Source organism: Aulonocara sp. 'chitande type north' Nkhata Bay, linkage group LG19 (genome assembly GCF_057382095.1).
Source record: "Aulonocara sp. 'chitande type north' Nkhata Bay isolate Kocher_YH1m ecotype deep benthic linkage group LG19, A_spYH_male_GT1.1, whole genome shotgun sequence".
Taxonomy (NCBI): domain Eukaryota; kingdom Metazoa; phylum Chordata; class Actinopteri; order Cichliformes; family Cichlidae; genus Aulonocara; species Aulonocara sp. 'chitande type north' Nkhata Bay.
Genome location: NC_141362.1, coordinates 7432546 through 7698190, shown reverse-complemented (window position 1 = coordinate 7698190; position 265645 = coordinate 7432546). Strand labels below are relative to the sequence as shown.

At 41.1% G+C, this 265645-nt stretch overlaps 6 protein-coding genes and 2 long non-coding RNA genes across 22 annotated transcripts; 5 read left to right on the top strand and 3 right to left on the bottom strand.

The window, feature by feature from the left end:
- Positions 1-33999: 33999 nt before the first annotated feature.
- On the bottom strand, positions 34000-51433 carry bag5 (BCL2 associated athanogene 5). Of its 4 annotated transcripts, XM_086274506.1 has the most exons (4): positions 49165-49249; positions 48688-48926; positions 43162-44058; positions 34000-41132 (listed from the first exon to the last, which is right to left on the bottom strand). In XM_086274506.1, the coding sequence occupies exons 2-4, from the start codon at positions 48717-48719 to the stop codon at positions 40592-40594; spliced, it is 1470 nt and encodes a 489-aa protein (XP_086130632.1). In that variant the 5' UTR covers positions 48720-48926; positions 49165-49249; the 3' UTR covers positions 34000-40591. The 4 variants fall into 4 exon arrangements, with proteins under 4 accessions (XP_086130632.1, XP_086130631.1, XP_086130634.1 ...); XM_086274505.1 differs by lacking the exons at positions 48688-48926; positions 49165-49249 and adding an exon at positions 51317-51433; XM_086274508.1 differs by lacking the exons at positions 48688-48926; positions 49165-49249 and adding an exon at positions 49267-49455.
- On the top strand, positions 50436-55626 carry coa8 (cytochrome c oxidase assembly factor 8). Of its 2 annotated transcripts, none has more exons than XM_086274510.1 (5): positions 50436-50735; positions 51784-51981; positions 53662-53725; positions 54831-54921; positions 55355-55626. In XM_086274510.1, the coding sequence occupies exons 1-5, from the start codon at positions 50607-50609 to the stop codon at positions 55473-55475; spliced, it is 603 nt and encodes a 200-aa protein (XP_086130636.1). In that variant the 5' UTR covers positions 50436-50606; the 3' UTR covers positions 55476-55626. The 2 variants fall into 2 exon arrangements, with proteins under 2 accessions (XP_086130636.1, XP_086130635.1); XM_086274509.1 differs by having other exon boundaries at positions 50437-50741.
- An 820-nt stretch (positions 55627-56446) lies between these two features.
- klc1a (kinesin light chain 1a) lies at positions 56447-101606 on the top strand. Of its 8 annotated transcripts, none has more exons than XM_086275008.1 (17): positions 64659-64816; positions 65639-65726; positions 66276-66543; positions 67560-67790; positions 68133-68211; positions 74012-74240; positions 75010-75097; positions 77760-77861; positions 81849-82022; positions 82303-82402; positions 82664-82716; positions 83187-83254; positions 83475-83583; positions 84937-85071; positions 93473-93606; positions 97277-97343; positions 98263-101606. In XM_086275008.1, exons 2-17 carry the CDS (start codon positions 65698-65700, stop codon positions 98326-98328), a joined length of 1932 nt encoding a protein of 643 aa, XP_086131134.1. In that variant the 5' UTR covers positions 64659-64816; positions 65639-65697; the 3' UTR covers positions 98329-101606. The 8 variants fall into 8 exon arrangements, with proteins under 8 accessions (XP_086131135.1, XP_086131136.1, XP_086131134.1 ...); XM_086275007.1 differs by having other exon boundaries at positions 84937-85098; XM_086275009.1 differs by lacking the exons at positions 64659-64816; positions 65639-65726 and adding an exon at positions 56447-56945 and having other exon boundaries at positions 84937-85098.
- Positions 101607-102332: 726 nt separating this feature from the next.
- Positions 102333-114450, top strand: zfyve21 (zinc finger, FYVE domain containing 21). 2 transcript variants are annotated; one of them, XM_086275015.1, is made up of 9 exons: positions 102333-102421; positions 103183-103402; positions 105112-105162; positions 106512-106680; positions 107159-107234; positions 109038-109129; positions 109323-109376; positions 110581-110708; positions 111710-114450. In XM_086275015.1, the coding sequence occupies exons 2-9, from the start codon at positions 103277-103279 to the stop codon at positions 111743-111745; spliced, it is 732 nt and encodes a 243-aa protein (XP_086131141.1). In that variant the 5' UTR covers positions 102333-102421; positions 103183-103276; the 3' UTR covers positions 111746-114450. The 2 variants fall into 2 exon arrangements, with proteins under 2 accessions (XP_086131141.1, XP_086131143.1); XM_086275017.1 differs by lacking the exon at positions 109323-109376 and having other exon boundaries at positions 102341-102421.
- Positions 114451-114671: 221 nt separating this feature from the next.
- LOC147306400 (uncharacterized) lies at positions 114672-116631 on the top strand. The gene is made up of 3 exons (XR_015126495.1): positions 114672-114930; positions 116057-116192; positions 116288-116631. It is a non-coding gene; the product is annotated as an uncharacterized LOC147306400 (long non-coding RNA).
- Positions 116632-117913: 1282 nt separating this feature from the next.
- Positions 117914-248871, top strand: brf1a (BRF1 general transcription factor IIIB subunit a). Of its 3 annotated transcripts, XM_086275933.1 has the most exons (20): positions 117914-117986; positions 118069-118199; positions 119338-119546; positions 122044-122124; positions 133034-133207; positions 138188-138219; positions 143322-143394; positions 153993-154142; positions 157466-157559; positions 157761-157887; positions 159527-159566; positions 159965-160057; positions 162410-162733; positions 188137-188198; positions 189213-189294; positions 189508-189563; positions 193826-194091; positions 228067-228118; positions 243240-243399; positions 246819-248871. In XM_086275933.1, the coding sequence occupies exons 3-20, from the start codon at positions 119363-119365 to the stop codon at positions 246854-246856; spliced, it is 2088 nt and encodes a 695-aa protein (XP_086132059.1). In that variant the 5' UTR covers positions 117914-117986; positions 118069-118199; positions 119338-119362; the 3' UTR covers positions 246857-248871. The 3 variants fall into 3 exon arrangements, with proteins under 3 accessions (XP_086132059.1, XP_086132057.1, XP_086132060.1); XM_086275931.1 differs by having other exon boundaries at positions 117940-118199; XM_086275934.1 differs by lacking the exons at positions 228067-228118; positions 243240-243399; positions 246819-248871 and adding an exon at positions 196091-196395 and having other exon boundaries at positions 117940-118199.
- LOC147306399 (BTB/POZ domain-containing protein 6-B-like) lies at positions 142587-149296 on the bottom strand. The gene is made up of 4 exons (XM_086275935.1): positions 148301-149296; positions 147608-147698; positions 147284-147402; positions 142587-146727 (listed from the first exon to the last, which is right to left on the bottom strand). The coding sequence occupies exons 1-4, from the start codon at positions 148705-148707 to the stop codon at positions 145695-145697; spliced, it is 1650 nt and encodes a 549-aa protein (XP_086132061.1). The 5' UTR covers positions 148708-149296; the 3' UTR covers positions 142587-145694.
- LOC147306398 (uncharacterized) lies at positions 162124-183834 on the bottom strand. Its single transcript, XR_015126509.1, has 4 exons — positions 183734-183834; positions 183144-183274; positions 182903-183045; positions 162124-162707 (listed from the first exon to the last, which is right to left on the bottom strand). It is a non-coding gene; the product is annotated as an uncharacterized LOC147306398 (long non-coding RNA).
- Positions 248872-265645: the final 16774 nt, after the last annotated feature.

The following is a 265645-nucleotide window of genomic DNA, read 5'->3' as shown; positions in this document are numbered from 1 at the left end:
ACCCTGAGTGATTGCTCCGTCAAATGCATCCATTGAGGTTTCCCCCTCCCCTGTTTGAAAGGAGAGATCCGGTGTAGCAGGAAATCATTACTGCTGTATTTAATTTGAGCTCTGGGTGTTCTCATTTATCATCTCATAAAGGGCTTTTTGTTTTTTTTGCAAAGCATTAGCCGAATAGTGTCTCCAAACAAATGCTCTGTGCAGAAGGTACAGCCCCACTTACAAAAACGTTAGAATGCTAAAATGTGAACTAAACATTTTACCTTTTCCTGAAAAATACTAGCTCATTTTGAATTAGACAGCAACTCATCTTTAAATTGGGATGGGGCAACAAAAACCTGGACAACTAAGGGATACTAAAAGGAAACGGTTAGAGAAACAGGTCAGTAATATGATTAGTATGAAAAGAGCACCTTGGAGGCAGAGGTTCACCAATATTCCAAAAAGTGCATCTACATTTTGTGGAACCACAGCAGAATGAAGTTTGTCAGCATAAAATCTTAAACAGTTTCAATATGTCATTATCTGCAGTACAGTACACAATATTTACGGATTCAGAGACTCTGGGGAAATCTCTGTGTGCAAGGCTTGGGGCCAAAAACCAGTGAATGCCCTGCAGGCCCGGCGGCACTGAAGTAAAAGCAGTCATGATTCTGTCACGGTTCACTGTGCTATCCACAAGTGCAGGTTAAAGCTTCGTCATGCAAAGAATAAGCCATATGTGAAGATGATCAGGAAATGACTCAGCTCATTAAAATGTGGAAAACATTTCTGGGGACTTTACACAGTGGTAAACATGTCCCTATCCAACTTTTTTGGGACATTGCTGCCATCAAATTCAAATTACCTAATCCTTTTCTGAAAACGGTTTAGTAAAAACTTCAGTCGTTTATGTTTTCTATGTGCCAGAATTGGTGGTGTAGATCTTGATGATCATTCTTGAAATCGAAAGCCACTTCATTTTGTAATCAGTGATTCAAAAAGTTGGTGTGACAGAATGTTAACAGTATAAACTTGGCCTATAAACTTGTGCTTTATTAAAAGCACTGGATGTTATAGTTTGATAAGTTAAGGTACCACTATATAGACAACAGCATGTGGCCCCCTGCACATTACACCTATCAGTCCTTTTATGACATCCTGTTCTAAATTCATTGGCATTTATACAGGTTCCTTTCCCATTTGCAGTTAAAATAGCTTCCACTCTTCTGGGAAGGCTTTCTACAAGATTTTGGAGTACGTCTGTGGGGAGTTTACCATTCATCCAAAATCAGGTCAGACACTGATATTGGATAACAGGGCCTGGCTCACAATCTCCATTCTAGTTCATCCCAGAGGTGTTCAATGAGGTTGAGGTCGGGGCTCTTTGTGGGCCAGTCAAGTTCTTCCACACCAAACTCATCCACCCACGCTTTTATGGACCTTGCTTTGTACACGAGGACACAATCATGCTGGCACAGGAAAGGGCTTTCTTCAAACTCTTCCCACAAGGCCGGAGCATCGAATTATCAAAAGTCTTTTTAAGGTCGAGTATTAAGATTTCCCGTACAGGTTGCCTGCTTTATACCGCTGCATCTGACGCCTGGCATTGCGCTTGGTGATATAAGGTTTACATGCCACATCAGATGGGAGTGTGAAGGTAGAGGAAGTGAGTAATGCTGCCTGCTGAAAAGGTGGGTGTTAGAAGCTGATTCATTCTGTAAAATGTGATGGAGTCTGAGAAGGGAAGCTGCTTGGTGCTGATGGTGCAGTGTTGTCTTTTTTTTAACTTACTATTTCTCAGTTTTCTGTCTTTAGATGCAAATTCAAGATCTAAGATTTGTTCCCAAGTCCTTGCAAACAGTTGGTATCTAAGATGCCAAAAAGAGAGTTTCATTCTCAGGTGCACAGGGGTGAATCTTTCTAAGTCACCACTTTATTTTCTTTTATAAGTTCGGGTTCTTAGGCGTGTTTCTCCAAGGACAGCTGGACTCACTGAACTGGACATGACTCGTTCTTGTGCGTTTTCAGGTGAATTGTCTGGCAAAGATTGACTTGATTAAACGTCCTAGTGTTGGTCGGTGAAATTCTGATATCGTATTTGTATGTTTCTTGATACTAATGTATACTTGAGGCTTGCTTGCACATCACTGTATTCCAAACTCTTGAGATTTTTTTGGCTTTCAGAGTTGAAAATTTGTCTCAAAAGATGATGTATGTGTTTGTAGCAGCAAGGGTGAAGCCTCTGTTTACCAAAGTCAGCATACTTTTATGATTTCTATACATTTAAACCATCATATTAATGAATGAACTGTGCTAAACTTTTCTTTTCAGAGCTGTTCTTATGGAAATAGGACCAGTTGAAAACCACGACATTAGCCTTCTTCTTTACATCCATAATATTGTGAAAATGTTTTTCCCGTTTAAAGCTAAAACATTTTATAAAATACTTATTAATTATTTTGGGTATGTGCTTAATTTTGTTCTCAAATGGGGGAAAAATTGGGGTTTTTTACTCAGCTTTCAGAGCACTGGCTCATGTAATCGAAGCTGAAATGATGCCTCAATATTCAGCCGATCGACCCAGCTGCAGACCAGCAGCAGCAGCTGCTCCAGAGGGTCTAATTCTCAGCTGAGACCGGGAATAGCAGCTCTGAGCTGCTGGAAATCCGCCCGATAATCAGCTTGTCTTCTGCCCTCCTGAGCCGGCAAATATCCAGGCCCGAATCCTTGCTGCCAGAGAGCGGGGGAAGCTGCACGAGACGAGGCGTCACGCATCACGATCAGAGTGAGACGAGAGGGCGTTTCAGGCCTCTGATTAGGCAGGATAACGATGGCCAAGGAAGCCAAGTCAGGGTTTGCATTTTCAAGACTAAAATAACTGAGATTTTGTTTACTTTAAACAGGTTTTTGTTAAATTAAAGGACAAATGAGACGAGCAATGACTTAATTGCTCGTCTCATTTCATGATTCTCATTAGGTAAAATTTAAAGCTGTTTTTTGTGTAAGATTAATGTAAAAATTAAACGTAAGTATAGACTTGATTTTTAGAAAGCTGCTGTATAACTGACAGAATAAATCAAAAATAAAGAACTGATGCTTTTTTTCTGAAACTTCACTCCATCCCCATGTAGGTGGTGAAGAAGTACTTCACCACCTACAGAACTTCAACATCAGACTGTATTTCTATATACAAATACAGTCTGATATATTTGTTATGATGTTTTACTTGTATGTCAACACTAAACTGCTTGTATTTGAGTGTATTTGCTCTGAAGAAGCCTCTGTTCTCTTCTTTTAACCCTTTAATCCTGGTGGGACTAAAACAGAACGAGAGGGAGTGGACAAAAGTAGCGATGATTAGATTAGAGGCTGAAAAGAGTAAAGCTGTGCTGTCGCTCATTGGTGCAAATAAACCTCTTACACAAAGGCTGCTGTCAAAACAGCAGCACAAATGGATTTAATCTGATCAATAACTGCATTTGTCGATGTCTGAGCCGTTTCTACGGTAGATGTGTTTCAAGATTTATTTCAGAAAGATGAAAAGATAATGGATCGGTTTCCAGTAATGAAATTAGTAGCAGATAATTCAGGTGCTAAAGGTCAGAGGTCAGCAGAGCTGCAGTCCTGCCAGGAGGGACTGCACAAAGATGCACTAGAACATGATCTGCAGACTTGTGAGCTTTTATACACACAAAAACACAGGATCAAGTGGAATCTACTGTAGAGGAGTTTGCATTAATGGAGAAAAATGTACTCAAATGTGTTTATAAAGCAAGATTTTAAAGTTACAATATTTAAAATTTTAGATTTTTTGTATATTTTTAAAAAAACATAATTTGTGTAGCTGCATAGAAACCTGTTTTGGACCTACTACTTATATTTATTTAATTATTAACTCATGAAATCAGTGGAAACAGGTTTTAGTGATAAATCCAAATTAGAAAAATGTGAGAGTTTCTGTTCGAGTTGTCGTGACCTGTCGTCTCGGTCTCACCTGACCGCAGAGATACAACAGTGAGTGTCCACAGCCGTCTGTAAAGCACAGCAGGGGCTGAAGATCGGCCTCCCCAGAGCCTGAACCTGAACAATATTTGAAGCAGTGTGATTATCCTCACAGAGAACAGAACAAAAGACAGCCAGCAAAGAAGAGCTTTGACTGCCTGAAGAAGCCTGGAGAACTATTCCTGAAGACTACTTAAAGAAATGGCAAGAAGCATTTTAACATTTGGTGATTTAGCTACTGAAAAAAATCATTCATGATCTTCAGAGGACGAATCCTGCTGCTTGTGTTGACTCGCCCAAATTGTCCCCTGGTGCAGATTCTGATTAAATCAGCATTGTCCCGGCCATATCTCATTATATATCTTGTGCAGCTCGTATTTTTGCTCTCTTTCTCGTTTGTTTTTCATCCGGTCACTCGGGGTAATACTTCCTATTTATTGTGGTGCATTATAAAAAAAACAGCACACTGAGCCCTTGATTGTGTCATGCAGCAGTGATAAAGGTCTGTGACCCATTTTCTCACACAGTGACGGTCAGCGAGGGACAAATGTTTCCATCCCGGCCTCCTCTGTGATCTAATTACTGTATGAAATATTGATGCAGAGCTTGTTCCAGTCATTTCCTACATAACAATTGATCAGTTTTAATCGCTGTTTATTTATAAACACGGCAATAAATTGGCATGAAATTATTCAGTTGCATAATCTGGTAACTTATTTATAACACAGCGTTGTTATAGAAATGCAAAAAAAGGCAGAATATCACAGCTGCACCATGTGCATATAATGAATGATTTATTGATTTTTCCATAAAGTGGAGCCACAACACTAACTGTAGGGATGCAAATGGTGTTTGTCTTTTGTTTTCAAAACCGTCTCCTGGAGCTTTTTGGAGGTTGTCTAGTAGAGGTAGAGTCAGCATTGAAAGCTGCAGATACTGAATTGTGAAACCAGCGATGTGTTTGCTTGTACTACATGTTTTATTTGGCCTCTCTGCAACATGAACCTGCAGCCGATCTACTCTCTCTGTCAGCTGACCGGCTACCATGTGGAGCTCACACTGAACATAAACCCCAAGGCCCGGCTCACTTTATCTACGATGCTTCTTCAGCCGGAGGCATTGCAGAAAAGTACCAAAACTATAAAAATTATTTGATGCCCCGCTGATTTTGCAAGTTTGCTCTTACAAAGAAATGAAGAAATCTCTTAATTTTTATGGTGTCATGAAGACAGAATATCAAAGTCCCAAACTACACAGGAGATTGTTAGTGATCTGAAGGCAGTTGGACCAGGAGTAGAAAAAGTTGAGCCTTCACAAATTTTACCTGTATTTATTTAAAGCACTGGGTGCTTTTATTTAAAAGACTGAAACAGAGAAAAGCAGTAGAACCTCTCTCGTTTTGACTTTTTTAAAACTCACTTTAATTATCACTGTATCCTATCATATGCTATCTAGATGTCATGTGACTCCTCACATGACATCTAGCAGGGAATACTAGTTCCAGAGATAGAGATAAAATGGGATTTAGAGGATAGCGTCGCTGCTTTTCGACCTTCCGCTGGGACAGCTTTTTCCCCCCTTCCCTGGGAACCACGCTCATTAAAATTCAACACCACCCATCTTGCTGTGACCCTCCACCAGCATTACCGCAGCAGTCTGGACCGCAGCCGACCGTTAAAGGTTTGGGGTCGCCCTCAAAGTGTGACAACAATGGAGGGTTAATCAGCATTTGCCTGCAACTTTACTCGTCTCCATTTAATTACAGAACTGTTGGCAATGATCCAACGGAGAAACTGGGCACTCATCAGTGGACACACTGGGCCCATTATGGGCCTGGGAAAACAGTAACCTAGAATACATGCGGTGTGACATATTTAAACTCTAATTCTCTGCCTGAATTTGTTGTTGTCTCTCCGGATAATCAGCAGTTGTGCGACCTCTGGAACATTTCCTGTCCTGAAATCTAAAAGTGCTCACAGGGAGAATCCACACCTGCAGATGACTCGGCGTGCCTTGTAGGCAGTGTGTTAGGTCGGAGGCGAGGCTTTGTTCTGGCTCGTGCTGACGTCACCGAGCCATCATCAGCTGAGTCTTTGTTACAGTGTCTGTGGCCCTGAGAGGGGCTCCTGTGTCCTGCAGAAACTCTGCATGGAGCTCTGAGAGGATTCACACGGCAGGAGATTAAAAATGTCTCATTCATTTTAATAGCACGCTTGTGAACTCAGTTATATAGGTCCTTTAAAACGCAAGATATTGCACAATGAAATAATCAAAATAACATAAATATGATGAGTATTTATGTTATTTTCTGTTAAAAAAAAGAAACCCACATGATTCCTACACCAAACACAGTGTATAGTTTGCTACTTGGACCTCTGCGTCCTTGACTAAGGTCAAGCAGCACTGCTTTCTTTAGACACATGCGCCACCTTCAAACATTTCTTTGTGGAGAAGGATCTGTATTGCAGCAGGATGACAATTTTTTTTATAATCAGGTAGGAGCCGTTGGAAAAGTACTGCGTCAGTCAGTATCTTATCTATGCCGAGTGTAAATATGAGGCTTGCCCTGTGCCTGGAAACAGAGTTCATACAAGAGCAGATATGGTGCATGAACGCAGCCTCTTATCTTTAATTACCTCTGCAGAGGTGACTGTGAGGAGTCGAGCCTGGCAAGGTGATTGTAAATTGTACGTTAAAACAATAATGCAAATATCACTAAAATAAAATAAATTAACAAAAGTCGAATTAAAAGAAAAATGAACTTAAGCTGCTGGCAGTTTTACAGCATTACCAAATGAACTAACTTGCATTTTATCACGAACATGTAAAGGTTTTAACAGCATCGCTTGATTGGCCGCTGCTGACATCACCCTTGTAAAGGCTTTGTCATTGAAGAAGTTAAGGGTGATAAACGGGTGATAAACGGGGAAAAGGGACAGAGTGCCCTGCATGTTGGCCCAGTTCCAGTCTGCACTGCTGGACTTCTCTCGCTGACAGTCGCAGGTTAGTCTGACTGAGCTCAACCTTGTGATAAGGAAACAGGATCACAGTTTTAAAGGGTGAAAGGCTTGTAGAGTGCTCGTAATAACTGGACATTCAACCTTGATGTAAAGCAGCTCTATTAACAGGATACTGGCAGCTTTGAAATGTCATGAACCTTGAAAATTTCTTGTTTGGTCTCTTTTACATGTTAAATGTTTCCATGTCCTTGCTGCCATTTGTGCTAGTCATGTGGTGCTGCCAGACACCAAGTCAATCAAGATTGTATATAGTAAAATAGAGAATTCGTCTAAAGATGATAAAATGCTTTATAAAGCTGAGTGTATAATGTGTAAGGGTTACACAATATTGTGGTTCTGGTAATATAACATATAAATTAAATTTTTAATTGCCTGTGTACTTACACTGTAATATCAAAAATATAACAGCTGGGCTAACTGCACCCCAAAAACAAACATTAAGTTGGCTCTGTCTGCATTCATTCGTTTTGTATGTATTAGCAGAAAAGCATGTCGTGTTGGGTTGAGATCAGCTGGAATCCTATTTTGCCTTGAGAAACTGTTGGGTTGGTTTGCAGTATGCTTTGGGTCGTTATCCATTTGCACTGTAAAAGACTGTCTGGTCAGTTTCATTTGGCTGAATGTGAGCAGACAGTGCGGCCCAGTCCACTCACAGTTCTGCTGTATCAGCGGGTCAGATCATCAATAAACACCAGAGACTCTGTTCCACTGGCAGCCATACAAGCCCATGCCATAACATCGCCTCCACTGACGGATGATGTGGTATGTTTGGGATCGTGAGCTGTTTCGCTGTTTCTCTCCTTCTCTTTACTGGTTCAAGTTTATCCCAGTTTCATTTCACCAAACTGCTTATTAGTCTTGTGTACAATTAATTTTGAGCCTCTAAAAAATTGGGGACTATTTTTATAAATAAGGATAAATAGTAGCAAATTGATGGATGGATATTTATAAAAATTACTGTATAGTTTAGATAATTTTACTTATTTTTTATTACAATTTTTTGTAAAAAACATGACTTTGTAGATAATACAAATCATCTAGATTGTATCAGAAATCAAAGGACGGATTTCTGCACATTTGAAACGAAATGTGCTGAAGATCAGAGAGGTGCTTGATGCTAATTAGCTGGGTTAGCTACCTGACTCAAGATTCCTGAGAGAGCGGTCCCAGTTGTGTTTCTTCTAGTTACAACAAACCATTATGGAGGAACAGACAGGTTCAAAGATCAGGCTGCTAGATAAGCACTCTTGTGGAGTATATCTATAGAGAACATGAGACAGCGATGTGCAGAGTAATCTACCTTTCTGCTTTAGTTCCCAGGTAGGGCACCATGATTGTATTTATAAGGCTTATAAGGGAATTATGTTTGATAGAAAACCAGTCAGCCCTGTTTCAGAGAATAAAAGAAAATCCCTACTCCAACTGTTGGAGTTTAAAAATAGCAGTAAAAACATCTAACTTCATTCCTTTGCAGTGAACTGTGAATCTGAACTACAGTATTCCAGGATCCAACCCGTTTCAGACTTACTGTCAGATCTATATTTTCCGTGTCTATGAGTACGTGCTGTCTATGAGTCACTGTGTCATGGGATGCTGCAAACCACTGTGCTTCTCTCAGAAAATGGAAACATAGGGATGAGTGCTCTACTGGGGAAATGAATGCAGAGACAGCTGACAGCCGGCTAACAATAGAAACTTGTGCATTAAGGAGACATTTTATTCCTACAGAAGATTCCCACTGGTAGGGAAAAAAAACAGTATGCATCATTGACTTACAGATTTCTTGTGGAAACACTGCTACACTGTGAACCGTAAAAGAGCTGAGAAACAGCTGCAGGCAATGATTGATATCTTTTGATTAAATCGGGGGGGTTTAAAGGGGAAACTGTAAAAAGGAATATGTGTGTTGAACAATTATCCCTAGTTATTAAACAAATAAACCAAATGTCTTCAGATCAGTTCTTAATAGCAGGTGCTCTGGGTGTTTCTAACCCAAACAGTAAACTAATGTGCAAAAGCAGTGAGAGTAGTTACAAAAAAGTTTCCTTCATCTGTCCCTTATTTTCTTCATTCAGCAGCTCCTTAAAGACCTCCTTCCATCTTGTCAATACACGCTAGCTGCAAAGGATGTGCAGCTCCATCTCTCTGTTCAGGCCTCACATTTGCCACCTCTCTCCTTCCTGTATGCCTAGCTTCCAGTACTCCTGTCTGCTTTCCTCGTCTCCCTGACTTTCCCGCTTTTTCATTCCTAACCTCCTTTGAAGAGGTTAGCGATGAATTCCAGCACTAAGTCACATTGTAATCTTTCATCTGCCCAGAGAATACACCAAACACCTTGGAAGTTTCCCTCAACACTTCAGTTGTACTTTTACAAGCACCTGGTAACACAGAGCTAATGTTTAGATAAGCTAACTATTTAAGTTAGCTTGTTAGCATGATAATGGTTGCTATTCATTGTCTTCTTCTTCTTTTAGCTCGTCCCTTTAGGGGTCGCTACAGCAGATTATCTACCAATATTTCACCCTATGGCTGTCATCCTCTTCTGCCACCAGTTCTGTTCATGTCCTAACAGTTAGCACTGAATACAAATTACAAACCACAAAAGTGTAAAAGTGGATATAGCTACCATGACATCACTCTCTGGCTACTGAACTGTTACCCCTCAAGATAAATATTAATGCTGCCGCCATCTTAATTGCAATAAATAAAAAAGTACAATAACAGAAAAAAAATCCAGATACGACAAGGAGGGACAGGCCTGACTGAAACTGAGCACTCACTGGCTTACAACTTGCAATTGACAAGTCATTAGCCAGTATACCTTTGATTTCATACCACAGATAATCCAAAATTTTCAAAATAGTCCTGATTTTTTATGTAAAATTAATCAAAATTGAATCAATAAGCCCATAAACTCAGCAGGAAACTGTTTACAGCGTCACATCTGAAGGCTGTTTTCCTACTGCCTGATGCGGGTATCAGGCATGTCCGCACTGGCCACAGTTTTCTCTGAAGCTACACCCTTTGTTTGAGACTGTCTATAAAACAACACTGTCTATGATGAACTTGTTGATACATTTGAGAGTGGAGAGTGGCAAAAAGGCAGTACTGCAGAAGCTAAGCAGTAAAACCATGAAACATTACATCTAGATGTTTATACCCACCTCAGCTCCACAAGGTTCAATTATGAATCAATACTGATTATGTGGGACTGCTATCGGTAACATGTGAAGAAAGTACTGAAGTTTAGGGGCAATAATCATCTTCACCAAATTAATTCTGCCCAAAAGGGACAGATTTATTTTAACCCAATTCTGCAACAGTGAACGGATGTTTTGAATCACTGGGGAAATATTTACTTTCATTATGTTGTCTAAACCAGGGGTCAATTTAATCCCCAAATAAGTCAGACCCTCGGGCATCCACTTGAAATGCCATGAACTCCTCATAACAGGCGGACACAATTTAGAAATAGGCATAGCTTCAGACTTAGACCAATTTATAGTGTATCCAGAGATTACAGAGAAAGAATCAGTAATTGAGGAAATTGCAGGAACGGCCTGTTCTGGGTTAGTTGAAATCAGTAAAATATCATCTGCATACAAAAAAGTTTTATGTTCTTCTTGACCCAAATCCACCCCTCTAATTTTCTTACATTCACGTAAAGCTATGGCTAAAGGCTCCAAAAACAGAGCAAAAATGAGAGGTGATAAGGGTGAACCTTGTCTAGTACCCCGACTTAACGAGAATGAGGGTGACATTATCCCATTGGTAATAACTGTAGCCATTGGATCTGTGTATACCACCTGAATCCACTGCCTAAAAAAGGGACCGAAACCAAATCTCTTCAAGGTATAAAACAGAAAAGGATACTCAACTTTATCAAAAGCTTTCTCTGCGTCCAAAGAGAAGGCAACGACAGGGTCTAGCTTAGTCCTGCTCTTCCAGAGTATATGCAATAACCTACGTAGATTATCCGCAGAGCTTCTATTTTTCACAAAACCGACCTGATCCCTATGCACCAAATACGGAAGAACTTTTTCAAGCCTAAAAGCTAATATCTTAGAAATAATTTTTTCATCCACATTAATTAATGAAATTGGGCGATAATTCCCACAATACTGTGGGTCTTTCCCTTTTTTATGTAATAACGTGATCACTGCCGATCGCATACTAAACGGTAGTCTCCCTCTTTGAAACGCATCTTGATATACCGACAGTAGTCTTGGAGCTAGTTCGTCCACAAACACCTTATAAAAATCTGATGGAAATCCATCATTACCTGGAGATTTACCCACTCTAAGGCTGCCGATTGCCTGCTTAACTTCAATTAATGTAATCTTACCTTCTAATATACTTCTTTGATCTTCCGACAGGCTGGGAATTTTAATAGAAGAGAAGAAATCTGACAGCCTCTGTTCCTCCACCAGTCCATTAGAGGTGTACAGCTCCTGATAATATTTAGTAAAAATATCATTTATTTCTTTTTTACTAGTAGTCAACTTATTATTATTACTAGGATCAAAAATAGATGGTATAAGGTTACTAGATTTTATCTGCTTAACCCTGTGTGCCAACATTTTACCTGTTCTCTCCCCTTGTTCAAAATACTTCTGATTTAGACAAAACATTGCATATTCCACTTTTTTCTCCAATATGCTATTCATCTCAAATTTAAATTTAATTAATTTGTTCCATAAGTCCCTCTCTGGGAGCAACATATGTTGTTTTTCAAGCTCCTTGATATCCTGTTCCAACTTCATCAGCTTATCCCTCTCAGCTTTTTTAATCAAGGAGCAATATTGAATAAGGCGCCCCCTCAAATAGGCCTTAAAAGCATCCCAGGTCATTCCAACGTCGTCAATAGAGCCCTCATTGTACAACCAAAACTCCTTTATCATTTCCCTTATACATTCGCAATGACCCTTATTCTTCAGTATTGAGTTATTCAAGCGCCACCTAGGTGACGGTTTAATATTATCAGTGTCAGTAAGAACAAGGTCAATGGGAGCATGATCCGATATAGCAATGTTACCAATAGAGGACCCAATAGTTTGACTTGCCAAAGAACGGGACACCAAAAAGTAATCTATCCTGGAGTAGGTTGAGTGAGGATGCGAAAAAAAGGTATAATCTCTTTCTTGAGGATGAAGAAGTCTCCATATATCTACTAGACTCAGTTCCTCTGACATCACGTCCACCGCAGCGTTTGTTGGGTCCTTGCTTAGTCCAGTACAAGAAGATTTATCCAATAAGACATCCCTGACCCGGTTAAAATCTCCCCCAATTACAATGTGTGTGTTACCTATAGTCCGCACCATGTTACAGACTTCATGAAAAAATTGTGGCTGAGGAGAATTAGGAGCATATATATTGACCAATGTCATTTTCCGCCCCTGTAAACATGCATCCAAAACCACCCATCTACCCTCCTGATCTGTATAATGCTTAAAGACCTGAAAATCCAAGTTTCTTCTAATCAATATGACCACCCCTCTTTTTCTAGCCGAAAATGCACTAAAATAAACTTGCGCCACCCAGTCTCTTTTAAGCTTTAATGATTCGGCCTCATCAAGATGGGTCTCCTGAATCAGGGCTATATCAGTCTTTTTCTGTTTCAGATATGTGAGGATTTTCTTCCTTTTAATAACATTATGACAACCCGCTATATTCCACGACACAATTTTACATAACTCCATAACACCATGTGAGCCGAATTATTATACAAATTTATCCAGAGGAATATCCCCTTTACCCATATAACAACTCTTAGAGCCAGTAACATGAGACAACCCAATGATCCAAAAATTAGGTCTATACAGGACAGTTGGTACCATACCATCAAAACCAACAACAAAACCAAACACGAAAAAAAAAAAAAAAAAAAAAAAAAAAAAAAAAAAAAACAAACAAACAAAAAAAAAAAAAAACATGAAAACATAAAAAATCGCAGGTCCGTGGCACTCAAAAAAAATTCCCAGATGGTGTCCCTCCTTACGTCTCCCCCCCCCCTCAGAAGTAAACCAACCCATAGCTTATCAAATCCTCTTAATCTACATCACCCGGAATGTTAACCAAATCCAGGCCGCTTAGAAATTGCTTAGCCTCAGCTGGGTTGGAAAACTGATGATACTGGTTATCCACTGAAAAAGTCATAACAGCCGGAAAACGAAGAGAATAGCCAATCTTGTACTGTTGCAACAAGCGGCGCACCTCATCAAACTTCCTGCGTTTTTCTTGTACCTCCTGAGCGTAATCCTGGAAAAAAAGAACTCTCATGCCTTTCCAAACGATCTGCCCCTTTTTTCTGGCAGCCGCCAGCACGGACATCTTGGCTTTATCCCGTAGGAAGCGAACAATAATGTGTCTCGGTCTGGAGTCCGCAGTGGGCTTCGGAAAAGCTGGCCCCACTCGATGGATTCTATCTATTTCGTAGTAATCTCCCATCTCAATGTCCAGAGCCTCAGACAGCAGATTCTTCACGTAATCCTCAATATTACTGCCTTCGGATCCTTCTCTAATACCCGATATTCTAATATTCTGGCGCCGTGAGGAACCCTCAAGCGCCGTTACTTTTTCCTGCAGCCGCTGGTTCTGTATCTTCAAGATCTTACATATTGAGCTGGCTTTAGCCTCTTCGTCCTCCAATCGAGAAATTCTTGTCTCTGTTTCATCCACTCTCACACCCAAACTGTTCACAGCTTCCTTGAGAGACTCGATACCACCTTTCACCGCCGTCATGTCTTGTGCTACCTGCTCAAGCAGAGATCTTATAGAAGTCAGCTCGGCCGCCACACCATCTTGGGAAGGACACCTGGCATCGACTCCATCAGGTGTCTCCGCCATAGTAGTTAGTGAAGTAGCCTGAGTGTTGTGTGTTTTTCCTCGCGGCATAATCGAATCGTTGCGTAAAACGTAATGATTCTTCTGACTCCTTCCACTGAATTTACCAGGGCAGATCCCAAATAAGACAAATAACCGGCTCTGACCTATTTTTAACGAGGTTTCGGGGGAAGAGGAGTGCGCGTCTCCAACTTAAGCTGCCATCTTGGGCGGGCGTACCACGTGACTCTTTATAATACATGTGTAGAGGGTTTTGTGTGGGCAGGTAAAAAGCCATTGTTCAATCGGTCTAAATTATATGCTGCTAAAGAGAGTGGTGGGTTGGCATTGTCTAAGATGGTCTGGTATCATTATGCTTTCTCCCTCTCTCAGTTAGTTAAGATACATAATTCCTCTACTGATAAGCCATCATGGGTTGGGATTGAGGAAAGTCTTGTGGCCCCTTCGTCTTTAGAGGCCTTCCTTACTCAGAAGGGAAGGCCAGTACCGTTTAAAGATCCAGTACTGTCTTTCATGCAAGAGACCTGGCTTAGAGCTCACCAATATACCAACAGCAGCCCTTATCTCACCGCTAGAGCCTCTATTTGGTATAATAAGAAAGTATTAATAGGTAAGAAACCGGTCTGGTGGGAGGCCTGGGCTAGGACAGGTATTAATCAGATGGGGGACCTATTTGGGCAGACTGGCATGAAATCGTTTGCAGAAATCAGACGAGAATTCAATTTGGATCCAAGGGAAATTTGGAGGTTTTTTCAAATAAGACATTGTATTAAAGCCATTTTGAAAAATAATCTAGACCCTCCATCTAGTGTTCAGAAGATGTTTGCAACCCCTGACAATAACAGAATCAGGGCATCTAAATTTTATGGGAGCTTCAGAGAGGCACACGCTCCCAGTTTGGGGGGACTGAGGCGGTGTTGGGAGAAAGATCTGGGTATCCAGATCTCAGAGGACAGTTGGAAGATGCTGATCTCATCATGGTATGTTTGCTCACCTGAAACACAGTCTCAACTTATCCAGTACAAGTTGCTTCACAGAAACTATTGGACACCCAGTAAATTAGTCAGGTTGAAGCTCGCAGATAAGGACATTTGTTGGAAATGTCAGCAGGAAGTCGGGACTCTAGTTCATATGTTGTATACATGTCGGAAAAATGATTATTTGTGGGATGGGATCATCAACTTGGTGAATGATATTTTTAAACTTAATCTTTCTAAATCTCCAGCTATATGCGTCCTGGGCCTACTACCTGACGATAACATTCTCTCAAAAAAACAGAGATTGTGGATGCGTCTGGCTTTTATAACTGGTTGCAGGGTAATTCTTAGGCATTGGAAGTCATCCAGCCCCTGTTCTTTCAAGGAATGGACCGAACAAATGTCTAGGATGGCATCATATGAACGGGTTATGTATAGAATGAAGGGAAGAGAAGATATTTTTGAGCAGGTCTGGGGTCCCTTTTTGCGGTACATTGACAATGTCTCTTAGACATTATGATAAATGGTCTCTTAGAGGGATATTTCATGTGTCATTGGTATTTTGGTTGTTGTCTTTTTTTTTTTTTTTTTTTTTTTTTTTTTTTTTTTGCACCAGGGGGTTTTACCCTTATTCGTTTTTGTTTTTGCTGATGTTTTCCAGGAGGCGGTGTATTATTTTGTTTCTCCTGGGTTTTATTTATTTTATTTTATTTATTTATTTATGTAATTTTTTTTTTTTTTTTTTTTTTTTTTTCTGTTGTTTGTTCGTTAGTGTGTTGTTTGTTTGCTTGTCTTAGTTTGTTTGTTTGTTTAGAAACGGACAGAGAACTGACAGTATGATTATTGCAGTTGTATATTTATTTATTAATGTTTCTGTCCATCCAAAAATATTAATAAAAAAAAAAAAAAAAAAAAAAATGAATCAATACTGATGCAGTTAATAGATGGAGCTTTTAGTGGGAGTGTCCTTTAAAGATGATTACCAGTAAATGTGCCATTAAATCCAGAAGTCTGACCAGGTAAAGCTGATTCATTAGTACTACACAACAACCTGATTAGTCAGCACTTGCTGCATGTGAATTATAATTTACTGATCTAATATGTATAGGTTTCGTCCTTTTATTCATGCTACTACCTGCAGATTCATCTCCTCCTGGCTACGTGGCCCTGTTGGGGACAATGTGCATGTCATATAAAGTGTTCTGTAAGAAAAACACACATCAAGCTTGATTTTGAGACAGCAACAACAAAAAGAGGAGATGCATAAAGGCCATCATTAGTTTGCATTGTGCAGTGTGAACAAAGACAACAGAGGGCTAAATGAAACTTTATGTCCTTGACTTGAGGACTTTTGTTTAGTGGTCAGTAAACATGATAGTGTTCTGTAGTTTGTGGGATTAACTGGATTCTCAGTCTCACAACAATCCCTATTGTGTGCTTAATGCTTCTTAATGTAACCCCCCCCCCCCCCCCCCACACACACACACACACAGTCAGCCTCATACAGACCATAGACATGAAAGCTGATCACAAATTAATGTCTTATTTACAATCCTTTTTGATAGTTTCTTGGTACATATTTGTCAGGTTCCTGTTGGCTTCTTTTGCATGAATGTATTTGTTGCTTTAATGCTGATTATTTTTTTTCCTATTGACTGTCAGTGTGATGCATCCCCCTCTCCCCTCACCCCCCAGCAAATACTCCCCCTCCTTGAGCCTGGTTCTGCTGAATGTTTCTTCCTGGAGTTTTTCCTTCCCACTGTCACCAAGTGCTTGCTTATAGCGGGTTGTTTTATTGTTGGGGTTTTCTCTGCAATATTGTAGTGTATAATATAAAGCGCCTCAAGGCGACTGCTGCTGTAATTTAGTGCTATATAAATAAAATTGGATGGAATTGAATATAATGAATGGGGCAGTAGTGCAGTTTGGCTGTACAGCAAGTCCTCCATGACGTCATGTCTTGCTACTTTGCTGCCATCTAGTTAGCATTTTGTTTGATTACTTGGCCAGGTTTGGCTTTGCAAAGAAGAACATTGATTTCTGGGAAAATGACATTCTCCCATAAATCTCTAATTAGAAATTGTTTAAGATATGCATTTCCCTCTTAGCAAAAAATCTTTCCTTCTCCTTTGCCTTTGCTTCCTCAGGCACACCCTATTTATGCGCTGTTTGACCTCAATACACATGTACGCTTAATCCAGTCACGTGCCATGCCCATTTAGTCGTTGCTGCCCTGCCTACCACTCTTCCCTTTATTGATTCTTTTTTCTCCTCAGAGGAAAAACATCAGCCTTATTTTAACGAGACCTCCCTTTAAAGCCGTTTATTTCAGCCTCGTCTCACAGTGTGTGAGTTTGTGTACCCACAAAAACGTTCGCTGGAAGAGCTTTAATATCACATTTCAGTCACAAGACAATCCCACACCTGATGACAGAAGCTGTGTAGAAGCTTTGTCCTGTTTTTTCTACAGTGTTATAAAATCGGTTTTATTGATATTGTAGGTCACCTGATACATTCCCAGCAATCATTAGCCAAAACGATGATGGTGTATTTTAGTTTTACTTCCTCCTTTTCCATTCTCAGCTCACTGACAGTATTTAAATACAGAACAAACAGCTCCAGCTGCAAAAGGCAAGTCTCCCCTGCAGCATCTTATGAAACGATAAAGCATTAATGTCAGTGCTGGATGTAAGGGAACAGTGTGTGCTAGAATGGCAAATGCAGAAGTCCTGTTAAAGGTGAGGGGATGTGGCACAATGATCGGCTGCCCCCTGCAGCTTGGACCGAGGCGTGCCTGCTTCATGCCGTTAACAGTACCTTGAAGATCTCTAGGTGGGGACTGCTTTCCCGGCTCCCCATCACATCAAACAGCACTTTACATTAGAGCTCATGCATCTGCATAAAACATAGCATCTCTCAAACCCACTTATGCTATTTTTATCTGTGCATGTGAAAAAACATGGAAAATGCTGTGAAAGGGCCTTTTTGCACACAAGGACAGATTTTTTTAGTGCAATCAATGCTCTGCAGAAGAGAAAGGTTGTGTATTCTTGATGGGGCTTGGGGTAAATAGCCACGTCTGTTTTTATCTTGGTAATGGCACAGCTCAATACCCGCAATGGTCTCTAAAACGGATATTTATGACACTGATTCTCGGCCTTCCTGCAAATCCCCATCGCGCTGCAATTTCGGACACCGCCAGTGCCTCTTCCTTGAATTGCAGATCTGGCTCAGATTGGCTTGCAGATGTAATACGTGGGAGTGGAGACACACAATAATAACCGCGAGCCAAATACAGGGCAGCTGCGCTGGAGTGAGTGAGTAATTCCTGCTGTTGCTGTGGCAACTAGCCAAATGTGGCCCTTTTCGCATCACTGTCCTGTCAGGTGCCAGCATTACAGCCACAGAGATGTAATCATTGAGCTTTTACATATAAAGAACCAAACCGTGACCGAACATAAATTATGCTAACCAAGGGACGAATCAGAGGAAGAAAAAAAAAAGAGTCCCAGCTGTTGTCCTGAACCGGAGCTGAGTGTTTATCTGATGAGGTTTCCAACAGAAACACATAACCAGCCCTGCAGGAGGCAGATGGGCTTCGGACTTGAGCCAGTATTTCCAGTCTGTTGAGGAGACGAAGCTGTAATGTTTTTTCCATTTCTCCTCCGACACCGTCAGAGGCTCTGCAGACCATAGCCACATATTTGAAGATCATTTAATGCCACTTCACTTTGGTAACAGTTTATCCCAGTGGTCACGTGTGATATTGCAGTGAAGGCTGCAGTATGTCCCACTGTTGACAGGACACCCCCGAGTGCAAACACGGTCACTTTTAACTATTCGTCCTATGAATTATTAAAAATGACGTATTATGAATACCCAGGTTAGAGTTAGGTTAGGTTTGGGGTTGTCACAGATGACATCTTAGCCTTCAGTGGGTTAATGATCTAAATAACTTAGTTGGTGTGGGGAGAAAAGTTGACATTTAACATAGTTAAAGTGAGTAACGTACCTATTAAGAGAATGGTGGTTTATAATAGTTATTTATTTTCATGCTAGATTAGATTGTGTTTTTAATGATTTAATTAATTTGCAATAATGAGGTGCCGTTTCTTCATGCCAGCTGGATTTGTTAATGTTGCAAACATTTAATCATCTTTGATGACTAAAACAGACTTGTTCCTTCAGTGTTTTTTCAGTCATCAACAGATGCTTCATCCTTCCTTGTCACACACTTAAAATAAAAATATTAACAAGCGCTTTGAAGCTTTGAGTTGCTTTTTTTGAGTGGTAACTTGTGTCGTTAGACAAAGCAGGTAAGTCCAAGTGAAAACTGAGATGCCTGATAAGAATACCATGAAGTGATAACAACGGAAAACATGAGGCCTTTTTTTTCAATGATGGACACTGTGTGCAGCTATTTTTGCAGGTTCAAACATACAGTGTGCTCTCAATCCACAACACTGAACAGCATGTTCTGCCCTGCTGTGGTTAGGAGAGCAGAATTTAGTATATAAACTGTAAGGATATGCAAACAGTTAGATTTCAGTCATTTTTTTATTACACCACTGAAGAACTGAAGAATAAATGTTACCATACTGATGTTCAGCAGGTATAAAGATTACCAGCACACTTCATTGTATTGCCACAGAACGTTTTGTAATTGGCACTAAATGCAGAATAAACCTTATTGGTCATCCTGTGGTCAGGTATTTGCTGTTATCAAAGTGTTGGAAAAAGGGTGACATTAACCCGAGCTTTATCACATCAGGTGATTACACTGAAAACTCCAGCAATTAATTTCTCACAGCGCTGTGCTTTTAACTGAGATGCTTCAGCTGCGTGCACCAAAATAACAAAACAAATGCAGGTTTTCTCTATGTTTTGTAGATGGATTATCATGCCTTATCGTTAAACCCTGCAGATCTTCAAAAACCTTTAGGATCACTGTGTAGTCACCAGTGTTAGACTAAATATTTAGCGGTAATTTTATTCTGTCTCCAGCTGCTGGTAATTCGTGCATCTGCCACACAGGGCCAACAGATTACAAACCATTTTATTTTAACCCTCTCCACCGAGTGTTATCATATTTTACGCTAATTAATCTGGGCTTCTTTCGCCCATAAAGAGGCTCTGGGAGTATTACATAACAGTCCTACTCTGTTTCTGCGCCGCTGCACAGCTGACGGCACCAGGAACCCTGCTGCATACTGCATGACATAACTCTCCATGCTGTCCTCCTTCATTGCTGTGTCTCTGTTTTCATCTCCATTTTACCCCCACAGGCGCTCTCTGCAGCTCTCTGCAGCTCCCCGCCTCCCTCCTTGTTCAAAGTTGGACTGTTTTAATATGGAAAAAAGCACGCAGCCGCTCAGTTTATTAATAGGAATCTAGTGTTCATCATCAGGCTCTTCACCATCTTCTGGATGGCTTACATTTCTCAGGCTTCTTGTGTGTAGGCTTTTTCTGACTCACCCTGTTTTTGGTTTCATCTGTTTTGGACTTTATGTTTTCTTGATCTACTCTTCACTCTACAGAAAACACACGGACCTGCCCTTATCTCTACTTTTATTTATGCTTCCTCCTCTGGATGCTCTCAGTTGCATTTTTTGTTATGGGGGAACTAGGCTGATATCAGCATAGCTGTAAAGCTAAAACTGAATCCACGTATACAGAGGTGTGTTTTTCAAATCTGCTTTTGTGTTCAAAAACATCTAAATTCACATCAAACACCATCAAGTCATGTCAGTGAAGCAAGTGGCAATACCACCCTAATAAAGAAATGCTGGCCAATCAGAGGTCTACAAACACCAATGCAGGAGACAAAAGTGTAAGATCTTAATTTTCTTTGTCCAAGGTCTGCTTTCAGTGACCTGAAACACCGTATACGCGTGGACAAAAGGAAAAGTATTTCAAACTTCAAACTAAGTTTAAGGTATTTGTTGTGAGTGATGCTGGAAACAACATGGTTTTATGTGTTCCAACTTCAGAGATGCTCTTCTGCATAACCAGGTTATTTGAGTGGTTATTTGAGTTACTGATGCCTCCTACCAGGTTGAAGCAGTCTTCAAGCAATTCTCCTCTGAGCTCTGGCATCAACAAGGCATTTCAGCCCATCCTCTGCAAACTCTACAGATGATTGTGAGGAAAAGTCCCCAAAGACCTGCAGCTTCCAAAACACTCAGACCAGCCTGTCTGGCTCCAACAACCAATGCCACCTTAAAAGTCACTTAAATCATCTTTCTTCTCCCATCTAATGCTCAGTTTGAACTTCAGCAGGTCGTCTTGACCATGTCTACATGACTAAATGCTGCTGCCACGTGCTTAGATGATTAAATGTGTATACTGCGTTTTCATATTAACATTGGATTTGTTTATTTCCACCAGCCACGAGTGACCAAAGATATAGAAATCAGCACACATGTATTACTGCAGTGAGCCACACTACTGTATAATTAACTAAACTGAACTGTTATTTCAGCCCTGCTCCAATGGCGTGTCCAGCGGGGTGGCCTGGGGGGGCACAGGCCACCCCCCAAACCAGACTGGCCACCCCAGGTGCCACCCCAAAGGCAAAACAATAAAATTCAATCAAATATCAAATGTCCGATTATGTTTTCACGGTGACGTCGAATATTTCAGACAGTATGCTACTGAGGGCAGCTAACATAAGAGTTATGAGTTATAAGATATAATCTAAGTCGTAACATTGCTGTATGGAGCTGCAAATTTGGTTGCAGGTTAACATAGCTGGACTGGCCATCGGGCTTATTTGACTTATTTTTTATTTTTTTTGTAACGGCATGAACAATGAGAGGTGGTGGATTGGCCAGATGCAGGTCGATGTGTAGAAATAACTCCGTTGTTTGGTGGTGGCTATGGCGGGGCTTCCACAGAGGCAACAGGTGGATGAGGGAAGGGGAGGCAGGAGGAGAGACCCGAAGCAGCCGCCAGTCCGAGTGTCAGGTGAACTGAACTTCAGGTAAGAAGTTATGACCTGCAGTCTATCTGGGTCAGATATAAACCAAGTTTAGGTGGAGTTTATTTTCATGTTGCTGACTTTTTACTGTCAGTTGCAATAACTCGTACTGCGTTCTAGCCAGCTTGACGGAGTTTTTATACAGCTGGGTGGGTGCTATGATGTTACTGATAGTGAACTTTATTTTATTCATAAGGTTAGTAGAGTTGCCAACGGCTCCTTAAAAAAATGGAATGGTCCCTCATTCAGAGAAAATATTACGCGTTTCGTATTGAGCTGAGAAGAGACGCAGTTTGTCCCGGACTTTAGCTAGAATGGAAAAAAGACACAAAGCTGGAGTTATTCTGTCGTTACGCTGCACAGCTGCCTCTTCTCTCATTCTCTCCCCTGCCTCTCCTGTTGCTGCTTCAATCATGAAAACTGATCAATGATCAGCTGATCGGCTTTTCTCTCTTGTTTGTTTATCGCCCACTTTGCGCCAGAAAGAGGAAACCAGCAGATATTGCGCTAAACAACAGCAGCACGTTTAAGCTTGATCAGCTGTTGTTAGAATGTATTTAATATTAATTTCTAGTATCAGCTGATGTTTGCTGGAGCCACAGCTGTAAAGCTGCTGGTCATGATGTCTGTTTAGATATGTGGTGAGAGGGAAACATGAAGATGAAACCAGGAGATGTCCTTACTGAATCATCAGAGCTGAACAGGTGATGGAGAAACAGGTTTACCTTTTAGGTGACAGGAATGAGTTGAAGTTATCAACTGTTTCTGAGAGATAAATAACACCAGGATCCTTTTTTATGTAGCTGACAGCTGGTAACTGTGCAGGGGCGGGTCTAGCAAAGTTTTGCCAGGGGGCCAGGTAGGGCATTAACAGGGAAAGGGGGGCACAAAGAAATACTTTCTTATTTTCATTTAAAATGTCTGGCTGTTATTAAATAATTATCTGAAGCTTACAACCAAAGTTTTTATCTGACGTAAAATGTATAGAAATCATACATATACCAACAAGACTGTACATCACTGTCACAACAGCATTTGTTTTCATTCAAAGTCTTTATGGCTTTAATACCTGGTGGGTCGGTCTGTAGTAAAAATGCCCAATTTTTTTGTCCCAGTCCAGCCCTGCAGGTTAATACTGGCAGTGTCACCATGCCAGCTGACTGTATTTCATCATCAGCCAGTGTTGTTCTTTATCAATATTACCAAAGTTTACCCTAAGGCAGCATAGAAAGTATTTACTTGCTTTCAGGTTTTATTCAAATGTTAGTCTTTTCATTTGTTTCCCCACTTTTTTCCTGTTTCAAAATCAAACACCAGTTTGTGAGAAGATTATCTTCTTTTTTTAACAGGCAGATAAAGTTTTGCATTGGCATTGGCTAATTTGTCAATTGTTTGTTACAAATGTTCATATTTTAATATTCAAAAATGTTTTTGCCCAAAACATATGTGCACTATATGTCAGTAAAAATACTATGCAAATATTGATGTCCTTGAATGCTGAGTAAACACTGACAAAGCACTGATTGTATCTCTTGTACTTTATCAACGCAGTATCTAAAAACTTTGCACCGTAGTGGTTAAAATCTCATTCTAATAAGAGTTAAAAGTGCATTTGGTTATTAGGTTTATAGGATTATTGAATTATGGTTAAGGGTTGGTAGAATTTTTTTTTTAAACATTATCTGCCAATTAAATCTGCCACCCTTCTCCAAATCTGTGCCCCTACCTGGCCCCCCCAACAAAAATTTTCTAGACACGCCACTGCCCTGCTCTGCAGTTACTGATAACTGAAATTGTAGCCTGTGACATTCAGCTTTTTTCAACACAAACTCCCTACAGTGCTATTTAGTTACTACACAAAGGTCTCGCTTGTATAAAAAATTTTAAGGCGTAGACATAATTACACCTTTTACTCTTAAACAAGGGCTCAGTCATCTCAGCGTATTTCATAGATGTTAAACGATGCTGTTTAAATCACCCTGAAATAATTAATACAGCACTGAACTGCTGTTTATAAAGCCTGAGTGGCCTTTAAGGATCATTACAGCCTTGGGAGTGTTGCTGTGGTGATTCAAGCTGCTGATGCAGTGAAGCATTTTGAGTGTTTATCACCCCCGTGCTAGAGATTATGCAATCAGCACAGCCTGACAGAGCCACAGCATCTCACTGCCTACTGTCATCAGCACTGTGTGTGACTGCAGCCTCGCCCAACTCAGGCCATAACGCTGCCTTCACAGCCGAGTGTGTGGCGTCCTCTAGTGGTCAGAAAGTGGGATCGGCACAAGCCACAAAACTCCCAGAAAGACGCACCAGATTGACACAAAGGGACATGAAATGACCAAAAAGTGACACACACAGACACCCAAAGACCTGAAAATTACACCGAGATGTAAAAAACAAAAACAAAAATCACAAATAAAACAATTGCAAATGAGAAAGTAACCACAAAGAGATACAAATGAACCATTAAGACGTTCAAATTGGCGACAAAGTGAGACAAAATCCAACAAACTGACCACAATAATATGAACAATTATTGTTTAAAAACCCCCACAGAGCTGAATACGTTTCTGTTGCGATTGCTCTGTTCATTTGACTGTACTGGTCATTATGATGAGTGACAGTGAAGATATATGTTGTTTTTTTTAATATAAAATATCCCTTTGTCAAGCTTTTGAACACACAAACACCTAGTGTCATTATAGTGTCATGAATCAATATGAGTTTGAATTGTGTCATTTTGTGTTGCATCTGGCATTCTTGTCCAATGTATTGCTATTGTAAATGCAGAGTTGGAGAGAGGACTTGTTGAGAGAAATGTCCTTCATACACGACTGCTTGACAGCTGATTTATGCTTCTCTTTATGAGCATGATTTAAAATCTTTGTTGTTTAAATGTTTTTAAATACATCTAACTGTGCACAGATCAGGGAAATCAACAATTTTTAGCAAGCGTGATAATATGATTTTGGATTTTGCTTCCAAAAACCAAACAAGCTCTGTTTTTATCCTCTGTATTTGTAAATCCCTGTGTAGGACGTCTTATTGTGTGGGCCCATTGTGACATAATCTGTACATGTAATGGAAATTATGTTTCTACATATGCTCTGTTCCTTTCAGAAAGCCATAGCCTAGCTGTCTAACAATGCTCTGCATGTACTCGTGTCCGCAGTGGTCACAGCCTTTGCTACCCAGCACCACAAATAACTGCATAAAATTTGCACACAATTATTGAAGCAATAACAATTGACACCTCATCACAGATTATTCCCACAGTATGGACATGAACTGTGATCTGTTCATTGAAACAGTCATTCCCCCCCCCCCTTGGTTTTCTTCTTAAACATAAGATAACCTAAGTATTTGTGCTTTTGGACCTATTGAGGAGTCCTGACCCTGACTTAAGCAGCACTGCCTCGTGCAACAAAATAAGCTCTATTATTATCTTTTTGTTTGCAGGAAAATTGCAGGTTTCCCCAGAGGAAGATGTATTACACCGTGACACACTGACAAGCTGCTCTGCCCAAAATAAACTTCAGGGTGAGATCAGGCCTTGGATTTGAGTAAATTATAGGTTTTTGTTCTTAATACAACACATTCATGTTGACATGGGTGAATCTTGAGAGCTGTATATGGGCTAACCTTTAGGATGAACCTTGTAGGTTGTAGTGTTTGTTGTATATGACAGTTTAGGCTGGAAAAGATGCCCACCAGACCTTTCGTGCAGCCACCTTCAGCTGCTGCTTATTTATGGGTCTCTCTGCATTCAGTTTTGTCTTCAGTGACTGAGATCAGGTGACTCGTTCATTGTAGATTCCCATTTCTTTGCTGTGAGAAACTCTCTGGTAGTTTTGCAGTATGCTTTGGGTCATTATCCATTTTCAATGTAAGCGCTGTGCGATCAGTTTTGCATCATGTGGCTGAATCTAAGCAGAGAGAGTGGCCACTTGCGCTGCCATTTCATTATATTGAGAGTTCTAGCGAACTAACTTGAAAATTAATCTTATCTTCAGGATGGTGATGATCACCATGTTAGTTTTTGCAATCTGTAGTTTCCTTATTTGGACATGAAGTTGCTGTGCTCACTTATTGGCTAAATAAAAGCTATATGGATGAAAGCATAGACACATATATGTGCTAATTTCTGTTAAGTAACAAACTAACATTTAAACCACCGCTTAATTGGATAAGTTGTACCACACAGCAAGCTATAATGACTGTCAGCTAGCTGCACAAAAAAAGAAAAAGAGGCAAAACAAGCATGAAAACTATGAGAAGGTCTAGTTTGGTGATTCCAGTTAGCGAAAAATGGTGCTAACAGATAGCGATTAGCTACAGCTGCCTGTGTTAGCACACCTGTTAGTTAAAACTAGGGTTGCCAACTCCCTGAAAAATAAATAAGGGACACCTCGTGGCCAGGGCCGGGCAACCCAGTTGTCTTCACCCTTCCCAGCAAGGCTGGACTGGGACAAAAAATCGGCCCGGGCATTTTGACTAGAGACCGGCCCACCAGGATAAAGATTGAAATGTGACGTCATTCAGGGATAAAACCGCAAAGGATTCTGGGAACTTGTGGCAAGAGGTACTAGCGCACGCAGGCTTTCAATTGAACTCAGTTACACAGCGATAAAAAGAAACCCAAAAAATGGCAAGAAGCTGTTGTATTATTAACTGCAATAGCCGGTCGCATGACAGCCACGGGAAGCCGATGGGTAAAGAGATCGTTTTTTTTTATCGGATTACGTCGTTGAAGTGAAAATTTTTAAGCCATGTTTCCGAAGTAAGAGCCGACGGATGGTCTGGATCAGTGTTGGTCAAGTTACTTGAAAAAAGTAATCAGTAACTAATTGCTGATTACCTCCCCCAAAAAGTAATCCCGTTACTTTACTGATTACTTATTTTCAAAAGTAATTAATTACTTAGTTACTTAGTTACTTTTTAAAAACACGATTTACAACCTGAAGAGGTGATAAAGCGATAGAGCTTTCAGCCCAGTTCTACTTTTTCTACATAATCCATCATACAAAATGTAATCAAATGGAAAAGTCTCTTTTTAACTTGTTTTATTAGTTTTAATCTTTTAACTTTATGCATCAAGCAAAAATTTAATTATATGCAACATTCTCTGACTGGAAGAAATTAGTTTAACATTTAAACCTATTTTCTGCACATTCCAGCACATAAAATAAAATATTTTGTGTGTTTACACTCAGTCTTTCAAATAGATGCAAGTAAAACACAGCAGAAAATAAATAAAGTCAAAGACTCAGCGGTCCTGTTGCTCTATTTTCACCTGTAAAGCAGGAGTTGGGTAGGCGGAGGTTTACCCTGGTGCAGGTGTGCTGCGGTCAGTGGAAGGATATGGCAGTTCTGTGAGTTTCCCATTACATCGTAGCTACTCGGTGCTTGCTTGGAAGTTTAGGGTTTTTTTCGCTGTAAAAAGAAGTTTTCTTCCCACGCACAGCGGACACTAATGTTTTTGTCACTTTTTATGGAATCAAACTCAAAGTAAGGTCAGTACTTCCACACTTTAAACGCTGCACGCTCATACTCTCTCTGCACTGTTGATCTGCACACAGCTGTTGTCACTAACGGAGCACTGGCTTACGTCACTGTCGTGAGACATTCTCGCAAAAGATTCACGGTTTTAGTAACGCAGTAACGCAGCGTTCCTACGGGAAAGTAAAGGTAATCTAATTACCGTTTTTGCAATAGTAATCCCTTACTTTACTCGTTACTTGAAAAAAGTAATCGGATTACAGTAACGCGTTACAAATAACGCGTTACTGCCCATCTCTGGTCTGGATATACCAAATATAACATCTCAGAACACTCCAGCTCACATGTTAGTCTGATCCAAGCATTCCCACAAAGGTCAGAGTTTTGTAGTAGTTAATGCGTCATTTTTCTTAACATAATTGGTGATATAGATTACAAGCAAGTCTGGCGCTGAACAGAAATTGTCGCGCTATGCTCCTTTGTTTATTGTGCATAAATAGTGAATTGTCCTGACACAATATTGCGTTTCGCTTCTGTTATAACCATGGTACACTGACAAAACCATATACTTTTATTCACAAGATAAGACAGTTGTTTTGTATCACTAATTGTCCATTGCGATTACAACATATTGTCACTGCTACATTTCTGTAATGCTACTGTAACCGGTTTCTGCTTCATCCCGCTGCAACAGTTCGGCCCAAACAGACTCCTCGACTCTGCGTTGTGTAGTGTTTTTAAAAAGACAAGGAGTCTCTGATCGATCGTTGCCACTTTATTTCCTGAATGGAAACAACGGTGTATTATCAGTGCACAGGCTCGCCATACACCACTCCGCACAGCACACTCTCGTATGGCTACGGCAGACTGGCAGCGATTACTGCAGCAATATTACAATTTCTAATATACAATAAAATAACAGCAACAACAAATGATGTACCTGAATGGAAACAACGGTGTATTATCAGTGCACAGGCTCGCCACACACCACTCCGCACAGCACACTACGGCAGAACATCTCATTAGCATTCCGCTTTAGCATACAGTTTCACACATTAATAAACAAATGAAAAGTACATAAAACTGGTGTTGGACATGTGTCCACTAAGCACTTATTACACTCGGTGCTCGTCAGCTAATCAAACATGTTTTATGTGTCTGTACTACTTAGCTATATTGTGTGCGGAACAATACAACTCACCTCTCGTATGGCTACGGCAGACTGGCAGCGATTACTGCAGCCAGCCACACCGAGAGGGGGGGCGCTGTTTCCCCATTACACTGATATTTGTGGCAAGTGGAATAATACCACATAAACACTGTTACACTACCAGAAATTATTTCCACTACTAATTAATTACCGTTGAGCTCAAAGGTCCTATTAATAAACTGTTAATGAATGTGTATTTATGAAGACGATTTGTGAGACTGGTAAACTTATGATATGTACAATAGTCTTTCGTTCTACACGGTGCATTTCAAGGTCCTGTACCCATCCGTCGGTAAACTGTACCTGGGCTTGTTGCAGTGACCTGAAGTTACTAAACTTCATGAGTGTATGCACTCACTCCAAGAAGCGTATAATTATAAATCTGAGCATGGTGAAAGTTGGGCAGCACGCTGACGTCTTTTGTCCACTCTTTCACTCCTTTGATTTTTTCCTCGTATCTTTTCTTTGTCTTTTCGTCGAGTCTGTCTTTGTACGGACCGGCATTGTTCTCCTTTTGTTTTGTACATTCCTTTTTTGTGCGGCAAAGAAAAAAAAGAAGGTATTGGAACCGGAGAATGAACGTTTTGCGGTGCTGCAAATGTTTGCATTTGATGCGGTACTTGGATTGTTTTGCCACGAGTTCCCGGCATGCAATGCGCGAAAATCACGTGATTGCTAAACAAGGGGGAGGGTGCATCCAGCCTCCTCGGCTGTAATTGGTCCAGCCCAGAGTCGATCATGACCAATTGGCCAATCCAACACCTTTCATTATATATACCCTTCCTAAAAAAAAAAAAAAAAAAAAAAAAAAAAAAAAAATCCATCGGCCCATAAAAACAAAAAATCGCCAGCGGCCCACCGGGCAAATGCCCGGTATGCCCGATGGCCAGTCCAGCTATGCTTCCCAGTGTGGTAGCTCTTTTTTTGTGTGTGAAATTATTTTTTTAACCATTTGACTTGAAGTTGATTTAAGCAGATGCATATTCTTTGTGATATGAACACATGGGAAACAAATGATCATTTAGCCATTTATTTTTAGCTCACAATGACAACATTAACACAGTAAAACAGGTCTCTTTCTTAAACAGAAGCCTGTCATGCTTAACTTTTGAGAATATAAGTAAATCTTCCTTTAAAAGAACTCTGTCCTGCTTAACTTAAAATTATATAAATTAATAGAAAACAATAGAAAGAAAAATATTCTTGTAACAGTGCACATATAGTGCATTTAGTACAATTGGCTTCAGTTGAGGTATTATTTCAGCTTTTCTAATGCTAATCAGCTGCTCCTGTTTGTAAACCCACTTGTTCCCATGATTACGCATCTTAACTCATCATCATTATTCATCTATGTATTACTTTTATGTATTAGTCATCTATTTGTTGTAATCATCTATCCTTGCAGTTGTTTATTACACAAAATAAGTTATATTATCACACTTCTGGCCACATAGCCCTGATATTCACTGCACATGCCCATATTAACTTTTTCCAGCCAGGTGTTTTCCCTTTCCCATTCCTCCCTGTGCTTTTGCATCCTATTTTTCTTTCTCTGAGCGAACAAACATTGCTGCTCTAATGCTGGGCTCACACTGTGCGATTTTTGGCCCATTTTGAGACGATTTCTGAGTCGTGCGACGGATTTGGTGATCAGACCGATTTTGGCCTTCATCGTGCGTCGTGTAGTATACGTGGGGTAACGAGAAGCGATTAACACCTCACGACCAGCTCCCGATCATCAATCGCTCGTGAGGGTGTCACCGCAGCCGCTCACACTGCGCACGTGCAAACACGTAAACGTCGGTGAAAAAGACAGAGCAGCACAGCTGTGCAGCGTGTGATCTGGACACAAGCGATGGAGGCACAACTTGTAGAACTTTAGAAAGCTCATCCGAGCCTTTTCCATGTGGCATCACAAAATTATCACGACCACAACAACCGTGAAAACAGTTGGATTTACACTGCTGCTTAATCACAGCTGCCTGATCACTGTTTTTCATTAGCAATTTAGCAAAGTTGATGGTGGTGGTGTGTCTGTGTGAGTGAAAGACAGAGAGAGCGAGCGACAGATTGTCTGTTATAACCTTCATTTTATGGAGGCACAGTGTGAGCTCTCAGGTCGCATCAGAGCATCGGGCGGTATAGTGTGAGACCTGCATCGTGACCTACCAACTTCTAACCCCTGCGAGTCAATCGTGCAGTTTGAAAATCGCAGTGTTTGCCCAGCTTTAGGTGTACTGTCATCCGAGACTTGCACCGCAGTGTCGGCGTTTGTTTCCCTGTTGGCCATGCTTGTTGTTGTGGTCATCTGTTGTCTTCCGGTATTTTCTCTGTAAGCGACCTTTCCTCGACCAATGAGATAATCTGAATTGTCATACTCGAATTGTCATAAGTGTGCTGTCAGCTCATTGGTCACAAAGCAGGAGAGGGGCTGGGAATTATGTTTTCAAACAAAGCGTTAATTCCATTAACATTTATAGACTACTTTTGATTCTCACTGTATTACGGGACAGCTCAATACGGGACGTGTACTTTTGTTTCGAAATACGGGACGATTCCGTATTTTAAGGGACGGTTGGCAACCCTAGTTAAAACTCACACCCCCAACTCTAATATTCAAATGGAAATATAATTAAATTCCCCCAGTATCATTTTTGTGAAACGAAAACTATCCATAGTTGTGATAGTTAATGGTTGTGATGGTAATTACACAAATGGTGGAGTACTAAGTTGTAAGGTGAAAAAGCAAACTAGGTTAGCTGAGCTGCATCTGTAGACTGTATAGTTTTAATATACCAAATACTAACCAAAACTGAGAACAAATTCCTCAAATGGTCTCTTAGTACAATTAGCCATGCAGCTAGCTGTTACATTTGTCCTATAATTGCATTTAACATACTCCAAAATGCACAACAGTAACTGTCAGTGACTCAAAGGCTTTGTGCTTTAAAAATTATAGTTGTAGTTTATCAAGTTTGATTCAGAACTGCCTGATGCCACTGAATTCTTAAATATATTAATAAGGGCAAACTAAAAACTGCAGTTATAAACATTTAAGAAATAGCCACATATTTTCAAAGCTATGTTTAGTAAGTTCACATCATATTTTTGGTGTTAACTGTAGTTGTGTCAAAAAACAAACAAACTGCTGAGTCCATTTGCTCACATTTTGGTCATGTCCATCAGTTTTAGCTATGCAAATCTGACTTTAACAAAATTAAAGGAGACTGAAACCAATCTACAGCTGTATATATCCCTCAGACCCATCCAGGCCCCCACCAACATCTAGACTCTGTCCTAATTCCTATCACCGCTGGGATTTGGATCTGCCATGATGGATCATAGGAGTTTAATAAATAGATTAGATTCGTTCACTTCTATATTACAATAAGTCATGTTCAACTGTACCAAAAGACCTCTCCTTGAACTGCGTTTCAAAAAGCTTTTTTGATTATAGTGACTTTTTGTGCATGAGTTGACCTCATTATTTCTTCATTATTTAATCTCAGCATCCTCCTCCTACTGTGAGAGTAAATGGAAAAGAAAACGAGGGAAAGTGTAATGACCTTCTGTGAACTGCTGAAAACAGCACAATAATAATAAGCCTGAACACTGAATAGTGTTTGAGTGTCTTAAAGTCCCCTTTATCCGTAGTTTTTATTATAATAATGTATCAAATGTATGAAAATAACCTGACTGTAAGGAAGAGGACTCCCTTACTACGTTTTATATTATAATCTGTATAGCACTTTAAGAGCACCTTTCCACTTTATTAAAAGCACCTTATCAAGCACTTTATTTAGCATCACACTTTAAGCATGGATTTGCACAGAAGTTTAATTATTTATTGAATATTTATAAGGTTTACCAGTAAGGACAACTAATACAAATGTGTGTGTGCAGGTCTAGAATTACAGGGGTGCAAAGAAGGGATTGTAAGATGTGAGCATTCACCTTTCTTTCCTGTGTCCTCTTCAAGGTGTTTGGGCAAATGCTTCTCCAGCGGTCCAGACACCATTTAAAGCTTCCGGGAGAGACCATGGTTTAAGGGAGTGTGGGGAATATTTTGTGCTTGGGTTTTGGGGTTTTTATAATAATGGGTTTGGTGTAAGATTAAAGTGTAAAATATTTATTAATGTGAAATATAGTTATATATTTATTTATTCAAGTTGATTTGTTGTATACTATGGCGGAAGGTATGGATTTAAGAACTTACCTGTGAATGGAATAATGGTTTAGTCTGTGACAGCTGAAGGTATTTAAGGCTGCCAGTTGTCATTAGCTGGGAAGTGGATTGTTTGTAAGAAGCTGTATACTAAATAAATACTTTTTGTTGCCTTGGTCCATCTCACTGTGATTCCAGCTGCTAAGGGCCGCCCTGTGACCTGCATAAGGTGTCACTCATGGTGATAAGTATTATGTTAACCTTGCAGTGTTACAGAGCTTTATAATGTGTAACCAGCTAATTGTTAAACATCTTTTGGCTAACTCGCAAAAATTTTTATACACCCAAGAGCAAAAAGCTAGAAATCTGCTAATGATAGTGGAGAACGTAGCTGCTAAAAGGATAGATATTTCTCCAGGAGCTGATGGAGACCAAAAAGAGAGCAACAGTAAATAACTCTTATAATTTATCTTACCTGGTGACCAAAAACATGTGACTAATGTGGCTCCAGTCTTTCTCTGAAAGACTGATTTAATGATAGTTTGAATTGAAGGATCAGTTGAGAACCTAATATGTATAACTAGACTGGTATGTGCATTTTCAGCTGCAAATTTCCATATTTGTTCTTTGGGGTAATATCTACTTAAAAGTGCAATGCAATTTACAAGCAGAGAATTTGAAGCTTATTTTTTAAATCCCTGCAGCATTACTATAAGACTCACCAGCCACTAGATTATTATAACATTGGACTGGAGCCTCTTTTGTGCTTAGCTGACAGGAGTGACACCCGGTGTGGTCTTCTGCTGCAGTAGCCCATCTGCTTCCAGTTTTTTTTTGTGTTTTTTGATGCTCTTCTTCATACCCAGTTTGTAACAAGTGGTCATTTGAGTCGCTGGTGCATTCCTATCAGCTACAAGCAGTCTGGCTATCCAACAAGCACATCACTTGCTCACTGTGTATTTTCTCGCTTTTTTAAACTATAGAAGGATAATGAAGTTTAAACTGTAAACTTTGAGAATCAGAGTTCATTTTTGCACACACTGCAATAACATCCCTGCATCTGCCACGTGTCCTGTCCTGTTCCCTCATGAGAAGGCACCGAATCTAACAACCGGCTCTGTACGGAAGCTAAAAATTTAATGCACATTGACAGCAGGGAGTGAGTTTTCATTGCGTGAGGTGTCTTTTTATCCAGTCTCCCTTGGCAATACTGTATGTATTCTTAAAATAACCCTGGGTAAGCATTTTAAAAGTTTGCAATCGCCTTAAAGGAAGCTGCCAGATGCTAGGAGGGGGGGAAAAAACACGAACAGAACACTAAACAAGACACACTGTCTTTATTTTTGCAGTGGGAATACAAACTTGGAACACAACCATCCATGGAGCATTCACACAATGGGGTTTTTGTTGTTTTTTTCCAGTCAGTGTGCTTTTTGTACAAGCGCATTTTGGAGGAGAGACATCAGAAGCCTGTCACAATCAATGCAGTTAAAGGCGACTTCATGAGACACACATTTGGAAAAAATGAACAAAACGCAGTCCCATTTTCACCACTTAAACACATTCCTGTCATAAGAAAGGCAAAGCAGTAATGAACACACATGACTGATGAACTTTTAATAATAACTGTCCTTAAATATAAGTTTTGCAAAAGCTCAGGAAGGAACCTTGTTTTTACTTTCGGTGGGATTCTGTCGTTTTCACATTTCACTTAAACGATCAGCCGAAGATTCATCAGCCTGCTATGTACTGCTGCTTGTGAAGCTTCATGTTTACCATCAAAATGTCAATCTGCTCAACAGCTAAAATTGTTTGTTTTTTTTCAGTGATGCTTTTAGTAGAGTAGAAGGCGAAGGTCAGGAGATGGAGAGGAATGTGTAAAGGAAGAACCTATTAAATTTTGATGTGGATGGGACATGAGCCTTGATGGAGGACTACTTTTTTTGGTTATTTAATACACATTTACCTGACTTTTATCTGAAGAGTGGGCTCTGTAAGTATTTTAAATTAGAGCCTAATAATTTACAGGTTCAGTCCAAAGGTATAACCTCCATCAGCACCTTTAAAAGTCACGAAAGCCCATTTCAGACAAGCACATCCTCCCCTTTAATCTCAGTGTAATCTACAGATGGGCACTCACATGATTACAACCACTGAAATTAGGGGGGAAACTAAACAAAACAGAGGCATCAGCACACTGATGACTTGCACAGGCTTTTGGTCAACATGAAAAAGCACAGGCAGGACCGGGAGGAATGCAAGCACAAGGTTTAAAGAGGCAAAGGAGGATGGCAGGAATGGGCCACTCAAACGGCCCTGCAGAAGGAGATGCACTCCCACCACCGCAGCAGTATCTCTACACACTGGGGAGGAAGGCGTCTCTGCCACTGGGAGCACATTAATATAACGTCAGAATGACAGAACACCATCACATTAGTGGATTAAAGGTTACCCATCCCTTCTCGTTTCTTTAATCTGAAAGTGTAAACGCTGATTTTAGCTGGTGTCCTTTTGTGGCATCAAGTTAAAATGATCGATTATTGACTTGTAGCTGACTTGTATTGATCAAAAAATAAATAAATCAGTATGTTTGGTTACAGGTTTCAGTGAAATGTAGTTGCCTTAAGTCTCAAACTTGCTGGTGTAAATTTCTGCTGACCTTAAAAGCTGTAACATAATGAAAACATTTTTGGCTGATGCTTTTTATGTTTCCGATCCCATCTTATTAAACATTACCCATTTCCACTTGATATGTCCTTAGTAAAACAAACTTTAGTACTATGAAATACAGAACATGACTACATTCACCTTAGGAAATTCAAACCTTGCAAACTTGCATCTGTGAGTAAGTCAGCCCGTTTGCTGTTTGGTGTAAATGCACTGTCCTGTAAAGGGACTGCCTCTGAATACCCACTGGAGCTGAATCTTTTAAACTCCTGTCTAATGGACTCCAAGTTCAGATGCTCTGGATGACCCTGAGCTGCTTTTAGCAGTCCAGCAGTGTGTTGGGGTGAAACATAACAGAGCCCTGGTTCAAATTCATTTAATTCAAGCAGTCCATGTCTCATTCATATTTTCTATATTCAACTAAAGATCCCAAATAATAACATTAAAAAAAGTGCTGTTTATATATTAATTGCAAAAAATAATACTTTGTAATTTAGATTTTACAAGTCACGTAAAAAAGAAAAGACTGGAAACAAGATTTTGACATATGATCTGTCTGACCAGGAAGCTTTAATGCAAAAGTTCACCTTTTGCATTCACAGTTTACATGTTGAAATTAGGCTTTGCTTTTAAGCCACATTTATGTAATGGAAAAAGGAACTAGTTTTAATTAAAATATCTTAATACACACTTCCCTCCCTGATTTTGATCCGGTATTTTTCTTAGAATTACATGTGCAACAGACGTGATGTGGAATTTGTAACATTTCATTATTTCTGTAGCATCATTGCAGTGATCCAGTACAAAACTTCAATTTTCAAAATATAAAATGAGCTCATAGTGACGTTCGACATTATACCTTTAACTTCTTGTAAAGGTTTACACAGAAAAGTCTGTAGCTAGCTGGTCATCCAAATTACAAGTCAAAAGTCACTTTCTGTTTTGAACTTGGGAACGAAAAACAACTTACAAAAAGCACGATTAGAATCGCATCCAAATTTACATACTGAAGTCGTTTTTTTAGCGTGCCGAAACCAACGAATGTACTGAAATACACTAGTTGCATGTTTCTGAGGGAACATTAGAGGATGTGTCGCAGGACTCCACACCGGGCATAAATGTCCTATTATGCAACGCACTGAGACCTGATATCAAAAATGCTTCAATTTAAGTGTTTAAATTTAAAAAGTTTTCAGTTTGCCAAGGATAAATTTATTTGTGCTCGGCTTAACTCAGATGAGGTTGGGTTACCATGGCAACGTGGCTCTCAGGAAGTGACATCCTACAAGCCGAGTAGCGTGTCGGAACATATACTACTGAAATGTGAAAGATTCCCAGTTAAACATGACAAAAGGAATGACGCACAAATAATCGGCGTAGCACTATTTAGCTTTTAGCAGCAGCATGTAATGTATTTTTAAGCATTGGTCAACAACTTCTATGTATATTTAAATGCTTTTGCATATAAATACCATGTTAATAGCAAACTACACTCTGCCTCTGCTTGTAAATACATTCTAATTATAACTAAAGCATGACCCATTTCACTTTTTAACAATCCAACAAGCAATTCATGAAACGTAGCAATGTATTTGCACAAAAGCAAAACAGGCTTTATGGTGCTGGTTTTGATATTAGCAAGAATATGTCTCTGTTTTAAAGTAAGAATTCCTTCATATTCTGTGTTTTTGTCAACAAATCATATGAAAAAAAATATATAAACTATCCCAGTAAATGTGTAATTTTTATGATCTCAGACAAAGACACTGTGTATTTTGTATTTTCCCACATGCACTCTTAGATGGAAAAAAAACATACAAACAGCCACAACATCCACTGCATAAACTAGTCCCCACACATGAACCTTCTAATTGTTTGGTAAAAAACTACAATGCCCATGTGTTTTTGAGGAAATTAGATACATTTAATGAGCCTCGTTAAATGTATCCGATTATGAACCAACTAAAGCGGAGCTGAGGGCCACCAAGATGCACAACATTATTGGTTTTGTTGACAATCAAGAAAAAATGTAAATAAAAATCTCTCCAGCTTTATCCTTCAAAGCCCTGCCATGTAACCTCAACAAAACATTCACACTCATGCAACATCACGATAGCCTAAAACACGTGAACCCTTGTACATATTTGGTTCCTCATCAATCTTTTAAACCTATAAAATGGATTTTCTCCTTTTGTTCGTGTAAACAAAAACGCTGAGGCGCAGGCACCTCAACTTTAATGCGACAACTAATTTCACAATGATCAATTTGTAATACCTAAATCTAGTAGAGCCATTGTACATATACAAAAAAAAAGCAGTTTTAGAAGTGTGAGAGCGATATTTGGAGCCGGGGAACAACATCCATCGCAACAAAATCCTGGACTTCAGGACCACTATATAAACGTGTATGGCTTCCAAACACTCTGAGACAATGAGACAGGAATGATTTAAATACTTCTGTTAACAGCGTAAAACTTTGGATAAACTATTCAAAGAAACGTGTATAATACACTGATGCAGTGTCCTGCGAGGAACAGACATACATCTGTGTGTTACTGCGTACAAAAAAAAACGTGAGCATAAGGTGTGTCTGGGTCGGTTTGGTCTGAGAGAGCATAAGGTTCGCCGTGAGAAAGCATCTGTTGCAACAACAGCCAGGCAGACTGGCTACGTTTAATGAACACTGTTTAAGCTAATTTCCCCCCGCATGAGTCAGCTCACTACCCAGGAGGCCGAGCTGCAGGCTTTGTGCCAGAAAACTGCTTCCAGTAGTAGCTTCAAAGAGTTAGAAGGGCTGGTGAAGCTTCCCCGAAACATGCTGAACCACATTTCCTGCAGCTGGGATGAACAACAACGCCCTAAAGACTTTAATCACTGTGAGCAACTTGTTGCAGGGGAAACATCTGACCTCTTAGTGTGTGTGTGTTCAAACACAATCACACAGAGATCAGAGACTCTCAGTTGACGAGAAGTCTTGTGAGCCAAGAAATTCTGGAGACGGCTTTAGTCTTATTCAACCACCAATCGGATAAACTTCAAAAAGACTTCCTCTTTCTCTGCTCTCTGCTGAGGTATTTTTAATGAGCTGGCAGATGCGTCTTCCACCTCAGGTGTCACCGTAAGGCAGAGGACCACCTAAATTATCAGAATTTTACACTGACTGATGCGCACACACACGCACACACTGTGAAGAGAAATAGCGAAGTAGCAGCAAGCAAGTGGTGGATTTCTGCTGTCAAAGATCACGACGTATGCCTAAAAACGCTTGCTACGAGCTGAGGAGCGATTCTTTCATTAGCTGCCTTTTCCTCCCGCTCAGGAACACCTCCACCATCGTCTCCTCGTCAGCTGATGAAGGGGGTTAAGCAGGAAGGTGAGACCGGTCGTTCGGTTTTTCTCTGTTGATTTTCCTGCTAATGTCGCCTAAGTGCTGTCAGAGCACGAGAGCTGCTCCAGAAGCGTGGCTGTTTTGCAGCGTGAAACCATGACTCATGTCGCTTTGCCTGGTAAAAAAGGAGCGTCATCGCTGTGTTACTACAAATGACTGGCCGGAGCATTTTCAGGAATACATGCTGAATGCTTAAAAAGCGTTTCTGACAACTAGTGCATATTTCTGATGGTTATAATGACCAAGGTGCTCTCCATAAACACATTCGGCGCTTTAGTTTCCTCATTGTGCACTTTTATATTTAAAAAAAGAAAGAAAATAAAAAGAGCTTGCTCTTTAGCTCTTTAATCAGCTGCTGCACTACAAGGCTGCTTTTACATAAACCGGGTCATAAGGAAGGGTCAAAATCAAGGCACACAGACTTCTCTACTAGTCCTTTCCCTCCCTCCTGCTGTCTGCAGCAGAAGCAGCTTAGAGAAGTTTCTAGAAGGCTCTGTCGACTGCCATCACCGTCAATCCTCTACCTAACAGTACCCGACTGTCGGCCCTGTGCGCTTCAGCCTTGATGTGTTAATCCAGTGGATATCTTTGCTCGCCCTCCTCCCTTTCTTCCTCCTCTCCCCAGGGACCTCTCACAGTCTCTCCTCCATCCGGAGAGAGCAGTAGGTAGAAACAAACAAACAGAAAACAACTCAAACAGCAGCAGCGGTGACAAAATTTCTCCTCTGCCCCTCTATCTCTGGATTTAGCCCTGATTCATTAATAGCCTGAAACGATCATACAGGAATCAGAGCAAACGCGAAACCCGTTACAGATGAACAGCTACGCAAGCGGCGAGGAGGTGGAGGAGTAACTTTCATCTCTTCATTCACAGCCGAGGGGATACCGCATCAACACTGACGTTTTGTTTGCCGTCCGATTTTGTGTTTTCGGGGAGCTGCCAGAGACTTGAAACACATGCTGAGGGATCAACGAGGTCACACAGGGGTGGAGAGTCACTTAACATGGACGGTGTAAACTCTCACCGTTCCCTCTCTAATTACATCTGTTTAAACGCACACTCTCTGGCTTGTGAACATTTGTCACGTTTCACCTTCAAAAGCACATCACCTCAGATTAAATAGACACTGCTGTTCACTTTTTGTGATTACAATTTCTGAGTGAAACAAACAAACAAACAAAAAAGGAATCGACCAAATTCAACTACCTTAATTTTTTTTTTTTTTTTTTTTTTAAAGGAAGGGGGGGTGGGGTGTCTTTTCTCACCCTATATCAGCAGGTATCACTCTCTGGACCAAGCCCAGCTCTTAGGGTAGCCATAGACAACTTTTCCTAATTAGGTCACGGTATTCAACACGTGCATCGGCTGTCTCCATTAGCAACTGACACTCTGATTAATCAGGGAAACCACTGCTAAGCAATCCATCACACTGGGATAATTTATCAACATCAAGTGCAGTCTAGAGGATGTGACCACTTTTACAGGCATTATTTAGTGCTTTGGCTTCGACAGCCACACGCCAAATGCAAAGACAACAAATAACAATTTGCGCGCATACACTCACACGCACACACAGGTACACACATACATGGGAGATTTTAAAAGATATCTCCAAATAGCACAAAGAGAATTTTCAAAGTGTTTCACAAAAGTAGTTCTGTGTTTATCTGCAGGGTCGGCCATGACAACCACGAAGTGATGAAAGAAAAAGCGCTGCTGCAGTGCATTCTAGGGATCTGAACTCATATTTACAGCCCGTGGAATGATAATGTACCAGTTTATTTCCTTATTTTTTTTATTTTACACACATTATCAGCTCCTTTTGCTCCTGCAGCATCCCATCGTGTTTTGGAATTAATTAATACTCCCACTCATCTGTCTTCATGTCCAGGTAGTTGAGAATGTTCTGGGCAAACTTCACCGCCTGCTTGCGTGCCACCTTGGTTGTCTCGTCGCCTTGCGGGTCAACGGCGTCCAGCGCCAGCAGCTGTTTGGTAAGCAGCTCCTCCAAGATCATGTAGCTCTTGTCGACCCGCTTGCCGTCGAAGCCCAGGACCTGAGCCTGGAGCTCTGACAGGCTCCCCAGGACTTGCCACACAGCTCGATGTGATGGGTGCTCATTGGGGCCTGGCTGGCGGCGTGCTAGAGCCTCGCGTAGGTCCAGGAACGTGATGACCGCCTGGACTTCCACCACAGCACGGCGACGGGCTTCTCTTATGCACGGGTTCTTCGCCGTGTCCACCTGGTCCAGTTGGGTGAGAAGACCCTGCAGCTCAGCTTTGGGTCTGAAGCTGAGGTCACCCATCACACAGTGTCGTAGGACGCCCTCTCGCAGGTGCGAGATGTGAGCTCGCACGCCCTCGATCTCTCGGATGGAGTTGTTCTGCGCCAAGTCATACCTGTGAGGGTGGGGGCAGAGTCAGTGCTTCTCATGATCAAATCTGCAGAATGAATGACTTGCCGGAGAGTCAATCAATCTTGATATTGTAACTGTGAGTAGGCATCGTTTTAGAAGCTACAACCACAAAATTAGCTTCTTCTTTGGTAAACAAACACTGAAAACCAGTGTTAAAGTACAAGATCTACAGTGGGGCAAAAAAGTATTTAGTCAGCCACCGATTGTGCAAGTTCCCCCACTTAAAATGATGACAGAGGTCAGTAATTTGCACCAGAGGTACACTTCAACTGTGAGAGACAGAATGTGAAAAAAAAAATCCATGAATTCACATGGTAGGATTTGTAAAGAATTTATTCGTAAATCAGGGTGGAAAATAAGTATTTGGTCACCTCAAACAAGGAAAATCTCTGGCTCTCACAGACCTGTAACGTCTTCTGTAAGAAGCTTTTCTGTCCCCCACTCGTTACCTGTATGAATGGCACCTGTTTGAACTCATCATCTGTATAAAAGACACCTGTCCACAGCCTCAAACAGTCAGACTCCAAACTCTGCCATGGCCAAGACCAAAGAGCTTTGGAAGGACACCAGGAAAAGTATTGTAGACCTGCACCAGACTGGGAAGAGTGAATCTACAATAGGCAAGCAGCTTGGTGTGAAAAAATCAACTGTGGGAGCAATCATCAGAAAATGGAAGACATACAAGACCACTGATAATCTCCCTCGATCTGGGGCTCCACGCAAGATCTCATCCCGTGGGGTCAAAATGATCATGAGAACGGTGAGCAAAGATCCCAGAACCACACGGGGGGACCTGGTGAATGACCTGCAGAGAGCTGGGACCAAAGTAACAAAGGTCACCATCAGTAACACACTACAACGGCAGGGAATCAAATCCCGCAGTGCCAGACGTGTTCCGCTGCTGAAGCCAGTGCATGTCCAGGCCCGTCTGAAGTTTGCCAGAGAGCACATGGATGATACAGCAGAGGATTGGGAGAATGTCATGTGGTCAGATGAAACCAAAGTAGAACTTTTTGGTATAAACTCAACTCGTCGTGTTTGGAGGAAGAAGAATACTGAGTTGCATCCCAAGAACACCATACCTACTGTGAAGCATGGGGGTGGAAACATCATGCTATGGGGCTGTTTTTCTGCCAAGGGGACAGGACGACTGATCCGTGTTAAGGACAGAATGAATGGGGCCATGTATCGTGAGATTTTGAGCCAAAACCTCCTTCCATCAGTGAGAACTTTGAAGATGAAACGAGGCTGGGTCTTCCAACATGACAATGATCCAAAACACACCGCCCGGGCAACAAAGGAGTGGCTCCGTAAGAAGCATTTGAAAGTCCTGGAGTGGCCTAGCCAGTCTCCAGACCTCAACCCCATAGAAAATCTGTGGCGGGAGTTGAAAGTCCGTGTTGCTCGGCGACAGCCCCAAAACATCACTGCTCTCGAGAAGATCTGCATGGAGGAATGGGCCAAAATACCAGCTACTGTGTGTGCAAACCTGGTAAAGACCTATAGTAAACGTTGGACCTCTGTTATTGCCAACAAAGGTTATGTTACAAAGTATTGAGTTGTATTTTTGTTATTGACCAAATACTTATTTTCCACCCTGATTTACGAATAAATTCTTTACAAATCCTACCATGTGGATTCATGGATTTTTTTTTTCACATTCTGTCTCTCACAGTTGAAGTGTACCTCTGGTGCAAATTACTGACCTCTGTCATCATTTTAGGTGGGGGAACTTGCACAATCGGTGGCTGACTAAATACTTTTTTGCCCCACTGTATTTATGAAAACAAAAAAACTAACTGAATGAAAACCATGTAGCTCATGTTCAAAAGTCTTTTACATATAATTTCCTGAACACGTACCCACCCATGGATCTTGGATGGGTAAAATGTGACTTTATTGGAGCAATATTTGTTCAGTTTGTCATCAATTCATCAATGAACGATCAATTAAAAATAATCAATTCGGTGCAGCACTCATCTGCAGCTTCATCCTTTATGAGTGACGCCTACCTGCGTGTGTCGTCTCCTTCCCCCTCCAGGTCCAGATGTTTCAGCAGCCCGTTTATCTCCTCCACCACCTGTTTCCTGTAATTTCTGATCACCGCGTTCCCCGAAACATCCAGAGCGTCCAGCTCCACCTGCATCTCTGTCAGGATGCGTGACAGGTGGGCACAGCTGTCCCTCCCGCTCAGACCCATCAGCAGCGCCACCAGCTGGCTGCGGGCCACGCTCACCTTTACCATCACCTGGTTGATGCAGTTCACGGCCTCGTGGGTGTCTCCCGACAGCGGCAGGGAGAGGGTCTGCTGCTGCGTGCGCCCTTCGATCACATCCTGTACAGCGCAGAGGCGCGTTAGCGCCCGGTAGCGTGCTTTGCGGAGCGGCACCCTCCCTTCGGTCTTGACCTGAGTGAGCCTCAGCACGAGCTGCTGCAGAGCGTCCACCAACTCGTCGTTGATCTCTGTCACCCCGCCTGCTCGCTGCGGAGCCACGACGCGCTCGTCCACCAGCTGCCGCGCCTCGTAGCTTAGCTGTTCGATGGCCAGCCGGGAAGGATGGGTGGCGTTCTCTTCTAGATAACGCAGGAGTCCCTCCACCTCCTGAGCCGCTCTTTTTCGCGCTCCCTGCAGCTCCGGCTTGCCCTCTGTGTCCACCTGGTCCACATCCAGCAGCAGGCGGGTCAGCTCTCGCTCCAGACGCTTGTAGTCCCGATCGTTCTGAAGGCCGCTGAAGGTGCACACCTGCGGCCCCAGAGACGCCACCTCCTTCTGTATCTCGTACAGCCGCATCATGGCAGGGTGCTGCGGATGATATGCCGGCTGCTGCTGCTCCATTGGATGTTGTTGCTGCTGCTGTGGACCACCATGGTCCATCCTCTTCCCGCCATCAAAGGGCTTCCCAAACAGGCTGAAAAAAATGAAGCAGGAAAGGGAAGTCAGAACAATGAGCAACTGGAACAAACAGAGCCTCAGCAGACCGTATCAACAAGCCAACACAAACTCTGTAACCACATCCAGAGGCTGAAATCTTGAAGAAATCAAGAAGAATTTAGAACAACGTAGCATAAATGCCACTGGTCCTGTTGTCACACTAATTAGCATGTAAATAATGTAGCATTTGAGTTTTGCTCTATGGAAACAAGCACACGCCTGCAGTAGGATTGACCTTCTGACACAGCCAGGAAGGCTGTTATGAATCACTGGAGACTAACTCCCACTGGCTCACAAAAACAAAAAAGGATTTATTGTTGCTTGGCAAATTTGCAGACACATTTCTGTTTATATGTCAGAAAATTCCGCCTGGTGGCAAAAGTCATTAAACGGGATGACACTATGTTTAGCATCAGCAATCCTGACAATGTGCTGCCTCATTTTTGTAAAACTTCACTGTGAAAACTGAGCCTGCAGGACCAGTTTGCAAAAAACACTCCATTTGTTCCTAATTTCTTGCAGCGTTTCAGTCAAACTGTAACTCTCTGAAGATTTTTCACAGCCGATGTCGTCTGACACGATGCCATAAAAACACATTTGAAAGGATTCATTAAACTAAATGAGTTTAAAAAAAAAAAAAGTACTGTGTGGCGATTGGTTTTTTAGATACATTACTGTGCAAACGTCTTTGCACACCCCTCATCTTTTTATATTTTGCTTCCAAGGTGCCAGACTTTCTTGTCATTTTAAAAAAGCGTTCTTGAGTAACAGTTCTTCAGGCTTTCTGATGGTCTTTCAAAGTTTTTCTTTGGAAATTGGCTTTTTGTTTACTCATTTTCAGTGGAGTACTTGTACCTGACCATTTTCAGAGGAATGTTTAAGCTCCTTAATACTGATCTATGAATCACTCAAGCATACAAAAGGCATCTAACCCAAAGAATGAACCAGTGATGTGCCTACACATAATAGAAATCGTGGCAAAGAGCCCATTTTAAATAGTATCTTTAAACACTTTGTTTTTAGCAGCCTGTCACAAAAACACATCGGTCCTGTTTTTTTCTTGAGTCTATAAAAATGTTACAGACAACACAGTTTGACAAACATAAAATAGTATTTTTGCACTGACATGGTGATTTTTAAAGGGCTATAAGCCAAAATGGAGACAACTGGAGGACAACGATGAAGTCGCAGGCCTAAAAAATTATCAGCAGCATCTGAAACTCAAATCCTCAAGAAACAGGAAAAAAAAAAAAAATCAAGCAAAGACCTGAAACAGGACCTGACATCTGGCCATTCAACTGAGTCATCCACTGAAGCCTCAACAGAAAGGGTCTCAGTAGAAGGCAACTTATAACCAAAAGGTTCCAGAAATAGGCCCATAAAAATAGAAAACAAATGAATAAAGCTTACAATTTACATTTTTCTGATCATATTCATCCACATGTTCAGACCGCTGGCCATTTTTACACTGCTCTGTGGAAATTTTATCATGTCCCCTTGCATTTGTGCCTCTACGATGCACGCTGGAGTTCCTACAGTTTCTCTAAACAGCAATGCTTCAACTCCACTTTCATTTTTTTTTAAAAAGTGGACAGAGGCGTCGAAGTATGGCAAGTGATGAGCGAAGTGACGAGTTTCGGTTTGTCCAAGAAACTCTGCTCTAAACCTGCAGACGACTGCACGAGGGCCTGACCACAGTGTTGGTCATTTCATCCCTCAGACCCCTCAGGATTGGAGAATATGGCCTCTTCTACTGTAACCAGAGCCCCAGCTCTCAGCACCAGCAATGATCCTTCACATGAAAGTCAGGTCATTTTAGAAGTTCCTGTTTCCTCACTGGAGGAAAACTCAGAGCAAACAACACAAGCGGTCAGAACGAGAGAGCAATCTAAAAACATCAGCCAACATAAACAGACCAGAAGGGCCTGAGAGGATGATCCAGAAAGGGAGGCTGGCCAAATATAAATCAAATGAACATCAAGGTTGCTCTCCTGAACGAGCAAAGACATCGTGTTAAAGAGCTCAAAGACTGTGTCTATACATCTTTAACGTTCAGTAGTAACCTTATTTTGCCAGGACATGACAATAAAAAAAACCCCAAACTGATGACATCATCCAAAATCCCCTATATTTAATCAAAGACTTCTTTATGTTAAGAAGCACAATCCCTGTTCAGGCCAATGACAGCGCAGCTATAGACAAGAACAACTTCCCACATAATATACTCACACAAAATTCTGCCCTTACAACTGCAAGAAAACAAATGAGGTTAACCTACATTTAGTCTCGACAAGACAAACACCCACATGACAACCACTGGGAGCACTGCAGCGCGTTTCTATGAGATATATTGCCTGACGTGATCGTGATAAAGCTCTAATCCGCGTTAAAAGACGGGATCCAGATTCCTTTGCAGTGCGACTGCCCATCGAGCTTTTTAATACCGAGCAGAAAATAAACGCAGCTGACCAACACCCAAAAAATTTGAAACGGTTCATAGCGCCTCCAGAATGAATCTCCACACAGGAAGATTCGGTCAGACGGCCTCATTAAATGTGTCACAGGTGCCTTGAGCTCTGGAATATATTCCCAGTTAGACATTTAGAAAAATGCCATTAAGATAGAAGCATCTGCCTTTTAGTTTAGGATTAATAACACGGCTCTCGTGAGGGCTGAAAAGATTAAATCATCTTTTGCGTTTAAAAAAAAAAAAAGAAGCTTTGCCAAACTCCAATGTGAAGATCTGCGGCTTTTCGTCCCTCTAAATAGATCATTTGTGGTTTGGTTGCGTATCTGATGACAACACAAAATTGAAAAGGTGAAATTACGTGAAAAAAGCAGCCACATTAAAGACAGAAAGAGCAACAGATGATGACGTGTTTCAGCCCTCTTTGCTGCCTCTTCTTTCTGTAATCATTTTACTGTCTTGTTGCAGTTGTGCACGTGTGCACGTCTTTAAGGTCATTTTGTACTTTTTATCCCATGAATGTGTCTATTTTAGACCTTCTGAGTCAATCTGCAACACCTGTGTGCACATCCACACAGTTTTGCTTGTTCTTTTGCTCATTTAGCGTGTTCTGTGGTTCTTTTTCCTTTCTTTTTCTGGTAGTTGTGTATTTTTATACTCTTGCTTTCTCTTGCAATAATTTTGAGTTGCTCTACTGTCATTTTGTGGCCCTTAAAAGTCATTCTGTGCATCTCAGTAGTTGTCGTCATTTCAGATCATCTGCACGTCATCGATCAGTTCCCGGGGGTCCTGCAAGTAATGGAGTACACAAAAGCAAAGCCTTGACAGCGGCTATGTACAAATCCATCACAGGCATGAACTGTTTGATTTCAGCCCTGTTCAGGATTTTGGATCTGTGTCTCTTTATAGCATCTTCATATCTCTGCAGATGTTTTGCATTTATTTGTGAAATCTTGGAGTCTTTCTAGCCACTCTGTACCAAATGTCATCTCTTTGTAGCAATTTTGTTTCACCTTATAGGCATTTGTGTCTCTCAGTTTTCTTTGGGTTTTTTTTTTCTTTTTTTTAAGGACAAACTGAACTGTTCAAAAATTGCTTTCTGCTATAGACGATCCCCCATTTAACCCCCCTGCTATGATGTTATGGTAAATGGCCTGTATTTGTATTTACTAGTCCCTAAGGACCCCAAAGCGCTTTACACATCCAGTCATCCACCTGGGGCGCACTGACAGAGGCGAAGCTGCCGGACACTGGCGCCACCGGGCCCTCTGACCACCACCAGTAGGCAATGGGTCAAGTGTCTTGTCCAGTGACACAACAACCGAGACTGTCCAAGCCAGGTCTCGGTGTTATGCTAAACACCAGAGCACACAGACATGAAAGGAAAGCTCTGCCAGCATGATTATTACATGTAAATACAGTAGCCGCCAGTATGATGTTTTGTTATCCAAAGCATCAATTAGGCTTATTAGCAATAGATAGGATTATGTATCAATGTTGCCTAAAGTACTTTTACATAACAGGGCGAGGGGATGGGCATTTCCACAAGAGTGGATGAGCACATGTCGGGCCAGAGCTTACAAATCTGAGTATTTATTAGGATAATCTCAGCAAAATCCACAGCCTGCCTTGTCTGAGCCAAGACAGACAAGGCTGATGTGGTGGTTTCAAAGCTAAGGGCAGGTTTGCCTCCCTCGTGGGAGGGAATCAGTCCTCCATTCCCATGAGTCTCGCTGCATGAAGGGTGACCGAGCTGCAGGTGACACGCATGCAACACCACCTGCTTATCTCCCAGATAAAGGCTTCGAGCTCCATCCCCGGCTGCCTGCATGCTTGCCGGTCCTTCTGCACGGCTTTGCGCATTATGTCACCGCAGAAAATCCCGTCCTGCCGCCTGCGTGCGAACGCATCTACCTCTGAGAGCCCATGTATGTTGCCGGAGCTGCGCTACAAGAAGCACAGATACCACACCTCCAGATCTCGACAAAACGGCTCAAAGCATCTCCAGATGCTGTCAGCTGCATCCTTTCTCTCTCGTGCACACACGCACACATACACAGACAGATAGATATATACACACACACACACACACACACACACACACACACACACACACACAGAGAGCAGCATTCCTCTCACCTTTTCAAAACCCCGAACACATTCGCGCACATTTTCACGGATGTCTGTTTCCATCAGCCAAATGCTGGGCGGCTCGTGCAGGAAAGATGCATCCAAAGGGATAAAGCCGAAATCCGGGAGATCTCGATGCTCCTGCGGTCAGCTTCAGTATCCAGCGACTGACTGTGACTGACTGACTGCGGTCGGGCTGCTGTCGCCCCTCCCACAGCCTCTACCACCAGATTCCTTCCTCCGCTGCCCTTTAAAACAACTTAATTTAAAAATAAATATGCTACCAAGGACTCATGAAACGCTTAAATGGAAACAGCCATTACAAAAACCGGTTTACAGCAGACACTCCCCTGTGAATGCCATTGTTAGTGTGTTAAGCTAGCTACTGATGATCACCTGACACAGCCCCACCTCAGCCAAATAACTCTGGCTTTTCAGCGTAAATACATCAACACCGCCACCTCTCTTTAACAGTTTCGCTCTTACCTGCATAGCCAGCGTACAGCCATCGGAACTGTTGCGGAAAAGTGCGCACCTCCTGTGACTAAAGCTAAACATTAGCCTACCTAGCTACCTTCGAGTACTTACTTTACAGTTCGTGAGGATATGAACTAACACGGAGTTTGTGTTTCCTCGCTAATATTGAAGAGACGCCATTACATCACTGTTTTATTGATGTTAACAAATAAGAAATACAAGTCGATGTTTAGTTACCGCACGACACGTATATGCGGATGTAAAATAAATCGCATAATCCTGTTAATATTCGGATAAACAGCTTTACTATTTTTAACCTTGTGCAAATTTTGGTCGACCAACAATAGGCGCGCTTCATTTGGTCATGACTCCGCGTCGTTTAACGGTGCTAAGATAAACCCTGACTTTGCTACTGTTTAACTTTTACTTTAGTCTATTTAACTTAGTTAACAAAAAAGTTTGACGAGCATTATTTATTGTGTAGTAAAAAAAAACAAACTAACTAACAATCTAGCATCTCCAACAATTCAATAACAGAACGAAATAGGCATTTAGATACTTTGTGAGAGTAAAAGTACTAATAGCGAAACCTACACAGATAATCCATGTGGTTTTCAAGTTTAATTCGACAATAATGATATTTATCAAGCTACGTTGAGCCCTGCTCAACTTCGTCTGCTCCAAGCAGGATCCAGACAAACAACCTCCTCCTCCTCAGCCTGTTATCCTTAGCTCAGCTCCCCTCTCAACCTGACTCTGCTGTACAAAATGCAACATTTACCACTGAAATATAGTTATTAGAAGAAATATAGTATATAAATATAGTATTAGAAATATAGTATTAGAAGTAGTATACAAAATAATAATAATAATAATAATAATAATAATAACAATAATAATAATAATGATGATGATGATAATAATACAATACATAGGAAGGGCTGCAGCAAAGGAAAAATAAATATAGTGGGGATTTTTGCTTCATAGTGACTACATATGTATATTCCTAACATCTAATCTGGTTGACCTCTTTTTTTTTTCTTTTACCCCTACAGCCGTTTTTTTCAATTCGTTTATTTTTTAATAAGGAAAAAATGTGACTTAAGCTTAAATAAATAAACAAATAGATAACATAGACATATATTTATTCCCCACATTACTTTCTGTTTTGGCTCTTTCTGTAGTCTTACATTTAAAGAATATCCTAAACTGACAAGAAACCTTTTTTCTGTTGTCGTTTTTTAAGTGAATCCGGGATTTACCGGTGAGATTGCCGAGCGCATCCATGCTCCTTGTTGGGCTCACGTGACCAAATGGCAGGCAGTTGTACAGAGAAGGGCACGAGCTCAGTGAAAGTTTGGTTGTGTCCTCGAGCTCAGTCTTGTGCTGTTTAGTGGTTTTTGGCGTGATTTGTTTTATTTAAGTCGCTTTTTTAGAGTCGGCTTGCAAAAATGGCCGCCAGGACAGCTGCAGCTGCGAGACGGTCGACATGGAGGAGCTTCTGTCCTTCCAGTCTCCGCTTATCTGCAGGTAGCAGTCGGCTCTGCAGCTCCAAACAGGCAACCCAGAAGGACAAGCCAGTAAATGTTTGTATAATGACAATTTATTACATTTATACACCGTTTTAAGGGCTGCCATTTGTTAGCTATAGACGGCTGGGTTGTTGTTGTTGTTGACGATCACGTGTGGCGCCATTTTTTTATGCCCACATTAAAGACGTGTGTACGAAATAAGCTGTTTTTTAAAAATAAATTTTAAACGTTGCAGGAAATAAAGTGTTATTGACAAAAATATATTGCAGTGCTTTAGACTTTATTAGGGTTAAATCGGTGTTACAACGTCTGTTTTAATGATACAGTTGTAGTATAAGTATTTGTAGGAAAATAATTGAGAACAATTTAAAATATTATGGTTTAAAGTTATATTTTAAGACCTAAAGTGTCCAGCAATACATCTTCTTAGATTTCACTTTTTTTTTACCCTTTCAAAATCACATGCATTTGTTGGAGTTTGTAACTGCAATGTTTAATGACTGTTTAATAATACAGTATTTCTTTAAAAATGTAAATACATCTACTTTACATATAAGCGTGCATTGATATGCCTGTCAGTAATCAGACTGAATTTGCTGACCCAGTGTTTTGCATTTGGATTGTTTTACCTCTCTTTTCGTCTCTTGGCCCTGGAGCGTTTTTTATTCCTCGCTGCTCTTTCCATCTTGAAGTCTGCTCGGTAATGATAAGCTGTCTGGTGGAGGTCACTGCCCATTTAAAGCCACGTGATGTGCATCTGCTGTGTGGAGTGTCAGTCTTTAGCAGACTGTCTTTAAACCTGAGTTCCAGATGATATCTGCATTTTTCATTAGTACAGATGTGGCTGTGTTGGTGATGCTAACTTTGCATGTGGAGTTCAAACTACATGGTATTTGTGTCTGATGAGCTCATCGTTGTCATATGGGGTTTGCATAGGTGAAATTTGGGACATCTTCAGCCTTCTGACTGTTGTCACCTGCAATTCTACGCTCAACTTTTGTGTTAGCACCCTGTATCTTTCCCGTTAAGTTATTTTTGTGCTGATACTGTGTTGTCTGAACCCATCGTTACTGTAGTGTCTTCTTTTTTTACATAGAGATCTACATATAGACCAGAACCCAGCTCCACACATGACTGGGTCGGTCCACCAAACTCGCTCTCCAACATACGGCCAATTATTTACCACATCCCGGAGAATGAAACAGAGCTGGAGAAACGGCTGAGAAACCTGAGGCAGGACACAGAGGACTGGAACCACAATTTCTGGGCCAAGCAGAACATCACCTTCAGCAAGGTTACTGAAATACTTTTTAAAAAGTGTTTCTCTGGGGTCAGGGACTGGCCTCTGAAAACTAGTTTGTCTAGTTTTTGGAAGTCTCATTTGTAGGTGGGGTGAAAAGCCAGTCCCTATGGAGGGTAAGGGGGGTATTGTCTAAAAATAGGGAGCACAGTGTAGAGAGAGAAGCACGCATAGTGCTGCTTTTAACTGTTGAGATGGAAACTAACAAAGATACCATGGGGGAATTAATTGTTCGATCCCCTGCTTTATTTATACGTTTTCTCGCGTTTTATGGTAGCTTCATTTTAATGAAGGGAGACAGAATATTCCCAAATCCCAAAAACAAAACACTCAAGTGAGTCGACATCCCTCCTGAGATGTCAATATTTTCATAGAAAACTAGAAAGTTGTGATAAAATTGGTTCTTTTAAGTCATCTGAGCACATGACATGTAGTTTGGAAGAGAATAAAATTCATTTAAGGCTAGTTAGATCATCAGTTAAGACTGTGCTGGCTGTTCTGCCCTTCTGAAAATAAGCTGAAAGGTGGTGGGTGGTGTAAAGCAGGCATAGAAGCGGTTGTTGGTTCATTGTGGGGCAGGTGATTTCAGAGTATGAATAAGAGTGGGAAGTTGATGTGCTCCAAGAAAACCTTTAATCACAGAGGAAGTGGAGTCTTTAGTCTTTGCAGAGAAACTGAAAGTTACTCCTAAATTAAATTCCTAAATTGTTTGTGATATTGTCCTGAGAGCATAAAGATGATGTCTTCCAATTTATTACAGTTAATATATATTTATGATGGTAATTGTTGGCCTGTATTTGTATAGCACTTTACTTAGTTCCTAAGGACCCCAAAGCGCTTTACACTACATTCAGTCATTCACCCATTCACACACACATTCACACACTGGTGATGGCAAGCTACATTGTTGCCACAGCTGCCCTAGGGCGCACTGACAGAGGCGAGGCTGCCGAACACTGGCGCTGGCAGGCCCTCTGACCATCACCAGTAGGCAACGGGTCAAGTGTCTTGCCCAAGGACACAACGGCCGAGACTGTCGGACTGCTCGAACCAGCAACCTTCCGATTACAAGACGAACTGCCAACTCTTGAGCCACGATCGCCCCATGATGATTCATATTGTCCTGCTACTGCTGCTATTTATTTCATATGCAGCCATGCCATACTGCCGCTTAAATCCAATGAATCAAATTGATATTAGAAGAAAATTCATCTGTAGCTGTTACAAAACCAAACCAGGTGAGCGATCCCTGTCGGCTTGTTAGTTCACTTTTCTTAAAAATAAAATGGAAATTAAATTAAACACGATGAAGTCCACTAACCGCATTATCTTCCCTGCCAACTTCCTACTTGCATTAGAATCATGCTGTAATTTCCATCATTATTAATGGAGACTGTAATAGCAGTGGATGTAATTAATCTCTGTGTGCTGAGCTCGTATGTGTGTAAAATCATTTCACCAGTAGAGGGCAGCATTGCATAACAAATGTGTTCTGTTAGGGCCCAGCTATGTAAGAGGTTACAGTGAGGAATAATTGACTGTAGGTTTTATGTGGACCCCAGTCCAAATCTGATTTAACGACCTTTTAATTAACTTTAAGACTGACCTAATTTAAAGTTACAGTTAAATCTTAAAAGGTTTGTTTGTTGTTTGTTTGTTTTACACTGTCTGCAGGAAAAAGAAGCTTTTATCATTTCACAGCTGAAGGCAAAAGGCTTGACTCTGCGTGATCAGGACGGTGAGGACATGCAGCCTTTTCTGAATATTTCACATTGTTGGTTGGGTTTGCACTTAGACAGTATTTAACCAGCTCAGATGGGTGTACTATGAAACAAGATTACTGGGTGAGTGATGTAAGTCGACCTTGATGTAAGTGAAGGGGCCGCCTTTATACCTGGCTAGATCACCATGGTAACTTATGCTGACCACATCCCTGGTTTGTACCAGTTTATTTTTAGAGTTTCGATTTAAAGTTTTCACAAATTCTTTTAGTTACAGTGTCTTACAAACACAATATTGAGTCTCTGCTAAATGAATACAAATATTTGCAGTCTGTAGAGCTTAAGACTGCAGAATGAAGCTCAGCTGTGAGGTTACAGATAATTCAAACTACATCATATTATCACTGGACTTTCCAAATATTCATATTTGGATGACGATGCAGAAAATGTTTAGTTTTTTGTTGGTGTTTTTTTTTTATTTTTCATTGGCTACCAAGCCTTAAAAAAATCAATGCTAGAGTTGCAGTTTATCATTAGTAAACTAAAGTAATCCCACGTCTCCTTCGTTAGGCTGTGGGTGAATTGTCAGAGCTGAACACAGCGAGAGCACCGATGTGTGGCTGTGACATCAGAGATAAACATTGAAGCTAAGCTTTCAGCTCTTGTGATGATCAAAACACTAAATTAACAATTTTCTGCAGCATTACTCATACTTGCAGCACCAGGGTTGCATTTTACTGCATTTATTTAACATTGTTAATAGACCTCTATCCCCCATTCATGTGATAATGTCTCTGATTGGAGTAAGTGGTGCTCAGTTGACCCATCCGGTGCCGTCTGAAGTGTCAAAAAACACATCAGACAGCCCTTTTTATGTGAGCACAGAAAACCGGGGTTACCAGAGAGAGTTAATAACCACTGGTGTGATGCCTACTATCGCTGACTGAGGTTTTTTTGGTCAAGTCAGCCAACACAAAGAAACCCTGGCTTTGTCGAACTTGCTTCGTAACCTACCCCTCAGGAGGCACAGTAAACAGCAGTTTGTTTTTCTAACAGCTGGTGAATTGCAGGGGAGATGTATCCTAATGAGAATATAACGCAGTCTGCTGTGTCTTCCCTCAGGACGACGGCGGTCCCTGAACAGCGAAGAGATGGCCACGTTTTACAAAAGCTTCCTGGACAAAAACAGAGTACGACATGCAAATTACAACAAGTGAGTTGTTTTGTCTCCCATGATGCTACTGGGTGGGTGAGTAAGTGAGTGGGTGGGTGGGTGGTTGGGTTGTTCAATGTCCCTCTGCAGCAGCTGTGAGCTTTAACTGCACTGCATTAACTGATCGGCAAAGAACAACAAACCTCACAGGCTATGAAGAAGTTTTGTGTGAATTAGCAATGCAAAGTGGCTGACTTGTCTTCATGTTGGCAAAGCTTTCCGCCCACACACATCACCTCAGCAGCATGTGTGGGATTTAATCTCTGACTTTTGATTGTTATATTTATTGTCGTTTCAATTTAAACTTCATCAAAGCACAAATGTTCCCCTTTTCTTCCTTCGGGTGTTATTGTGCATTTGCCCGTTTGAATCTTTATATCAGCATATTTATTACACTGTGCAAAGTGAAACATTCTGTTTTTTGTGTATCCAGGGAATGGTACAGACGTAACTTTACCATCACCTTGCTCTTGGCTCGAGTCACCCTAAACAGTATGTGGAGGACAGTTACGGAAAGACAGAGCAGCAAGAAAAACGGCACTCCTACCAGCTGATAGCAAAGAAAATACACACACCCCCACCCTCCTGTCAAAATATCAAATGCCTTGGCTATATTTTTGTCACTTCTGTTACTGCTTCATGTTTATTCAGACTCTGCAAATGACTGTAAATTATTCTGGAAAAAATAAAGCAAAGCAAAACATGTGAGGTATTTCTTTTTAATTAATAGTTTTCATCATGTTTTAATAGTTTAAAGTATGGATTGTTATGTCATGGTCTCTTTGGTCAAGAGGGTTTTTGTTTTTTTTCTTGGTGCAGGGGTTATAGATACATTATAAAGCAGCTGTTACACCCAGTTTGTGTCAAAACAAAGACAACCTGTGATATCCTCTCAGTGAGATCGGTGCTGACCACCTACGATAAATACAAGAAATTAAAGAATGTGAGTGTAAATGGTTATCTGTCTCTCTCTCTTTATAAGACCTGGGACAGACCACGACCTGTCCAGGGTGTACCCCGCCTTTAGCCCTATGTTAGCTGGGAAAGGCTCCAGCCTCCTGCAACCCCTTAACAGAAGATGGATGGACAGTTATTTTCCAGATGAATCATTTGGTCTAAATATTTTTGAGACCTGGAATGTAAATGTGTCTGTCTCTAAAGCACTTTGGGTTAACTGTATTGTAGGCTACAAAAAACTAGTGACAGTTAACACAAAAAGGGACAAACATTTCATAGTACATGTTTGATGTTTTTCTTTTTATTTCCAAATAAATAAAATAATTATTCGACACAATTCAAATATTTGGATCGATCCGCCTACCTCTAACCTCTACCATAAAATATCTAATGAACCTCCAATTTAACAATTTTACCATTATAGGCATAGGCTACTTTTATTTAAGTAGATATATTGGAGTATTGTGCACCATGCACTTTGTGCTTCTTGTTTTTCCGGTAATAAATATGGAGCCTGAACTCGCACCACAGCTTTCCCTTTAATCTGGCCTGGATGACATCAGTGCTGCCAGAGGAGCAGGGGGGTGCCGGGTAACGCCATTTTCGCGTACTGTGCGGTTAGTCATTCAGCCAGCTACAGCACTGAGGAGCTGTCATCTCCATGGGGGACTAATGAACTTTTTATTCCGCCCCATGAAGCCCTTGTCAGGCTAGTTTGACAGAGCAGTTCCTGTCATGGAAGCAGCGGAAAATACTCGCTTCTCTTGAACGGCTGACTGAAATCGCTGTTTTGACAGATAGCTAGGTGATTAGCTATGTAGCTAGCTGGTCAACATTAACGAGGTTGATGCAGTGAAGCCCGGCGTCAGAAGGCAAAACACATCCTAGCAGACAAAGACAGTGTGAAAATTGTTTTTTTTTTAACTTAGTATATTTCTTACGCTTCTTTTACACTCTACACGGGCTGTCGGCCAAAAGAAAAAATCCCATTTAGAAAAGACGTGATTTAAAAGGGGAAGAGGAACATTGAAGTCGAGCTACATTGGCAACGGATGTCCCAGAGAACGGTAAGAATGGCTCCGTGTATTACTTGGAATGCTGTTAATAGCTAATAAGCCACTTGCTTCTCTTATCACGCGTTTCTTAAAGTGTCATTTACCAAAACATAGGTATGTATACTACTAACGTTATGTAGTCTTTGTAACCATTTTTTATGGAATTGTCTGCTTGTTCTGTGGTCGGTGTTTACGTTAGTTGCAGGAATTAGACATCGCAAGCACATTAACTCATTTAGAGGGCTAGGTCGGAGTTGGCCCCGAGGTTTGGTCTGTGTTACAAGAAAGTATGGTTTAACTGGTTCTTCAGGTTTAATCATTTGTACGCTATATAGCTCGGACAAAGCAGCACAAACTTACAGCGACACGGACCCGACTAAAACACGCCTGTCAGCCTGTGGAAACGAGCTTCTGTCGGCTACTGCGGTGGGATTAAATCTTGATGATGACCATTTGTCATGTGATAGTTAGCTGTATCCTTTCATTGATATTCAGAGGGGAGTCAGAGCTGTGAAAGCTGCCTGTGTTGCGCAGACAGCTTTAGGGGGACAGTGGATCTCACTGTGGTACCCACAGCTGGGAAACCAAAAAGACTGAGAAGCATCTATGGATATTTTGAGATTTGGGGCAGTTTGGGGGTATGTAGTTACACATTTTCAGTCTGCACGGAAATACACAAACATTCTTCTCTGCCCTGCCATGTTTAACGTTTAATACACCCAAAGGTGCACTCATGACAACCTGCAGGGCCCCTCCCTAAGGGCTAAACACCCCCTTTGCTACACCTGAGGCAGCTTGTTGTCGGCCCAGATGAGTGGGTTGAGTGCTGCTGGGTAGCAATGACAGTTTTGTGTGGCTGCAGCAGATTTGATTTTAATGGCTGCAGGTTTTACTTCACTTCTGCAGATGAGCACAGCAATGAGTACAACTTTGTTATTATTTCCAGGTTCCCAGAGCTGGTTAATGGTGAGGTCTTAAAATCCCCCCAGCCAGAAATCAGGTGGTTTTCTGTTGATGAACTAATAGAAGAATTGACTGGTTATTAGCACAAAACGAGATGTGAATGAGCATACAAATAACATGACCTCACTAAAATCTTACACACCTGCATTCACATCTACTGTTGCTTACTGTGGTGTAAATTGTGCATTAATAGCTGAATTACTACACAAGCAATACTTGTTTTTCTTTCTTTTTTGTTTTTTGGCATCAATAATGATCTATGGCCAATATTTTACATAAATGCAAACCATAATGGATATTTTTTTCAAGCTTTTTTTCCTTTCTTTGCACAACATCAATTTTATGAATGGTGCCCACACATCTCTCTCTCTCTCTCTCTCTCTCTCTCTCTCTCTCTCTCTCTCTCTCTCTCTCTCTCTCTCTCTCTGTCTGTCTTAATCAAGTAGGGTTTCAGTGGATCTAAAGATCTTTATTTGTTAGTAAAAGTGACTGTCATTTCCTTAAACCAACCTCTATGAAACTGGCACTTCCTTTTTTTCATCTATTTTAAGACCAGGGGCTGTCTGTTTTTGTGAAACATTAGTGACTCTAGTAGGATAACACTGGGTAGCACCATGTTAAGGTTGCAACCTTTTGCTGCAAGAAAAGAACAGAAAACCAAGAGCACTAATTCACCTAATATACTGTAGTGAAAAGTGAGTGATATTCCTCACAGGCCTTTGATATGAAGTTAGCTTATGGGCTATGGTAAATAACATCATGACGGCCAGATAATTATTAAGAAGGTTTTAGCATTTTATTAGCAGCAATCTCACTGAATTGGATAGTCTTTGATTTTTCTCTAAGTGGTCCTAAAATTCCTAATTTTAAACTTCCTAATCTTTTAATCTTTTAAGATTTATGTCAAGGAGATGTTCGCATATCAACACTGACAGGTTTATTGAGAAGCCTGGGAGGAAGTTTCCCATTCTAAACTCAGCTGACCTCAAATATTACAGACTTAGAATTTAAAACTTTAATCCACGGAGAGTCTGCAGAAAGTCATATAATAAAATCAGCGAGTGTCTTTCTGAATCATTAATCCTTTGGGTTGCTGGAGTAAGAAGCGGTACCACTGCCGGCTCTTTGGATCACAGCATCTTAAACTGCTTCACTTATTTGAATGATACATTTTATCTCTTGCTCAGAGCTTGCACATGCAAAAGTAATTTGGCGCTCTTGTCACTGGAGTTCTTATCAGAAGTAAGAAATGGTGATGACACAGTTTAACACGTTAAGACTGCAGCAAGTGAATTCACACGATGATTTGTTTTGTTTTTTTAGACAGCAAGGTTTTCTGTTGGGTTCATTTAGAACACCACACTCTCTTTGTTGTCCTAATCTGCACCCAGGACTAAATTTGTTCATTGTTAACACCAGTCACACAGGTCATTTCCTGTTTCTCACCGGTACAATGTCATGTTGTGACTTTCCGATTTCTTAAACCCTTTTTTGGTCTCTGAAACTAACCAAATGAGCTAAGATTCACACTTAGCTAATAGCTAGTGATGTTTTGTAGAATTGAGGCCACATAAAACACAGGGATACAGCACAATATATACAACAGATGATTGTTACAGAAGCTTTAATTGATGCATCTATTTTAATGTGAAAAGAGTCATCGATTTGGATGAAGGGTGCCCATTAGCTTATTGTTTTTGCTTTGTCAAAAGTTGAATCCTGACTTTACAGTGATTATCGTGGGTGTTTTGTTTTTTGTCCACAGCAGGCAGATAAGCACTACCTGTTCTCCAAACAATTAGAGCTGGTGGGGAAATAAAAAAGCTTAACAGCGAAAAGATAGATAGAAGTAAGACGGGAATAAAGACGAGACTACTTGGCATTCGGCTGTAAATGAGTGCTTATACTCAGAGCTAGTAAATGTATTCAGACTGGGTGGGACAGATTTGTGGTATGTTGTGCTTTCCTTTGTCTTCAGCCAGGGAAAAGTATTGAGCTGCTGTTATTAACTACCCTATCCAGTTCTTTGAGCTATTTGTACCAGACAGACTGGTACGAGGTTCTAAACAGTAAATGTTGTTTTGTTTTTTCTCTCCTTTATTTACAGGGAACAAGTAGAAGAAATGCTGTATTATTTAAATTGTGGGTTGAGCAGTCAAACAAACAAAGCTTCAGTAAAATAGTTCAGTAAAAGAAACTTTTAGAGGCTCTTTGTTCTTCTTTTTTTATTAAATAAAGCAGCTGTGCCCACACTTTGCTGACTAAGACTGTTCTTCGAGTGCTGCTTTTCTGCCGCCGGCTCCATCCTCATGCATAAAAACCTACACTTACTTTCTATTTCACTTCTCCATCGGTCCCAACCATAACTCCTTCCTCATTTTTTTCCCCCTCTATCCACTGCCACCACGTTTGTCTTCAGCATCCCCATCACCTCAGATAACCGCCTTAGCATGCTTACATAAAGAACTGCAGCGTCTCCGGGTGCTGCGCTTCAAGCAAGCTATTTACATTTCAAAAGTTGACTTTGAAAATAGTTTTCCCTGCCTTCCTCCTGTGGTGCTTTATGTGTGGAGACTGATCTAATCCCAGAGATAAAAGACTGTTGGATCTGAACAGGAAAACAATGCTTATGCTGTCACTCTCACTTCTGTATTACATGGCCTGTAGTGGTAACGGTCGCCTCTGTAGTTCTTTGTGGTTTGGGTTTCTGCTATTTATGCAAAGATTAAATGTGAAGATTAGTTTCTTAGATTTTTCAAATATGATGGCACCTAAATACAGTGGGGCAAAAAAGTATTTAGTCAGCCACCGATTGTGCAAGTTCCCCCACTTAAAATGATGACAGAGGTCAGTAATTTGCACCAGAGGTACACTTCAACTGTGAGAGACAGAATGTGAAAAAAAAATCCATGAATTCACATGGTAGGATTTGTAAAGAATTTATTCGTAAATCAGGGTGGAAAATAAGTATTTGGTCACCTCGAACAAGGAAAATCTCTGGCTCTCACAGACCTGTAACGTCTTCTGTAAGAAGCTTTTCTGTCCCCCACTCGTTACCTGTATGAATGGCACCTGTTTGAACTCATCATCTGTATAAAAGACACCTGTCCACAGCCTCAAACAGTCAGACTCCAAACTCCGCCATGGCCAAGACCAAAGAGCTTTCGAAGGACACCAGGAAAAGTATTGTAGACCTGCACCAGACTGGGAAGAGTGAATCTACAATAGGCAAGCAGCTTGGTGTGAAAAAATCAACTGTGGGAGCAATCATCAGAAAATGGAAGACATACAAGACCACTGATAATCTCCCTCGATCTGGGGCTCCACGCAAGATCTCATCCCGTGGGGTCAAAATGATCATGAGAACGGTGAGCAAAGATCCCAGAACCACACGGGGGGACCTGGTGAATGACCTGCAGAGAGCTGGGACCAAAGTAGGGCTGCCACGATTAGTCGACTAGTCACGATTATGTCGACTATTAAAATCGTCGACGACTAATTTAATAGTCGACGCATCGTTTTAAGCTTTGTAAGATCACAAAGGACGCAGGAATAATAATAGTAGGATTTAAGAGTGTAATAACGGACTGAAACAGAAGATGGCAGCACTGCATGTACAAGGATGCCAGCTGCCGTTAAACCCCGAAGAAGAAGAAGCTGTGTCCCAGAATTCATAGCGCAGCCCAGCGCAGTTGTCAACAATGGCGGCAGCTAGTTAGTTTTAACTTTACTCTTATTATTCTTTCTGGGTCACAAAATAAACCTTTAACATATTTTCAGGCGAGAATGTAGCTGTGTAAACCTCAAATATCTGCTCAGTTTATCAAGACACCACGTATTTTCAAAAGCGCTCCGACGTTTTCGGAGACCTCTGTTACCCACTAGCTCGTTAGCTAGGCGGGGGCAAGGCTAACTAGAGCCGTGAGAACACTGGACTCCCGGCAAATCGTTTTCAAACCCACCGCCGTCTTTCGCTAGTCAGGTTAAAAAAAAAATAAATAAATATAAATATAAATATATATAATATATATATATATATATATATATATATATATATATATATATATATATATATATATATATATATATATATATATATATATATATATATATATATATATATATATATAAATAAATATATATATATATATAAATAAATATAAAGTCACTTAGATAACTTAAAAATGTTATTGTTTGGCTTTCTTTAGTATTTTATTTGTTCCTGAGTAAATCGGTTTGGCTGAGATTAAAGTTTTAGTTTTTGCACAGCTAAAACTGTCAAGCAGACAGCTGATTATCAGAAGTGTGAGACGCTGGAGAATATACTCTGGTGTCCTGTTATATTTTAGAAAGCAAGGAGTTTATTAAACTTCACCGAAACAATCTGCAAATTTCATTAAAAATTAATAAACTACCATCTTGTCTTTATTTTTAGTTAGCACAAACACTTCAAGCTGTAAGCTAATGATAGTTATATAAGACCAGATGCTGCTGGTGCAATAAGCTGTACGCTGTACGTCCAATGGATGATGATCTGATTAGTCGACTAATCGCAAAAATAATCGGTGACTAGTCAACTATCAAAATAATCGTTTGTGGCAGCCCTAGACCAAAGTAACAAAGGTCACCATCAGTAACACACTACAACGGCAGGGAATCAAATCCTGCAGTGCCAGACGTGTTCCGCTGCTGAAGCCAGTGCATGTCCAGGCCTGTCTGAAGTTTGCCAGAGAGCACATGGATGATACAGCAGAGGATTGGGAGAATGTCATGTGGTCAGATGAAACCAAAGTAGAACTTTTTGGTATAAACTCAACTTGTCGTGTTTGGAGGAAGAAGAATACTGAGTTGCATCCCAAGAACACCATACCTACTGTGAAGCATGGGGGTGGAAACATCATGCTATGGGGCTGTTTTTCTGCCAAGGGGACAGGACGACTGATCCGTGTTAAGGACAGAATGAATGGGGCCATGTATCGTGAGATTTTGAGCCAAAACCTCCTTCCATCAGTGAGAACTTTGAAGATGAAACGAGGCTGGGTCTTCCAACATGACAATGATCCAAAACACACCGCCCGGGCAACAAAGGAGTGGCTACGTAAGAAGCATTTGAAAGTCCTGGAGTGGCCTAGCCAGTCTCCAGACCTCAACCCCATAGAAAATCTGTGGCGGGAGTTGAAAGTCCGTGTTGCTCGGCGACAGCCCCAAAACATCACTGCTCTCGAGAAGATCTGCATGGAGGAATGGGCCAAAATACCAGCTACTGTGTGTGCAAACCTGGTAAAGACCTATAGTAAACGTTGGACCTCTGTTATTGCCAACAAAGGTTATGTTACAAAGTATTGAGTTGTATTTTTGTTATTGACCAAATACTTATTTTCCACCCTGATTTACGAATAAATTCTTTACAAATCCTACCATGTGGATTCATGGATTTTTTTTTCACATTCTGTCTCTCACAGTTGAAGTGTACCTCTGGTGCAAATTACTGACCTCTGTCATCATTTTAAGTGGGGGAACTTGCACAATCGGTGGCTGACTAAATACTTTTTTGCCCCACTGTATATTTGACTAGGGGAAAAAGCCATGTAAATATTTTACCTTAAATGTATTTTGTGGAGTTGGAGAAAGCTGGGAAGTAGTTTGGGAATTATTGGTCTGTTGTTGCAGGTTGCTTTGGCGCAACCATAGTGAGACCTTGGTTTACATTGCAGGTTATTAGCTAGTGTCGAAGTGGGTTTCAGACTTTGCCCAGGGCTGGGCTTTTGTCACTGATTTTGGTGGTCTCCGGGTCATGTCTGTGCTTTTTCCAGATGATGTGATCCCATTGACCTCATTGAGCATCAGGGTGTTTTGCAGCTGAGGGTGAATTGGCTGGGATGAAATCTGAGGCCATGGCTCACTTTCCAAACAGCTGAAAGGAGGAATTTGTGGATTAAAAATGGTGCAAAACGAGTTAATTCTTAAGGTCATTCAAGCTCACTTTTATAGATCTGGTGAGGATCTCGGTCATTTGGGAGTGGTTCAGAATAGAGCTGCTTGTCTTCTCTGAAAGGAACCAGTTAAGGTGGTTTGCACATCTAATTGGAACACCTAAATGGCTTTTAGGTGAGGCTTTTGTGCTGTGTCAAACTGGGAGGAAGTGGTGGAGAGATTATGTCTATCCAGACTCCTCTGTATGCAGGGTGGGAGGTCAGGGCACTCTTGGTTTAGAGTGCCGCCTCTGTGACTCAGAAGTTGCAGAAAATGAATGGATTGAAGGTTCTGGGAATTTTTTTTTCTGATAAAATGACTGACATATAAGCAGTGGCCCGGTTTTCGATAAAGGGTTAAGAGAATAAAAAATGAGAAATGCCCATTTAACTTCCCAAAGCTCAAGTTTGAATATTCAGAGTTCTTCTTGTGCCTAAAACAGTAGTCGAAATTTCAGTAAATCCTTTCTGTACATTTCTTACTTTTTTCCTTCTTTAAAAAGATTTAATTCAGTTGAAAGAGCTTTTTCTGTTTCATTTTCTCTGAAATACAGGTTTTTTTTGTAACTAATAGTAATACAGTTTTCAGTACAAGAAAAATCCCTGAAAGTCTGGCTTTTTATGGATCTTGCTAATAACGCATTTGAAAGCTTTTCCTGTATTTGCCAAGATAATTTCAAATGCAACCCATACTTCACCGTTCTTTTTGCCTGGAGCTGCTCTTTTCCACCTCCTTCTGCAAGCAGCTTCCTGCTTCCTGCTCAGCTGATAGGCTGCAGGGCCGGTTGCTGAGTCACATGGAGCGATCAGAGCTGCTGCCCTTCCTCGGTCTGTCTCGTCTCAACGTATTTTTTACCTCGTTGTTTCCTCTTCTTTAAGTAAAATGTGAAATCTGCTCAGGGCAAGTCTGCAGTCTCCCTTTGACATCATAGCGGCTTTTCTACTGAGGTAGGCTCGGTCGGTTCAACTCACTGTGTCACTGCACCGTCAAAGATAAGACCAATGTTGGCTCATTCACACCCACGGGTTTTCTTTCTGTATTTTTCAATGGAACATACTTTAAAATGTAACTTTATTCAGTGTTTCTGTAATTATTCAGCTGAGACCGTGCCGTTTCAGTCGTGTGTGCTTGCAGAGATTTATTAGGCAGCTCGCTACAACTGCTGCCAAAGCGCTCAGTCATAATCCTCTTATATGTGTGTGTGTGTGTGTGTGTGTGTGTGTGTGTGTGTCTGTGTGTGTGAGATGAATATATAGCAGATAAAGTCAGGAAGGAGTGCATAGTGTGTTGAGAGAGACAATAGCAGCACTATTGTTATGGGCGACTCATGAATGAGTCTGGGGTCTGTATGACTGTATTTTGCAGCTTCTGGGAATAATAGTTGTTTACATTTTATAGTAGATTTTTCTGAACTTGGATCATAGTAGATTGTCAGCTGACTAGATACGAGTGCAGTTAATAGATGACGATCATAAAAGAAAATGTGACGGCCAACATTTGTTTAAAGTGGTCAAAGTGAGTTTGTTGTGCAGCAGAAAATGTCTACAAGTTCCTCTGAGTTTTCCTGTCTGTCCCCTCTAATCTGTTATCTGTAAACCACTCACAGACCACAAACCTCAGATCCGGGTTTTACTGTCAAACAGGCACAACATTTAACTTCTTTGGTTTGGTTTAAACTTTTAATGACAGCTGAACCTAAGACCCGCTTTTTATTAAACAATCTTAAATGGTGATTCTTAAGTTTGTTTGTTTTTTTGTTTTGTTTTTAGAACACTTTACAAGTGGTAATCTTCAATCATGCTCTGTCTTCTACTACAAACCTCTGCTGATGCTGCTCTCACGAGCTTTTCAAAACAGGTGCTTCAGTCAGGGCCTCTTTTCAAGGCACCTTTGTGTGTAGAGCTGAAGAAGCACAGACTTTTCCTACCAATTCCCTCAAAGTGAGCTTCCTACACCCCTGTCCCAGTAGCCGTCCAGTCAGAAACACATTGTCTGACCTTTTCATAAACCAGAGCCGTTTCTTACTTGCAGCATAATTGATTTTATGAGATGAGTCATCGTCATGAAAGGCTGTTTATTTGGCCATGAGACAAGAAAAGGTCAGAGGATTGTGACTTTGAAGAAAAAGGTTACCTGTTTGTCCTTTAACCACTATGTCACATTTCTGCTGAATCCTGTTTTCATGGTCTGCTGTTAGTTTTTTACCATGTTAAACATCTGTGACAGTCATAAGACAAGTGGATACCATCTTTACATGACAACACGCTGTTTTTAGTGTCCGTAGAAAATTCTTTTCCCTCCCTCATTAGAGCCTGTAAGGAATCTTGTGTTATGAGGACTTCCAAGACAAAATATTTTAATGCAACCTTTTTTCCTGTTATGTTAATTTATTCGCTTTCTCTGCAGGATGCGTGAGGACATGTCCACCATGGTGTGTGTGAAGGAGGAGGAGGATCCTGGGGAGAAGCTGTCCCAGGATGAGATCATTTCCCGGACCAAGCAGGTGATTCAAGGATTGGAGGCCCTGAAGCAAGAGCACCACTCCATCCTGGAGGGCCTTCTGGGCACGTTGCGCTGCCTGAAGCAGGATGAGGAGGGCGTTCTCGTGGAGGAAAAATCGCACATGATCCGCAAGTCCCTGGAGATGCTGGAACTTGGGCTCAGCGAGGCTCAAGTATGTGTGTAGAGCTTCAGTGATTGGTTAATATCACTATGGATGTTAGACTGTTCTGTTATTCATTTAGGTTGGTCTGGGCAGGAGATTCAGGCAACAAGCAATTTAATCTACATGTCTTTTAACAAAACATAATAAGAAGGCAAGCTGTTTGTGAGTGGTTACACATTTAAATCTTCCCTTTTTAAGTTTAAGGATAGTAGGTTCTCTTCTTTCTACTTTCTACTGTGTAGAAAGGACAGCAGAGGACAGCAGGTGGTTTTCACCTGGATAATTAATATCACAAGTTCAGTGAAAACAGCAAGAATCTTGCCTTTACTGAACACCATCTTTCCTTGCAATAGACACAGTAAAAGGTAAAAATATATTCAAGTCCATAGTGGATTAGATCATTAGAATTCTCTTGACACGGGAGTGTTTCTCTCTAGCTTGTAATTCTACTTTTTGTTTGGTCGATTGGGGAAAAGAACATATAGAAGCTTTAAAGCCTTGAAATTATGCAGAATATTTGCTCTCGTCATTTCACTTCACATTTCATTTCACAAGCAGTGAATGAGTCAGCGCTGATTCATTGTTGATGCTTTAGCCTTTCATCGCCATCTCCCAGCAAGCTTTGTCTAATAAATATACAATACACCGTGCACACACCCCACAGACTGAATTTTCTACCTCCAGCATTTTTGCTTGGAGTTGTGGTAAAGTGTAATTTTCCTGCTCAAACACCCCTCATCTAATTACAGCCCTCCGAGCCTTTCACCTTAGACTGTATGCTTTTACCCAAAGTGCCTCACTCTAACATTAGTGGACACACATGTAGTTGTGATGGCAAGTGCACACTTACCCCTAGATAGCTTTACTATCTACCATCCACATGGCTTTGGTGGAATTGTTTTAGTAGACAACCTTCTACTACATATATTAGTGTAAATGTTGTTATGAGAGGATAAACCCAACTGTAAATACAAAAGGGTCTGTATGATTGCAGACATTGCAACATAACTGCCACCTCTTTGCAGGTGATGATGGCGCTTTCAAACCACCTGAGCTCAGTTGAGTCTGAGAAGCAGAAGCTGAGGGTACAGGTACGGCGACTCTGCCAGGAGAACCAGTGGCTAAGGGACGAGCTGGCCGGGACACAGCAGAAACTGCAGAAGAGCGAGCAGAGCGTGGCTCAGCTGGAGGAGGAAAAGAAGCACTTGGAGTTTATGAACCAGCTGAAGAAGTACGACGAGGACTTGTCCCCCTCTGTGAGTGCTCAGGGCTTAAGAATGTGTTGCGATGCTTTTATCTAAAATATGCGTGACCATCTTATCATTGGAACCAATATTTTGGGGGGTTTTCCCCCCAAGCACCTTATCAAAAGCGGATACAATCAAAAGATGTCAGTATACACCATCTCACACATTTTAAGTATGTGTGATCTAGACCCAAACTACAAAATGACTCTATCTGCTAATAGATTGGCAGTGTTTCTCTCGTCATTTAGAAACATTCAGCTATTTCATGAGCAATATCTCCTCCTTTTTGCTTTTGGTCCTCTCTCCCTTCACTGATCATCCTGCTTGCTCTCTTCCTCTCTCCCCTTTCAGGAAGAAAAGGATTCAGACTCTACCAAAGAGACTTTGGATGATCTCTTCCCAGATGATCAGGATGATCAAGCCCCAGGCAGTAAGTGCTGTACTTCTTCATCCTCTTTCTGCTTTGAGAGACTTTCACTCAATTTCTTGTCCTTGGACCCAAATATGAAATATAGTTTTTGGGCTTGGGATGTAGATTTCAGTGGCACACTCTTTATTAACTCCTAAATACTTTTGCAACTATAGAAAGAGAGAGCTGTGAGAGCTGTAAGTAAACTACTGTTTCCACCATATTAAAAAGTGGCATCTGAATGCTGTGACATGTAGTTTTAGTTTTTTAATCCCTGATAGACTCTACAGTTTTACCGCTGTAAAATTAAGATCGCCATGGGAACAGAGCTTTGCATCAGCAGCTGTCTTGTAATTTACTGAAGCTGAATCAGTGGATGTTTCCAGAGTCAGATAAATTGTGTAATACATGATGACAAGTTCTGGTGGTGAGCATGTTTGTGTGTCCAAGTACCACTCTCTTTCAAACATGTATGCGCCAGTTTTTTATTGCTGCCATTGTTTGTTACCAGCCTTTTGCTCACTGTTAGATGGGCTGGTCTTTTCAGTAGCTCATGATGTAAGACCACAAAGCTTTATGGCTGTAAAGCCCCATTAGTCAGGACCTAGTTGAGCCAGTGAAGTTGTGGCTCTGGATATCAAGAAAGGACTTAAAATGTAAATGTTTGTTATATCACGGTAAAAAGAGGAACCCATAAGAACTTCTCATCCATTATTTGGTAACATGTTATGTATCTTATATTACATTATTATAGTCAATTTCCAGGGGAGTTTGGTGGCGCAGTGCTTAGCAATGTTGCCTCAGAGCAATAAGACAGCAGTGGTTTGAATCCATTATCTGGCCAGAGCCTTTCATGTGGAGTTTGCATGTTGTCCCTGTGTCTGTGTAGGATGTCTCTAGGTACTCCGGCTTCCGCCCACAGTCCAAAGATAAGTAGTTACTGGGATGATTGTGTTGGCAATTTTAACTGGTAATTCTAAATGGGTCATAAGTGTGAATGTGAGGTGAAAGTCATTGTCTGTGTTAGCTCTGCTCTCTGTCTGGGGCTAGTGATAGGCTTCAGCAACCCTGAACTGGATAAGCAGAAGATGGATGGATAGTTATTTTCCAGATTAATTATTTGGACTAAATAAATGTCAAGAGGTAGTTAAAAAAAATAGGAATGGGAATTGATAAGAATTTAGTGACTCTGACGTTTGTGGATGTTCTCGTTACTCAAAGAAGTAATTTTCACAAAGAACACTTTTCTTAAAAGTGATGCACTACATTACTTAATTACTCCTGGGAGAAAGAAATTTGTTGTACTACTCATTATGTCACTTTCATGTTCTTCTGTAAAATGACCTGAAAGGGATCTTTTAGTAATTACCCTTTAAAAATATAAACCTGTAGCCAACACACCAACACAAATCTCTATCCTAATAATGACACACAGAATACTTAGCATTACACAAAGCCTCTCTCAGTAGAAGACAAAGCCAACAACACAAAGTAAAGATGACTTCAAAACGACTTTAAAATTATCGCCACTGTGATTCTACTGTAGAAACATGAACAGGTGGAATTGGAGGATACAGCCTGATTGCTCATCACTTTGTTACCTGGGCTGAGGTTGGCATTCACTCAGCTTCAGCATCACTCTGGCTTCTTGGCAAGCTTAGTGTTAGCATGCTGCCTCTGCAGATGCTTGCAAAGAGCCGAAGTTATGTTAGCAGCATTATGCAGCTGTTTCTGTCCTGGATTCAGAGCCAGTATTTTCCTCCTCCTGCACATGAACTGAAATCAGCTAGTGTGGGTGCAAATGGAACCGATAAACGAGAGTGACAATTCCAAGAAATTAGACTGACAGGAACTGGTTCTCCACTCCTATCCCTACATGTCATATTGTCTAAATTGCTGTACTGACTCAAATTTTTTTATTAATATTAATGAGATGATCTCCAAAAAATGCATTTGATGAATGCACAGTTTCCAAAACACTGGTTAAAGAGATCCCACTTCAGGGACAGTTTTAAGATTAATGAAAAACATTTGTTTTTTGCTCCCAAAGGTTTTATTTTCCATTTTTTTTCCCCTTTATTGCCCCATTTGCCTCATCCCGTGTGGTATCAGTTTATCAGCCAGTCTAATTTGCTGACAGACTGGGCTGTAAACGGTTTGCCTCTTGTGCTGTGTAACTGCTGTAATCCACCGCTTAAGCTAGACTACAGATATTTACGCTGCATTCATATTCTATTTAATTTAATGAAATCTTTTACAGTAAAAGCATTTCCTTTACATGGATCGCTCACTTCATTATTGTGGTTTTGCGTATTGCCCTTGGGAGGGTGGTGATAGAGCACTTGCTGTGAGCACCACTAAATGAATTATGATGAGACAGGAGAGTTTAATGGCATGTAGCTGTGAGCGAGAAATTGGTTGGAGAACAAGGACAAGGGTAATACCAGACAGACTTTATGCATCATAAAGCTTAATAAAAATGTATGTTGAGATCAATACTCCATAATTATTAAATAATGTGTTTCTCTTTGGAGATGGTGAGATACAAATGACACTGTAAAGGGTCTATATTGAGTTGGTCAAGGAGCATGCAGTTATTGCAGTACACCTGCACCCATTCACATGTCAACACATAAATGTTGTGTATACACACCCACACATACACAAATTTCTGCTTCTGCCCACATCAGTGCTTACAGTAAATACTGTCAGGTAGCTACATTTGATGACAATGTATATACATTTAAAATGAAGAGAAAATGAAGTGCCAGATGTGCAGAAGACTGGAGCTTAGAGAAGCAGCAGCTTTAACTGCTACAGAAAAGAAATGACCTCCCATACTGTATCGAATCAAATGAAGACTAGACAATACTCTTAAGAAGTAACCAGAGTCTTTCAGGTGTGAGCTGGTAAAGGACTGAGACAGAACTGAACTCGCAGAGACGCAGTGCTTCATCGAATGCCTTTTGCACTGGCATTAATCCTCTCTCTGTATGAAACTGAGCTGCCTGAGGCTCTGCATGAGCTCAGTGGATACTGGGTTAGTGCTGGAGTAGATTAGATGTCTTTCCTTTCCAAGCTGATTCAGACTGCCTGAAAAGCTTGTGGGGTTTTGGTAAATTGCTGTCAGCAGGAAGAAGACAATGGTGATGACATTCCTGCTTTTTTAAACCACTCAGGGTCTTATGCAATGTTTTTCTGTGCTAATATTTACATTTAACTCACTTAGCGTTGACACTAAATGAGTGTCACAGCCTGAAACATATTCCAGCATATTTGTGAATGTTTGGGGCAGATTTTAACTAGAATCATGCAAAGCAGAGGTCCGGCTCCAAAAATAGAGCATCCTGCACTTTTCATAGTGCGACACAGTGACTTTTTTTCCCCCCTTTGGTAACAAGTACTCTCCAACACAGTGCTAGGGGTTATGTAAATCGGGTGGGAGTACTCTTAACAAGCATGGAAAATGACTGCCTTGTCAATCAAAGCGCTAAGCATCATCCACATATTTACAGAAGTGCACAAAAATCATGTGAATAATAAATCTTAAAATCAAAGTCAGAATCGGTAAAGAATACCAACAAACTGGGTCAACAGTAACACGTCCACATGTAACACAATTCACTGCTCACGCTTCACTTGTAGCTGAGAATCATTTACATTGATGGAGTCTCGCTTCTGCTTCCTTCTTCCAGCAAGGGTTTGTCGTGTTTTGATGATGAAGTTGTGTTTTCGGTCATTATTCAGACGTTGGCTGGTTCCAGTTTCTAAGTTTTGAGGATTTGATGCGTTTATTTGTAGTGTGTGAGTTGACTACATACCTGCTGTTTTTTGTCCGTTTCTGTTCTGCTGTCACTGCGTTACTTTCCTGTGAACAGCAGCAAAGGCAGGCTGTGGTTTGCCAGCACTTCAGAACACCTGGAATCACTTCTCTGTGGTCATTGTTATTACTGCAGTGGGCGGCTCCTACTCAAAACCTTACTGGCTTTCCTTCAGAGTAAATACAGAACTGCTTGCCTTTAATAAGAAACCCCATCAAGTGGTTTCCTGACCTCTCACACATTCATGCATTCTTAGACACTCGCATATAGAGACAGAAAGACAGACAAACAGACTATTTATCACAAGAGACATTCCAGTCATGTCCTTCTGGCCCAGTTAAATGTAGCACTCAGGAGCTGGTACTTGAGCTGTGCGTAATGGGGAAAAAGAGGACATTGTTTATGGGTGAATAAGCTTGTTTGTGTTGCACATATGTTAAAAGGCAGCCAGTTTGTGTTTGCTCTAGTCAGCATTGACCCTTTTATATCATCTTAGACACCCACTGGTTTCAAATACTTCTTTCATTTTAGAGGAAAACTGTCACATAACCAGCCTATCAGCTTTCTTTTCACACGTCATCTCCTATAGAAAACTTCTATTAAACTCCTGTTATTAATAAACCTTTGTTCTTCTGTCATCCATAGTCACAGACTCATTCAGGTTATAAAGATTCAGCCATCTGAGCCATATTAATGAAATGAATGAACTGCAGTTTACAGTATTGCTATTTATGAATGATTAATATTTATTTTATTCCATGTGATGGGATATCAAATTTGCCTAATTGTGTAATGTTGTGAACTGGAAAAAGCAGTTTCACAAAATTACACAATTGCCATCTGGCCTTCTGTGTGGAATTTGCATGATCTCCACGTGTCTGTGTGGGTTCTCTCCGGGAACTTCGGCTTCCTCCCACAGTCTACAGACATGGGGTGAGTGGGGTTAGTTTAATTGGTGACTCTAAATTGGTCGTGAATGCGAGAATGGTTATCTGTCTCTCTGTGACTAGCCGAAGTGTCTATTAGCGGCTGGTGAGGTCTGATCGACACTGTTTATTTTTACAAAACAGCTCACAAAGCCTTTTGCTGCTCAGCTGGTAGGAATAGAGTTTCTTTTCATTTGAAGCAATTCATTATCAGGGATTGTAACATCTGTAACATCCTTTTACTGAATCAGCACAACTTGAATAATAAATATCAATATATATAGCCCTTTAGAGGTGGACTTGCTAGTGTGTTTTGGATCATTGTCCTGCTGCATAACCAAAGAACACTTAAGCTTGGGTGCAAACTGATGTTAGTTTTATGCCAGATGTAACAGGACTCGCACCTTCCAAAAAGTTCACCTTTTGTCTCGTCAGCCCACAGGATATTTTCCCCAAGTCTTGGGGATCATCAGGATATTTTTTTGGCTAATGTGAGACGAGTCTTTGTGGTGTTTTTTTTGGTCAGGAGTCAGAACTCTCCCATGGATGGCTTTTTTGCTCAGACTTTTTTTGTTTTATTGATGAATATGGGCTTTGTAATACTTTTCAAACTGATAGATGTCAGTGACTTTGTTTCTCAGGTATTTCTTTAGATTGTGGTGTGACGTGTTGCTTTTTGAGATAACTTTGTCACACAGGTTCTGTTAAGTGATTACAGGTGTGGCAGTAATCAGGGCTCGGTGTGGTTGCTGAAATTCGATTCAGCTTTCTGAAAAACAGGGTTAAAAATAATTCATTCATGATTTAACAGGATGGGACAATTTTTTTGTTGTTGTTTGATCTGAAACATGAAAGTGTGACAAATATGTAAAATAATAAGAAATCAGGAAAGAGGAAAATGTTTTCAACTTTTTTTTCCATACCTTTTCACAGCCCCGTGTACAGTATATCACATTACTCTAAATAGGTCAGATACAAAATACCAGGTTGTACTTAACAATCATTTTCTATACAGTGCAGTGATGGGTTTTTCCTAATTAATAATTCATTTACTTTCGTATTTTTTGTCTGTAGTCCAGCCAGCCCACAGCAGCGCTGCAGCAGCTGCTGCTCAGCAGGGAGGATACGAGATTCCTGCTCGACTGAGGACCCTCCACAACCTGGTGATCCAGTATGCGTCTCAGGGCAGGTATGAGGTGGCTGTGCCTCTCTGCAAACAGGCTCTGGAAGACCTGGAAAAGACTTCAGGACACGACCACCCAGATGTGGCCACAATGCTTAATATCTTAGCCCTTGTTTACAGGTAAACTCCTGCAACATCTAATAATATGCACATGCATTTTTATGTATTTATCTTTTTCTAATGAAAGCCGGTGATGTCCTGTTTTTAAAGAGATCATGTTGCTAACTGAAGCGAGGTGGTCTATATAATGAATGAATTTCATGCTCAAAGTTTTGTTTGTAGTCTGCATTGTTTCATAAACTCCAAAATCCTCTTAGACTTAAACAGCTTTTAATGAATTCTTGTGTTTGGAAGATATCATAAAAAGCTAAGATTTTAACATTGAGATAATAACAGCACACTTTGTCACCCTCACAACACTGTGACATGTCTCTTGAAACCTTTGGCAGGGATTCTTTAAGTGTTGTGTGACTGGCTTCTTAATCAGAGCTGGATGCTTTTGTCAGAACAAGCCAAACGTAGCCTGACAAAGATTTATAGGACAGTAACGGAAGTTAATTTTCCAGCCCAACTAGACAGGAGCAAAGGAATGACGCCTAAAACCTGGACAAATGTCGCACAGGATTGTTGCCATGTTTTTCCATTTACATAAATCTAAGCCACTGAACAATCAGCTTGGGCTTTTGATTTAGTTACCTAAAACAATGAGAGTCTGGGGTGACTTGTTGTCAGTACTCTTGTGCACTGGCTGTGGGAACCACTGAAGATGGTGGCCCATTAGTTGAACTTGTCAGCATAGTTTATGTTTGTGTTCATGTGTGCTTGTCTGCTATTCTGCCCATCTCTGTGTCTGTATTTCAGTCTAACTCTGTCTGCTTTGGTCTCTCAGGGATCAGAACAAATATAAGGAGGCCGCCAACCTGCTGAATGACGCTCTGGCCATCAGGGAGAAGACACTTGGCAGGGACCATCCAGCTGTGAGTGTATTTGTTGATACATTGCATGTAGGTCTTCTGTTGTGCTCTGTATTTCTTGCTTTAGACAGGTGAATGATGTTCTTTGTTGTTTCGGTGTAATCCCGTTGATATTAATGGGGATAGATGTGTTGCACTGTTTCACAGCATGAATTATTTCCAAATGGAGGTTGTTCTTACAGTCAGCGGTGGTGAAACATGAAGACAAATATAGTCATTTGTTAAGACATTCAGGCCACATCAACAGTATTGTAGGTATAGTTGGATGTATTGATTTCCCTTCTTTGAGAGCTTAGCACCATGAGTGAAAGGTAATTGGACCAACAGGTTGGAAAACCACACAGGGTAGCATTCTCTGCTGTAGAAAGAGCTCAGTGCTTTCATGCAATGGCATTATCATTTCTGAAACTGCTTAGGACCATCAAGTTCTCCACCAAGTAAGTGGTTGCTGTCAACAACAAGACAAATTTGCTAGGTCTTTGGTTCTTCAGAATTCAGGAATACTCTCGTCTTTGCACTTAGCTTAGCTCAGAGAAGCTGCTTTAGCTCTAGCTATAAAAATATCTTCTGAAAATTTTGAGTATGTGCCAGACTAGGTGCTTGGAACAATTATGCAAATGTTACATTGTGACAGATGAGTCACAGGACTGTGGGCAGTTCAGGAGCATTACTTTCTGTTGGAGAGAAAAACTCCCTATGGATTTCAGGTTTTGTAACTTTGCAGACATTTTACTTGCATTTGGGGGAAAATATATAAACAGCACTATAGAGTTTATTCTATTGCAGTACTTTAATGTGATCTGGGCCAGTTGATGAGTTTCCCTTCAGCACATGCAGCCATAAATCCTGGAGGCCCTTCCTGATGAAACCCAAGAAGCTGTGTATCCTCACAGTCTTAAACCAAGATTTTTTTTGCGTTAGGTGAATATGTTAACTACTATACTGTGGAGCTTCAGACCGTTTTTCTGGTTCATAGAAAATATGGTTGGCCCAGTGCACTTTATTACAGTCTTTATATTATTTATTGTAGAGCACATCTGTTTACTTCATATCACACAAATATCTCACAAAAAGCATAGCAACCTACCTCATACATTTAAAATGATACCGTAGCATGTGTTTGTCCAAGGCTGTGACAAGCAGCGTGGGTGTCATTAATAATTTACCCCGGCCTGTTCTCAGATTCTTTAACCTCTCTCTGTCAACGTGACTGTACGCATGCAGCAGGTTAACCCCAGCAGGCCTGTGTCTCCACTGTTCGGACCTTCGTCTCTCTTCACTGTGTGAAACAGAGGTTAGCCCTCTCCACGTCTTCCCCTTTTTTCCAAAGAAGAAAGTGATTTTTTTTTTAATTTATTTTTTTCACCCCAGTGATCCATCACCCAGACGAAATCTGACACATTACCTGATATGTGATTAAGTATAGTGATTTTTCTTCCTCTTAATCATATCATTTTTATAGAATTTCTTTTCTCTTCTTTCTGTTTTCAATGTGCGGTATTGTAAGCCACTTCTAACTTTAGCCTGACGGGCAAACAATATGTTGAGGTCATGTTCTCTTTCCTAATCAGTCGTGAACTTCTGGGTAAATCATGTACCGACACACATACATAGGTCAAAGTGGACTTGGACTATGAAAACTGGCTCTTGGTTTGCCACTAAAAAGAAAGGCGACAATCTGCTGAGGTAATTGAAAAAGGCGGAGTTGTGGTTTCGACTGTAAAGAGACACAAACACCTTGATTTTGAGGTCAAAACCCCACCAACTGAAGTGTCCAGTCCCTGAGATTCCCGTTGACGCTGCTACTTTGGCTCTACATGGATCTGGCTGAGTCTGACAGGGATGTTCAGGAGACATGAGCACTATGATCTGAATCGCAGTAGTGTTCTGCTTTCTGTGGATATAATGCTAAATTTAGTCGTCAAGTCTGTGTGTCGTAATGCTTTCTGAATCTAATTATAATTAAAATAATTATGTAAGTATGTGTCTGACTTTATGACTCTTAATACAAACACAAGATTTAAAAAACATGGATGTGAAACTGTGAATTTGTCTGTAAGATTTGAAGGCTTTAGGTTAATCATCGACAGGTTTGTGATCAGACTATATAATCTGTAGCTCCTTTGCTTTAAAAAAAAAAAGTTCTCTAAATGTTCTTTTTTATATTTTCACCATTTTTGAGATTGTGACATGAGGACAAATTAAGTCTTAAAGAGCAGAAAAAAGTGTTCTCAAACTGTAGGAGTTTTGTCCCTCTCTTCCTCCCATCTTCCTGAATAAGCTCCCGTTCCTCCCATCACTTCAACCCTCTGCCCTTCCTCTCGTTTCCTCCCACTCTGCTCACATGGCTGCCAGAACTTGGTGTGAATCAGAGATCAGTGCTCACCTCAGGTCCCCTCTGCAGTCTCCCCTCACTCGTCCTGTGTGCACATGTTGGAGATTCATCACTCAGCTGATTTGGATCAAATTACAGCCCGGCATAATCACTTCCTGTTTCCCCACATCCTCTTATTCCTTGTCAATTTCTCACTCATCAGACCAATGACACCACTCTGCTGTTGTAGACTCTTGCGGTTCCACACATTGTGCAAATGAGTGAACATGTCTATGAGGCCAAGAAGAATAGAGCATTGTGGGATAATAAATGTGTTTGTGTCCCTATCAGGTTGCTGCAACTCTCAATAACCTGGCTGTCCTGTATGGGAAGAGAGGGAAGTACAAGGAAGCAGAGCCTCTGTGCAAGAGAGCGCTGGAGATCAGAGAAAAGGTGGGTACGAGGTCATCAAACACTGTGATGAGTCGATGCACTAGCGAGTACTTTCACTTATAGACAGACTTTGTGCCCCTGTACTGAAACACTTCAGACTTCACTCAGAATATTTCATTTGGAGGCAGCAGAATGAATAGTAGGAATTAAAATATTCAGACAGCACTCAGCAACTGACCACTTGTCCCTTCAGCTTTTCATTTCAACACAGCAGATATTTACTATAACTGCAACAGATTAACTTGTTTAGAATATCTAAATTTTAAGTTTTGCACATAATTAACAACAGTATTAGCTTTTCATGTCTAGTGGCAGTCACTTGTGTTTATTGTTGGATTTAACAAACTATGGACACTATGTGACACATTTCGAGGCCTCATCATTAGTTTTTAGATACCACTGTGTTTTATTTGGGGGTGGTGACCATGTTTATGAGATGGTGAAGTGCTAAGTGTGTGAATGTGTGTGTGAATGGGTGAATGACTGAATGTAGTGTAAAGCGCTTTGGGGTCCTTAGGGACTAAGTAAAGCGCTATACAAATACAGGCCATTTACCATTTATGTTATTAGCTAACACTAGCAAGCTTGGTTAGCAAGCTGCATTTAACCGTGTTTAACATACACAGATAACTTGCTTGATGAGTGCAATAAATACTTGATTATACTCATATAAAACTGAACATAAACTTCTTGGACAGCTAATTTGTAGTTCAGCTGTAGCTGGCAGAAGTCGGGCCTTGCACACAGTGATCGGCTACGGCTGTTTGAGTTGGCATGTGTCCCCCCCCCCCCAAAAAAAAAGTCAACTATACTTGTTAAGAAGGATTAAAAAAAACAAAATTGATATGTTGTGATATAATAGATTTCAGGTTGGGGTATCACCAACGACTGAGGCCTCAGAGTAAAACAGCAGTTGGCCAAAGTCTGGAATTAAAAAAAGAAAAGCAGCAGTGAGTCTTTGTTCTTTCCAAAAAGTGTTTTAATATATATATATTAGAAAGTAAATGGTAAATGGCCTGCATTTGTATAGCGCTTTTCTAGTCCCTAAGGACCCCAAAGCGCTTCACACTACATTCAGTCATTCACCCATTCACACACACATTCACACATCTACAAAAACTACATAAAACTCATAAAGTCATAAAGTCTGTTTTTTTTTTTTTTTTTTTTGTTTTGTTTTTTCCTCACTGCTTGCATAAGAAATAAACTGTAGTCAACCTCCTTTATGTAATTTCTCCTCTTTTTTTTTTAAAAAATTTTTTTATCAGTATTCAGCCTTCGTCACAGGGCAGGCTCTTTATCCTGAGCGAACGCTACTGTTTTGCCTGTATTAATTTGATACTTACAAACGAGCCGCAGGAGACACTTTCTGTTGTTTATGCTCAGCTCTTGCCTTTGAACAAACCCACTTCTCCTTCGTCTCCTTGAGAATGCAACGTCAGCTTTGGTTAAGCCGAGGCATTTAATTTTTTTTTTTTTTTCTTCATGCTTCTTAAACTGAGATGATAATGCACTTGCTTAAGCCGGAGTGGTTTTGCACATGCAGGGCATTGCAAAGTGACTGCAGCAGAACTGCTGAATCAGAAGGATGTTTTTTTCCCCCTCTCGTCATTCCGCCTTTTTGTAGAAACTCTGGAAAATTGTGTGTGTGTGTGTGTGTGTGTGTGATATCCTTTTCACTTTGCCCTCACTAATCTGTCAGGGCAAAGTAAATTGCAGTCTGTATCTGTTAAGAAAGTTGTTGAGAAAAAGGAAATATGACTCATCTTAAAGTTTCCCTTGTGAAGTATTGAGAAAGTGTTAATACTTCTTGCTTTTAGCCTTTAGAATTATTTGAGTTCATGGCAACAGCAAAAATGTGGAATGCCAGCAGCGTTATTCTTGTAAAAGATTCAAGATAATAGAAACTTGCAGATGACAGACTGCATTTAAACAATGGATGTAGGGTCTGCTATGTAAAGTGAAGCCAGTATACAAGTGTCTTAAATATGTTGTCTTTGTAATGGTCAGCAGTATGAATCCTCTGGTTGCATAAAAAATTCTAGTCTATGAGAAAAGTGTCCTTGGCCTCCTTCATAAGTGAGTAAGGAAACACTTTACCTGACAAGTTTATAAGCTGATCACTAGTTTCAATTTTAGTGTATATACCATTATATTCATTTTGAAAATTGGTCCCCATTATGGTAAAACAACAAGTATAAAGGAGGATATGCTTTAGGCTGGGTCTGCCTTGTAATCACCTAGTTGCTACCACATGAGCACGCAGTGTGTTGGTTTCTCAGTCATGCATACATCACATCTGGTTTCAAAACACAAAGACGGTGATTGCAAAAATGAAAACAGTGATGAAATCTTTTTTGCTTGATTGTGTTTTTTCAAACATTTAGTCTATGCTATAGTTACTCCAGTACTCGAATATCTGCAATTATAGATAACTTAGCAGATCTGCTACCTGCAAGAACTTGCAGCCTTTCCTCTTTTCCTCATATCTGACATTTTCAGTACCAAACCAGAATTTTAAGGTTCAAATTCCAAGGTTTAAGTAACTAATTTTTAATTAGAAAAGGGCGACCAGAACATGTATGTAGTGTGTTTACTTTGCCTGAAAGCTTTCAATAAGCCACAGAATTTTTGCAGAACATTTGGTGGTTGAAGGCATCAGTAGGCATGATCAGATCCTCAGCAGTTTTGTGGTGCTGATGGCAATCTGTTTTCTAGCTAATGCTGTTTACAGGAAAGCGTTCAGATGTGTTATGTGGTGCAGGAGGAGGCGATTTAGGCCAGGCCTGAGTGAATACTGTAGGTATCTCCGCTCACACAGCTCTGCACCATCCTGTGGATCAAAGACGCTGTCGGTCTCCAGCGGGGAGGGAGGGGGGGAGGGAGGGAGGGAGGGGGGGGATCATCCTGCAGTTCTAAGACCTCACACAAACTTACCGAGCAGTAAACTGAAACTAGAAATCAAAACAAACTAATTGTTCACTTGTTTTCATTTACAACCATAAACGTGACACTCAGGGTGGTTTCTTTTTAACTGATCAGATCCCTTTCCCAACAACACCAGCCACCCATGTGTGTTCACTGATTCCACCCGTGCACATCCTTTTCATTTTCTTCTCTGTTTTCTTTCCTTTCATCCACCTATGATTGCTACATCTTTACTGGGCAGTTAGAATCATATAATAAGAAAAAATGTGTGTGTGTGTGTGTGTGTGTGTGTGTGTGTGTGTGTGTGTGTGTGTGTGTGTGTGTGTGTGTGTGTGTGTGTGTGTGTGTGTGTGTGTGTGTGTGTGTGTGTGTGTGTGTGTGTGTGTGTGAGAGAGAGGGGGGGGTCATTTAGCATCTAGCCCCAATACATGTCTTTTAGTCTTGCTGCACTCTACTCTAATGACCTTTACTCTTCTTAGCTCACAGGAAGAGGTTGCAGTGCTTAAAGGCTGTTTCTTAATCCAGAAGTGGTTTTTTTTGGGGGGGGGGTTTGGGTGTTGTTTTTGTTTTGTTTTACAGCTTTATTTTTTTTTTTATTTATTAAAGCAGGTTAGTAGCCTATTAATCCACAAAAGGCCAAAATTCCTACGGAGGCATGTACTGTATGTAGCAAAGGCTACAGGCTTGATCCCCAGTACTCTAGACCAAATTTACACATGTGACATCTTCTGTGCACACTGCTCCAAACATACGTGTAGTGTAATCAGCGGCACTACAAACAGAGTGCAGCAAGTCAAAGCAGCTTGGCAGGAGATGAAACAAACATTTCCAACGTATTGACAAACACCCTTCCGGTCTTCCTGGAAATCCAAATTTACAACATTGGACCTGAGGATTTAAACTAGGTTGCACATTTGAATGTTTACACTAGTGAAACTCAGTAGAAGGCGCTAAATCCGTCTGACCAGCATTTCTCATGTTGGCTAAGTGTTACTGACCAAATAGCACATGGCAGAAATGGGTTGTTTAAAGTTCATATCTCTTCCTCTTTTGTCCCAGGTGTTGGGCAAGGACCACCCAGATGTGGCCAAGCAACTAAACAACCTGGCCCTGCTGTGTCAGAACCAGGGCAAGTATGAGGAGGTGGAGTACTACTACATGAGAGCCCTGGAGATCTACCAGACCAAACTGGGCCCAGATGACCCCAACGTGGCCAAGACCAAGAACAACTTGGTGAGAAGGATGGAAGTATTTGTCAATTTGCGGAATAAAAATCAATATCTGCAGATGACAAGTGGCATGAAAATGACAACTCTTTTTAAATTATTTTATTTAAAAAAAAAAAAAAAAAAAAAGGAAGAAGAAAAAACTAATTCAGCTTCTCCCAGTCCTGTGAAGCTTCTTGTGTGTTGCTGACATCCCATTGCTGGACCTTACTGCTAACTGCTGAAGAGCGAGCTCTGACTTTGCTCATTCGCAGTGTCATGTTGTTCTTATTGTTTGTGTTTTTCAGGCATCCTGTTACCTGAAGCAGGGCAAGTTCAAGCAGGCAGAGACCCTGTATAAAGAAATCCTAACCCGCGCTCATGAACGGGAGTTTGGCTCTGTTGATGGTACAAAGTGCTCACACACTTTTTATATTTCAGACATTGCAGATAGTAGCTTAAACTTAGAGTAACTTGCATGCATGAACAACTTTATAAGTCTCTCCTTTGAAGTAAAGGTTAATATGTTCAGGCTGCTGTTATTTTAGTGAAGGATGGAGCCGAAAAGAAACAGAAAACAGCACTTCAGAGTCAGAGTGACTTTTCAAAGGTGTCTCTAGCTGCTTATCTGAGTTTGTCAGGACTGATTGTGTGTATGTTTCTTTGCAGATGAGAACAAACCAATCTGGATGCATGCTGAGGAGAGAGAGGAGCAAAGCAAGGTGAGAGCCTGAAACATATATACAAGTATAATTGTAATTTCTGTTGTGCTTTCTTAATTTTGGGTTTCAGTGTTAAAGACAAAACCTTATAAATGCACAGGATCAAAACACACCAAGTTTAAAAAAAAAAAACTTCTGCATTAAACTTCTCTGAATTCTTTTACCTTATTTAACATGGAAATAAGAAAGACTGACTTTACAAAGATTGGATTAGGATATTAAGTCTCAGTAAAAACTGATGATGATGGTCCGAGTCCTTCACTCTCCCATCTAAGAGTTCATTTCATGGTTTAATAGGTTTAGATGTTCTGGGGAAGAAGTACTGATCCAATTATAATCCCACTGCTAACACTTCTCCATGTAAACTGACTACATACAATGTAAGCGGGTTGGTTTCCATCCTTAAATGTCTGATTTATTATATCATATATGCAGATTTCTTAAATCTAAACCAAATTGGTGTTTCACAGGGGAAGCAGAAAGACGGTTCACCATTTGGAGAGTATGGAGGCTGGTACAAAGCCTGTAAAGTCGACAGGTCAGTGTTTTTCCACGGAGTAAATATGGGTGATACTCTCAGCACAGGAAGCAAACTGATACATGATATATATAAATGTTTACACATAACAAAATGTAGTAAGCAATTAAACCAGCTGTGGCCAACCATCTATAAGACAGTCGTGTTGTTCTTGTTGTTTTATTTTCTTTCGCCAAAACGATTTTCTGTGACATTAAATTTCCACCGGTTGTCGTTTCAGCCCCACGGTTACCACCACCCTGAAAAACCTTGGTGCCCTCTACAGGCGGCAGGGCAAGCTAGAGGCAGCTGGGACCCTGGAGGAAGCTGCGATGCGTTCCAGAAAGCAGGTGTGGCCTCTGGATAATGTGACTAACAACACAGGACTGTAGATATAGAAGCAGATGACTTGTTATCGGTGCTCAGATGAAACGGGTCCGTTGAGCATTTGCGTCACATTAAAAGGCAGAAAATGTGTGAGCTGCTGTGAAATTGGAAAAATGCAATGCACTCAGAATCCTGGAGCGTAGTTTGGTTTCTTTGGTGTTGTTTTTAGCTGCCCCTGATGGTGTTACTTATGAGACTTAATGGAGTCTAAGTCCTGCAGCTTTTATCCTGAATTAGGTTTTCCATCAACATGTAAACATTGAGTTATTCAGTAACAGACACACATGTTATTAAGATAAAATTCCCCATTGTCTTGCTGAAATTACAGCTGTAGAAACTAAAATAACATTTTGGTAATTATTACAATAATTCCATTATAACTAGTCGGATCTGCTTTGGGGCCTCGTTTTAACACCACAAACTTCCTTTGATATATTTGGAGCGTTGTCATTTTTTGCTTGAGGAAAGATTCGATCCCGATATGAATGTAACCTTTAATCAGCATTTAGATAATACAAGTGGAGAAGGTTTTAGTAGAAATAAAATAAGCGACCAGACTCTGCCAGCATGATTGTTTGGCAGTGTAACGTCCCGTGTTTGTTTTTCCCTCCTTGAATAATTAAACGCTCAGGCAGAGTCACAGAAAGTACTTTGTACTGTGGTGTAACCGTATTGTTGGCCAGCTTTAATTACGCAAGGTAGCACTGGAAGTCACCAGCTAACAGAAAAGCTAATTTAGCTGCACTGGCACCATGGGTTTGCTGTTCAAGTTTCACTATATTAGATGCTTACATGTATGTTCTTTTAATCACATGGTTGCAAAATTGTTTTTTCCACCAAACTGAACGTTTAAAAAAGTCTTTAAGATTTCTGTAAATATCAAAACAGCAGTAAAGATAGTCAAAAATGACATTCTGAGATTTCAGAATGGGCAGTGACTTCTTAGGTAGGTGCTTTCCTCTAGCTCCATATTGAAAGTGTGCTTTTTCAAAAATGGTTTAACTGAATTTCTAGTGGTCAGCAAGCTAATTTACCAATAATTAGTTGGATTTTTTTTTTTCATTTTCTGTCCTCTGCCAGGTTTATTCTGACTGCTAATCAGCAAATCCCAGGTGCTGGGTTTAGAGCAGCAGGCAGTAGAAGTCAATAGATTTAGTATTAATTGGATTGGATGAATTAGCACTTGTTGCTGACAGCTGTACAGTGTATCTGTGTAGGTGAGGCTGTGCTGGAGGTCCGACTAGTACATGGGTTTAGCTTATGCTTAATTGGATTTGTTGAACTGGCATTTATTTATTGTTGTGTGCACACATCAGGGTCTGGACAATGTGCACAAGCAGCGCGTGGCTGAGGTGCTGAGCGAGCCGGAGGCCCGAGAGAAGCAGCGAAGCCGCGAGAGCCTGAATTCTGACACGGTGAAGTATGAGAGCGGGCCAGACGGCGGCGAGGAAGTGAGTATGAGCGTGGAATGGAACGGGGTAAGTACAGTACACAGCCCTCGGCACATTACTGAGAGTTCTCAAACCAGGGACACAGACATGTCGACTTGAAATAACTCCTCTATCTTTCTGGACTGACGTCATCCACAAAGTCATTTTACTTGTTAAAGTTTCCTCAGCACAGAAACTATAATAAACACAGTTGTTAATGTAAATGCTAAAGTTTGGTCACATTGAGCTGGCTTGGATTGGATTATTTTATTTGCTGTCAATCAAGCCAACTGATGGTTCCCTATAAAGTTATAGTGAGAATGAGGGGCCACTGGAGGCCAGTGAGGGGATTATCTCTTCAATTAGGCTACGTTCACACTGCAGGTCTTAATGCTCAATTCCGATTTTTTCTTTGATCAAATCCGTTTTTTTTGTCTGCTCGTTCACACTACGAATAAAATGTGACAGCAAACGCGCTCTAGTGTGAACGCTCAAAGTGGCCCGCATGCGCAAAAGAAGACGTCATACACAACGCGCTCTGTTTAGACCCAGAACAAACTATATTGTTTGACTGATGGCCTTAATATAAAGACTTCGGACTTCATGTTTCCCGATTTTTGCTTTAAGTTATTTTGTTATTTACATAATAATGTAGATAACCTAATAATGATCCTTAGGCTATTGCTGTTTTAGAGGAGAGGTGCTTCAAAGGATAGTTGCAGATTTCTGTCAGAACCTGCAGGTTATGCAGTACAAATAAAATGTTAACGTTTCTCCAACGTTGTCTTCCCAGCAGTTTCACCGGATGGCCAGGAAGCGTTCGCGATGTCTTCTCTGGCGCGGATAATTGGCGTCTGTCTTGTGTCAGTGATGTAAAAGACGGATTTAATGCGACTTGACCGTTCAAACAGCAGTCGCTTTCTGAGACATCGGATATGTATCGGATTCAGTACCACATACGAAAGTGACCCAGATCGGATTTGAAAATATCGGATTTGTGCCGTTCACACTGTCGCACCATAATCGCACATAGGGTCAAAAAAATCGGATTTGATGCGCTTTCGCCTGCAGTGTGAACGTAGCCTTAGTGGCTTCGGTCATGAAAGATACAGTGAGGTTGTTTCTTCATCTATGACTAAAATGTTTGAATGAGGACTTAAATCTTGTCCGACTAGCTCAAAAGGATCAAACTGTACAATGCTACACTGATAATCCTGACTGACAGTCGCAGTTACTCTGCTCTCCCGCTTCTTCTTCCTGCTTGTGCGTCGCTGTTACCCTGACTTTGATTAATGAGATCAAGTGAAAAAATGCTCTGCTGGAGCATTCACTTGGCTGGAGCTTAAGTCGTTGGCAGTCGTTGAGTCGTAGCTCTTTGTATAGTTTAGTATAGTATAGTATTTTTCACTAAACTCTCTTTTATTGTACAGCTTTTCCAACTAATGTCTAAAAAGCTTTAAAAACCCCTCTGGTCACACACATTGATGCCACCTCGCTGCCTCAGCTGCAGACCGACTGTTCTCAATCAGCTGGTACATTTCAGAATATGCAGAATTTTCTCAGCCTGTCCTCACTGCAATGGCAGAATATGTAGTTATAGGGTCGCTGTAGGCTGCTCACCACCTTATTTCTAAAATGCTGCTCCTGCTGTTGCTTAGAGCTGGCCTGCTCGCATAGCAACAGTAGTCATAGAGCCCAGAACAACCAATCAGCATCTCCTATTGCACCTCTAGTTGTAGTCCTTGCAGGCGGTATGGTGTGACACATAGCTGTGCCTATAAACTGTAGCCTGTCAATGGATTATTAGCACACAGCAGACGATCGCCTGCAGATCTCTGGACCTATTTATATCAGGAAAGGAGCCGGACTCATCTGGAAAGAACTTTAGCTGGAAGGAAAATCTGACAAGGAGCTTTTGTTTTGTCCTTAAATCTTCTTTGATCAAACAGTAAATGAAGTCAGTATAAATACAACGATCAATCAATCAATCAACTATCGGCCTTTAATTGGATTTGAAGACACACTTTATTGATCCCAAGAGGGAGCTTTCACAGCTTCTACACCAGCACAATTCCACAGGCTACGAGTTAGAGAGGATTTACAAAAGTAAATGGAACTTAAATATATAAAGAACTAGAATTTGCAAAAGCACTATGCAAGATTCCAGTAGAAGTATTATTTTGGAAATACTGGGTGTATCCAGTTATTTTCATACACTATTTGTGTATTATTAGCATGCACTTATCTTCTTTTCAAATCTCTACAATAGCAACATCATTCTGCAGCATACTGAAAATATCAATCTTTAAAATTCTGTAATTTTGTATTGCACTTGTATACTATCAGTTGCAATTGGCTCATATTTCTAATATTAGATGGATAAAAACAGATATGTCTGGGGATGTTTATCCTCCACTGCTTCCCTGCAGTTGTCAGAGTACATTTTGTTTTTCATCCTGTCAAACAAATCATCACTTCCACTTCAGCTCTCTCCACAGGCAGCTGTGAAAACCTCTCTCTTCTCACTTAATACAAATGAGTCTGTGACTCATCAGTCTGTTCTGACTCAACATGGGCTCTGTACTGTACTCCTTCTTTGTTGATGTTGGTGATCTGCATGTGTGTACTTGTTTATGTTTCTGATCGTTGCATACGTGTGGTGATCTGCTGCCAGAGAATGTAAAGTGTGACTTTCCCAGCCTTTTGTTCTTTTCCATTTGTTCCTTGTTAGCTGCCAGAGAAGATGGGAGAGTTCAGACCGAATAAATGATCAATTCTGATTATCATTAAGTTGACTTGTGTTGCTGCTCCCAGCTATTTTAGTTCATTTTCTGGGATGAAGATAAAAAACACAAAACTAAACATTTAGTTCTGTTACAAAAAAGTTGATCTTTCTGGCTACTCTCACATGTCTCTTTACCTGCACCCCTCTGTTTATTTTGTGGTCACCTAACAAGGTTTAACTTTACTGATATGTATTGATGAGCTATGTTCCAGACACAGCGTCTCTCTCCACCTGATTGAGCTGTGTAAGTGCTCCACCTAGTGGCAGAGCCTGCCAGTTGTCCTGCACTCTCACAGCTGTGATAGGTTTAGGTGTCCATTCATAATACTTTTGGAATACATGAGATATGATTCCACAACCGTGTTTTTGTTTGTTTGTTTCTTCGTGTAAATTCACACAAAACACAAACCTTAGAAAGTTTGAAGCTTGGCCTCTCTGCTTTCTTTTTTTTCTTTTCTTCAGATTCTCGCACAAGCTCGATGTTTCAGCCTGCCTTTAGCGCATATAATTCGATTTTTTTTTAAAATTAAAAATATAATTGAACCTGGTGGTGTGGCCTCTGCAGCTCACCTCCTGAAACCAGACGTGTGAATATTCCTGTTTTATAAATGTAGGTTTTTTTTTTTTATGCCATGTGACTGCTGACATTAAAGTTAATTTACATAATTCTTCAAAATAGCTGCCAAAAGAAAAGGCCAGGGGCGCTACCAAATGGTTACACAGTTGTGAGTTACATTTACAAACAGGTAATTTCATGGTAAAATTATAAATCATCCTAATAACCACACAGAGCATTCAGGCATTTAAGAGTCCACCCTGACATTATCTGTCTGCTGCCTTAATTTAGTTTAGTTTGTTGAGTTTTAGAGGTTTGGGCCTGAGAGTGGACGAGACCCGAGGCCATCTGGAACAAGCTGTGGAAAATGGCCGATGGCCTTGGAGAAGGAATATAATGCGGTCTGGATGGTTTTGTTCTCCCACAAACTAGAGGAGGCTGGAACAGAAGTGTTATTGTAGTTCAGTCCCCCGACTGCACAACCATTATTCTGTTAAAATGATCTTATCCTACCTCATATTTGTGAAAATACAGAAGTATTATTATTTATCTCTTAATTTTTATCTCCTGCTGTGAGTCCTGTGATTTGGAAAGAACAGATTTCATTTGAAAATAGCTACTTAGAGCAATAGACAACATCCAGGGTTTCCCAGGATTTCCCCATGTAAAGTTGGATTGTTGTGAAAATAAAACTGCACATAAAATTTTTTTATTGCTGCTTTTATGAGAATCTCTATAACACAGAGGTTAGTGACGCAAACACTAGTGGTTACCAATCACGCTCATGTGAGACACAGATCTCCTGAAGATGTTTTTAACAGGTTTTTTGAGCTCTTTTCCCAAATCAGAATATTAAAATAATTGCTTCTGATCAAATTATGTCACTGTAATGACTGTAACTTAAAGCCCACCCATACTGTGTTGGCTGTCCAGTACAGTGTTGGGTTTTGTTGTATAATCATTTATTGATCTCTGTCTTCCATGTGTTGCACTGGCGGGTGGAGAGACGCTGTGTCTGGTTTGTCTGTTAACCTCTCAGTCTTTGTCCTGTATGCTTCCCTCCTTTCTTCACCCTTCTTTAATTGCTCCTCTGTATCCATATCTCATCTTACTGTCTTTTCCCCTCTCTTTTACTGTTTGCATTTGCGTCTTTCTCTCTTCAATCTGCTCTGTCTGACCGGCAGGCGTAACTCCAGATGCCTTGTAGTGGTTCTAAAAATTGTCTTCTGCATGACGGATGCCTCGCCTCACCTCGCCTCAGCCCCTTCAGCTTTGCAGTTTTCCTTCAGCTCTTTTCTGTGGCGGGATTCTTCACACCGGGTTCAACCACAGCGATAATGTTGCTTTTACACCCCAATCTCAGTTGTTTTTGGGAACAGGAACTGTGTGAAAATGGTTCTGGCAGAAATACGGAGACAGCTTGTGTGTCCGAATCCAACCCTCTGCTTTCTACTTGTGCTAAAGCACTGTGCTAGAATGTGTATCTGCTGCGGGTGGGAGAGGACTGGGGTGATTTTTCTTTATGGCAACAGTAAACTTGTGCTTCATACCTTGATATTTCTCCTTGTCCTTTAACTCTGCTCCTCTGCTTCCTCTCTTTCTGTCACTCTCCTATCTTTAAAATGTGCTTTCGTTTTGCTTGTAGACTTGTTTTTGGAGGAACTTTGAGGGGTGTTTGACACAAAGTTCCTGAACTGAACTCTTCTTTAACTAAAATTATGAACTTTCTTATTTGGTACAAATCTGACCACAAGATCAATTAAAGTTTCATCATTAAAATTTCATGTCATTAAAATCAAAGCAAAAAGTGGATGACCAAAAGAGATGACCAAATATGTGCTATATTTAGTTTTAAAGTGGAGCAAAATTTTGGTCAGAACTTTTCTTTGTGATTAAAAAGAGATCAGTGAAGTGTTGCTGAACAGGTCCATCGATTTTAAAGGCCAGGGTCACGCAGAATGACTGCAAAATGCAACAAGAATGTGCGTGTTTGTATCCAGTGGATCTTTATCTTAAACAGTGAACCAAACTAAACAGCAAAACAGGGGGAAAAGCAGTAGCAGTGCCGCTGTGCAACAAATTGTAAACTGTGTTTGAGGTCTAAAAATGACAGATTGTGGTTTAAAAAACACAGGAAAAACAACAACTTCCTGCTGTGTGAACATGACATCCTGTGTTCAACCCAGGTGCAAATGATTGATTTAAACCTCAAACTTCATTAGGCTAAAAAAATTAAAACATTTCAGCACTACAATACTGGCAAAGGCATTCACAGGAGCAAAAGTGATGACATTTTGTTGATGTCGTGGTCAGATGAGCCAAAAACAACAACAAAAAAGGTCTGAGAAGGCTTGAGGTCCATGTTAAAGCCTCCTTCCTCCTCTCTCTCTCTCCCTTTGTAGAGGTTAGAAGCTTCTCATCTCTCTTTTATCATCCGCGCAATTTAATTCAACATTAGCTTTTAGAATCCGTAGTGATAACTGAAAACGTCTCATGTGGTAGTCACGTAACACGCTGTAAAAAACATCGACTTTACTCGTCAGCATGATCAGGAGCACCGCTGATTGTGGCTCTGTAGGTTTGTGCTCCTGTTTAGAGTTTAGTCTTTGCTGTGTCACTCTGCTGTCTCATCATTTGCACTGATATCAGACAAAAACATGTTGTGATGTCAATAAGAGGACACATAAAGGTGATTGGAGTTAATGTGCAGTGGGCTTACATGGTTAAGTCTCGGGGAGAAACGCTGCAACAGTTCAAGTTTTCCACTTGTCAGGTTGGGTCTTGAAAAAAGTGAAGCTTTTGGCTGATACAGAGCCTAAACCTTGTGTGTTCTCTCTGTTTACCTTCTGTATATCTGTGTATATAGTTGTCAGGGTTTGGTGTGGGGGGGGGGGGGGTTACAGAGAATTTGCTGTATAAAAGCATTATTGTTGCATTTGCTGAAAGTTTAGGAATTTAATTAGTCTCCTTTTCAGTCTGATCTCACCTCCTGCTACTAATCTTCTGCGTGTGCTGTCCTGTTTGTGCATCTTTCTTAACTTCTAATAAAACTTAAACTCTTTGCTCACCTGAACCTGTGCCTGTCGCCTCTTTGTGTGTTCCTTCTCTTTTCCGTGTGTGTGTCATCATAACTGAGTGAGCTCTAAACCTGTCCTGCTCAGATACAGCAGCAGTGGAAGGAAGAACAATCACCATATCCGCAGTCCAGTAAATTGAATCTTTTATGTCACTGTTTAAATCAGATAATGGATGTTCTGCAGATTTGAAAACTCAATTCTGAAAAAATGCATATTTAAATTTAATCTCCCAGAAGCTCAGAGGGTAGGTTTATGTCAGAAATCAATAGCATATTATATTCTTCATTTGATTTCTGAGGTATGTTTGGGTGATGCTTAACTGTCTCTCTAGCTAGTTACAGATCAACTTTTTTCCCCCATATTTTAGGTGTGCTCTAGTTTTTAAAGGTAAAAGTCACGTTGATGTGAAAAATTCAGTTTATTTGGAGTATGAATTGGTTCTCCATGACTACTTTGACAACTCATGGCAGTAACAGCTTTTAAACTTTGACATACTTTTCTTTAATAAAAAAAAAAAAACAACCGATCAAAAGTTTAAGCAAACATTAAAAATCATTGGAACTAGTTAATTCATATTTTGGATCAGTTTTTCAATTATTATTGTAATTTATTTCTACATTTTTACAAAAATAAATGGAGTTCTGCCAGGACTAGGAAGTAACTGACCTATTTTGGCTTCACCACTCTGATCCTACCATGTTGCTGGATATGATGACAATGGTTAATGGAAACATTTAAGGCATCCAAGTTGGAAAAAATATGAAATTGTTTTTTTTAAAAATCTATGTATAGCCTTTTGAGTCGCTCTCTCCCACACAAGACGCTGCCCTATTCCTCAGTCAAACTTCTGATTCATTATTATTATTCAACAACACATGTTGAAAGGAAGTGGTGCAGGTGAGAAACTAGCAGGTCCAATAAAGTGCATCGAGTTTAACAGTCAGAGATCAAAGCTGTGCTGAGACTAAATCAGGGGTGGGCAAGTCCAGGCCTCGAGGGCCGGTGTCCCTGCAGGTTTTAGATGTGTCCTTGATCCAACAGCTGATTTAAATGGCTAAATTAGCTCCTCAACATGTCCTGAAGTTCTCCAGAGGCCTGGTAACAAACTAATCATGTGATTCAGGTGTGTTGACCCAAGGTGAGATCTAAAACCTGCAGGACACTGGCCCTCGAGGCCTGGACTTGCCCACCCCTGGACTAAATGAAGATGAAATGTCAGAGGTGTTATATTTCTCACACTAAAGATCTCTTCATGTAATGTCATTTTTGATTTTGGGGCCATCTACAGCCATAGCTGACACCTTAAAAATGGTGCCACTAAATTATGCAGTGTGACTTCTCCAGAGCCACTCTGTGTAGCCTTTCACATTTGAAAAGATGAGAATAATGTATAACAGAATACACCAGCTGATGGTGCCACAGTTTAGGGGTAGAAGTCTCTCAGAATGAGATGCAGTGTAACAAAATAAATACAGTCTTGTTTAGTGCACGGAGCATTATTTTTGAAGTACAAGCCACACATGACGCATTAAGCATCTCTGCTGGTTTGTAATGAGTGTGCTGCTTTACTGCATCATGTAAGCACATGAAATTTTGCACGAGACAAGCAAATGCAGTCCAGTACAGCAGCTCAAGATGCTAATTGTAATACAAACAGACTAATGATTACAAGGTGTGTAAAACTAAATGTAGCAGAGCTGTTCTATTGGACTCCTTTAATCACACAGTGATCTACTGAGTGTTTGTGTGAATATATTAGCATATACCAGTGTGCAGATAGGGTGTGAGTATGTGTAGCCTAGATTTGGACAGTTTTAATTATTAAGTCATGTCAGTAGTAAGATGCACAGACTTCTCTCGATTAAAGCACAGTAGCAGAAAATGTGTTTGAAGCAGTAATGAGAGTGTACGCTGGTTTGATGCTAATCTACATTCTGTGTCTGCACTCTTCTAAATATGTTGGATAGTGGTGTGTATGAGTGACTCTGTGACGTGTCCCACCAGGATGGCTCCGGCTCTCTGAAGAGGAGCGGATCCTTCAGTAAACTACGAGCGTCAATCCGCCGCAGCAGCGAGAAACTCGTTCGCAAGCTGAAAGGCGGCGGCTCGTCCCGAGACAGCGAGCCCAAAAACCCCGGGTAACTATCAACTCCACCCAGACACCTGCCCCACCCCGCTACAGGTTGACTCACCCTTTGCACTGGAGGCCTGGAGGATCAAGCCGGCCCTCCATCATGCAGCACGGCAGTTGGTGTACTAACCAAAAACAAAGAAGGGATTCACTGTACTTTGCTGGTGGTGAAGTGGTGGAAAGCTGTGTTTGCACATGGAGCGATGGAGGAGCTTTTTCTGGCACATACGCATCAGCTTTTTTTCCCATTGCATTTGTTTGCACTGCGATGCATTCAACCTTTTCTTTACAGTTCATGGTTTGGTCATTGGCAACAGTAGGCGCTTTGTTTCCTTTATGTAAGGAAATATTACATAAAAAAAGAGACAGTATTTTAAGAAAATGCAGAATTATAGTAAGTGTATGATTTATATTTTTAAAATTTTAAAACACACGTGTTATTTCATGGGGAGAAATCCAAATTACGGAAAAGGTATGTATTTAAAAAAAAATTTAATATTAAGAGGAAAAAATATATCTTGTGAAAAATGTATTTTTATAAAAAAAAAGTTTTAATGTTCTGCGTTAAGAGATACAGGAAAAGTATTAATATGTTAAGAAAAAAATTTATGTCATAAAATGGTCTAATATTTACAACAAATAGTTACAACAACATACATGTTTTTATACTCGCCACATGTCCAAATACAATCCAGCCAAACATTTACATTGGTGATTTGTGCCTGACATCTCACGCAGGCTTCATGACAACTGAATATTTGCGTACTTGCACAGGTGTAAAGAACGGCTTCCATTTTTGGCGGAAGGAGTTGGAATACACACACCTGACTGTTGTCTGGCACAGTGGAGTCTAAAGTCTGGCTGTGGACCACAGTTATTCACATGTGTACTTGCTGCTGGGGTTAAAATGTATTCTGTTAAACCTTCACATAAACAGTTCTTCATCTGAACGACTTCCACTGTCAGGAAGTGATTTTACTTTCAAACATCAACTTAGTTCAACACTAGCTTGCAAAAACCACCACCGCTTATTTACTCCCCCACTGAAAAGTGGAGTTTACGGTCTGTTTACTTCACGTGACAGGAAACTTCAAAATTATGTGGAATTTGAAAGCGACTGGAGGTGAAGGTCAGAATGGGTTTACGTATATTTTATTACTGCATTCAGAACAACAAGGTGATGACATGAATAACTTCAGACATTTAAATGTCGAATGTATAACAGAGTATAAAAGTTGCACTTTTTCTTTCTGAATTTGAATCTCTGAATGATGCTTTTAGAACACCTCTGTTGTCCTGACCAAACCTGAACTTTGTTAAACGAGAGAACCAAAGGGAACTAACTGATGAAATGGGAAAATAATACTGGCATTCACATGCTATGACAGGACATGTGAAAGAGCATTTGCAATGAAACTACTAATGTCTGCTTTTGAACTGCCTTTATGCTTGTTATGCTGGTGGGATTTGTTTGTTTGTTTGTTTGTTTGTTTGTTTGTTTTAACCACTAATAGTTACACCTATTTATTGCATTTTGTGGCTCTGGATTGTTTTCTTTTTTTTCTCAACTGAAATACGTTTGAGTTTCATGTAGCTTTGGAATTTTATTTTCTTCACTTTCTTTGAATTTTATTTTGAAAAGCAACCTGTCTGCATGGCTCTTCCTGTGTAGAGTACCATGTTGGTTTTATTTTATTTATGAATAAATGTTTTTTCCTTCCATTCGAATGCCTACTTGCATGCTTCATCTGTGTGCTCTTTTTTCCTTTTTTTTCTTTTGGTGCTGCTCTTCTCTGTGGCTCATGAGGATGATGGACATGACAACCGTCATGTCCATCATCACTATGACTGATAGGTTCTCAGTAAATCACTGCAGAAATGTCCATGCTAACTGCTGTACAGTGTTTAACTAAATTATTTAAAAACAATTGCAAGTTTTTAGTTTGTACAAAAAAATGGAGCAAAAGACAAAACTGAGGATGTTGCAATTTCATGATATTCATCGAGAGAGTATCTGCAGGTTCACAGTGGGGTATTTTCTGTTGTGCTATGACTTGCTACCTTGCATAGGGAAACCTTGAGAAACAGTATAATGTGTTATGCCTGCAGCTGGTCATATCTTTATGAAGGTCAGCTGCTCCTCGGGCTCTGTCCATACTAGTGCAGGAAAGCTAGACTAGACTAGATGTATAGCTATCTGTTGAAACATACAATGACTGCTGACTTGAGATGACACATGTTACACTGCAGCAGTAGTTATGGCTGTGCTTTGGTTCTCACAATTCCAGCTGTTACACATCTGTCATAGAAGTGTTGCAAATTCAGACAGACTTACAGCCGAGCGTTTCTGCAGCACCGTCACCCTGCAACACAGCGAGCTCCAGTCAGTCAGGCAAAGCAGGTACAGCTGTGCTCACAACCAGCACTAGCATACAGTCAGAAAACAGATGTATTAGCATTAAATGCACATCATCAGTGTATTCAGACAAAATGAAGGTTATCAGAACTCAAGTGCTTCATAGATGCTTTGACCAGTATTCTGTTCATTCCCAGTATATTTCTCATAAAAGTGAAGTTTTCTCTCTGCCAGTCCTACTGTAGAGGTGTAGAAGATCTTGAGAGTAACACATTTTGTGTATTTTGACCTAAACGAAGTTTTGACAATGGCAGCTTAAATAAAGACCGGAAACAAGGGGTGGGAGAAATTGGTATGACTGGCAACAAAGTGAAGGAGCTCATACTGGTGAGTTAAGGATATTGCATAGAAATAATAGGCAAAATACATTCAGCACCCACTGGCACACGTACGCACACACAACAACCCACACTTTACACACACTTTGTCTGAGCTTGTTTTAGTGTTCTGGCAATTTTACTTATTTAAAAGCTTCTGCGCTGACTACATTTTTTATTTCCCGCCTTCCATTTCCCATAAATTCCCATTAACTAGTTTATGGATCCAGTATCTCACTGTTTTATGATCAACCATGTGCTGATCTTATTACATTTCTCATCAGGATGGATTCTTTTCTGCAGTGTCACTGTACTGAAACCAGGTTCTGTGTGTGTGTGTGTGCACGGACTTTATTGAGTGTAAATTTCAGTCTACACCACTCATCAATTAAAAGACTGTTAGACTATATCCTTAAAATATGTTACCAGTTTCTTATAGGGGAAGGCTGTCTAAAGAATTTGTACGGTGTAGATCACATATAAAGAAATATTGAATTTAAGTTTCAGTTGCCAGATTTAAAGACTTCTCTGACAGCAGAGTTTATCCAGCCATCAAACTTCATAATGTATTTTTAAGTTGAGGTTGAAGCATAAATTAAAGTTAATAAATAAGTTATATTTCGATAAAGCATGCAATAACATTTAAGAATGTTACTAATTACTATTACTGTAACAAATGAACAGCAAATTAGCTGTAACATTACTCAGGTGAACTTTGGAGAAAGTGGTAACAGATTTTACACTCAGCCTTCTAACATTCATGAACGGGAAGAGAAAACACGATACATGTGACATGAACGTTTCTGTGAAACTAATCAGAGTGTGAAAATACTACAAATGTCATTAACCAACACATACACTGAGCTCAAATCCTCACAACTGAATCTCCACCCCCTCCCCCTCACTTCTGACCCTTAACCCCACCTCCCTGCATGTGGGTGCAGCATGAAGCGAGCCAGCTCTATGGGGATACTTAACGTGGCGGACAAGGCTGCGAATGACCACTACCAAGTAAGCAACAAGACACGAGTGCAAAAGTATCTGCAGAGGGTTTTTAGTCCTGCTGCAGGCCAGGGGCAAAACCGCAATCAAAGGACTGCAGCTGGATCCCTAAACAAATTCTTAGAAATGATAAGAAATATCTCAAGGAGGCTTTTTCTTTAGAAAACAGTTAATCTGGGTTCGGTTAATCTGCTTTCGGTCTTCCAGGGAGTAATTTTAATACATATTTGACTTTTTAAAATTTCATCAATCTTCCCTCATTTGGAAATTGTGCATTACTATTTCAAGACAAAATAAGCCCACAGATGACAGTAAATGAACAAATATCCAAAGATGTGACCACAGATTTATGTTATTATGTTGTAGGAAAAACCAGTCTCTTAAATGATCAGAACCATTGGCAGATACTTTTTGACTCAAGTCTTTTATTTCATATTCTGATTTGTCATGTCTTTATAAACTGTTATTATCAAACCCTCCCCAAGGCTCTTATCATTCACTGTAAATAGTGATAAATCTGACATGGCTAACATCATTGTCTGTTTCACTAACAGTGTTTGATGTTCAATCAAATTTTTAGTAAGTTTGTTATTTTTTTACACATTGTTTTTACAACTTCAATTCTTTATTTTAACAGTGAAAAAGTGGTACATTGTATCCATAATTTCCTTTAGACTGCAATTGTAAGAAGGAATGTGTTTTTAATTACTTAGTATCATAAGAAAGTACAGCCTTGCCCTATTATAATTTCAGATAATAACTCTTGTTGTTTTATGATCTGTTGAAAGCTTTATGTATTTCTGAAAGTTTTTGATTATATCAAAAAAAAAAAAAATGTACGGGACCCAATTTTTTGCTCTATCTATAATGGAAAACATTCACTTTCCTGTGTTCTCCATCTGATTTCTGCTTGTTTAATTTCCTCTAGGAACGAAATAATTGTCTGAGAAAAAGCCGTGACCTGAGTGCCAGCCACACTAACCTGGCGCGTTGAAGGTTTTTCACTCTGAGGAGGTGAAAGGTCACAGAGAACTGAACTGAACTTCTGACCATCCTCGATGTAAATAGCTGTTTGTGAAAGCTTGACATCTCCCGTATTCTACTTCAGCATCATCCCATCATGTGCTAACTATACAGATTTTAGTCTTTCATTGCACTCTTGAAGGTTTATGATCTCAGATGGTAATTTGTGGTGTGTAATTATATCAGTACATATCAGGAGGGGGTGGGCTGCTGTATGTTTCCTTGTTCCAGTCTAATTCTATGTGCATGTACTGTATGTAAGTGTGTGCTGTTGTGAGTGGCTACTCTCTCAGATTACAGTTTAATTTTTTTTGGTTTTTCCTATACTAGTGGTGGTAAAAGCAGGCGCAGAGTGGAGTTTTAATTTTAAAATCACTTCTAATGTGAGGCTAAAAACTGCAGTGGATGAAGCCAGTAGGCAGTCTTAAATGACAGAGAGGAGCTCAGTCATTCTTTAGCTATACCCTAACAATAACTATAACAGTGATTTAAATATCGCTACTGCTAAATTTGCTGCTATGGTAGGAGTAAACTGCAACCTCTGGACCTGGAAAGGGTCAGTGAGGGACCAAAAACCCACAATTCATCATCCAAATCAAGTAAATCTCCATAACCGCCCATTTTATGAAAAGCCCAGCTTCACAGCAGAGACAAGCGTGTTTTGGTCTTTATAGATCATCTCTATCTGCATGCAGCTTCAAAGAGTGCATGTTTTCTATATATATAAAAGTTACCTGTTCACTCTTTCTAAGCTTTAAACCTATGCATAGCAAAAAAAAACCCCAAAAAGATTTAAAAGTGGATACAATTGAATCTTATTTAAAGTTGTTTTGTTTGAGCCTGTTTTTGCTAGCATCTCTTTTGAAGTGACCACTAGCCAGCTCTCTAGCTTTATCTGATCATTTTCCAGGTGTGCTGTTTTTCATCCAAGTATGTTTTGAAAAAGGAAAATAGAAGATTGTGAAGGACAGAATGCTGAACCCGAGGCTTCACAGCCATAGTCAGCAAACCAGTCGTTTAAATCACTATCGCTATGTTCATCTTTTAGATAAAGCTGCACTGAATTTCACTTTATTTTGCTAAAAGCTTTCAGATGCTTCATTAATTTGCTGCTCTGCTGAAACATGGCTAAAGAAACCATGTTTGTCTTCACTGGTACCGATCATTAAAACGACAAAGACCTACGATTTAGCTCATGAATCACAGTTTTTGGCCAGTGTTGATGATTTGACACCATTTTCTTTATATTTGGTTGTGTGCTGAATTCTAACTCTGCCAATAAGAACAGTTCTACTTCCTAAGACTCTTCACTCTTTGTTCTGCAGATTTCCAAATGAAGTTGTGCACAGGGTGTAGATTAGTTGAGAAAATCTCCTGATGTGTATGAATCTCAGCAGCTGTAGTTCACAAAAACATGGAAACCTGTCCAGGGATCTTTCAGCTGCCTCTTCCTAAAAATGATCCGTCCTGTGTTGATTGATTGAATATTTAGCTTTTGATGTATGAAGTTCCATGTTTACATGATTTGGGGTTTGTAAATTATGTTTTTATTTGTTTCTGTCTTTGCGCTGTTTCTTTTTATATCGTTCTGTAATAAGCCTTGAGAGCAGGATCCGTGAATTGACTAGCACACGAAGGCTGGCCCGCACACTCTCAGGACTGAGGCTGTACTTCCACACTGACTACAAACTTAATGTCACTCCAGACTTTTTAAGTAATGACGAGAAATGTTTGCAGGACTTTCAATGACGAGACAAAACTTTGCCATGTGAGTGAAGTTGAACCAAAAAGTGGAAAAGTTTTTAACGATTTTTAATGTACATTTTTTGAAGTGGTTTAAATTTCCAGTTAAATATAGAGATATCCAACATAATCCTGGTATGAATACTAAAGGACTTATCATTAAAAAACATTTAAACAATTTCTGTTTCTAAATGTACGAGTTGATTTGTGATTGTTCTAAGAGTTCATCTCGAGATTAAACTTTTCCTTTTACTGCCCTTTTGATAACTTTATGTTAAATGAAGGTAACTATGTGTACATGCTCACTTCTTTAAAAGGAAGCTACATAATATTTAACATATTTAATGTCCTTTACTGGTGGCAAGCTTGAACTGAAAGAACATACAACAGGTTAAATGATGATGAGGTGCCTTGTTTAAGAAATCCCAGAGATGGGATATTTTGTGTGGAGAGTTTCTTCTGTTTGAGCTGGGCTGTGTATTTACATTTCTTTTCATTTCAGACACACATGAATGCACATGATGTCCATTTATGGAGAAGTACGCTGCTACAAAATATATTTTCTATATAGATTGAAGTTATAGAAATAATGAAAATCAAAAATTATTAGAGTGCACATGCAATGGTAGTCTGCAGCTGAGTCCTTTTGTTTATACTGCCTCAGGCATATAGATACATTATAGATGTATATTTTCACAGGAACACAGAAGCCTGTTCTGAAATGTTAGAATTTTGTCTAAACGCACCTAAACAGCCTTACCAACTGCACGACCTTTGTGTGCATGTCTTTGAATTTAACGTCTTTAAATTAGATTCGAGCAAAGATTATACAGACTAGATTAGAAGATTAGAAATTTGGTGAGAGATCCTGAGCCAGCTTTTAACATTAACATTTAAGATGAAATTAAACGCAGTGAACTTCACATTGAAAATTCAGTACAATGTGATCTAGACGAAGGCGTTACAGTAACATATATACAAAGATGCGCACACAAAGGATTGATGAGAAAAGCTCAAACAGATGAAACGGCACAAAAAAATAGAATAAAGCCTCCATATCAGCCTAGGAATGACCACAGTGGTCTGTTTAATAAATGCACTAATGATAGAGAAGTCTCCACAGATCAACCATAATCAGGTTTAACCGTCCATCTCCAAACAACCCTAGCACATTTGTAAATCTTTGGCATGAACATCTAGTTGAGAAGGATTTGCACTGGAAGCATCAGACTGACGTAAAGTAATAATGATGATCTCCCACCTTAAGCTGCATTGATTATTGTACTGATGTGTGACTCATGCATTTGCTGCATTGTGCGTTGTCTCTGTTGTGTTTCCTGAATCTTACTTTTTTTTTTTTTTGGCAGGGTTGTGCAATATGGTTCTGTTTTCATTTCTCTAATTTGTTGGGGGGGAAGCCCTCTTTACATCTCACAGATCAGACCTTTAACTTCAATAAAAATCGACACCTGACGAATTCATTCACATGAAGGTGTCTCAAACCATTATACTGTATTTGCCTTTTTTTTAAATTATTTGTTCCAATTTCCCAAATGAATCTTCAGTGGTTTTGATGAAATATGCAACACAAAGAAAAACGTTTTGAATGGAGTGTACACAGATACAATGCAAAGATGTTGAATACAGAGGTTCAAGAATAACTTGAACTAAATACAATAATTGTGAAAATCTCAGAATGTGGAGTTATTGAAATTATTTGACTTATTTTAATATTTTAACATTTTAAATTCAGCAATTTAAAAATAAATGCGACCTGATTTTTTATTATACTTTGGCTATGCTCAATTAAAACAGTAAAGATCAACCCACTGGAATTTGTTGTGCAATCAAGTCACTTTCGTTAAAAGTCGGGCATTAAGCTTTGTGCAAGATGTGGTTTTATTTTCAAAATTACTTTAAATTCAAGCAACTTAAAATTTTATATCATCATTTGATCATTTCTTTGAGTTCATATTAAAATGTCAGTATAGGAAACTGAAACCTTATTTGGTAACATACAGTTATAATAGTGGATGCTAATATTAAACATCAAGCAAAAGGTTCATATAATGAGGCCAGCCCCCCCTCTTCGCTTGGTGTAGTATAAGAGCGATATCTCGCTGTGAGCACAGGAGCCCCACCCACCTGCTGTTCAAACCTTCTATTTGCAAGGGGCAGCCAATCAGTAGAAGAGTCATGGCGGCTTGTTTTAGGTAGATGACTTTGCCCAGAGTGAAGTAACTGAAAACTGTGATCAAGAACAGGGAGTTTGGGGAGAAAAACGGACAACTGCTAGAGAAAGGACTGCTGTGAAAACACAAGTAAGGACTAATATATTTTAAGACTACTTAAACATAAACTGAGGGAGGAAAGTGTGCACATCGCTTGTACATTGACACAGCGTGAGCTAAATAATGTCGGTGATATAATGGATGTAGCCCCATCTTCATGCACCAGTCCACAACAAAGTGCATCCAAAGTGTAGTCCCTTTTCTAAATCACAAGACTTAAAAACACATGTTTTTAAATGGAGCATGAAATTATTTTAAGCACACATAATAGCTCTGTAAACTCTGCCCAGGTCGTTGTTTAATTTGAAAAACTACTGTGCTCTGTGTCTTCTGTATAAAGTAAGTAAATGCTCCTGTAACCAAAGCTTACCTGTAGTCTTCTGCTAAGCTGGTAATCATCTTAATTACAGTATCGTTAGAGAGTAATAATGTGTAACAGAACAGAAACTGATGAGGGAACGGGTACTGTTGTTCAGCACAGCTCACCAAGTTATGCAGAAACCTGTTGGTGTTTTTTACTTTTTAGATCTGCCAGATCGTCTTTTATGTCCGCTCAAATTATGGTTGTCCAAAGTAAACTATACATATCTATAATTTTTTTCACAAATCATTATCTACCTTTCATGTACTAAATTTAGTGCTAGTTTTAACAACCCCGCATGTTTACTTCTTCTTCCATGACCAGCTAATGTGTTTACTTTATTTTTAATGGGAGGGGCTGCAGAAACCAAAACACTCAACTTTGCCGAGAAACACGTGATCTCATATCTGTGCTCTGATTCGCTAAACAGCCTGTCAATCATCCTGAAAGGTGTGTCCAGATGAGAGTTTTGTGGTCGAAGGAGACTCCGCTGAACACAGAGGAGAAACACACGCTGAAGGAAAATGTCTTCAGTTCCTGACGGGAAGAAACTCATCCGTAGTCCCAGCGGCCTTCGCATGGTTCCGGAAAACGGCGCCTTTAGCAGTCCTTTCTCGCTGGACGAGCCGCAGTGGGTCCCGGACAAAGAGGTGAGACAAGCGTCGGATTTGGTTTGACAGCGACAAGCGATCACAGCCGTGCAAACACGAGAAGCTTAACTAAGGCTTTCCGGTTGTAGTTTCCAAAATAAAATCACCTCTCTGTTAAACTAGTGGGAATAAAATTGTAAAGTAAGAGTCTAGTGGTAGCTTTAGCTGTAGTTTTGATGATGTTGTATTTTATTCATTGTAGTACAACTTGAGAAAAAAAATTTTGTGCGCTGTTTTTTGTTTTTATAATCCTGACAGCAAAAGTCACTGGACTATTTTCAAAAGGAAAATACAAGGAAACATTCAAAATTAACAAATATTTACATTTTACATTAGAATAGTGATTGTTTGGGCCTTTAAAATGTAAGACCCTGTTTCAACTTATCAGTGATAATCACATGGTGTTTAAATAGCTGCTTTTATTTGAACGATAGTTCAAGGACCAGATATATTTATCAAAGCGTGTGGGCGTAGTAAATATTTCTTTTTAATTTGTTTTTTATTGTTATTTCATACAATCAGTGCTTTTCAGATTAATTTGCGTATTTATTCTGAGTACATCCAGTACAGATGGTCACTATATGATGATCCTATCCATCTTGAAAAATACAGTAACAGTATAATGACAGATTCAAAATAGAAATATTTAAAAATAATAAATGCACAGTTGATGATAATAATCTAAGATGCATCTATCCGATCCTTTAATGTTGTTAACTTTAATAAGTCAGTTTTTAGAACAGTAGGTCTAAATATGTCTATTAAATTATTAAAAACAACACATCTTCTTATCTGTTGCTGTAATATTTCTAAATGTTTCTTTGCTCAGCCATTGGTTAATTGTTTGGTTTAAAAGTCGTGACTGGGTGGGTTATACTATCACACCTAAAAACTACAGCTCGACTCTAAATTCAAACTCTAGTCTTTCGGTCGTGCGCTGTGATAGGCTTTTATTTTTTGTAGTGAAACGGCTCTACATCCGGCTTACATCCTGCTGACTGCGGCGAGCTTGACGGCGCTCCGGACATCGCAGTTGGCCGCTGGACTGGGCGTTGCAGGCTGTCACGGCCAGCCTGGCAGCAAACGGAGCTTGTTAGCTAGTTAACAGCTACAACTAGCGGCAAACTTAATTGTAGCGTTTGTCCGCGTCACAGTGACGAGACCCCTCTGGTTGTGTGCGTGTTTGACTACCAGCACGTAGGTTAGCTAACCAGCAGTAGGAGCTAGCCCTTCGTGCCTCGAAGGCTGTAGTTTTACAGTGCAGTAAAACTACAGCAGGACACACAAAGACTGTCTGTCTGTGAAAATGTAAACTCTGGCTGCACACAGGGACACTTTGACCAGACTGGCAAAGTTAATCATTTACTATTTGCTGACCTCAGCCTTCAGTTCTTTAATAAGAGGAGCAGGAATTAAAAACAAGCCTGGCACTAATTACAAACCCATATCTTCTGATCTGCCAGTGATAAATCATAAGTTTGATGGTTTAATGAACAGTTACCACTTGTCAGTAATGACCATAAGACACAAGAGCCATTGACACATACTATTTTTATACCGTTATTATTTACACATACAGCTGCAGATCTATTGTGGCTTGGCTAGCTGCTGATACTTGTGCAAAACTTTAAAGCAGTACTTTAACTGAAAGCTGTCCAGCTCAGCATGTTGTGTAACGTCCTGTTTTTTCCACTCTTCCCGTCTTTCAGTGCCCCAGATGTATGCAGTGCGACACCAAGTTCGACTTCATCAAAAGAAAGGTCTGTTTTGTTTCTGACAATGCGAACTCTGCAGAAAATCTCGACTTCCTGTCAGACTGGACAAACATATGGTGGACAAACCAGCGTTTAGTATAAATGTTTTGTTAAAAAATGTGAGGCTTTCGTTTGTGTTGCGAATGCTTAGATGAGTTACTCCTTCTTGGATCATTTAGTCAGAGCCGTGTGTTGATATTTCCTGCCAGTGTCCACCGACATAACGCTGTAAGCCTCCTGCCACCATTTCATTTTACATCTGTCGAGTTAAAATAATCACCCTTACAAGTGTCTTCAATATTTGCCTCTTTTGCCATTATCAGAGCCAGCTCTAGACTGCTGACTGAAGTCAGTTTCTAGGTCTTGGTTATCTTGAGGTTTTAGCACAGTTTTGATATTTTTAAGCTTCCCGATTCTTTAAAAGTGCAGTGAAGCAGATGTGGTTTTGCTTTGCCTCAGTCTCTTGTACTCTTGTTGAGAAGTGTTTCTTCATCAGCTCAAAGTCTCTGATTAAAAAACACATTCTGTCCAAAACTGACACACTTAATCAGAGTGCAACAGAAACCCACCAGCACAGAGGTGGATCCCCCAGGAAATCAAGGGCTTCTATTTATTTGTTATCCAGGCCTCAGAGGTCTCAACATTCGATGTAGGCAAGCCAAAAAATTTGGGAACTAATGTAACTCATGACTCACCAAAATCAGTGATGTGGAAATTTACTGGAAATTGCTCTGATAATAGAAAAAAATAGACGTAACAACTTTGTACCTCCAAAGTCTGCACAATATCCATTATACATGTTATAATAAACTTTATTAATTAGTAGTGGGATCTGTTACCGTACAAATTAATACAGGAGCGAATGTGTTCGACTGCAGTCAAACTGGAATAAAACAAGGAAAGTGGACTCTTCTATATTGTTTAGAAACTGTTATTTGAAACCATTAAACACATTTTATGCTAAAAACTTTAGAGTATAAGGATATCCTCCATAGTTGTTTAACGTTACATAAAAGAAGTTGTCCCTATTATCATGTTTAGTAATTTGCAGATAATGTCTTTTGTTTCCATATAAAAAAGTAGGAGAAGTGCTGTGTCCTCATCAGAAATGAAATCATATCTACTTGTTTTGTTTAAATTGTATACTCTACTGTAAGCTGTAGGACATACTGTGACTGAGAGTGAGTCAGGCACACAGTTGGGGGTGTAATAGGAGTTCTGATTGGTTGGAAACGGTGCTGTATCTCAGCCAGATTGTTTTGAGATTTCCTGAGAACGTCTGAAGTGCCTAACACAGACATCCTAACCCTGACAATCGGCCAGGCAATCAGACTGTCTTGTGTTGTCTCCCACAGCACCACTGCCGGCGGTGCGGCCGGTGTTTCTGTGATAAATGCTGCAGTAAGAAAGTGCCGCTGCAACGCATGTGTTTTGTTGATCCGGTGCGGCAGTGCGCCGAGTGCAGCCTGGTCTCCCAGAAAGAGATGGAGTTTTACGACAAGCAGCTCAAAGTGCTTCTGGGAGGTGAGGACTCTCATACTTTAAAAAAAGGCTTAGATCCAGAGCGTCTGCCTGGGTTTTGTTTTCCTGTAATCATGCTTCGACACATTGACTCCATGCAGAAAGCCGGAATATGATCAAAGTAATTTCTGAATTAATCTTATCAGTCCCTTCCTGGTAATCCTGTTGATTGTGGGACAGTGTGCAGCTATAAATACACAGCAACAGTGTGGCTCCTTATCAAGAATCCATCAGCAGCCTGGAGTGTAGAGGAACAGCCGGCTGCACGTTTGGAGTTTGTGTGTGTTTGTATCAAAGGCTCAGTATGAAGGAAAGAAAGAAATAAAGATGAAGAGCTCGAGCAGCAAACACTGCCATACTTTGTTTTCTCCTCCTGTTTGACAAATGAGCCACTGACTTGGAAACAGTCCTCAGGTTTTCACTCTCCACTCTCGTGATGCCTTTGTTAGTGTCTGAAATGTGTTTATGTCCGCCGTAACAGGAGGCACCTTTGTTGTCACTTTGGGAACGTCGGAGAAGTCTGAAACCATGACGTGTCGCCTCTCCAACAATCACAGGTTAGCTCTTCTTTAAGTCCGCACATACTTGACATACCAAATATTTACTTTACCTGAATTACAAAAAGCTACCTGTCACATCTGGCCATGTTGTTTTTTTCCCTTCTATGAAATGTCTCCGTCTGCAAATTAGGCTGCCAGCTGAACAGGATCAAATATGTCCGCTGCAGTCTTAGGAAACATAAATAACATCTGTACTAGAGATGGCACGATACCACTTTTTTATGTCCGATACCGATATCATAAATTTGGATATCTGCCGATACCGATATGAATCCGATATAGTGTTTTTTAATCAACAAAACTGTTTTTTAAAATATCTTGCTGCATTTTGCAAGTCTGCAAGTTCATACTCAAGTTTAAAACAACAACTACACTAAAGCTATTCTGTTATACCTGTATACAAAAAAAAAATTTCATAGTTCAGCAATACTGATCAATCTAATAAACTTAGACCTACACCATCCTCCCTATTCTGGTATTTTAAAGAGTACTTAGCGTAAATATTAAGCAACCTAACTAATAGGGTTCCAACTCCCAGCAACAACAAAAATAAATAAATAAAAAATAGGGAACCACCCCTCACGCGCCACCTCATGATGCTTAATCGACGTAATCAACCTTAATTTGATGCAGTGTGAAAAAAATGCACAGAAATCAATTCTTTTTCAAGAAATATTAAATAGATTCAACATCTTTCTTCAACAAAATTGCAGACTGCACAGATGGTACCTTCCCAAAGGAAAAAGTACTATAGCTTACTAGGGTATATATATTAGACTTAATAGTCACTATATACAGTAATTGACTTCTATTCATTTTACATCAAATTAAAACTTTGGGTGTCAGATAATTATTTATTAAAAGCTAGACATTTTAAATGAGAATAAGAAAGAAAAGTATGTCTTTGTGCCCCCTTTTCCCAGTTAATGCCCTATCGGCCCCCCTGGCTAAACTTTGCTAGATCCGCCCCTGCACAGTTACCAGCGTCAGCTACGTAGAAAAAGATCCTGGTGTAGAAAGTAATATTAAATAAATTCTAACAACAGCTTATCAAGCTTAAACGTGCTGCTGTTGTTCAGCCGCTGGTTTCCTCTTTCTGGTGCAAAGTGGGCCAAAAGCAAACTAGAGACACGGACTCGCGACAGAAAAGCCGATCAGCTGATCGTTAAGCAGTTTCACGATTGAAGTAGCAGCCGGAGAGCGAGAGGCAGTCGCTTGTTAAGCTTAACGCAGGAATGCTTTACAAACATTCAGAGATGGACTTACACACTTGCTTTACTTCTCTCGGGGATAACTTTGTCGGAGATGAAATGCCGGGTTGCTAGCGAAGCTCCACATGCTATCCAGACCACCGACAGGTCCCGCATGCCACAGCTGCTCTATCACGTGATGCATACTGCTCCGACGTGCTAACGTTCTGAGGCGAGTTACGGCGTGTTGCAAGTTTTGTGAGGTGCTTTCGTGATATTTAATGGATCGGATTACATTTTTTATTTTTCTCCGATATCCGATCCAGTAATTTAGGTCAGTATCGGACCGATACCGATACGTAATATCGGATCAGTCCATCTCTAATCTGTACACAACAAATAAGTACTTCAGTTTTAACAGTTGTCCTCGAGGGAGGGAAAGGGGAATGCATTTGAATGTTTTTGTTATAAAGAAGAGTGGATAGCATAGATTCAGATCTTACATTAGCTCATAAAATAACGAGAATACTTATAATTAATATTAAAAAAAACAAACAGTTTTATTTGCACCAGTTTTTGGTAAGCTGTCTGTCTCTGACCTGAACGTCAGATATCTGTTCCTCGATGGTGAAAGCCACTTTGAGGTTGAGCTGTCTCGGATCTCCAGCATGCAGATTTTGACAGATGGGACAAGTCCAGGAGGTGAGTGTGTGAAATAAAATTGTGTTACAAGTAAGCATATATATGCGTGTGTGTGTTTAATTTTTTGAGCACCTTTCTCCCGTTTCCTCCTCGAGATGTTGTCACTAACTGATAAATTTCTGTTTTTTCTAAACTAACAAACGTTCTTTTCTCTGCTGCTTTGGCCGCCCGGTGCTTCTTCCTCCGGGCTCAGAGAATGACATTCACACTTACACCAGTCTACTGGACAGTCACTTTATCTCTGAAGGTTAGCTTTCATTTGCTTTACAGTGTCCGTCTGTCAACAGTTCCTCATCGATGTCGCTGCATTTCTGCATGTTTCCCACATCAGCTTTCTTTCTTTTCAAGGAAGCTGCCTGAAAATGGAGCGTCTGATACATCTGCGGTTCCTTTTTTTAATCACTGGGTCCCCGAAGCATCTCAGAGGAAACTGAAATGCCAAACATTTCAGTTTGTTACTCTGATCATGATTAATATCCTAAGCAGCCTGATTAACCGATTCATTTGGCAGAAATTCAGTTGATGAGTAGTCATTCATCAGTCGCCAAAATAATCAGACGGTTCACTCTGAAGGTCTTTCAGGGATACATGTGGGCTATTTCTTTATCATTTCTTTACAAACTGGGCAGGAAAAGCTTCCGAGTTGATTTCATGCTGCAAAACAAATCCACACACTGGTGAGCGGCGAATGATCACAGGATCGTTTCCATGGTAAAGAAACTTTTGCATAATGCTCCATCAAATGGTCAATGGGCATGTCAGGATTCAAGTGTATTACAAGGACAAATCATGTGGGCAAAGTTTCAGCAGAAGGTGCAAGCCAATTAGAAAGACTGTAAAAATGCATTGATAAAGGCCTGTGAGGTATAGGAAGTGTATAGCTTGACTTGGTGTCCAAAACATACTATGAAAGCACCCAGAGAATTTGAGTTTTCACTCATTAATAGAAAAATCCCCTCAGCTGAATGAGTTGATGAATGCTACAATGCTCATAAACATGATTTCCATTAGAGAGATGAGTTCGATGCTTTTGGGACACTGAACCTCGACTGTTGCATGTTTCCTGACATGAAATCATTTCATCATCAGTGTCGTCACGTGCATTTCCATTAGTGTTTGCCTTATATTGTTTTAAAACCGTCGTCTGTTTCTGTCCTGAGTTTACACTCTTCTAGTTTCTGACATATGTTAAATTTCATTTGAAAGGGTCCAAGGCTCAGTAGAACTGTGATTTCATGGGGAAAAGGGATATGTAGTGACTTAATTTGTGTGTCAGACTATGTGTACAACTTGATGTTTGCATGAAAAAAACTAAAATGACCTCTTTTAAAGTTGCTTTTTTTGTTGTTTGACTCAAAGAATACAGTTTACTTAACAGACAGAGGATGTCTTTCAGTCATTTTTTAAATATATATATATATATATATATGTGTGTGTGTGTGTGTGTGTAGGAGGGTCAAGAGCCAGTGGAATGCTACTCCATTACAAGCCGATGGGCTCTCAGGATGTCCAGCAGCTCCGCATGGAGGCAGCAGATGATAAGAAGGTGGCTTCATTATGGTTGTCTGCAATGCACAAGGTAAAAAAATAAGCAGCACACCTAAGACGGTCCATGCAGTGCAGATAGGTAACAGTTGCCCAGCCCACTTAAAGTGCCTAAAAATGGTTGGAGAGGAGTGAAAATGATTTATTATGCTGGAAATAAAGAATTGTGCTAGCATAAAATCAGGTCAGGGACACAAAAGAGTCCCTCCCTACAACAGACACTGCTTTATGTCCTTTATTCACACACTGGTCCTTGCCATCACCAGTGTGTGAATGGGTGGATGACTGAATGTCTAAAGCGCTTTGGGGTCCTTAAGGACTAGTAAAGCGCTATACAAATACAGGCCATTTACCATCTAAATAATAAGTAAAACAATCAAAACAGAGTTTTGATTCATGCATCAAGTTGTAGTCCCACAGATAATCGCCTCAAATGTAAGCTTATCAGAAGTGAAGTTTTGAATGTATTACTGTAAGCTGAATGTTTTGGTTTGTCAGTCATGCAGAGAAGTTTCTGCATCTAATATTCAGCTATGAGTTTAATTAGTTACACATTTTTCTACATTTTTGGGTTGCAGAGAATAATATGGCTCTGAATAAGCACCTCTTCATGTTTTCTTGATGTTTTTCTGTTTCATGGTGTCATTGAAATGCTTCTCATTAATATGGTCAGTCAGCCTTATTGCAAACATTTGATAAAAACATGGTGGCGTGCTAAATAACAGATCAAAAGGCAGAACAAAGGACAGCTCAGGCTGATTATAGTGCTGTGGAGCAAAGTCTGGAAAGGTGGATGTAGTATCATAACCTGTCCAGTGGCGCCCCCATCAGGCCAGAGCTTGCACTTTTATTTATTTTACATGTTTTTACATTTTATTTTATTTTTTGGCTAAAAAAGCCATCAGTCTCACACAGCACTGTAGCTGAATGTGGTCTGTAGCGTGCTTGTTGAGACAAAGCAATAAGAAATCAAGAGCGTTTTTATTTCCAAAACTATGAAACTCTAACTTTTTCTCTGCCTGTTCTTTCCAACAGGCAGCCAAACTGCTGTACGAAGCTCGAGACCAGTGAGGACCAGAAGCGAAGCTCCAGGCAGCACACACCCAAGTGTTTTGTACCCATCTCGGTCGGGTTTGGTACCCTTTGGATATTATTAACGCCACTTCCTCTTCTGCTTATCTGTCCGATTCCTCATTGGTTCTTGATACCAGTTCCATTCATGGTAATTTTTGCAAATGTTTGTATGAAAAATGACTTTTATTACCTCTATAACCAGTACTTTGTACATAATGTTTACCACAAGTACGCTGCTTGGACCTATTTTTAAACTTTAATTTTTTTTTTAAAAGAATTTATTTGACGTTGACTTCATTTAATCCTCTTTTGTTTTAATTCATAAATCAGGGCATGCAGCATTAATGTTTCGACTCAAAAAATATAACAAGAAGAAGAAGGTTTGTTCTTTTTTGCCAATTTAAAATTATTTATAGAATTCATTAGATTTTAATTAAATTTTTTAAAACATTAAACATGTCACAAAATGAGGCATCGCACCTTTTTTATAAACCATCTTCCATGGTTGAATTATGGTGACATTATAACTTTGTTATGCTGCTACAGGAGAAGTGATGAAGTGTGTCCTTGCAGGTTTACTAGGTCACCTTAACAGAGCCAAGCAGGGACTTGGTCATTGAACTGTCCGCAGTAGCCAGATCTTCCACACAGAGCGTCATCACAAGTAGTTTGAAGGACAAATCCACCCTGAAATCCTTTATCGCAGACAGAAAAGCAGCTTTCTGTGATGCTACCGGCACTTCAGGATTCAGCTGTGCTGCATTTCTGGTAATCTCATAATAAGAAAAGGTGTGAACAAACACAGTTGTTCCTGAAATGCCAATAACATCACAGACTTGCATCCAATGTATATGAAAGTAACATTACATGGTGGATTTTTCCTTCAGTGACAGTTCCGTTTAAATGTTGAAAGTTTAGGTGAAATCTTCTTTTTCAGTTATTAGCTGCTTCAAATATTCACAGTCGTACATCTTTAGGCCTTTTTGTCTAAAAACTTCAACTTTTCACTGATTCTAGTGAAGTATACACACAAATACATAAATGCTTTAAATATAGTTTCATGCATTAAAGTTTTGTACAAAATATATTGCTGAATACTCCTACTTTAGCACAAGCTGTGTATGTATTTGCATAATTTTTAAAGCTGAACATATGACTCTAGTTTTTGTAATACTTGTATATTCCTTTTTGCCATTACTCTAAAGCCCCCAAACATTTTTTTAATCTTTATTTTTGTCATTATTGTGCAGACCAACAAACAGGATGTCAGATCTCAGCTATCCATCAGCCATGTTGAATTGACGGGTCTTTCAGTTAGCAGGTTGTTACTTAGTTATTCTAATCAAAGACATGATGGTTAAAGTGTTGAGCACAAGAAAACTATAATTTTCATTTGCTTTGCAGACAAATTTATATGCTAAAGTACTCTATTTTTAAAGAAGAAGAAACTGAAAGAAGGTGAAACTAAAGGCTGTTTAGTATGTGGCTTTAGTGTTCATAGAAGCCCAGTTTTTACTGTTAAAACAGTTTAAAATGGGGGTAGTTTGGGGAACTTTGGATGAAGCTGTATAAAAATCATTGTCTTAAAAACATTTATTAAGTAATAAGCGTGAGCATTGTGACACAAAGTCACATTTTCAGGTGTATGTCATGGTCTTCAGCACAGCGGCAGATACTTACTGTCAAACTTTGAGCATATAATAATAACAGGTCGTCATACTGTAGGCGGCGTATATACCGGATGGCAAATAAATGAACTTCCTGTCAGGAGGAAAACCCTGGAAATAGTCAGTAAAATTAACTTTTAGGTTCTCTTTTTTTAAATAAACTGTGTACTTCATTCTACATCTGAGTTAACGTGTCCGTTAAACGCACAGCAGCTCGTCAGCTGTTAATGTTGTAATGCAAGTACAGTTTGGTGCAGTTTTACAGGCATCTGCGTGTCTTCCTTTTTCCCCAAGCTTGAGGAAAGAAATTAATGGTTTAATAGAGCACAGAACGGGCTAACATTTGGTGAAATGTCTGACTCCCCCCTCCCCCCACTTTACCGCTTGTGAAAATCGCAGTGAAAAAAAATGTTCTCCACCCCAACACACACCCCTTTGTGACAAAGGTTATTTTTATACTCACCTGAGAATCAATGTTGCTGTTATTTGGTTTCATGTTCTTCGAAGAGACGATAGTGAAGTGTTTGTTTGAGACATTTGTGTGTTCCTGCTTTGAAGTATTGTTGTACATTGACAGGGTGTAAAGTTTTCCCATTCAACAGTTGCTGGTGATGAAAACGGGTGTTAATGACTGCACAGTCTACAACAAAAATGATCTTTAGTCATGCATTCCCCCCCCAGTACCGCATGTTGCACACTAATGGGATATTATTTTTACTCCTGTGTTAATTTTATTTTATTTTTTTTAAATCTCAGTAACACTCTGAACTGAAACTAATTGGTTCAAGTTTAATCAGTTGAAAACAGATGCACATCTACAGACTTTTGTATCGTTGGCTCAGTGTGCAGCTCTTTCTTTTAAAATGTAATGATTTTATTTTAAGTTCGCACTACATTTAAAATCACCAAGTCAGCCAGTGTTTGTATCTGCACTTTATGGCCACTTTTTCCCTATCAAATCTTTTATTTTGCTCAAAATGCTAAACTGCATCCCTTCGATGGATTTTTCTTTTAATAAAGTCCAGTGTTTTTAAATCTGCTGTGCTGTTGTTATTTGAAAATGGGATTCCTGTATGAGGCGAAGAAATGCTGACCTGGTAGAAGATTTCAAGGCCATCATTCTACATTGACCCAACATTCAAAATAGTTTCCAATCTTCGTAAAATTCATACGTTTGGTTTACCTGCTTAATCCCTGGAGGTAGATACTGGGATTATTATTTTTCCTCCGTTAATGCTGCATTGCCAGAAGTATTCGCTCACCCATCTGAAACATTGAATTCAGGTGTTCCAATCACTTCCATGGCCACAGGTGTATAAAACCAAGCACCTAGGCATGCAGACTTCTACAAACATTTGTGAAAGAATGGGAGCTCAGTGAATTCCAGCTTGGTACCATGATAGGTTGACCATCTGTGCAACAAGTCCAGTCATGAAATGTCTTACCTACTAAATATTCCAAACTCAACTGTGAGTGGTAGAAGCAAATGGGAATGACAGCAACAGCCAAGAAGCGGTAGGTCTTATAAAATCACACGACGAGGTTATAGCATAAGCTGAGGCAAATAACAGATCAAGAACAGAGCGCTTCAAGGACCGAGTTTCCATGGCTGAGCAGCTGCGTCCAGTGCAATGCAACGCGTCAGATGCAGTGGTTTAAAGCAGGGGTTCTTAACCTTCTTTTGACTTCGGGCCCCAACTTTTCCACTACAAAGTGCCCCAGGGCCCATTCAGATATTAACTGTATTGAATACATTATTGCTTTTGGTTTGATTTATATTTAATAACTAAATCAAATCGACTTCATTTTAACAGCTAAAACCCATCTTTTCTCTTCATCTGCATTTTTGATCTGAAAGTAGAAACAACTATAACGAGGAGAAATGGAATTTTATAGGTGACAGATTGTTCTTCTGACCAATAAGCTGGAGTCAGAACCTGTGATTTATCCTCCCTGACTATTGAGTGATTTTATATGCTGATGTTATTTTCTTGTTTTGAGTCAAACTAAATTTCTATAGGAACTCTGTGTTAAAGGCTCAATGCACCAAATTGAGTTTTGATAAGAGTTTTTTTTCTCATGCAAGGAAAGACACAAACTGCTCAGAGGGATTAAAGTTAAATGAGCTCATAGCACTACGTTGGCTTTATCAGCCCTGCACAGAACAGATCGGTCTTAGACTCTTTGATTCTCTTAAATAAGTAGAATCTGAAACTGAAGGTTTTAGATTAAATCTGATTCCTAAATTAAGAAGTAAATCTTAAAGAATAATCTAGGTTTGTAATTTGGAACAAAGTTTGGTTAACTAAAACTATCTTGAACTGTGGAGGGTTAAGTGTGACCTTCTTAGCTGCAAACCTAGAACTGGTCTTGTACCTTTTATATCTGCCTTACTGTGACATAAGTGCTGCAAAAGGGTTTTATTTCTCTCTCTCTGTGTCTCTCTCAGTCCCTCTCTCTAAAATATTCATTTTACTTTATTTTCTCTAAATATGATGTAGGTTTGAGTTTTCCCTGCTAAATTGTGATGGTCTGGGAGTCTCCTATGTTCGACCTGCCTGTATGTATGTTTGTTTATGTTTTGTTTTGGCTCCCCTCCCAGTCCCCTGCTTCTTCCTTTAAGTGTGTGTGTGTATTCTAGCGTGCCAGTTTATGGGCGCCATCAGGCCGGAAGGTGTTTCCCGTGTTGAAGCCGCCACACCTGTCTGCCGTCTAGATTGGCCACTACTTAACTGTTTGACTGAGCTTCAGTCAACGCTGGATTGTTGAGTTACCAAGTAAGTGAAGTCCCAGCTCTGAGTGGAAATAGTCTGTACGTGTGTTTCTCTGAGTTCACCGCTCTGATCTCTGTACCTTGTCTTGTGTGTCACAGGAGCGAAGTGTTTGTAAATGTCGAGTGTTGGAGTTGTTTTCCTGTCACACCTGGACCACCAGCACAATCCTGCAGGATTGGAAAGTCCTGCATTTGGGCCCCATTCTCACCACGCACCTTAACATAAATAATAAACACTTTGATTGAGAAACTGCATTTTGTGTTTACTTTTTTTTTTTTTTTTTTTATCTTTGTCTAATATTTAAATTTGTTTAATGATCTGAAACACTTTTTCACATCAATGTATGCACGTAGAAGTTCTGTTCAAAAACTATGAACAGAAACATTTCAACAATGTGAACCAAATCAAAGAGAAGTAGAGGCATGGCAGTATATGGATGATTCAGATCCACTAACAAACACAAAAACTAAATTTGTACAGGTTTTCTGTATTTTTGTGTGTGCATTTGTTTTTTTGTTTTGTTTTTTACACGAGATAAGAATGTTTCCATACACATACTGAGTGAGGCCCAATGTTTTTCATATGAAAATTGTATCTACTTAGTCCTGCTTGTATGTTCCTTACATTGTGCATTCATATCCATGTAGCAATGTTAAGGGTTTAACCAGCCAAAAGGAAACGGTCATGGTTGCAGGGAAATCAGATGTCAAGAGGGAATGTGCCACTCCACCTTGGAAGATGAGGGACAATTCAAACTTTTGTGTTTACTGGTTCTTGGAACATTCAGAGAATATCCTGACCACATTATTGAAGTTTACAGATACAGTACATCTGTATGTGCACAGCTGTGGTCCAGTGGAGCCTCAGCAAGGATGAATACTGTCAGAAACTGAGGTTAGACATGAACCACCTCATGTTGTGTAGCTTTCTGGATGTTATACTTGTTGGACTAAATACTTATTTATTACAGTATACAGTACATAAAATAAAAATTCACATGTTTTATGTAACTAAAATGTTTAATTACGTGGGTTAAAGAAAATACGAACCCCTAACACCCAATGAAATGTTTCTTATATTTTTTTAATGACCACATTTTGTCATATTTATATATTTATTCATTTTCACATTTTCATATTGAGATTTACGTTCACATCTATTACCAAATCTTAATATTTGTATTGTTAAAAATTCTCTCGTTCTGGTTCCAGTCTAGTCTATAAACTTTAATTTACACTAATTTAAACTTTTCGATTGCTCATTGGATAATGAAAATATTCTATCCACAATACATTTAGCTTATTGCTCTTTTTTTAAATACACATAGGCTGTTGCTATTGTTTAGCCTAATTGTGGGTTTAAGATTTTTAAGTACGCCCAAATGCAACAGAAAAGTTTGATGTGAAAAAAAAAACACATGAAGGAAAAACGAAACGGATATGGGACACTTTTATTTTATTATATTTCCTGTTAGTTTGGAAACCGGCGACAGGGGACGTACCATAATACAAATAACCTCGGTGATCATATCTATGGTATAAACTTTTTGTATGAAATATATTTCAATTACTGATAATCTTTCGTCACACAACATATAGTTCACTCAAAATGAATATCAAAAAGGTTCTAAAACTTAATCCTCTGCGCGACCATGATTTGAAATAAATATAATGTTAAGCGCTATATAAATACAGGCCATTTACCATTTACCATAATGTTGACATAGTAACACCCCTCACGGCAGAGTTGGTCTCGCCCGAGTTCCCTGGGCATCAAACGCACATGTTTTCGCGTCGGGTGTGTTGTGTTAAGGATTGTTCCAGCATTAACAGCATTTCTGAAATATCTGTTTGTTGTCACGCTTCTGTTTGCTCTCCAGAGACTACAGTTACAAACAGTGAAGCACCACAGTCAATGAGAAATACTTTCAAATCAGCGTCTGTCGAAAACACTAGAGCCGAGGAGGCTGACTCGTGGCTGCATGCTGCCGCTGACTTCACCAGACTAGAGGTATGAATGCTGTCAGCACACATTATATGTGTGTGTTTGTGTAGCCTTTCGTGACGCTTCTTTATTTCGGATACGCATGACTTCGTGTTGGTATTAGCATGAGTGATCGTTGCAGCGAGTTTGCCGGTAGCAGCGCTGGGCTAGCTTCTCGTTCCTTGTTGTTAACAGCCCCATGTGAACAGTGTGCTGCTCATTCGGCTAACAACAGTATCAATTAATCTAATCAAAAGGACACAAAGAGGCGAGACAATTCAGGGACTAGTGAGTCAGCTTGTGCATTGAATAGGTCTCGCTTTTAGGCAAGAAAAGTTAGAAAAACCCGAGTTAGCCGGCGGCTGCTGACCAGTGCCACGTAGCTGGCCGGCTAATGGGAGGAGAGCCGCGAGCAAGTTGTTCACAACCGCTGCAGGAGGCTGCATCATGAAACCAACAAGATGGACTGCCAGTGGGAGAAGCACTACCCTATAGACCTCTGTAATCCGAGTAAAAGTACTGATACGGCGGGGTACAATTCTCTTTTACATGCAATAGCCTCCGGTATTCGAGGGATTACCCTCCCAGGGGGCCACAAGTTAGAGACCACCTGTGTTGTGTTGCGCCCTGCTGACCTCATGCTTGGATTACTGAACAGGGAGGAGCTCCGGGAATTTGAAAGTGTAATATAATATAAGTTTTAGCATCAAAACATGCATACACTTGATGATCCGATACTGTGTGCAAAGCAGACAAACTTGGACTCGTCAGTTATTATACGTGGTGATTTTAAGAAAGCAAACCTCATCCTGGAAGTGCCTAAACACAGCTAGTTTGTTACATGCTCGTCCAGATCCCTATTACACTACAGTAGACAGTGCTAATCACATGGTCCCTGTGACATAACTGGTAACATTTCTTAACAGAATGTAAATCCAAAGACCCAAAGTGATTATAAAATTTTGCAAACTGCCCAAAAAGAGAGGCAGCATAACTGCACACATGTATAATCAAAGGTACAAAAAACAAAAGATGTCAGTGGACCACAATGAAACGCATACCGACTACAGAGACACAAGGTGGCTCCTTTCCTCTTTCTATGTAGGGAGCCAGTTATGTACTTAAGCTACTTCCTGTATTTACTGGCCTTATCTTTTCCCATCAGGCTTTGAGACTTGAGGAACGACACCATGAGCTCCAAGGTGTGTAAGAACTGTGGCAGTTCGGACATTGATGTCGACCATGCACGCGGCGATGCGGTATGCATGGGCTGCGGCTCTGTGCTGGAGGACAACATCATTGTGTCTGAAGTGGAGTTTGTGGAGACGGGAGGTGGAGGGTCGCTGGCTGTTGGACAGTTTGTCTCTGCAGAAGGTGAGAAAGACAGGACATTTGCTGCCTGTTGCTCTGCTGTTTCTCTAGATCTACTGTGGATTTCTTTCCTGTGTGGGTTTGAGCTGAACCAATACATGAAGGACAGACTAGTGGACTCACTGACTGGACAGTTTGCATGAAAATAGGGTTTTCTATTGTGTACATGTGTACTCGAATTATATATCCACTGTACATAAGTCAAAATGTGTGCAAATAATTCCCGAGAGCTGAAAGCTCAGCCTTCTCACTACTATAAGCTTTGTTTACCAGCGTCAGCCAATCAGAAAGAAGAACTGCGCTCTTAAAGGGCCTCAAGGTGCTTTTATATTGTAAGGTAAAGAGGCTACAATAATCAAGAGAAACCCCCAACAATCAGATGACCCTGTATGAGCAAACACTTGGCTGCAGTGGGAAGCAAAAACTCTCTTTTAACTGGAAGAAATGTGTGATAGAGCCAGGCTCAGGGAGGGGCAGCCATCTGCCAAGACTGTTGGGGTTGAGGGGAAGGAGATGGGACAAAAGACACAGCCATGTAAAGTAAATGCAAGCTCAAAAAGAAAAAGTGCCCAGAGTCATCATTTGCTTACAGATTGGGCGCAAAGATTAGACACCTCCTCACATGCTGTACACATGTCTGAAAGTTGTGATCGGTTCAACCAGACAGTGATTTAGAGCTCCAAGGCACCAACAGCACACACATGCTCACGATGTTCAGTTCAGTTACTCGATTTAACAAAGCTAAAGCAGGGCGCAGCCTAGTCAGCACTCACCTTTCACCCGAACTTTACTGTGCACCTGTTGTCAATAAAAAGTAAATAAACAATTCTCTTATAAATGAGTGAAAAACTGGAACTTTTCTGTTATTTCATGGAATATTAACAATAAAAATGTAATTACTTCAGGTATGTATTGGCTTCGTTGGTTAAAAAAAACAACTGTAAAATGTGACAGCTGCAGTGATGGAGAGAAATTTGAGACTTAACTGCATCTATTTTGCAAAGTTGTATAGAGGGCTGGACTGGAAGCTTTGGTGTGCTGGTTCTCGTCCCAAGATGCATAGTTGACACCACTATAAGAGTTGTTTAGACGAATTACACTCAGTTCTCATAAAAGAGTTTTAGCTTTAGAAACAAAAAACATTTTTTCTAAATGGGGAAGCATGGGGGGTCCAGGGGGGAAACCCCCCGAATGAGCATAGGAAAGTTGCATAGAAACTGGCTGTGGCTGACTTTTGTGCATCGTTATTATGGTTGCCATGGGCCTGTGGGATACCCAGGTGCTCGTCGCTGTCCTGTATATTTGCAATTCTGCCTCCTGCTAGCTACCAGGAGGCAGAATTGCCTGATTTGGCTAAAAAGAAACATGATAACATTTATAATGGAACAATGTCAGACCAAAATGCACTCTAAAAGCTCTAATCTGCAGCATTGTCACTTTGGACTAAAGAGTAACAAAGAGTGTGCAATTAGTGCCAAATGAAATCTCTGTTCTAAATGCTGCTTGTGGCTGAAGGTGATCATGTGGATCAAAATGCTCCACTGCTGGTATAAATAAAATACTGATGGCTTTGGGTTTGTGTCTAATGATTTTACTGTTTACACAGTCTGACTACAAGAAAACTGGACAAATTCAACTGCTGACATCAAAGAAGCATAGACTGCATAAAAAAAGATGGACTTTGCTACCAAGGTCTGAAAAGTGGCATCAGAACCTACATTCTTTTTCATGGCCAGTAGATGGCGATCTCTGTGGTTTCCACAAGAGATTTGGTCAAATGAAAGTGTGAGAAAGAGCCTTACTGTTCACTCTCACTCTGTATGTCCTCAGTAAACTTTCCCAATGAGCTTATGGTCTTAATTGCTGGGTTTGTGTCTTATTTAATACAATGTGATGTTTAATTTGTAAAATATGGTTACACTGGAGTAAAATAAGCTATAACGGAGTGTTTACTTTTGGTTGGGGGGACAAGCTGTTTGTGAGTGTCGAGGTGTGGGACCTGATTGACCTGAGGCGCTGACCAGAGGGCAGCGGGTCAAACAGGCGGCGGGCGGGTGCAGAGGGTCACCTGTGATGGCCCTGGTTATAGGAGGATCTGGCGATGGCTTCTTAAGTGTAAAGAAATGAAACTGTAGGATTTACTTTTGTTTTAAAGCTGCAGCAGCGAGCTAAAAATGGACTGCAAAAGCTGTTTTGATTATAGATGATTGTGGTTTTCTGCCTTTGTGTGTGACTGTGAAACATGGAAGCTTTCTGCTTTATTTTTTCATGTTAGTTAATGAAATGTCTGAGTAAACTCTGTGCTTGGTGGGACATTGTATACATTTTTAAATATCAAACAATGAAGATGATAATGCTAAGACAGGAAATTTGGCCATCTATTTCCAGGAATAACGGCAAAGTTCTTGTTTCTAAATAACTAAATAAAGAAAAAAGAAGAGAGAAACACTTTTTGAGTGTTTTGCTGAAAATCTGTTTCTGTGCATCTTCTGTCCTTCAGATGGCGCCAGACATCCATCCTTTGGTGACGGGCACTTCTCAGGGATGGGCAAGGCATCCCGAGCTCAGACGCTGCAGAGAGGTGAGTGGCCATTAGATGGCACCACACTCCACCTTAAAAGCCTACGGGAGTTTAAGGTGCATGGTGTAACCTCAAGTCAAAAGCAGTTGCGATGCTGTGTGAAATATAAATAAAAACATAATGGTTTGTTTGCAGATCTCATAAACACACATTTAATTTTACAATAGAACACAGAAAACTGAGACTTTACTACTTAACAACAAAAAGCTGAAAACGTAGGCACTCCAAAGAAAGAGCTGGAGCATTGTGCGCTGGCAGCAAATCAGTAACATGACTGGACATAAAAATAGCATCTTACAGAGACAGAGGACCTCCACATTCACACATTTACAAATAGTAGAGCAATTTCAAAATAATGTTCCTTAGTGTAAAATTGTCATGTCTCATAATATCATACAAAGACTGAGAGATGCTGGAGAAATCTGTGTATTAGATGGATTGGATGTTGTGTGCTTGTGGGACTGCTTTAATAACACGCATAATTCTCTCATGCAAATCAGCGGATTGTCTCAAGAACTCAAACACAAATCCCCGTGCCAACCATAAATGCAGATTGAAGTTCTGTCATGCAGCGAAGAGGCCACATGTGCACACGCTGCCTTCTCTGGGCCAAAGTTCACGACTGAGGAAAATGGAAGCTGAATTGAAATCAGCCCTCAGTTCAAAAGCCTGCATCTGTGATAGTACGGAGGCGCTTTAAATAGTTGTTGAAACATCTGTATGCTCTATTGTTTATGAAATATAGGTTTGAGATTTGCAAGTCAATGCATTCTGTTTGTATTTACATTGCACGTGGTATTGCTGCATACTGCAAACTTTGTTTTCTTCATTTGCTTCTTTAGTGTCGGGATCACCCTTCAACACGTGATCCGAGGTTGCGTTTTTGTGTGTTCATGCAAAATGCAGCTTGGGCAATAAATGAAGGAGGAGACGACTTTAGGTCTTTTGCACGGGCATCAATAATTCATTTAATCTTATTTCATGTCGAGTGTAAACTTCTCCTCTGAAAGCAGCTCCGTTGCAACACGTTGGTGTCTTTGACTTCACTCGAGTGATTAAAGTCTTTATATTTTCAGAGGAGGTTTACTTTGAATCATTTTATGCTGTTTGCTCAAAGCCCTCCTCTCGGAAGTGCAGCTTTGAGCCACAGCAGCAGCTTGCTTTCGATCTATAACAGTATGAAACTATTATAGTGTTTGTTCATTACACCCAGCACTCAGCAGGGTTATGTACCAGGAGAGTTCACAAGAACACTGTAAACCCCAAAAGATAGTCCCAATAAGCAGTGTGTGTGGTCAAGCTTTTTACGTGATAAAGCTTTAAGTTTGTAAAAGTTGTGAATAATAATAAACTGTCATTTAGAACAAGTCTCTTATGGAGTTTTTGCCTTTTAAGGGAAAACTGTGAGGCTCTGTTTGCAGACTCCAGTGTGGGTTTTTATCAATCACTTGTATCCATCTATGATATGTCGTACCACATCGTGTGACTCAACCTCAGCTTGTCATTTAGACCAGCACATGCATGCTCATGTGATTGTGTGTTGTCAGGCTTGGTGTAAGTGACGGTTATTTCTGTACGGAAGCTGCTTTTATTTAGTTGAAAATCCTCATCTATCCAATATGAGGTTGTGGGAGGGGGCTGGAGCTATCCCAGCTAATGTTGGGTTAGAAGTGTTTTAAAAGGTCATTTTACATAAAAATGTATTGAGGCAAATAAAGTTTTAACAGCAAGAAACTTCAAGCAGAAGCAGGCTCAGGGAGGGGCTGCCATCAGCTGTGGGTGAGGGGAAGCCTGACTCTTCAGCTGCTAAATTTGCTAGTATTTTAAAGGCGTTTTTTCACTTGTAGTTCGTTTATTCTGGTCCAAATCAGTTGGTGAGTTTGTAAACTTGTAGCTTTTGTTTTGTAGCTTGGTTTGTTTTCACACAGAGAAAAATCCAATTAAACCAAACGGCATCACTACAAACCACGTGAGGATGTTCAGTCCCCTTATTGGCCAGATGTGTCGGGGTGGAAGAAAGAACCACAGCTGGGATTAAAAAGACTAAACGCCACAGCTGTGAAAGCACCCCAACTTCTAGTTTTTGTGTGTGCTTACTGTTTTGGTGTTATGCCTTTTTTGGTAGTACCCAGCAAGATTTTTGTTTTAGTGTTTTCTGTGAAAACAGCTGAGTGTTGTGGTGAAAACACCACTGAGAGAGCAGCAATGGTGAGCCAAAACAGTCTTAACAGTGAATTTAAAGTCACCATCATGTGCTGTAAAGCTTTGAGGAGCTGCACATTTTCTGCCACTTAACCAAGTGACGTAAAAGCTCACCTTTCTGAAAGCAGAGTGTTTCTAGTACATTTGAGCATGCTCTCTTCATCCGAGGTGGTGTGAGAGTTGTTCCAAATGGGAAAATCAGTATTCACTTTGACTCCAGTGTCCTCCCAGAATGGATTTTTTTTTGTCTTTTTCCTCTTTTGGATTTTCTTTGTGTGTAGGATAAGCTGCTGTCAGCTGATATTATCAACCTGTCATGCTCTAAATTGAAGTGCTGGGGGCCCCTGTGGGAACCTCGAGGGGTCTTGGTGGGTGTCCCTGGAGCTCTTGCTGACACGGGACTTTAGTCTAAAAACGCATCAACAACTTGCAGACACAGACGAGCAACCGCTTGGCTGCTGGCAGCCGGACAGAGAGCCCAGACGTCGACTGCCAGCAGCTGGTTACCGCAGCGACGACCGTCTGCTCAGCTGATGATGTTTAATGCGACAGAGCCACGGAGTCACAGGGCTGTCAGACTGCAGCAGGCGCTGAGTAACGGCAGTGTGCGCATGGATGCAGGGGATTAGCAGGGAGCGATAGGAAGTCGTGCACATTCATTCATGAACAGGCAGATAGCCAAAGATGCCACGTTGCTTGCGTATGAGATTGTTGGATTAAAAGCAGTTAAATGTAGGAAAAAGTACTTGCATGACTTTCTGTGTGAATGGTTGAATATTGAAAATGAATGAAAAGATATCCTAGAGTTTCACTCACCTCCACGTATAAACTTTGTTGATAGAGCAAGCCATAATAGCCGTAATATCAGTTATTTTAAGTAAAATAATGAGTCCAAGTTTAATTTGAGTCATGAAGGGGATGATTTTTAATGTATGACATTTGATGTCCTTAGTTCCCAGTGAAGTTTTCAATTTTACTGCAACTATTTATATTATTTATGTATTTAAAGTAAAACAAATCATACATGCCAGGATCAATTTTGGGAGAGTCAAACCAAACTCCTGTTGAAATCTCCAACAGTGGGTTAAATTATTCCACAGGATGCTAAACAGTGTTTAGTCAGCCTCTCAGACCTCCATATTTCACACCATGTAGTAAATGAATGTGATGTTTATTCTTAAGATACTCGAGGCTCTTTAAATACTGGTGTTGCATTTTAAATTAACCTTGTTAATGAAAACTATTGATTTATTTTCCTATTCACAATTCAGTTCTAATGCTAATATTAATCATTATATTGATATGAGACAAACATAAAAACACCATGGCCCAGACCTCCCTCTCCTCAGCCACCTCCTCTGGGTTATTCAGGGGAACACACAGCATCTGTTGTCAATGAATATGTGGTACAACTACTCAGTGGGCTTTCTTGCTTGTGCGGTTGTTGGTGTGTGGACCAGAGAAGTATACAAAGAGCTGAAGAGCTGTTTTTCATTGTGTATTTTTTAGTCTTTTTTGGGGGAGGGGTGGGGGGTTCTCTTAGTCCCGGAGAACTCCCCTCTCGCACGCTTACCTATTTCAGTTCCCTTGTCAACCAATCAGGTTTGACTGATGCACAGCATCCTCCACATCCATAACATACATTTGAGGTATTGGAGGAATGCATACGAGCATGTTTGCAGTGGTAGGCTGTCCAAAGGGAAATGCATACGCACACAAATGCAGTTGCTGGCCTATAAGGGAGCAGCAAAAATTAGCATTTGGAGGGCAACAGGATTTATGACCTGTACTGCAGCTGACCACCAGGGGATGGTCGAGACGTTCTGGCTTCTTTTTTGCGGAGCTGTCATGCTGTCCATCTTTTTATACAGCGACTGTGCTTCCAACTTTTTTTTCACAGGTTTATATGCTGAAATAATGGAAAATGACTTAAAAAGAAACAAGTGAGGGACGGTGTTGTCCTCGTGTATTGGTTATTAGTAATGCCAGTAGATCAAGTTTTTGTCTTTAGTCTGTATGCTACGCTAACCATGCTTGTGCATGCTTCAGTTCTACTATGCAGGGTTGAGAGTAACATTGATCTTCTTAAATATTTCCTAGTAGCTGAGCACTGGTTTTGTGTGTGGGATGCTGTGTTGTGTTGGTGGCTTGTGTTTGCCAGTAGCAGTGAGCTGGTGATGGTGTATACACGTGTGGGCAGATTTATGGGCGTCTGTGGCTGTTTGAGTCTGCAGGCGTCTCTGAGAGAGAAACAACTCTTCTTCTTTCTTTCTCTTCCTCCTACTTTCTTCTGGAAAGGCTCCCCAGTGGCCGTCTGCGCCTTCGCTGTCTCCCCACCGACTGAATCATGTCTGGCAGCGGAGACCCCACCTCCTCCTGTATTTGTGTTGGGCAATAATGTATCACCAGCCCCTCGTGTATTGGTCCACGGTGTGCCGCAGTGTAGGCGTGATGACTGGAATGTAGATTTAAAGACCGCTTCAGGCGAAAATTTTAGTGTGAAAACACGCTTGAGCTCAATATGAAGTTATGATGTAGCAATACAATGCTGTACTAAGTCTTGAGCCATCCTTCATTTCTTTGTATTTTACCAAGAAAATGAGAAATGGGTACAGTGATTTGTTGAAACATTTAGAAAAGCATGGAAATACATTATATAGGAAAGCTCAATAGTTATAGGGTTTATAAGATAATACTAATGATTAATGGTTTAAGAAATATGATATTGGTCAATTATCTATATATGTTTGATTTTAAGTTATTTAGAGTCCTTTATATTATAAGGTGAAGACCCTGCCATAATATAGAGAAACTGAAAACCCCAACAATCAGATGACCCCCTGTTAGCAGCACTTGATGACAGTGGGAAGGAAGAACACCCTTTTAACAGGAAGAAACCTCCGGCAGAACTAGGCTCTGGGAGGGGCGGGGCCATCTGCTGCGACTGTTAGGGAAGGAAGACGGGACAAAGACATAGTGTGGACATTAGTTGGGATGATCACCTTTATTCTTCAGCACATTCTGAGCTCTCTACAGCAGCTTGATATTTTTCTGAGTAGTCTTCAGCTGTCAGGCTTCTTGAAGGAATTCAGAGCTCTTCTTTGGATGTTGGCTGCCTTTTGTTTTGTTCGCTGTCAAGATGTTCCCACACTGCGGAGGCTGATAGTGATAGTGTTCCAAATGTGTGTTTTTCTATGTAAATACTCTTTTACTGTGTTGCAAGTGTGTTTGGGTTTGTTTTCATGTTTTGGCTTCAGCACACCAAGTTGGCTTTTATGTGAATATTCTTTATTTCCAGTTTGAGTCACACCTCGTCACTTTTTTCCACTAGTTAGCTTGTAGTTACTGAGTGGTGCCTTCCATGCAAACTACATGTGGCAGCGCTAATCTGCTAGCAACAAAAAGCAATCACAAGAAGGTTTTTGGTGCAGCACCCTCTTTGGAACCAATTTCCTCCAATGACAGCCAGTAACCACTGACTAGCATGTGTGGGAATACATTTTCCTTGTGCAACTGGTAGTTGTATCACTTCACAACTCTTGAGCAATGTGAGGATGGTGTCACGTGAGAAACCTCCATACAGCCAATCAACAGGAGAAAAACTAGCAAAAAAAGAGATTTAGAAAACTAGAAAAGGGCGATTAGATGGATCAGATCCCTTGTTGTTATATTCTTGAACCTTTCGTGTCTGATTGTAACAACGATGCAGGCCAGTTCTAAAAAAGTCAATCTGCCATTAATGAACTCTTCATTCATTCAGACTGTCTGTACTTCAGCATCGCACGTCCAGTCACATTTTCTGCCTTCTTCTTCCTTTACTGCAAACACCGTGTTTGGTTTAATACGGCTGTCAGTGAGACACTGAAAGATTTAACTGGCCTATATCTCCTCCACTTTGTTGAGCGGTGTACATGTTCGTCTTTGCTGTCCTTATCTTACCTCTTTAAAAAGAAAAACAGACTGGAGTGCATTTATAGCTCCCTGGATGGTTCCATCAGATGTATGTGTAAATGCCACTCTCCTTCAGGGTGTCCCAGTTTGTGTCGGTGTGAATGTTATAAGGTGGTGTTTATTTTTTTTATTTAGAGCCTCCGATTACGGAGTGTTTGGGGGTTTGAGCTGAAGAGTGAGGTAAAGGCCAGTAATCTAACTTTAACCTGTGAGGAAGAGCTCTAATTAAAGCTGCATCCTGAGACTCTGTCCTACTTATCTGTGACGCAAACTTGGTTGGAGAGGATGGCAGTGAACATTTTCGCAAAGGATGCAACAACTTCAGTGCCTTATTCTTCCCTTTTTTAAAACCTTGTATTGGGGGGCAGCCCCCATTTTAAAAATATTTTGGTTCCAAACTGTTTATCACAGGGATTGTGGGATTTTGAGGACACTCGGGCCTAATGTTAGCTAATAACAAGCTGCTGTTGTTGCTTTTCAGGTGTCCAGAGACTGGAGGATTGCATGTCTGATCTGCTGATGATAAGTGATTGCGACAATATCAGGAATAAATAAACATGTTTATGCATGTTTTCAGGTGTAAACATAATGTTGTACTGTGGACATTTATCTGCTTTCTGTGCAGAGTTTTTGTTTCCTGTTCTCATGCTGTCCTCTATAGCCCAGCATGAGCAGAGGTCTCTTTTTTTCCTCTTGCACTTTCCCATTGTAGTGTACATTTCAGTGTTTTTTTTTCTGTAATGCAACCGTTCTCTGACTTGTATCCCCATGTGATGTCTGTGTTGTGTGTGTGTGTGTGTGTGTGTGTGTGTGTGTGTGTGTGTGTGTGTGTGTGTGTGTGTGTATGGTCGGGGGGCAGGTTCATTCCACTGCAGGGCAACCTGCCACTTGAACTTGTGTTAGAGCCCTGACAAGTTCAGGAGGTGAGGCTTTAGGTCAGGAGGAAGAGGTGCAACTGAGAGAGGAGAGAAAACGGCAAATGTTAAATGGTCACAGTTTGAAAGAGCGATTTGTGACTGTGATTTGTTTCTAACCACATATGTAACATGTTTTATGTATGTCGGGGCAACATGGTGACTTTCACAAACTGGTGCTCACTCGATTATTTCGAAGTTCATGAGAATGTGTGAATTTGTCTTCCAACAAATTGATGTGTAATTGCACTAATCACTGTATATTTTTGAGTACTTTTTTCACTGTTAAATAACTTAGGCTAACTATCCTATAACTCTACTGTTACCTTTAATTAGATGTAAAATGAACCATCATAGTCGGAGAAGCTGTTTTACCTGTTTTGGCTGTCTGTCCACTTATGTCCACTAATTACTTACTGTGGCGTTAATCATCCGTTCCTGTATGTGAACACAGTTAACTGTGACTCAGCGCTCAGCGGTTGGTCTAACCTTTCTCCTCATACTTGCCCTCTATCTGTGAATAAACAGGGCTCTCCACATCTGTGCAAACACAGCTTTAGAGAGCAGCTACCTACACCCGATTATCTATTCTGTGGACAACAATTGGCATCTTAACAATAGGATGGTGCTTTGGCGATGTAGTAAAAGACTTCCTCCCACCCCGGCTGTCGCATTTATCTTGTAGAAAACTTTGTCCTGACAGTAACGTTACAGTTCTCTCCATGTCGTAAAGTAAACATTTAAACATCATTTAATTATGTAAAATAAGAAACTTGGTGATCAAAATTTGACCCTTTTTCCCGCCACAGTTCTATAACACTGTAATGAAATGAAACAAACGTCTCTGTCAGGCCTCTAAGCAGAGCTGTTGCAGTTACATGTGAGCGTCTTAATCCAGGAGCTCACATAGAGACAAACATACTGCATTTATTGCATATGAATTGTAGGAGGATTAGTCAAATAATAGGAGAAGACGTATAACCCAGGATTATTCATTCTACCGGATTTACTAAGGCCACAACAATCAATTTTGTGCATAAAATTCTCTGCTGCCAAACTAGCACGTACAGTTTTATTAGAGCTGGTGACGCAAGAGATCAAGACCACAAACACTCATCCAGACGTGGTTTAGGCTGACGGCGATGGGGTATGCGTATGTCTGACGAGCTCGTGTTGACATAGGCTGGAGCAGTACGATGAGACACGATGAGCCGAGTCTCTCACATTCCCAGACACCCAACTCAGTTTAGTAGGTTACACACATCTGGTTGCGTGCATGAGAATGTTTGACATGTGGAGTTTATCTAAGGTCACGAACTCACAGAAATGCATTGCAGCACTGTAATTATAAAGTCTCTCTGGAGCCTCCACCTGTGGCTACACCTGTACTGGTCCGTGCAGTGAGCTGTGGAAAACGTGTTTTTTCTGTTATTTGCGTGTAAAGATGTGGTTATGCAGGTCTTTGTGTGCCCATTTACATTTGCACACGTGTGTATAATGAAATCCGTCTGCCTCTCTACAGGTGTGTGTGCCCCGACATGCTTGTAGATGATGCTGGGCATAAAGTGATGCTTGTGTAATTACCACCATACTGATGTAGCAAACTGCTAACAGAATGCTTTTTTTATTGCTCTGAACATGGACTGTTGTTTTACTGTCTGATGGGTTGTTTAGTTTTCCTATAGGAGGTAATTCAATTCAATTTTATTTATATAGCACCAAATCATAACAGTCATCTCAAGATGCTTTAAACTTAAAAAACGCTACAATAATAGAGAGAATCAGATGATCCCCTTTGAGCAAGAACTTGGCGACAGTAGGATTAAAACAGGAAGAAACCTTCATCAGAGCCAGGCTCAGGTCAGCCATCTGCCCCGAGCGCTTGGGGCTGATGTGAGGAAGACGGAACAAACAACACCTTGTACTACTGGGGGAGGCTGTTCCCTAAAGGATTATTATTGCCATATAGGGTTCTGCTTGGATTTATCATATACGGTATAGTGGATGGATCTAGCGTCTGTGACGTCACCCATTGATTTGCAAAGTCCTGTTATGGAGCCTTGAGCTGAGCATTTTTTCTCTTGCCATGTTTTTCAAAAAAAAAAATTTTTTATATCCTGGATGTCCTTAAAATGCTTGTCGCAAAGGTCGTCCATATGGACAGCTGCAAATTTAGGTCGAGTTTGAAAGAGTTGATTTTGGAGCTTCTTTCTTGGCCGGCACTTTCAGTCCATGGAATTTCTGGGTTTTTCCCTGAACATTATAAACAACTTCCTCTAATCTGAGGCTGGCAGTTTGGGTTCATCCAGACGTTGGCAAAGTGGTGACACATCTGAGTAACTTGCACTTATATACAGTTGTTTAAACTGATCTAGGAATCTGAAGTTGTTTAGAAATGGCTCGAGAGATCTTTGTGTAAATCTACAGTTCGCTTTCTTAGATCTTGATTGAGTTCCTTGGACTTTCTCATTGTTCCCTGCATTGGTCCAGTGAATGCTGTCAAACAAATCTGATTCATTCTGGTGAAGATAAACTACCAGTTGTTGTCAATTACAATCACAATTATGATCAAAAGGTAACACAAAGTTAACACTGAGCCTCATTAAGATAAGAAACCGTAGAACCTTGAACACCGCTTAAAATATTTAAGTGAATGTATGTACAGTATATATTTAAAGGCATCAAAGATGTATGCCGTGCAATTATTCCATCCTGGTAAAATAAAAGTCCAGAGAAATCATGAAAAGCCCAAATGACCATGGAATTCAGGCCCATGTTGAGTTGCTAGAGAAAGTTGATGACAGTTGCTGAGCTTAAGCAGCTGTGGGCAAAATAACTCCTGGTGATGCACAGTGGGTAAATTCTGAATTAAACTTTTCTAGTTGTTGAGGCAAGTGACTGAAGGGTTTATGGGCTCAGTGTATCACTGATTGACATATTCCAGCATGGTATATTCATTAGAGAGGTACTGAGGCAATAGGAGCTTGGTATGAGCATCAGCCACAGAATGATGCATGACAGATGAATAGCTTTCTGTGTGTACGCCACTTTAGAATGACCAAAATGTAAAAAAATGAACATAATGTTCTGTTAAATATGATTAAATGAGTGAGTGAGCCTTTAAAATCATCAGGAATGGAGCCGATGGACTTTTTGCCCATAGTCTCCTGTAAAAGAATGGAAGGTTTGGGCACCATTGTTGTCTTTACTTTTTAGATCTGGGAGTTATATCCGGCTTTAAACTTTAAACTGGGTCTGATTGGTATACTTTATTGTTTTTGGTTGAATGGATGCTGGAGTGTGTTACTGTTTTTGGATGATGCCCTTAATTGTAACAGCTTTCTGAATTTTTTTTCCAGAAGACGCCAAAGCGATTTTTGCTGTCATAATAAACCTAAAATGAGGCGAGTATGGAGGGCATGTTTTTCTTTGGATGTGATGGATTGCTTCTTAAACACATCCACAGAAAAGAAACTAACTCTCCACGTGTCCATCTCTCACTTACATTTCAACTAAATCTTCTTGGATAGTCATAGATATGATATATGTCAGATTTCTTTGGAAAAAATCCCTTGGACTTCCATGAAATTCTCCCTGTAAATTTATTGAATCACATGTCGTCATCATCAGGTCAAAGCTTCCAATATGCAAGAATTATTTTCCATGACAGCTTCTGGGCGCACTCATGCAGGCAGGAGACAAACCTTGCAGTCACACGCTGAGCTCTCCCCTGAAACTTGTTTTTCTTCTTTTCTGTATCGATCCTAAAAGTCTGCAGGTTGCAGAACTCTTGTACTTTTCTTTGTTTCTGTGAGCTGATGTCTGTCTGTTTGTGTCCCCAGCGAAACAGCACATCAACATCGTGGGGAACCAGCTACAGATGAACCAGCACCATATGGACACAGCTTTGAACTTCTACAAGATGGCACTCATCAAACACCTGACCCGTGGCCGCAAAGCCTCCCACGTCATCGCCGCCTGCATCTACATGGTCTGCCGAACCGAGGGAACGCCGCGTATCCTTTCTGCTCAGAATAATAAGATAAAATGTCCAGCATAGGTTCCTTTTACATATCCTGCTCGACTGCATTATTTCACTTGTCTAAATGTTTTTATGGAGCATTTGCAAAGAAAATACATCTGGATATAAGAGCAAAATAATGATTAAGTATTAGCAAATTGAAGGTCTTTGCCCGTGTTTATATGAAAGTCACCCTCTGAATGGCCTACCATGGCGATGCTGTGCTTCATCCTGTTTTATGGATGAAGCTTGCCTTCACAGCTCTGTCCCTTCTTAGAAGAAACACACAAAACATTTTTCTGCATGCCTCTTACTGCTTGTGTTACGTGTCCGCGGTGCCATATATCTGGCATCTTTTAAGCGATTGTCTCATGGCAAACAGATATGTGTCCCTCTTTCGCAACAGAAAATAGTTCTCGGTCTCACCACTCAATACACCATCTGCCTTAAACATCAGCTTTGTAGTTTTGTTTGCTAGCTGACTTTCTAGACTGTAAGTGTGTCTGTCTGATGTGTAGGGTCAAGGAATGCAAATTAGCATGACTCCGAGAGCCAAAATTGAGAGATTAATGGGAACTACATCAGGCTGAGTTGAACTAGAATGATAAATTTGAAGTGTGTCAAGCTGGCAAGTTAGCCATCTGCCTGTGTGTTGGTTTAAATGAATGTAATGAAGAATGCTCTCTGAGGGGAAGCCTGATCAAAGAAGTTTCCTCCATAACCGAGCTGCTTTTCCTGCATGCACCAGGGAACCCTTTCCTTTCTATTGCGCTCCTCCTGCAGCGGTTGAGCAGATGTTCAGTATTAGCTGAGACAAAGTTGCAAGTTAAATTTGCAAACCCGCCTTTTATACCGATGGAGGGTGGCACAATAAAGCCAGCAGGTTGCTTTTGATGTGAGCCTGCGGAGGCCGGGCCGCCTGTCACCGCCTTTCTAAATGTTTCATACAGCGCTAACGGCAGCTTATTGAAGTCGAGAGTGATGTGTCATCATCGGGATAATGGGACTTTTTGGTTCATCCTTTTTTCATAAGCACAGAAGCTCTTTATTTATTTATTTTCTGCTCTCAGTGTGGGTTCACTCCTGACTCACTTCACCTCCGAGGGTGATTGCGTTATGTAACTGCTGCACAGAACGGCCGCGATAGGTTTGCCTAATGAAAAGAGGCGAGCAGGGTGTAATGCATTCCTGCTGCATTGTTTGCTGGGCTTTTGTGTTTGTGTGTGTGTGCGCGCGTGTTGGCGCAGGCCTGTCTATTTGTGCATGTTTTGAAGAGTGTCACTGGGGTAAAAATAGCTCCGCTCGCTTCCTTTTCCACAGCTGGGTGATTCTGTAATGTTGTCGCAGGGGAGGATGAGGACAAAGACGGAAGGAGAAGGAGAGTGGGGTAAAAAAGGGAAACATCCGTCAAACCTGGGGTTTAATTTACGAGGAGCGGCCACACTGTTGGGATCATTCATCCATTTTCAGACGCTCACCGATCGTTCATGTGTTGTGAATTTTCTATTTGTCTTTCTGATCTTCCTTCAATACATTCTTTCTATTTTCAGTTTTCCTGCTGTCTCATAATTCTGTAGTTTCCCATAAACTTCTTGTTTATGTTATGCTTCTTCTTCACTGTGGTGAATCATCTGCCTCCATCTCATCCTATGCTTAGCATCCTGTTGTGCTCTCAGTATATCCATGACCCTTCTGTCTTCTACTTTTCCTCCTGCCTGTAAGATCCATCTTTGACATCTTTTGTCCAGTTATATCCACTGTCCCTCCTCTGCATGTGTCCATTCCATCTTGACCTTGGATCTTTAGCCTTGTCTCTTGGTTCTGTATGATGTCACTGAGAAGGGACGTGCCTAACAGAGCGATCTGCGAGTAGAAGAAAGCTACTTTAAGGGAGGATGGCCTTACATACGGTTGGCATTAAAATGGCTTGCTTCTGACGGTGGATGAACTGGAGTCTTGCACTAAGGACCAGGTTTTTACTGAAATAAAACAAAAACAAGGTTTTAAATGATAAAATTATACAGAATTTATTTAAGCCTTTTACCATCATTAACTTCTTTCACTGCAGCTGAATACAGTCTCTTCTTACATGTTGATGGACCTCTGAGTGTGTCCTTCTGAGAGTGGCCACACTCAGAAAGTAGGGCAATTACTCTGCAGCCACAGCCGCCTCCTGGCTGCATCACACCGCCTCTCTGATCTCGCTCCAGAAACTTTGGGTCTTTTTACCTCTTTTAAGGCAGTCTGTCCTCAAAACTGCTCGGACTGTTATTTTTGGAAATGGTACCTGGTGTGATCATTTTTTTGCCAGATAATTACAGTTAGAGACACACAAACGGGCGGTCATTTCCATAAAGCGTCTGGTGTGAAACAACAACAACAGCCTTTACCTGTTTTATTTTGCACAGCAGTCTACTCAGTTCTTTTGGTTTTGCAGGGCATCTCATGTCCAAACCACGCGCATTAATCTGTTGCTCCTCCACTCTCTTGGTGTTTCAGGCTGTCAGCAGGTTTTTGTAGCTGAGATTTGTTCCCATTCAGCCACAGGGGCAATAATGGGGTCCAACAGTGATGTTGGCTGATGAGGTCTGACTCACAGCTTGTGCTCCAGTTCATCCCAAAGGTGCTGATTGATTGAGGTCAGGGCAAAGTGGGAAAACCTTTTCTTTATGGACCTGTCTTTAAGCTTTGGTGTCGTTGTTGAGTTTAAAAATAACACTGAATTGATCGGCCAGGGTTTATGTCCCCCACCCCAACCCAAGGTATCTCAACTTCTCAATTTCATAGTTAAACATCAGGTCTGAGGGCTGCAAATTTAGAGGCAAAATGCATTAAGAAGAATTATTGACCAGCATTAACAGGAATGGCTGCTGCAATCAAATGCTGTTTAATATAAGTACGGACTTGTGACTGATGTGAAATATTATAAGAGCCACTAAGATGTGTAACGGGGGAGGAGGGGGGAGATCAGAGGATTAAATATCTCCTGCTGTTGTATAAGATCTAAGTAGCCCCCTCACCCCACGGTCCAGATGTGTTGAAGGACCTGCTGCTCTTTATTTTCCTGATTAATGGAATCATCTGCACTTTCCAGACGGGATGTGCCGGGATTATCTTTTTGCATTTCATCTGCACTGCTGCTAATTCCATTGTGCGGTCTTTTTCAGAGGAGCCCCGCTAATCCACATAGGCAGCCTGGAGACAGGTGCACCTGTCGCCATAGAGACCAGTGTGTTCAAGCTGGTCGGGCACTGGGAGGACAAGCTATCCAGACCCTGGTCAGGCATGTTGTGTCTTTTTGTCAGGCCTATTGGGCGATCGTGGCTCAAGAGTTGGCAGTTCGTCTTGTAATCAGAAGGTTGGCAGGTCGAGCCCCGGCTTGGACAGTCTCGGTCGTTGACACTTCACCTACCGCCTACTGGTGATGGCCAGAGGGGCCGATGGCGCGATATGGCAGCCTCGCCTCTGTCAGTCTGCCCCAGGGCAGCTGTGGCTACAACTGTAGCTGCCTCCACCAGTGTGTGAATGAATGAATAGTGAAATTGTAAAAGTGCTTTAAGGGTCTCGAAAAGCGCTATATAAATGCAATCCCTTATTATTGTTGTTGAAGAGTCGCCTGGTTAAAAGTGACACTTAGGTGTCATTTGATTTGTGTTCACTGAATTTTAATTTGGTCGTTAAGGTTATGCTGGTGCCCTCTGAGCATGTGCAAAGTCATACAATCAGGAAATCTACCTGCGCTTAGTTTCGTGGGTGGGTAGGGGGGGGGGATCTATAAAACTGTCTTTATATTCATAGTACTGTGCAAAACTCTTGAACCACCCATCATTTCTTTACATTTCAGGAGGATGGGGACTAGGTGTAGTTAAAAAGCTCAAAAATACACATTTATAAGACAAAAATAGAGTTTCTGTAATTCAGACAAGCTTGAAAATCATGAAAATGGTTCTTCGGGCTTCCTAGAGGGTGCTGGCTACCTTTTTATTTGTTCTGTTAAAATGATTCCACACTGCCACAGTGATGTTGGGCTCTGGTGAGTTTTGCTGTGTTATTTTGTTCTATCCAGGTTGGCTTTCAGTGCATTAGCACTGGTTTGGGATCATTGTCATCCTGAAAAACAAAGTTGTCATTCAGATGCTATTAGATGGTATCTGATGGATCTCTTCTGCATTAATAATTACAGAAGTTTTGTCATGAGCTCCAGCACCAGACTGAAATATAGACCCAAACCATGACAGAGCTTCTACCGTGTTTTACAGATGGCTGTAGCCTGCTGATGGCTGTCCTGTCTCTTTCCTTCATGTATATTGAAGTTAATTTGAAGCAAAAAATCTCATTTTTGTTCATCACAAATTGGACATTTTTGCCACAGATTTTCATTCCAGTTCTTGTGTAATTTTGATTGCTTCATTTCTTTCTTTACGAATTACTTTGACAGCCATCCTTTTACTGAGACCCTTTCTGATGAGGCTTCAGCAAACGGTAGATGAATCAACTGAAAGGCCAAATGCATCTGTCAGGATATGACATGATTTCAAATACTGTTTATCTGCCCTAAAGAGATTTTTAGGACTGCAGAAAATACTAACATGTTGGTGTTTACCAAAGAAACAGTAACAAAGTGTCATTTAACCTCAGCTCTTTGCTAAATATGCTGTTATATGTAGATAAAACTCTGGCTCATCCACTGAGTACATAACTTTTTGTTTGTTTGTTTGTTTTATGCTTGAATGACTCAGAGGTCAATCTTTTAAGTTGCTTAACAAACATTTTGAAATGTAATGTACAAGGACTTGAGTGAAAATGAGTGGGAAAAACAGCCGACGTCAAAAGTAAAGACCTTCAGAGAACCTGGAGAACTGTTGTTCAAGATCACCTAAAAACGATGACAGCCTGGCTCTTCTTCTGTTTGACTGTTTGGAAAAATACAAATCATGACCTGAACATTTAGTGTCCTTGACCTGGTTTTTCTCAGACATGCTCTTGGACCTCAGTGATATTCTGCAGGTAAGTTTTACTACGTCTATATTGGATGATTGATTGATTTGTTTTTGTTTTTTTTCATATTATCAGTGAATTCTTTGGTCTTTAGAACAAAATAGGGTAAAAATGTCCACATCAGTTCGATTTAAACTCTGAGTTGATTAGACTGTTTATATTAGACCATATTTCTTGTATTCTTTCATGAAATCTGCTGTAAATCCCTATTAAAAACTGTTAGAATGAAATAACTTGGATAAAAATGTCTTTCTCACTTTGATGCGTCTTAAGGCCCAACCCTGTTCAAGCAAACCAATTAAACACACTACCTTCTACCACTCCTCCCATAGTGCAGGTCTCCCTAGCTGCTCCTGCACTCACGCTTTCCCTCGTGTGAGTAAATCTTTCTCGTCTGCATGTGTATAAATTTAGTAAGCCCTCCATTTGTCTGCGTATTTAATTCGCAGTGAGTCAGGGGTGTGGTGTTGGTGAGGATGGGACATTTCTCACAGTCACAGCTGGTCGGGGGCTTTTATTTTTATACACCCAGCTGTCCTGGAGGAGCCGTCCACCCCTCCCCCACCACCAGCACCACCCTGGCATTTGGGGGTTGGGAATGGATTTGTATTGGATTTTAGGTGGGTGGGGTTGTGGGGTTATTAATGCTGAGAAATGTGGCTGTAGCTGCTGCTGCTGGGGCGGTGGGGTGTGTTCTACTCTACCAATCACTTTTTATGGATCCACACCCAGACCACTTGGTCTTCCTAGCATTGTTTGGGTGAATGGTCAGCTTTGTCTGTCTTAGGCTGTTTTCTCAAAGCTGCTTAAACGGAGAGACTCCATTGCTGAGGGTCGGATCGATACCAGCTGCCTTTGCATCCAGCTGACGTTATGGCAGTTTAGCATGTTGGTCATTAATTGAGTGGTTCAGATGTTTCTTTCATGTGAGAGCTATATCTTTGCACACATGCAGAGTTTTGTGCAACAGGTGCTTTGGGTGGTGACCTCCGCACTATTTGGATGCTTCGTCAGTCTTTGGGGGAGTGTCACCACACCAGATGTTTGCCAGTTGGTGGTAACATGAAATTGAATCATTCCTGATCCCAGTGAGTGTTGTTCTTCATGAACAAATGCATTTGAGTTGCTAGTCTGGCTTTTGGCCCTCAGGGCTACAGGGACGCAGACAAAGATGATCCTTTGAGTGCTTTTTAGGATGCTGTGGGTTGTCATATATTTATTGTCTTATAGACCAATCAGGCAGAACATTCTGTACACTTGCGTAATATTATGTTGGCCCACATTTTGCTGCCAAAACAGTCCTGAACCATCAAGACATGGACTCCACTGGACCCCTGAAGGTGCGAGCCTCACATGTCCAGGGTCACCACTGTTCCTTCCTTGGATCGCTTATTGATAGATACTGACCTCTGCAGACTGGGAACCCCCAGCTGCAGTTTTTGAGATGCTCTGACCCAGCCGCCTGGCCATCACAATTTGGTCCTCGTCAAACTCGCTTAAATCCTTACGCTTCCCTATTTTTCCTGCTTCTGAGGACTAACTCCCCCCCCTAATATATCCCACTGACTAACAGGTGGCATAATGAAGAGATAATCCGTGTTATTCACTTTACCTGTGAGTGCTCAAAATGTTATGTTTGATTGGTTTCAGCTGCTAAACTTTGTGCTAAGATTTCAGTCTGGGATCCTGGTTAACAATCGGTTTGGGATCATTAAGCAAACTTGCCATTTGCCCAGTTCCATTGTTTGTGGTATAAAGACATGCAGACCTGCTGACAGCAGCTGTTTGCCTTTGTAGCTTTCAACTTTATCAAAGAGCTGTTTATCCTCAGGCTTGTCAGAGGAGCTGCCTTCAGTCATACGAACCACATCAGGAGCTCTTTAATTGAAAGCTGTTCCCCTCTAAAGCCCCAATCACTGTGTCCACCTGTTGAACTGTGACGTATCAGGTAACCACGCAGTAGTTTTGATTGTGGGGTGCTGGGGGTTGAACTTTGACCGTGGAAAGTTTGATTTAACGCTTCGATGGAGAGGAGATTGTTTACTCCTCAGGTTCAGCCACTGCTGAACTTTAAAGTCTCAGGCGTGACTCGAATGTAACGTTCAGACCACATGAGTGAATGTCACTTGTCTGTGATGACTGTTTACATCACGATGTTCTGCGTAATAGACGATTGACAGTTCTAACACTTATTTTTAGGATATATCTGCATCTTGTGCATCATACAGAACAAAGTTTCCAAAATTGCGTGAAATGTTTGCAATCTCTTCGTTCTTTTTCATTCTTCAACAGATTATAGAAACAGTGTGACTCTCGGTTCCTGTCTTACAGTGCAGCGTGTACACATTGTAAAAATAATTGTGTGCTTTTCAGCCACCTCGAGACTTCTGATTAATTAAAAGTTTTAATAAAGTGGCAAATCCAGCAAGCAAGTATAATTAGGCAAAAACAAACTACTTTATGAGTCCAGCTGAAATTGAGAGTGCCTCCGGTAATAAATCTCTCTGCACAGGAACACGGTGCACAGCTCCAATCAGGGGACGGGGGTCTGAAAACTGTGATAGATGTGTACAGCGGGCAGTTTGGGTCACGAGTTTCCATTTTTGCTTCTAAAAATGACCTGTTCGGCACGGTGTTATTACATGCACAAAAACAGGACCCAGATATAAAATATAAACTTGTGAGCTTTTGTCAATCACAACAAGAAATAGCAATGATGTATTGAGCTTGCAAACAGCTGGTTATTTGTAGTTTTTCTGTATCCAGTAGAAAAACAATATTTGATGAAGATACATCCTTATATTGACACTCTGTTAGCTCCGGTTTTAATGTTTTCCAGCTCCGGAGAAAAACGCCTGTTCTTAAGGTGCTAAAGCTTCACCAGCTCTTCTCTAACTCTGATTGGTGTTTGGTGCTGGGCAGATCAAGCACACTGTGTTTTTGTGCTGTTTATGTCATCATTGAAATGAGGTTGGCTCCTTACTGTTTCATATTCTTGTGCAGATTACTCTGAGGAGTCGGTGTGACTCTGTATATCGTAGTATTAATGATGGCGAAGATGGCGTTTTATCAGTCACACAGTGGTGACTGCACTTGTTCCACTTCCTCCTGCTCCTCTATTTCTGCTTTCATGTAGAAATTCCTCGCTGGAATCAACTTCCCAGAATAGCAAAGCAGCATCTGCCCCTGCTCGACACCAGGGGAGGCCTTGAGCAAGAGTCCGTCTGTCTGTTCCTAAAACCTCCTCGTTTTACTCCCCCCTCCCCGTGTTCTCGGGAGAGTTGGTCTGAAGGAATGACAGAGAAGTGACCCGAGTTCACGACCTGATCCTGCAGCTTTCACTGCCGCCTCCTTCAAATTTCAGCCAGAGCAGAATTTAATTCCAGGCTGCAGTGCTGTTAATTCGTTAAGAGATGATAGATGTGCAGCCTCGTGGCTTTGTTATGCAACAGTATCCATCATCAGATCCTTTCAGATAAAGTAGGGGGTGGGTGGGGGCACCCCCAACCCCCTTTTTTTTAACTGCTGAGCCTTCTGGAGATGTTGTGGGGTCAAACACAATGAAACATCTGTGATGGGAGGTTCCTGTGAGATAACCCTGATGACACACAGCACCATTCACCTCCTGTTACCTCTCTTCCTTTGACAAACCTGGTTTCTAGTTTGCTGCTCAGCCTAGTTTTAACCGCACAAGGGATTTCTTATCAGATCCTCTTCCAGAAAGTTTGAATAGGAAAATGCATCAGCCCCAGTTTATCAAGCATCAAGCACTGAATTTTGCAGTCCAGTGACCGGCAAGTTTACTTATTCAATAACGTAGAACGCAATTGACACAAAACTAGTTGTATGGTTTTAACAAGTAAGATATACTTCATATTTTATGACTTTCACTTGTTAGGTGAATGTGTAAAGATCCCAGGAGGAGACACAAATCCCTGGAGTTTTCCTCCCCTCACCCACAACTGGTTGCAGCAGACACTCCAGCCTGAGCCTGGTTCTGCAGGATGTTTCTTCCTATTGAAAGGGAGTTTTTCCTTCCCACTGTCACCAACTGCTTGCTCACAGAGGTTGTTTGTTGGTGTTTTTGCTGTGTTATCGGGTTTCTACCTTACAATACACAGCATTGTGAGGCAACTGTTGTCTCGTGAGAATTGTTTGGGGACGGGAAATGACTGGTCGGACTTTGTGTTGTGTTGTCCTCCACTGCTGCGAATCATGTTAAAGTACTTATACGCACACTCTAAGTTCTGCATCGTATGCTTGTGCTCATCTACGCAGGTCTGCTTTCACACAGTGCTGCAGAGAAACATGCAAACACAACTTTTCAAAGTGACACAAGTGATGCAGCCTTAAAAAATAAAAGTTGGCCAGAATAAAATGACAAAATTCACTAGATTAGGGTTTATACAAATTATTTATGGATTCGTGTCAGTTTTGATGCAAAAAAAGGTAAAATTTTTATCTTCACATGATTTATTTTGGCTGCCAATCAGTTCAGATGCCAAAGATGGTCAATTTACTGTCATTTAAAACAAAGATGAACAGCAAATCGTCACATTTGAGAAGCTGAAACAAGTCTGCTACCAGCAGTTGCCTTCACTTTAACATGAACCAGTCAGATTATTCAGTTGTTGTGCTTTATTTGTAAATCTAGAAGTCTCTAAGGGGCTTTCTTAATCATCAGTGACGAAGATATTTAAGTTGCTTTTAAAATTCGATGAGTTCATCACAACAAGCTAAAGCGCCACTATTTTCTGGGCTGTTCAGAGTGAGGAAAAGTCAGGACTGTCCGGACCGAGCAGAGAAACCAAAACATGCGGGCACAGCATTAGAGATGAGTCTACAGTTCCAAATCACAGACATATTGAAGCGTGATGTTCTGCAACCTTCAGGTCAATTATGTAACCAGAACACTTGTCCCGCCGGTGATGCAACGGCCTTATTTCATATCCTGATAGTGTGCTTAATCGCACTCTACTATAATTCTTTAAGTGGCTTTGAATGGATTTAATGGCTCCTGGACTCAATAGATACACTTTTCCTGGCAGTGCGAGGTACTTTACGTCTGCTGAATAACATCGTTTACTCATCCTGGGTTGTCTCATCCACAGGTGAACGTCTACGTGTTGGGAAGAACGTTTCTCGTTCTGGCCAGAGAACTTTGCATCAACGCTCCTGCTATAGGTATTTGAGCTCCACTTTACTCTGTTTACTGTGAGTCGTGTTATAAAAATGCTGAATCAGGTGTGTCATACCTTTCACATATTGTAAAAACCAGAAATGTTCACTATAGATTTAATAACAGGGAAAAGAAGCTGGAGGATGTCTGCTGGTAAATTATTAAAGAAGTTTAAATCCCCTCAAATGAAAAGCTGTATACACTCATTTATCCCTTCATGCAGTATACCTGTTGAACTTCTCTGTAGCGCATGGCAATCATAGCCAATCATATAACAGCAACTCGCTGCATTTATGTTAGGCAGCTCAGATTCACAGAATGGTCCAAACGTAGGAAAATGTCTAGATAGCAGCAGATCTCTGGGCAAAAATGCCTCGTTGATGTCAAAAAGGACAGCTAGACTTCTTCACGCTGATAGAAGGGCAACAGAAACTCAAATAACCACTCATTACAGCCAGGGAAGAGCATCTCTGGAGTACAACATGTCAAACCTTGTAGCATATGGACTTCACAGCAGCAGACCACACCAGGTGTCACATCTGTGGGTTAAGAACTGGAAACTGAGGCTGTAATTCACACAGGCTCAACAAAATTAGACCATAGAAGGTCAGGAAAACGGCCCAGTCTGCTCAGGTTTGATTTGTGCTGCGACATTTGGATGGTAGAGTCGGAATTTGGTATAAAGAACATGAAAGCGGGGACTGATTTGTATCAGCGGATCAGGCTGGCAGTGGTGTAATGTAATGAGAGGTTATCCTCATGGGTGTGGAGCTGACAGCAACTGCATGACAACAACTGCTCAATATGGACCAAGCTCTGTGAGGAATGTTTGCACCAACTTTGTTGAATCTTTGCAGACATGCATGGAGAGGGTCCAGCCCAGAACTAGAAGATAAAGTGGCGAGTGTATATTACAGCTTTCTGTAAAAATATTATTTGTCAAGTGGCCATAAGAGTGAGTTATTTCTTCACACTGTTGAAAGCTCCTCCAGAGATTGAAACTTCCAGAACTGGGGAAAAACTGTGACGAGGTGGAGGGCGGTCACACCAAAATGTTTTATTCTAATTTTTCTGTTTTCCACACTTTATCTAATTATCTAATAAATAAAAATGGTCCTTGTTATTGTTTCTGAGAGCAGCCTGTACTTTTTGTGAAGTACGGCATATTATTAGCCTGTTAAACTCAAGAGTTTGACTTTTCTACATTTACAAAAACTCAAATGTGACCACCTTTGATTTTTGTAAGGCTGGTCTGGTCTGCAGCTACCTGGAAGATTATGAGCTCTGATGTCCTTAAATTGAACACGACGAGCCGTCCTGCCAAAGCAGAAGTGCATTAATATTAACTATAATGTACCAAATATTTTGGGAAACTGTCAAAGAAAATCACTGGTTTAGGCTTTGCTTTCCTCGTGCATAGCTTTGCATTTCCATTATAGTGTTTTGCCAGCGTTAATGTAACTGTGCTGTCTGTTAAATGCACTGTGCAGTTTATTTAGTAGGAAATGAATCCAAATCCTCACTTGGAAAAAGAGGCAGAACCCTTATCAGTCCTCAAATCTGTGCCTGCCAGACTCCATGCAAGTGAGGTAGAAACCTAATGTGTAGTTCCCACTTTAGTTACCAGAGGGCGCTGCTGCCCCTCAAATCCCCCACTCCCTCACCCAGATCCCATAAGATGTCACATGTGCGGCTTTCTCACATTATAACCTTTATATTTCGGCAGGTGTATAAGCATTCTTGTACAGAACACATCTGCTCATCAACAGCATCAAGCTGTTAACAGATAAATTGTATTTTACAAAAAGACACAACGTTTCTGAGGCCGTCCTCTGAAGTGCAAAACGACTCTGTTCTTGACACGATTTCTACTTTTTTTTTTTTCTGCATTAGAATCGAACACTACATAAAGTTTGCTCCTCAGGTGATATTGCTGCCTGGACTATAGTAACAACATTGTATATAGACTTGCAATTACACAATTTGAAGCAGACCCTACTTGTTCCAGTTCTGGAGCTCAGCTTGATTACATAACCACAGGTCACTGTATTAATGTTGTTCCTACAGCAGCCGCAGCCCTTGAAAAACACAAGCTTCTGAGCGAATAACGTTAAATCAGCATTTAAATAAAAAAATAACATTAAATTAAATAAGATAAAACAGCTCCGTCGCTTTTAAAATAGTCTCTTATAGAACTAACCAGGCCATTTAGTGTGACATTACTCAAGTGTCTTTTAATGCTACATTACTTTGAAGGTTGGGAGGCAGCGATAGACCTAATTTCCCATCAGCAGTCCAGAGCAGCTTATGCATAGAACACAAGCTCGGGGATCTGTCCTCCCTGTACTCCAGTCCCGTTGGTGCTGTCGGAGGAGCACTGGAACTGAAACGTGACCTTCCCGCACTGCACCTCCGTCATGCCCTCCTGGCCGAAGTAGCTCAGCTCATTCCCGTCCAGGACGGCGCTCACTGTGTAGAACGCGTCCTGCTCCACCTGAACGGGATGCTCGAACCACACCGGGAACGTGCTGCTCGAGCCGTCCGACACAAACTTTGTCAGGTTCTGCGCCAGGATCACCCCCTGTCTCTTAAGCTCGATTTTGACGCTGTACTCGGCTTTGCCGCCGCTCGACCCGTACAGGCCCAAACCGGCAATAAAGATCCGCTTGTCCACAGCAAACTGGATGCTGTCGCACCGGCCGCGGTAGCGCCACTGGTTGCTCCGGTAGGCCGAGGACTGGAAGCGGTGGCACCTCTGAGGAGCCAAGCCCTTCCTGGGATTCAGAGGGAAGTCTAGTTGGGGCTTTTTAGCCGCAGTGTACCACAGGAAGACGTTGTGCGTCTCCTCCAGTGTCAGGATGTCCGACTGCGCAGCACCGTTTGCAAATTCGTCCAGGCTCATGGTGGGGATGCGCACCAAGAACAGCGCCTTACCCAGTACCTCTCTTTTGTTGCGAGTGGTTGGCCCCAAACCCTGTCTCTTGCATTCTGCCGTGGCCCAGTTCATGACCGCCTCAAACACCACCACTTCTTTGGTGTTGAGGGTCTCCCGCCGCAAGATGATGTCCAGCGTCTGCAGGTCGATCTCACAGAAGCCCTCCGAGCACAGCGCGAGCTCGGCCTGCGCGTCGATTACTTCCCAGCAGCGCTGCGTCAGCTCGGGCTCCTCAAACAGGCGGCTCTGAGAGAGCAGCACACAGGCATTCTTGGCCTCCAGGCTGGTCTCCAGGAAGGTGACGCAGGCCTTGGCCAGTGCAGGGACGATGTACTTTTTGGCAGCATACAGGGTGGCCAGCACCGTGTCTGCCTCCAGGTCGATCTCATCGCTGTACAAGTACCTGGGAGAAAGAAAAGAGCCTTAAATGTACAGAAATCAGACTGGCTGACAGATGATATGCTGACTAAGAAGATACAGCGATGAACACATTTAAGTGACTCTGGCTCCACGTTTCTTCTTCTTCCTACTGTATCAAGAGACTCGGCAAACAAAAAAGGGAATTCTTTTCCTTCCCAAAGAAGATTATATAACACCATTATACATAATCCTACCGTTTTCCAGAAAGTCTGCAGAGCAACAATCTGTGCTACGCTTTTAGCCAGCGCTACTGAATGAGCAACAAAGGCATGTTATTTATAACTACTAGTGTGCATAAAGGCAAACTGTCAGGATGAGGAAAAGAAGGGGGGGGAATGTTGCCAGTCGAACAAAGAGCGCTGAGAAAACCAGCAATTACAGAGCACCGCGCCGCTGCCACGGCTCTCTGGTGCTCCCAGCATTTTGGCATTCGCCTCTGCTTAGCTTTGGATGAGTAATAATATGCTTTGAAGTGACACTGACTGTGCTTGTCATCTCAGCTTCTGGTTGGCTGTGCGAAGGGATGGTGAGTGGCTTACTTCAGCAGAATTAGAAAAGCAGCAGGTTCCACATCTGGAATATGGATCTCAGACTCCTCCTCCGCCAGATCGCTGTAAAACATGGCACAGAAGACGGAGCTTCCCACGGCCAGCACGTACTGGGAGGGGAGGAGACGGATGCGTCAGAGAAACCAGAGGAGCTCGTCTTTCACAAGTTCAACACTAGAGCCGATATATTACCTTGCATTGTCCTCGGAGCTCGTATTTAAATTTAAAGCTCAAATATCAACATTAGTTAAGTTAGTGCGTGAGCTTCCCGTCTTTCTCTGGTTTGCAGCGATTTTTCCGAGATGCGCTCCTTACCTTGTGTGCGGGAAGCTTCTGCGAGGCCCCCAAGGGCCCGACAATGAAGTGGACATCAGCCATCAGCTCATTGTTAAACATCAAGGCGTTCCTAAAAACAGAGCAGGTTTCACAAGTAAGCCTCAACTATTGTATAACATCAAGTCCTCCCACACTGCTTTTGCCTAGAGACACTGGTTATTTTCATAGATTTAGGGAGGATGCAGGGGAAAAAAGAGGACTACCCTCTTGTTGTTTTCTCACTTTATCCCTCAGCCTCGAAAATGTCAGCTCATTGGGATCTATGGAAAGTTCCCCAGAGTGCTTGGTGACATTTTTAAAATGTCTTGTTTTGGCAGATCAACAGTTCAAACTCAAGTGGGATTTGTTTACTGCCAGAATAAATTAAAGAGATTAAAGAACGGTAGGAGCAAATAAGTAAAACAAACAAAAGCTCATGTTGGTTTAGATAGACGCTCCAACAGTAAATCAGTTTTCTAGAAACTTGTCAAAGTGTGCTCCAAAGTAAAAGTAAAGCGAGCATGAGCGATCCTCACAGCAGTGATTTTCGTGCACTTTGCTGCTGCCAGCTTCCGTGTTAATACACCGAGTCAAAGCGGCTGTCATTACTCTGACAGCGACTCTTTCGCACTGCGATCGGGCTTTTTGCGCACAGATCAGGCGGATAATTGTCCTCTGTGTTTCTGGAGTTACCTCTCTCGGAGCGTGGGGTGGCTGCACTGCCAGCTGGGTGGGTCTACGTTGTTGTTGTTGATGTTTTGCTGGGTGGTCGGGGTGGTCGCCGCGCTCCCTCCGCCGCCGGCGCTGCTCCCGCTGGCCTGGCACACCTGCAGCTCCTTGGTCTTCTCCGCGTCAGCCACCGTAGTGCCGTTGGCCAGGTTGGTGTTGTTAGCGGGGTACAACTCCGCAGCCATCTTCTTCTCCTGCTGCTTTTTCTTGCTCGACAGGGACAGAGTCAGGATCTCATAACATAGCGGCAGCCGGCCCGGCAGCTTGGTTACCTTCTTGGACTTTTTCAGTGTTTCTGGAAGTAGCAGCAAATAAGTCAAACACCTCATGATCCGGCCATGATGGAGCAACCTGCAGTCTGCCGTTGGCATCTGCACGAGCAGCCGATCTTCTGGGTTTTTTCCTCCTCCCTCTCTCTCTCGCTGTCTCTTTAATACCCGGTGCAATAAACTGCTGTCGGGCTCGACATGAAGCTTGTCGCTGCGGTGGATTGAGTATTTTTCTTTTTTTCTCTTTCCTGTGCGGTCCGGTTCCTACAACGCCGGTTTCAAACGGCACCGACAGCGAAGTTTACGCGACAGCATCTAAATATCCCCCCAGGCCCACTGCTGTCCGTTTCCACATCCACTCTCAACTTTCGACCTCAAACACTTGTTTTTTTTCCCCGTTCCTCGGCGGTCAGCTCATCCTCTCCGAGCGCACAAATGTCCGCGAAGCTTCGCTTGTTTTCTCCCTTTTCCAGCGAGTGGGTAATCCGGATAGTCGCAGCTGGTAGTCAAATCCAGCCTATTTTATTCCCACCCCGCCTCTGCGTTAATCCTCACGCACATTTCTCTCCCGATTTGTTTTCCCCCTTTTTCTCCGAATCGGCTGTAGACCGACACGAAGCCAGCTACGATGTTCCGCTGCTGCCGAGGTAAATAATCATTTGTCGGGAGTTTTTAAGCTCCGCTCGGTTTTTTCGCCCCCCCCCCCTTCTCATTTTTTTTTTTTTTTTACTCCTCCCCGCCTCCCCCTCCTCCTTATTTTTGGTCGACTCTCCATGAACGCCCAGGGCCCGCCGAGGACCAATAACAATCACGCACCGCGCTGACGTGAGGCCAAAGAGGCCCCTCCCTCACTAGCTCCGCAGAGTGCGTCACAGGACAGACGCTCTGATCTCTCCTCCTCAGAGGAGGAGCAGGGCTGGAGTGAAAGACAATACACACCAGGGGGACAACATAAGTAACCCCCCCAACCCCCCACCTATGCAGACACACACTTCTGTTTAGGACGACCCCTACAGATGTGTCTTTGTGTTCCCGTGTGGTTAATAAGTGACTTAAAATTTGTTTGATGCCATTGGAGTCACTCTGTGGCAGTCCTGGGACTTTTGTCTTTGTGCGCTTTTTTTTTGTCAGTTTTGCATCCCATTTGTATAAGTCTTTGGTCATTTTTAAAACATCTTTTATTAGACATTTTGTATATATTTATAGTTTTAAATTTTTTTTTGTGCGTCCCATTTGCCAGTGTTGATTTCATTTTATATTTCTTTGGTTGTTTTCTCTCTGTGGTCATTTTTTGTCTGAAGATCATGCATTAAACCTGTAGGCTGACAAGTTGTTTGTTCCTCTGCACAGTTAACAAGAATTGCTCCTCATAGGACAGTGGTCACATTTTAGATTAACTTGCTTGAGTGTTGTGCAGTACTGCAGATTTTGGTGTTTATCCTATACAGAGTAAATGCAGGGCCAGTATTGCTGATACTTTTAACTCATAAAGGCAGTTTATGTAGGGGAGAGCGGCGTGTCATGATTAATAAGATGAATCATCATCAATTGGCAAATTCTGAACACATTTTAATGACCGCTGAATCCGTAGAGTGTCAGAATGTAGTACAGTAGTACATTTAGTTAAATTTTCATTTCTAAAAAATATTTATTTTACACAATTCAGTGGGCTACACACTGAACTCAGAGGATAGAAACAAGGTATCGATCCTACCTCGCTGGTAATGATCTGATACCAATACAGCCTTGCTATCAATGCTATTGATACCCCCATCATTCACCTATTGTTCATTTTACAAACACTTTTGTCCTCGTTGTTCAATTTCTTCCAAATTTTTAAGGATACACTTCAAACTATTCTACATATGCCAGATATGGCACGTTTTTGGCTAACAGCTCTTTGGGAAACACCTTGTTGGTGCAAAAATACTATTTTTATGCCTGTCAAACTGACAGTGATAACAGTGACTGTATTATCTGTATTTCTTTTTTTAGTAATTGCTTAATTAATTCTGTTTAGTTACATTAATAACATTGTAAGTACAGTGATAAATAAAACCATTACTTACCCTGCATCAGTGTTTATTCAGTTATCCTTTTCTGACAAAATCAAGCAGTAAGTAATTAAAAACTAATGCACGAAGGCAACAACGATGATGAAATGGATTTAAACATTCGTCAACAAAAGGAAACGAGATGAAAATATTGTAGATGAGATCTAATTAGAACTAATGAAGTTGTGTAGGTAGGCGGGATGGGTTTGGAAGTGTTCCAATCAGAAGTAATAACCTTGTGCAGTAAGGTTAGTCACGCACATTTGATCTGGCCCCCGGGAAACGGTACAATTAGCTTCCATCCTCCCCGTTTCTCATGAAAATGAAGCAAAATGTCAGCGTTTCAGAGGAAAAGAACGATGCACACGTTTCACATTTGATTTCAAGGAAAAAACTTTAACACTTTATATTATTTAACTGACTCAACTTTAGTTTTAGTCTACTATAGTCAACTAAAACAAAAAAATTAGATGCCTAAATTATGCCTGCAACAAAATCAAAATTAACAGTGCCTTGCAGTATATCAATATAAAGTGTCTAACAAACTAGTATAAATGTAACAGTATTAGCAAAACTTTCTGTTTGTTTGCTACATTGTAAATTCCTAAAAGCTGCTTGACGTCTAATTCTGGTCATTTGTGAAGTAAGTGATCAAACCAACAGCACGATATCATGTACGGCGATTTAGCTTCAGTGGAGTTGAAGACCAGAAAATGATTTATGAAATTTTATTAGGCTTTAGGTCGCACTGTAGTGCTGCCGTCTTGTACTGCCGTTCATCAATCACACACAGAAGGCTTTATTAGAGAGACGGAGTCCTGTACCCAGAGTAACACAAACTAGAATAGAGAGCCATTGCAGTTTTGGGGGTTGAGGGAAGGGTGCAGCTTCCCCATGACTGAATGATAACACTTTAATGCTATTCATGAAGCCCTGCTCCCACATTTGATTGAAAGGAGCAAGTTCGCGGCCCTTCTCTGGGGGTGGTCGAAGTAATTTGGGGGAATAGAGGCGAGGCAGGTTGAGGTAAAGTGGCTACACGAAAAAGGTAAACTACAGCACTCCATCACAGAAAGACTCCTGGGCTGTTTGAGCATCACAGATTGATTATATTCAACGGTGAAAGAGGATTTGGGCTGGGTTTTTTTTTTCTTAAACAACCTATTTTAACAGCCTGGTTTTGAGTTTACAGACACAGAGTAAAAAGTTGGAGCAGTGATGGCCAGCTCTGCACACGTATCATTACACGGTGCAGAGGGGGGAAGGGATCAGCCTGGATCTTATTACCAGCTGGCTCTACCAGCTTTCCACTGGGCTGCTCTTTAAACAGAGCCTCTGACTTCAAAAGGTATTTGACACAGTCGGGGCACAAAACTCGACTTTTAGTCTTCAGGCTACAGTGGGAACCGGATTCCTCCTCATTTGAGTTTTAAACTGGATTTCAGAGCATGGTAAAATCATTTTTCACAATAAAAAGCGACTAAAGGCAAACGGGCCACCTGCCAGGCAGTTTCATGGTAAAAGCAGGTGGTCGTGATGTTTTTAAAAAGTATTTCGCATAAAGTTTATGACATACAAAACTGTACAAGTCTCTCAGAGACAGAAGAAGCGAGCAGAAAGTTTAAGGAGTGAGCTTGCGATTGGATGATTGCCCATCCAAATCCTTTCGCCAGCTGAGAAAATGTGGATGGAGTCGCTGAATGAGAAACAGGCTGCTTCGAGGTGCACTCAAGCTAAATGCTAATCCTCCAGTCCTCCAGTGGAGCTAATTAGCAGCCAGCAGTCAGAAACTGGTTTTAGTGGGAAGCTCACAGGTGGTAGTAAGTTGATGTGTTTCAGGCTGGATTTTGGTCATTTTTTTTCCCTTTTCTTTTTTTTTCTTTTGGCCTAAGAGAGGAAAAGTGTACTCGCTCTGGCATTTTGGTCTGTTTACTGTTCACACAAACCAGGGCTTGTAAACAAAAATCCATGGGCACGCGAGCAGCAGTTTATTGGACAGAGCTCTGGCTAAAGTGCCATCAGGAGAGGCCTCTGGCTCCATGGTTGGAGAGAAGCTGAATTAAACTTGAGCACAGTGGCCTTGACTTTCCCGCAGTTTATCTTCTCCAATCAGTCAAACACGAAACAAATGTTAAATAGGATACTTACACTCATAAACTGTGTAGCGTGCTGCAGTTGCTTTAGATTACATACAGGAGCTGCTCATTCCTCAGAAAGGTGATGGGCAGTATCATCAAATCACCTTTGAAAAATAGCAGCTGAGGTATCAACAACAACAATGATGTCAGGTTAGGAGGCAAAGGTGAAGGGCATCATAGATGACGATGAAGCATGAAACAGGATGGTGGCATCTCCTCACAGAGCTGCGCATGATCATCAGGCATGAGCACATTTAGTTCACAACCTTCAAAATTAGCTCCTTGACGTCAAACAGTCAAACAACCCTGAAGTCTTTTGTGCGTTCCACCCAGTGTGAGAAAAAGTCTTCTCTTTGATTGGCCTACAGCTTCAGATTAGGCTCATCTAAAATATTCACTTCAGTTCAATTTTAGTTTTATTAATATAGCTTCAAATCACAGCAAAAATCACCTCAAGGGGCTTTATAAAGGCCGTATCAAAAAGAATCTTTTTCAAACGGTTATATATTTTTAAAGTGGTGCACACAGAAGCTTGAAATGAATTTAAAATAAATGTCTGAATGTAAAGTTTTACTGTTAGCTGTGTTGTAAGGTAACCTCCCTGCATAATATAGAGAAAATCCCACCAATCAGATGACACCTTATGAACAAGCACTTGGCGACAGTGAGAAGGAAAAACTCCCTTCTAACAGGAATAAGCCTCCAGGAGAACCAGGCGCAGGGAGGGGCGGCCATCTGCCATGACCGTCTGAGGGGGGAGGGAGACAGGACGAGAGACACACTGTGGAACAGAGTCAGAGATTATAAATAATGAATGAATGTGGTGTATAAACAAAATGAATCACAAAAAGGAAACGTTTTGTTCACTAACAGAATATCGTTTTTTGTTTCACTGTAAAAATCAGAAATTATAGTAGAAACAAGAACTTTGTCATTTTAATTGTTTATCTATGTTTTTACTTTGGCATATTATGAATGGAGATGAGGGCATAGAAAACCTGAATGGTTCCTTGATGCTATACTATGAACTGTGGATGTATAGCGTCCACAGTGTTGCATTATTATGTTGACTTTGAGAACTCGGCTGTACCAAAGAAAAGTACAGTGGGGGGAGTACAGAGGCATTGTTGTACATTTTTAAGGCTGTCCTTGTGATTAACTTGGGGGAAAAAAAAAACTTTCCTTTTGCCACCAGACCCGTGCCTTTATATTCCCCGTTTTGCCCAAATGCTGGAATTTGGCGATAAGACCCGCGAGGTCTCCATGACGGCGCTGCGTCTGGTGCAGAGGATGAAGAGGGACTGGATGCACACGGGGCGAAGGCCGTCGGGACTCTGTGGAGCAGGTAACTACAAGCTGAAGCAGCACTGGGTATCTTCTTCAATTCGCAGGAGGGGTGCTGGTAGCAGCCCCGAGGCTCTGAGCAGCGGGACTGAAAATCTGAGGAAAGAAAGTGATTAATGCTCTCTGCTGGAAAGTCAAGGTGCCCTTAATCAAGATGCTTTAACCTCAGTTTCTCAGAGAGCCGATCAGTGACCGGAACGCTTTGTTACATGTTTTAGTGCAGTACAAGAGGCTCATTCTCTCTGACAGGGAATAATAAAAGAAATTTTAATTTTGCCACATTTTCCTGGTGACTTGATCAGTGTGATAAGGAAGTGAATGTAAGCAGATGCACTCATGGGGCAGCTATAGATCAGTGTAAGAAGGGCTGCATGCACCTTCAGAGCTCTAACACAAGGATGTATCTGACTGCTATATTTTGACAGAAAGCAGTGGTTCCCAGGTTCACACTGTGCATGCTTACACTACTAATTATGACTAATTTTTACCATGAGATTTGTTCCGTGCACTTAAGCCCTCCTGGCCTTTGATGCTTGGAGGCTCACACACAAACAGTTTATTTCTCTCGCTGTCTGGGTTATCGTGTTATCACGACATGATTCCCAGGTTAGGCAGCCTGAGCTGAAAGATGCCTGTCAGCACGAGTTGTTTCATAGAAACTTGTCTTCCTGCCAGTTTTAGTGGTTTTCAGCATTTTTTTCTAAATGCTGAGAACGTCTCTGTATAAGCTTTATGTCTTAGCATCCCACTCTTCCAACTACATGAAGATTTTTGGTTGCAAACGCGATACCTGTCTGTTAACTCTCCAAAGAGAGCTGTAAAACCTGTCCAGAGTGATGTGTTTGGAAAGTGTCAAATCTTCCCACAGCGCTTTTAACATATTAGAAGGTTTTTGGTAGTGTCTAACACGATAACTCAAAAGGTTTTGAATGAATTCTCATAAAGCTTTGTAGGGGTGTAGAGTGGGGTCATGTTACCAACCCATTAACATTTGGCTCACATCCACCAACATCTTCCAGGTCAACCTTTTATATATATACTGTAGTATAATATTATCTAATAAGGTTATTCATGTCTGCAAAATCAATAGCTATTACCCATGAAAAGTAAATCTGTCATGTTGCCTTTATCTGATTTTTACTGCACTACAAACTTCTTAAGGTATGTTTTTAAAAGACAAAGAAAAATAAATGAATATATACAAATTACAATAGTCTTCCCTTAAAAGTAAATACTGCCCAGAGAGTTAGTGCAGGTTTGTGCTCTCTGACCGCTTCTTGTTTTATTTGCACTTGTTTCATTTCAGCTTAATGTGAGAGTCTTTGCTGTCGTTTGCGTTCGAGCTGGTTTCTCCTCTCTCTGCTCTTGATTTTACTGTCGGTGTACTCGTCACACGTGAGTAGTGGAGGAGATTTGACGCTGGTGACAAAGGATAACAGTTGTGTTAGTGCACTGGGATGAAAACTTCCAAAGAAGTGTGAGCTCCAACAGTACAGACGAAAAGTGGGAGATAAAGAGAGCTCTGTTGTTGGAGCTCTGTTGCCTGAAGCATGAAGAACGTGTTGTTGTAGCAGGAGGGAAATGCCTCCAACTTCTGAGTCTTTGCTGTTGGCTAACTCTGCGCTAGTCTACTTCTCACCTTAGCAGCTGCTGCACTCCTGCTGACATGCAGCACAGTACACAGAGCAATGTAGACCTGAAGTGCGTCGATCCGCTCTGGATACCCCATCTAGCTTTTGAGGCACTATTGGACTGATACCTGGTCCAAATATCAGAACGGTGCTGGACAGTTAATAAATGATACATGATTCAGTTACTTTTCTAAGTTCACAAAGTCATTTCAGTTAGTTTTAAGTTTTTAAAAGTCCAGTTTTTATCTTTCAGCTCTAAATGCTGATGGGGGTAGTGTAATCACCCCGCCGGGTGTGGACACGATAACTTGGTCGAGTCTTGGTGACCCTGACCTCAAGGTCAAGGTTAGAGGTCAGGTTTTCTGAAAACTCTAAGTTTTCAATGGAGCTTGAAAAGAAAAGCGACTGAACCTCTTTAAGTTCATGAAGATGTTTCACGCCTTATCTGAGAAGCTTCTGGAGTTGATTGCAATGACTCAAGTGCAAAGTCACCGATGAATTTCAGATTGACACCATAGGTGCAGTCTTATAAAATGAGAACATTAGATTATATTAACCAAAGACGAGCATCGTTTATTCACGGGTGCTGCACGCTAACAGTCAGCTGCACCTCTCGCAGTGTTTGCAGCCTTGCTGAGTGTTCCTACTGTGGATCTTTTGGTCACCTGCCAGTGAAACCTGTGGGAAAGCCGATCCTGCCAGCACCTGTCTAAGCTGGCTGCAGCGTGTGAGGTTTTGGTTTCCCACCAGGTACGTCATCGTCTTTACGGGACTTTGGTGGTGCAGTTTATATTAAACAGCTGAACTCAAAGGCCTTCCTTCCTTATTGTGTTGTGATTGCTACAAAGCCCAGTACATTGAGGCTTTGTGCATTACCTGCTAAGACGTCCTGAAATCGAATCGCCGCCTTCTGCTGCTCCCTGCATGTTTACTCCCATGGTTTCAGTTTTCATCTTTCTCTGTTACTCTGCTGGATTACCTTAATATTTAATTACTCATCATAAATCTTTGAGAAGGAAACACTCAAATGGAAGAAGGAAAAGTTTGTTCCTAAATATGATGCAAATATCACTGTTGACGGTTTTAAACATATGCAAAAAAAAAGTTTGTGCCAGGAGAGACGAGTTTATAAGTTGCTTCTTGTGATTTCAAGGGCAAAGAGCTTGTGAATGCGAAGCGACGAATGTATTCAGCAAGGAAAACTTGCAAATCTGAAGTCGTGTGGTTTTTAAGGTAATGGCGATGAAAAATGTTTGAGAAAGTCCTCAGCGGAGCTAAAAAGCCACCACTTCACTCCTCAAGGCTGTTAGAAGTGTGCATGTGGAAGTGGAAGCACGCATCTATCTTTTAACAGGCTCTTGAGCGAGGCAAGTCTAATGACAGTTACATAACTGTTCCCCTTCAAGGCTCACACTGCAATTCATTGCATAATATTAGCGTTGTTGTTTCTTCTTTTTTTAATGTGGGGGTGGATTTGTTGGCTCTGAGGTGCCCCCGTCTTGTTGGCTCCTCTTCACTGTTTAAGGTGCACATCTAAAAGTGCCTAAAACCATAAGCGCATAACTTTTTTTTTTAGTGTTTAGTCACATCTCGGCCTTTTCTCTAATCATACACGGACACACGTTTTGTTATTGCTTCTGTGCAGATTCTGGTTAAATCTCATCCCTGTGTGTGTTTGCTTGTTTGTTTCCAGCCCTTCTTGTAGCTGCTCGACTACATGACTTTCGGCGCACTGTCAAAGAAATAGTCAACATCGTCAAAGTGTGCGAATCCACGCTGAGAAAAAGGTGGGCGATCAAAGTTTGTGATTTGGTAGAAAATCCCGGCTGTGGAGGCTCGAAGTTTATGGGATTTGTCTGTTTTTGCCAAAATGAGCAGCAGAAGTTCCTTCTTTAAAAGTTCTGCTGGTCCAGATGATCAGCCCAGATGTTTAGTTGGATCTTAATTACCTAACTTATCTTTTGCCTTGTAACGCCACTTTGCGTTAGATTGACAGAGTTTGAGGACACGCCGACCAGCCAGCTCACCATCGAGGAGTTCATGAAGGTGGATCTGGACCAAGAGTGTGACCCGCCCTGCTACACAGCCGGACTAAAGAAGAAGAAAGCCCAGCAGGTGTTTTTCCACACAAACCTCAGCCTTCAATTCACCCCAATTAATGTGCCATAGCATTAGAAACGCACATGTGCATCAATTCTGATCAACTCAATTACTCATGAAATGACCCATTCATCCCTCCACAGGGAATATTAAAATTTCATCCTTTATTATCTTGATGGTGACATACAGCCCTCAGGCTTTCCCCAATAATGGATGAAGGGTATTAACCTCTAAACTAACAGCATCAGTGTTGTCGGTGTCCTCACACTTTGTGGGCTCTGTAAAAGGCCATCGTGCTCTTTTTAAGGCATTGTCCCACATACTTGTTGCTTTAACAGATAACAGGAGACATGCCTGATGATTTAGGGGTGAGTGCGTGTAGAATATATCTGGTGCCTAATTTTCAGGTCTTAAATTCCATATAGCTTCTGTACTTCAGTGGTTTTGGGGGTTTAAAAGTCCTTTTTTCCCCACTCACCATTATTTGAGTAAAAAGTATTTCACAATAGAAGTTTTACTTTGCTTTATTCCTTCTAGTATTCTAAAGGGATTTTGCACAACAAAAAATGGACTGACCTGCAAGCAGAGCTAATGAAACTTGAGCTAACTGCATGCGACTCCCATTCATCATACATGGCGTGATGATTACTCATTGCAGAGGTTAACGTCTTCATTTTTCTGTCTAATGCCAGCCTTCAAGAGGAATCACCTCACTCTTGGGACATTTCCACAGTGTGACGTCTGGCCAGCCTGCCATTTAATTAAATACAATGTGATTGTAAGGCTGGAAAATGTTACTTTAAAAAAGGCCGATGAAATGAAGTTAACATGTGAAGGTGTCGTATTGGGCTCATGATTGAAGACGACCAGCTCGTTAATCAGAGATGAAAAAGGCTTTATTACTTGAAAGGCTGTTACTGCATTAACCCAGGTTCAGGTGACACTTCGTACTAGGATTTATCATAATCATGATTTGAAAAATGAAATCTGAGTATTCTCCATATCAATATTGTTGATGTTTGATGAATGCGGTGGCGATTTAAAATTAGGTATCATTAAAAAGAGTCGTTGCTTTCTGGAGACGTTTACAGCAGTTTGTTCATTCTTGGCCACAAAAACTGTAAACTGTAGCCTGACAGCAGCAAATTCTCAAGATCTTGGGTTTTTCTTTGTGGAAACTGACAGATGGGCTTCAGAGAGTCGGAGCGTACTTGTTTTTCACCCGGCTTTAACAAACAAAAGCTGTGAGATGTGGCCAAAAGTTAAAAAGTGGTAATTTTTTTTTACTGATCTGACTTTACTGGTGGAGCTTTTGCCCAGTAATGAGCTGACCTTTCTCATGCCATAATGTAAAAAAGAGGAAACATTGGAGTTAATGTAAAAGCTTTGTGAAAGTACTCACAGAGTGCTGTTCTTTAGTCGAGTCTCACACCAGCAACATCAAATCAAACTCACGCACGTTATACACCGGGGAGGAAAAAGCACTCTGAGAGCAAAGGGTGCTGCCGTCAACCACCCCAGAGCCCTCGTGTTATAACCTTCTTTTATTCTAAGAGGTTTTATTCAGCGATCGTTTCACCCTGTAGCCACTATTAGAGAGGAAGCTACTTTCATTGTCTCATCCAAACCCTCTCTTTTCTCTCCCTCGCTGTAGCTGGAGATTGAGATCAAGAAAAAAATGGATGACGTCGAAGGTATGAATGTCTCGTCGCTGTCTGTTTGCCACCACAGACACAAAGTCCTGGCTCAAGTTTCTTTTATTTTGTTAAGTTTTCAGAAAAGTTTGTGTGTTAAAGATGGACATTTGGTTACATGTTGTTGTTGTTTTCTTGTTAGTGTTTGTTGACCTCGACTAAAAGCAGATCAGTGTTGGATGTGGTTAAAGCAAAGAAAACATAAATAGAGGACATGATTTAGGCTCCGTACAACTTGTAATTAACCTTGCATTATGTTACACTGCTAACATATTGTGCTGTAATTATGGGACTATGAGAAATATAATTGAATGGGTTAGCCTAGAAAGCCCTAGAGAATCACGCAATCTAAGTCTTTATGGAAGAGTTCCTTTGACATTGTTTTACACCTTCAACAGGTGAAATTCAGGAATACCAGGAAGAAATAGATGCAGAGCTGGAGAGCAGCAGACCCAAACTAAGAGGAGTGTACGCTGCCTATGCTAAGGGAGGTGAGTGATTTCAGAAACCCTTCTCATGTCCTCAGCTGTTTATGTGCTGGGGTAAACAAGACCTTGCTCTGCTCCACGCAGGGTTTTCTGGAGGTTTGGGAGGTTTTTAGTGGTGGACCTTTCAGTGACTGAACACTGCTGCTTGCTTATGTTGGCTAATGCATATTTTTTTTGCAGCAGCACTGTATGTATGGAGTGTTTTTTAAAAGCCTGAGAATCCAGACAGTGTGACCAACTAAAGTCTGATTTGCTGTCCATATTCTTCCGAGGTTGTACTCTGGTATGTCAGGAGACAGGTTTGCTCTGGAGCTTTGGCTCTGTGGTAAAAAATGCAAATCCCAATTTTCACAGGGACAGTTTGAATTTGACCTCTAAGGAAATATCTTAATAGGAAATAATATCTTATACTGCTGGAAAGCCTTAAACGGTGCCACATTTGTAAGTAAAATCCATTGTTCAGCAAGGTTGAGTATGTGGGTTGTGACCATGAAACACTTGCCAAACAGTTTATTCTGCTATTTGTTGGGTTTGTTTGTTGGATTGGATGATTGAAGTCCGAAGAAACGAGACATACGGGCGTTTAACAAGCTGGGACCTAAGTAGCATGTGGAGGAACCGTACACTGCCACAGCAGCCTGGTACCACCTGATCATACTGGTCAGCAGCTGTGAGTGTAGCATTGTTACAACAAAGAAATAACTGAGCAGACACAAATGTCTTTTCTTTCTGTGCTACGTTTATTTATATTTATGTTCCCACTCATAACTTGTTACCATTCTATAAGTTTATTTAGTTCTTTATTGGCGTCTCATTGTTGTATGATGGTGAGCAGACCACAGTGGATTTATTGCCAGGGGCCCTAGTTAAAGAGGGTTTTATTTATTTATTCATATTATATTCTTTGTATAGACCTTAAACTCATGTTTAAGGTGCATGAGTTGAGTTTGTGGTGCAGTATTAAGGTTAAACGTGATATTTGAGTGACGCAGGCCTGAAAAGCCAACTATGAAGGCACTACATTCTGTATTGAAGATAAAACCATTGACCTTGGATTATAATAAAATAACCATTTAAAAAATGGCACCATGACCGGTCTGGAGCTAAGGATAGAAAAGCTGTCTCTCGGCATTTTGTCTGTTAAACAGTGTTTGAGCGTTTAGCTGCTAGTGCGGCTACCGATTTGCAAGCGAACATCTCGTAGCGTGAATTCTGAACACCGAGCCGACGTGTCAGCGAGTGAATGCAGCAGCAATAATAGAAGCTGCTGCTGATTAGGTTGAGTGGGACGCCCAAATCCAGATATCAGAGGGGAAACACCGCTGCGTTAATGCGGGATGACGCTTTTATTTGTCTTTCTGTCGCTCACTCGGGCAGGACGAGAACTCTGAGCTGCTGTTTGTGAAAGGCCCACACAGGCCCACCCAGGAAAAATAAGACACAGCAGACTGCACTCCCTGTTGCTCTCACCCTTTATCTCTTTCTACCTTTGGCTCTTTATCTCAGCCTCAGTCTGTCTTTCTTCCTCGCACACAAACAAGCCCCGGTATCCCTCTGTTTCTACGCAGTGGGGGGGTCGCAGGTCTGTCACTGATTTCAGGCATGTTGTTCTTCCAGCTGCCGTGACGCTTTCAAATCCGGCAGCAGTTCGTTTCTTCTCAGACCGAGTTGATTTCCCGATTTGAGGTCTCGAGCCTGTGAGGGGACATTTTAATTATGGCTGATTAAAGGACACATTTTAATTAGGTAGCAGGACAGCCACAACTATGATCCCAATTACTTTGTCAGAATATGAATATTTATCACCATTCCATTTTCTGCGACTCGGGAAGCCGAATAAATTCCCTGCACTTGTGGGATTTTAGATCAGTATCTTGACCCTTTAACTGCTGTGGCTGCTTTCAGTGTGCTGGAAAATGTGGGTTTGTTTTTTTCCACTAATTTAATTTGAAAACTCTAACTATGGTGTACAATTATGCAGTCTTATTAATCTTCAGGGAATACTCAGGAGTTACGAACTACATAAAATGAAGCAAAGTAAAAGTGGGAATTTTTTCAAGGACGGATGTTTTATTTTATTTTATTGTGAGTCTGAGAATTAAACAAGTCACCTGCCGGTTATTATAGCATTATAACTGCATCCCTATATGCTGTTAAGCTGACACACATGAATGGTTGTTTCAGTCGCCTTGTCCAGACACGTTTGTGTGTTTACATTTTAATAAACATGGTGACAAAAGTTAAAAGCTTTCAGCGTGTTGTTTATGGTCCAATTATCTAAATAGCTTAGCATAAAGACTTTGCACACAAAGTGGTAAATGAATGACACATCCCCACGTTTGTCCTGCTCCACAGATTTGGAAAATGATGACAAAAACAACATTCTCTCCATGTCATCGAAGCTGGTGGACGACGAGGAACCAGAAGACGAAGATGAGCTTCGAGCTGTGGCCAAGCACTTTGGCAAAGACCTTAACGAGCTCACACTGGAGGCTCTGATAAAACTGGAGCAGAAGAGACCAGAAGACGAGGAGGGGAACCAGGAGCAAGAGGACGACGGGGACTTCCCACAGAGAAAAGCCCCATCGCTGGCGTTCCTCCTGGGATCGATGCCCTCATCAGCCACACTGGGCCTCTCAGAGTCCATCAGCAGCTGTGTCACAGACGAGAAGGAGAACGGTAAGTACAAGTTATTTATCATCTTGGAATAGCTCCATCCTTTTTCTTTATTTATTTGCAACATCGGACATGAGATTATTGCTGATTTCTGTTATAATCTCATTTGTTTGTCGTGTCAAGTTTCGTATGCGACCAACATTTTAGATTTATTTTCTTTAACCTTATTTGTTCCTGCCTTGTTACACTGCATTTAATGTGCCATAAAAATGATCCAAGACAAGTAGAAGCTTAATAAACCCTGACTGTGCAAACAGTAGTTTAAAAAGCAATTTGAAGACGGCGGTGCGTTTAAGACGAGACGTCAGGCATTATATCGTCTGCCTCAGCAAACGTCTTTATAAAAGCAGGTGTACCCTTGAGAATGATCTGATTCAGAGTGCTGCAGTGATATCATTCATCCTTGACTGTGTCTCGTACGTTCAGTATCACCATAATAATCCATAATCATGTTAAAGGATGCTCTCTCAGGTTTAATTGCAGTAATTAACTGGGCTCTATGAATGAAATGGGCTGTGCTGTGTTTGAAATGTCTCCTGTTCTGCGTTACCTTTTCTTTTCGAATGTGTGGGAGGATGTGTTTGCTATATGTCTGAACCCTCGAGGACACTGGAGATAAAAAAATGTTCATGTTGTTGTAGTGTTTTGTTTATTTGAGGGACTTTGAACCATTTCTCTCCAGAAACGACATTTAAACATGTTTATTTGGATAATTTTGCACTCCCGATTTTCATTTTTGAGCCGTGCCTGTTATTTTTATTTTTTTTTCTTATTTGTTTATTTTTTTTAGAAGTGATATTGAGCCAAGTTAGTCTCCTGGTCTTTTCTGACACTTCTAGTCATCATCTGCATTGTCACAGTCTGGCTGAGGCAGACTGTATGGAGTGAGGAAGGGGACCCAAGTGCAGACACGCAAAGCGATAACTTTTAACAGAAAGCGATATATTTATAGTGGATGATGAATAAGTACAAAACAAAAGACAAAATCAATGACAACGCTAAACTAAACCCTAAACTGGGAGGAAACCTGGAAGAATGGAAAACCTGACAAGAATACGTGAATACCTGGAAACATGACGTGAACTTAGCAGACGACCTGAACACGAATGACTGGAAACACACAGACTAAATGCAAACATGAGGTGATCAGAGGAAGTGGAAACACCCGGGGAAACGGCTGATAAGAATGAACATAACGACGCCACCGGGGGGGGGTAAAACCAAACACGTTGAACAAAGGAACACAAGACCTCTTCAAAATAAAACAGGAAACATAATGACATGACAACAAGAACTTGACAACACAAGACACGCAGACATGAAACACATGAAGGTGAGGGAGACTTAACACAGGGGTTGAATACACAAGGGGGATCTAATAACAAAGAATTATAATGGCAACCTAGGCATAATAGAAATGAACGTAGAAAACCTAAAGGACATAAAAATAAAGCATGTGTACTCCAAACTGAACTTTTTGTCGGTGACACGAACACTTTTCCACCTTTAGTTCAGCATGAATACTTGAATCTGTTGCTGAAATAATTTCAGCCAGTTTATTTTTGCAGCTTCTGTTTAGAAATTATAAAGTCTTTATAAAACTTGTCTGTGTTATAAAGTCTTTCACATGTAAAAGCCTGGTTCTGCTGGAGGTCTCTTCCTGTTAAAAGGGAGTTTTTCCTTCCCACTCTTGCCAAAGTGCTTCTTCAAAGAGGATCATTTGATTGCTGGGGTTTTTCTCTCGATCATTGCAGCGTCTTTATTTTACAATATAAACCTCGTTGCAACTGTTGTTGTGATCTAATGCTATATAAATAAAATTAAATAGAATTAAAACGAAACTACTTGAGTGTTCTCCAGTATTCATGAAAAAAGAGCCAACAGATCATACATCTGATTACACCCTCAGTCAATTTGACTTATTAACAGTTTCGAAAATAAACCATTACAGGAATCCATCATACATTGTGTGTAATTACTTAATTACACGAGTAGGATGCACTGCACCCCCACCCCTTCTTAGCTGGGTGCACAGAGGTGTTGATGGATGCAGTGTAATGGTGCCATGATGCTGCATCTGTTCTGATGTAAAAGCCTGTTTTTACAGCTCTGAATGGGAGGACGGGGGGAGTCATGAGAGGCTAAGAGTGGAAGGTGAAGTGTTTTGATTGATTGGGGGGGTAGGAGAGGTTATGACGTGGCTTTATGTTCAGAGAACATCATGCACCTTAAAGGTCAGAAGGTTTGAATCTCAGCAGAAGCTTTTTTGTGACCATAAATATTGACCTAGGTCCCCTTTAAAAGTCATTTCTGAGACTTTTTCTCGACAAATGCTCTTAAATTTTTACATTTATTTCCCTGAACAGCACTTAAGACCAAGTACCCTTTAAATGTCAAGTTTTGGTGGGGCCAAAGAGGATAGCCAACTGTCTGTGATTCATATTGTTAAGAATAGGGATTGACCAAAGGGTTGTAACACATTAAAAAATCATGGCTTTATATTCACCTCTGTTTTGGAACAGTGGCTTGATATAGTAGGAAAAGCAAAATAAATGTGTAAATTATGTTTTATTTTGAAAACTTAAAACTTGGCTCAGTGATGGAGTAGCAGGTAAATTCATTTTGGGTGTAACAGAGCCCCGATTCAAGAGTGGGACGGGACACAAACCCAGCCTCATGAATCACAAACTATTGCACTCCTAGTATCTGTCTGGCCTGGATAAATGGGAGGGTTACATTAGGAATGCCATCCAGTGTAAAATCTGTACCCAATCAACAGATCCATCCTGATGAGGAGGAATTAAAGGAGCAGCCAAAAGTACCGTGAAAACTCAAAACGGTAAAAAAGAATGCGGTTGGCTATAATACTTAATATAATAGTTAAGGGAATCAGATACTGCTCTTAAAAAAGAAACAAAACAAAACTTACTTGACTTGAACTACTTGGCCCAAATTGTCCATCTAGACTGTTTTTTGCTGGTTTGGGAGATAATGACATGTCGATCTTCTCTCAAATATAATGAAACTAAATGGTCTTTGCCTTGAGGCACTAAGAACTCAGAAGCACTATAAGTCTTTCCAGAAATTTCAACCCTGTTGGGGAAAAATCCATAAACCTTGTGTATTTTTGTGTAGTTTCTTACTACCAAACTACAATCGGCATGAGAGAGGCTTGTTGTGCTTTTCTCCAAAACTGGACAACTCGGCACGAAACAATCTAGCTGGATAAAAAGCTTCTCGGGCAAAAGGGAGTGTTAAATTTCACAGTGGGCTTTCCTTTTAAATGAAACATTAAAGTCAGCAGGGCAAATACAGTTTTAGATTGTAAAGATGGGAACACCAAGTGGGAACCTCCACGGCCGAACAAATGAAGTGCCAAAAACTGCAGCTCCACTAACTCACACTTGAGACAGTCAGTCCTTAGAGTTAAAATACCCAACTTTACAGCTCTGAAGAGTTGGTTGGCCTCTATGGATAGTTTCTTGTGTCATAACAACCATTAATAACCATGCAGAACATGATTTACTTTTTATAAATCATCATCTGGTTACTGGATAATTTAGTTGTACATGTACATTGAGCTGGCTGCCACTGCAACTCTGGAGTCACTGAACTGGACCTCTGACATGTGTGTGCTATAGGTTAGAAATATCTTCTTGAATTATTCTTGTATCGAACTTTGCACTCCAGTTTTGGGTAGTGAATTCTTTTATTTTAAGTTTTAGCACTAATTTACAAATGTGAGTGTCAGGCGTTTTATATTGTAAGGTAGGCCCTACAATAATAAACACAGAGAAAAACCGAACAATCATATGACCCCCTATGAGCAAGCACTTTGGCAAGAGTGGGAAGGAAAAACTCCCTTTTAACAGGAAGAAACCTCCAGCAGAACCAGGCTCAGGGAGGGGCGGGGCCATCTGCTCCGACCGGTTGGGGTGAGAGAAGGAAGACAGAATAAAAGACATGCTGTGGAAGAGAGCCAGAGATTAATAACAAGTACGATTCAGTGCAGAGAGGTCTGTTAACACATACTGAGTGAGAAAGTGGATTGAAGAGCAAGGTTGCTAGCATTAGCAGATAAGTTAGCACTCTACACTCAACCAAATTTGATTAATTCTGCCTCCAGTGAAACTAACGTGGTGGCTAAAGCGCAAAATGCTGCATTTAGAACCAATTTCATGGTGGATGTGCTTATCTCTTAGTCTGTCAGTAACACTGTCTTCCTCTCTCTTAGGACACACTCATCTTGGACAAATGAACTGAATAATTATGATTATTCATGAATAATGATTTGGAACGTGTTACATTTTTATTCAGTGCAAACTCCACTTAAGTAGCCATTAAATCACAGGATGCAAGTTAACGTGCAAGATTCATGAAGATCGCACGTCTGCCACTTTAAAAGCTAATCATGCTAGCACGATAGCATTCAGGTCGGAAGTTTGAGATATCTGACGGATGAACATCTGCACAAAACTCATGTTTTTCAGATGTTTTTCCATCTGGGCTTAATTGGAGCATTGACGGAGCATCAACACCATCTGTACTGTTAGACTGAAGAGTAGGCTTATTGTACAGTCAGCAGTTCTCTGTGTTGGTAGATATAAGTAACTTTAGAGAGCTAATATCTCAGCTTGAACAAAATAATGTCAACACTTTTCATTACCCTGTTTTGAGACTTCTACATCAGTAAGATTCTCCATTTTTATTATTTCACAATACATTCTTTAAGCAATAAATTGCAAAAAAGTGGAAGAATGCTTGATGGTAGCAAATATGTTACAAATTAAAGTTCATGTAAGAAAAATATATTTAATTCTTGTGACTTTTCAGAAGGTTCAGGGCATGAACTCTATTATCATGAAAATATAATTTTCTGGCAGCTATTTCATGGTTCAGGCTTTTTCATGGTTAATGGAGAAGATTAATTAACAAAAAGATGAACATTTTCTAAGAATTTCGTCCACGGTTGGTTCCACAAGCTTTTGTGAAACATGGCCCATTTTCAGAAATGTGGAGAAGACTCCACTACATGTCTAAAATGTAAATGAAGTGCCTGTGGCTGTGATACATGAAGATTATCACCTTAAACACATGAACACAATCTGAATATTTGTGGTCCATGAGAAGGTCTCCATAGCTTGGGTCAAACCAGCCATTAACCTGATGAAGACGTCCCCAATAATCCCACTGATGTCATCCTATCGTGGGGAAATCTGCGACCGTGGTGAGGTTCAGAGTGAGAAAAGCCACAACTGCAGTGAATTACAGCGCTCTGAATCATAAGCGCTTATGTTAATTGTAAATGTGTCTCCGTCTTTATTGGCTTTGTTATGGAGTGACGTTAGTTTGAGTCATCTTACGCGATTATTGTCGCGAGGCTCATCGGATGTGGCCATGAATGACAAAGTTGCCATTAAAAATGAAAAATGGGGCATGATTGAAGGGTTTAATGGTTGGCTGGTGGGAGTGGAGGCTGACCTCAGCGGGGAGCTGTGTGATTACAGGGGAGGCGTTCAGTCCCTGGGGTCTGTGTCCTTCTTTCGGGTTACTCTGGAGGTTTAAATACTTTAACAGTGTTACAAACCGTCATTTGTGGCAGTGGTTTTCAGACTTGATTTGACTCTTACACAAGATCCACACCAAAATCTGTGCTGTTTGTGCGTTTTCTGTCCCCGTTTCTGCTTCCACAGTTGACCTTATTTAATCACGTGATTTGCAAAAACAAAATAAACTTAACCTCCACCATGTTTACTGTGCTGCTGTTGGATTTAAAAATACTGCCTGAAAGCGACCTGTCATGCTTTTACTCTGTAATTAGTCTAATTAGTATAATTTTGTGATGCCATTGAGATACAGCGAAAGGGAGGGGAAAAAACATCCTGATTTCTGGGTTTCGGGTGTTTGCCAATGTTTGACACGGTGTAGATGTATGTGTGACTGCTGCGTGTAGACTTACATACACAAATGTGACGTAATTACTGTGTTAGCCGAAAGCTCTCCATCATGTAGCTCTTTGTTTTTTGTTTGGAGGCCTGTTACTTGGAGGTGGACACACACAGAAGTTTAGTGAATGCAGGCTGGTCCTGGTTCATCTGAGGCTTTGGCTAATTGGGGTGGATACAGGAGGGGCTGCATGAGCGTTGTGGACCCCCTTCCCCCTCCCTCTGCTGCAGAACCTCAATCTTTGAAGTATTAAGTGGACAGGATACCTTGTCATTAGGACCGAGCCTTTCATCTGCACACTCCAGTGTGTATGTGTGTAGGTTTTGTGGACATTGTTAGTGGAGGGCAGGAGGGCAGGAGGAAGTTAAAGGGTGTAATTTTGGATTCACTCGGGAAAAGGGAAACGGCAAAGGAAACTAAGTAAAAAGAAAACGCAGATGGTCTGGAACAAAGTCACCAGTTGATCTTTTTAGTTTTAAGGTAGATGGAGATACAGAGCACACTTGGGTTTGATTGTGTACTTACCCGCATTGGCATTTTTTTTTTTTCCTTGTTAGTTTTTAGAATCCCACTTTGGTTGTCAGTGATTCAGTATATTGACAGTGTGTAACTCACAGCATAAACCAAAAGCTGAGGCTCTAAATATTCTGCTACTGTATGATGTCAGAGGGGTCATCTCAGCCATACAGCTCTGGCTGTTGGCACAGAAGCCCCGCCCACCTACCGTTTGTGTTTGGCGTGGCGGCCAGTCAAAAGAAAAATGGCTTAAAGGGAGAGAGAAGCTGAAATGGCTTTTTTTTTTTTTTTTTTTTTTTTTTTTTTGAGATAATCTGTCTTATTATAGGATTATTTTGTAAAACTACTCTTGTAAAAACCGTACCATGAAAACGGAGAGCTGGAAGTTATCATCATAGGTCACTTTTAAAAAAATAGCAAAAAAGCCAGCCTACTTACAGAGAAAATTTATTCAGAGTTTTGTCAAACCCTAAGAAAGAAATCTGAGGTTTTTAAGCTTTTCCCAGACATCTCAAAGAATGAAAAAGTAGAAAAATAAATCTTCAGCTGGCTAAACTGTCTTGCTCTGATCTATCCACACAAATACAATACAGGCTACAATTCTTATTATTGGGTATTTAACCTACAGGCCAGTGCGGTAGAGCTCTCCGGCGGGGGTGAGAATAAAGGACAAAGTCGGAGCCTCTCCTAAAGAACCTTACGAGTGCCTGACCTCAGGGGAGTTTCCAGGACTTTTTCTTTCAGTGGTTTGGCAGCGGGAACTGCAGGACATCATAATAATTGGCAGAAATGAATTGTGTGGAAAATTGGCGCTGTGCCTTACTGATGTACTTTATTACATGAACAGTAGCACAGCACAAGAGCCTGCAAATGGGTTTGTGTGGAATAACTGTTTTTCAAAGCGATGAAACAAGTGTTTGGGCCCGTTACTCAAGTAAAAGTAAAAAGATTCACTATAGAAGTATGTTTAAACTCCCTGATGTAAAAGTTCTCATTAACCATGTGCAATCATGAGCTCGTGCAAACAACAGAAGACTTTCCTTCTGAGAGAGTATGAGTGCTCCATCCATTTGTGTTACTGAAAGGGAGGTGGCAGCCTTCCTAGTTAAACTCCATTCTGCCTCTCCTCGTTTCACTCCTCTCCGTCACTGACAGCCTGTCGGAGTTATGGCATTTTCATTAACTTGTGCTATCAGAGGACAAAGTGAGCCCGAGAGCAGCCTGGCTGACCAGCAAATGCGCCGGAAGAAGGAACGTGACTCCAGCACCCCCCGATGACTTTGTCACATTCGCCCGTAGTCGAGGTCTTCGGGTAACTCTGACCTGCACCATTAGAGGCAGCATTGATTGAGGCACACTGTTTTCAGCGGAGCACTTAGTTCAATCAATGACGTGTGCCCTGACCTTAACTACCTCGGTGAGAACAGCTCTTGTCAAACCACTCTGCTGTTTTTATTGCCTGCAAACGTCTGGGGAGAGAGCTGTTTGAAGTGAGCGAAACTCTAGATTTTAGCAGGGCCTTTTGCACTTTTAAGAATCCATTTCATTTCAAAGACCTAACTTTATTTCACAGCCCATTTTTGGGATGTTAGGCTGTTTAAGGAAACCAACATCGCTCCCCAGATAAGAACTTGTTCTCCTGAAACATTTTCTTGCATCCATCGTCTGCACTAATAGCAATCGCTGCAGTAAATCGTGGCTCTGAGCACTCCAGGGCGCAGTCGAAGCTCTCCGACAGATCTCTGCTCTGACAGCAGCTCTGCTGAGTCAATTACAGTCTTTTAAATGAGCAGCATCTGTCTCATCTCTTCCCCGTCCACAGAGGAGTTGTTCAGGGATGAAAGGAAATGCAAAGTCTCATCAGTTTCAGCATCACCACGCTTTCACATCTGACTGCTGAGGTGGTAAAGTGGAAAAAAGCTCTGCGAGCTCCTTTGTGTTGTGTTGTTGCTGTGCTAATGAGCAGAGAGGCAGCCCTTCAAACCACGAGGTCGCCGGTTTGATCCCAGCAGCTACAAGTGTTCCCAACGTTGATCGAGAGAGCTTCATCTTAAGTGTTTTTCCCTCTAACTGTTTCTGGTTAGGAATGAAAAGAACATTTCCTAAAAACATTTATGCACCTTTTCTGTATTATCAAAGATTTTGAAACCAGAATTTGCGAAACAAAGGAAACTGCGTTTGGATACTGGAAGGATTCGCACCACATTTGCTGAAAATGGGTCAAACTTTGAAAGAAGACAAAGTGTGGAAAGATGAATCTGTGACCAAATGTCTTGTGAAGGACAGATCTCAGTAGTTAAAGCGAGTTGTTGGAAAAGCTGTGAGACACACACACACACACACACACACACACACACACACACACACACACACACACACAACCTTCTAACAACCCAAGTAATGATTGATTTATCTCACAATTAAAACATGACAGCACTGTTTTTTTTTCTTTTCTCAGATAGAGAGGTATGACATACAGAGTAAGAGTGAGTCTGGCTATTTAGTAGGGCTGCACGATTAATCGTTAGAAAATCGCGATCTCGATTTATACTTATGTGCGATCTCATTTCCAAATGACAACGATTTAAAAAAAAAAAAAAAAAAAAAAAAAAAAAGACGACGACGACGATTGTACCGCATTTTGATCCGGGACGTACTCTGCATGAAAACAAGCGCTCACTCTTCCTGCTCAACAAATGACAAGGGCGGAGCTTTATACCACGTGATACAGAAGCTGTGCCATGTGATGCTAACATTAGCAGGGAAAAAACAACGGAGAGCACGTCAGGGATGACGAGAAAGTGACAGGAGAAAATCCGTCCCGGTCAACCACCCAAACATCAATAACGGGAACCTTATACAGCGCTTCCCTATACCCGTCGAACTCCCGCAGGCACAAAGAAATTACGGAGGCTATCACTTATCACCTGACCAAAGATATGGCTCCCATCAACACTGTGCAAAACGAGGGATTTAGGAAAATGATCAACACCCTAGACAAACGCTACACAGTGCCATCCCGCAACTATTTTTCTATTGTTGCACTACCTGCTCTATACACGCAGCGTCGAGCAACGGTGGAGACGGAATTTCAAGCAGTACAACATTTTGCGGCAACAACAAAACGTGAGACATTTGTTGTTTTTATATTTATTTATTGTTTTTATATTTATTGTTTTTATGTTCAGTCTCAACTGTTACGAAGTTGATGTGCAGTTAATAAGTGCAATAAATATTTATACTGGAAAAGAAAATCGTGAGAGAATCGTGATCTCAATTCTAAGCCAAAAAAATCGTGATTCTCATTTTATGCGAAATCGTGCAGCCCTACTATTTAGTATGAGCCCCAATTACCAGTCTGCCTGGATACCCTATCAGTCGATACTGGTTACTTGCTTGTACCATTCATCACTGAGCAGGTAAAAACAACAGTTACAGCTGAGAAACAAAGAACTGCACAAAAGCTCAGGCACATTAGTCGTTTTATAGTTTGCTAGTTTTTTATTTTATTAGTTTGTTACCTAACACTAATTAGCAGGGATGTAGTTTCTTGCACCTGTGCATTCTTTCATTGAAGGTTGCTAGCCATACTCTTGACCAAACGTAGTCTGAACAAGTTCCCCCCCTCCTCCAGAAAACAACCAACAAAAAGACATGCAAAGTCCAAAATCATGGCCGATATCACAGTATCGCAATGGTAGATAGACGGTGCTCAGTGATCAATAGAAAAAAAGAGTTAGCCCTGCAGGGAAATTTGAATCAGGTATTCCAAGCCAGGGCTTAATATGACTGCTGATAATCAACAAAAACCTAAATGCAGCACTGCTGTGATCACCTATTAAAAAGCACAACATGGGGGGGGGGGGATCAATGGAGAGACCAATCTAATTACAGAAAGTAGGCAGATAAGTGCAGATAATGTTCCCCTGCAAACAAGCCACAGCGTCAGTTGTTTAGTTAAAGAGTTGATGTGTGTGTGAAGTTGCACAAAACAAAGTGGCAATATTAACATCTGGATGAACAGAAGTAGGAATTTAAAACCTCACTTTGTTATAGATGATGTCAGCACACAGTCTGATTGCATCATTTAACAAAAATGTTAAATGGCTTTAACATGTGGGTCTTCCATATAAAGTGTAGGAGGGGAGATGAGGTGGAGTATTTTAATCTCAGCACCTGCTGAATATATTTAATGGAAGGCTATTGTTCAGTCAGCAGCAGTGCAAACTTGTGGCCATCATCTGCTGCTGATCAGCAAGAATGAAGCGAGTTGTCCCTTTAATTAATGATGGCTTATTGCTAATATATGCAGATAATCCATTCACAAACTCGTCCCATTGGCTCACTGTGAACGTTTTCCTCTCTGCTGCCATGACAGCTGGTCAGGCCTGAGTGTTTGCAGTGCCTGGGGCGGTACAGTAGAGCTTGACGGACATATGGCCGGATGGACACAGGCCCTCAGAGGAGGGGAGGACACAATTGGATGGCTGGCAGACAGACAGACAGACAGGCGATGGCAGTGCAGGGAGACGGGCATCAGTGAAACACAGAGGCACAAGAGGACGAAGCAAACAGTGTAATGTTTATTTCAGGCCCTCAGTGTTCTCCGTGGACAGCCCATCATATGCTTTCAGTGAGTCAGTACAAGCTAAGCTACCTCAGCAGCAGCAGTGTGGTGCAGAATATGAAATCAGGCAGCGCGTGTGCGTGTGTGAGCAGCAGCAGTTAGCAGTCAGTCTCTCTGGTGAGATGGCTGCGGCAGCAGCCCGTCACAGCAGCCAGCTGTGATCGGAGATGATGTGCGTCTTCTGGCCCGAGGAGGCAAAGGGAAGCCGTCTCGTCTGCCGCCGCCAGCCTGACAGGAGATGACAGCTACCGTTTAGCAGGCAGGCAAAGGCAGAACGTGGTGCTCGCCTCTGGCTGTTACGTCATTTCACTGTCTCAACCTCCTCCCTTCCTCGACCTTTAATGCTGTGTCACTGGAGTTTTAGCAGGAGTCCCACCCAGACCAGGCGTGTCTGGAACTGACACCACACGCACAGTTTTTGTTTCTGGTAATCACAATTCCATGATTTGAAATGCAGTTTGAAGATAATGCTTTAAATATGTGAGCATTTCAACGTTTTAGGGAAGAGGTTTTGATGTAGTGATGGGCATACAGATCATCTTACACAAAATCTTTCTCTTGTACAAAACAGATGCTGACTTTAATAAAAAAAAAAAAGAGAGTATACGCCATAGACACAATAACAGAGAATAACAACACCAGGGGAAAAACACCAAGCAAAACAACTGAGTTTTACTGTTATTCATCAGGTTCTTGTGGCACTGACATTCATTAAATAACATTTTAGGTGCTACTTTAGTCTGAGGCCTTGATTAATTAACACCATCACCTTCAAATCCAACTAAGAATTACTCTTATGAGACTGTGGAATTTAACTTTTCATTGAATAACTAAACCAACTAAACAGTCATTGCAAAAGACCAAACCCTGGGACTTGCCTTCCAGTTCACTTTTACAATAAATATGATTTACTTTGATATAATTTCTCAAAAGCAACAGACTTACTCAGTCTTGGGTCAATTCAAATTGCATTTCTGGCAAAGTCTTGAGTCAAAGTGGAAAGAGCGGAGCGGCGGCTCTGGTGTCTAAATCAAAGGTAATGTTCTAATGTTGTCAAGACGAGGTGCAGATGAGGTGTTTCCCCCTTGCTGGAGGCAGCAGATGGAAGGATTGTTTCTTAGAGGAGCAGGCCAGCAGCTCGGAGGTTGCTGTTTCTGCAGCTCTGCGTTCACAAATGTCCGTTCTTCACAGGTTTTTTGGAAAATGTAACATGATCGTCCTCAACAGATGGGAGTATGGAATTGAAGGCTGTCAGAATTAAAGTTTCTACCTTTAATTCCTCTTCAATTACATTTTTTAGGGTTGGTATAGGTGCTAAGTGCTAAAACAGTGTGTCTTCTTGTTTTCTCTCAGTTGTTTTCACATAATCTCTTTTAGATGCAGTGATGTCCTCATGAAGCTTCACATATGAGCCTTAAATTGGAGCAAAGCCAAAGCATTTCTAGCTGCTTGGTTCCATATCTTCAACCCAAACTACAGCCTCATTAACACCACCTGCAGTCCTGCTGTTTATTTTTAAACATCACTGCAGTTGGATGTGTTCTGTTAACAGTAAGCACACAAACCTGTAATACAGAAGCAAGAAAAGTCAACCCGAAGATCTTTGTGTTCATAATAAACAGGTTAAGCTGACTGTGGGTGTGAGTTTGGAGCGTTCACAGATGTGCAGAAAAAAGGGCATCATCTCTAAGAAAACAGGAGTTCCTGATAACAAATCCCAACGTGTTTCAGCCGTAAGAGTTTTCATTGTTGTTCTGAATCGGGGATGCGATTGAAATTTTTCCTCACAGAACATGAAAACAAGAAGCTGAACTGCATGTCAGAAGTTAAAGTTCTTTGAACATCTCAGACTGACGACGCACAAAAGCAGAAAGGGATCCGAGCAGGGATTCCCCACCAGCCCCACCTTTGATTTGGTGTCTCGGTCTCTGATTACATCCATAGAAAGTTTATAAATGTTTCCCACCAGATGAGCAGACGGTTTGGGTACATGTAAAACACAGAAGGCTGATTCATCGGTGTGGCAACAGCAACACTTGGCTAAACATTCCAGTGGCTGTAATCTGACATTTAGGATGTTTGATACTCATCCAAACCAATACGCACACGAAGCATCGCTCAGTTTCTAACATACATTCTCCAATATTTTACTTCTTTCTTTTTCTCCTCAGCTGTGCTGCTGAGACAGCCGCGGCCGGCCACGAGCGCGCTTCTCCTCATCCATCAAAGAGTCGCGCAGTTCATGTGGGGATATTCTGACAGTGTGGATTCACTCAGTGTGGATGATTTATTCATCCTGCTCTTGTGATGTAAAATTGCAGACTGTTTTGGAAAATATCGAAGCGGGGACAAAATTGACAGAACATCTCTTTGATCAAAGATATTTATTCAAAATATGGAAAACATGGCGCGCGCACTGTTGAAACGGCCCGTCGCTTTCAATGCAAACATCTGTTGTGTTTATGAGAGAGCACGGTGTAGGCAGAGGGAGGCGGACGCTAAACATCACGGACCGTTTGAGATTGTTCATAACAGTGGAAACAAAAGTGACGCAGTGTCGGCTGGTCCGGTGTTTAGGCCTGTTTGCTTGCTACTGTTTAGGAGATTTCTACTAGATGACTGTTTTGGTTTGAATAAATCTTTACTGGCACCAGTATCAATAAAGATAATGTTCTGTGCTGGAGAAGGGGAGCACACACGCTACAGCATTTATTACATGCAGTCCTTAGCAGATCATTTGTTGTTTGGTCGAATGCTTCAAATCGTGACAGGCGCTTTGTTGTCCAGTCCAGGCATCGGATCCAACTCTTATGAAAGGAAAAAAAGAGAGCGAGCCTGCATAAATTTTTCATCATCTGTCTGAAATGAGATGATTTTTACTCCTTTTTGCATTCTTTGAGTTATAAAAAGTGTTTTTCTTGTGCTTGTTTGTGGATTCCGGGGGAGAGAAAGGCGAACACACTCAGTTTTACTGCAAGCGGCTCAGACTCCTGCAGGACCTCCTGTGATACACTAAGGGAGGATCCATGGTTACACCATCCAGCTCGAAGTATAAGCCTTATCAAAAAGGAAAGTTCAAAGCCTAATCCTAAACTAGAGAGGGCGTCTGTCTCCTGAATCCAAATTGAAGCCTGCTTCCACAGGAGAGGGGCCTGATAGCTTCCTCCCACTCCACTTTCAGAAACTCTCGGAGCCCACAGTCTGAGAGCGAAGCCCTCGAAACCTATTTTGCTGTCTCCTTTTCAAAACCAGATCAAGTTTTGACTTAGAAAAAGAGCAGCTTTGTCCAGCTTGTGCCCCTGTGGATGAGGACCAATAGCAGTGTGGCCTGAGGAATCCAGCAGAGACATTATTTGAATGTCACTCTGCCAAATTCAAATGCTAGTGTTTGAACAGCGATGACAAAGTCGTTCTTTAAATATCTTTTAATGCAGGTGTGAGGCAGCAAGCGCATTTGCTGATACCCGTTTAATCATCTCATTTCGTCACGTCCTGCTGAGTACATCTCCATAACAGTAGCCGATAAAAAGGAAAATTAGCATTTTTATTTGACAGACTTTGTAGAATGTCACTTGATCACTTGCTCATTTGGATGGAAGCGCAGCAGCTGACAGAGCTCAGAGGGTTAGTGCATGTGGCTAAAGGTCTGTGGAGTCTTGAGTGGCATTTATTGCAAAGTTACATCACATAATTGGGATCTGGAGCAGATCTGGTTTGTGTTATAGTTGAAATAAAAAAGGGCCATTTAAACAAACAAATGAATAAATAAACTTAAATAAATATTAGAAAAATAAATCCATCATACCTTGATCGCCAGAGACTTTATTATATCATATGTTTTTTTTGTTGCTGCCAAAAAAAGTCATGAAAGCAACAAAAAAGCTTTCGAGCCTGCAGCACTGAGACCAGCAGTTCATTCAGACATTGCTCTCTTGCACACACATTTCTTTAAAAAGTCAGACTCTATAGTTTTTCTACATGCACGCTCAAACCAGAGGCATCAAACCTTCGTTAGGGACTATTTTTAGCAGCAGATTAAGACCCATATGGCCACCAGAGTGAGTATTTGGGAAATTTGTGCCACAGAATAAAAAGACATTGCAGTGTGCACTCATTCATTTTTACATTATTATTAATTATGATCAGTTATGGTTTTGTTAATTATAGTTTTGGGATTTTAATGGAGTTTGTGCAAAATGATGAAATGAAACAAAATATAATTTAAAGTCCACATTTATGAGGAAACTTCAAATATAAACAAGTTGGCTTCATTTTGCTTTCTGGGGTATCCCCCCCCCCCCCCCCCCCACTCACTCACACCCATTTTTGTGTCTGGGGGAGGAGGAGAAGAAGCAGGTGGTTGAGTGGGCGTATGCTCAGCCTCAGCTCCTCCAAGGTCAGTGGAGGTCACGTTTTAATGGGCTTGCCCAGCCCACCCGTGTCAGCGAGAATCTCTCACTCTATTTATTGCCTCGGCCGGCTGGTTATTTCTTCAGGGCAGCACTGGCATCGAGCCTTATTACCTCATAGCACTGCAGAGAAGGACTTTTACACCAGAGCTGCCTTTTTTTTTTACATACGAGGCATTTAGCCAACAGTCTGGTCCAGGCATGCTTTAACATGAGTAGAAGCAAAGAGTAAATATGCAGTAGTGTCCAGCTTGCAGAAAAAAAATTCAAACAAAGGCAATTTTTATCTGTGACGTTCTATATAAATAATATGACTGGCAACATATGAAGTAGCCCTCTTTGCAAAGAAAATATTCAAAAAAATCAATAATCTGCTTTGCTCTCTGCACTTTTCTTTACTTCGATCACATTAAACCCCGTCTGTTATCATATTCCTCATTTTATTAAATGTGTATTTCAAGCTCTGTAATTGCATCTCTGCACTGCAGCTAGCAATCAAAGCGCATTCACACAAATGATTTATGCTACATGCAGGGAAGAAGACTGCATCGTCACAACAGCATTACTGCGTCAGACCGGTTGCTGTGGCCTGTGATCCAAACAATAGTTTGTCAGACATTCGTTCCTGTGTTTCATTTACAGAATCTCAAGAGCTGTAGACTTTTATGACTGGCCGTACAGTTCTGTTAGCTTGGACTATTGAACTAATAATTCTTTAAACTAAAAGCATCCGAGCGTTGAATCCAGAAATCCCTCTCAGCTGCTACACTCACAATTCTATTGGATGTGCTGAAAACATGCCCAGCGCCGACTGGGATCAGTAGTTTGCAGCTGTGCTGTTGGATTTTATCATACGTTATCATTGCAGTCCTCCTCACTTTGTCATAGTCATACTTTGTTTCTAAATGCAATCATCACTCCGTGCAAACATGGTACCTGTCTGCTGAATAGAAACGCTGTTTCCGAGAGAAACCTGGTTGCTGAATGTAAACCGCAGATAATAAGACCGCTGGTTGTACTGGGTCAAGGTGGATGCTTAAAAACTTGGCTAGATGCCACAAATGGGCTGTCAAAAGCTGTACTGCCCCCAGTGGGCAGTAAGGTGTACTGTCTTAATCAACAAGGACAGAAGATTACTAGCTAAAGTTTCTCCTTAGAGCAGATCGTTCCTGCTTGAGTAATTATTTAAGCTGGTTTTTCAGTGCACACCAGAGCCAGTGCGTAGAAGTATCGCTTGGTTGCGTTCTTTGTGCAGCAGTTTCATTCACTTCACCTCTAACAGCCACCGTCTAATCTCAAAGCAGAAAACCTGACAAATGAAAACATCTCCCTTCACGTGTCTCCTCCCTGCGGCCCCCGTGGCCGAGCTGGGCGCAGGTCGAAGGGTTTGGGTATGTAGGAGTGGATCAGGATTGTTGCTGACATCAAGAGCTGAGAGTCTGGATAATGTGGGCTGCGTTTGAAGTGTGGATGATGGGTGATCCTGCAGCACCGAGGCTACACAGCCCCATTCATCCCTTAGATCACACACACTCAGTCTTTGTTTTTTGTTTTTTTGTCTTTTTTTTTTTTTTTTTCCAGAAGGGGAAGGAGGTAGAGGGGGGAGGGGGAGAGGACATGAGGTGTGGAGGAGTCAGCAGACTGGTGCTTCCTTTTAATTCAGCCAGCGTGGCTTTTTTTCCCTCCATTTTTATCCCCGCTCTCCCTTCGTCTTCTCTGTCTGTGTCATTTCTGTCAGATCAGGCCTAAATGAAATACAGCTCAGGATTAGAGAAAGATCACTGAACTCCTCTTAAGCCTCCCTTTTCTCTGTCTCTCTATCCTAACTTTTCTTTCCGTCTTAACTCATATTTTACTGTCTTCAGTCTTTTCTCTCTGCCTGGTCTCCCAGCTGCTGTCCTCTCATTCCTCCTCGTCCTCCCTCCTGCTGCCTTTTCTCCATCAGTCTGTTTGTCTCTGTGTCCTACCTAGCTCATTCTTTCTCTCTTAATCTCCCCTGCTCTGCCTCTTTTTGTCTTTATCTCCCTGCTTTTCTCATTTTTCTCCCCTTGTTACGACTTCAGTGTCTCTTGCTCTCTTTGGCCTTTCCATCTGCTGTTTATCATGTCTTTGTGAGAGTAAGGCTGGGGGTTTTCCGTTTCTCTTAATGTCAACAAATGTTATCAACCAAAATGTCCTGCTGTCAAAATTTCCATTAGGATCAGTATAGTTTGACTTTCTTAAGAAAAATGAACTATATGGTTGTGCGTGAGTCATGATTTGGACTCACTATACAGAAATCAACACCAACATTTAGATGTTCCTACTAACAAGTATGCTTATCCAAAGCCAGATTTGACTTATTTTTCTACCCCACGGGGGCCGATAACTCCTTCACCTGTCAGTTAGATATGCTTTATTCTACTTGTAGAGAAATGTACTTTCGACCACATGCTGCCAAACCGGAGACAGAAGCACAGACTGATTGCTGTCTTTTGTAGACAATGTGGACAAAGTGGTTTGTGAGGACTTGCGCTGACTTTGTGGGTCTTGCCACCTTAGCTTTCTGAAACGAGACGTCACAAATACGGGGAATGTTTGATTTCTCAACCACAAGTAGGCCCCACCCAAAAGCAGACCCTCTTTATTGTTTTTCTAGACACCGATGAGATCATAATGTACAAAGTAAACGTGCTGTTCGATGTAGGAGTTGAAGTTTAAGAGTGTGACTGTGAGCACATCAGGAAAGTGCTTACTGAGGTCATGAATTAAGGGAAACAAAGTACTTTGCAGTAGAATTTATATACCGCAAGACCAAAGTTGCTGCCCCCTGCTGGTCATCAGAAGGAAAAAGACGTGGGTTTGAAGCAGGGGTGTCCAACTCCAGGCCTCGAGGGCTGGTGTTCTGCAGGTTTTAGATGTGGTCTTGATCCAGGACGGCTATTTAAATGGCTAAATGACTTCCTCAATGTGTCCTGAAGTTCTCCAGAGGCCTGGTAATGAACTAATCATGTGATTCAGGTGTGTAGACCCAGGTTGAGATCTAAAACCTCCAGGACACCGGCCCTTAAGGCCTGGAGTTGGCCAAGCCTGATTTAAAGCATTATAAAGCTGCGTTTAATTTTCAGCCAGCACGACGATGAGAAAATGTCTTATAAACAACAGATTTGGAGATCACTGTTTTCTGTTTTTTATTTGATTTTTACAGAACATCCCAACTTTTTGGGAATCCCTTGGCTCTAACAGTGGAAAACTAAAAGTTAAACATCTGATCATTTGAAAGATTCCTCAAGTTAGCCACTGTTTTTGTTTTTCACTTCTGCACAATGTAATTTCATCATTGGCCAAAAAACCCGTTAAAATCACGAACGAGCCGCGGTGTTGAAGGGTAGGGCTGCAATCTAATCGGTTTCCTGTTTGGAATACATCTCAAACTTTTCACCACCCCTCCCCCTATTGCAAAAAATTGCAAAGACCAAAGCGCAGCATTTGTCTTTTTGAGCCTGGCCTGATTATTGCTTTGATCGCTTGGGATGACAAATGTCACTTGTGCCAGATTATAGGTTCAGTAAGTAACAGGAGGACAAGCTAAAATAAATATTTGAATGTTAATGTGCTTTCCGAAGATAAGCTGAGGCATGGACAGAGCAGACTGAGGTAATTTTCCTTTAAACATGCTGATCAGCCCGGTCAGAAATCAAATGTGTTTGGTAAAAGTCATGAAGAAGTGCAGAGGAGGAGGAGGGATACACAATATTGTTGAAAGATGCATGCACACACTTTTTTTCCCTCATCTGGTTCTGGGGTCAAACTCAAAGGGTTGTTTGGGTTGTATTTGTGCTACGAATGGCTGAGCAACAAAGAAACGAGAGCTCTGGAGGAAAAGTAGCAGAGCGTTGGATGTGGGATCATCTCTTTCAGAAAGTTGCAGATAAAAGGAGCGACACTGATACGCCATATCCAACATCTAAAAGCTGTGGAGGAAGGGAGTTTCCAAAGCTATCTGACACGCAGTTCAGGCATAAATCTAGCTTAACTCTGCTCAGTACCAGGCTGGGACTGCATTATTCCTGCCTGAAGACACCCGCACAGTGGGAACTCTCAAATTAGCATGTACAGGTAACATTTCTACTCAGTGTGGAGCTGGAGGAAGGCCACGAGTTTTAGTGGCCACAGCTACAGAACTGAGTCATCGAGTTTTAATTGATTATAAATTGAGTTAAACGCTGAAAACCAATCCTCAGTTTAACGTTTGTGGGATTTCAGTGGCTGTAATTAATAAAAGCTGGTTTTTACTAACCGATGCATTTACTTCAGATGTGCCCCAGTAAATGCACATTGCCTCCTATTTTAGCCTAAAACTACAGGGGCTAACTTGTTCAGGAAATTGTAAAGCATGTTTACAAATGAAACTCTATATGTGCGAGGTGTTTTTAAAGCTTTATGTCTTCAGTGGGATCCAGCGGTTTTGGAGGTGGGAGCACAGGGAGGCAGGAAGCATTGAGAGACAGCCTAAACACGTTGTTGGTTCTGGTCTTTTTCTGGGATTTGTGGACACTAAGAAAAATAAGGATCCTCAGCGGCCGCATTATGTCTTACTTTTTCTGCTTGGCTCACTCACCAGCCCCCCCCACCCCCCTTTAAATCTCTTGTTCTCTGCCTCCTTCACCATCTTCAAAAGGCTGTCTACTTCACCTGTTAGCGTTCGCTCCTGCGGGGCACACTTTCTCAGTTTCTTTGTGTTCTTTTATTCTCTCGTCTTTCGTATTAGAGGTCCTCTGCGGTGAAGCATCTTTTTCTCCTGACCACATCAGACAGGCCTGCTGCCACCCGGGACACTGTGATATGTGGGAGACGGCCAAGAAGGGGATAGTATTAGGGGGTAATTCTGAAGCAGTAAGAGAGGGGTTGAGGAGTATACGTTGGGTCAGGTTACCTGGCTGTGAGGGCCACGAGAGAACAGGGTGATAGGGTTAACAGCTTGCGGTGGATTAGGCTGGTTGAACACCACCTTCCTGTGAGTGATTTTTGCTTTCTCCTTGATTTTTCTTCAGGCCAGCCGTATGCCTGAAAAGAAATTGAATTTGGCATCTTCTCAGACAGCTGTCGAACCTGCAGCTGTGAGAAAATAAGTGTCCTTACTGTGATGCCAGATAAAGGAGCTTAGCGAGTAAAATATATCATATGTGGGCTGGAGCCAGTTAAATCACATTGTTTATGGAGGGATGAGCCATCCCTCGTGTTCATGCACAGTGAATACTGAAGTGAAATTTAATGCCAAGACGAGGCATTCCTGCTCTTGTTCTGGAGTCACCTATCAAGGTCGCATGACTGTTGGGACCTGAATGACTAAAGCCCATCCATCTATCCATCCAGATAAAAGGACTTTGCCTTGTAGATGGTAGTTGGTTGCTAGGGGGCTTTAAAAGTTCCAGATGTCTAGTTAACCCTCTTGTGTCTTTATCATGTCATATGTCGATCAACAGTATCCTTTGCTGAAGCTGGTAGTTGCTTCAGTTTACTCACCTCAGAGTTGACACTGGTCTGATTGTATCCTCACGTGGTGTTGTCTGGACCTCTCAACGATGGCTCTCGGGCCTACTCTACGTTACAGTGTGTCTAGTTAGCGTTTAGCTTAGCACTAATTAGCAGATTGTGTTTCTGTATGTGTGCAAGTTCACGGATGCAACTTGCTAAACGAGCTTGTTGATTTTAGCTGATAACTTGGAACTTAACTCTCTGGGTGTTGCAGCTAAAATGCTGAGGCTGTACCCGGTCTTTAAGTCTGACATCATTAGCCAGTTCCAGGTTCAAACTTTGCTTCAGGTGCCAAAGTCAAACAAACACTGCAGCATCACTGAGAGTTAAAAACTGTCTAAATTCTTTCATCTTCATTAAAATGATCAGTGTGGCTGCTCTACCAGGTGTAACAATTAAGTTTAACATCCAGGCATCCATGAAAACACAATTTTTAAATTTTAGTTAGCAGGGAGTTAGCTTGCTAGTTTCCATCTAAAGATGATATAATCTAAAGATGATGTAATGACTGAGAGATTTGTGATGTAATTAAAACGTACAGCTCTGCTATCACTTCCAACATAAATGAAAACTAAACGGCAGTGACGTTTGTAGGGTTACTGAAGGTGGGCTAGCTGGTATATAATGATGTGCTACGTGGTGGATAGCTACACAGCTATGGTTAGCATAATATAAACACAGTGAACCTGGAGGATGAATGCTAACCTTTTTTTCTGAGCTTTAAAATGAATAGCGGTAATAAAAACCGAGAGAGGCCGACACTGGTCACTGCCTTTTTTTCGGGGCTTGAAACGTAATCACTTAAAGACCAGATGAGGCTACAGAATCCAAAAACTGGTGATGTCACAGTGTCTATATCCATTGATCAAATAAAGGCCCGCCCTTTAAGCCAACCTTCATGTGATTGGCTGCTTCTAGCAAACAGAAGTTGAAAGGGCAGCTGGGTGGGGTTCTCTCTGACATTACGTAGCACTAAACCGGTCAAAATAGTGTTTGAGCTCAATCCTCAAACAGCACTCAGAGGCGCGGTTAGTTTCACGGGCTGACTTTTTTTCTGCTTTAAATATCGACACAATTCACTGTAAGCTGTGTGTTACAAATACAAATAAAAAATATTATATAAAAATATTATATAATAAAAATATTATATAAGCCACTGAAAGTCCAGATCTCAGAATGATTTTAGCCATGACTGCCTGTTTCCCTGCTTTTCCCTCCATTAGTGCTTCCCCTTTGTCTTAAAAGTGTGTGAATGTGTGTGTGAATGGGTGGGTGACTGAACGTGTAAAGCGCTTTACAAATACAGGCCATTTACCATTTTACCATTTAAAAGAATTTATTACCACATTGTCAAGAGTAGGGTTTGTTTGGGAAAGTGTGTGTGTGTGTGTGTGTGTGTGTGTGTGTGTGTGTGTGTGTGTGTTTTCTTTTTTGGTTCTTTTTCCTCCTCAGCACTGATGTGCAGGCAGAGCTGCATCTCTGAGCTACTGAGCTGCTGCCAAAAGACCTCAGGCTTCTGTCAGCCTGGACAGGAAGAGAAAAGTAGTTTCTCTGCATGCACAAGGTCATCAGGGAGGTGATTTCTGTTTTCTTTTAGGATTTGGAAGTTTTGTGAATGTGCTGCGAGTCGTCCCCCCCCCCCCCCCCCCCCCCCCCCACACACACACACACACACACTCTCTAATGAGGTGATGTAATCCACCACTTCTTATTCATAGTGACACAAAATGTTTCTGGCCTTCAGCAGTTTCCACTGAATTTCCACTGATGAGGGCCAGATGGCTTAAATTATTTTGTCTTCTGTGTAATAATGAGATAATCTCATTAAAGGGGCTTGGATTTAGTGCTTATTTAGCCCAGCCTGACCATCATGCGTTTATGGTATCCTACTACTTATTCTAAATTCATCATTAGACCTTCGAAGTAACATAAAGCACATGTTTTGTTTTTTCCTTCAGTCATTTTGAGATTCTTCAGGTTTTATCAGATTTTTATCTTGTATGAAAAAGTGTTGATCTGTTTTCACAAATAAACACTGAATGACAAGTTCAGCTAGTCGGTTGTACGATTGAAACCAGGAACAAATTCATAATGCTTCAAGGTTTCTTAAAAGAGGATTTTGTTTGTTGTTTCTCTGAAGTCAGCAGCATCATCCAAATAAAAAGATTGTTAGCTTACTCTGAACAGAGTGGGTTGTGATATTTGGGTAGTAAAACCTTGTTCATAATCTATTAATTGCACATTACTTGGTTTTTAGATTCAGGCACCACCTCCTGCAGGACGGTGCACCCCGGCTCCAGGAAGCTAAACCTGCATAAACTACTGCCTATGTCTAAATGCCAGCCTGCCCAACAGGACACTGACGTTCTGTATCTGTACCTCAACAGGTCATAGCTTTTTGTGCCAGAGAGAGGAGACCTTAAATTATATATCTGAGAAGCTGGTGCATGTTCTGTGGTCTCGTACAACAAAATAGTACTTTCCAAAAAAGCTTTAGTGACCTGCTCCTATTAGTTTTCTTTCTCTGTATGTCCAGATTATTAGACTTCCTCTAATACCTAGAATTTCACCTCAGGTCCTCACTTAACCGATTATTTAACACCATCTGCACAGTGTAAACAGCTTTGTTTTTTTCAAACGTCACATGTTTAGGCTCACTCTTGTGCCATAATGAAAGTGGGGGTGTAATAGATATTCAGTTGGATGAAATCTGAATGTTAAAAGTTCCTCAGTGCTTTGAGTCTTCTCTGTATGTGTGTAGTCCTTCACTGTGAAGTTAGCTGTAGATGCTGCATTTATCATCAGGCTGAGTCCCGATTACTCGTACCTGAGGAGACGTGCATCTCCTTGTTGGAAGCAATAAAGTTATATATTGGTCCTCGACTTCACGTGACATCCCTGCCTGTTGGCTCTGCACCCTTCACATCTTCATTAAAAAGACGAATAGGCAGGAAAGTGAAATAGAAGAGCCCGATGTCTCTTATTTCAGCTTTACCTTCCTGATATACCGAGGCAAATTGTCAACCTGCGGTCCACAGATTCTCCTGCACTCTCACCAAGAACAATTTTATGGGTTTGATTAAAATTAGCAAGTGTCGATATATCAAAGCAGCGGCTGAATAATAACTCAGTAATTGCTCCCTCCCCCCTGCTCTCTGCGGGGTTGGACTGGTGTTATCAGCTCTCAGTGTCGCTGCCTCTCTGCCTCCCGGAGCTGCCGATCTCTCCCAGGGCTTGTCTCTGTCTTATCTCGGCCCCGCACTTCATGGGGAGGAAGTTCTTAGAGGGCTGGGCCCGACAGATAGCGACTGACCTGTCTCTTCCTCTGGAGCGGTTTCTTTTTTAAGGAAGCTGCAATCTGCTAACTGAACTAAAAAAAAAGCTGACTAGAATTAGCCCCCCCCCCCCCCCCCCCCCCAACCTCTCCACTGGTGCAGCAAACACACCCTTTACTGTCTGAGGATGAATGTATTTCTTCTTCTCTGCCTGCTCCCTGCCTGTCTGTGCACCTGTCTCTCCTTAATGATGCTGCCCGTGGACTCAGGTGGCTCTTCTTTGAAGTTGCCGCCGACTGGGAGTTTGAACTTCAGGAAAGAAGGGCCCCTGTGAACATGTCAAACACAGAAAGCCTGACAGAAGTTAAATGACTCCCATAAACCTTTTGCTTGCTGCTTCTTCAGATCGAGCCTTTCAGTCTTTGCCTGTCTGATGTCTGCAGGCAGCCAGAGAAACACTGCACTTTGTTGCAAAACAGCTAATCAAGGTGGAGAATCTTTTGGAGTGAAAGCTGTTGAATTTCCATTGATGGTTTCCTTCTCCTGTCAAAGCCGGCACACGCTCCCGCTTCTTCCAAAGAAAGAAAAAAGTCATCTTTTGTTTCCTTTTATCAAAGCCAATCAGATTTTCTTTGAAATTTCTTTTCCAAAATTGGACTTTGTGCAACCGGAAGATTTGAGATACCGCTTTCCTTCATCGACACATCCTTCACAGGTAGGAGCGGGAGCGTGTCTCGGCCATCTTATGAAAAATGCAAATCGCTGTTTCAGCATCCCAGTGTTTCAAAATAAAGCGTGCTGAAATCTAGAAAGCGTATCGTAATTGAAAAGAATGCGTGTGAAGGTAGATCGGCTTAAAGTGAGTTAAGCCTGTTAGCGTCTTATTAGAAGTCACAGTGCATTTTTCTATTTCTTTTTTTTAATTTAGCGATTTCCTCCTGATAGAAGATGCTTCACAGATCTTCCACAAGGAAGAGATTTTATTTATTTATTTATTTATTTGTTTTTGCAAGCTGCCGTTTCCTGTTTCAGCCCTTTGGGATGGGGCGGCTGGAGTAAAAACGTGTGTTACAGCAAATCTAAGAGTGTCCATTCTGGTGTGTGTCTCTGTGACAGATGGTGCTGCTGACAGCGGGGAGCTCGACTTGAGTGGGATAAATGACAGTGAGATAGAGCTGGTACGTACCTGCTGCGTATGCAGCTCCAGTCACGCCGTACACACTACAGATTCACACATGCGATGTGCCTTCAATGCCCTGAAATCTTTCTCAATGTAGAAAATTCTGTTAGCTTTTCCTGTAGAAGAGTTAAAATCTCATCAAATGTTTTCTGCTATTGCAGAACTGTTAGCATGTAGCATGTTAGCTTGGTAAAAAATAGCTAAAAACTTGGACATGGTTCATTTTCAGAATTTTAAAAAACAAAATCTTAAAACTGTAAGGCAGCTACAGGGACAAGAAATACAAGACAAATCTTTGCATTGGACAGATTATCTCTTCACTCATCAATAATAATCATAATCAAATTGTGCGTGCTCGTCTACGGCTTCTTTTGTTGCAAAAACAACTGACTCTAATGTTGAATTAACCTGTTTGTTAGTGCTGTTGTCTTTCTAAGTCCCGCCTCTGCTTGTTTTTGACTGGCTGCTTAAATGCAAAATAGACAAGCTGGATTGGAGGCCAGAAAAGCAACTTATTGCAATTTATATTTTTACAAAGCTTATCACGTCTATAACAGCCGTGCACATTTCAATCACATGTAGGAAACTCGACTACACGTCAATGACCTGCAAACAGCAACTTTCCTCTTTATATAGAAAATAGGAAATGAAGACAAAATAGGCCTCAAAATGAATAAAAACATAAATAAAAGCGTGAGCCTCGCTGTGTAATGTGTTTATCTCAGTCAATAGAGTGCAAGCTCTAATGTGTTGTGTACGATAACATTGGATTCACAGGGTTATTTGCTGGGATGTGGGAACATGGAAGCACATCGTTAAAGAGAAGTTTGACTCAAACTGTGTTTGTTTTTAACGTTCAGTATGTTGCTTTCTTCTTTCTGATAAAATATGTAAAAACCAGGTTGGTTAACTGATGATTAAGCGCAGAGGTTAGCAGCAGGCTGTTTTACCTTAAAAAACTGGGAAACTCCCTGTAAAGTGAACTCCTGCCTCTCCCTGTGCTCCTCTGCAGTATCTGCTGAGTGACAAAGAAGTCAAAATCAAGACGGCACTCTGGATGGCAGAAAACTCCACCTACCTCAAAGAGCAGAAAGGTACCTTTGAGTATGCAACACGATCTTAGTGTTTCAGTGGTGAAGTTAATGCTCATTGGTTGGTTTGTCCCAGAATCTACCTCCTACTTTTAGTCCTCTATCAGCCAAACAGAGCTAAACCTCCAAATGAACCTGAGCGTTCAGGTTGTGTCATATTTATGTGCACTATCTATAAGTTTGTATGCTCAGACTGTTTCTTTTATTTTCTTTCAGAGAAGGAAGCCAAGATAGCGAAGGAGAAGGCGCTCGGGATCTACAAAGAGAGAAAGGTAACAGCAGACGGTCTGAAAAACTGTGAGATAAGGGCGGGCATTTTTGTTTGAGCTCGCCAGGATGACAGAAAGTTTGTCTGAGGCGGTAAATGGTCAGGCAGCATTATTTATTTGTTTTTTTTTTTTGTGGTCAGGCAGGGTGAGAGTTGATCAGTCAGACAGAAAATGGCCAAATGGGCCGTAACACAATTTGTCAGCCGTAAAAGCACCGGTCACATCTGATGCCGCATGATCTGTTCATATCTCCCAGCTGTCCAACCAGCGGCTGCCTCAACTTTGACCGCTTATCTACTTGAAATCTGCACCCTACACAATCCTGTCAAAAAGCCGCTCATTCTTCTGCTTCGGCTATCGGTCTGTGCGCTAGACTCATTGTGCCTGAAATGTCTCAGATTGTTCTTTTGACAAAATGTTTCAGACCCGAAAGAAGAAAAAAACACCTGAAAAGTACCACAGATATTAGTTTGCCTGACTCGTTTTGCAGAAGGATCTGTTTAACGAACATCATTAAAGCACCCATATTCCCTGTCACACATATTCACAGGTCACTTTATTAGGTATACCTGTTCAGCTGACAGTACAAATATCTAATAAGCCAATCATATGGAAGCAACTCAGTGCAGTTTGGCATGTAGGGAAGGTGAAGAGGACCTGCTGGAGTTCAAACTTCAGGATCACGATCCGGTTGTTCAGTGTTGACGCGACGAATCCTAATTCCGGGCCTAAAGTAGTCTGCGTTTAATATGGCTTTTGTGTTATTAACATGTTTAATGTTATGTATTTTCTTCTATTTGATCTCAAAAAGCTCCTAAAACAGTCAGTGATCACTGTTGACCTCCCTCGGCTTTTATTCCCGCTAATCATTTATTTAAGCTCAGTTTTTAAAACCTTAGGATGTAACTACAGCCCAGCCCATGCAGCAGTATATGAATGACTAACCTCGTATTGTGGATGGATTATCTCAGTTGTTCTCCTGGCTGAAGTTTGGTCCTTTTACAGCATCCTGCCATGCGATTACATTTGTTTCCGACCACCGAGAACACTCACGTTAACTTTTATTGAGTGGGAAAAAAAAGTTAGCTTGTTTATATTATGCTAACATAGCTGTGTCGCTAGCGGTCACCTAGCACATCATTATATACCAGCTAGCCAAACTTCAGTAACCCTACAAACGTCACTGCTGTTTAGTTTTCTGTCTTCATTTATGTTGGAAGTGATATCAGAGCTGTACGTTTTAATTTGTTTCCAAAACCCCGCAGTCAGGACATGCTATATTGTATTTAGATAGAAGCTAGCGAGCTAACTCCCTGCTAATTTCTAACTCCGTTAAATGTCATAAATTCCGTTTTCATGGATGTCTGGATGTTAAACTCAATTGTTACACCTGGTAGAGCAGAACGCTGATCATTTTATTAAAGATGAAAGACTTTAGACAGTTTTTCAACTCTCAGTAATGCCATCGTGATCGTTTGATATATGGACCTGCAGCGGAGTTTAGACCCAGACACGGCTAGTGACGTCAGACTGAACAATCGGATTAGGAGCAAAAGCGATTAAAAGCAGCATAATTGTTGATGCCACACAGACTGCTCAGAGTATTTCAGGCAGAGGTCACAGGCAATGGTTGAAAAAGAGAAACTATCCTGTGAGCAGCAGTTTTCTTGCTGATGCCAGAGGTCAGAGGAGACTGGCCAGACTGCATTGAGCTGACAGAAACAAAGGTATGCAGAAGAGCAGATGGGCAGCAATGGCAGAAGAGCACGCAGTGTGCCACACCTGTCAGCTGAGAACAGGAAACTGAGTCCACAGCTGGCACAGAACCAAAAATGAGCAGCAGGAAAATGTTTCCTGGTCAGAGTTAAACAACATGAAAGTACAGATCCATCCTGCCTTCTATTAACAGTTCATGCTGCTGGTGGTGCAGGGGTTTGTTGAGTTGTTCTGAAGGCAAAAAGGGGGCTTGTTGATCTGTGTGGTGTCACTGAACACGGTTAGCCAAAATATGCACACTCTGGCTCTGAGAAGCCCCACCCACTGATTGGCTGCCCCTCATAAAGCTTGTTTACAAGGGACAGCCAATCAGAACAAAATGGGATTTAAATCGAGGGGGAAGGAAGCTTTTATCCTTTCCGAATAAGGTAAATACAGATTATTATTATTATTATATAGATTATTATATAGAGTATTATAGATTAATATACAGATTATTTTGAACTGTGAATCATGCAAACAAACTCTAGTAAAGTTGAGGAATAAAAGTAGTAAAGTTGTGTGGCTGGAAATAAGGAAAGTGGTCTCCTATAAAGTTTTAGTAATGCGTGTCCCACATACCTCAGGAGAACTCCTGCAGGCTTGTAATAAGTGCCTCAAACTCTCAGGCCTAAATGCCCAACTGCATGCCACGCTGAAATGATCAGATAAAGATGTAAACAGTTGGATGGACCCCTGCAAACTTACCCCATGTGTAGTAAGTTTGCAGATTCAGCAATATATATATATATATATATATATATATGTGTGTGTGTGTGTGTATATATGTGTGTGTGTGTGTGTGTATATATGTATGTGTGTGTGTGTATATATGTCAGTACCTCAGTACTGTGTGTAATCTGCATGCAGTCGTTAAACCTGCCCATCAGGTTTAATGATTCTGTGCAGGCAGATAATCATTCAGGCAGTAATTTATTCAAAAGAATATCGCTGGAGCTGCAGTTTGTCTGTGAATTATTTTCTGTAGGTTTTACTTGTAAGAGGAACAGTGAATAAAAATACATTAAGATGCAAAAGTTGAGAAAAGGGGGATATATTACTGCCCGAGGTAATGTAATTAAGTATCACTAGAGTCTGACCAATACTCCAAAAGCCAATTTTTCAGTGCTTAAACCAGTCAAAAGCATCACATTCTGAGCAGTGAAGAGCTTAAACCTGTCAGTCTTTAGCGATAAATGACTGAAGTAGAGTCGATGCATTAAAAACTGCAAAGTGAGATGGACAGTGAGCGGTACTGTGAGCCAGACTGAGACTAAACACAGACAGACGGGCAGTAAGTCCTGTGGAACTGGTTTCTTCTCATTTGCCATTACTGGTTTTGGCTCAGCACAGGCCCTTTGTTAGACCCAACATCTGTTCACTGGTTTTAACTAGCTGGATTAACTGCAGTGGAACAGATCTAATGAGACACGCAGCCTCCCGACAGCTCTTATCCAACCAGCAGCAAACTGTCACATCACTGACAAATAAGTGGCTGAATAAACAACAGGAAGAACATCGTGTTGATGCACAAAGGATTTGAGCATCCTTTGTTTCTCATTTGGTAACCGTTAATATTCTGTGTTGATTAGCTGCTGAATAGGGAAGAGGGGCTTTCAACTGATCACATCAAGTGTGTAAAGAAACTTGTTTAAAAGTGTGTTTTTAAAAGTTTTAAGGAAATCTCTGCTGATCTATGTCATAATTTAGAGAGGGGGTCAAGGTTAATGCAGAGTAACTGAAGCTGGGTGATAACCTCAATAATTGAGATAAACTGCATTTGTACAGAAACACGTTGGGTTTTATATTTGCCTGAAAAGCTGTTCTTTAGTCTTACCTTTAGAGGGCAAATCCTCCATGGGACCCAAATGCTTTAATATAAAGACAAACTGTTTTCAGATAACATTTGAGCTTTGTCTGGTTCAAAGAACTGATTGATCAGGACTTGTTTTGAATGTATGCGGTCCTAGCCAGGACAAAACTTTAACTTGGGCCTCCAGGAAAAGTCGTTTCTGCTGAGGGAGTAACGACTAATGAGCCCTTTAAGCAACAACCTGTAGCTTTGAATTTTTCACCCCAGCAGTACAGGTCTAGGGGTGACGATGTTGGTTCACTCCTGTGCACTAATTGGAAATCAAACAACAATTTGACTGGTAACCATGACGACATTTTGTACATCCTTTATATTATTTATCAGCCCTGAAGACCGTTATTTTTAATGCGCGAAATATTCACACAAATATTATTTGTCCGGTGTGTACAGGTCAATGTTTGCATACTAATACATTACAGTAATTCCTGCTAAACCTAAATCTGCATAAGATAAGTGTCTTACTTTGCTCATATAAGCATGTAGCTAAGCCAAATTACAGCCCACACATACCTGGTTAATCTGGAAGCAAATACTTTGTTTTGCTGTAATGTGTTTTCCAGATGTTTTGCAGATTATAAAGTGTCCTTGTTTTATGAGAGGCGATGTTAAGCTTTAGTTTTGTTTGAAATCCCGACAGCCAAGGGGCCCCAATAGGAAACACGCCCCGATCCGAGCTAACACGGCTGACGAGGCCATTGAGAAGATGCTGGAGCAGAAGAGGATCTCCTCCAAGATCAACTACGACGTCCTTAAGGACCTCAACGTCAAGCCCTGCGCCAGCCCAGCTCGCAACGCTGAGTCCCCAAAGAAGGAAAGGCCAGCCGCCAAGCTGGCCGGACGCAACCGAAGACCCGCCCAAACTCAGCTCAGCCTCAGCACGCCTCTCAGTACTCTGGGAAAAAGGTTGGTGGAAAACCTGGTTTCTAATAGTGAGCAAAAAACATTAAAACAAAGATTCCTGAAGCCTATCAGCAAACTGCCCACTTCTTAATGGACCTCTGAGATTCTGGCTTTTAAAGCAGAGTGCACATAGAGGGAACTTAAATCAAATTAATATATAGTGCCCGCTCTTTGCCTTTTAAGCAGTACTGTTTCTTTCTCAAGGGATTTGGCAGCCTTTGAAAAACTCACTACAGGTCTGCTTCTGTAGATTTACAGCTTGTCAGTGTCTTCTCTTGCTTCACCTTTTCCCAGGCTGACTCCAGAAAGTTTAGATCCGACCTCTGTCGACCTGTTACAAGACTCCTTTTTATATGACACAAATCCATCCCACAGATTTACCAAACATTTGTAGAATGGTTGAGTATTTATTCACGTAGAATCAGAGTAACAAAGCATTTTCATGTTTCCCCAATATGCTAGAATCACAGTGAAGATTAAAACGATTGGGTTACTGATTTGGTCGCTCAGTTATGCTCCAGCTATGACTCGATTCTGCCTGAAAAAAAAATGATTCATGTGGTGCCCACAGACCACACTGATTCCTGGCAGTAAACAGCCATTTACAGGCTCTGACGACTGCGTTTGCCAACCACAGAGGTCCCTCTGAAAGCCGGCTCAGCTGTGATGCTTCTCTGCTACATGTGCTGCAGTGTGCATGTGTAAACACTGGAGCTGGAACCATTGTCGTGGACGCAATACACAACTGCACCATTACACCGGCATCTTTTTCTACATTATGGTCTTTTAAAAAAATGATATTGATACATATCAGTGACACGTTTCATGCTCGTCGTACGTTTCCCAGAACTCTCAATGATTTACATAAGATTCCTACTTTTTTTGAGTGTGTGTGTCTATTATCTTGTAAGCATATTAAGCAGCTAAAAAAAGATCTCTTGATGAGAACAGCTGTTGTGCCAGCCACTATGTCATCTGTGGGAGGCTCTTTTCCAAAAACATTGTGTGGATAGTGAATTAATTGTAATTTTACCTGCTCGCGTTAACGCTCTCACCTGTCATAACGGCTAAAGAACATGGATCCATATTTACTTTTGTTTGGATCTGCTCAGCCTCCTCTTTCACTCCCTCGCACCATTAAATAATCTGGAATGCAAACAACAGATGTTCAATTGAATCAAGGCGAGATGGATGGGAGAGTGTTTGCTCAGGTCTGATCGGCACCAGCCGCTCCTCGTCTGCCACCGAGGTCAGACTCGGCTTTTTGTTTTCCTGGAACAAGGAGGAGAAACTGCCTCATCCCGACTCCGCTCGCCCCAAAATAATCACCTGCGACAGGAGGACAGATGCTCAGTCTTCTGTTATCCTTTTTTTTTCTTTTCCCCTCGACTCCTGTGGGATTTACCGTATTTCTTTCTTTTTTTTTTTTTTCCTTCAGCGATGCACCTTGTCTGCCAGGATTTGTCCCTTAGCGGTTGCTCACCACCCCCCACTCCTTTCGTGACATGCATTCACGGGACTGATCCACACTGATCCTTTCAGACGAATTTAATGGGTTTTCTGCAACAGGGAGAAAAGCTGAGGGGCTTTTTCCCCCCACTTTGTTTGGTAGTGGGGGAAATTGGTTTCCTATGGCTCTGTTTTTAAAACTCTTTCAGTTAATGTTGGTTTTAGGTGCCATCTTGAAGCTTTATAGCTCTCCTATAGAGGCAGCTGTTTGGTGATTAAGGGGATGTAACCCCCCCACAGGTCACCCCCTCCCAGGTTCTGTGGTTAGGTGAGCTCAAGTCATCTGGTTGCAGTTTGCTAGGCGTTGGTAAAGCCTGTTCTGGGCTCTGCGATAATGCGCTGCATTTGGTCTCAGACCCACAGAGGAGTTCAGATAAGTATGCCGGTTATTGCAGTCGGGAGCCTTTCAGAGCCCGTTTCTTTTTTAAGTCAAATAAAATATATTTATAAAAGACTGCTTAACAAAATGGGTTTGTCACTTTGCTCTCTACAGAGTGACAGGGGATGTAAACACACATGAAAACAGGGGAAGAAAAACATTACAGTCTCTTAAGATTTGAGGCCAAAGCCTGCGAGTGGAAAGCGGGTCATGGAAACAACAACAACAGCAGCAGCAGCATAATCTGGAGGCAGATATGGAGATGGGAGTATTTCCCTGGGTTTCTTCTGTCTTTAATACTTTATTCTTTATTTTGCGATCATGTGTTTCTGTGCAGCGTGTTTGACTATTAACAATCGGAGGATTAACCCAGAACACGCATAAATAAATAAATGAATACATCAATAATGGACAAAAACTGAAGCATAAAATACAAATTAAAAAATGCAAATAAGGAATAAACTACACTGAAATCTGATGTAAAGAGACTAAAAAATGAAACTGAAATAAAATATAAAAACATGAAGATGAACCTAATATGCTCATCTCTGATTCTTATTAAACTTGTGTAGCTTTGAACGATGTGCACTTCAAAATGATGCTCGTGCTTTTTTGGCTCCTCCTCCCTTCTAAACAGCTTTCCTCTAATTGGCTGCACACGCAAACAGAAGGTTTTGAAATCAGTCGGATGAATTCGGTGCTCGCAGTCAGTGCTGCTTGTCTGACATGACCACATTAGAGATATGTGCTCGTGCTGTCATCATTACAAATGACCGAGTCGAGACGACTGTCTCAAACGGATCGCTCTGAAGGTTAAGATTACTCATACATGCACTGATCTAATTATGTGGAACTTTGGCCAAGGTTAGGCTTCAGGTAAACAAACACATTTATCTATGCCTAAGCACTTTCTAATACACACACTCTCCAATGAATGCATTGGGGGCAACTTGAGTTTCAGTATCATACCTGAGGATAATTCGGCATGTGGACCGGGGAAGTCGAGGATCGATGACCTTCTGATTAGTAGATGTCCCGCTCTACTACCTGAGCCATAGATGGAGGGAAAAAAAGCACAATTGGTTAATAAAAATAAAAAAAAAGAAAGTGACAGAAAATAACAATGTGAGGTTACAGTTTAATACAAAGTAGAAAAAGGAAAAACTCAACATAAGCCTCCAGTTGTTGATTAAATCAATAGACAGCCACTCTCTCTGGCAGAAACAGCAACCACTCCCTCACTGACAACATGATGGATGACACAAATTATGACACATTATAGCTTTTCCCATTTATAGGATGGTAATGTGATGCATTAGTGATCATTGTGGGGAAATTGCTTTTGTGCTCACAACCCTCCACGGGGAGGTCAGAGGTCAGGATGGTGAAGCTGCCAGTGATTCAGTGTCTTGCTCGAGGACACTTCAGCCTCTTCACGCACACGGACACTTCACTGTATCTCATTCATCCTAAAGACAATGCTCAAGGACAGAGTAACTCTGAACGATGAAATGAAAACAGGTTTTTTGAATTGGGTCTTCAGTTACAATGAACAATGAAATGATCTTTTTTTTTCTATTCATTCCTGTGCATCATATATCCTGGAGTCATGCCGGGTCAGGTAAACAGTTTCAGTCAAACTAAAAGGTGCTTATAAAGGCCGGATCATGTTTTCATGTTTAAGAGCATAATAATAACACCTCAGAAGAAAAAAAGTCCTATAATTTGTATCAGTGTAGTTTGTTGTTGTGCCTCAACAAACAACTTGCTTGCACCTGAAGATCACTTTGAAAGTTCTCCTCCAGAGTGGAGTGTGAGACGGCATATACCCCACAATCACTCAAGGTTGAAGGAACACTTTAAGTTGGTAGTAATAGCATGTGTGAGAAGAAAAGCAAAGCTTGTTGCTTTGTGGACATGATACACCAAGGCAAGCAATCGCTCTTTTCAAAGAATGACTGCTGAAAACTGTGGTGGCCCTGAGAGGTCAAACGCAGTGCAACTTGCAAAACATCAGTATATAGAGAAATGCTGCAAAACCACACAAAACACAGTGGAAGCTGAATAAAACACTATGGAAATAGAAAAAACACACACAAAAAAAAACCCTAAAACACAACAGAAGTGTTTTGTGGAGAAAATAACAAGCTAACAGTAAACAGCGAATAGCAAACGTGTTGTTTTATTTGACTTTGGTTGTGTTCTGTGAGCTTTAGCAGCATTTTTCTATTCGCTGTCACTTCCTTAAGTTTCAGTGGGTTTGACCTCTCAGGGTCACTGTAGAAACACTGATTTTTACCTGTCAGGGAACAGAGTTTTGTGACTATATGATGCTACTTTTTGTCACTTTAGTCTGTTAGTTTTGACCTGAACTAATTCAATACCAAAATGGCAAAATCACAGGTTTTTCAGCTTTGAATGCCTTCGAGCCAACGATAACAACATAAGAGGTCTGGACTCAATCTGTTCACGATGAGCTGTTGGGCAGCTGGTGCCTTCCGCATTTTCTCGAGATTGTGACTTATTAATTTGACATTTCAAGTTGTTTTCTCGAAATTTAAGTTGCATAATTCCAGATTTCGAGTTATGGATCACAATTTGTTTTTCCATTGGAGGAAACAAGCTTCCACAGTTTGCCGCTAATGTGTTCACAGCACTGTTTTAGTTTCTGTGCCGGGCAGAACCTCAGACTTCAAACAAACTGACCTATGCCCAACTGAATGAGCGCTGGTGAAAACATTGACACAGCTATAAAAAAAAAAAACAAACCCTGCTTTTAAATAAAATGTATGAAATGTAATATTTCCATTTCAGATTGAGCAGCCATGGTTTTTGATCCACTGCACAGCACTGCTGCTGATCATATTTGACCCCCACGCCTAGTATTTATCAATGACTGAAGTTTGCAAGCAGCAGCTATGGTTACACCAAACCAGTAACAACAGTAGGCTGCAACAGTGCTGGATCTGAGCTGCTCCAGTTGGCTAATGGCTGCAGTCAGAATGGCAAATCTCTTCCTTGGAAAGCCGACATGCTCCATGAATGAAAGCCCATCTCCAGTTTCATGTTTTGGCTTTGATCTCCTTGAAGGAGGGCATCACCGGCACAAGCCCCGTCTTTGTGTGTTTAAGAATGGATGCCTTCTTTCTAAAGTGTTCGACCTGTTTGAATTTTTAAAAACACATTCCCGTGCTATCAATGAATCATTGATGCGGAATCGCTGGTTTGAATCATTCATCCCACACTTGCTTCTTTCTTTTATTTTCCTGAATGGATGCTGGCTCCGTCCATTTATGCAGAAATTGCTGAACTCTGCACTTTGTTGCCTTGAATGCACAATAATGTTTTCAACCCCCGCGGTTTTCCGGCTTTCTGTAGCTCTATCCATAAGCCATTAGCACCGAGAAAATGCCCCGAGGGCTGGCGAGCAGCAAAATGGTGATAATCTCCCATTCTCTCATAGCATGTTAGTCGTGGAATGAAAAAAATGGCAGAGACAAAAAAACAATCTCAGCCAGCGGCCGTTGAGCGCAGAATGGTCTCTTTCAGCTCGGCGGTCGAGGAGCAAACCGTTGCCTCGGCCCGTGAAAAGGTTGTTGTGCTGGTTATTGAAAAAGGAGAGGGGCCTGGTGTCAGGGAGACCTATGAAAGTGCAGGAGACGGCCTGCTGACAGTGCAGTCATTGTGCCCTGTTTGGAGGCCGCGCTGAGGGGCTACACTGAGGCATTGTGCTACCGTGGCCTCCCCTCCCTCTCCTGGTTCCTCCTACATGTTCCTGGCTGCTCTCAGAGCTCCGCTGAAGGGGCTGCTCTCAGATTTAGGTCCTTGCTCTGTGTCGTCCTGGAGTTTTCCTCATTTCCTTCTGTCTTTATGTTATTTTCATCATTTGTGGCTTTTTGCAGGTCTGTCTAGCTGCTCTGATATCCACCGAAATGCATGAACTGCATCATAGATACTGATACTGAGCTAATATTTAACATGTTATTTGTAGTTTGTTCATAAATTCTTTCTTTTGCTATATTTTGTTTCATTTTGACGTGCCTCTATTTTATATTCTGTGTGTTATGTTCTGTTTTATTGAATCCAAAGACCAAAATAAAGATTAAAGAGTCATCTCTAGGTCCTCAAATCAGACAAAATGTGGTGCAAATGAGCGCTGGCATCCTGCCCTGGAGCACATGACACTTTCTCTGTCATTGGTGACAGGTTCACTAAAGATTCTTGTGCATTCTTTGCTTACTATTAGGAATTATAATTAAAATGCTGTTTGGGCATCCATCCATGCATGTGTAAACAGCATTTTAATGTGATTAAGCTCTTTTGAAAATTAACAATTAGACAAAACAGATCATCATGAGGGTTTGAAGAGCTCTGCTGCCTCACTGGGAACTGCGATGACTAGTGGCACTTCAGCCAGTTTAATCCAATGTGATTTATTTATTTAGCACCACTTCATACAGCAGGTCTCTCAAGGCAATTATACTCTGTAAAGACCCTCTCTGCAAGCTCATGGTGACAGTGTGAAGGAAGAACACCCTTTTAACAGGAAGTGCTCTCTCCCTGGGACCAGGCTCAGGGATGCTAATTATTTGTGAGGTTAATCCAGGTCATCGGGTTTCTGCAGAGTTTGCAGTGCTCAAGTTAGAGTTTGGAGTGCTGAATAATGACGATTGGTTAAATATGCTCATGTCTTATGTACACAACATGCCACAATCAGGACGTTAATCAGTCTTAATTGTTGCTGAGACGGAATAAAATTTGTGTACGCTGATAGAAGTATTTTATCTCTGTAAGCTTCAGGACTCTTCAGCTCTGTCTCTAGCTTAAAGTTTCACTGATTCTGTCTCCCAAAAAGGACCCATTTTCCTCACCATGTTGCCATCATCACATCTACTCTAAGAAAAGGCTTTTACTAGCTACCTCTCACTTTCTTTCCTCCCTCTTTTTCCATTCTACCTTCCTTCTCGTTTCCCTCCTCCTTCACCTGCTCCATTCAGCATCTCCTTATTGCTCTCTGGTTCTTTCCCATCCATTTCCTCTTACTTTCTTCCCCATTTTATTCTGCCTCTCCAACTTTGTCTACTTCATCCCCCTTTTTATCCATTTTCTCTCCTCTCTCGACCTGCTTCTCCTTCTTCCTCCTGCACTCTGTTCTCTCACCTACTTTTTGAATTGCTAGCAGTTAAAAGCCCTCAGCAGCAGCTACAGGCCTGTCGAATCACTCTACACCATCAGGTCTTCTCTAGCTTTGGGCTCTCACAACTCGCTAACGAGTTCTTTGTCTTTCTTTCAGCTCTTTTTTTTTTTTTTTTTTTTTTATCCTTTCATCTTCGCTCTTGATCAGAAGTGTTTGCACTTTACAAAATGTGTAAATTTGCCTCACTGCACTCAGACAAGCTGGATGGTTCGACATGAAAACAAGACGTGGAAGTGGGGCAATGACAGTCTAATGAGGCCACTTTGAGTAAACAAAGTTGTAGGTTTGAGGCTCTGTTGACATCTTTCTCGATTTATTTAGTTTATTTTTTGTGGTCAAATGAACTGATGGGGTTTTTCTGTCATGCTTGTATTATTATCTGTTGGTGCTCAGTCTGACAGACTGTGTTTTCCTGTAAACTACTTATTCTAAACTTTAGAGGCCTGAAGAATTCTGGTTCGGCATTTCAAAGGACACATACACCGATCAGGCATAACTTTATGACCACCTGCCTCATTTTGGGTGAGTCCCGTTCTGACATATTGGAGTCCACTGGTCCCCTGAAGGTGTGCTGTGGTATCTGATGCCAAGATGTTAACAACAGATCCTTTAAGTCCTGTAAGTTGAGATTGGACCGTTTGTTCAGCACATCCCACAGATGCATGATTGGATTGAGATCTGGGGAATTTTGGACAGCAAATAAACTCCTCAAACTCGTTGTTGTGCTCCATAAACCATTCCTGAACCGTTTTGCTTTGTGGCAGGACGCATTATCTTGCAGAAAGAGACCACGGCCATCAGGGAATACTGTTTCCATCAAAGGAGCAATGCTTAAACAGGTGGGATGTGTGAAAGTAAGATTCACATGGATGACAGGACCCAAGGTTTTTCAGCAGAACATTGCCCAAAGCATGCCGGCTTGCCTTCCTATAGTGCATCCTGGTCCCAGGTGTTCCCCGGGTGATTGACACACCTGGTCATCAACATGATCTAAATAAAAAAACATGATTCATTACACTAGGCCATCTTCTGGCGCTTTCAGCTGTGGACAGGGGTCATCAAAGACACCCTGGCTGGTCTGTGGTTATGTAGCATCAAACTGCAATGACAACTTTCTGTCTGGTTCATCACTGTGCCTTCCTTGGACCACTTTTGATCATGCTGACCACTGCAGAACGGGAACAACCCACAAGAGATGCAGTTTGGGTGTGATCCACTCGTCTAGCCATCACACCGTACTCTTGCCCATTTTCCTGCTTCCAACACATCAACTTTGAGGATAAAATGTTCACATGCTCCCCGACACACTAACAGATGCCATGTTGAAGAGATAATCAGTGTTATTTGCTTTACCTGTCAGTGCTCACAATGTTATGGCTGATGGGTTTATATTGTAATGTGTTGGGGGTCCACCTCGGCGCATTTACACCTAACATACAGAAAAGATGCAGCTCAAGACAGTCTTTGTTTTTCTTCTTCCCATAAAATCATAATCATTGGAAAGGTTTGACCGCAACACTTTTGGCTCGCCTCTGCTGGAGTGACTTAATCCATAGGACCGTTTATATTTCAGACCTCGAGAAGCAGAAATTTGAGCAGCTTTTTCTGGCAGAGCAGCTTTGTGAACTCAAGATATCAGAAATTCACATTAGTCTGAAGTATCCTGTGCCGGTTTTATTTTACTCAAACGATTGCCTACAAACTAATTCAGATGCTCACATGACCACCACAGACTTCTTGTCTCTGCGGTGTTGGGCCTGATTTCTCTTTTTCTCTCTCTCTTGGCTTCTTGCCTGCTGTTATCTTGTCTTTGTCTTTGCGTCACCCCATTCCCCCCCCCCCCCCCCCCCCTTACTCCTCCCTCTTCACTCCCACCCACTTGTTTTCTCTTGCTTTGTGTTCCTACTAACTCAGCCCTTCAGGGACAGCAGGCCCCTGCTGTACTCAGTGTACTGGACAGTCTTTAGGTTTAAATGTACCATGCACTCTTTCACTTCTCCTTCTTTCTCTTCCCTCCCCTTCCCTCCTTCTGTATCTTCGCCCTCCACCTCTTTCAGCCAGCTGCCAAACAGACCCTCCCTGTTCCCTCCATCCCGACTGGAGGATGGAAAAGCAGTCTTCCAGAAATAGCCAAGATAATTGCCCTCCAGTGATATTTTTTTCCCTCTTCTGTCGCTCTTTACACTTCTTTGCTCCTTCATCTGTTCTTTCCGCATTCAAAGTTGTTTTTTTCCCTCTCTTCTCTTTTTTGAGAGCTTGTCTGATTCCAAAGTTTTTTTTGGGAAAAAGAAAAGAAAGAGACGGGGGAAAATAAATTCCTCACTGCATTTTTTCCCCCTCACACAGAGGGCAGCCAGGACAACCATTTTGGTCTGTGTTGGTTTTCCAGAAATGTAAATCTGACCCACAGACTTAGCCAGTGCTTGAGAAAAACTAGAAATCTCAGCAGGTTTCTGGCCAGATGTTGCCGCTGCCACCGCTTCTGCGAGGGACAGAAACAGCCAAGGGGGAAGGAAATGCTTTCCAACTTTGGGTTTGAGACTTGCTGGAGCAGGTGTCGTGAGAAAATCTAGAGTACATTTAAAGAACTGAACAGAAACAGGAAACGCTGACAAAGGAGGAGCAGCTCCAGTTAAATCTTCTCCCGCAGAGAAGAGGAAAAGAGCGGGCTGAACTTTACCATTTGTAAAGTTTCCATAGTTTCCTGCAGAGCACACCCGATCGAAGAGGATGTTTTCCTACTTAAGTGACCAGCTGCGTTAGGGGAGGGTGTATAATTTGTCTGTGGTTTGCAGCACCTCCCTGGAAGCATTTGATCTCCCTGCTCTCCCCCCTGCAAACTGTAACCAATTACTATTGGGTGCTGGTGGAGGTTTGCAGACCCCCGTCTGCCCAACATCCCCCACTACTACCACATGTACACGCAGGGACTCTCCAGAAGCCATGTCATGTGGGTGGCACGTACTGCCGATGAGATTAAAAGGTTGTTTACGCAAAATTTGAGGCTTTTCCAAAATTTAAGGGCATCAGTTGGTAGATTTATAGTGTTGTTCTTTCACAGCCTTTTAGGTTTTCCACATTTGGTGTGCTTCAGACTCATCTTTGAATCGATTTGGCTTTTTCCTCATTGACCTACACACATTACTTTTCAGTGACAAAGAAAAAGCATGTTGTTGACTTCAAAACAGAATAGGGGAGTATACCGTTGGGCGAAGTAGTTGACCCTGTTTAAATAATTAAACTCAGGGCATCTTTATTATATCAGTGGTCCTTGAGCTACTTCTGCTTCTTGATTAGAGTGCACCTGTTCTCTAATTAAATCCAGTCGATGTAATTAGGAAAGTCACATACCTGCCTCCATGAGGTCTCACAGCTATATCTCGGTGAAAAGCCCATGAAGAGGAGAGCTATAAGACAGGACTGTGTCAAGGTGAGATCTGGGGATAAAAGAACATCTCCACAGTGTTGAAAGTCTCTAACAGCAGCCAGCATAATCCTAAAATGGAGCAACTGTTTTCCTAGATCTGGTTTCCCTGGTTGTCAGACTAGTAACCATAAACCCAGTGGGCACTGTAAATTAGATCCAGTGTTTCTTTCTGGAGTTGAGACCTTTAAAGGATAGCCGTGGTTGGAGCACTCCACCAGTCACACCGTTATGGAGTGGTGAAGAGCTTTCCTTGTTTAAAAGGCATATGACTGCTTGGAGTTAACCAAAAGGCTTTCAGACCACGGGATGCGAGACTTTTTTTGGTCTGAGGAGACAAAAATCGAACTGTCTGCCCACTATTTCCAAAAACATGTACAGAGGAAACTAGGCACTGAGAATCACCTCATTAATACCATCCCTGCAGTCAAACACGGTGGTGGTAGAATCATGCTGTGCAGATGTTTTTCTGACTGTGACATGAAGACTAGTTAGCATAGAGGGACAGGTGGATGAAGAAAATATAGAGCAGTTCTAGGTGAAAACCTGAAGCACACAACTAAAAAAAAAAAGAGTGGTTTCAGGACCTGAAGGCTTTCTAGCACCTTTAAAGAGACCTGTACTAATGTTCCCTCATCTAACCAGTGGAGTTTAATTTATTCTGAAGAATGAGGAAGCTGTCAGAAGACAAGTGTGCCAGGCTTTGAGGTCATTCCCAAGAAAACGTGTTGCTGCTGCTTCTGTTGACGGTGCATTGTAGACCTGATTTCTTACTTATGGTTTTTTCTTTTAGTTGCAAAAATCTCAGAAAAGTTCAAGTTGAAGCTAAAACAGAAAATGTGAAAAACTAATGTGCGGCAAACTTTCCAAATACACTATAAAATGAGGTTCATTCAAATTTGAAAATAAATAAACATTGATCAGCATTTAGCATAACACCGGGGAGGGATTACATGAACAAAGACAGCCAGCTATACTTTTAAGATTCGGATATTGATGCCCGGTTTTGTATTGTTGCATAAAATTACTGTTGAGGCTGCTAGTAGTTAGCAACCCCTATCTAATTATAATCAAACTATAGCTGCAGCCTAGGAGGCAGATACTCCGTAACTGATGGAGAGCAAAAGTTGAGCTTAAAGAAAAAATAATATTGGATTTGAATTTCACAGGTTTGCACACAGATAACTCCAAAATAAGGACCATGTTGCTTTCCATCTGATGCATGTGAAATAAGCCGATTTCACCACTTTTCAATCATTCTGTTCATGGCTTAATGTCGTTTTCTTTTTCCAGCGATGAAGAAAAACTACTATATTTATTGCTAATCGGCTAATAGAAATACCAAATCATAGAGCGATCAGGAATTACACACATAAATATCAATATGATTCAAATGTGTTATGTTCAATCAGAAGAAAAAACAGCAGAACGGTTTATTTGTGAAGCTTAAAAGTTAAAAGATGAGCTGTATATTGTTTCGTTGATTATGCACTAATTGCTTTAGCTCAGCTTCTAAATTTAAGGAAGAAAATGTCACTCCAGCCAAATGGGACGTTTATATCTGTGCAGTTGTTGTACATAATGTTATGGCTCAATGAGATAAAAGTGTAAACTGATCATGAGCCCTCTATTACTCATTGTAGTTTGCCTCATAATCAGGCTAGTGATGCCATGACGTGCTATTCCACACATGAAAGTACATCCCAGGGGCTAACAGGCCTGTGGAAAGGGTTTACTGCTGGCTGCATGATAAATTAAGCTCATTCCACATACATTTACGCTGAGGTCTTTAGCTTCCACACTCATGCAGAGAGATGTTAAGATATTTAATCCCTTGCACCCCCTCCCCACCCTGCGCAGACGAACCCATTTCTCAATGAAGCACGAAGAAATGAGAGCATCCCTTTGATTCTGGACATCCGGCTCTACTCACAGCGGCGACAGCAGCTTTCCCTGCACAGCCTCTTCCATCCAAACAGCTTTCAACGGCCAAACCTTTGTTCTCCAGCGTGGCTCGCACTGTAACTAATGGGACAGCCAGGGCTGGAATTTTGAGGGGAGCTCTAAAACTGGGCCATTTGGAAAACATCCCAGTTTTTATCCACAGCTTAGCCACAGAATAAAGAAAAAACAGCCCAGCCAGCAACCGAAAATGTTGACACTATAAGAGTTGATGCTATTGTGGTAGTTCATGGCCTCACGGGGCCACAGCACAGCTTAGCAACTGAAGACTTGTCCCCCTCGGCGCAGGGTGAAGGGACACTTTAACACTGAAGTACTTTTTCTTTTGTCCCTCTTTATCTTCACTCACAACTTGGTCCTCACTGTCTTAAAACCCAATGTAATTTATTATTTTCTGTTTAATATTTTATTACTTTTACTTGCTAAGTTTTATTGACACCATCCCCTCCAGCTATTGCCAGTTGTCAGCCAGTGGCTAAACGGCCTCCCTCAATCGCCTTTTCAGTTCAAGCTTAGTCTCATTGGCAGTAAGCTGATTAGAAACGAGCCGCTAAGCCCGGCAGAGAGTGATAGCCTAACAGAGAGTCGCTGCAGAGTGGATGAGCGAGGGAGGGGAGGAGGGTGAGACAAGAGGGAGAAAGCTAGTCAAGGGATAGAAAGTGAGACAGAGGAGGGTGAAGGGAGGGCGAGATATGCAACATAAGGGTTTGTGCCGTGCTGTATTTTGAACGTCTGTATGAAACTGCAGAATACATTTGAGGAAAAAGAGAGAAAGGGTGAAGGAGAAGCTGCTAGTTTGACCTTGTATAGAAGAGCCAGCATTGATCTGAGCATTTGAGCATCTCTGAACACGAAACGTGAAGTCTTTTCCCTTTAGAACGACTCAATTCTTCATAGCATTGAGTTACCTTAGAGAATTACGGTGCATTAAGGCATCTAACTAATGCTCAGTTGGTAAGTGTGCCAAAAAATATCACACACACCATTGACACCAGCAGCCTCAACATTTGATATAAGGCAGGATGGATCCATGCTTTCATGTTGTTTACACTTGTCTGACCAGGAAACGTTTTCCTATTGTCCAGTTTTGGTCCCGTGCTAAGTATAGACTCAGTTTCCTGTTCTTAGCTGCAGGAGTGGTCACTGCAGGGTGTACCTAATGAAGTGTCCCGTGAGCACATATGATCCCAGTGAAGCAGCAGAAGTTGATAAATGGATAAACAGACTAGACGTTTAAGTGAAGTGGTGTCAGAGGCAAAGCAGCAGTTGAGACCTTGACCGATTAAAGTTGAAGCAGGTAGAAAGAAACGAGCAGTGTTGCCGGTTTGCAGTTTACAAAGACAAACAGGAGAGCTGTGACCTCTTATTTGAAAAGAGCACAGAGAGAAGAAGCTGACCTTTTCAAGAGCTTACAGGAAAAATACAAATTGAAATACCCCCAAACCGCTTGTTGATGATGTAGCTTGACCTCCTCCTTCTCAGTTTACATCACGATGGTGTAATGTGTTATGCTTCTGCTTAACGACAATACATTTAGGTTCTTTAAAGAAGCATTAAAGCAAAGCTTAGAACAAAATGGAGCAAGGAGTGAGTCAGTTAAGTGTCCACTTTCCATATGGATTTATCGTGTTTTTAGCGTTAATGTTAACTTAGCACTCTTCACTTCTATTGGTGTAGATTTGGAGAAACAATCGGTCACATAATGGAGAATATATCAAAGCAGAAGACGCAGCTTTAAGAAAAAAAAAATACCATAAATTATGTTAGACGTTTTCAGTCTAAAACTGAAAAGGGAACTGGACCGTGGATGGGCATGCATATTGATCTGCGGACATCTGTCCCTTAAATGACAATGTGAAAACAGTGCGCTGGTGCTTCAGAGGCAGGAAGCTATCTTAATCTGCAGCTTGTCGAGCATTACAGTGAGTTTCAGCTCATTATTTCTTTGTGCGGCAGCAATGAGCAGCTGTTTTCAGTTGAAAAGCTCTTAAAAAAAAAAAAAAAAAGCCTTGTGGCTGAGGCAAGCTCAGCAAGACGCAGCAGACACATGCAGGTAGAGGCAAGCTGGTGAGCACAGCGGAGCTCTAGCAGGCCCATATTTCCCTTTGCAGGTTGGTAGCACAGCTAACAGAAGCATGAATACCTGATACAAAAAAGTATCCATGTGTAATATTGCTACTCCGTGAGCGGTTAATGTGTGAAAAAACTACTTATGTTCAGATGATAACATCACAGCAGCTTCACGGGGTCATACAGCAGTGGTCTGGTGCGACTATGTTGATGGTGGCATGTTTTAGGTCCATGGGTTTGAAGATGGTTTAAAGAGGAGAAGAGCCGAGTAGGAAGCATGTTGAGCGGATGTGACGAAGCAAAGGAAAAAGCCAGGCGAAGACACGAGATGAGGCGGTTGTTTCTTGCTCTTTATATTGTTCAAATGGGATAATTTAGGGGTTAAAAGGACAAGCTGCAGCGGTATAACAATGATTATGTAAAACTAGATTTACCTGTTTTTATTATGATGAGTTATTAGGAAGAAAAAAGAGGTGTTGAGGAGGCAGGGAGGATTTACAGACTCACTTGAAGAGCAGATTAGAACAAATACAGGAGGAGGAGGAGATGTGATTCAGCACAAGAAGAGGATGTTCAGTACACGAGGTTCCTTTTGAAGAAATGAGCTTCTCGCCTACAGTGGAAGATTTTTGCTTTTTTCCAGAGACAGATGGTACACTGAAAACTCGTCTCGCTGTAATCGAGTGAATTGGTTTTTGAGAAAATGAATTTGCACTTTTTTCCTGGGTTCCACTGTTAGTCTTGTAATTGTTACAAAAATATTTATAGTTTCTTTAAATGAACTATTCATTCCCTTATTCCCTTGTAAGGGAAGAATTATCAGGACAAAGCCCAGAATGTGTCATGTGAAGTCTCTGAACATATGTTAGAAAGTCACCCTACAAACAGGTTATAGGCATATCCTATATAAATGACAGTTATTGTAGTCATTTATTGGCATGGATGGAGACGCTAATGCCATACAGGAATTGTCCTGTATGGCATTAGCATCTCCATCCATGCATGCATCCACTCCTGAACTCTACATAAAGCTGGAGGCATCAGTTAGGTTTTTGCAGCATTGTTCTTTAAAAGTGTCCTACATTACCTGTTACTTTAAAAAACTGCACAATATCACTTACTACTTATAGAAAATTTTTAATATTTTTTCACATAATTACCAGTAAACATTAGAAAACCTTAAATTACAGTTCCATATAAAGTTGGACAGCCAGCTAAAATAAACAGTTCTAGCCAGAGTCTCCTGTAGACACAGGTACAAACCTGACTGCTCATCTCTGCTTTTGTTTCCTGTTGAAAAATCAATCCTGGCTGCTTGACTGGGGTCAGCATGCGCCCTACTCTCCTTTTATTCTGAGCCTGTGCTTGTTGTTGCTTGAGGGTTGTTGCTTGTTGTGTTTGTACAGTAGTGCACACGATGCCACTGTCTTCCGAGAGGCAAAGCTTGGCTTAGATTGCTTCATGCAACAGGACAAAGATCCCAAGCACATCAACAAATGTACAACAGACTGGCTGAAAAGAAAGAATCAAGGTGTTGAAGTGTCCAGACCTCAACCTGAATGAAATGGCCTTAAGAGAACTGTGCATAAACAGATATCCAGAAACCTCTATAAGATGAAGCAGTGTGGCAGACTAATAAAGTTCTAAAGAAAACAGTTATTGAAGTTACTGCAGGTAAAGGGGATTGTACACACTGTTCAATCATCTACTTAGTTTTTCAGAGATCGGTGGAAACCTTTTCACACGACTGTTGGTGTTGTATGTGAGCACAGTGGAAGGTTAATTCATCTTGTTTTGTCTTCTTTGTTCTTGTGATTGTGATCACACATGTAATTCTGACTCTCTGGTCACCCGTCCGGACCGACAACTCTGGAAATCAGCCAGTTGCAGACTCTGGCCGGTTGATCTGGGAATTTCTGGTGGAACACATTTCTGCAAAAAATGTAAACTGTAATGGTTTAAAAGAAAAGACCAGGATGCTTCACTGCATACTTCTTAGGCTTGTTTGATTTCATATATTTTTTTGTAGATACAAATATTTTCTAATTATGTAGAAAATGGATACAAATGTATCCAAGTAACTGAAATTTTTGTTACATTCATATGTTAATCATCATGTCAGTTGAGCCAATAAAATAAAACTCAGCATTTCAAGTGCAATTCAACCAAAACTTGTGATCAAGCATTATTACGCAGATATTTACAGATTAGCAAGCAGTGAGTTTCAGTACTTTATGAATCTAGTTTCAGCAGTGACAGGTGCTTCATAATCAAAATGTTATAAGTGCCAAACTATGGCGACTTTGTCCGTTAAATGTCTTTGTAATTTTCAGCTTAATGTGAACTCATTTTAAGGGAATTTTAAGAGCTGCTCTCAGGAAATTAGCTGAAAACTGTGAGCGTTATAATTCAAATTATAGCAGATATTCCTACACTACTGCAGAGTGTTTTAATGGAGTCTTCGATTGATCTTTGGACAGTAGGTGTCAGTGGCTGCAGTTATATGCTGTGTATTGTGTTTTTGGGATACGGATGGTTGTCCATGAGAGCGTTGCGTATGGCCTCGCTGTGATCCTCGGGGGGGCAGAGTGATTTATAAGTGCACGCTGTCTGTCACGGTAAAGCCTGACTAGGTGTCAGGAGCCACTCCCCGCTGCTGTAAAGGGTCGCCATGGCAAAGGAGAGCTGCCGAAAAGTCTATCGCCACACGCAGCCACCAACTCTTATTGATGGCCGTTTGACCTCTGACCCCCACAAGCGAGTGCAGTGAGCTCAGATTAATAGCCGCTGTCACACAGAAACCTCATACCTCCAAAATGTAAATAGCTCCTCTGGGAACACATGTGATTTAAAATTTACACGCTGTCATCACCAAAGTATTTTTTCTGTTTTTGATGTGTGAGGAAAGTAAAACAGCAACTTTCTCTTTTATTACATTTATTCATCATTTAGCTATTTTCCCCACATTTACTCATTCTGGCATAAAGAACATTTTCCAGAGAATTAAACTGCCAAACCTAAAAAACAAAAACCGTGATACAGTATTGACTTTATTGTCATTGTGCATGTACAATGACAATAAATGGCTATTCTGTTCTATTCTATTTTTTTAAAAATTAGACATTTAAACAGTGTCATCCTCGCTGCCATTGGGATCTTACAGCTTAGTAAGGTAATCAATAAGCTAATAGAGAAAAGTAGTGAAGGTTATCATTAGCTGTGACCCTGAAGTAGCAGCATGGTTTCCAAGTACTTCACACATTCGGGTTAACAAACTGCAATTGAACATCACACAATCGCAGCATTGATTCGTCCAATCAAAACTCTGTCGCCGGTAGAATTTAAAATATCTTGTGCTGCACACAGATTTGCACACTGCCTGAAGTGCCACATAATGTAATAAAGTTGAAAATTAAATCATGAAGTTAGATGATGTTAGATATTGACGTACGTAATTGACGTGAAATTTAGCGGAAATATTTACAAAATCCTGAAACGTTCTCATCTGCTCAAAAATTGCATCTACCAAGATCTCTTCTTCTCTTTTTCACCCCCTCTGACAGTCAATCTTTAATTATTTAAAATTTTACAAACTAATTATTCACATAAGCTGAAAGCAAACACCAAAGTCTCACATTTAAAATGATGGAACTTTGCTTGAACGTGGCTTCAAACCCATGTTACTAATAATTTTGTCTTGACTTCTACTTAAGTCCTTTTTTTGCTACTTTACCACAAGAATATTAACATATAAAGTAACCTATATCTAAAGCTGCCTGTTTAGTATAAAGTACAACATTTTATCTGTAATGTAGTTCAGCAACTTGACACGAACTTCAATTGCAATCCAACATTTTTTTCTTTACATTCACTGCTGTGAAAAGTCTCAGGTGCCCTGCGATCGAGGTAAAGAGGTAACCTGAGCGATAGCAAATAAGAGAAGGTCAACTGCTATTGGAGGAAATCATTTACACCTTCGCCATGTTAACAAAAGGTTATTCCTAAGAAACAGGACTGAAGTGCTGAACTTTAGTGGAAGGACCAAACAAAACGAGCTAAACACACCTGCGATCGTGTCTGAGAGCACCAGGTGGAACCCAAGCTGAAAATCCACGAATAAAAGACCGCAGGCGTGTAAAGTAGAGAAAACGAAGGTCTGAAATAGAAAGGGAAGCAAAGTCTCGAGCATGTCCTTGAATACTGAGATGATATGATTTCCTGCTGACGGTGGGAAGCTGGTTCCACAGGGAGGGATTATAACTTTTAAATGCTCACTTCCTTCAGATAAAGTTGAGGCATTCCTGCATACTAATTCAGAAAAGTTTTTCCGAACGAAATGTCAGTAAATCCCCCGTCTGTGCAGGATGCAGCAGTCGATTCCGTGGACAACTTTGCTGTTTTCTTTCAATTATTTCTCCAAAATTCTGAGAAAAGGTTAAACACAGACACACTGGTGGAGAAAGGGACTGGAGCACTTTATTTGAACTTCATTAATGAAATTAAATATTTATGAATGGGTAACATATTTATTGTCTATGATATTGGGAGGAGGAGGTGATTTCAGACCAGCCCTAAAATTTGCTTATTAGTTAACGAACATGGACACATCGCTGTCAAAAGACAAAAACTAAAAAAAGTATCTCATCAAAATGACCGCAGCACTGGTTATGTGGATGCGGCTGCTCTGAAAACAGCAGCTCGTTTGACTTTCCCAAAGGGTCACTTTGTTTCCATGCCTCCCGAAAAGATGTTTACCACTCTTTCTTTTTAGCAGCTTCACTTAACAGATGCTTGTGGGAAGAGCCACGCTACTGTTACCACTGTTGCTATGCCAGCCCACCACCGAGAACCAGTTAGATTGGGGGAAGTGATAATTGATGATCCCCTCACCTTCTTGTTGGACACGTGTGATGCTCGAGATTAAGGAGTCTGAACTGAGTTGAAGATTTGATCTGTTTGGTTGTTGTCTTGCTGTGAGATTTATAATTTGCACTCAGAGGTTTGACACTAGGACCAGTCTGTGAATGACCTGAAAGACAATGCAGTATACAGTCTGACCACGTCGAGCTCTGGGTAGTGACTGAAAGAATGAGTCTGCAGATACAAGTGATTGAAGTTCATTTACTCTGCATGGGTGGGTAGATTAAAGACTGGATGACGAGCACAGATTAGAATCACAGAGCTATTTTTAGTTTTTTGGGCGTTTCATCAAATACCCCAGGAGAACCTGAGGTAGAGCCCAGAACAGCTTACATTAAGACCACTGCTTCCTGACTTAGTATTAGTAGAAGAAAAAAGGTAAGATTGTCCTACATGGTTGGTGTTAATTGTGTGTTCAAGATTAAGTGCCCCCTCAACTCAGATTTTCTACTCTGAAAGTAGTAGCATGCTAACAACCCCAAATTGGCGGCAGTAAACGTAAACAGTAGTGAAACTGTAAATCAGAATCCCGATGATGTCGCTGAAACCTTGGAAACTGTCATAATCCCATTTGAGAAGCTTGTACCTTTACAGTTTTTTTTATCGATCAGCTGACCTATTGATAGACTTAATCGTTTCAGATCATGTACTTTCTGGGCGTGCGGGGAATTGATGAAACTGACAGGTATAATTGATGGGACCAGCAAGACATTTTTGCCCCGGGGATACAGAGGTGGGACCAAGTCATTGTTTTGCAAGTCTCAAGTAAGTCTCAAGTCTTTATCCTCAAGTCTCAAGTCAAGTCTCAAGTAATGTCAGGCAAGTCAGAGTCGAGTCTCAAGTCACTGGTGTAAAAGTCCGAGTCAAGTCACAAGTCTGAAACTTTGAATTTCAAGTCCTTTCGAGTCTTTAAAAAAAACGAAAAAATAATGTTGCAGTTATGCTAAATGTAAATATTAGACCATGTAATTTTAAAATCTGTGTTTTTCTCAACACATGACAAAATAGTGAACTTAGAAAATATACACAAGTTGTGAAATTGCACCTCTTTAAAATGCAGCTCAATTAAACCTAGCTCCAAGAATAATTTTCACCGACAGTTCTGAGATAAGCTGCATGTTATTCTTGGATGCGGTTGTAGGACCGGCTTTAAAATCGCATGACAAAAATATCATACATAAATAAATGATATTTTTTTTAAAATATCATTTAAAAAAAAAACTGCATCACCAACGTAGCCTGGAAAACATTTGCTAGTTAGATGAAGTCAGCTATCTCATCGTAGCATATTTATATGCATATTTATAATCATACGGTTCTTGGAGTGAGTGCATACACTCATGAAGTTTAGTAACTTCAGGTCACTGCAACAAGCCCAGGTACAGTTTACCGACGGATGGGTGCAGGACCTTGAAACGCACCATGTAGAAAGTAAAGGCCATCGTACGTATCATAAGTTTACCAGTCTCACAAATTGTCGTCATAAATACACATTCGTTAACCGTTTATTAATATAACCTTTGAGCTCAACGGTAATTAATTAGTAGTGGAAATAATTTCTGGTAGCATCACAGAAATGTAGCAGTGACAATAATACTGTATGCTGTAATCGTACTGGACAATTAGTGATACAAAACAACTGTTTTATCCTGTGAATGAAGTTTAGTTAGTTTCATCCCATCAAGGTTCCTCTGTTTGTTTAGTTTACTTTCAAAGACATTCATGGCATTATTTCTGTGGTATAAAGAGCTGCGCTGTGCTGTAGTTCAAAGAGAACAGAAAAGTGTTTAGACAACTTTCCCCTAATTACGTCCTGTGAAGTTGGATGCATCAAAGCCTGCAATTAGTTCGGCTACCTTTCACTTGTTTGTTTTCTTTCACTATACTTTCTTTCTTCTAACAGACCGTAGTTGACTTCCGAGCTGACGTAATGACACGTTGTGCAGCAGAGTTGGGTATAATCTGTTTGCTATGCAGAGGCTTTTCTGGCTTGGAGATTTGACTTTATTTTATTTGCACTGTAATCTTTTAGATCTGAGTGAGAACTCTTCTGTTGGAGGTGAAAGGGCATTTTCACTGCTCGAGCTGCACCGTCACACAGGAGAGTCGGCAGTCACGTGAGAAATGACTGTGAGGAGAGAAATGTAATTTAAGCATCATGTCAAATCATGTAATTTAAGTACCAAAGTGTGCACGGGATAAAAATCATCTAGAGTTTATTTTAGAAAACGAGCGTGACTTTGTCGCCACAAGGTCTGGCTTTGAGTGTGTTGCTGCTGTTAACTCTTTGATCTTTCAGACTTATGACTGATCTGTTTGTGTAGATGGGGGTTAATAGCTTGTGATCCTCCCCATTTGTGTGATTAGTGGCGTGGAAGACTGTGATCCTCCCTCTGGTCAAACTAGCAGCCTTTGAAGAAGCACGCACTCAGTGTCCCTGCTTCATAACACCGTGACACCTCACGGTACACTCCAAGTTCATTTTGTTAACAAAAGTAGTAATATTTTAATATTCTAACTCATAGTTTTAGTCTGAAGTCTAATCGATGACCTGCATTCGTATGCAGCTTGTTTGTATGATTGGTGAAGTTCATTGTCTGCTGTTTGTTTTGCTAAGAAACAACTTGATGAAGCTGTCAAAATTTGTTAGCAAGCTGGGTCCATTTACTGTGATGATGTGATTTGTGCTAATAAAATACCCAAATTTCACTTCTCAGCACTGGAGGCCCATCTTCTTCTGATTTATGCTCGAATCATTCATAGGTCAGTGCTAAGTGGCCTTACAAACGAAAATGGTCAGGTTTAAGTACTGACTGAAAATGAGTGTAAGAGCCTGGAGAACTATTGCTCAAGAGCACTTCAATAAAAAGAGCAGATGTTTCTGTTTCTGGCTGAGGTCTAACCTCTATTGTTTATGTGGTCAGGTTGGTATAATATAGGAGGTTTTCTTAATCCTTTATCTGGTTAAATAAAGAAATTAAAAAACTACATACAACTTTTCCACGTTTTTCTACATTTCTGTTGAAATTTAAAATCGACATAAAAAAATTTAATTAATTTTTATGTGTGAATTAAACATTTGTGGTGCAAATAATTTTAAAAGAAAACCAAACTAAAATATCAAACTTAAACTTATTTATCATGAGCCTGAAAATCAAAATACATTCTCATTAAAAGGCCAACTCAAAATTACTCGCACTCCTTCCTTGTTCCTCCACCAAAAGCTGGGCTGCATGGCTTTCTTGTCACACAACTCTCATTAATATGTGTGTGTGCGTTTAGCCCACAGCCGTTAACAGCCACCCGTCTCGCTGAATCTCTAATCTCTGTTCACAAGACTGGTCATGCTCCCCCAGAATATCTGCAAAGGAAGAGCCCAGCGCCACAGTAAGCAGCTGGGTGCTAACTGACCCAGAAATCCCATCCATCTGGAGAAATGTCACAGCTCTCATCAAATGGCCACGGATGGGTTAGTGGGTTATTAAATGCGGCCCTGTGTGTGCATGTTTCTGTGTGTGTGTGTGTACCAGCTTTCACAAGTGCATTAAGAAACTGATGGAAATCCCCCAAAAATGAAGGCGCTAATTTCACCAGGAACATCCACGCAGCATTGTTGCAATGCACAATACAAACGAAAAAGTCTGTGACGATGTTCTTCATCTGTTTCTTGCTGTTAAGCGTTGAGCTCCTTCTGAACCTTGCTTGTTATTTGACATGACAGACTTCAGTACGGACCTCATGTGCCTGTTTGTTTTTTTTGTTGCATCATTTATAGTCTTGTCTTTACTTTAGCCAGCCAAAGTAAACTTGTATCAAAGGTCTCACTTGCAGAAGGCTCAAAGTTGTGAAAGCAGTCGCACAACTTAATTTCCCAAGTTAATTATGACATGATGTGCAACCATTTGTTAAAGATGAGCAATGTTGGGAAATAAAATGGGAAAGGTCCAGTGTTTTTGGGGAGTTTGAACCATACCAAGACTGAAAAGTCAGTATTTTCAGTTTCATAGACCAAGTTACTGATGATGTTTTTACAAATGCAATCACATTTTTACTTTGTTTCATCTAACATAGCTGCAGCAGCGTGTCAGATTGTAAAAGTGAAATGAAGAAAGTAATGTCATTACTAGGTCCTACATATGATTAACTTCATGAAGTTATTAAGAAAAATCTCATTACTGTGGAATGAGCCCACTTTGCCTTTCATCAGCAGTGGTTGGCTGAGAATTTTGAGGTCGTTTGGAAGCGTGTTCTTGAAAACTTGGAGAATTTCCTACAGTTTGTCTGTAGATTTAAGGATCAGAACATGGTATCTTATCACCTGCAGTATCAACTGTTATTCAGCCCAAGTTAAACTAATCCCAACTTTGAGGCGAGCGATTGAAGGAACCACCAGCAGGAACGAAGGATAGCACACAAGATGGTTCGTTATTCAATTAGAGCCTGTAATGTTCACGAGCTACAGATCTGTTTGATATTTGGACAGAGCTAAGGTTACCTCACTGTCCTCTGTAATCCTGGACCGATTCCTTGAAGATGAGATCAGATCTCATTGTGGGCGAGATCATCTTTTACAGCACTCCTCGTTATTGTGCCTGAAGAGAGTTCAGCTGAATGTCTGATTGAAGCCTAGAATGACCCTTAAAACTCTTTTCTGAACTGAGCGGTTTCTTTCATGTTTCAGGCCTGCTATTGGGATAGTGACTGGGTGTGCATCAGATGTTAGCGAGGGTATGTTAGCGAGGGTGGTCTTTGCCTAAGCAGCTACCCTTGGAAAAACCCGCATAAAATTATTCTATTTGTCAAACCAAATCTTTGTTGATATATTGAGGTGTCAAAACTCATTATCAGTGGCACAGCAGAGGTTGTCAAATGTCTGTTTTATGGGTGAAAGAGTTAGTAGCGTTAGAAGAGTTAGAAAGTATCGACTGGACCTCTGAACATATAGTTCTGTGGTATCTTCCTGTGGATCATATTGTCCGGTTTAACCATGTTACATCCATAACTTGTAGCAAAGTAAATGACCCTTAAGTGTGTTTGCAGACAGAGAAACACGTGCTGTATTAAACCTAAGTTTAGGGTAGATCAGACCAGTTACCCGGTCCTGGTGTTCGTATGCCCTCCAGGAAAAATACAATTTTGTCACATTTGATGGAAAATATCTGAGTTACTTCACACTGCTGTTTGTACAGAAGTACAGATTCTGCAGTTGTGTGTTACAGCGGCTGATTGTGTGTTTGACGGTATGCAGATTTTCAGGATTGTATTGTGCTTCTTCCTTCGTGTCTTTGCATATAAACAGCCATCTATATAACCCTTCACCCTTTTGAATCTGCAGTACCAGGTACTGTGTGTGTGTGTGTGTGTGTGTGTGTGTGTGTGTGTAATGGGGTTAGTGCTGGATGGACTGGCCAGAGAAGAAAACACAATCAGTTCTTTTGGCTGAGTCTGTGTCTCCTCTTGCCAAGCTGCACACCGGCCCACAATGCACTGCAGCCTGAATGGACACGAATCACAGGCACACACTCTTTGTGGGGGAGTGTGTGTGAGGCTGTATTGTGCGTCTGTATTTGTGTGTCTGGGAAAGTATGAGTGGGCACTGCAGTTTCTTGTGTGTGTATATGTGTGGGTGATTATGCCTGATTTAATTGTGCCGAAGAGCTGAAGGAGTGTGTGTGTGTGTGTGTGTGTGTGTGTGTGTGTGTGTGTGTGTGTGTGTGTGTGTGTGTGTGTGTGTGTGTGTGTGTGTGTGTGTGCGTCTCCAAGGATCTAGTCCCCAGCTGGAAAATCGAGTTGGAAGCTCAGATTATTATCATCTTTTATTTACATCCGCGCTCATCGCAGAACTAATTTTATTCAACCCCCAGTTTGCAGATTATCTCCCCTCCTCGCCTCCATCCTTCCTCTTTGTTATCTTATTGATTGGATTATTGTACGAATAGTGAAATTATTCCCTTATATTGGTTTTGCCTCAGTTCATTTGCGGAGAAATGGAAGTTGATCCGAACGCAAAAAAACAAACGGGTGCAATCATCTCGATTTAAAAAGCAGAGGCTCGTAGAAACATCCCTCCTCGATGCTAACGAGCAAAACAACAACAAATGTCCCGCGAACGCCGGCGCACAATGGAAACGAGAAGAGAGACGACATACTGCAGAATGATTAGAAGCTCTAATGACGAGCAGAGTTATTGCAAAATGAAAATGGCTCCGCTGTAGGAAATGAAATCATGGGGGAAGCGAATGTGGTAATGGAGCGAGTGTGTATTTTGACTTTATACACACCATAAACAATCAGAAGAGTCTGTTCAGTGACAGGTTGCTTCTCCCCAAGACAAGAACTAACAGACTTAAAAACTCCTTTGTCCCACACGCCATCAGACTGTTTAACTCCACTCGCAGCAACGGGTTTCATTAGGAAATCTGACTCAGTGTAAGGCACTCCTGAGACTCTCTGTATGAATTTGAAATGAAAACATTTGTAATAGTGTACAAGAGGAAGAATCAGATTCAATTCAACCGCACAGTTTTATTTAGCTCATGTGCGGTTGCAAATTTGAAGGTTTTTAAAGGACCAGTTTGTCCGATTTTCTCCCGACATACATGACAAAACTTTCACTAAAAGCTGTTCATGAATAATCAGTGTTTGTGACAACAACAACAAAAAATCAGTCACTACGTCAAACTTACTAATCCAAAAATTATGACATGCAACAGAAGTTATAGAAGTTATCTGCATAGTTACAATAGCAAGTGCTTAAAGTGTCAGATGAAGTGTATGTCATGGTCATTGACATGCACTCCAGCACATCACTCCACATAGATTACTTTTTGATAGAGATCGGTGGATCAATCTGAATATTGATACTATTGATACCAATGCTGTGGTTGTAACTTTTAACCCTGAATTGTGTTAAAAGTTAGTTTTCTTAAAATAAAAAGGATATGTGACACACGCATTCTGAAAAATCTGAACCATTTGTGTTGACTGTCACGTCTATTTTATTTATAGCTTTATTTCACATTTAAGCAACAGAAGTTGCCCCTCAGTGCTTCAGAGACAGACACGTTTATGTTCCAGGTCTAAAAAAAAAAAGTTTCAAAATAAATGAAAAGCTGATGAACAGTGATGGGAATAACGGCGTTACTTTTTTCAGTAACGAGTAATCTAACTAATTACTATTCCTATCGTTACAACTAATGGTAAATGATTCTTATATAGCGCTTTTCTACTCTCCCGGAGTACTCAAAGCGCTCTATACAACATGCCTCATTCACCCATTCACACACACTCATACAAGCACTTCTAAACACAAGTGCAACTAATAAACATTCACACACATTCACACTCCGATGAACGCATCGGAGGGCAATTTGGGGTTAGTATCTTGCCCAAGGATATTTGGCATGCAGACTGGAGGAGCCAGTAATCGAACCATTTATTTTTCAATAAACAGACAGTTGAAGCTGTGTTCAGCCTCATCTTATATCAGTTGCACGGAAGTAGCTGTAAGTAATCTGGACGCTACAGCTTTAAGCAGCTGCGCGCTCCCGTGGACGGCAATCACGATCACTGTCTAGCACAACACCTGGAGCTAAGGGGGCAAAACAATCACATGAGTGCTGCTGTTTGACTGAGGAAGAATAAAGTAGTCGTGTTAAGCCAATCACATGACCACTTAAAGACAAAGCAACAAGGTGATATTTACCAGTTTTTAAATTGTGTTGATAGGCCACGTAAAACCAGAGTCATGATAAACAATATATATGCGCCGTTTTTTCCTCAATAGTTTCGTCACGTTTACTGTCTAAGGACAGCGCAGCGAGCACTCTCTGCTTATGAGCAAAAAAAACCCCAAACAAAAACAGAAGTTTTAGGAGTGAAGGCAAGAGAGAGACAGCAGAAAAAGAGAGTTTTGAGATGTGAGAGATTTGTGACGTTTAGCGTGTTTGGAGTGTGTAGTTCATGTTGTCTTGTGTAGTTAGTGCAGGGCTCTAGAGTGCGACCAATTTGGTCGCAAATGCGACCAAATTTTTCAGTGGTGCGACTAAAAATAAATATTTGGTCGCACAGGTGCGACCAACTGTTCCGGTAACAAAAAAAAAATCTCTGTAACTCCGTGTGGTCAACAGCAGACACACATTATGCCCCTATCGTGGACTAAACCAATCAGAGATAGTCAGGGGCGGGACCTCTCTGATTGGCCGTGGTCCAGTTGAAAGTGCAGGTGGAAGAGAGAGGTGAGTAGCTTGAATAAAGCGATATCAATTCATTAACGGATTCCACACAAAGACCTAAACACGGAGCGGACCCAACACATCAGAATCAGCTTCGTCTTTCTCGGCTTTCTCACCCGACGGCCTGAACACGGACACGCTGTCGGAGCTTAGCGATTCTTCGGGTCCGCGCTGTGTTTACGTCTTTTTGCGCTGATTCTGAGCTGCAGGTTTTGCCTCTCTCCAACCAAAATTCACCGAGCCTGCAGCAAAAGAAGCAGCAAACTGCGCTTCACATTTGATCAATGTCGTCATGAATTCCCTCTGACTTTTGCTGTTTTGCTTCCACCACGATAAAAATCACACTTCCTGCACAGCTCTCTCTCTCTCTCTGTACTTCAGGAACAGTTTCCCGTCTCAAATCTGTTTTCTGCATTATTCATTCGCTTATTACCCACCAGTCTAGCGTTGTTTACAGCGCTTTTTCTTTTTTCACTTAAATGACCTCGGACAAGAAAGCCTAATTTCTGCTGTTCAATACTGAAGAAATTTAAATTTCTTAAAATTATGCAAAATTGCAGAATATTTTTAAGGTTATCTGCTATAAAAAGCCAGACCAGGAAAATCTCCTTCATGTTTTCCTGTGTTTTATTCTCAGTTACTTTCACACAAAGGCATCTGCTGTGATTTTCACAATTCTGATGAAGTCTCATGTGTATCAGTACTGATAAATGATCAGAATTATAATATTTCTGACTGTCTGAGGCTAAATTGAATCAAATCAGGACTTTGAGAACCAGAATTGAATGGATTATAGAAATCAGTGATGATACTCAGCCCTAGTGAGCAGCCTAGGCCTGAGAGAAGTGGATGTACTGTAGCTGTGGGTAATAAGAAAAGATGAAAAGAACTATTGATAACTTTTTTGTTAAGTTAAGGCCTGATCTGTCTGAAATTCATAGCCAGTGCTCTGACACGGTGCCATCAATATTTGAATGCTGAAAAAGCACATTATATGCTGCAGTAAATGCACTGCCCAAGTGTCCCCTCTCCCCACGGCCTTTCAGCAGCAGACAGCAGCAAACAGGTCGTCAGAGGAGGCCAAGATGATGATTAAGTTTTTAACATTTTCTACAATATTGACAAAGCACTTTAAGCACAAGTTTGTTAGTTAATAATTTAGAAATTAATATTGTCTGTATGGACTTCCCCCCCCCAAAGAAAGTGCACATGTAAAACTGCGGTGTTAAGCGATGCGGTTGAAAAATTTGAGTGCGCCTAACTTTTGTGCCGGTACGCCTAAATTTTTAAAGTTAGGCGTACCGGTGCGCCCATGTCAAAAAGTTAGTCTAGAGCCCTGTAGTGTGTAGTTTGGATAGTTTTATGTTGTGTGTCAGAACAATGAGGCGACTGCTGTCTCCAGGTAGAAACAGGAGTGATGCACCTGCTGCTGTCAGACCTGCAGGTATCAGGCTGTGATGTTCTCCTTTATAGTGGACAGAAATATTTGGAGTGGCACAAATAATTTGTGTGGCAACTGATTGAATGCAGAACAGATTGTTCTGTAAATAGTTTGAAATGGTTATTTAAAAAAATCAAGGTAAAAGGTAAATGGATGCAAATAAGTTTGTTTTTTGCAAAACTTGTGCACAGGACTTTAAAATTGACCATTTATATTTGCATTTAAAGTTATGAAATATGATTCATTAAACATGTTTAGTGGTTGTTACAGTGAAAAATATAACTTTTTCTACTCTGATTTTATGTTTTTTGTCTGATTTTAGATAAATTGTGTTAATACAGTATGTCAAAATGAAAACATAACTGTAAATTCAGACACGTGAGTTTGTGCTGAAAAGGATGATACCAAACAAGGCAAAGTAAATAGTTTTTAAAGGTGAAATGTAGAGGAAACATCAAAAGCAGTTAAAAATTGCCAATTATACCCTGGACCCCAGAGGGTTAAACTTTTTTTAAAGTAACACAATGGTTACTTTTTGAGTAATTAATTACTTTTAGAATATTAACTCAGTTACTTTTTTGAAGAAGTAACTAGTAACTATAACTAATTACTTTTTCAAAGTAACTTGCCCAACACTGATTATAAACTATATTATAAATGTATTTTATTAAAATGTGTTCAGAATTTGCAAAGTCATGACACACTGCTCTCCCCTACATTAGCAAGTATTGTTATCAGTCGCACAAATCAATAGTAGAACTTGTAGTATTGCACAGTACTACTTTTTAAATGTACCCAAAGACATACAGGCAGAGGTATCATTTCCAAAATGTGTTTTATTATATCCTAAAAAAGACAAATACATGATCATTAAAATAAGCTATTTTAAGAAATAAGTGAGGCCATAATGCTGAAATAAATAATGTCATAACTCAAAAAAGTGACCTGGACAAATTTATTTTGCTTATGCAGGTAGCATGCAAAGTCATTTAGGGAAAAATGATAAAACTGCTATAAAAAATAAAGAAAACTACACTCCAATTTCACTAACCCTGTCCTGAGACAGCCTACGTGTCTAAAATGAGTGGAAAGAACTGCCCACTTACTTTTAGTCCACTCCTTCTCCATAACGTATCAGTTAATATTTATCCAGATTCTTCATTGATATAAACATTAAGAACAATATACATACTTTTATTTCTGATAACATAATATTTACTCTACATAACACACAAGTTATTATCATACTGACTTATTTTTACAGCTCCAAAATCAAAGCCTCTGGTTTTTGGAGTGTTAATTTTAAATGAGTTGTATGCAAAACTACATCAGAGATGCAGTGTCACATCTGTTTTTTTTCCTGGGATCATAGTTTAATATTTGGATGTTCTATCATTTGGCGATTATCAAACACTAAGTCTAAGTACAGCTGATGGGGAATCTTGCTTTTGGTCTTTGTGTTGTCTTTGGGGTTTTTTGACAGCACATGTTGTGACAATCAGTCTTAACGCTGTGGAGATGTTTCAAGTTGACAGCCTCTTGGGGTAACATGGTTTTCTTTATAAATTTCATGGTGGTCTATCAACCACTGACAAGATATTTTAGTCTCAGTCAAAGTGGTGGAAGAGCTGAGAGCGGTATCAGCACTGGAGAGGTTAAAACTGCTGTTTCCACAGCACTTACTCGACTCTTTTAACCTTCATTGACCTCAGTTAAATTGTCTTTATCTGTTCATTCGAGGAGCATTGGTGTTCTCATAGCCCTGTGACTCTAACCTTTGACCCCACTCGCTATCAGTCGCTCTAACTGTTGCAATTACAGGAAGTGGTTTGATGTCAGCCAGAGCACCGATTTAAAATTAGATTTTTTTTCCTATTTACAAAAATGTCAAGCTCATGAAAAGGTATTCCATGTGTTATGTAAAGTGTCAAAACACTGACAAACATCCCCAGGGTGTTACCCCGTTAACACCCTGGCTTATTCATTCACTCACTCACAATGGCTTTAAATCAGGGAAACATTTGTCATTGTCTTAGTTTACAAATTTATTACCAAAGGTAAAATGTTCACACCTTTCACTCCTTTTTCTTTTTCCTATCAGTATGCACGGCATATCTTCCAAATGTGATTATGAGCGACTGAGAAACCTGCTGAAAAGAACGACACACTCGTCTTCAAACAGCTGGCACACTAGCTACGAATGCACCACGACTGGCTGCTACGTAGAATTAAACTCCATTATGTAGAACTGTTGCAGCTGATTCAGCTAATTTGTGTTTGGTTTCACTTAGCAGCACAACACAACAAAGGTTAGCTAATTAAGACTGTTTATCTGGAGGAACTACTGCCTTAGTTCTGTGAGGAACAACCTTGGAATAATCAGTCAACACTCCTGAGTCTCAGTTTTTCTTCTTCTTCCCATTCTGATATTTCTGTGCGCTCTTTTCTTCCTTTCTGCTTTTCTCTTTCTGCTATTAGCTGATCTTATTCTTTAATATTGTTTTCCTTTGTTCTCTTAATCCAAGCACCTTCCTTCTCTTCAGGCTTCCCCCGCGTTCCCCCTCCATGCCTCCCCATGCCCTCACCCAATCTTTTTCCTCATTCGCTCCCGTGCTGTTTTGCCCTCTATCCCTTCTTCTTCTTCTCACCCTTTTGCCCCCTTCCACTGCCTGTTGCCTAACGACATCACTTCCTCTCATGGTTCCACCGTCCCTCCCTCTTTCCACAGTGTCCAGGTCAGGGCTCATGGGAGCCAGTCTTGTCTAGCACATATACGGGGCCCTAAATAGTTCTCTCAGCGGGGAGCATTTCGCCGGCCTGGCTGGGATTTTATAATGAGCTTTGAGAAAGGAGGAGGTGGGGGGAATGATGATGTTGGGGGGTGAAGATGCCACATTCACTTTTACCCCTCCTCCCCTTTCCCCCCGGTTAAAGCAGATTAATTAAAAGCTCACTCGCGCTCTGCGTCTTATCAGTGAGATTTGAGCACTTTACTGTAAGCCTCTAGGGAGAGCTCAGCGCCGGGCCGGGTGGGCAGAAAATGGGGGTGGGGAGCCTCGGGAACAATGCTAATTCCAGCCAGTGGGGTGGTGGGACGGCTGCTTAGGAATTACTGCCAGTGGTGCGTTCATTGCTGATTATCTCCGCGACTGTCTAGGAAGAGATTGCACTCACAGAGACAGACAGTCGCTCTGCCTGTCACTCACAGTTTGGGCTCATTTCTCATTCACACCATTTTTTTTTCTTTTCCTTTTTTTTTATCGCAGTTGCCTAGAAATGTGAGCTAGTCGCCCTGAAGCCAACAGAGACCAGCTGCACTAAGATAATACAATGCTCTACCTGTGTTGTGTCAAGAGTTAAATGCTGCATCAGCGTCAAGTACAAATAAAATGTGCTTTTTTTTTTCTGTAAGAGTGGTTGCAAAGAGCCATCCGACATACAGCAATGTTCTGCTGTCCCATCTGTCCAAATGGCAACAATGAGCAGGAACTGGTATCAGCAGGAGCTATTGTCATTACAATTTTTATTAATGATTATATCAGCCATTATTTCATCCCCAGAAGGCTGCTGTGATAGCTCGATTTCCCTTGTTCCTGTTCTGCTTAAATTGACTGTAAAAGTCCTGATTATTTAGTGGAGCACAAAGGAGGTCCTTTATTATTAGTCATGCTAGCAGTGTGCTTTTACATGCTCTCCAGCACATTGGCTTAAACTGTAAAATGTCAACAACAACAACAACACCGAATCCCTTCACCAGTAGCTTGTACTTGTGGGAAAATTTTACTATACTGGGTATGTTTAGGTAACACCTTGCTAACATGAGCTTACTGAAGATAAACGGGTATGTGAATCTGTTAGCCAATCAGGGACAAAGAGAGAGGACACGAATGCGGTGGAAGAAAGAAACGAAGCTGAGCAGAAGCAGGCAGGCGGTGTCCTCGCTGCTGAGGTTAACAGTGAAATGTAATCTGAACTGGCCTCAGAATAGAAGATTTTATTATCTTCTAATGTCTGGAAAAATAATGAATATCTTACTTTCAGGCTTTTAGGGGTTCATAAAATCCGCACATTTAATCCTCTTGTAGACTCACTGGCATTTCAGATTGTGCTTCAGTTTGAGTAATGGAACTCATTTTCTACAGTCGTGCAACTTCAAGGTCATAAAGCCCAGCCGCTGTTAAAAATCAAGGTTAATTTTAAGTATTTTATGTCATTTCAGTGTTTGCTGTTCAGCACTGTTAAAACAAAGGGGAGCCCATTAGTCTGTAACCTTTGTAGGCAATGTGTTTGCTTCACTGTAGGACTGCTGTGCTGTTCAGTTCATTTCAGTTTTATTTATAAAGCACTAAATCGCAACAACAGTCACCTTAAGGCACTTTATATTGTAAGGTAAAGACCTACAGGGACAGTGTTTGTCCAGTACTGATGAATATTGCTGGTTGCACACACAGACTGTGTGAACGAAGTCCAGATGTGTTGGTTGGTTTGGTTGTTGTGGAAGCTGCTGTTTATGGGGTGCCATATAACATCAAATAATCTAGTTACAACACCAAGGAGATAGAGTCAATGATTCCACTTAAGAAGCACGTTTACAACCCAGTTCCAAAAGAAGCTGGGATGCTGTGAAACCGCAAATATCATTAACCCGATTTTATTCACAAAAGAACCTAGAATACATAGAAAATGTTTCATGTTTGAGTTTGATGTTAGCAATGTGTCAAATACAAGCTAGCTCCTCTGCCTCACTATGATTAGTAGGACTTATGTTAAACAGTAATAAAACAAATGAGCTAAAGAAAATAAAGAAGGCTAAGTGTGATGATGTTGCTGTCTGTGTTGCAGGCTACAGCCATTCATCAGCGGACAGCCCAACAAAAAGCTGGCCACGGAGCAGGTAAGCTTCCATTCATCTTCACTGCATCTGCTCTTCCTCTCCGACACTCTTGTGCACTACAACACTCGCTGCCCCGCTGCTCCTAAAATGCACGACACCTCAGTCACCATGTCGATCAGTCGGTTAACTTCTCACGTTTACTTTAACACACTCACTCAGGTTCAGTCTTCCTTTGCTTCACTGTATTTTGACTGTGCTGTGTGAATAAGAGTATTTTCAAGGGGAAGAGCAGCCTTGATATTCCTTACAGTGAAAGTGATAAAGTAACCAGATTGATGGTCCAGTCTTGTCATCACTGCTTTACTTCATAAAAAAAGGCTTTTCCTGTGAAGTCTATGTGAACCAACAGGGAAGCGGGTTAGGCAATAATAAGGCTTGCAACTTAACATTGAGCAATTTTTAACATTTTTTCACAGGGTGGGGGGGACGACAACCACTGCTGCCAAATGAATACCTCTGAGTTGTACTGCACTGTGGGTGATGCTGCAAATCAGTGAGCAGGAAAGCTTTATAAGGCAAGGCAAGGCAAGTTTATTTGTATAGCACAATTCAACAACAAGGTGATTCAAAGTGCTTTACAGAGACATTAGAAACAAGAACAAATAAAAAGCATGATTTAAAATTGAATAAAACAAGCAAATAAACTAACTAACTAATTAACAAACAAACAAACAAAAACAACAGTATATAAAATCAAAACAGATAAAATCAGAAATAGATAAGATCAGTAGTTAGTGTAAGTTTTGAAATTTAAGCTTAAAGTGTGGATTTGGTGCTTTATTCAAATGCAGCTGAGAACAGGTGAGTCTTCAACCTGGATTTAAATAAACTGAGTGTTTCAGCTGATCTGAGGCTTTCTGGGAGTTTGTTCCAGATATAAGGAGCATAAAAGCTGAATGCAGCTTCTCCGTGTCTGGTTCTGACTCTGGGAACTGATAAAAGACCGGATCCAGATGACCTGAGGGATCTGGAAGGTTCATACTGGGTCAGGAGGTCACTGATGTATTTTGGTCCTAAACCATTCAGAGCTTTATAGACCAGCATCAGAACTTTAAAGTCTATCCTCTGACGGACAGGCAGCCAGTGTAAGGACCTCAGAGCTGGACTGATGTGGTCCACTTTTTTGGTCTTAGTGAGGACTCGAGCAGCAGAGTTCTGAATGAGCTGTAGTTGTCTGACTGATTTTTTAGGTAGACCTGTAAAGATGCTGTTACAGTAATCAAGCCTACTAAAAATGAATGCATGGACTAGTTTTTCCAGGTCCTGTTGAGACATCAGATCTTTTATCCTTGATATATTCTTGAGGTGATAGTAAGCTGACTTTGTTATTGTCTTAATGTGTTTTTCTAAGTTTAGGTCTGCATCCATCACTACACCCAAATTTCTCGCCTGGTTTGTGATTTTTAGATGTATAGATTGAAGTTCTCTGGTGACCTGTAATCGTTTTTCTTTGGCGCCAAAGACTATTACCTCAGTTTTGTTTTTGTTTAGCTGGAGAAAATTGTGGCACAACCAGTCATTAATTTCCTCGATGCATTTACCAAGAGCCTGTACAGGGCCTCGGTCTCCTGGTGACATTGTGATATATATTTGTGTGTCATCTGCATAGCTGTGATAGTTTATTTTGTTGTTGTTTATAATCTGTGCCAGTGGGAGCATGTAGATGTTAAACAGAAGGGGTCCCAAGATGGAACCTTGGGGAACTCCACATGTGATACTTGTCTGCTCAGATGTGAAGTTACCTATTGATACAAAGTATTTCCTGTTTTCTACGTATGTTTTGAACCAGTTTAGTACAGTTCCTGAAAGACCTGTCCAGTTCTCCAGTCGTTTGAGTAATATGTTGTGGTCAACTGTATCAAATGCTGCACTGAGATCCAGTAAAACTAGGACTGACATTTTTCCACTGTCTGTATTCAGACATATGTCATTAAACACTTTGGTCAGAGCGGTTTCAGTGCTGTGGTTCTGTCTAAAACCTGACTGGAAGGCATCGTAGCAATTATTCTGTTTTAAGAAGTAACTGAGCTGTTGAGAAACTGCTTTTTCAATGATCTTACTTAAAAATGGGAGATTTGAGATCGGCCTGTAGTTGTTCATTTGTGTCTTGTCAAGATTGTCCTTTTTCAGTATAGGTTTGATTACAGCAGTTTTTAGTGATTCTGGAAACACACCTGATAATAAAGAAAAGTTGACGATCTGTAACAGGTCTGACTCTAAACTCTTTGAGACCTTTTTGAAAAAACGTGTTGGCAGGACATCTAAACAGCAGGAGGAGGAGTTCAGTTGACCTAAGATGTCCTCCAGGTCTTTGCTGTTAATAGGTTGAAACTGTTTCATGGTGTTTAAACAGTTTTTTGGTGGACACAGTACATATCCTGGATCTGCTGTTGATGTACCAATTGCTTGTCTAATTTTTTGGATTTTTTCAGTGAAGAATTTGGCAAAGTCATTGCAGGCCATGGTCGAATGAAGTTCAGCTGCCACTGGCATAGGAGGGTTTGTTAGCCTGTCAACTGTAGAAAATAAGACCCGAGCATTATGGCTGTTTTTAGTGATGATGTCAGAGAAGTAGGACCTTCTTGCATTCCTCAGTTGTAAATTATAATTGTGAAGTTTCTCTTTATAAATGTCATAATGAACCTGGAGGTTTGTTTTTCTCCATCTGCGCTCAGCTTTCCTACACTCTCTTTTTTCATTTTTCACCAGTGTGGAGTTTCTCCATGGAGACTTTTTCCTTCCAGAGATAACCTTCACCTTAATGGGAGCAATAGTGTCCATTACATTTAACATGTTAGCATTGAAGCTATTGACGAGCTCATTGACTGACCCTCTGGGCAGGTCAGGTCAGGTGTTAATGGGAAGACCTGGTTAAAAATTGCACTACTGTGTTCAGTTATACACCGTTTTGTGATCACTGTTGTTGATATATTTGTGTGGGCTGAGATTTTACTTTCAAAGAAAACACAGTAATGATCAGACAGGCCCACATCAGACACAGTAACCTTTGAAATGCTCAGGCCTTTGGAGATCAGTAGGTCAAGAGTGTGTCCTCTATTATGTGTGGCCTCTGTTACATGCTGAGTCAGCCCAAAGTTGCCCAGAGTGTTACTCAGGTCTTTAGTCCCTTTGTCCTGAGGGTTGTCCACATGAATGTTAAAATCCCCAGCAATAATTACACAGTCAAAATCAACACAGATCACAGACAACAGTTCACTGAGGTCATTAAAAAAGTCTGTGCAGTATTTGGGAGGCCTGTAAACATTAAGAAACACAACTTTGGATGGGGCCTTCAGCTGTAAAGCCACATATTCAAAAGACTGAAAACTTCCAGGAGATAGCTGCTTACATTGAAATGATTCATTAAATAAGACAGCGACCCCCCCCTCCTCTCCTGCTCGCCCTGACCTCACTGATAAAACTGTAGTTAGGAGGGGTCGTCTCGATGAGAACAGCTCCACTGTTACTTTGGTCCAACCAAGTTTCAGTTAAAAACATAAAATCAAGGCTGTGCTCAGTGATTAAATCATTAATTAAAAATGTTTTCCCAGCTAGAGATCTAATGTTTAATAAAGCCAACTTAAGTGTTTTAGAGGTATTACTTGTCCCCTCGTGTTTGGGAGCAGTCTGTGGCACACAAGGTATGTTTACTATGTTTAAAGATCTTTTAGAGTGCAGCTCTCTGTGTTTTGACCAGGCCACATGTCTCCTGTCACCTAAAAGTACAGAAATTTTAAAGCCTTCTAGTAAACAGGGTCCCAGCTTCTCCTGGGAAAAGTCATCACTGCCATAATCCTCACAGCCCGGACCCTTCACACATCACGCATCAGACTGCGGAGACAGGGCATGAAGAGGAACTAAGGGGGGCGAGGCTGGGCAATGTGACTTCGATTGCTCTGTTGAGGGTGGGGCTCGATGGCGAACCTTTGGCCGCTCTGGTGGGGGGTTTATGGGGGACAACAAATTGAATTTGTGATGTAGAATGAGAAAGTACCTGGATTTATCCTGCTTCTTTCACATGGTTTGTCATAATTGGTTTCTCAATTGAATTTCCTATTACATATAATGATAAGTGATTATTTATAAATGTGTCACTAACCTCAGTGAAGCAGAAGGTCTGGTCCTTATTTGTGTATTCAAGGTGATCACCATAGCTTGTGAGGGTGAAAAAATCTGGTCATTTAAGTAGCAGAGGGGGTTGTTGATTGGTTTTAACTGCTTTAGTTTTAATGACATTAACAGCAGGTGCACTAGAGGAGCAACGAAGAGACAAACCCGAAACAGGAATGGTTTTAAGGGTGGAGGCCACTGACATTTTCCCTTCCTGATCTTTTCTGACTGTTTTCACTTGTTTTGCATTTGGCTCGAGTCAGTGTCACTGCTGGTAACATTAGACAATACCTGGACCTTACAGAGGTTCCACAGGTAGTCCAACTTCTCCATGACGGCACATTAATAAGTGACATTTTCAGAAGTTTTACTCTGTCTCCCAGAACAGTCTGAAGAGCATGGCTTAGATGCCAGGAGACAGGCAGTTACTCTAGGACAGCTGGACAGGGCCATAGAAGGCCTTTAACCCATCAGCAGCTTGCATCAGCACTGGGAGCTACAAAAGTACCTCTAGCAGGTCACTGGTGTGAGTGTCTCTGACCAAACAATCGGGAACAGACTTCATGAAGGTGGCCTGAGGGCCCAGCGGTACAACCTCTAGTGCAGGGGTCTCCAACTCCAGTCCTCGAGAGATGCTTTTCATTTGATTCAGCTGTGTTGGAGTGGGGGTGCATCTAAAAGCTGTAGGACCGTAGCGCTCAAGGACTGAGTTGGAGACCCCTGCTCTAGTTGGCCCTGTGCTCACTGCTCAGCACCGCGGTGCCTGATTTGCATTTGCCATAGAATACCAGAACTGGCAGGTCTACCATCTGTTCTTTAACAGGTGACAGCAAGTTCACCCTAAACATGTGACAGACATGTGAAGGGGTCTGAAGAAGCCATAGCTAAGGGGGCACATAACCTCTATAAACTAGGCAACAGAACCCTGACTGCCATTAGGTAGTCACCTGACCAATAGAAACGCAACTCAACCCAATAGACATTATGTTTTGCTCCATCCGATGCTGCCAGGTTACCCCTCAGAGTGTCCAGGAGCTCAGTGATGCTCTGGACTCATCATGTCATTAGGAGGATGCCCCGATGTTGTCAGCCATGCATACAAGCATGTGGGAGCCAAGCAGAATATCGAGTACTATATCGTCAAAATGGACTAGCTTGACTAGTTTATTTTGAAATCAGTCCTCTGTGGGTTTATCGTTTTCATTTCCATCAAACGACATGGCGTCCTTGTGTTCCTAACACATTACCCGGTTCATATCAGTATAGATATCTGGTTCTTGTTCTTTTTGGCTTTTGTTTGAGCAGTGCATATTAAGATGCAGATGCACTGTGACACAGAATACGATGTAAATCTGCAGAGAGCCTGAATTAATCAGAGGAGTGATATAAATTAGGCTTCACATAGCCACGCAGTTGTTGTTGGTTGGATACATTTATTGTTGATTTTGGTCTTTTTATGTTTGTTTGACAATAACCAAACTACCATGAACCTTTGACTGTAGCAGACTTATTGTAAGTCTGTGTCAAGCTCTCCTGCTCAGCCAATAAAAGCTGATTGCTGATTTCTGCAGAGCAGGCAGCAATAAATAAATCTCCTCTCGGGCCGTGTGAGAGGTGAACCGCTCTGTGTCTTTGTTTGGCCTTGCTATATTACTCCTCCTTCACTCTTTCTTTCTCCCGGGCATTGACTGCTTCTAAAAAATTTTTTTGACAGACTCTTAAAATAAATATAGCCTTAAACTTGAACATAAAAATGTCTTAAACAGCAGCTTCAGGGTTTTTTTTTTTGGTTTTTTTTATCACACTGCAGTGATACAGTAGGCTTTTGTTGGCCAGTTTCCAATCAGTCCACACAGAAGGAGTTTACTTTCGCTAATGTGTCTTATCTCCTTTACTAAACCTAGTTAGACTTCTTGGCTTTGAACAGTTAGTTTCCAAATGTCCTCGTTCTGACCATTTATAGCTTCATAGCTTTCCATTCAGAAATGGGGCAGTCTCTTCTGCTTTGATTTTTAATTTGATTTAAATTGGACTTCATTTCAGTCGAGGGTAGTGTTACTAGTTTCAAAGTCTTAAATGTAGCTTTCTTGACTTCTTCTTCCTTACTTTTTTCCATATCTCATTTTACACTTCCCTAACAGTCTTTTAATCCCTTGTCATTCTCATTTCTTATATAATTTATTTCTCTCTTTTCACAGCTTTTTCCGTGTTTCTCTTTTTTAACCACTCTGTAGAGAAGCAGCAGGAGTTTGACTTGACGTGCAGGGTTTGGGAAGTAAAAATGTCAGTTTTTTTTTTTTTTTTATAGTTGAGATCAGCTGACTGACAGTCGGACCATTTACAGGATTATGTGGATGAGAAATTCTGTCAGTGGAATCATAAGTATAAAATGTGAGCTCCTCCATTAGAAAATACCTGGTTTTAGAGCAGCGCGTCTCGGCTCCTGGCAGTTCCATCTCCTCACTCCTTGCTGTGGCCTGTGAGTAGCAGAACTGTTGATGATTGGTAATTGCCGAGGAATATCCCGGGTTAGAAGATCCACAGTGTTGTTGGGATTTAACACCAAAGACTGACCCACATCAGAATTTAAGTAGTGAGTTAATGAGCTCATATGAACTGACTTGGTACTTGTTGGAGAAACCCTTGTTTGCAAGCACAGCGGTAGGAGCTTTCTTGTTGTTGATCACCAGGTTTGCAAACATCTCAGGAGAGATTTTGGTTGTCTCCTCTTTACTGAAACTCTGTCCTTTAAGCTTCTTGGCTGCTGCTAGCCACATCAAAGTTTCAGCTCCCTCCACAGATTATCTACAGTGGGGCAAAAAAGTATTTAGTCAGCCACCGATTGTGCAAGTTCCCCCACCTAAAATGATGACAGAGGTCAGTAATTTGCACCAGAGGTACACTTCAACTGTGAGAGACAGAATGTGGAAAAAAAAATCCATGAATCCACATGGTAGGATTTGTAAAGAATTTATTCGTAAATCAGGGTGGAAAATAAGTATTTGGTCAATAACAAAAATACAACTCAATACTTTGTAACATAACCTTTGTTGGCAATAACAGAGGTCCAACGTTTACTATAGGTCTTTACCAGGTTTGCACACACAGTAGCTGGTATTTTGGCCCATTCCTCCATGCAGATCTTCTCGAGAGCAGTGATGTTTTGGGGCTGTCGCCGAGCAACACGGACTTTCAACTCCCGCCACAGATTTTCTATGGGGTTGAGGTCTGGAGACTGGCTAGGCCACTCCAGGACTTTCAAATGCTTCTTACGGAGCCACTCCTTTGTTGCCCGGGCGGTGTGTTTTGGATCATTGTCATGTTGGAAGACCCAGCCTCGTTTCATCTTCAAAGTTCTCACTGATGGAAGGAGGTTTTGGCTCAAAATCTCACGATACATGGCCCCATTCATTCTGTCCTTAACACGGATCAGTCGTCCTGTCCCCTTGGCAGAAAAACAGCCCCATAGCATGATGTTTCCACCCCCATGCTTCACAGTAGGTATGGTGTTCTTGGGATGCAACTCAGTATTCTTCTTCCTCCAAACACGACGAGTTGAGTTTATACCAAAAAGTTCTACTTTGGTTTCATCTGACCACATGACATTCTCCCAATCCTCTGCTGTATCATCCATGTGCTCTCTGGCAAACTTCAGACGGGCCTGGACATGCACTGGCTTCAGCAGCGGAACACGTCTGGCACTGCGGGATTTGATTCCCTGCCGTTGTAGTGTGTTACTGATGGTGACCTTTGTTACTTTGGTCCCAGCTCTCTGCAGGTCATTCACCAGGTCCCCCCGTGTGGTTCTGGGATCTTTGCTCACCGTTCTCATGATCATTTTGACCCCACGGGATGAGATCTTGCGTGGAGCCCGAGATCGAGGGAGATTATCAGTGGTCTTGTATGTCTTCCATTTTCTGATGATTGCTCCCACAGTTGATTTTTTCACACCAAGCTGCTTGCCTATTGTAGATTCACTCTTCCCAGTCTGGTGCAGGTCTACAATACTTTTCCTGGTGTCCTTCGAAAGCTCTTTGGTCTTGGCCATGGCGGAGTTTGGAGTCTGACTGTTTGAGGCTGTGGACAGGTGTCTTTTATACAGATGATGAGTTCAAACAGGTGCCATTCATACAGGTAACGAGTGGGGGACAGAAAAGCTTCTTACAGAAGACGTTACAGGTCTGTGAGAGCCAGAGATTTTCCTTGTTTGAGGTGACCAAATACTTATTTTCCACCCTAATTTACGAATAAATTCTTTACAAATCCTACCATGTGGATTCATGGATTTTTTTTTTCACATTCTGTCTCTCACAGTTGAAGTGTACCTCTGGTGCAAATTACTGACCTCTGTCATCATTTTAGGTGGGGGAACTTGCACAATCGGTGGCTGACTAAATACTTTTTTGCCCCACTGTATAGTACCGAGTCTGGAGACATGCTAGGCCACTCCATAACCTTAATGTGCTTCTTTAGCCACTTCTTTTTTGCCTTTGCATTATATTTTGGGTCATCGTCATGCTGGAAGACCCGTCCATGACCCATCTTCAGTGTTCTGGCTGAGGGAAGGTGGCTCTCGTTCAAGACTTTATGGTACGTGGCCCCGCGCCTTGGCCAATCTATGCGGTGCAGCCATCCTGTACACTTAGCAGTGTGTGTTACCAGTGGTGTTCTTAGTGACTGTGGTCCCAACTGCCTTCAGGTCATTAACAAGCTCCAACCGTGTAGTTCTGTGCTGATCCACCACCTTTCTCATGATCATCCTCACATCAAGATCATGCATGGAGCTCCAGAGCGAGGGGGGCTGATGGTCATTTTTATATTTCTTCCATTTCCATGCCGTTCAGGCATCGTGCAGGCCGACGATCTTGTCCCTGACGTCCTTTTGGGATGGAACTGGGATGGATAAACTGTTTCTTTGGACAAGTGTGCTTTATACATGCAACGAGCTGAGATCAGGTACTCCTGATCTCAGCTCGTTGCTCGTTGCATTAATTGATAGATGGTAGTCGTCACATGGTGGTGTCAGAATTCTTCCTGGTATTCACGTATTTCACTCAAAGTCACGCAAATCACTTTGTAACTTTTATGTAATGTGTGCTTTGTATTTTTTAATTTATTTTTTGGTTGATATTCTGTGTCCATTAACATAAAACTACAATCAAAGCTAGAAACTGTTCATTTGTTTGGAAGTGAGCAAACTTATAAATTCAGCAGGGGGTCAAATACTTGTAACTGTATAAAAAGCTCTGTAATATTTTTGGCTGAAAAAAAAGAAACACTATTATTATTTTTGTCCAACTTTTAAGATTATTTAGCAAACATGTTATTGAGATTGATGTTAAATAAAACACTTCTGTTAAGAAACCAGCAGTAAACACAGTCACACATGCTGTTGAGAGAGTGCATGCTGGTTTGTGTCCCATATTTGAAGACTTTATAGAAATAAAGTGAAGTTATTTAATGTGGAGAAAAAAACAACCCAAAAAGCTTTTGAGTGAATTTGTCATATTTGTGGCTCTTGTGGTGTTAATGATGTTAAAAACAACTAAGTTGAGGGGAATTAACGATATCACTGAAACTGTAAGTTGCTGTTAAAACTTGGTGAAAAACATGCCAGCGAATCATCTGCTTTTTAAAATCTCCCAACTTTTCTTTTCCCCCCCCCAAGTCCTGCAAATCTCTGCCTGCTTTCTCTTTCCTCATCTCTTCCCGTTATTGCCTCACTCTGCTGCTGTCCTCTTTTTTCCCATCGCTCTTCTTTTCATATTTCCTCTCTTTCCTCCACATTCCTTCCAATCCCTTCGTCTCCCCCCTCTCCTCTCCTCCTCACAGCCTTTGTCTCCCTCGCCATCATGTGCTGCTGGCAGCCCTGAATAGAGTAGCTCAGGGAGCTCAGGCTCTGTCAGCTAGGAAGAAAACATTGCCACAAGGGGCTGGGTCAACAAGGCTTGTTACTTAGCAACCCCCCCCTCACCTTCCCTTGGGAACTGGAAGCAAACGGCCGTCGCCATTGGCTGCGGCTGCTCATAGCTCGCAGCTCATGTTATGTAATGTTGGCATTTGATTCCAGCAACAGGGCCAGATTGAAAAGCGATGTGTTCTTTGAGCTCTACTTGCCAACCTGTTCTGTTTCTGTTCGTTGCCTTACAGTAACCAATTTCCATCACCCTCTCCAGCGACCCAGCAATTAGTCTGTACAGTTTTTCCTTTTTTTAAAGCCAGTCGAGGGAGGAAATGATCAGTTTACTACAGAGAACTTGAAACTGGCGCAGCTGTTCTTCTCTGCCCTTTCCCCTATTTGTCTACTCATGTTTAGGCTGAGCATCAGGCTGGAGGAGGCAGAAGGCAGCGCAGTTAAGAGATGTGGGGATTTTCAAAGAAGCTTAGAAATCTCAAAAGGGTGATGAGGTCACAGGAGGAAGGGCTTTGAGCTGTGCACAGCCTCGCTGGTGTTGCAGATATAGCCTGCTTATGCAAGCAATAATTTTGGCAAGTGATGGCCGAATGTATTTGAAGTATTCTCAATGAAGCTTTCCGGACAGCGATAAAGTTCATGATGTGCACCAATTTTAGCTCATCCTGCAGAAACACAGCGACCTGCTCCCTCACCCCAGGAAAACACCTTTACTGTGATAAAATTGATGCAGAAAGATGAAAATATGCAAAACCTCTGCTTGATCGGCATGGTTGTGGCTCAGAGCGAGCTGTCTACCAATGAGAAGATCAATGGTTACTTCAGTCTGTGTGTTGAAGTATCGTTGGGCATGATAGTGAACCCCAATTTGATTGGGTGAATGAGACTTGTAGTAAAAAGAGCTTTAAGTGCTCAGTTAGAGTAAATAGGACTATAAAAGTATCCGTCCATTTACCCTTCCTTTACCCATCCACACACATGGATGCTAATAATGCAAACAAATTTAAGTGGTCTATTAAATGTCATTAACCTGGATACTCTCAGTCTAACAAACAATTATAAAGTTTTGATTGTTGAGCGACTGATTGTTTGTAGGATCTTGCTGTGTGATCCGATCCAGCTGATGAGCCACTGTAGCTCAAATTACCAATAACGTTAATGCTGGTAGTGACAGGAAGTCGTCAGAATACAGAGTGGATTGCAGTTTGTTGTATGTGGGGCTGCATAGCTGCAGACCAGGACCAACACATTATTAGGCAGCTGGTCATAATGTTAGGCCTGATCAGTGTAGTGTTACACATTCTCCATGCCATGTGCACTAATGCACCTTTACACAAAAACAAGCATTAATACGAGGTAACTTTTGAACTAAGTATCGTTAAAAGTTTCACATTTTTATAGACCTCAGTCCACTCCACACATGAAGTGATTTCCACTACAAAGTCATGATTGTATCCATTGTCCATGGCTGGACCAAGGAATGTTTTTTTGTTTTGTCCCTTGCATACATGAATTTCTCTAGAATCTCGGAATCTGTTAATGTTGAAATCTGCAAATTGATTGTACAATAATAATCTGAAGAATCTGCACATGCAGTTCATCAAGGAGCGGTAAACTCCTGCCCTTCTTTACTTCAGAACAACTGAGCGTGTCTCAAACGCTCTTTTTAAATTCAAGCATGTTACTAATTGGTGGAATTATTCGTAAGATGTTCCATGTTTTCTCCATCTGTTCTCAGCATTGCACAGCTTTTTCCTTCTCTTTCTTTCTTTGTGGTCCCGGCCCAACTTTGAAATGTGTCCATTTTTCTAAAAATAATTAAATAGCTCTGACTAAATGTCTGCAACTTGATTAAATTCAGTTACAGAATTTGCAAGTCATGGAATTAATTTTTGGTTACTTTTTCGAAAGCTTCGCTACTATTTTGGAAACGGGGATGTAGATGTAGTGGCTGGCATTATCCAGAACTCTTATTCCACACTGTGGTTTGTTCCCTTTAACTCTTTTTTTTCCTGCTGTCTTGTGCATGAGTAACTCCAGGCTATCAGATGTCTACATCTTCACACCAATAAAACCTTCTGAGCGCTCGTATTCCCCGGTTGCTTTCTCGCTCCTAACAACCAATTCCCTTGTTAGAGGGCTGAAGCTTAAAGTAAGCTAAAATAGTAGATATTCGACCGCTGGAGAGCTTGCTTTGAACATGCAACATGATATTTGTAGTGGAACATTATCTCTGTGTAATTATGAGCAGCAGTGCTGAATAGTTCACACCAACACAAAGAAACTTCGTGTCTGTCCCTCGTCACAGCTTCCTCTCCTCTCATCCTGACCCATTTAACAGCTCTCACCTCCTAATTAGTCTGGAGCACCGTTTTTATGTCGTTATGTTTTCTTTTTAATTATTTTTTTATTTCCCCCACATTATGACTGCTGTTCAGCGGCAGCTAATGAGCTGGTGAGGTTAAAGCCAGCTGGTTTCCACTGTGAGGAATAAGAGGAAACAAAAGAGAAGCAGAGAAGGGAAAGGAAGGGATAGCAGAATGTTTTTGCACTGGATTTATTTATTTTTTAATTTATTGTACAATCATTTGGTATTTATCCAAATCTGAGGATGGAAAAAGCACAAGTCTAAGCCAAGAGAAGAAGCAGTGCATAAAGGAACAATCGGAGAGATGGAAAAAGCGAGAAAGGATGTGGGTAGAATTATTATTATTATTTTAAATGAAGCAAAACAGACGAGATGTGAAATAAAAGAAAGGTGGGAGGAAAGCAAGGAAGGATGGAGGAGGAAATGAAAATTGAAGGGGGAGAAAGAAGGCAGGAATGAAAGGCCCAGCAGGAACTCCTACAGGTTTTAGCCGAGGAGAAAAGAAATATCTCTCCGTCACACTGTGGACCCTCCACCTGCCTCTGCTCCAGCTTTATAATTAGCCCTGGCTCAAAGGAAGGCAATAATGTGTAGGTTCCCTTGTAGCTGCAGTTATACAACTGCATGAGTTCCCTCTAAACAACATTTTTTTTATTTTAAAGACATTTGCAGCAAAAAAGCGAGACTTGAGTTTAGACGTTGTATTATTGTCTAGGTTATGGCAGGCTGGAAAGCAGAAAAAAATATAATACCCATGCACATCTGGCCTCCCTGGTGCAATAGTCTGTTTGATATCTGTACTTTTCATCACTAAGCAAAATAAATAAAACTCAGATTGGAGTGAAGATGTGATTGTTCAGAATGAGACTGGAGGTACTCCAGTGTTTTCCAAGGGGAAATTTTCTTTGTCTTACAGGGTTGAATATATCGACACGGAGCGTAGTATGTGTACCGGAGTTTAATTTGTTTCTACTACCGTAGGGTCATTTTGACACACTGACATCAGCGACATGAAGCTGTATACCAAACATCTGGACCAAGTCATCACTTAACTTCCAGTGGTTGGTGGCTTATTAGGTATGGATGGACGAAGCAGAGGTTCCCCTGCTGGACCGTGGTCAGCACGTTTTAATATCCAGTTGTGTTTTCTGCTCGTAACTTTTCTTATTTTCCTAAATGCTGCAGCTTTGTTTTCAGTTTGGTTGGTTTTGCTTGAGTTTCATCTGTTTGCAAGTGCTGCTTGTTGAAGCTTGAAAAGCCACCATAAACTGCAGTTCTGCTTATCCAGCTACAACAGGAAGCTTAAAAAGTTGTTTTTTAACTCTTGCCTCATGCACAAAAAGCAAAAATCAATAACAGCCATTCTCCATAAATGCACTGATCAACCATTACCTGCCTAACACTGTGCAGCTCCCTGTCATACCTCTGGGCGTGTCTGCATCCCAGTATAGCAGGACAATGTTGGCAGCAGAATGGCTCCTTTGCATTGAGAGGTGGGGACTTGATCTTGAGCAGGAATGTCAAATTCATTTTACATGACAACAAACTTAGAAGTCCAAAATGTGCCCACTTTCACATTGTTCAAAGACATCCAGTGGGCCATATTGGAACCCTTTTAGGGGCAATTTTGGCCCACAGACCTTAGGTTTGACACCGCTATTCTAGAGCATTCCACGAATGCTTGGAAGTAGGATCTGGTGGCTTTTTCCCAGTGTTACTTGGGTTAACCTTGAGTAGTGTTTGTTCTGCTGGAGGAGACTGCTGCTGTCAGGGAGTGCTGAGTGCAGTTTACAGTTTATACATATTTAATCTCTGGTTTGATTTGTTTTCCTTTTTTTGAGTGGGGTTGCTTGATGGGTCATGAAGGCAGACAGCTCTACATTTGTACTGCTGACATTTGTTTCATCATCGATTCCACACCTGGAAAATGGTCCCCTCAGAGTCCTTTCCTTCCACCAAGTCCTTTTTTTTCCCACCTATACCACTTGTTTACTTTCTCCTGCTGCTGCCGTCACGCTGCCTACATTTCCTGCATTTTCAGGTGGGTTGATTTCTGATCAAAAACAACTCTGTTTTTGTCTCCCAGCGTGCGACTGGAAAGACTCCGCCGGTTCAGAGTCACCTGCAGTTGCCCTCGAGGGGAATTTATCACATCTATGCACAAAACATGTGACAGCTCAACCCAGACAATGTGAAAAGCAGTGAAAAAAAAAAGAAAGGGCACTCTAATTACATTTTTGTCCCTCATGCTCACCCTTAGCCCTTCACTTTTAATTTCACAGGCTTCTGTTTTTTTATGAACTTTGAAGGGTGTTTTTACCCCGAGGCTCTGATTAATTTCTCATCCTTTCATATGATACCGAGTGCAGTGTAGACTATGCAGATTTAAAAAAAAAAAAAAAGGCAGAATCTAAAATGAGGTAATAACTTGTTGTAAGATAAGGTTGTGGTCGCGCTCCGATGCTGTATTTAGTCATATGTGGAGAAGTGCGGCAAATGAAACCTCTCACCACGGCGCGTACCCTCCACCTGCCCTACAGCTCCACACCTCCACACAATCACAGATACTACGCTGTTTGTTATTTTTTCATTTTAAAGGAAGTGGGGCATACGAGATCAGATCTGGCTTAGATTTCCCGAGGGCGAACTTGTGTCCTGCCGAGGAAAATATTAAAAATACTCAACGATGCATGTCTGCTCACAAGCAACAATATTTCCTGTTTGTACAGATCGGCAGCTCCAACCCCCTGCCGCTGCCCGTTGAAGCCCCTGCCAGCGGGGTGGTGGTGGAGAGCGGGCCAGTTGTGTATGACGACGTCCCCGGTGATGAGGAAGAGGATGAGGAGGACGAGACTTGTGTCAGTGCCTTGGAGATGCTGGGCAGCAATGGTGGGTTTAACCTGTCTGCTATCTTCTGACTGAAATGTCTAGGCTGACTGAGGCTACAGCTTTCTGCATAAACAACCTATTTAATATCCAAAAGTAACAAATCCAACTACATTTTATTTTCATGCACACCTTTCTGGTTGAACAGTTTCATCTTTTGAGCATTAGTATGATTTCATTTGGCTTCTTGATGAAAGCAAATCCATGCTGTACCACATCGCTTTTGTCTAAGTATATGTTCGTTGAGTATGTTATGGAGCTCAGGTATCTCTGGGTCTTCACAAGTGACAGAAGAAGGGAGCCGGAGATTTACAGGCTGTTGCTGGACTTTGAGGTAAAGCGGTGTGAGTGAAAAACCTCGGCGATAGCCTGAGCTGGGTAGTGACAGAATGATGAGATCGTCAATACAAAGGGCAGAAATGAGCTTTCCCCACGGGCCGTCGGGGTTCGGCCTTAACAATAGGTGGAGGAGCTTGGTCACTCGAGAGGGTCTCAGAGTAGAGCTGGCACTCCTCTGCATCAAATCAGGCATTTAAGGTGCTTTGGGCCTCCTGGATGCTTCCTAGAGGAAGTGTTTCAGGCACGTCCAGCCGGGAGGAGACCCCAGGTGGCTGGAGTAAGGAGGTCTGGTTACCTCACAGGCATGAAATAGTGATTATAATCACATAAAACTATTGTCTGAGTAAATGACTCAGTTACTGTTGTCTCCATTTACTACGTCTGAGTAACTTTTTGCAGCTTTTTAGCTTTAAGTCAACACATCGTCACAATAAAGATGCATGCCTCTAACCACTTTGTGTAGTTTGCTCTGCTGCATCTATGCTAACAATAACTTTCACATTAAAAATGTTTTTGGTTAATTGTTGAGAATAACTTAATGAGAAATCACACTGAACTGATAAAAAGCGAATTAAAGTCAGGAGCCAGGCGGCTCTGTAAACATGGAGGGAAATGATGAAACGCTGATGGAAGTGAGAATTCCTCAGTGCAATTTCTCATCTTAACGTTTGACTCTAGTTGACACTTTGAGTGGCAGACTGCTTTGTCACTTCTCAGTAAGACTAAATGTGTCTGGACTGTGAAACAGTTGGAATCGTTTTTTTCTTTCTTTTAATGAATCTGTCTCTCTGGGTCTTGGCTCTCTTTCTGCTCGGACTCCCGGCACGTTTTAATGAGCCCTCGGTAAGATTACATGTCTTCGCTTTATGTCTCAGGCTGTTAAACTTTAAGGTCTGACTCTGCTGCAGTAAAAAAAGTCCTGAGCTGTTTAATTGATTCCTGTAGGGGGGCTCTTTGTTTATTCTTGGCCAGAAGGTCAGGGTCAGCCTTGTCCAGCCTCTGAAGCTGGACGAGGCTGGGGGCTCAACGTGGGGACGTTGAGCCAAATGAATGCACTGAAGATGACACCAGAAACCAAAATGGTTTCGTTCCAGGCTTCAAACATGTTGATTAGGGCTGCTCGATTATGGCAAAAATGATAATCACGATTATTTTCACTGAAATTGAGATCTCGATTATTTGACGATATTTATTTAACCCTTTAAGACCTACCATAGAACCAAGTCCGCCAGAGCTTATATTATTTTTTTACATGTTGTAGTGCCATTTATGGGAGCATTTCAAGTTGCTATACAACTGTTATAGCCCATATTTTAATAATATGTATGCATTAAGTCCATAGTAACTACATTAATTGCAAAAAAGTGCAATAAACTACAAAAAAAATTTTAAAATCGTTTTTGTTTGTTTTTTTACATATATTACTTGGATAAATTTAAGAGGTTTATCCCTCAAAACTTTAAATACAAAAAAGTTGCAAAAAATAGTTTACAACAGGAAATTTATTTTGAGTGTGTTCATAGTTTTATTTTGGAGATACACCAATTTTTATATACTGCAGGAAAAACAAAAAGCAATCCTATGATGCAAATTGCAAAGAAAACAGCAGGTGCATCAAAATAAACTATTTCCAGCAGTGCAATTTGAGTTCTAAGCATCCCAGCAACTATTCAGAAAAGTCAAACATGACCAGTATAGGCTTTTAAGGCCTACAAGTAAAAAACTACATTTCCGCGAAAATGACGTCACTTCCGGTTTCGGTCAGGAAATGGCGGACATGTGATAGTTCGCGCTGACGTCTGTTTCACGGTGGGAAGTGTTTTGAACAGCTGATCAGCGAAGCGTGTTTCTGGAATATTATGCTTTTGTTCCTGCAAGCGCTTTTTATGCAATTTTTGCAAAGCTTTTTGTGGAAGGAAACCGTGACCGAGGACAAGCTGATGGCATCAGATGTAAGTACAACTCCTCCGGTTTCATATGCAAAACAAATTATTGCGCTAGCTTACGCGGTTCCGGTTCTACAGGGATTTAAAAATAGTTACACAAAACGGAGCGTGCTGCTCTGACCGGCTTTAAAGGGTTAACAATGACTTTAAAAAATAATATAAAATAGTGTGCAACACCACTGAAGTTTTTTTTTTACCTCTCTTTTCAACCAACGGCAGTCACTCTCCTCTCCAAATAACTCCTGCTTAGCTTTCCGAGCTTCCCTCGGGTCCTCTTAATCAGCAGTCTCCAACCTTTTTTGCGCCACGACCGGTTTATGCCCGACAATATTTTCACGGACCGGCCTTTAAGGTGTCGCGGATAAACGAGGGAGGGGCTAATAATCGGCTCAGTCATTTTTAATGATCGTTGAAAGCCCAGATCGTAATCGTGATTAAAATTCGATTAATTGAGCAGCCCTAATGTTGATTTTTACATTTTGATGTAGAAGTCACTAGAGAATGCCTTCTTTTAGAGCCAGCCTCAAGTGGTCATTAGAGGAACTGCAATTTTTGTTACCAAACTTTTTCTTGATCTTTTACTTCCACTTACCTTTTTACGCTGAAACTTATGTCTCTAATCTGTATGGGTTGGACAAAAAATGAGGTTGCAACCTCAGTGTTAAAGTTCAAACTGTCAGAGCAGTGTTGCCGGATCACACTGGAAGAGTAGCATTAGCAGTAGAAGAAATTAAAACTTGGCTGTTCGCAGAGTTTCGGCACACACCAGGAAGTCTTTATGGATGAGCATGCATCTCGGAGGCTGCTGCAGAAGTTCAATCATTTCATTCTGACTAGAGATACCACCAGCTGACTGCAGTTTCCCAGAGATCTGAGAACATTTTATTTACTTGCATCTCAGAAATCCATTTTGGCTCCAGGCCATTAGGATAAGAAAGGAAGGGAAGGATTCCCTGTTGTTATGCAAAATATACGGTCCAAATAAAGTTCCTTTATACGTCTTCATTAAAATCTTACCAACTCGTCTCCACTGACACATTTTATGTGATTTTCAGAGTGCGTACCGCAGATTTCAACACCAAGTCATCATTCTTCATTCAGTGTATCTAAACCCTCTATTTCTCCCCCACCCTCCAGATTACGGCTGTGACGGAGATTACGACGATGGATTCTAGCGGCAGTCCCTCTCGGTTGCTATCCTCAACTAGTGTGGACAGTTTTGAATTCCCAAAAGAATCAAATGTTTACTACGGGACACTAAGTGGCTGCAGCTACAGATGGTGGAAGCTGTAATGGCGAGCTGAATGGGAAATTCCCATCAGGAATAAATGTGTGCGAATAAATAATAATTAAGCTCCTCATTCCATTTGGTGTCCCAGCTGGACTGACCTGGGAAGACATACTTACTGAATGCTACCAGAGATGGTTAGGTGGAAGTGAGTGGTGCATATGTATTTATCAGTGCAGGACACTGGCAGACTGTAGTGCTCACACTGCGCAATCAAGGGTTGTGCTTCCAGTAAGAACTGGCTTAGATATTTGGGCTAAAGCAGAGGACCTGCAGCAACTTGTAAATGAATCAAATGAATCAATGAAGTCAAAAGGTTCTTCTGATTTGTAAGCTGGTAGACACTTGCTTGCTTGTTTTGCCTGACAGTGAAACTGGACGTCCTTGACTTCAGTCAGTTCGGCTGATAGTACAGTGAACAGATTCGTGGATACATTAACTGCAGTAGAAGGACAGCTAGTCTACGCTTGAATGCATTGTAAAGACCAGTCAGAGCATTAAACCACTAACTTCCAGGGCCTACCAAAACCACTCTACCTGTCAGGATATGGGCATCAAACCTCTGAGTTAATCTTGAGGTGTTTGGTGGTAACTTTAAATGCTGCTGGAACAACAGTCGTGAATGTAGACCTGTTATAAAAAGTTGTAACTACTTTACCTAAACTGAGCCCAGTTTGAAAAGTGTGTTTCTCCTGACCTGCAAATACCAAAGCAGCGGTGATGTTGAATGGATGAATGTTCACAAATGAGTCCCTCAGATGTTATAACACAGCAAAAATAAACGGATCACTGCATAACCTAGTCTGCTTAAAGCTACACTTTGAATTCTTAACACTTGACCGCGCGTCACTTCCTCTCAACTATAGCATCCTTGGAAAAACAAGCAGGTAGCGTGAGATCAATCATCAGTATTTGCCAAGCTAACATCGGTTTTCTGAATGCCTTATCGATTTAGCAGACAGACGCGTGCTGTCTGCTTAAACCCAGTATTACATACGCGTTGCCTTCAATATGTTTGAGCTAGGTTATGGGTTATGTGCGAGTAAGGATGTCATTTTAATTTAAAATGGAGTTGGTTAAAGGAATACAATATTTGGATTTGTTTTGATTTTGCTGTCGATTTGGTTTGTACTTGTCTTAATTATTTATTGATTTATTTGGTTATCTATAATTAACGCATGAGATGGTATCATCTGATTTTCCTTGTATTCCTTATTCCTGTTGCAGACTACAGAGGTATTTCTGCAAGATTATATTTTCCAAATGAATAAGGGAGTTCAGCCAGAGTGACGTCTGTTTTTTTTGTTTTTTTTTTTTAAATGAATTTTGTGTTGAAATGATGAGTGAAGCAGACTGTGGCCTTTTCACTGTATCCACATAACAGTATTTAATGATGCATCCTGGTTCACCCTGACTGATTGCTGCTGCTGCTGAGTCTTCATGTTACATCTGCCTAATGTTGTGTACCTTTACTGCTGCAGTAAAAATGCACTAAATGGATCCAAAAATGTTTTCTGTTTTGTTTTTTTGTCTGGTTTTTGAGAAATGTCAAGTGACGATGTAAATGCTTTCTCCACATCGCATCTGCTGTTTCTGTCCTGAGATGTTCTTTGAGTCCACTGTGTTCCCTCCATAATACAGTCATTATTTTTGTCATTTTGCCTTTCTACACTACAATGGATTTGTCTTTCAGCCTTTTAAATTAAAGGAATGAACAAAATATTTCACTAACCACTTAAAATTAGAGCTGGTTTTCACAGGCTCAAACGTATCTGGACTAATGTTTGATGAACACGTTCATGGAAAAATGTGTTTGTAATTTTGTCATTATTTCATGACAAACTTAGGAAATAAAACTCTATGGTATAATCCAAAAATTTGCGTTGAAATTAATAAATGTTTGTGAGAACATATGCATACAGTACATACAGTTGAAGTGAAGCAAATGTTTTGAATGTCCACAAAACACGGCTTACCTCAAGATGCAAAAATCTGATCTCCAGAAAGATAAGACTGCTAGAAAATACATTTTAAAAGAGTCTTGTGCAATGATGGAACAAGCTTCTTTGGACAGATGAAATCAAAATGAACTTGCACCAACGTGTGATGAAGGAGTAGTTCATGATCCACAGTACACCACATCATCTGCCAAACATAGAATAACTGATCTGCGTGCTTTCATTTCCAGTATTTATTGATGCTATGAATAAAGTGATCTCTAAACTTCAGAAACAGTGAGAGCTTCATTGTTCAAATGAATGACCCAAAACATACAGCATGCATGCCTTTAACTCACTGCAGTCAAACCTGAAGGCAGACAGATCCACAAAGAGCAACAACTAAAGGTGGCTGGAGTAAAAACCCAGGTCGTGTTCAGACCTGAAAACAGTATAAAGTTTCTATCTTAATGACATGTTTGCATAACATTGTGCAACAGCATGCAGCAGACATGCTGTTGAGGTGTTTTTCTGTTGGATAACGTCTGAAACACCCACCAACCCGCAGCAACCTCAAAAACACAGCTGTGCATACAGGGGATTATTGCTTGAGGAACTTAATGGTGGTAAACAGCCCTGTTTTGCTACCTTTGGGTGACCTGGTGACTTTCAAAAGTTCCAGACTACAACAAAAAATTAATTGTTAACGAACAGATGACCATATGCCTGGCATTACTGTCTGTTGGTGTTTGAGGAGCCTTGCTAACATGCAGTTGTGGTCACATGTTTAAATACACTCATCGTGAGAATTTGGGGATTCTTATGATTCCTTTTTTCCAGCATTTATCTTTAATGACTTTAAATAACAAGAATTGTTTCAGCTTTCTGTAATCTACACAGGGTCACTTGCACTTTGGCCGGGCACCTTCTGTTACCATCAATATTTGACCACTCTTCTTACCAGAATTGGTAGATTTGTATTGGTTGTTTAGTCCACATCATTTCAAAGTACGGTTGACGTCAGGGCTTTGGGAAGGCCATTTCTTAAGCATTCCAAAACCAGCTTTGATATGCGTTCAGGATCACTGGATCCTGTTGGAACACTTGTGTCCAAGTTTCATTCATCTAGTTGTTGATTTAAGGTGAAGTTGAAGCATCGGAATCAGTCGGTACAGTTTTCTTAGGTTTGAAATCTTCACCTTTCCTGGAAACACTCCTTGTCATTGTGGCTAAAAGCTCAATCTTTCGCTTGACTGATAATAAAACTTCATTAGCCTCTTATGTAAGGGTGATGGTTTAGGTCTTCTTCCAGACCTTTGCAAAGTTGTAACTTCTACTTATGTACAGTTGTTTAAACTGATGATTCTGGAATCTGCATTCTCCAGAAATGGCTAAAGAAACTTTACCAACTTGTGTAAATCTATAGTTTTCTTTCTTGGATCTTCACTGAGTTGGACTTTCTCATTGTTCCATGTATTGGGAAGTCCAATGATCGCTGTCAAGCAAATCCTTCTGTTTTTTTTGGCCTGTCCCGTTTGGTTCTTTAGCCGTCAGACTTTATGTCCGAAGGCCAGCAAAGATACCCGACGGATTTACTTTAACAAGTGGATCATCACAACCTTGCTGTATTGGTCCATTTGATCAACCTTATTATTTATTTTATTTTTTATTTATTGTTACAGATGGAACAGACATGGCCGGGGGATAGGAAAGGGAGAAAGAAAGATAAAAGAAAAGAAAAAATAGAGGGACAGTGAAAAAGGACACTTAAAAGAAAAACAAATCTCCCAGATCACCTGTTGAGAGAAAAAAGAGCAAAATAATAAACACAGCACCATCGCATTAATCTAGTAAATAACAGTAAATACTAAATATTGAATGTTGTTGTGGAGCACGCAGGACCGACAGCGCACAATGTGCTTTGAGGTAGCAAATCCTTTTAATGCCACAACAAGAAGCTAGCAGCTGTAGTCAATTGTTAGGTGTTACAGTAACACACTTCTTTACTCAGGCTGCAATACCATCGCACACTGGACTTGGTACAAGCTCTTTGCACATCATATTCTACCTATAATTTTCCCCCATACATTGAGTACTGTATTGTTCTAAATCAGGAGCGGGGGAACTCTCTCGGCCTTGAGGGCCGGTGTCCTGCAGGTTTTAGATGTGTCCTTGATCTAACACAGCTGATTTAAATGGTTAAATTACTTCCTCAGCATGTCTTGAAGTTCTCCAGAGGCCTGGGTGTGTTGGCCCAGGGTAATCTAAAGCCTGCAGGAAACTGGCCCTTGAGGCCTGGAGTTCCCCACCCCTGGTCTAAATACAAGTGAAGGCTGTCTTATCATCATTAACTAGCGACTTCAGATATGTTTGTTTGAAGGCTTAATGTTGTTAGGCTAGCAACTATTTTCATGTCCATTTATTGCGATTCTTTCAGATTAGTCAACCTTTAACACGCTTCCTTAGCCCAGTTTAATCTGGAAGTGTTTCTGAGGCCTTCTGTAAGCTTTTTTTTGTTGCTGCTGTTTTTGCTGCTATGTAGGAAATAAATTCAGGACAAGTGAAAACAACTTTGTGGCTTCTTCTGGCATCTTTAGCTCTGAAATGAAGCAGGGAGAACATCCAGATAAATCAAATCAAACAGACCAAAAATTACAGCTGTCACAGAAAATGAGCTGAAAAAGACGAGCCTGATAGTGCTGTCAGAGAAAATCACTCGGGGGAGAGAAATGAACATGAGCGCAACACCCACTGAGAAAGTGAAGTCAAAATTAAAGTGGCCCAACGCTGTTAAGCTGTCAAATGGCTATGGAAGGAAGAGAGAAGGTTCTACGGCAAGCTTTGCACAATGTTAACAAAGCGTCACTACAACACGGCTGCCTTTGTACTCCACTTGGTAGGAACTTTAGAGATAAACAGAACCTACAGCGTTATTTTAAACGTGCTCGTTTGCTTCTGTTGTCTTGGAACGAATTTGACTTGGACTCCTCTTGTTGACTTGCAGTGAACTGGGATTTTACTCAGAGTGACGTTAGTTCAAATGATCATGATTGACTTTGACTCTTGACAAACAACTTGAGGCTTGATTGCTTAACCATGAGCATCATGCAGGCACAGCCTCACTGTGTTGAGCTATTGTTAAGGCTTATATGTCTATGTGTATATGTTATATGATTTTGTTGAGTGAATGTTATTCTTTTATTTACTCAGCGCTGTGGCCTTTGTGTATTTTTTATATACTTCTCTTCTTTTGCACTGAGCATTTGTTTTAAATCCCTTGGTCGTTATGAACTTTTTCAGTCTTTGTTTCACTATTTCTATGTGGAATTGAACTCAGCTTGAACTTTTATAACAGACGCCTGCATTAGATCAGGCGCAATCCAGCATCAAGACAGCTTTTCATTAGATAAGGAGGTTCACTGGTACTTCTGGATCACTTGAAGTCTATGGATTCTTGCAGTTTTCTGAAGGCATTGTTGTTGCCTGAGACATTGAGTAACCTATCTCTTGGTGCGTGTGAAGATATTCTATGGAAAGATGAGTCACTCATCAGAGTGGGAGGAAATCTGAAACAGAGGCGGCACTTTACAATCAGATGATGTATGCTGAAGCCTCTACACACCACGCTGTTTCCTTTTGAGGCAAACATTTCTTTGCCTTACAAAGCTGTGAGTGTTATGCGGCTTTATGGGATTCATGCTTTTGTTGTAGACCCATTTATGGTATTTTTTGCAACTATTGTTTCTTTTAAGTCGATGTGCATGCAGAAATATGAGCTGACCCAGGGAAAATAAAGAAAAACTGCCTGATGTAGTCACCAAACTCTATGCATAAGATATTTAAAATCATGATCATGTTTTGGGGCAGAACAAACCAACAACTTGGTGCTCAAAGTCAAAACTAACAATCAACATATTGACTTAATAAGATAAATGTCAATTACATGAACTGCATAAGACTGTAAGGAAATGAGTGGATAATGTGTTAGCCATGGGACTGACTGGTGACGGGTCACTTCTCTCCCTCTGGGAGCTGGGATAGGCTGCTATAGGGCGGGAGGCGGGGTACACCCTGTACAGGGCTTTATTTTGTGCTTCCTTGAAGAGGTTTTGGATAAATTGTTGGAAACTTAACTACCTTAAGGAGTTGTCTTCGCCACTGTCCTTTGCTGTCAACTCAGCTGCTCTCCGTGTGGAAAAGGGAGGAGTTTCATACACAGAGTGTAGGACATGGCCAAACTGAGAGCAGAGGAAAGGACCATAAAACAACCGGCCGTGGCTACGTCATGTTCAGTCTCCAGAATGGCTGGCAGAGCTGATCCCGTGTCCGTCCCATCACCACCAACTGTCCGCCCGTCCCCGAGCCGGGTTCTGCTGGAGGTTTCTTCCTGTTAAAAGGAAGTTTTTTCTTCCCACTGTGGCCAAGTATTTTGTATTTTTATTTTTTATTTTTTATTTTTTATTCCTATTTATTCTATTTATCCCCTTTGTATATTTTATTTATATTTGTCTCTGTATTTATATATATTTGTGTGTGTGTGTGTGTGTGTGTGTGTGTGTGTGTGTGTGTGTGTATATATATATATATAACAATTCTGTAACTGTAACTTCGGTCGTTGCTGTGCTTTTTGGAAGTCGAATTTCCCAGAGGAACCCACCCGAGGGATTAATAAAGTTCTATCTTATCTTATCTTATCTTATCTTAAGTGCTGGCTCAAAGAGGTTCATCTGACAGTTGGCATTTTCTCTCTTTACTTTACAACATAAACCGCCACGAGGTGACTACTGTTGTAATTTGGCTCTATATAAATAAAACTCAATGGAATTGAATCTTAATGCGATTTCTTCAGTAATTAAGTTTTTAAACAGATATTGTTAGTTTGAAAACGGGCATGTTTCTCAGTTTAAATAACAGATCATATCTGGGAAACCTTAAAACATTAGGAACCTTCATATTTCAGAGCTGGCAAGTTAATTTCCAAAACGAAATGAATAAGATGAGATCTCATGAAAGTTTAATAACCCACAAGGAGAAAATCAGGTTAAGAAACCCCCCCCCCAAGGACTTCTTGATATACCTCACAGTGTACCATCATTTGTTTTAATTTCGTGCGACTGGCCTCGGCTGTAACCTTCTTTAAAACGATGAAGCCGCATAAACGAGGATCACTGACTGAAGCTTGTCTTTTAATATTTCCTGACCTTTAATTATCCTCAGTTAAATGTCGCTCTGTAAAAGTTAGTGGTTAATGACCTTGTTTTAAAACTAACAAAGAAAAAAAAACATCCAGAGATTCAATTTTCTACGCCCAGTTAATTTGGAGTGCATCTAAATGAGTCCTATTAACAGATTATTATACGGCGTGAAAATGTCACAAGTAAGCCCTGAGCCGTCTTGGGGAATTACCATCCTGTCGATACTCACCAACATCTGAAGCTAAGTTGAAACAGAAGGGCGCCGCAGGCCTTTTGGAGCAGAAACATTTGACAAAACTATTAAATTACACTCTATGTGACCCTCCACCAGTGTCCCTTTTCAGGTCGACTTTTCTCCTAAGACGCTCTGGAAAATAATTTCATGCTTTATGATGCTATGTAATTGTGCTGTCAGGTCAGCTTTCTAAGGCCCCCCTCTTGGTTTTCCACCCACTCCCTCTTGCCTGCTTGTTCTCTCCCCAAGGGCCGACTGTACCTACACAGCTTTTCAGTATTTGCCAGCTCCCCCCTCTGCACTTAAAAGTTTTACTGAAACTTAATCTTCCTCCGACACCAAACTTTTGCTCTAACCTTTACGCCGCAGCTGAGTGAGGGAGGTAGGAGGAATAAGAATAAAGCGTGCTGCTTTTGCAGTGTCTGCGACCTTTTTCACCTTTTCCGCAGCGAGCGAGCGAATGGGAAAAGGATTCCTTCTGCCAGTGAAAACTGTCCCTTGTGTGAGCTGATTAAACAGATTTATTTATTTATTTATTGTAATTCTCGTGAGCAAAATTCTCTGTAAGCGTGACTTGAGGAAAAACTCGGGATTTAAAAAAAAGAGAAGCTCGTCTTTCCTTCCCTAAACTTCCTCTCTGCTCTTCCCGTTTCCGTCAGTACAAAGAAAGAAGCACAAGCAGTTTTTTTCCTTAGGTGCTTTTTCCGGTGTCTCACTTTCCTTTCTCACTACTCTCTCATCTTCACCTTAATCTCACACTCTCTTTGTCTAAACAACTTCCATCCCTTTTCCTTCTTCTCCTTTTCCCAGCACCTCTCCTTCTTTCTGTCTGACCTACTTCTCGTCTTTCCTTCTTTTCTCTCCTGTTTCCTGTATTCCAATCTTATCTGATCTCTCTCCTCAAAGGATGAGTCTTGTTTTTTTTTCTAAACTTGGTGTATTTCCTAATAATGTGTCTTGCAGATTTCTTTACACTCTCCTCCTCTGTTGTAGAAATTCAAGAAAATGAGGTTGTTGATATCAGAGGAATGATCACATTCTTTCTCTGACTTTCGTTTCGTACGACGTTTTGTTTTCCAAAATCATTTTAAATGTCTGTGGTGTTTACATTTGCCTAACAAGGGAAAAAATGTGTGGCGCTACCTGCTGTGGTGACCCCATGTTTATGTTTTTGCAAAGCTGAATGGAAGATGTGCCTTTGAAACTCCGCCAAGCAGTTTGTTCGTCATTCTGTCTCTAAACACGATAGCAAAAAGGTTTGAATGAATTCTGATCACATTTTTTAGGAGTATAGATTGGGGTCATGTCAACAATCCATTATTCAGCCATTGTTATGTCTATCAAGGACTTCAATTCAATGATTTATTGGTCAAAATTAACAAAAAAACCCTTATAACTTAGAAACTATGATTCTTACAAGTGTGTGCTGTATTGTCAACATATAGAAAGTACCATATTAAAGATCATGTCACATTTGACCTTTGACCTCTTCTTCAAAGTAAATAGATCTGAAGGTCAAAATATCAAAGTTTAACATATTTATTACATTTAAACATTTAAATGAATTTTCCTACACAGTGACATAAATGCTAATACTCAAACTCAAAGTCATGGCAAATATATTAAAATGGGTTTCAACAGGGCAAACAACAAAAACCTGCACTTTGCACTTTTTTTTAACTACAAACTTCTTAAAGTACATTTAAAAAGACCAAAAACAGCAAAATGAATATATACAAAACACAACATGATTCCCTTAAAATAAAAAACCTGCCTTAGTGGAAGTTTGCACACTTGGAGCGCTCCTTGTTTTACTTGTTCCCTTCAAACTGCTATGTTAAATATTAAACGCATTTAAAGGGAAATGCTCTGAGCTAAAATGAACTTGACTTGACCTTGAAGGCCGCGCACACACCAGCAAACGCTCATAACATGTGAGCAAACCCAAGCATGCTGGCAAGCCAGGAATATGCTGTCTGGAGGCAGTCATATCAGCTCTCCATTTTCTTTCTTACACCCCCTGACACTGTGTCCTCAGGACTGCACATCTTGCATTCATAACAATGGAATATTAAGGGGGGGGCGGTACGAGGTAGAAACAGCTCATTAGCTTGTTCAGCAACGGGACAGTAAGTTCACACAGTTTATTCATAAGACAAATATCTTCCATCTACTACTGTCTCATAAAAGCCTTCTAACCATTCGTCTTTTGTGGAGCAGTTTATGCCCCTGACAGAGGTGGTTAAATAAAAGTTGATGGTGCAATAGAGCGAGTGCACTGGGATAGCTCTTTTAGTCTGGGATGCTGTGTTCCCACAGTGGTCGGCCTTCACAAGTGAATCCACAGATGGCAGCGATTCCAGTCGGTTCTTTGAGCCACAGACCTGTGACACGCAGGGCTGACCAGCTCTCTAATATTACTCCCTCCTCTATTCCCTGCCCTATCATCCCTCTATAATTTGCTTTCCTATTTAGTATTCAGTGCTTCCCTTCTTTCCATTATTTTAACCGACATCGGTCCTGCTTTTTAAAGAAATATTCCTCCTTTATTTACCAAACCCCTAATGTTTTCTCTCTTAACCATCCCTCCATTTGTAATTTCTCTAATGTCCCCGCTCTACTTTATTCTCTATCCACTTTCTTCACCTCTCCTTCCCCCCTCCACCTCCACCTTTTCTCTCCAGTCTTTTTAAAAGCCCATCATCATTTCTTTCTCATTTTTCTCCATCGCATTTCATCCCTCCGTCGGTAACTCGTCTTTTTAATGCCCCATCACTCACTCGCTTTTACCCCTCTCCTTCATTGCTTTCTTCATCTCATACTATGCCCCCTCCTTTTTATTTGCTCCTGTCTTCTCCCTCTGACAGCTGCAGTTTAGCCACTGAGCTAACTTCTCCCTGGAGGCTGTGTGTGTGTGTGTGTATGTTTGTGTCTGACTGTGTGTTGGTGTTCGACTCAAAGGCACCTTTACTAGGTGAGCCAGCCTCCCAGACAAATAATATTCTGCTGCACTTGTGGGGACCCATGATTTACATAATGCATTCCCACATCACAACAAACCTAACCCCATCTGCAACTTTCATATCGACTTATCCACGCCTCGCCTCGTTAAATCAAGTGGTAATTTTGACTTAGTTTTACTCTTTGGGCTAAAATTGTTAGTTTTAGTTAAAATAGTTAAACTAGAATAATTTAAGCATCTAAGATTCTGTTGACTGCAGTATAAAGTGTAAAACTTTGTTGTGTTCGTATCGATATTTAGGTCCGAAACACCTAAATATCGATACCAACCCTGGGAGTTGTACTGGATTCATACTAGCGTGATAGCATCAATATTTTGGTTCTTTTTTCAAAGTAAAAATCACAGGGATTCAGTAGTCGTTAAAATGTGTTCAGAATTTACAAATTGATGATGATTCATCTCATAAATCGTGAAACACTTCTCTCACTTTATAAGCTGCCTTTGTAGGTTAAAAGCATTGGCATCGGTGTTGGTATTGGCAATACTGGCCCTGCATGTACTTGGCAATCTACAGTATCACACAGCAGTACCGGTGAAAATTGCTCCACACTTTTTACAAAGCGTCTTATTTTCTTTGACATCAAATGTGAGAAGTTTCCATACGAACAGACTCAAGGTGTCACTTCTGATTGGATGAGCTCCAAACTCGTCCCGCCTCTTTACACAGCTTAATTGGTTCTGAGCTGATCTCTAAACTATTGGTTAACAAAGTTTTCACTGGTTGAAAGTAAAGTACATTTTACCAAAATAATTATCTTTAATTTCTAGAACTGTTTAAAAAATATTCTGGGTTTTAAACTATCACGCTTCAGAAAATGTGCTCACCTCCTCATCTCTGATGGTACGTTGCCCTCAGTTTTCCAAACCTTTCTAAAACTATATACTCACTTTGCAAGCAGATGTTTACTCCCCTGAAGATAACTTTAAATTGCAATAATGTTCTCGCTTTGTTTCTAAAAGTGTTCATACTGTCAAGGACAAAAAACTGAAGCTGGTCCTCACAAAGACAGAAGCACGGGAACGGACAAACTCTCTTTCCTTTTTCCAGGCCTGGACCAGTCTGCCTTGTTTCTCGCCAGAGCCATTTTCCTAATAATCCCACCCTTCCTTCCCTCAAAAAATCCCCCAACCCCCCTTCACCGCACTGCGTTTTCCTGCATCAGCATATCAAACTCACCCCCCGCACCCGCTCTGCATCCCTCCTATAACACCACAACCTTCCTCCGGATTGCCTTCCTCACCCCAATTATTTCCCGGGACCTTAGCTTAGAGCTTTCACTTTCCTGCTCTCTTTTGTAGCCGGGCTCTTCGCTAACCTTCCTCATTCTGCAGCGGGCGACGTCTATTGTGTAGTAAATACATAGACATATTCACGTTACCCTCTGTGGCTGTTTTCTCTGCCATCATCTGGATGAATGCTCCTGACAGGTAGCTTAAGGGGGGCAGGGAGATGTTCCTAGTGCAGTGGTCCAGAGGGAGCTGAAGGACAAATCCTTCTCTGGTTTAACTTGATTCAAAGTAGAGCCGTTCTTATCATTTCCCATCTCTCTTTTCTTTTAATGTTTTTGACTGTGTGACAACATAAATGCAGCATTTGCATTGCCCTAGATACAAAGGCATTCACACCAAAACAAGCAGGAGCTCCAGCACAGACTGCTGAGGCATCGATGGCTACAGATATAAGATTATTATGGCGGGGATGGATGGTGGAGATGCACAGTGGTCTGTAGGTTTACAGTATGCGGGCAGGCTAAAGCCGCTTAAATAATGTGCCTTATATGAAATGGCCAGGGTATTAACTGAGCCATCAGGTATGTAAGCTGATACTGACATCAACTCATCTGCTGAGACTAAGTTGGTGAGTGGCTGGCTTAGAAACCTAAAGTCAAAGCAGTTTTTCCTGTGTACTGTAAACTGTCAGTTTAGACAGAAAATAAAAGCTGTTTCAGGACGAAGAAGGCCAATTAGAGGTACTTCTTATCAAACACAGCGCTTCGCTCTAAATCCGCGTTGGCGCCTTATTTTTGTGACTGAAATTTTGAAAATGACAGTCTCCTCCAGTCTTCTGACTTTAAAAAAATCTATACAGTAAAGACTGGAGATTCACTACAGCCCAGATGTGCCTGTCGCTGCTGGAAGAGGAAGAGTCTGCAAAGTTAAAGTCTGCTGTTTTTTCCAGCCATTTCAGACGCTATTGAGAAACTCTAGCAAATGTCCTAAAACTTGCTTTAATAATAAGCCACTTAGGCAGTCGGTCTGAGTGTGAACAGACTTCACCCACAGCGGGATTTACAAAAAAAAAAGAAAAGGATGCACAATGTGGAAGTGGCCATGGCTACCGTTTGAGAAATATAGCCGGGGAAAATGGCGCCATGTGACACTGAAATAACCCTCCTCGGCTCACTGCTGAGTGCTACAGAGAGAGAGTGCTGAACCAATTCAGTCTGAACAGCATAGAAAATGAAGAAATTAGTCTTGGCTGTGGAGCCGTCCAGCTTCTTGGCTCCACAGCTGAGCTGAATTCGCCGCAACAGAGCGCCGAGCTCCTGTCGTCCCCCGGTTCCCAAACATAAATCCTTGACGTTTTTTGGATCAACGTTCGACTCGGTAAACACGTGGAGGAGGAGCAGGAGGCTCCAAATCTCTACGGCCACAGATGAGTCTGGTGCTCTGCTGGGAGCTCAGTTTTGATGTACGGTCCCATCTCTGTAATTGAATTCATTAAGGAATAACCAAACCCCCATCTGTTCAGACAACTCCCACGACAGCCATCACACACACAAACTGAGACACCTAATATACAAACACACATAGAGCTGAGCTATTGCACTAAATATACATGCACATCTCGTTCACGTACAATTGGGCTGGCACATGCATCTGCGCGGCTTAAAATCGGAGAGCACTGATAGAAGAAGATAAACTTATTAGAAAGCGTGTGAGAGAGCAGAGACAAAAACAGTGTGTGGCAAAGTCAGCGAAACTTGCAATCTAATTTGTGTAACATTGATTTGGTGGGTCTAGACATCAAGTTAAACTTTTACATCTGATCCTGTTTTTCTGTGCGTCCATGGGGCACAGATCAATCAATCGGTGTATCAGTTACAGATACTCCTGATGTCAACTCTTATTGTGTGTAGAGAAGAGATGTCCACAGAGTCAATTTCTTCCATTTCAACTTCTCCACCACGATGGGAAGACCAAAGAGACCAAGCTCCATGCAAGAGCGTACCTCACGAGGTGAGGATGATCGCGAGAAAGGTGCTGGATTATCCCAAAACTACATGGGAGGAGCTTATTAATGATCTTCAGGCAGTTGGGACCACAGTCTCCACACTGATAGCGCATCTGCAGGCCCATATTAAGTTTGCCGGTGAACATCTACGTGATTCAGAGAAGGCTTGGGAGAAAGTGTTGCTGTCAGATGAAGCCAAAATCCCGCTCGTTGCAATCAATTTGACCTGCTGTGTTTGGAGAAAGAGAAACCCCAACACTAGAGCCAAGCTTTTGGGCTGTTATTCGGCTAAGGGTACAGGACAACGTCAACGCTTTGAGGGGCCAATGGACGGGGCCAGGGACGCTAAAATCTATAAGAAGCTCCATCCCTCAGTCAGAACAGTCAGGATGGGGTAATACAGGAGTGGCTGAATAAGAAGCAGTGGCATCAGCCCTATGGATAATCTGTGGAGGGAGCCCATAAACCTGAAGGATTCAGAGAGTTTCTGTAAAGAGGAGAGGACTAAATCCCTGCTGAGATGTTTGCAAACCTGAAGACCAAGAAACATTTACTGCTGTGATCGCCAACAAGGACTTAGTCATGTTTTGCTTGGGAAGCAAATACTAACTCACTACTTACTCAGTACTCACTCAGTGACATTCAATAATTTATAACTTCTGTGGTATGTGTTAATAATCTCTGGCTCTCCACCTCAGCTTGTCTTGGCAGATGGCTTTCCCTCCTTGAGCCTGGTTGTGATGGAGGTTTCTTCCTGCTAAAAGGGAGTTTTTCCTTCCCAATGTCACCAAGTGCTTCCTTATAGGAGGTTGTCTGATTGTTGGGGTTTTCTCTTTATTATTTTAGGGTCTTTACTTTATAATAATACAGAGAATACAGCACCTTGAAGTCACTTTTGTTGTGATTTGATGCTATATAAGTGAAACTGAATTCAATTGTTTTGGTTGATATTCTGTCCTCCATTAAAATGAAACTACCATAAAAATGAGAGACTGTTCATTTCTCTGTAAGCGCACAAACTTATAAATTCAGCAAAGATCAAATAATTATTTCTCCCACTGTAGTTCTGAATCGAGTGGGATAGAGAACTTGTAAATGTATAAATGTGTCTTTGCAGTGCACAGAAACAGAAATTCTCTGGACACGGTTAACTGTGTGTGTGATGAGTGTAAAAGCACTTGGGATGATTCAGTAATAGAAGGATGTCGCATATAAAGAGCAGCAGGACATCAAAACATATGACAGGCAGCAGATTTACAGTGAAACCCTGCTGGGAAACACAGAGCAGTATGATGTAAGCCTCCTGCTGTGTTCATTTATAGCTGCTGTGAATGTGTGTGTGTGTGGTTAGACTCTGTAGCAGTGTGCCTGCATCTGCCTGAGCGTGTGTACCCTCTTTTGTGGTGTCTCATAAGAGGTTTAGGTGGCTCGTGTGCAAGTGTGTGTGCGTGCACCCTCTGTTGTTTTGTTTCATTGCAGCCCTGTAATTACCTTCAGTCAGATCTGCTTCTGTAACACAGGTGGGAGACACAGAATTTAATTACAGGGTAGGAGCCATGCTACAGCCCACCTGCGTGCGTGTCTCTTTGCACCTGTGTGTGCCTTTGCTCTTTTTGCATATACATATTGGTGTGTAGATGAGTTGTGTGCAACTGTACACGCTTTTCTTGCACAAATTGCATGCAAAAGTTATACATCTTCTTTCTGCTGTGGTTTCTGTGTAACCCGTGTGTGTGTGTGTGTGTGTGTGTGTGAGGCAATGATGGGGGAGAGTGATCAAGTCTGAATAAAACTGAAAGAGACAGAAAAAGACAAAGGGAGAGAGAGCGAGCAGGTTGACCACCTGGCGCCTGATCAGCGGCAACATGATGGAGATTAAAAAGACCACGAGAGGGATTTTTGTTCCTCTCTCCTTCTCTTCAGATCGGGCTGTGTGATCGGCCCACATCTTTGTTCTTCTGCTCCAACACACGTCTTCAGCTGTGAGCGTCAGTCATCAGTGAGCTCAAAGGGCTAAAGGTGTGCTTCATCATCCTTGTTGCTAAGCAACTCAAAGTTTGACAACATCTTGGAAGCTGTCTAATTAGCTGTGGATGGCTGCTCTCCGCAAATACAGTGGAACAAGTCTGCATTTTGTGGTTGTGTCTGTTGTGGGGCAGCAACATATCAACGTCAAGCGAGCACACCAGCTTCAGGTGTTCAAAAGCTGACTGGTAATGTGCTGCCAAGTTGTGATGACACAATGTAATCTAGCAGGCGTTCGGTTCAGCTGTTTGGGCACAGGTGTTGCATTGTTGACTGTGTTGCTATGAGACAAGCCCTCGGGTACTGCAAGGAATAAAGCAAACTGCCTCGGCTTGTACATGCACAAGTCTGTTAAAAAATATTATAATTAATGCACTGGCGGACAAAAAAAAAGTCACGGTAGTCTTAAGGTGCAGCAATACTGGAGCCACAAAAGTCCTCTGCCTTTGAAGGCTCACACACAAAGGTCACAAGTACAAGAGTGGAGTCATGTTAACGATTCATTAAAATTTGGCTTACACCCACCAAAGTGTTCAAGGTCAACTAATGTTTTATTGGTGGAAAATTGACAAAAAGCCTTATAAATTAAAAACTATAATTCTTAGCAGTGTGCTGTGTATTGTCAGTAATAGAAAGTACCATATAAAGATTTGTCTGTGAAGGTTCTCAGTCATCCAGGTCATCGTAGTCAAAGGAGCTTGCAAAGAAAGCCTCCACAGGACAAGACTCAGCTGTCCATCTGCATCTTAAGGATAAAGGTCACTCTTTCGAGGATGCCAATGTTCACATTTTGGACAGAGAGGACAGATGGTTTGAAAGAGGAGTGAAAGAAGCCATCTATGTCCACTGTGAGCGACCATCTTTGAGCAGAGGCGGGGGTTTACGACACCAACTCTCTGCCATCTATAATCCAGTTTTGAGATCCCTTCCCAGACGCCTTAACGCCCACTCACATCCTGAGCCATCTGACCTCAGGAATTCGCATGATAAGGTGGGGCCAGGTTTCACAATGAACACACCCGAAACTCTGGCTGATTGGGACCCACACCCAGTTTCACACCTTGGCTCAGGCGATTAGAGGATCATCAGGGGGTCCTTTTGTCCCTCTGTGGGGGGTTTCTCCCACTAGGTTTATATCTGGGACTCTCCACCATTTGACCTTAGAACTGAAGAAGCTTCTCGGATGAGAGGTGAAACGTCTTCAAGCAACTTAAAGAAGTCCAGACGCTTTTCTTTGCAAGCTCCTTTGACCATATAAAGATTTAAAATATCATGTCACATGTCACCCCTGACCTCTCCTTGAAAGTCAATAGATTGTCATTAGCCGTTTCTGGCCGGGTCCAAACTCTGCCTCAGGTCCCAAAGTCAAACAAACACTGCGGCATCACCTAGAGTTAAAAACTGTCTAAATTCTTTCACCTTTAATAAAATGATCAGTGTGGCTGCTCTACAAGGTAAAACAAGTTAAGTTTAACATCCAGGCATCCATGAAAACAGAATTTATAAAATTTAACAGAGTTAGAAGTTAGCAGGAAGTTATCTCGCTAGTTTCCATCTAAACCTAATATTCCATGTTCTGAATGAGGGATTTATGATCATATGAAAACGTACGGCTCTGCTATCACTTCTGGCATAAATGAAGACAGAAAACTAAACAGCAGTGACGTTTGTAGGGTTACTGAAGTTGGGCTAGCTGGTATGTAATGATGTGCTACGTGGCGGCTAGCTACACAGCTATGAGTAGCATAATATAAACACATTAGCACAGTGAAGCTGGAGGATGAACGCTAACCTTTTTCTACTTGATAAAAGTTAGCGTGAGGGTTCCTGATGGTTAGGGACAAATGCAATCGCAACCAAACTTCAGTCAGGAGAACAACGATGCTGCATGGGCTGGGTTGTAGTTACACTGTACGGTTTTAAAAACTGAGCTTTAAAATAACTGTGGTAATAAAAACTGAGAGAGGCCGACAGAGATCACTGCTTGTTCAGATTAAATAAAACAAGATAAAAAGCATTAAAACATGTTAAAAACATTACAGCCTTAATAAACGCAGAATAGTTTGGATCCGTAAGTAGGCTTCATACGTCATCACATAAAGACCAGATAATACAGTTTTTCTCAAATGCTAAAACACATGTCACAAACGTTACCACCAGGTCCCCCAATGTCTAAACACAACACCCTTCTCTAAAGCTACATAAACACAACCACACCTTCCCACTGCAAAACTCAAACTCCCACACCAAGAGAGCAGCTCGAAGCTGTCAAAACTGTAAACACTATACACAGCATTACACACTACAGCAAAACTATTGAAAACACAATGCCCAATTTGTGAGAAGGTTCTTTGTTTCATAACTGCCAATGCATATTTTAGAAGCTATACAGTAACGGATCGTCGTAGATCTCTGCAGAGGATTAGGCATTTAGATTTGTGAGTTTCATATGAGTAGTATAAATCTATAGAAAATCCTGCATGTACGTACACTACTGTAACACAACTCAATGCAAAAACAGAATCTATTGCACACAACAGTAATCTTGAAAACATGAACAGGGTGTGAAGTTTTTTTATTTACGTTATTCACACCACACACACACCACAATCACTGTGCGGCATCATGTCGCTGAGCTGTTGCTCGCATCTCGTCCGTAATGATGGTGCGAGGTTGTCTTGCTCTCCCTCCTGGACCTTCTCCTCTCCCGTGTTGGCCTTCTCCTCTTCCTCGTTGGTTGCTCCTCTTCCTCCTCTCATTTGAACTCCTCTTCCTCATTGGCCTGCTCCTCTTCTTCCAGGGCCAGCTCTTCTCCCTCCTCTGCATCAAATTCCTCTTCCCCTGACTCTGCCTTCATCCATTGTGTTTGTTTGGACTCTTCAGCATACTGTGCACTCTGAACTTGCTTTTACATGTGGGTACAGCATTAGCAACAACTGTCTTCAATTTTGAGTCATTGTGTGTAGTGAATGACGCCAGGTGTGTTCCCTGTGTTCAAAGATTGGTGACTGTGGCAAGCATTTTGCA

Coding starts and splice junctions, on each gene's coding strand:
- coa8 (XM_086274509.1), top strand. CDS start 50,607: ATGGCCGCCAGGACAGCTGCAGCTGCGAGACGGTCGACATGGAGGAGC. Junction 53,726..54,830: donor GACTCTGCGTGATCAGGACG/GTGAGGACATGC, acceptor GTCTTCCCTCAG/GACGACGGCGGTCCCTGAAC. Junction 54,922..55,354: donor CGACATGCAAATTACAACAA/GTGAGTTGTTTT, acceptor TTGTGTATCCAG/GGAATGGTACAGACGTAACT.
- bag5 (XM_086274505.1), bottom strand. CDS start 51,423: ATGGGCAGTGACCTCCACCAGACAGCTTATCATTACCGAGCAGACTTC. Junction 44,059..51,316: donor GCCAAGAGACGAAAAGAGAG/GTAAAACAATCC, acceptor CATTTTTTTCAG/CCTGTTTGGGAAGCCCTTTG. Junction 41,133..43,161: donor GAAGGAGACGACACACGCAG/GTAGGCGTCACT, acceptor CCACCCTCACAG/GTATGACTTGGCGCAGAACA.
- klc1a (XM_086275007.1), top strand. CDS start 65,698: ATGCTGCTCTCACGAGCTTTTCAAAACAG. Junction 68,212..74,011: donor GGATGATCAAGCCCCAGGCA/GTAAGTGCTGTA, acceptor TTTTGTCTGTAG/TCCAGCCAGCCCACAGCAGC. Junction 82,717..83,186: donor AGAGAGAGGAGCAAAGCAAG/GTGAGAGCCTGA, acceptor GGTGTTTCACAG/GGGAAGCAGAAAGACGGTTC.
- zfyve21 (XM_086275015.1), top strand. CDS start 103,277: ATGTCTTCAGTTCCTGACGGGAAGAAACTCATCCGTAGTCCCAGCGGC. Junction 105,163..106,511: donor TCGACTTCATCAAAAGAAAG/GTCTGTTTTGTT, acceptor TGTCTCCCACAG/CACCACTGCCGGCGGTGCGG. Junction 110,709..111,709: donor GGTTGTCTGCAATGCACAAG/GTAAAAAAATAA, acceptor TCTTTCCAACAG/GCAGCCAAACTGCTGTACGA.
- brf1a (XM_086275933.1), top strand. CDS start 119,363: ATGAGCTCCAAGGTGTGTAAGAACTGTGGCAGTTCGGACATTGATGTC. Junction 162,734..188,136: donor CACAGACGAGAAGGAGAACG/GTAAGTACAAGT, acceptor TCTCTGTGACAG/ATGGTGCTGCTGACAGCGGG. Junction 243,400..246,818: donor GGAGATGCTGGGCAGCAATG/GTGGGTTTAACC, acceptor CCCACCCTCCAG/ATTACGGCTGTGACGGAGAT.
- LOC147306399 (XM_086275935.1), bottom strand. CDS start 148,707: ATGCCAACGGCAGACTGCAGGTTGCTCCATCATGGCCGGATCATGAGG. Junction 147,403..147,607: donor AGAAGCTTCCCGCACACAAG/GTAAGGAGCGCA, acceptor CTCCCCTCCCAG/TACGTGCTGGCCGTGGGAAG. Junction 146,728..147,283: donor GCTTTTCTAATTCTGCTGAA/GTAAGCCACTCA, acceptor TCTTTCTCCCAG/GTACTTGTACAGCGATGAGA.